General features: G+C 43.3%; 1 protein-coding gene across 2 annotated transcripts; it reads left to right on the top strand.

Annotated features, from left to right (window-relative positions):
• The first annotated feature begins 163,998 nt into the window (after positions 1 to 163,998).
• On the top strand, positions 163,999 to 278,474 carry cwc22 (CWC22 spliceosome associated protein homolog). Of its 2 annotated transcripts, none has more exons than XM_041200432.1 (21): positions 163,999 to 164,204; positions 190,346 to 192,861; positions 200,854 to 201,038; positions 206,644 to 206,711; positions 211,084 to 211,200; positions 212,827 to 213,063; positions 215,296 to 215,424; positions 216,135 to 216,303; positions 216,438 to 216,491; positions 223,485 to 223,620; positions 223,707 to 223,913; positions 225,082 to 225,144; positions 225,532 to 225,639; positions 230,158 to 230,242; positions 242,553 to 242,613; positions 263,577 to 263,654; positions 263,937 to 264,089; positions 268,942 to 269,069; positions 270,760 to 270,861; positions 270,950 to 271,182; positions 277,514 to 278,474. In XM_041200432.1, exons 1-21 carry the CDS (start codon positions 164,194 to 164,196, stop codon positions 278,104 to 278,106), a joined length of 5,433 nt encoding a protein of 1,810 aa, XP_041056366.1. In that variant the 5' UTR covers positions 163,999 to 164,193; the 3' UTR covers positions 278,107 to 278,474. The 2 variants fall into 2 exon arrangements, with proteins under 2 accessions (XP_041056366.1, XP_041056365.1); XM_041200431.1 differs by having other exon boundaries at positions 200,848 to 201,038.
• Positions 278,475 to 288,358: the final 9,884 nt, after the last annotated feature.

Genomic DNA, 288,358 nt, shown 5'->3' with positions numbered 1-288,358 from the left:
ATTACATTAAATCGGACGTTGTGGTCAGGATTAAACTATTGAGTACCTAGTTTGGCTGCATCTGAGTTCATTAGAATGCAAAAGTTAAGAGGCAAAATTGCAATGTTGCAATAATCGAAAAAATGAGGACAAAACCTGTTACAGCCAAGAATGTATATAAAAAAGTTTAATTGTGGCAGTATTTTTGTTGTACTTCATTGGTAACAGGAATGTAGCAAAAGAATCCCTGATAGTTATTGTTGTTCCCATCATAAAAATTTAGAAACAAGGTCTTCGGAACCCAGGTCTGTAATCTCAATACTCTTCGTGGACATAACAGTAAATTGGGCAATCAGACCTACTCAGTGGAAATTGAAGGTTGCTGTAAATTGAATAATAAAGTAGCTCGTTAATAGAAAACAGGGTCAGCATTAATGGGATAATTGCACAGCTGTAGCCAGCATCATTGTCCAGGGATCAGTCCTGCAACTCTCTTCATAATATTTATAAATTACACAACTATCACTTTAGACTCAGCGAAGTAGTGTAGCATCTTTGTGCACTACATGGCACCAAGTTCAGCTCCTCCCCTCCCTATCTCCATTCCATAATGAAGGTTTTTTTTTCACATACTCTGACATGAATCTACACCCCACACTTTCACTGTCACTAAAACCCTGCCCCATAACTTCATTATTTTGTGACTTGGGGTAGAATTTTCCATTCTGACAACTAAGTGCAGTGGCAGGCGGGAGATTCAGCATGATTCCCACTGGATGGTGGGTCTTATTAATCCGCACAATTTTCCATTTTTCAGATAATTAATAATGCATCAGCGAGGAGCTTATCGAATCTCGTGGCAGGGTAGGCAGAGATTCATCTGCACCACCCTTACCTCATGCGGTTGAATGTCTTGGTGCCACATTTAAATTGCACTCACACAGACGTTCACTCACTGAAGGCCAAGAGTGTTGTTCATTCTCCTTCTCGACAGCACCCAAAAGAACAAAACCCTCCTCTCCACGATTCAGTGAGGCCTTCCTGGAGATTCTCCTCCATGCCATTGAGGAAAGGCAGGATATCCTCTTTCCAAAGGATGGGAGCAGGAAGTCCTCCCACCTGACCATGTTGGCCTGGGAGGAGGTTGCCAGGGAGGTCAGTGCCAAGCTAAGTGAAACTTCTCCTCACTCCAAACTCTCACTTTCATAAAGGTATCAAGGCGGTCTAAGGGCTAGAGTCCACAGGGAAGCCACTCGCTACCAGCAGATAGGACATCAGCACTGAATGTCTGCCAGCCACTTTAAGATCACCATCTCATGTAAGGTCCTGCACAAACAGTGTCTTAATCCTTACTGGGGAGAGCTCAGCAGAGACAACAGGCATGCATGCTTCTGAACTGTTCTTTCATCCGTAGTACTCACAGTCAATCCACCTGTCTTTGTGCAGGACAAGATCACTCACAACAGAAGGGAGAGAGCGAAGACTGGAGGGGGGAGGGCTGAGGACATTCTCCTCCCAGAGCTCACTGGAGAGGATAGAGATCATTCCTACATGGAATGAGAGATTGGCCTCCACCAACAAACCAGTGAGGCTCCATGCAGTATACATAGACCACATGTGGACAATGATTGTGAGTAATCTATAATGTTGGGGTCTGCCTAATCAATCACCCTACCTGAAAAGTTGTACATCATTTGCGTTCAGTGGCATTTGTTTGCATTCATTCAATATCAATTGCACTCAAAAGCAATCATTTAGCTATCATTTAGTGCCATCAAGCGGCACCTGCTTCGCAATAACCTGCTCACTGACACTCAATTTGGGTTCCGCCAGGGCCACTCAGCTCCTGACCTCATTACAGCCTTGGTTCAAACATGGACAAAAGAGCTGAACTCAGAGGTGAGGTGAGAGTGATTGCCTTTGACATCAAGACAGCATTTGACTAAGTGTGGCATCAATGAGCCCTAGCAAAGCTGGACTCAATGGGAATCAGGAGAAAAACTCTGCGCTGGCTGGAGTCATACTTAGCACAAAGGAAGATGGTTGTGGTAGTTGGAGGTCAATCATCTCAGTTCCAGTTCATCACCGCAGGAGTTCTTCATGATAGTGTCCTAGGCCTAGCCAACTTCTTCTCCTTTATTAATGACCTTCCTTTCATCATAAGGTCAGAAGCGGGAATGTTCACTGATAATTGCACAATGTTCAGCACCATTCCCTACTCCTCAGATACTGAAGTAGTCCAAGTCTACATGCAGCAATATCTGAACAATATCCAGGCTTGGGCTGACAAATGACAAGTAATATTCATGTCACACAAGTGCCAGGAAATTATCATCTCCAACAAGAGAGAATCTAACCATCACCCTTTGATGTTCAACGGCATTACCATTACAGAATCCCCCACTATCAATATCCTGGATGTTACCATTGACCAGAAATTGAACTGGAGTAGCCATATTAATACTGTGGTTGCAAGAGCAAGTCCAAGGCTAGGAATCCTATGGCAAGTAACTCACCTCCCTAAAGCTTGTCCACCATCTACAAGGCATAAGTCAAGAGTGTGATGCAATTTTCTCCACTTGCCTGGATGAGTGCAGCTCCAACAACACTTAAGAAGCTTGACACCATCCAGGGCAAAGCAGCCTTCTTGATTGGCACCCCATCCACAAACATTCACTCCCTCCACCACCAACGCACATTGGCAGTACCATCTACAAGATGCACTGTAGGAACTCACAAAGGGTCCTTAGACAGCACCTTCTAAACCCACGACCACTACCATCTAGAAGGACAAGAGCAGCAAACATATGGGAACACCACTACCTAGTGGTTCCCCTCCAAGCCACTCACCATCTTGGAAATATGTCGCCATTCCTTCAATATCTCCGGATCAAAATCTTGGAACTCCCTTCCTAACAGCACTGTGGGTGTACCTGCACCACGTGGAATGCAGTTTTCAAGAAGGCAGCTCACCACCACCTTCTCAAGGGAAATTAGGGATGGGCAATAAATGTTGGCCTAGGCAACGCGCTCACATCCCATGAGCAAATTACATCAGTTGCACTCAAAAGCAACCATTTAGCCATTGTTTGAAATCAATTGTGCTCAAAAGTAACAATTTAGCTATCATTTAACATTACAAGTTCCGTAACTGATATCAATGTCATCAATTGCAAAATGCAAAGCACTCAAACATTTGTGATTAGCAACGTCACTTAAACATTCGGACACCAAAAATAATAATAGAGTTTATTTTCCATGCCCAGGATTTTGCTGCGGCATGTCTCCCCTCAGTGGATATGACGAGCCATTTAAATCTCCATTCAATTCAGTGGGACAGTGATATCCCACCAGGCAGGAGGGGCCATAAAATCATGGTCCCTATTTCTTAATTTTGATAGCCTCAAACATAAAACTGATTCAGGGAAAATCACGGACCACTTTCCCCAGAATGCAGGCTTCTTACCCTGATTTAACATTGACACCAGGATGCTGAAGCCTGTAGGAAAAATCCTGGCCTTGGTGTCTGAAATGAAGGGTGGGATTCAGAAGGTCTTCCAGCCCTTTACACTTACCTTGATAGGTTTAAAAATCCAAAGCAGAAAAAGAATCCCATTCTCCCACGCCACAGATCTTTGAAGTTCTCCTCCTCTCTCCCAGAGCATCCTCCCCACTCTCTCTTTCTCCCTCCCTTCCTCCCCCTCCCCCTCTTATTCCCCTCCCCTTCCTCTCCCTCTCCCCCTCCCCTCTTTCCCCTCCCCCCTCCCCTTTTACCCTGCCCTTCCCCCCTTCCCTTCCCCCTCCCCCTCCTTCCCCTCACCCCTTCCCATCCTCTTCTTTCCCCTTCCCCTCTCTTTCTACTACCCCATCCCACTCGGCCCCTCCCTTTCCCCTATCCTTCTTTCCCCACCCACTTTCCCCTCTATCCCTTCCCCCCTTTCTCCCATCCTCCCCCTTTCCCCCTCCCTCCTCTTTCCCCTTCCTTACCCCCTCTTCCCCCATCCCTTCTTCCCCTCCTTTCTTCCCCCCTCTTTCTCCCCTTAACTCTTTCTCCCCTTCCCTCTCCCCTCCCTTCTTTCCCCCTCCCCTCTTTCCTCCCTCCCTCTTTTCCCTCCACCTTTCCCTCCCCCTTCTTCGCCATCTCCCATCTTTTCCCTCCCCGTCTTTCCCTCCTTCCCTTCCCCCTCTTTCCCTTCCCCCCTTTCCTTCCATCCCCTTCCCTTCCCCTCTTTCCCCTTCCCCCGCTCATTCCAATTCCCCAACTCTTTCCCCCCAACACCTCTTCCCACCTTTCCCCCTCCCCACTGTTCCCAGCCTCCCCCATTTTCCCTCTGCCCCCCCCCTCTCTCCATCCCTTCTGCCCCTCTTCTCTTCCCACCCCACCCCCCCCCCCAACAACCAAACCAGAGATCTGTTTACAGGACCAACCAGAAATCAGAAGTGATACTTTCCAGCTGGCCCTGCTGCAGTTTTGAAGTCGGCATGGGAGCAGTGAGCACCATGGCAATGGGGTGAGTATTAGGGAGGTTGGAGGTGGAGAGTTCAAGAGAAGTTGGGGGTTTGAGGGAGGTTTGGTGGTGGTGGTGGTGGTGGGGGGGGGGAGGTGGTGGTTTGAGGAAGGCCGGAGGGGTCGAGAGAGGCCGGGGTTACAAGAGAGGTTGGGATGGCCTCAAGTTGGACAGCATCAGTGGGCCCTGGAACATCGGCGAGGCCTAGAATTTGGCAGCATCCGTAGGAACCAATGTGGAGAGTTTGAAGGCTGTGGGGAGAGAGTCGTGACTGGAGGAGGGGGGAGAGTTTGGAAACTGGAGGGAGCAGGGAGGGGGAGAGTCAAGACTGGAGGGGGAGAGACAGGGCAGAGAGTTTAGACCCTAAGAATAGAGGAGGGAGAATGTTTAGACCCTGAGACTGGGGTTGGGGTGGGTGTCGGGGATGGGTGGAGATTATAGACTCTGACACTAAAATGAATTAACTGATGGGGACCTGATGGGTGTTTTCAAGCAAGCATCTGTATATTGAAACCATTTTTTGGACTAAATGAAAAAAACTGAATAAATTCAGATATTATTTAAGGAACTAATTTCCTTGTATTTTTCAATGCAGATTGCTGAGTATATTGGATAGCTTTGAGCACATTGGATACCTCTGACACACTGAATAGCTTTGAGCGCCTTTTGCCGTTTGATGTCAAAGATTGCAAATCCCTGCTCACTGTGATCAAACTCATTCCAAATTAGCTGACAACATTTGATGTCAAGTGATCGTTGATCATTTTTGAGCACATTGAACGGACAAATTATGTCAACATTTTCAGGTAGGGTAATTATCTCTTCTCTCTATTCCAGCTATCAGCAAAAAAAAGCAGAGGAAGACCACCAGCTAGTGCCTCAGCCCCAGCCCCTATATCACATCAGATGAAGACCCGTCATTACTTTCACCTGCACCCTCAACCAGCTCAGATATATGCACCTCGGTGGGTCCTAGTTCTAGAGTATGCTTAGGTTCACAATCTGGTGATCACCTCACCGGCACGTGTCCATAGCAGGCGGAGGCAGTGGCAGCTGAGGTCTCTGCCACTCAGAGAACTGCTGGAGACCAAGTCCCTGCTGAGTCTGATGACGAGCCTCTGGAATCAGCCCTGAGAGAAATATTGGAGATGCAGAGACAGGCAGGAGAACATCGGGCAGAGTTGTCAGAGGCTGTCAGCAGACTGGAATGAAGGATAGAGAAGCCTGTCCATGTTTTGTCTAACGTCATGGCTCTGGCATACGAGCGCATCAAAGTCTCCATGGGGAGAATGGCGGCTGCCTTGGAGACCCAGGCCCAACAGTTTCTGCTGGATTTGTGCTCAGACCCGGACACCATCAGTCCAGCTTTGGGTGCATTCCAGCAGTGGCTAGGTGAGAGGGGGATGGGGCACTTCAACTTCCCTCGTGGTGCCCCTTCTCCTCAAGGAGTCAGGGAGCGGCTCCAAAAGGGAGGAGGAAGCACCAGCCAAGCACTCGGGGGGCACCCACCAAGGACACTCCAAAAGTGTCTTACCACTCCAAATGCCCTCTGTCTGCCACTGGATTAACTCCAGCAGGTCAGGCTAAGGAGGGTGCACTTGCCCCAGAGCAGGAGACCCTTAGCAGGCTGGGCCCTCCAGGCCTTGGGCCACCACAGGACGCCTGCCAAAGTCATCTCAGACTATAAGGCATAACAGTCAGCAGGCTGCTTCCACCTTTGCTGTGGATGTCAGGGCTGCACCTAGACATAGCAGTAGAAAAGTTAAGAAGTTTTGAATGCACAATGGTGGCACAGATGTTCATTCACTGTTTATAATCTTCACTACTGTAAATATAGTTTGCATTTATCCATCTCCAAGGCTCAGATATTCTAGTGGCTAATTGATGTGATGCATGGCCCCACCCAGCCACAATTATCTCCCATCTGGATCCTCAGTTCCACTAAGTCTCACTCAATCTCATCACAGTGATTCGCCTTTAGTTCTACATCTGCAACATGAACCAAGGCACTTCATATCAATAATAATGACTGGACAACACACATGTGAATCTTGGATCTCAGGTGGGCATTATTTGGCCTCAGGAGAATTTGTCATCAAGATTAGTGGTTATCCTGATGCTTTCGCACTGACGTCTGTAGTTTGTGGATGTTACAAGTATTTGTCACAATCAACGTTAGAATCTTTTCTCCCAAGTGTACTTTGCAATGGCGTTTATTTTATGACTAAGTTTTTGGGAAAAGTAGTATTCATTGTTGAGCGCCATAGCCTTTCATGCCTCCCTGCAGTATGTTTTCATCTCCGTGTTTAAGGCTGAATGTCATTTGTTTCGTAATTCCCACTCTCCCCATGCATGAAGCTGAATGATGGAAGTTGGCTCCTCTTGGTAACATTCAAAATGCCTGCTAGAGGGGAATGAGTGTGTGACATCAGAGGTGTGTACTCATCCTGATGAAGCCATCTATTTACCTGTGAGGATCTTATTTTGCTCCTGAATGACTGCCTAGCAGCGCTTTAGGAATCTTTCTGTAAAGAGACAGTACACAAATTGATATGGAATTCATTGCATGACTGTGCACTCATTGACTTAGGGTAGATAGAAAGGATTGGCATTTGTGAGATGGACAATGTCAAGGACTGTAGTGCTATGAAAGTGATGCTTTGGCACATCTCCTGAGTGCTCAGCAGGATCTATGAAGGGAAGTAGTTGTCATTGACTGTTGTGTCAGTACTGACTGGGCCACATCTCTCCCAAGTACCAAGGCAATGAAGGACATGGACTTGGCAGGCTTCTGACAAATGCAGGGTCACGAGTGTTTGTCAACAATCTAATATGGTCCTGCTGAACCACTCTGTGTGAGGACAATGCAAACATAACTCGCAGCTTTGGGTGCATGCTGTAGAGTAACAGTTCATTACGTCCTGATAGCCAAATGCATATTGTGGCTCAGTAGCAAGATGAGGCCTCTGCATTATTCATCCATGAGAGTTGGTGTTTGGAGAGATGGTGCTGGTCCGGATGTTGCTCCCTCTTAAGATGGTCAAGCACTAACCATTGACGAATGTTTTTCCTGTTAGCACCAACTTGCTAAGCTGCTGTCATAGTGGCATGAGTGCATCCATGTATGCAATGGCATTTCAGCTGATTGAATGCTGCCAACCCCACTGCCTTATTGACACTCAGGTTTAAAAGACTGCACTAGTGGAGTGCTAATCACATGCCACAGTGGCCATATGTTCCTTCTAAGGATGACCCCATCGTTCAGGATGAAAATGACTTATGCTGCTTCCGTGATCATTGTGAGATGGATGAGAAGGTGATATGTTGACACTGACGATAAAGGTTTGACTGTGCCCCCTTCAATGAAGCCTGAAGAGAACTTTGATTACGAAAACTTCGCCTTATTCCTCTAGAAATCTTGTAGCTATGAGGTTGGCATGGGCACATCTGCTGTGTCATGCCTGTGCAATGTCATCCTCACGTGGCTCGTCTGAATCCTTGCCCTCCTCAGAGTCATCCCCTTCCAAGTCCTCCTTGGAGACATCCAGCTCGTCCATGTCTCCCTCTGGCAACACATTGGCAATGCACTCCTTTGCAGCGTTAGATTGTGCAGGGTGCAGCAAACAACGATGATGTGGGACACTCTCTGTGGTGAGTATAGGAGAGCCTCACCTGACTGGTTCAAACATCGGAAACACACCTTTAAGAGGCCAATAGTCTGTTCTACTAAGGACCTTGTGATAGAACGTACAGCATGGTATTTCTCTTTAGATGCACTCTGTGGAAGGCGAACAGGCATCATTAGTCATGACTTTAGGGTGTACACCTTATCACCATGGAGCCAACCCTCTAAGTGCCAAACTCCATTTCCGACACCTAGGAGTGACTCAAAATATATAGTCATGTGAGCTCCATGGGTACCTAGCACAAACATGCTGATTGTGCTTTCTGTGATTACAAATTAGCTGCACATTCAGAGAGTGAAATATTTCTCTATTAATGAATCTCACAGGCTGTTGCCAGGGAGCTCACAAGGCCAAATGCATGCAGTTGAAGGCACGCTGCATTGCAGGAAGCCTGAGATCGCAGCAAATCCCACAGCTCTGGCTGCCTGCCTGGCTTGCTTTATCCATGCGGAACTGCATACAATGATGAGCTTTACTGAAAAGGGCATATGTCACCTCCCTTATACATCCTGTGTCACCAATTGTGAGATTCCGCAAAGGTCCCCAGTGGAGCCCTGGAAGGATCCACTGATAACCTTCAGAGCAACCGGCATTGAATGTCCTTCAAGTCCTTGCAACATGGATTCCTCATGCAGAATGTGGCGAATATGAGCTACCACATTCCTAGCCAAGCAAAGGCACCTGTCTTTTGTTCATCCCCATGTATGAGCTCCGTCTTCTGTAAACCCTTGTTTGTGCCAAACGTCTATTGATTTTATCTCTCCTCGTCAGCATCTGGGGCACCACTGGCTCATGGCAAAGGTCTTTCCTGAGCTGTGCCAATTGGTGACAGGCCCTTGTGCTCCTCACTCTAATCAAGCTATCAGGAAGGCAGTGTCATTCTCCATTCCTGCTTGTATGTGTGAACAGATACAATTGAGCAATCAATGGTATCTTGTTGAATGGTCTCACTCCATATACAAGGCAGAAATGCAATCTCTAACCCTTGACTTGTCCTCAGACTGTAAGTGCATACCAAGTATTCACATAGAATGAGATCATCCTGGAGGACGACTGGTAGCTGAGCTTTCCTCTCAGACGTGACTATGTATTCACAACGAGGGTCTTAATTAGGGTCAAAAGACCCAAGTCCACAATCCACAGTCAGGCTTCTGGTGGTTGTCTTCCAATGGCTTTGACAACTATTGTTATCCAATCCTTGCACTGATGTCATGACTGCGAACATGGTGCCTTGAATACCATGACCAGTATACTGGGAACATGGAGGCTTGTAGGGTTCATGCTGCCTCTGTGCAGCAGCCATGGCCGTTGATTGTTTGACCCTACATGCATTCTCACATGCCTCTGCAAGGATCAGATTTCCCGAGTCCAGCTACCCATCTTGAGGATGAAAATCCAGTCCAAAGAGCAGGGAAAAAGATTGGATTGAGAGGAAAAAGACACAGATAGGCAAAATAAAAAAAAATCTTAAAATTAAAATTTGACATTTTTTAAATCTCCAAAAACATTTTATAATCTGAATGAATCAGAGAGACTCTACACTTAAAATATTTAATTTTCCATGTCAGAAATGTTGACTGGTAGTACTTAATTCTTAACACATCATTAAAAAGGGACTTATATATGGAATTACTAGCCCAAAAATCTGTAGCAGTTTAGTTCATATCTATCATCTAATACTTTGTGCCATTCAGTGCATGCCAGTGAAATGCTGTTTTTGTGAAGCTAACAGTGGAACTGTACAAGTCAGACAGCAACTTCTACCACTTAACCACTCATCTTTCCTTGCCTGAATCTCCCATGCCATTTACACATAAATACCTTTGAGTGCCTTTAACCTCACCAGCAAGACCTGGCCCAATATTTTTCTTTACTAGCAATGCAGTGCAATGTACCGTGTAGTGTTAAAAAGAAACACAGCTCCACGTGTTAAATTGTCTATTGATTTTTTTTAGAAGAAACACACCAAACCAGATGACAACTCTTAGTTTAGTCACCTTTTGAAACAAAAATCTAAAGTGGAATGGTATTAAATGCTTGTCATATAGTTATTTCTCTGGGGCTGTGGAAGCATTACCAATTGTTGCTGTAATACCAAGAGAAATTATATAGAACAAGACGAATTAAATACTCCCAGCAGTTTCCTTTATGAACCCTAAAACGCTGCTCAGAGCTTTTAACATTTGCATCCTTATGGGGTTTCTAAGTAATTAGTTTACTATTAAACAAGAAGAGATTGAATTCGGGATCATGGAACATCAACAGCAGCAGTCCATCGCTTAGGATACCAAATGACTCTAGATTCCTGTAGAAAGAACAACTGATTCCAGTAAACTGAGATGTCTTTCTGATACATCAAAAAAAAATTCACATCAGTAGTCATGCATATGATTCAAAGGGTGGAATGTAATGTTGAATCTAGGAGCAGGAACTGTAGCAGGCAGTGTGAGTTAATTATGTGGGAGCTGAAATTTCAAAATTATGACAGCAGATTCAGACTTAAAAATTTAATTAGCGGCTTTGCAGTGGCAGGTTCCTACTTGTAATGCATTTGCATCCTGTAAGTACTCATTATCTCAAAACTTTGCAACATTAAGTCCTACTTCAAGATTAAGCCAGCGATGCATGCAAAACTCATGTCATCTGGTTTACATTTGTTTAAAGTTGGCTGTTGTGTCTGAGGTGAGCAGTTGTCCTTGTTGAACTCTGTGGCACAAGGGAGGGCAGCAGGAAAATGGCAGCTTGGATAGTGGATCGGGACCGGCAAGAGCAAGTCATGGCTGAGCAGGCGGTGGTGGGGCTTTGGGCAGGGACATGGAGGACTGGAAGAGGGCTTTGAGGGAGGATAGTGGGTGGGTGGGTGCATGGAAGTGTGCAAGGAGAAGAGCCAGGCATCTTGGGTGTGGTCGGGCAGGTGGTGAGGCAGTCACAGAATCACACAGTGCAGAAGAGGCCCTTCGGCCCATCGAGTCTGCATCGACACGTGAGAAACACCTGACCTACCCACCGAATCCCATTTACCAGCACTTGGCCCATAGCCTTGAATGTTATGACGTGCCAAGTGCTCATCCAGGTACTTTTTAAAGGATATGAGGCAACCCGCCTCCACCACCCTCCCAGGCAGCACATTCCAGACTGTCACCACCCTCTGGGTAAAAAAGTTTTTCCTCACATTCCCCCTAAACCTCCAGACCCTCACCTTGAACTTATGTCCCCTCGTGATTGACCCTTCAACTAAGGGGAACAGCTGCTCCCTATCCACCCTGTCCATGCCCCTCATAATCTTGTACACCTCGATCAGGTCACCCCTCAGTCTTCTCTGCTCCAAGAAAAACAACCCAAGTCTATCCAACCCCTCTTCATAACTTAAATGTTTCATCCCAGGCAACATCCTGGTGAATCTCCTCTGCACCCCCTCCAGTGCAATGATATCCTTCCTATAATGTGGCGACCAGAACTCCACACAGTACTCCAGCTGTGGCCTCACCAAGGTTCTATACAACTCCAACATGACCTCCCTACTTTTGTAATCTATGCCTTGATTGATAAAGGCAAGTGTCCCATATGCCTTTTTCACCACCCCACTTTGTTTATCTTCACTAGTCAGTGAAGATAAACAAAGCGAGAGGCCTAAAGGGTGTGGTGAGTATTGTCTGCATGCAGATCCTGTTGGTAAAACTCAAGGCTGGCAGAGGAAACATTCACTGTCACGGGAGAGTTCAATGCAGTTGTGGGACAGATTCATTCTGAGGCAGGGATATTTGAAGGTCTCTTAGAGCAGGTCACAGTATCTAATGGAAACACTGTGGATGATGCAGGGTGGGTCTAGGATCAGAGGAGGAATCTCAACAGGGATGGGGGAATGTTCAGTTGGGGGAGAGTTGGGCATGTCCACTTCTAAGATGACAGGGTTAAATTTCGATGGGGGTGCGGGGGGGGGGGGGGGGGGGGGGGGGGTCGTTGTGGGGGGGAGTGGGTGGTGGTCAATGGTTACAGAGGGAGGTTCAAGGGTTACAGAGTGAAGGGGCTCGAGGCAGTTCAAGGTTGATGGAGACAAGTCAAAGGCGACAGGGTGAGAGTGAAGGGTCACAGATTGCAATTTGATGATCACTCACATAATGTTACTGACCATGTCCCAAAAACCTACCTGTGGATATCAGGAGTGCAGATCCAAGTTGGGGGGAGGCCAGTGTGGGTTGAGTGGAGTTTTGGGTGTGAACAATGGCAGGAGTAAAAAATCTCACTGCTCAGCATTTGAATGGACGAAATCCATGGTCACATAGGTACCTATATCATTGTTTGCCTTTTTCACTCAGTTTGCTGGGTAGAATAACAATGGGTCTGATGCACTCAATCGTCCTACAGCCTCAAGAGCAGTAGGAGAGGATGTGACAAAGGAGGGCTCTTGCTAGTCAACAACTAAGGCTGCAAGGCCAGCAGCGGGCAGAACCAGAAGGGTGGGCTGATCTGGAGGGAGCTATTCATGGAAGACATAGGAGAAGAAGATCACTGGAACAGCAGCATGTCTTCAGGAGATGGAAAAACTACCTCAAGACGTCCAAGAGGCAAAGTCAGAGATGCTGAGGCTGTCCTAGGAATCAGTCACCGAAATTTGCCAGATCCTGCAGCAAGACTTTCAGCCACATAGATTTGGCAGCAACTCCATGCCTGTGGCCCCCAAAGTGGCTGCATTCAATTCTTTCACCACCAGCTGCTTTCAGGGCTCCACAAGCAACATGTGTGGCATTGCACAGGCTGCCACACACAAGTCCATAAAGGAGGTGAACAATGCCCTCCAACGTGCCAGTGAGTTATCAGGTTCACGACAGATGATGGAAGCCAGTGCAATGGGTTTCACGGCCATCACTTGTTTCCCTACAGTACAATTGACTGCACTCATTTTCCATTAGAGCTCCCTGAGAACAGTCAGTGACATATGAACCACCAGGAATTCCACTCTCTAAACATCCAACTGGTCTGTGACCACAGGCGAAGAGTCATGCAGGCCTGTGATCATTACCCAGGAAGCTCTCATGATTCATATCTCTTATGGAACTCACAGCTTTTAGTCCCCAGCCCTGATTGATCGCTGGATCTTGGGTGACAGGGGATATCCCCTCCGGACCTGGTTGATGTGACCAGTGAGGCAGGCCCACAGTATGTCAGAAGAGCAAACCAACACAGCCCACACCTCCACCAGAGCAATGATCAAACAGACCTTTGGCTGTTAAAAATGCACTTCTGCAGCTTTAACAGGTCTGGAAGGGCTCTACAGTATACACCACTCAGGGTTTCACAGATCATCATGGTATGCTGTGCGCTGGATAATGTGGTCATACAACATAGTAAACCCTTGCCTCAGGGCTACAGAGAGGAGCAAAACTTCTCCTCAGATGAGGATGGATGGGATGATCCTCAGGAAGAGGACACGATGAATGTGCAGGAGCCTCTAATGGATGTCAGGGATACCAGGGACAATCTCATATACACAAGATTCACCCAAGATTGAGGGACCTACATGACCATTGTCCCATTAAAAGGACAGGTCTGCCTGCTTGGAATGTTTGCCAACCCCTTCCAGCCTCCCCACCAGAAGTCACCCCTGAACTTGCATCCTCTAGAATAGCAAAGGGAGTGGACTTCTGTCATACACACACTCGCTAATGAAGAGTGTTACCCAGGACAATTGGTATGCCTGTGTGCATACATCAAAAGCCTATAATGACCAAAATCTCAGAATGTACTGCACCATTACAGGTCCTTGACTTCACATAAAGCAGCTCAATTGTCCATGTGGAACATAATCTCAAACAATCTCCTTGACAGTGCATACAAGGGAGTGTCTGCAGAGCTGGCATTTCCCTCTATGTCCCACAGACTGGTGAATATCAAAATGGACACACACGTATGGACATTAAATAAAGATGGATCACAAACACAACACCAGAATCTTCTATACATTAAAGCCATCAATGCCTTCAAACCCTTTGCAGCCATTGAGTGCCAACCATGAGACATGCCAGTACAGTTAAGTATCTGACTTCGCAAGTCCCAAAAAAGATTATGATGCACGCATGAATCAAGTTGAAACAATATATGTGTAATATTTACATGTGACAAAGTGAATTTCATAAAAACACACTTGCCACTTTTGTGTTCTCATTAATCTTAAGTTTTCTTTTCCTTCCTTCCACTATGTCTTGGTACAACCCTGACATCAGCAGCTGAGGTGGAGGCATACTACTGAGTGTGACACCCCATTCTCTGCAATGACCTTGGCAGTCCTTTGGAGGTCCAGGGCATTGAGGACTCCGGCCTACTTTGGGTGTCCTGCACAAGTGCAGGGGCAACCTCTTGAGCCATGTCAGGCAATGGGGTCAATGCTAGAGAGATGAGGAAGTTAATCGGATCCCTAACCAGATGGTGAAGTATGAAACTAGATGTAAATCTTTTCCTAATAATCAGTTTATTTACGGAATGTAGGATTAGATATGTATGCCTTCTTTGCTACCCCAGTGTCCCAGCATCCCTTGTTTGAGCAGTGAAAGCAACAAACAAACAAATAATCAAATGGTCAAAAGCAAAACTTTAAAAAAAAGCTCATCAAAATGAAATTAAAATGTTGTTTAGAGGGTTGATAACGTATTCCAGGCTGTCTGGTGCCCACCAATTGCAGAAGACCTCAAGAGTACCGGTGGACACGGCGTGTTCTCACTCCAGGGGCAATTAGGTGCAGGTGTAACCACAGAAGAGAGACAGGCAGTCGGGCTGAACAACCCCCTCAACACCACTGCCTGGCCATGTTTATTGCCACCTTCACCAGGCCCAGGAGCAGGTTAACAAGATATCCTTTGCGCTGCCCAGACCTGCCCCTACCTGCTGCACCTGGTGGCCAAAGCTCAGGAGCATGGGGTTGGTGCAGCCAAAACTTGAGGAGCAGTCACCTTAGATATTGCAGTGGTCGCTGCAACCTCACAAGTTCAACAGTGTGTCCAAATGGCCAATGAGGGTGAGGATGTGGAGGATGTGTAGAAGCAACCCATACAGGAAACTCCTCCGTGCAGAGTGGAATGGCATAGAGAGAATTTCCACGAGACAGCTCAAAATGTGGGGCTGAGGATCCTGAGAGAAATTTAGGGACCCAGAGACAACATGAAATTCTGTCCGAAGAGGGTGTCATTTCAGATGGGAGCGCTCTGCACGCTTGAGCCACCTTGGGACTTTGGTTGCAAGCTGCATATCAACTGACATACAATGTGCAATCTCTACTGGTGGCATCCAGTCCCCTCCTCCACCGTCCAGCATGTCCCTCACTCTAGTCTCACCAGCTGTCCAAGCCCTCTCTTCCACCAGCCACACAAATCTGTATTGGTAAAGATGTGGATTCCTGAGCAGCAGCCCTTGTATGATAGCCACAACTCCTGATGGCAGAGAGCTCCAGCAGGAGGCATCCATGCTCCAGACTTTGATCACTTCCTGGTAAAAGACAGGCAACTCCCCAAGGAGACCTCCCAAGTCTATAAACAGGAGCTGAAGGTCATAATTGAGGTCATACACCTAGTGGAAGAAATGCATTGCCTATGCACACCGTCTAGAACGGAGCTTGACATAAAGGTATCTCTGTAGGGACTGAAGGTAAATGTCGCCCATCCCTCTTATACTCTTTTTGAGTGCAACAATTAAACAAATAAACAAATAATCACATGATCAAACCCTTAAAGGGACACCAACAAAAAACTTGAAAGGAAACTTAAAATTAATGATGATGCATTCCAGCCCTTCTGGCTCCCACTGGTCATGGAACCCTTTAGGTGTACCAGTGGACCCTGTGTTACCTCTCCAGGAACATCCAGGCATGGACGTAACTACAGAAGAGAGGCCTGGAAGTCAGGACAAATTACCTCCTAAACCACCCGCGTCTAGACCCATTAATGGCCATCTTGGTCAAGCTCAGGAGTGGGCTAACAAGGAGGTCTTCCAATCTGCCTGCACCTCTCCACACCAGGTAGCTAAGGATCAGGAGCATGGGACTGAAGGTCATAATTGAGGCCTGCCCTTGGTGGAGCACATCACCAGTGCACACTGTTTAGGAAGTGGCTCAACATAAAGGTATCCCTGCAGGGTCTGAAGTTGGAAACCAATTAAACTAAATTAACACAATGAGGGACAAAGTAAGAAGCAGCCCCTTAAAGGGATATTGCAAAAAGGAAAACTAATCTTAAAGGAAACTTACACCATCAAATTAAAATGTGATTGAAGGGGTCAATAAAGCACTCCAGTCCCCATGGTGCCCTCCAGGCACAGAAGGCCTCGATGGCACCAGAAGACACCACATGCTCCTTCTCCAGGGGCAACCGGCCACAAACATAGCCAAGGAAGAGAGGCAGACAGTTCGGGTTGGACGAGCCCCTAGAACACCTGTTGCCTAGACCTATTGCTGGCCACCTTGGCCAGGCCCAGGAGCAGCCTAAGAAGGAGGCCCTCTGCCCTCCTCCACACCAGGCATGCCTTTTATACACTTTTGGGTATATTCTTCTGGTGTAAACAAATAACACAACTTAAAGGAAACTGTCCTCATTTATATTCTTTTTGAGTGTAACCAATGAACAAAAAAGGGGACAAATTAACAAATTAGATTAAACTACTTAGGGGAGTAGCCCCTTAAAGGGACACTGTAACAAAAAGCAAAAATCTTAAAGCAAACAAATCAAATCATAATGTCATGTGGGGGCCAATGATGCACTCCAGCTCCCGTAGTGCCCACCAGTCACAGATGGCCTCCAGCATGCCAGTTGTTCCCCTCCAGGGACACCTGACTGCAAACATGGCCTCAGCAGAGAGGCAGGTGGTCAAGTCAGAGGACCCACCCCCTCAACCGCCCGCTGCCTGGACCTATTGATGGCTACCTCGACCAGATCCAGGAGCAGGCTAACAAGGAGGCCCTCTGCCCTGCCTGCCCCCCTCCACACCAGGCTGTCCCTCTTTATACTCTTTTGGTATACTCTTTTGAGCATAAGAAAACAAATTAACAAATCAGGGACAAATTAAAGGGGCAGCCCCTTAAAGTGATTCTGCAACTCAAAAAAGACAAAAGCACAAAGGAAGCTTGTCTCCATTTATACTCTTTTGAGTGTAGCCAATCAGCAAAAAGGGGATAAATTAACAAATCAAATTAAACAATTTATGGGAACTGTCCTTTAAAGGAACACTGTCATAAAAAACAAAAACCAAGCAACTATCCCTGGTGTTCCCAGATGGTCAACTCTTCCAAGCACTAAACCAGACCTGCATCTGCTTCGCTTCTAAGATCAGGGATTTTCAGATCAATATGGCTATAGGCCTGTCCTCATCTATATTATTTTGAGCAAAAGAAATAAAACAAATTAACAAATCCAGGACAAATTAAAGGGGCAGTCCCTTAAAGGGATACTGCACAAAAAGGCAAAATCTCAAAGGAAACTTAACAAAATTCAAATTAAAATGTGATTAAAGGGGTTAATAAAGCACCCCAACCCTCGCGGTGCTCACCAGGCATGGAAGATCTCGATCATCTGCTCGTCAGGATAGTCAGGCCGGGACGACCCCCTCAACTGCCCATTGCCTGGACACATTAATGGCCAGCTTGGCCAGGACCTCCCTCTTTCTACTCTTTTGGTAGGCCAAATTAACAAGGGGAAAAAACAATTAGCAAATTAATTTAAAGAGTGAGCTGATTTTATCAAATTGACAGCCTGTAAGGGGCATTGTAAATAAGGAGAAATTTAAATGAAACTTTCCAAATCAAATCAAAATATTGTTTTGGGGGCTGAGGAAGAACTCCAACCCCTGCAGTGCCCACCAACCACAGAAGGCCTCAAGCATGCCAGTGGACATTACGTGCTCCCTGTCTAAGGATACCCAACCACAAACATAGCCGCAGATGAGGGGCAGACGGTCAGGCTGGACAAACGTTCCTCTTTATAAATGATCTCAGTATTTAATTAAATAATGCCCTTCACATGCATATCTTAACAATATAATTATCATACCATTAACAGATTTGAGGCCGCTTACCCGGGGAGTGCCCTGAGAGGTGTAGTATAAGGGTGGAGCAGACTCGATGGGCTGAATGGCCTACTTCTGCTCCTACGTCTTATGGTCTTATGGTCCAAGGATCTGGCGCATATAGGTTTAATGTTTTAGTTTTAGTACCCCACACACAGTGATGTAAGAAAGCACATGACCTGCACCTAGAAGTCAGTTGGTGTTGGATAGAGCCGCGTGCAGACTCAAGCATGAAGACAGATCCTAGCTTGTATCCTTTACTATATCTTTGTAAATACTTCTAGTAGTTAATAAAGACTTACAGTTAACTTATGTTATGACTACAAAGACTTCTTCAGACCCACCGACCTGTAACCCACACCCCACAATATGGTGGCAGCTCGTGGAAAAAAACTAAAACCTTGCTAAAATGCAGAGACAAACTGAAATGCTGAAAGACTGAGGAAAAATTCAAAAAAGCATTCTCACCTGAAAAGATGTTCCAGAAGCAGAGACACAGAGGAATTATCAGAGAAAAGTTCCAAAGAAAGGCTTGGAAGCTGAAGGCAGAAATTTTAAATTCCTTACTACAGCAGGAAACTCCATTGAATCTCCTTTGGAATTACAATTTCAGAGTGCAGAGTCAGCAGAACTTGCAAGTCTGAGCTAAACCTTTTAAAATTCCAGGCTGCAGAAAGTGCTGAGGAATCTTTAAAGTAATTTAGAATCAAAAGTGCAGTTTGAGAGAAACCCATCACTAAAATGTAATCCCAAGTCAGAGCCTGAACAAATGGCGTCCGAGCTTGTCAGAAATAAAAAAAAAAGCGAAAGAGTTAATTTAATATTTTGGGAACATCATGACTGTTGAACTCATTAAAAAGCAAGCAGAAGCTCAAATTTGACGGACTCATGAGTCAAAATAAAAGTAAAATGGTGAACAAGAGAGCTCTGCAGCCAGTCTACCCAGGCAGCCATTGTTAAAAAAAATTATCAAGCTCAGCACCATTGCCATCGTTGGCAAGCATGGGAAATCCTTTGTCTCTGAGTGAATGGCGATGCCATCTTGAAATGCAGACAGCTCTTAAAGCAGAACATACACTTTTAAAGTTTTGAACATGGATCTTAATTCCACACTTCCAAGTCAATTCGGACTAATCCAAGGCCCAGATCAATGACAAAATTGGGGACTTTGGAGGAAAAGATTCTTAAGATGCAGCATCACTTCTGGTTTAAATAAAAAGAAGAAGAGCAAGTGAACACACTGCTTTACTCAATAGGACCAAACGCAGATGACATTATTGCAAGACAGGGAATTAATGAATCATCTGCAAAATTCAAATACATATTAAAATCATTCAAAATTTATTTTACTCTAAGAACAATAAAATACTCGAAAGAGCTAAATTCAAAAAGAGAGCCCAACAGCCAGGAGAACCTGTTAATTCAATTATCAATGATCTGTACAGGATGGCTGAAGGTCAGAAGTGCAGAGATTTAAAATCAGAACTCATCAGAGACAGAATAGTGGTAGGAGTAGCGGTTGACACACTCTCTGACCTCCTTCAAGAAAAAGAAGATCTAACCCTGGAAAAGGCAACCCAAAATAACTCTGTGAGCAGCACAGGACCATTTTAAGGGGAGAGAATATGTCATGGTGCAGAGGCCAACCCAGTTCAGCTAGTTAAGCAACAAAAACACAGGGACACTTCAGGCCAGGCAAAGCAATACCTGAACCAGCCTGCAGAGCAATCATACTAACGCTGTGGAGCTAAGTGCCCCCATAGGTGAGATCAAGGTCCTGCAGTTTCAGCCTAATGCTTTCAGTGCAACAGAATTGGACACTACCACAAATTGTGCAAGGCCAGAACTCTAAAATGCAAAGAAGGCCCAAAGATTATCCACGAGGTCGAGACCACAAGCCAGGAAGACATACAGCCATGCTACCTGGGTGAGGTCAAAGATATTAGTTTCTCATTTTGGAATGTGGACATTTCAGCAAATGGCCCTTTAATACATTTTAAATTAGGCACAGAAGCCAGCATAACAGTCCTGTTGGACAAAGGCTCATGACTAAAAGACCTGTGGCTTTGAACAACAGACGTACCATTCTATGGACCCAAAAGAATCCGACTTTCAATCATAGGCATGATTCTTGAATCTCTAAGGTATGGCAGCAAACAAATCTTTGAGTTGATGTATGTCATCCATTACTAGCCTGTCTCTTTCTTTAGCAGAGATGCTTATGTGGCCTTGGACCTGCTTAAAATGGCAGAAGATGTCAAGACAACCAATGTTGTTAATCATATAGAAATGCAAGTTCCCAAGTACTCAAATAAAAAAGAGTTTCCTAACTGGGACTTCAGCTCTGAACTGTCTTCTCTCTTTGTGGAGCAGGTTTGTCCATTCTTGTTGGAGGTGCCAGAAAACCTTCAATGGTCAAACCAACCAACCACCCAGGAGGTAACCACAACACCTCCAGTGAGGAAGTAAAAAAAGAACAACAAGCAATCCGATGAGCCTCAATCTCTGGCTTCAATGACAGTGCAGTAGGTCAACAATGCAACCACTGAACATACATTGCAACTCCCAGCCAACATGCCAAAACCACAAAAGATGCTGGAACCTGATAGTAGCCTTCCAGGGCCGACAGCAAGATGCGCAGTTGAGCGTATCACTAAACCTCATTCTATTCACAGAAATATTCATCCTCCACCACAGAGGACATCAAAATGACTCACATGACGACAGAAGCAGTGAAAAAAGCAACAAAGAGATGGGCACAATGTTTGTCCACCCCACAAGAAATGAGTCAGAGTAGCAGCAACCCCTGATCAACGCAGCAGCCAAACCGACCAAATGCAGTTGAACAGGAAGTAATGAAAGAAAAGGTTGAAAAGTTACCCAGATGCCAACTCAACCTCCAAACCAACAGAAAGAACCAACAGCGACAAAGCCTACCATCCACCAACAGTAGTGCGAATGAGATTTGGAAGGGTTCTAAGGCCTCCAGGCTGCCTGAATCTTTGAATTCAAGGACTTGAAGGGGGGAGATAGGGTAGTGATAATGTAGTAATAGTGATAATGTAGTAATAACAATGTAAGACATACAATAAGCTAGTTGGACTCTAAATACATTGGATGAAGGCTTGGAGGAGGTGTAGTATAAGAGTCTGACTCATATAGGGTTAATGTGATACTGAGTGCAGCACCACCCACACAGTGATGTAAGAGAACACATGACCCGCACCTAGGGGTCACTGTGGTGCTAGACAGAGCCGCATGCAGACCCAAGAATGGAGACAGCTTCTTGCTTGTATCCTTTACTATATCTTTGTAAATACTTCTAGTAGTTAATAAAGACTTACAGTTAACTTACATATGACTACGAAGACTTCTTCAGGCCTACCGAACTATAACCAACAGCCCACAACAAAAGGAAGCCCCAGAGCAGCTAGCATGCATTCCTTCTCCATCTGGGTGCACTCTGGCATCTCTTTGTTTTGCTGAGGAGAAGGGGTACCTGGAGGGAGGTCCAGGTGTCTCATCCCCCTCTAGCCTAGCCACTGCTGTATGGAGCCCATGGCTAGAGCAATGGAGTGCAGGTCAGAGCGCATATAGGTTGATAGCTCAACATGGCACTCCATAGTAGTCGCTAACCTCTCCATAGAGGAAGCCATGCACTCATATGCCTAAGACATGGCAGAACCCATGGTGTGCATGGACTCTTCCATAGTCCACAAAAAACATGCATAACCCTTGGCTTCTCCATATGTTCCCCCACGCTTTCTACATTTCCAACAGACTTGTTGTGGCCGCGACCAAGGGCCCATCATCAGTGTGAGGCTCAGAGGCGCTTGTTTCCCAAAATTCCTCCAAGTGTCTGAGACATCAGCAGTTACAGCCTCCCTCAGTTGCTGGGATGTGTCTGTGCTGTGCTCACCAGAACTCTAAATTTGCCTGGATTCTAAATTCGACCTCTCTGCAACCGGGGTGGGTGTATGTGCTCTGGTGGAGGGTGCAAGAGAAGCAGGTGATCCAGGTCACTGTGTCATTATCCCCAGAGATGGTCTTCGATCTCTAGTGCATGAGGCCTGGGGTCTAAATCACGGGCACCTGTAAAGGAGAATGAAACAAAACACAGTAAGGTTCCATAGAGTGTTTGAGTACAGCACAAATCCTGGCGTGGTCCTGAGTGCCCATTATGGCAGCACGAGGTTGTTTGCATTCTCACCCTGCCTTGCCAATCCAGCCTTGCCATCAGCTACAGCTTGGCTGCCCTGTTCTCCTGCACTCTGGAGGGCTTTATCCTCAGAAAGGATGAGGACCTTGAAATCAGGCACCCTTCTGCCTGTCCTCACCCTTTACTTCACCCTGCAGGCGAAAGTGAAGATGCATCTCCATCACACATACTGACCTGTGGATGTGTTAGTTTGTATCCAATTGCTCACTCAAACCAAACTGTCACACCCTTTGGTCTCAAGTACCATGTGCTCCTGAGACTGATCATGCATTCACCTGTATAGCCTAGCTGCACACTCATACAAATTACTCAGTTACAATAAGTGTACTGATGAATAAACTAATTTAGTGATGACCCGCACTCCCCAATTGTGCCCAAGCCCCTTCTACATCACTTTGGAGATGTTAGAGTTGAGACAGACAACAGCCCCATGTATCAGCGACACCTCCCTGCAGGCCATCAGGTAACAGCAGGCGGTGGTCTTCCCAAGTGATGGCAACAGGAGACCCTTCCACCTGACTAAGATGGCCTGGTAGGAAATTGCACAGGAGGTTAGCAACTGTCAGGACCACCCAAGATCCTGGGGTCCAGTGAGGAAAAGGGTCAATGATTTCCTTCAGTCCACTTGGATAAGTGTTATGGGGGCATGGGATTGTCTCTCATGTGGGCGTCAGGCCATATATTTGTGTGAGTGTATCACAGGACAATAAAGACTAATTAGGGGAGGGAGTGATGGAGGCACTGAGAGGTTGAATGGGTGCACATAACAGATAGCTCAGACCTTTGAAAAAAGGTGGTCAAGAAATTTGGGGCCTTGAAACAGAGCTTCTCTGCTTGTTCAGGCAGCTCTTTTATTGCCCACATGGACCTGCTGAACTGTCACTTGATGACAGGATCCTCCAATAGAAACCTGCCTCAGCCATGTAATTGCACATGTTTCACATGCCCACCGTCAGCCTTGAAATTTTCAGGTGAATTGTAGGCACCGGTTCCAGACACAAAAACCAAAGGGGAACCCAATTCCAGTTCTGCCGTTGGGAATGGAGTGTCACAGATTACATTCTACCCAAAGAAACGATGGTGTGAAAGACTTAGTTTTCTTGTTAATTTCATTAGTGGTAATTAACTCATTAATTCCAGCACAATCAGGGATTGTGAACTTTATCTATTAAAATGATGGATTTGCATTAACGGTAATAATATTAGTATTGACCTGACCTCTTCTTTTTATCTGTTAGCTGGGGTTAGTGCTATGGTCAATATCATCATAGAAATTATAGCCCCCATTTGCAAACCAATGTATTATTAAGTTGGATTTAGAAAACACATTTGAAAAATTAAGTATACAGTTACAATAAGTGTACCTATGAACACCCTAATTTAGTGATAATCAACTTACAAAGCTCGATGACCAGAAAAAGAATATAACAAAAGAGGCAAACCATTACAAATATATTCGCACTGGTAATTGTGTTGTTTATGTTAAGTTGCAGGATACACTCTCTGTCTTATAGGAACATAGGAGCAAGAGTAGGCAATTCGGCTCTTCGAGCCTGCTCAAGATTCAACTAGATCATGGCTGATCTTCTACCTCAATGCCATCTTCTTATGCTATCCCTGTACCCCTTGATGTCATTGGTATCTAGAAATCTATCGACATCTGCTTTGAATATTCTCAATGCTTGAGCCTCCACAGCCCTCTGTGGTAGAGAATACTAAAGATTCACCACCCTCTGAGTGAAGAAATTCCCCCTCATCTCAGTCCAAAATAGCCCACCTCTGATCCTGAGACTGCCCCTTGGTTGGAGACCCTACCCCCTCCACCTAGGGAAAATATCCTTCCTGCATCTACCCTGTCGAGCTCTGTAAGAATTTTGTACACTTCAATGAGGTTACCGCTTCTAAACTTTAGAGAATACAGGCCCAGTGTCCTCAATCTCTCTTTATAGGACAATCCCGCCATTTCAGGGATCAGTCTGGTGAACCTTCACTGCACTCCCTCTATGGCCAGTATATCCTTCCTTAGGTAAGGAGACCAAAACTGCACACAATACTCCAGGTGTGGTCTCACCAAGGCTCTGTACATCTGCAGCAAGACTTCCTTATTCCTGTATTCAAATCCCCTTGCAATAAAGGCTCACACACCGTTGGTCTTCTTAATTGCTTGTTGCACTTGCATGTTAGCTTTCAGTGACTCATGAACAAGAACACCCGGGTCCCCTTGGACATCAACACTTTCCAACCTCTCACCATTTAAGAAATAATCTGCATTTCTGTTTTTCCTAACAAAGTGGATAACTTCACATTTTTCCACATTATATTCCATCTGCCAGGTTCTTGCCCACACACTTAGTCTGTCTAAAGCCTCTTTGCATCATCCCCCTGTTATTTCCACATTGGCGGTTCTTTCTTAATGAGCTCTTATGCTTCTTTCATTGCTTACTTTTCTTTTTTCTATGCCAATTTCTGCTTTCCCTTTTGATTTAACTCTCTCCTCTCTCGTTCTTTTGTCTTGTCTTTCTATCAATTCTATGTTCTAGCAGTGAGAAGTATAGTCAGTGGAGGTATGGATGGTGGTGTTGGGAAGAGAATTCTGGTTAGAGATTAAAGCAAGCTTTGGATTGCAGCATAGGGAGGGATTTTGAACAGATTTAAGGTTTGGCTGTAGTGTGCAAGGTAGATTGGAAACAGAAAGGTATACCAAGGAGCTCCCCTCACCTTGAATCATAGATCTTGAAATTCCAAGGCCTGCTGCTTTAAGTGCCGTGTCACAGCAACTCCACTTGCCCAATTCCCCCACTGCTGACCCCAAGGAAGCAAACATGCAGGTAGAAGTGCTGATCTTAAAGCTGGACTGCTCTTTAGGCAGAATCAAGATCGAAGAATTTGAACCATGGAACAAAAAGTTATGAGGAAGAATAGAACTTATCAGTGAGTGATGCAATAATTCTGATTGAAATTAGGCACAGTGAAGTGGCATAGTGAGAGCGGGTGGTACCAAAATCTTCCAATATAGCAGCCCAGGCCAGCGAAGCCCACATCCCATGAATGAATAAAAATGAATAGGCCAGTGGAAAGAAATAACATAGATAGCAGTGTAGAAATTTGATGTTCTAAGGCCCATGCCCTCTGCATATGCAAATAAGGATCCCATTTTCTTTTTGAAAGCGCATGTACAAAATTGAGTTGTCCTGAATGCAGCCAACACCAGGTCAAATGCATTCAGGGAAATCAGTCGATATGCATCCTAACCAGCCATCCTTAAAATAGCTGCCATAGGCTGCCCCAAATATGTAAGTTTGTAAAAAAAACACACTTAATTGAATGTGGAGTGAGGAACGCTGAACTCAACTGTAGTTGCCTTGTCTCTCCAACAGCTGAAATCAGCAAGATTATCCTAGGCCTCGGATCAAACCTGAGGCATTCCTTATTGGTGGGGGGTTTCAATCTTCTCCTTCTTCTTCTTTTGGCTTCTGCCATTTTCCCTGAGGTTGCCACAATGCTGGGTGATCACCCTTCTCCATCTCCTCCTGTCAGTCACCCAATCACCTCACTCTTCCAATCCTGCTGTGTTTAAGTCTTTTGTCACCACATCTTTCCATCTAGACTTAGCCTTTCTCTTCTTCTTCTTCCTGGCAGTCCCATCTCCATCACTCTCCCTGCAACAGATGACCAGACCATTTCAATCTCTTCTCGTCTACTTTCTTTGATGCTTCCACAATCTTCACTAACCCCCTGATGTGCTGGTTCCTGAAATTGTCCTTCTCATCTCATCATCCACATCTCGCTAGTCGTTGTTCCTCTCTTTGTGATGTTGCCCATAGTTCTGCACTACATAGCAAGTTGGTAGTTTCAGTATCACACATATAGCACATTTCTGCATTAAGCAATTGGTTGAGTTCATAAGGAATTAATGTAGCCTCATATGTTACGTTTAAAATATTTATTCCCCTTATTTTTGATTCTTTTCCCCTCTACTTTGGCTTTCTCATCCTGAAAGCTACTCTCCAGGTGAGACAAATGGTATACAAAAACAGAAAATGCTGGAAAAACCCAGCAGGTCTAACAGCATCTATGGAGAGATAAAAAAACAGAGTTAATGTTTTGAGTCCTTATGACTCTTCTTCAGAGCTTTTTAACAAAGTTAAGTTGGACCTGAGAGAACGGAGTGTGGCAAGTTCAGAAGGAGACAGGTTAGAGTGGGTCTGGGGAGCTGAGAAATTCAGATGGCTTCTCAACAGTTCTCAATAAAAAAGATCAAGAGCAGGTAAGAGGCCAGAGGGAGGGATCCAGGTGGAGGGAGAATACTGGAGGCAGAAGAAAGGATCAGTAGAACAGGGGAAGGACTCCTGCCCAAAGAAGTGAGCACGGAGACGAAGACGGCGGAAGAAGAGTTCAGCATCATGCTGAGCCTGGAATTCATTGAGGTGAGGGCATAAGGGTATGAAACTGAGTCCTTTGCTGAGTACTGAACATTCAGCATCAGAGAGGGGAAGGTCAGAGGTGAATACACGACAAGGGCTGGGATTAGAAGAGGGGATGGGGTCAGAGGGATGGGAAGGAGTGGAGGATCCTCGGGCATTGGTATCAAGAATTATTGGAGCTGGTATTCCTTAGCACCTGAAAGGAAGCAACAAAGTTTCTTGTTAAGGCGTCAGATGAGATGAAGAACATAAACAACTTGGGGACAAGGACAGCTTTGTGATAGGGTGGGTCAGTGTTGCTGGAGAGAGAGGTCGAGTGTGTTCATATGGCGGCACATGGCACTGAGTGTGGATCTCAGGATGCGGCGAGAACAGCAGTCCGAGGAGTGTTATATGTCCCAGAGATACCTGTAATCCTGGGTGGATTCAAAACATGAGAGATGGAACTTCAGTTGGAATTCGCATGGGATAAGTCAGAGATGGAGACAGTCACTGAGGAAGGAAATATGGCTGTGAAAGTGAGTTTTGGTAAATACCTTGTCAAATGCCAGGAGGGAAATGGAAAGCAATGGAGGTGAACAGGGCAAAAGAGACAAACGGAGATCCTGCTAGATAGAAGAGCAGTACTTCTTCAAGATAAGCATTCCTGGAAGAGAAGTGGCAGTGAATTAAACACTAAGGTAAAAGCAAAATACTCCAGAAGCTGGAAATCTAAAACAAAAACAGCTCTGAAGAAGACATGTAAGGACTCGGAACATTAACCCTGCTTTTTTTCTTTCCACAGATGCAGTTAGACCTGCTGAGTTTTTCTAGCACTTTCTGTTCTTGAGACAAATGGCAGTTCTCCTGATGTTTTTCAATACAGCCAGTGAATAAAGGTGCACCAGGGTGCATTTCTGTTTTGGTATGACCTTCAATATTCCACTTTCCCCTTGGAATTGCCTCCCCTGTAATGATGCAAGCATCAAAAATTATTCGCCATAAAGTGCATTTGCAGTGTGCAAAATGTACTTCATCTGGATCTAATCTGCATTTACCACAACTTATGGGCTCCGCAGTGAACCTTTCACAAACTGAATTGAATTTAAAATGCTTTTGTAGTCAAATAATCAGAAAATCCAAATGAGACAATTACTTCTCACTGCGATAAAAACAAAAAACTGCAGATGCTGAAAATCCAAAACAAAAAATAAAAAATACCTGGAAAAACTCAGCAGGTCTGGCAGCATCGGCGGAGAAGATTACAGTTGACGTTTCGAGTCCTCATGACCCTTCAATGGAAGGAAGTAAAATTAGGAAAGGGATGAAATATAAGCTGGTTTAAGAGGTTGGAGGGGGGTGGGGGAGAAGAGGGGGGTGGTTGTTGGGACAAGCAAGCAGTGATAGGAGGAGATAACTAAAAGATGTCACAGACGAAAGAACAAAGAGGTGTTGAAGGTGGTGATATTATCTAAAAGAATGTGCTAATTAAGAGGACAAGCAAGATACAGGTAGCTCTAATGGGAGTGGGGTGAAATAAGACTAAAAGGACATAAAAAGTATAGATTTAAAAATAATGGAAATAGGTGGAAAAAAATTATATAAATTATTGGAAGGGACTGGACAAGGGCAGAGAGAAGGGAGTCAAGTTAGTGAGAAATGAGTTCCGTGGGGCAGGAACAGACTGACACGATCGGTCTGCCGGGACAGTCCTATTTATGGATTTTGGGTAGGAGGTAGAAGCGGGCCGTCCGAGGTTGGGCGACTATCAGGTTGGAAGCTGTGGAAGGAAGATCTCCAGAGGAGATAAGGTCAGTGACAGTCCTAGAAACAATGGCTTGATGTTCAGTGGTGGGGTCATGGTCCAGGGAGAGGTAGGAGGAAGTGTCTGTGAGTTGACACTCGGCCTCCGTGAGGTAGAGGTCAGTACACCAGATAACAACAGCACCACCCTTGTCAGCGTGTTTGATGACAATGTTAGGATTGGACCTGAGAGAACGGAGTGCAGTAAGTTCAGAGAGAGACAGGTTAGAACGGGTGAGAGGAGCAGAGAAATTGAGATGTATAATGTCACGCCAACAGTTCTCAATGAAAAGATCAAGAGAAGGTAAGAATCCAGAGGGAGGGGTCCAGGTGGAGGGAGAATATTGGAGTTGGGTAAAAGGATCCATTGAATGGGGAGAGGACTCCTGCCCAAAGAAGTGAGCACGGGGACGAAGGCGACGGAAGAAGAGTTCCTTCTCTCTCCCCTTGTCCAGTCCCTTCCCATCTACATCTGTGATTCCTCTGACACCTTACGTCACATCAACAATTTCCAGTTCCATGGCCCCAACCGCTTCCTCTTCACCATGGACGTCCAATCCCTCTACACCTCCATCCCCCACCAGGATGGTCTGAGGGCTCTCAGCTTCTTCCTCAAACAAAGGCCTGAACAATCCCCATCTACCACTACTCTCCTCCGTCTGGCTGAACTTGTTCTCACACTGAACAATTTCTCCTTTAACTCCTCTCACTTCCTCCAAATAAAAGGTGTGGCTATGGGTACCCGCATGGGCCCCAGCTATGCCTGTCTCTTTATGGGGTATGTGGAACATTCCTTGTTCCAGTCCTACTCCGGCCCCCTCCTACAACTCTTTCTTCAGAACTTCGATGATTACTTCGGTGCTGCTTCATGCTCTCGTCAGGACCTGGAAACAATTATTAATTTTGCTTCCAATCTCCACCCCTCCATCATTTTCACATGGTCCATCTCTGACACTTCCCTTCCCTTCCTTGACCTCTTTGTCTCAATTTCTGTGTTTCTCGGTGATAGACTGTCCACCAATATCCGTTACAAGCCCACCAACTCCCACAGCTACCTTGACTGCAGCTCCTCACACCCCACTTCCTGTAAGGACTCCATCCCATTCTCTCAGTTCCTTCGCCTCTGTCGCATCTGTTCTGATGATGCTACCTTCAAAAACAGTTCCTCTGACATGTCCTCCTTCTTCCTTAACCGAGGTTTTCCACCCACGGTAATTGACAGGGCCCTCAACCGTGTCCAGCCTATCTCCCGCACATCCACCCTCACACCTTCTCCTCCCTCCCAGAACCATGATAGGGTCCCCCTTGTCCTCACTTATCACCCCACCAGCCTCCGCATTCAAAGGATCATCCTCCGCCATTTCCGCCAACTCCAGCATGATGCCACCACCAAACATGTCTTCCCTTCACCCCCCGGCAGCATTCCGTAGGGATCGTTCCCTCTGTGACACCCTGGTCCACTCCTCCATCACCCCTACTCCTCAACCCCCTCCTACGGCACCTCCCCATGCAAACACAAGATATGCAACACCTACCCCTTCACTTCCTCTCTCCTCACCATCCAAGGGTCCAAACATTCCTTTCAAGTGAAGCAGCATTTCACTTGCACTTCCTTCAACTTAGTCTACTGCATTCGTTCCTCCCAATGCAGTTTCCTCTACATTGGAGAGACCAAACGCAGACTGGGTGACTGCTTTGCAGCACACTTTCGGTCTGTCCAAGCATCACCCAGACCTCCCTGGCGCTTGCCATTTTAACACTCCACCCTGCTCTCTTGCCCACATTGTTCCAGTGAAGCTCAACGCAAACTGGAGGAACAACACTTCATCTTCCGACTAGGCACTTTACAGCCTTCTGGACTGAATATTGAGCTCAACAATTTTAGATCCTGAACTCCCTCTTCCATCCCCACCCCCTTTCCGTTTCTTCCCCCTCCTTTTTGTTTTTTCCAATAATTTGTATAGATTTTTTTCCACCTATTTCCATTATTTTTAAATCTATACCTTTTATGCCCTTTTGGTCTTATTTCACCCCATCCCCACTAGAGCTATCTGTACCTTGCTTGTCCTCTTAATTAGCACATTTTTTTTAGATAATATCACCACCTTCAACACCTCTTTGTTCTTTTGTCTGTGACATCTTTTAGTTATCTCCTCCTATCACTGCTTGCTTGTCCCAACAACTACCCCCTCCTTCTCTCTACCCTCCCCCGCAAACCAGCTTATATTTCACCCCTCTCCTATTTTTACTTAGTTCTGTTGAAGGGTCATGAGGACTCGAAACGTCAACTCTACTCTTCTCCGCCGATGCTGCCAGACCTGCTGAGTTTTCCAAGTATTTTTAATTTTTTGTTTTTACTTTTCACTGCAATTTGGCTTCTTTGTACAATTATGTTGTTTCAATAGTGAAGAAGCAATATAGGGTCTTCTGGCAGGAGAAAACTCAAGAGGCAACACATGAGCATAGAATGGGTTTCACAGTAAAAAACACACTACTCGTGGTGATTGACCCCCCCCCCCCCGCCCACAGAAGTCCCAGAGAGACTTCTAACACTTAATTTGTCAACAAACACGAACCCAGTTAACTTCATGTGCATTTATGCCCCGGCACTCAGCTCGACCCAGATGTCAAGGATCAATTCTATGAGGCACTTGATGCTTCCATCAGCAGAATTCCCAGCACTGAGGAACTGTGCCTCCTAGGGAGCTCAATGCAAGGTGGGTACTGACTGTATAGCTTGGTCAACATGCAGAGGGTGCCAAGGAATCAGGAACATGAACGAAAATGGACAGAGGTTGCTGGAGCTATGCTGTTACCATGGCCTCTGTGTGATGAACAGCTACTTCCAAATTAAACCATATGACAAGTTGTCCTGGAGCCATCTGAAATCATGCTAGTGGCACCAGCTAGATTTCATCATCACCAGACATATCACCTTCAACAGTGTCCTTATCACTTGTAGCTATCACAGCACTGACAGTGATACTGACCACTCCCTGGTGTGTAACCAGGTCAGGCTTCAGCCAAGGAACCTATACCACTCTAAGAAGATAGGTCGTCCTTGAATCAACACTTGCTGTATCATTGACCCACAAAGGACTCAGGAGTTCCCCAAGATCGTTGATCAGGCTCTCTTGGACAACAACGCCCAAGGTCAGGTTGTGGCGTAAAAGTGATACCATCTACACAACACCATTGACAACTCTGCACTCACTGTGTATGGGAAAAGTGTTCAGAGGAATGCAGTCTGGTTTGAGGCTTATTGGACTGAAATGGAGCCAGTTACTGCAAAGGTAATAAGTTAGGAATGGTAGTAAATAGAAGAAGAGGCTTGCAATATTACAAAAAACAGTAACAAGTCAGAGGATTGGGATTGTTTAGAAACCAGCAGAGGGTAAGCGAAATGCTTATAAAAAGGAAAAAAATTAGAATATGAGTGTAAACTAGCAAGTAATATAAAAATAGATTGAAAGTGGTTTTATAAGTATGTAAAAAAGAATAGACTAGCTTAAGTTAATGTTGGCCCATTAGAATCAGAGACAGGGGCAATTATCATGGGGAATGAAGAGATAGCAGAGACATTGTGTAAGTAATTTGTGTCTGTCTTCACAGTACAAGACACAAGTTTCATTCCAGAAATAGGTGATAATCTAGAGGCTAAAAAGAGTGAAGAAATTAGGGAAATTAATATCAACAGAGAAAAAGTACTGGAGAAACTTAAAGGACTAAAAGGTAACAAATTCCTGAGGCCTGATGACCTACACCCGAGGGTTCTAAAGGAGATAGCTGCAGAGATAGTGGATGCACTGGCTGTGATTTTTCAGAATTCATTGGATTTGAGAACCGTCCCATCAGATTGGAAGTTGGCAAATGTTACGTGGCTTTTCAAGAGAGGAGGGAGAGAGAAAACAGGGAACTGCAGGCCAGTTAGCCTAACATCAGTTGTTGGGAAAACGCTGGAATCTATTATTAAGGAAGTGTTAACAATGCACTTAGAAAAGCAGAGTATGATCAGAACAAGTCAACATGGTTTTACTAAAGGGAAATCCTGTTTGACAAATTTATTGGAGTTCTTTGAGGATGTAACTAGAAAGGTAGGTCAAGAGGAACTAGTAGATGTAGTATACCTGAATTTCCAAAAGGCTTTTGATAAGGTGCCCCACAAAAGGTTAATAGGCAATATAAGTGCGCATGGAGTTCAAGGTAATATATTAGCATGAACAGAGGGTTGGGTAACAGATAGGAAGCAGACAGTGGGCATAAATGGGACTTTTTCAAATTGGCAAGCAGTAAATAATGGAGTTCTACAAGGATCAGTGCTGGAGCCTCAGCTATTTATAATCTATATCAATGATTTAGATGAAGAGACAGAGAATAATGTATCTACATTTCTTGATGATACAAAGCTAGGTGGAAAGGTAAGCTGTGGGGAGGACTCAAAGGGGCTGCAAAGAGATAAGACAGGTTAAGTAAGTGGGCAACAAAATGGCAGATGGATTATAATGTAAGGAAGTGTGAAGCTATTCACTTTGGTCGAAAGAAGAGCTGAATATTTTTTAAAAGACGAGAAACTTGCAAATGTGAATGTTCAAAGGGACTTAGGTACACTAGTACATGGAATGTAAAAAGTTAACATATAAGGTACAGCAAGCAATTAAGAAGGCAAATGGCATGTTGGCCTTTATTGAAAGGGGATTGGAGCACAGGAATAAAAAAGCCTTGCTAGAGTTGTTCAGAGTTTTGGTGAGACCACATCTGGAGTACTGTGTGCAGCTTTAGTCACCATATTCAAGAAAAGATATACTTGCGTTGGAGACAGTATAGCAAAGGTTCACTCGATTGCTCCCTGTGATGAGGGGGTTGCTGAACAAATCTGGTCTATTTTCTCTGGCGTTCAGCAGAATGAGAGGTGATCTCACCAAAACGTACAAGATTCTGAAGGGGTTTGATAGGGTAGATACTGAGAAATTGTTTCCGCTAGTCGCGGAATCTAAAACATGGGGCACAGTCTCAGGATAAGGGGCTGATCATCCAGGACTGAGATGAGGAGAAATTACTTCACTCAAAGGGTTGTGAATCTTTGGAATTCTCTACCCCTGAGGGCTGGGAATACTCCATCATTGAATACATTTAAGGCTGGGATAGATAGAATTTTGGTCTCACAGGGAATCAAGGAACATGGGGAATGGGCAGGGAAGCAGAGTCGAAGCCCAAGATCAGCCATGATTGTATTCAATGGCCGCCTGGACTCCGGGGCAACATTTTTCTTTCCTTGAGAACCTGCACAGTTTCATCAGTTACAATGGAGAATTATCAGAGGCTTTCAAGATCAGCAGCAGGGTAAAGCAGGGCTGTTTGACTTCGCCCTCCTCACCGTCCAAGGGCCCAAACTCTCCTTTCAAGAGAGACCAAACTCAGACTGGGTGACCACTTTGCGGAACACCTTCGGTCTGTCTGCAAGCATAACCCAGACCTTCCTATCACTTGCCATTTCAACACACCACCCTGCTCTCATGCCCACATGTCCGTCCTTGGCCTGCTACAATGTTCCAGTGAAGCTCAACGCAAACTTTAGGAACAGCACCTCATCTTCCGATTAGGCATTTTACAGCCTTCCAGACTTAACATTGAGTTCAACAACTTCAGATCATGAACTCTCTCCTCCATCCCCACCCCCTTTCGGATCCCCCTTTTTTCTAATAATTTATATATTTTTTAAATATATTTTTCTTTTCCCACCTATTTCCATTATTATTTTAAAATTTATTTCCATCCATTGTTTTATCTCCACCTTTTAGCCTATTTCGATCCCTTCCCCCTACCGCTCCCCCACTCGGGCTATCTGTCACTTGCTCATCCTGCTTTCTACCCTTAATGCCACCGTTAGCACATCCTTTGGCTAATATCATCACCGTCAACACCTCTTTGTCTTTTAGTCTTTGATATCTTTGGCAATCTCTTCTTTGCCTCCACCTATCACTGGCCCTCTATTCAGCTCTACCTGTCCTACCCCCTGAAACAGCTTATATTTCACCTCATTTCTATTTTTCTTTAATTCTGATGAAGAGTCATTGCAGACTTGAAATGTTAACTGTGTTCCTCTCCACAGATGCTGTCAGACCTGCTGAGCTTTTCCAGCTATTTTTGTTTTTTGTTTCAGATTTCCAGCATCCACAGTATTTTGCTTTTATCTGTCTTGGAGCCAAATCTCTTTGGCATATTTTTCTCCTTGCTGCTTTTGTATGCTTTTGGCAACTCAGATGGGAGTGTCTATCTGCATGCCAGAGCCAACGGTAAGCTGTTCAACTTGGCAAGACTGTGCGCCAAGACCAAAATGCATAATGTCCTAGTCCATGAGTTGCTGTTTGCTGATTACGTTGCGCTGACAATCACCGTCAGGAAAACTAAAGTTTTGGGCCAGGACATATAGACCCACATTCCATCAACATTGACAACCTCACTCTGGAAGACGTTGACAGCTTCACATACCTTGGATCAACAATTACCAATAACCTGTATCTTGATGCCGAAATCAGCATCAGGATTACCAAGGCCACAGAATTAATGTCGAAGTTGAGAAGTTGAGTGTGGACCAACAGCAAGTGAATTGAAAAGACAAAGATCCGTGCGTACCAGACTTGTGCTCTCAGCACCCTCCTTTACAGTAGTGAGACATGGACAAATCATGCAAGCCAAGTAAAGTGGCTGAACAGCTTCCACCGCCACTGCCTCAGATGAATACTGCACATCTCCTGGCAAGACAGTGTGCCAAATATGAAAGTACACCAATGTGTAAGGTTCCCCAACATGTTTGCCCTCTTGAGTCACCAGCAACTCCGTTGGCTTGTCATGTGAGCTGAATGGATGACGATTGCATCCCCAAAGACATGCTCAATGGTGAGCTTGCTATTGGCACGAGACCAATTCTGTGATACAAGAATGTCTGCAAGTGGGACTTCAAGTTGACCAGAATCAGAATCAATGCATGGGAAGTCCTTGCTTCTGATCGGAGTCTCTGGAGACAAGCAGCCAAGAAGGGCATGGAAATAGCAAAGGACAAAAGAAATGCCCATATGGCAGAAAAGAGAGCCTGCAGGAAAGAGAAAACATCAGTCGACCTTTGTGCCAGCTGTGGAAGAGACTGCCACTCACGAATCAGCCTCTACAGCCACAACAGACATTATTCAATACTGAAGTGACATACACCCTGGGCACATTGTCTCCCAATGCAGATAATTGCCAGTTAGGAACATAGGAATGTAGAAACAGGAATAGGCCATTCGGTCCCTCGAGCCTGTTCCGCCATTAAACTGGATAATGGCTGATTTTCTACCTCAATGCCATCTCCCTGCACTCTACCCATATTCCTTGATGCCCTTGAGTCTAGAAATCTATCAATCTCTGCTTTGAACATACCAATGACTGAGCCTCTATAGTCCTCTTGGGTAGACAATTCCAAAGGCTCACCACCCACTGTCTGAAGAAATTCCTCCTCATCTCAGTCCTAAATGGCTGACCTCTTATTCTGAGATAGTTAGTCAGTTAGTTAGTTCAGTTGGTTATTTTTTCAATCTCAAAGAGGGCCAAAGACCCAATGCAATGTACACATCTGATGCTCAGTGTACACGTAACTTAAAGACTTTTAACATAGTCTGAAGACTCCTAAGCACTAAGTAGCATGCATGGTCCTGTACCTCTGCACATACAGTTGTGTGCATTTCATAATAATTGGTGGCAGTTTTACAAAGCAGCAAATGTAACAACACTTTACTGTTGCCTTCAACTTCTCCTTCCATCTCCCTTTCCCTCTCCTCTCTGCCTCCCCTTGTCCCTCCACCTCCTTTTGTCCCATTTAAATCTGTTCGATGCTTCCTGTGGCAAATGAGAATCAATAGTTTGATCAGAATCAAAATTTTGCCAGTGTTTTATAAAACTGGTGGATGGAAACAAATCTGATGTAACATCCCCTGAATGCACCTGTACTCTGACCTCTTGTGCACCTCCCTTTCTTTCAATCCCCCACTGACTTCTGCGCCTTCAGAAGCCTAGAACCAATTCTTTGGAATTTCCTCCCTAAACCCCTCAGCTTTCCATTTCATTGCTTGCATCCAGTTCTTTCATTAATGAATTGTTTCTTCCCAATATAAATAAAATGTATCTGGGATCTGATTTCAGAAAAGCAAAGAAGTTAATATATGCAAATTTTAAAGAGATAAAATTTCAGTTGAATAGTGAACTCAGGTATAATGTAATCAGGTTGAACACAATGCAATTAAATCATGTATCCTGTATATTTTAATTTTGGGTTAAAATGTGTAGTATGTGGACCTGCTATTTAATCTAGCTGTAAATTGGTGAAAATAATTTTATCTGGAATCAAAAACAAATTGCTAGTTGTTTGAATTTGCCGAATCAAAAAAAAAGTTCTCCAGTTTCCCAATTCATTTAATTTTTTGCATATACTTCATGGCATGTCAAATATGAAAGTTGGTACACTAAGTTTGCCTAGTGGAAAAAATTAAAATTCCTGATTAGAAGTTGACCATGCAGACTCACTGAAATATAAAAGAGGAAATACAATCGATTCAAAAGCTGAAATTTGATTCATTGCATTACACAATTTATTCTTTTCCAAGTTTTCCATCACCATCATGGACTTCAGATGGGGTTGAATATGTTTCCATGCAATTAACAACTGGACATAAGCAACACATGAGCTGAACAATTACTATTGCTGAAATCATCAAATGAGTCCTTAATGCATTTGGATGACATTCATCTCTCCTCTTTTTAAATGGGTTAATGGTTCCACTAAACTTGAAGACAGAATAAACCAAATCAAACCAGTTGATAAAGGTGGTGCTGTTGTTGTCTGGCATACTAATCTCTACCTTGCAGAGGCCTGAGTGCCAACTCTCACACACTTCTTTCTACCTCTCCCTGGACTATGACCCCCACCACTGAACATCAAATCATTGGATCCAAGGCCGTCACTGCCCTCATCTCCTATGGAGATCTCCCCTCCATAACCTACAACCACACAGTCCCCCTGTCCCGAACAGCCCGCTTCTACCTCCTTCCCAAAATCCACAAACAGGGCTATCCTGGTAGACCCATCATTTCAGCCTATTTCTGCCCCATTGAACTTATTTCTTTCTATCTTGACCTTATCTTTTCTTCCCTTGTCCAGTCTCTTCCCACCTGCATTCGTAATTCCTCTGACACCTTATGTCGTTTCAAAAATTTCCAGTTTCCTGGCCATAACTGCTTCACTATAGATGGCCAATCCCTCCATACCTCCATTCCCCACCAGGATGGTCTGAGGGCTCTCCGCTTTTCCCTCGAGCAGAAGCCCGAACAGTCCTCATCCATCACCACCCTCCTCTGCCTGGCTGAACTTATTCTCTGATTGAACAATTTGCCTTTAACTAGTTTCACTTTCTCCAAATAAAAGGTATGGATATGGGTATCCGCATGGGACCTAGCTATTCCTGTCTTTTTATGAAGTATGTGGAACATTTCCTGCTCTATCCCTACTCAGGCCCCCTCCCAGCCATAACTCTTTCTGGTACGTTGATGACAGTATCAGTGCCGCTTCATGCTCTCATCGGAACTGGAAAAATTCATCAATTTGTTTCCAATTTCCACCCTTCTCTCACCTTCACATGGTCCATCTCTAACACTTCCCTCCCCTTCCTTTCCTCTCTGTCTCCATTTCTGGGGATAGACTGTCTACTAACTTTCATTACAAGCCCACCAAATTCTACAGCTACCTCGACTACATCTCCCCATACCCTGCTTCCTGTGAAGACTCCATTCCATTCTCCCTGTTTCTTTGTCTCAGTTGCATCTGTTCTGAAGATGCTATCTTCCACCACAACGCTTCCAACAAGTCTTCCTTTACCCTGAACCAAGGATTCCCCCCATTATGGTTGACAGTGCCCTCAACCATGTCCAACCCATTTCCCGCACTTCTGCCCTTATCCCTTCCCCTCTCTCCCAGAACCACAATAGGGTCACTTTGTCCTCACTTCAGATCCCATCAGCCTCTGAATTCAAAGATCATCCTCCACCATTTCTGCCACCTTCAGCACGAAGCCATCATCAAACACGTCTTCTCCCTCTTCCCCTGTCAGTATTCCAAATGGACTGTTCACCCCATGACACCCTAGTCCACTCTTCCATCACCCCCAACACCTCATCCCTTTCTCAAGGCAGACTGGGTGACTGCTTTGGGAAACATCTCCACTCAGTCTGCAAGCATGACTCCAACTTTCCAGTCACTTTCCATTTCAATTCACCATCTTGCTCTCCTGCTCACATTTCTGTCTTTGGCCTGTTGTTATGTTTCAATAAAGCCCAATGCAAGCTGGAGGAACAACACCTGATCTTCAGATTAGGCACTTTACAGCCTTCTGGACTCAACATTCAGTTCAACAATTCAGACCATGAACTCTGTCCTCCATTTTGAATTTTTTTCCCCAAGTATCAGTTTGTATTTTGTTTTCATGCTTTTGCTTTCAAAGCTGACCTTTATCCTGCTATTGACACCTACTCTAAACCAATGCTTTGTTTCTTTACTACTACCATTCCATTTGCTATTTGTTCCATGACATCTTTGATATTTAATCTCCCTCCAGCTCTTTCTGTTTTTATTTCAGATTTCCAGCACCCGCAGTATTTTGCTTTTACTAAGGTCATGTGTTGTGAACGTGGCCAGACGGGTTGATTATCAACCTGTTAATCCTTCCAATATACCTGTAGTAGGTCGTAGGAGCAGGAGAGTTTCCTGGTGAGCCATCTGCAGAAGGCACAAGCAAACCACTGCAGTACCTTGCCAAGCATAACCATGGACCAAACAGTGAAAACCATGGCCGCCTATCAATGCATGGTGCCTAAAGAGAGACAGAACTTGCATGATACAGACTTCAGTCAATGTGGACTTTTGAAGTTGACTTTAAAAAGTGGACAATGTTGCAAAGATGGCAGCCAAGAATCAGGTGATTTTTGTAATTTCTGCACAGACAAATAAGTGCCTCGGGTCTTTGGAAAGTTCATAATGGAAATGACCATAGATGGGGTGCCCTCCCTTGAATAGGCATACTGGAAATGAAACCACTTGTGGAATTTATAGCCCCATTCTTTGAGTATTTACCAAAACACAATATCAATAGACCCCCAGACAGTGTCTGTGAGTTCAATCCTTACCAAAGAGAGGTGCAAAGAAAACAGTTTACCATAAACAGGGATGAATGGCCACCATTAACCGCCACCGCCCATTGTCTAGCAATGGCTTCTAACTTCCAATCATTTATGTGGACAATAGAAGTATTGGTCATGTGGTCACATGATTGAACCCAACTTCAGATTTTGAATCTTATTACTCCGAGAACTGGGAGAGACAGATCATCTAGAAACAATGAGGACCAATCCTCCAACCAGAACAACAGAGCCCTGCTAACAACCAGTCAACCCAGGCAGTGCAAGGGAGATTGATTCATTTACCTGCAAAGATTTGCCTTTCTAGAAACTTGACCATAACCTCATCTGGAAATCCAGACTTCCAATTGCTATTCATCTCCAAAGAACCACGAGAGATAACCCATCCAGCCTGCAATGTTTGCATTTTAGATGACTATTTAGCCGCATGATTTGCTTTTTGTTATTCTGTTAATAATCGAGCTGCATGTTTCATTCTCTCGAAACCATCTCTATTTGTGAGTGTGTGTCTTTGTGCTTTTCATTGCATTTACACTTTGGGGTGTTGTGTGAAGAGACATTATCTTTTCTGCTGACACAGGTTACCCAAATACCTGCTTCATGTCTATTAATGAAAGTCACAACACTCCCTTTAAAACACGCATATTGGGCAGGATTTTTCAGTTGGCGTGCCGGGGCGGGCCCGAAATACCAATGTGTAAAACAACGCGCAATATTTCATTCAGTGGGCCATTAAGAAAGTATTAAGGCCATTAAGAAAGTAATTGATGTAATTGTTACCACTGCCCATCCAACCTTAAGGTTGATGGGCAGGCAAAAAGGCCAAACAGCCTTCACGCTTTTTAGGAAACCTCATCCACGAGTGGGATGAGGTTTCCTAAAGCTTTTATTAAATAAGTAAAAAACTTCTCCTAAATATAAGAACATGCGCCATCTCATGTAACAGTCACCTAAGGGGACATGTTTAAATAAGTTTTTAAAACATTTATTTAATTATTTCAATATCAATTCAATCTCCCTGAGGCAGCTCCTTGCGCATGCGTGTAAGAGCTCTAGCCCTGACTCTCCCTCCTCCCCCCAACCACACAGGTAGTGCTGAGTACTATAGCTCGTGCCTGACACTTAAGGCCCGCCTACATAAAATGGCGGCACGGAGCCGATCGCAGGTGACGATCGGCTCCGCAACTGCCCCTGCCTGCTCTCGCTGAGCCCACCCACCACCTGAAAAATTCAAGCCATTGTCCTGGAAAGCCGAGAGGCAAGGAAAAAGAGGAAAAGTTATCCCACCATCTCTCTTCCATCTGCAGCACACTGAACCCACCTAATACTTCATTATTTCCTACTGTAGTACTATCTGTCTCTCCCAACATTCTTTGCATCTTGCTATCTCTCTCTGGCATTACCTACTGGTTCCCACAGCCCTGCCAAGTTAATTTAAACCCTTCCCAAAAACACTAGCAAATCACCCCACAGGGAAATTGGTCTTATCTCTGTTTATGTGCAACCTGTCTGGCTTGTATAGATCCATCTCCCCCAGAACTCAACTCAATGTAACCAAGAATCTAACACATTCCTGGCCTGCATCATCTTTCCAGCCACACATTCATTTTTTCTCTCCTATTTCTATACTAACTTGCACGTGGTTCTGGGAGTAATTTGAAAATAGCTACTTTTCAGATTCTGTGTGCTAATTTCCTACCTAGCTCCCTAAATTCTGACTGCAGAACCACATCCTTCTTTCTACCTTCGTCATTGGTACTGATGTGGACCACAACCGCTGGCTGTTTACCCTCCCAACTCCGTGTGCTCTGCAGTCATTCAGTTACATCCTTGACCCTGGCACCAGGGAGGTAACATACCATCCTCGATTCACATTTATGGCCACAGAAATGCCTGTCTGTTTCCCTGACCATCAAATCTCCTATCACTATTACTCTTCCAATCTTCTTTTTGGTCCCAGTACAGGTTAGTCAGCTATGGTGCCATGGACTTAGCTGTGGCTCCAGTCCCCAGATGAACAATCACTTTCATCAACATTTAGAACTGAATGTTGGTTGAAGAGTGAAATGCACTCAAGGGACTTCTGCATCACCTGCCTATTTCTTCTTGAGTGCCTGGTGATCATCTTTTTCTGCACAATCTTAAGCTACGGGGTGACCACATGCATAAATCTGCTATCCACACAGCTCTCAATCTCACAGATGCACCGCAGTGATGCCAGTTGCTGCTCAAGCTCCGAAACCTGGACTCCAAGCTTCTGCATCTGACAACACTTCATGTACATTTGGTTATCCATGATACAGGAAATACCCTGGATACCTGAAATGGAACAGGATGTGTACTCCAGTGTTTGCCGATGCCCTGCCATTATTCTATATTGCTACTTAAATTGCTACTTAAAAAAATTAAAACTCACCAGCTGCTCACTTCTCTTCTTTTGTTGTCACTTAAATATAGGAAGTTTAATTGAAATGCTTTGCTTAACTCTTACTACAAAAGAAAAATTACTTTTTTCAAATTTCCCAGGTCCTCAGTCTAACTTGCTAACTTTGAAGAAAAGGAAACAAAGTTGCAATACACACCAGCTAATCAATTCACAGCTTTCCTGTGATATCACTGTTTGATATTTTTCCCACTCACACTTCACTGATCCTGACCTGCTTGACGCTCCTCCCGGTCTGCTTCACAGTGACTCTGGCCTGCTTCACACTCCTCCTGTCAATTTCACAGTGATCTTGGCCTGCTTCACACTCTTCCTGGTCTGACTTGGACCTTCCTTTTGTAATAAATTTAAGAACAGAAAATCATTAAACAGGTTTATTTGTATAAACTGGATAATGATTTCCACATGTGATCACCACTCCTAGTGGTGATGTAAGTTTCTTTTTAATTCATTCACGGGATGTGGGCTTCGGTGGCTGGGCCAGCGTTTATTGCCCATCCCTAGTTGCACTTGAGAATGTGGTGGTGAGTTACCTTCTTGAACCGCTGCAGTCCATGTGGTGTATTTACACCCAGTGCTGTTAGGGAGGGAGTTCCAGGATTTTGACCCAGTGACAGTAAAGGAATGGCAATATATTTCCAAGTCAGGATGGTAAGTGACTTGGAGGGGACTTCCAGGTGATGGCGTTCCCATCTATCTGATGCCCTTGTCCTTCTAGATGGTAGTGGTTGTGGGTTTAGAAGGTGCATTTGAAGGAGCCTTGCTGAATTCCTGCAGTGCATCTTGTAGATGGTACACACTACTGCCACTGTGTGTCGGTGGTGGAGGAAGTGAATGTTTGTGGATGTGGTGCCAATCAAGCAGACTGCTTTGTCATGGATGATGTCAAGCTTCTTGAGTGTTGTGGGAGCTGAAGTCATCCAGGCAAGTGGAGAGTATTCCATCACACTCCTGACTTGTACCTTGTAAATGGTGGACAGATTTTGGGGAGTCAGGGGGTGAGTTACTCATTGCACGATTCCTAGCCTCTGACCTGCTCTTACAGCCACAGTATTTATTTGGCAAGTCCAGTTCAGTTTCTGGTCAATGGTAACCCCCCACGATGTTGATAGTGGGGGATTCAGTGACAGTAATGCCATTAAATTTCAAGGAGAGATGGTTGGATTCTCTCTTGTTGGAGATTATCATTGCCTGACACTTGTGTGGTGCAAATGTTACTTGCCACTTGTCAGCCCAAGCCTGAATATTGTCCAGGTCTTGCTGCATTTGGACATGGACTGCTTCAGTATCTGAGGAGTCGCAAATGGTGCTGAACATTGCGCAATCATCAGAGAACATCGTCCCTTCTGACCTTATGATGGGAGGAAGGTCATTGATGAAGCAGCTGAAGATGGTTGGGCTGAGGTACTACCCTGAAGAATTCCTGCAGTGATATCCTGGAGCTGAGATGATTGACCTCCAACAACCACAACCATCTTTCTTTGTGCTAGTTGTGTCTCCAACCAGTGGAGAGTTTTTCCCCTGATTCCCATTGACTCCAAGGGGCAAGGGCCAGGGCTCCTTGATGCCACACTCAGTCAAATGCAGCCTTGATGTCAAGGGCAGTCACTCTCACCTCACCTCTGGAGTTCAGCTCTTTTGTCCATGTTTGAACCAAGGCTGTAATGAGGCCAGGAGCAGCCCTGGCAGAACCCATACTGGGCATCAGTGAGCAGGTTATTGCTAAGCAAGTGCCACTTGATATCACTGTTGATGACCCATTCCATTACTTTACTGATGATTGAGAGTAAACTGACAGGGCAGTAATTGACCAGAAACAAAAACAAAAATAGATGGAAAAACTCAGCAGATCTGACAGTATCTGTGGAGAGGAAGATGGTTAATGTTTCGAGTCCGTATGACTCTTCATCAAGACAGTAATTGACCAGGTTGGATTTGTCCTGCTTTTTGTGTACGGAACATACCTGGGCAATTTTCCACATAGCCGGGTAGATGCCAGTGTTGTAGGTTTACTGGAACAGCTTGCCTAGAGGCGCAGCAAGTTCTGGAGCACTAGACTTCAATACTATTGCAGAAATATTCTTAGGGCCCATAGCCTTTGCAGTATCCAGTGCCTTCAACCGTTTCTTGATATCACGTGGAGTGGATCAAATTGGCTGAAGACAGGCATCTGTGATGTTGTGGACCTTTGGAGGAGGCTGAGATGGATCATCCACTTTGCACTTCTGGCTGAAGATTGTAATAAATTGTCGCACTGATGTGCTGGGATCCTCCATCATTGAGGATGGGGATATTTGTGGAGCCTCCTCCTCCTCCAGTGAGTTGTTTAATTGTCCACCATCATTCACAACTGGATGCGGCAGGACTGCAGAACTTAGATCTGATCTGCTGGTTGTGGGATCGCTTTGCCCTGTCTATCACTTGTTGCTTATGCTGTTTGGCACAAGGAGCCCTGTGTTATAGCTTCACCAGGTTGACACCTCCTTTTTAGCTATGCCTGGTGCTGCTCCTGGCATGCCCTCCTGAACTCTTCATTGAACCAGTGTTGATCCCCTGGCTTGATGGAAATGGTAGTGTTGGGAATATGCCAGGCCATGAGGTTACAGATTGTGTTCAAGTACAATTCTGCTGCTGCTGATGGCTCAGCAGAAATAAGGAATTGGGTAAAATTGGGTAAACTGGGTAAAAAATTATTACTGAGTCTTTACCAATAATGCATTATCCACACATACCTGGATGCATAGCTAAAAACAGGTATTGGGTTTATTGTAATAATAAAACTATGGGCAGAATTTTCCGACCTGCGGATGGGCACGCACCTGACCAGATTAGGTGTAAAATAGTGCGCGATGACACCGGGCGAATGTCTTGACGTCATCGCACACTCGCGTGATATTTCGGTCAGTCGGCGCGGATGAGTGTTGGTCTCACGCCCGCCAACAAATAAGAGGCCTATTAAGGCCCTTAAGCAAGTAATTGAAATGCATTTTTCGCTGTCTGTCCAACCTTACGGTTAGCGGACGGGCGAATAGGCCAGGCATTTTTTACAAAACCTCATCCACAGGCGGGATGAGGTTTCCAACAGTAAGTAAAAAAAAAACATCATTTTAACATATCCCTCTTCATTTGACTGAGTCACATTTGGGACATGTTTATATTATTTGTAAAAGCTTTATTTCTCATTTTAAAATTCTTCCGCTCCCTGAGGCAGCTCTGTGCCTTCAGGGAGCTTTGATTGAGCGCTCCCCTGCGTATGCACACACTTCAGTGCTCATGCTCCTCCGGCCCCCACCCCGGCAACATTGAGGTTTTAGCGCGCCTTTCGCACTGGCTGAACGTTAATTGGCCAGACAGCATGAAATCATGTTCAGGGCCCAATCGCGGAAGGCGGTCCATTTCATGGCCATTCCCGGGTGAAGAGAAAATCCTACCCTATATCTAAATAGATGGTAAAACAGCATATGCAGTTTCCCATAATTTTTATAAACATGGACTATGTGTAGTTTTGACATATTGCAGAGAAAGTCTTTCAGTACATGGACTGTAGTGGTTCAAGAAGGCAGCTCACCACTACCTTCTCAAAGGCAATGAGGGATGGACAATGAATACTGGTCTAGCCTGCATTACACAAATTCCATGAATGAATGAAAAAACAAGAATCAGCATTTAAAATAGACTTTTAATTTCTGTGCATTGAAATTGAATGTAAATGTAAATTTTTGGTACAGGTTGATTTGCCTGGTCTTTTCTATTTTTATACTAAGGCTAGGGGAGATGGTAGAGTAATGATATGTTACTGGACTAACAAGCCAGTAACCCAGGTTAATGACCTGGGGGCACAGGTTCAAATCCCCCCCATAACAGCTGCTGGAATTTCAAATTCAACTTAATAAGTTTAGAATTACAAGCTATCCTCAGTAATGGTGACCATGAAGCATTGTTGATTGTGATAAAAACCCTTCTAGTTCACTAATATCCATTAGGGAAGAGAATCTACCATCCTTATCCAGTCATGTGACTGCAGAACCATAGTAATGTCATGGACTCTGATCACCCTCTGAAATGGCCTAGGGTAATTCAGGATGAGCAACAAATGCTGGACTTGCCAGTGGCTCCCACATCCCATAAAAGAATAAATTTTAAAAAGTTGTCTGAGATACCTTCAATTGCTGCAATTAAATTTTTCAGTGGTAGCATTGCTTATTGTGTGTCAGAGGACACTGGATTCATAATATAGTGTAGCTTAATGGTCACTGCTAGTCAGCATAGTTTTGCCAGATTCTGTTTAAAGAGGGTATTCTCATTATAACTGGCTACAGAAGTACTTTCTACTAGATATTGATATCAAAAGTGTAACCAAAAACTATGAAAACAGGACGTGAAGTTTCTGCACAGAACAGACACAAGTCCACATGGGGCAGAAATTTTTGTCCTGCAGGTGGGTGTGTGCCTGACACAACTGGGAGTAAAATAATGTGTGATGACGTCGGGCGAGTGTCCCAATGTCATTGAGCATTCTCATGATCTTTTGGTTGGCAGGCACATGCGAGAGTCAGCAGCATGCCCGCCAACAATTAAAAGGCCTATTGAGGCCCTTAAACAAGTAATTAATTTGTATTTTTTGCTGCCCGCTCAACCGCTCAGTTGGTGGGTGGGTGAATAGGCCAGGAAGTCTTTGCATTTTTTGACGAAACCTCATCCATGGATGGGACAAGGTTTCCAATGGTAAATAAATTAACAATAAAAAATTTTTAGCATAATTTTTAACATGTCCCTCTTCATGTGACTGAGTCACATGTTGGGACATGTTTATACCATTTGTAAGATCTTTATTTTTCATTTTAAAATTCTTCAGCTCCCTGAGGTGGCTCTGTGCCTTCAGGGAGCTTTCAGTGTGTGCTCTCCTGTGCATGCATAGACTTCAATGCTTGTGCTCCTCCCGCCCCCAGCCCAGCAGCATTGAGGCTCCCAGCACATGTTTCACGCTGGCTGGCCATTAATTGGCCAGCCAGTGTGAAATCACGGTCGGAGCCTGTTCGCGGGTGGTGGCCTGTTTCATGGCCATTCCCGGGCCTGCCTGCCCTGACCGCTGCGCCCACCTGACAAAGGGAAAATCCTGCCTATGAATTTTGATAAAACACTAGACCGGTGCCATTGAATGTAGGGATTTAAGTCCAAGCACCGACTTCAGGCCAAGTGGAGTCAGAGAGCAAGGAATTAAGGAGCTAGGGCTAAGAGAAGATTGAGGTGGAGAGCAAGCAGAAACAAGAGAGGTGGTCAGAAGCATGAGTAGAGGGATTGGGACCCAGACGTGAGGAGTCATAAAGTGAAAGAAGGGGAAGGTCAAACAAGACTGGAGTGAGATGTATAAAGTTGAAGATGCATGAAGAATTTGTTTCATCTCAAAAAAAATCTGTAATAATAAGCTGTTTTGCTAAGTGCTTTGTGCCACATTCGTACACATCAAATTCCCGCATATCAGTGGAGCCAAAATAACACTGCAGATGCAGTTAATCTTGAAGTCTGCAGTAGAATAGGGATTTCAGTGATGCATACATTATAAACTATCAAAGATGGGTAAGTAAAAGCAAAATAATGCAGATGATGGGAATCTGAAAGAAAAACATAAAAATGGCCAACATGAAACATCAACCAGCTTTCTACTTCTCCACAGATGCTGTCTGTCCAATTGGGTATTTCCAGCTTTCTCTGTGAGGATGGAGAGACTTAAAATCAGTGGGTCTGATCTTTTTGACTGCATTACAAAATTAACATTGAGAGCTCAAGTGAGATCACAAAACTGACCTAATAAGGAAATTTATAAGCAATCAAGCAGTATTGCGGAAGTTGACCAGTAATGGAATGTGATTACCTTTTGGGGTTGTACAAGATTGAATATGCAGCTGATGGAGTTCCTGAACATACTGAAATGCAGCATTAAAAAAATGATGGAGCTTTCGTGGGATAGAAGGGCTGGTGTGATTTCAAAAGGAGAGGAATTGACATTTTTTACAGATCATTTGAACAGGGCTTAAAAAGTTGTCCCACAAACAAGATTTTTTTTTATTTGAAGCTCCACAGGAACCAACTGGGCATCAGTAGAGAAGCTGCATGAGAAGTAAAATGTCAGTTACAGAATTGAAAAGTTACAGGAAATTTTAGAAGAAATAAAAATTCTGAAGAGAAACCTTAAAAGCCTAAAGAATCATTTATTTATAAGCTTGCATGAAAGTAAAATAATTATCTTGTGTGGCAAAGAATAAGGAAACCATCCTGAAGTTGTTCTCAGAGCCACCCAGTGACCAAATTGTGCAATTAAAATTTGTGATAATATTGCACGGACAAAACATATTGGCTAAAAAGTTCCGCTCCATAGTGCCAGTGGAGCCAGGGCTACAGGTGCCTGAGTTACTGAAAGTGGTGGGTGCACTGCTTCCAGCCACTTCCGATGTGGCTTGTCCAGCACTCCATGCTGGTAAGGATATGAGTGCAAGCATACCCATGTGCGGTGAAAACTTTGTGGAAAGAGAAAAAGACTTGCAATTGTGCAGCACTTTTTATGACGACCAAACACCTCAAAGCACATTACAGTCAATGAAGTACTTTTTTGAAAGTGGTTTATATTTCAGTCACTGCTGTAATGCAGCAAACATGGCAACCAATTTGCAGCACAGCAAGCTCCCACAAATAGCAATGAGATGATGACTAGATTAATCTGCTTTTTTGTGATGCGGATTGAGGGGTAACTTGACCAGGACACTAGGGATAACCTCCCTGTTCTTCTTTGAAGTAGTGTCATGTGATCTTTCACATCCAGCTGTGCAGACAGATGGGGCTTTCAGTTTAATATCATATTTGCAAATGGTGAATTGAAATGGCAAGCGACCAGGAGATCAGGGTCATTCTTGCAGGCTGAACGGAGGCATTCTGCAAAGCAGTCACGCAGTCTACATTTGGTCTTCAGAATGTAGCGGTATGAGGTGCCCACCTGACTGTCAGTACCTTGCCTGCAAACCTTTTCATATTCTGACTGTGCCCAACTCTACCATCTGGACCAACCTCATTCCCCACATCCTCTACCCCCCAGAAGGCCAAAGGGAGCAGACCTGTAACACATAAGATGAAAAGAGATTACTGCCCCCAAGGATACAGACTTCATGCTGGCACATAAGTCACTGAAGCTATCATGAGCCAGCTCTCTGCTTCTTGCCCACATTGTCAAGGCCATGATTACATGAGCAGCACATCACTTCATGCTTGTATGTAACTTCTGACAAACAAATGCACAGAAAGCACACAACATCAAGTGAGCAAAGTATGATGTCTACATTCTGATGCATTTTTTATATTCTTTCATGGGATGTGGATGTGGTTGGTCAGGCCAGCATTTATTGCCCCTCCCTAACTGCCCTCGAGAAGGCAGTGGTGAGCTGCCTTCTTTAACTGCTGCAGTCCATGTGTTGTAGGAATATCCACAGTGCTCTTAGGAGGGGAGTTCCACATTTTTGAACCGGTGACAGTGAAGGAAAAGCGATATAGTTCCAAGTCAGGATGGTGTATGGCTTGTGGAGAAACTTGTAGGTGGTGGTGGTGTTCCCATGCATCAGTTGCCCTTGTCTTTTTAGGTGGTAGTGAGTGTGGGTTTGGAAGGTGCTGTCTAAGGAGCCTTTGTGAGTTGCTGCAGTGCACCCTGTAGATAAGTACAGCTCCAGCGGCACGCGAGAATTTCAATGCCATCCTGGACAAAACAGCCAGCTTGATTGGTACCCTATCCACTACCTTAAACATTCACTCCCTCCAACACCAATGCACAGTAGCAGCAGGCAAGTGGAGACTATTCCATCACACTTCTGACTTGTGCCTAGTAGATGGTGAATAGGCTTTGGGGAGTTACTCGCCACAGGATTCCTAGCCTCTGACCTGCTCTTGTAGCCACAGTATTTATATGGCTGGTCCAGTTCAGCTGCTGGTCAATAGTAACCCCAGGATGTTTAGCGATGGTAATGCCATTGAATATCATGTACATTACAATACACATATAAGTGTGAATAATTTCACAGTGACTCAACACCCATGCTACCATTGAGTGCTCAAAAAATATTAATTTCCTACTTGCAGAGACTGAATGCTTGCCTTTTATAGTCTGCCCAATTAAAAATTGAGTCAGCTGATGGCAGGGGCAGACACTTCCTGCCGCTCCACCACAAAATTGCACGTGGAGCACGAGCCTGCCACATACACTTAGGATTTTCATTGTATGTTGCAGTTCCCGACACATGAGCAGAATTGGCAGTCTCCTGATTAAAGTCCGCCTGACGTCTCAAGGCTTTCCTGAATATTAAACTTCTCCAAAGTTTTGACTTGACATCAAAGCGAAGCATAGCTTTTAAAACATGTTTATTTATTAGTTTCAACCCATTTTCAAACTTTTTATGCCTGAAAGTGTTTGACCAATAATTTTGTTAATTTATAATTGCAAAAACCCAGGCTGCAGCTGCCAACAGCATTCTGTGTTTAATTTAAATTATCGATGCTCGCCTGGGTTGAATAGCATGCGCAAATCTCAACCACAAATTTATTATAAATTTACGATTAAATCAGTCAAAAATTTTACAGCCTCTTATACAAGGTGCTTCACAGGAGCATAAAGTAAGGCACTGAATCACATTTGGAGATATTAGGTCAGATGATCAAAAGCTTAGTTAAAGAGGCAAAAAAAAGTGCCTGAAAGGAGGAAAGCGAGGTAGAGAGGTGGAGAGGCACAGGGAGGATATTCCACAGTTTAGGACCTAGCTGAAGGCAGTAGTGGAGTGATTATAGTTGGGAATGCACAAGAGGGCAGAATTAGAGGAGCGCAGATATCTTAAGGGCTGAAGGAGATTACAGATTTAGGGAGGGGCAGGACTATGGAGGGACTTGAAAACAAGGATGAAAATTTTAACGTCAAGATGTTGCTTGAAGGGAGCCAATGTAAATCAGTGAGCACGGAGGTGAGAGGGGAATGGGACTTGCTGTGAGTTAAGATGTGGGCAGTTGAGTTTTGGATGACCTCAAGTTTACAGAGCATAGGATATGGGACACCAGCCAGGATGCGTGGAATAGTCAAGTCTAGATGTGATGAAAGCATGAATGAAGGTTTGAACAGCAGATGAGCTGATACAGGGGCAAAGTCAAATGATGTTACAAAGGTGGAAATGGGTGATCTTGGTGATGGCATGAATATGAGGTTGGGAGCTCATCTCAGGATCAAATGTAACACCAAAGTTATGAATAAACTGGCTTCATCTCAGACCATTGCCATTAGCACTATTTGATGAGCTAGTGATCCAAGTAGCAGATGAGGTGCTTTTGAGTTACTTTTGTATTTGCAATGTTTGTGGAAGTACTGTGTTGTGTTCTTGCAGGAATCTTGGTGACTTGTTAGATTTTGGAGGGATATGGCGGCATCCTGGCAGGAAAGTTGGAGGAGTTATCTGCCCTGTGCACAGAAAAATAGGGGCTCGAACTGTAGTTCCTCTTGGTTTGCAATCAGGGCATTGAGCACAGACTCCAAAGAGGGGAATCTTTGCAGAGGGAGAAGGAGAAGGGCTCTCCACATAAGGCCCTGCCCATCAAGATTTTTCAAGGAACACTTCTCCTCTCTTCACCTCAGTCAGGAGCAATGTTTGAGCATCAACAATTCACCAAGGAGGAGGTCACTGAACAACGCCACCTCCTTCAGTAAGACTTAGAGCTGCATTGTACAATTTGACGGAAGGACCGTCACACTCAGCTTCTACAAAAGTAGGTCTTTCCAGATGACAGCAGGCAACATATAACTAACATTTCCTAGTTCGCTGTCCACTGCTGCATCACAGAGGTGATGGAGGTCCTGTATGGCATCAGAGGGGACTTCATAATCTTCTCTTTGACCTGAGAGAAGCAGGAGGAGTGGGCATGTGACTTTGCCAAGGCAGCGAGATTCTCAATTGTGCAGGGAGCCATCATCTGCATGCACGTGGTTCTGCAGGTCACACATGTAAGTGGTACGTGGGTGTGTCTGGCTAGGCCAGAGTTTATTGCCCATCACTAATTGCCCTTGAGAAGGTGGTGGTAAGAACTGCTGCAGTCCATGTGTGGTAAGAACACCCATAGTGCTGTTAGAAAGGGAGTTCCAGGATTTTGACCCAAAGACAGTGAAGGACAGAGTTCCAAGTCAGGGTAGTGTGTGAGTCGGAGTTTAACTTGCAGGTCATGGTATTTCCATGGGTCAGCCACCCTTGTCCTTCTGGGTGGTAGAGGTCGTAGGTCAGGAGCAATGTTTGAGCATCAACGATTCACCAAGAAGGAAGTCACTGAACAACACCACCTCCGTCAGCAAGACTTAGAGCTACGTTGTACAATTTGATGGAAGGACCATTACACTAAACTTCTACAAAAGTAGGTCTTTCCAGGGGGGAAGATGCTTTTGAAGGAGACTTAGTGAGTTACTGCAGTGCATCTTGTAGATGGTACATGCTGCTGCCACTGTGTGTTGGTGGAGGCCCTTAAAGGTGATGGATATCACAGGAGGTGATATATGTCATCTGCATTCATGCAGTATAATATGCACTGTCATTTAGTCTGCATTACAGATGTTACAAGCAAACCACTGTTACATTTTTTTTTCCCCTACATATTCCATTGCAGGGCAGTCTGGAGCTCAGTGAATGGCAGTGGATGAGTGTGACAGGCCAGACAACAATTAAACTCATGACAAAAACAGAATTATTTGGAAAAACTCAGCAGGTCTGGCAGCATCGGCGGAGAAGAAAAGTGTTGACGTTTCGAGTCCTCATGACACTTCAACAGAACTCATGTAAAGAACATATTTTTATTTTTTCTTGGACTGTGGCTTTAAAACCTTCCATGGCTGCAGTTTAAAAGAGATGTTCACTCGAGCAGGAAGTAGAAAATCTGCAATGCTGCTATCTCCTGGAACAGTGTGCACCAGGTTGGATAGAATGGTGCTGGAATCGAGATCTGGTTTAAGAAGGAACTGCCTAGCAATGGCATTTTGATTGGCTCGTGACCAAGTGGCCAGGTTCTGTGTGAGCATAGTGCAGTTGATCAGCTCCTAGCCTGAAAAGAGGAAAGACCTGAAAATTCTCTCTCCTGAGTTTTGTAAGACTCCAGTAATCCTGCTATAGTAGCTAGCTAGCTATTCCTCATGTCTCTGTATCCCACTTTCTTTGAGAAACCCCAGTCAGGAGGAAAAGGGGAAAAAAAATCACCAGTAGAGATATTAAAAGCAAGTTTCAACCAGAGAACCACAGGCGGCAAGAGCTGCAAGACCACCTGCAAGCCACAACAACCTGCAAGAAATTTGGAAGAAAGCAATCAAAGTCAATCCATCTAATCCTGAACCCTGGATTGGTGCAATTGAACTCTTTTATGTCACCCATAAAATCCAGGTTTTGTGTGTTGTGTGTGCATGTGTGTGTGTGTGTTTGTGTATGTGTGTGTGTGTGTGTGTGTGTGTGTGTGATGTTTGTGTATGTGTGTGTGTGTGTGTTTGTCTGTGTGCATATAGGGGTTTAAAAGGGGGTAGTGTTTAACTTATAGAGTTAAAAGTTAGTGTTTCATATTTCTTTTGCCACTGCTTACAGACAATTTGTTTAATAAACTATAATTTACTTGTTAAGTTTACAAACCCGGTGCTCATATTCTTTTAACCTAAGTTAGACAGTGAGGTAAAATTGGGACAATTTGGTGGTCTGAACAAGCCTCTCACATGGCTCAGGGAGCAGTGAGGCTTGATACTCCAGCACACTATCCCCAGAGAGTCGTGACAAAGTTTGGGGGCTCGAGTCTGGGGTCTTAAAGACACCAACAATTTGAGTGTAGATTTAATAAGTAATAAAAGCTAAAAAGAAAACACCAGGGGCAGAATATTATGCTCGATGTGCAGGCATGTGCCCAACATGCCCAAGCGTAAAATGACACGTGATGACATTGGGCATGCATCCTGACGCCATCGCGCAGTCACGCGATACTTCATTTGGTGTGCACGTGCTGGAGTCAGCTGCATGCCCGCCAATAATTAAAAGGCCTATTAAGGCCATTAACAATCTAATTAAATTAAAATTTATGCTGCCATCCAACTAAATGGTTGGTGGGCAGGCGAAAAGGCCAAGTGGCCTTTATGTTTTTAGGAAACTTCATCCACGAGTGGGATGAGGTTTCCTAAAGCAAATAAACATTAAATAGAAACTTTATTTTTCAATTAAAAGGATGTCCCAGCTCATGTGACAGAGCTACATGAGGGGAAACATTTTATTAAATTTTTATTCTCTTGATTATTTTTTTGAAACAGTGCTTCAATCTCCCTGAAGCAGCTCCATGCCTCAGGGAGATTGAAGCGCTCTTTCTCATGCATGTGCAAACTGCGCACTAGGCCCGGCTCTCCCTCCTTCTCCCACCCCCACAGGCAGCACTCAGTGCTGCCACTTGTGATCCACGCAGGGTTGGCCTTAACTGGCCCACTTCTTGAAATCACGTTGCGGATTGCCAATTGCCAGCTACGGTTGGCTTCCCACCCCCCCCCGCCCGTCCCTACTGAGCACACCTACCAAGGGCAAAATCCTACCCCAGGTTTGTACCATCAAAATAAGAAGGCAGTGGAAGTCGAAGAGATGTGTCTGACAATTTTACAAGGGATCCCAAAAGCTAGGTTAATTGAATTGGCAAGTAAATTAAGAACAGGATTGCCTGCCAAAGGTAGGAAGGCAGCAATAATCGAAGAGGTAGCACCGCATTTAAAACTCGAAGCAATACCCGAGAGGCCGAGTTCTCCAAGGGTGGTTCATTGGAATGGGCTCAAATTCAATGGCAAATGAAAAAAATGGAACTAGAGACAGCAGAAAGAGAAAGGGCATTCCAATGGGAACAGACAGGAAGGCAGGAGAGGGAAAGAAAACAAGAAAGGGAATTAGAAATGGTGAGGTTAGAAAAGGGGGAGAGAGAAAAAGAGAGAGAAAATTCCAGCTTAGAATGCTGGCAGATAAAAAAAGAGACACCAGGAGGTGAGGCAGGACTTATGTCCAGATCAGAATCCAGTGGGGAGGTGTTTAAATTTGTACAAGCTCTTCCAAAATTTGAAGAAAGAGATGTGGAGCGTTCTTTATTTCATTTGAGAAGATAGCTAAACAGGTGAATAGACCAAAAGAAAACTGGACATTGCCCATGCAAAGCAAATTGACAGGTAGAGCACAGGAAATTTATGCCTTACTGTCAAAGGAGGTTTCTAGGGATTATGATGTGGTGCAAAAGGCCATTTTGAGTGCATATGAATTGGTCTCTGAGCATGTAGACAAAAGTTTTAAAATTTAAGGAAACAGCTTGGGCAAACTTACATTGAATTTGGAAGACTTAAAGTAGTGTTGACAGGTGGATACAAGCATTAGGAGTTGAAACTGTCTATGAAGTTCTCAGAGAGATCATTCTCTGGGAAGAGTTTAAAAATTCCCTATCTCCTGTAATAAGAACCCATGTGGAAGACCAAAGGGTTGCAACTGCTAGACAGGCAGCAGTAATGACTGATGATTATGAGCGGATCAATAAAACTAAACCTTTTTACCCTCACCCCTGTAAATTTGAAAAAGAAAGAAAGTGGGAGAATGAAAGGAAGGCAAGTAGCCAGGGTAAAGAATGGATAGCTGGGAATCTCCTCCCCAGATCGGAAAGGAAGGTGCTGAGGGTGGAGGTGAAACTCAAAGGCTGAAGTATTACCACTGTAATAAAGTGGGGCACTTTCATTCAGAATGCTGAAAGTTGCTAGGGAAGCCAATGGAACTTATTGGAGTTCATAAGAGTGAGTCCGAAAAGGGAACTCAAAAGGAAAGTGCCACGGTGTAGCTTTAACTACAAATAAAGGTCTGGAGCTAAACACTGCTGTGGATGCAGGTGAAGTGTATAAGGTAGATGAGAGATATAAAGTGTCTTTGTCTAAAGGGATAACCCCTTTTTCATCAAATGATGCAGCTGAACTGATAACTATATTAAGGGACACAGAAGCTACTTAACTTTTTTGCTGGAGAATGACCTAGTTTTCCCTCAAGGGAGTTCAATGGAAATTAAAGTCTTGGTAAATGGGATAAGTGAAGAGTATATCCCGGTTCCATTGTACAAAGTGCAATTGGAGTGTGATTTGTTGTCTGGATCGATGGTTTTAGAAGTGGTTAAGAAATTACCTGTGGATGGAGTGGATCTACTCTTGGGGAATGATTTGGCAGAAGTGAAGGTTATAGCTTCGCCCATAATCACAGAAAGTTTGAAAGAGGCTAAAGAGACAAAGCAGTTACAAGAACAGATTCCTGGTATTTTTCCATCGTGTGTGCTGACCACAGCAATGGCTAAACAAGGTACATCATCAGAGGTCAAAGGAATACCATGAGCAGATGTTAGAGTAGCTGAAACTTTACTGAAAGATGAGGATAATTCAGAGGAAGTGTTTGGTATGTCATTCTTAATTGAGACTCAGAAAGCAGATCCAGAGTTAAACAAGTTAGCACAGTCAGCTCACACTGGAGTTGAAGCTGAAGGAGTTCCAGAGTGCTATTACCCTGAAAATGAAATTCTGATGAGGAAATGGAGAAACCCTCACAGACCTGCGGCTGTTCATCAGATTGTGGTACTGCCCAAATATCAAAAGGATATATTGCGAGTAGCACACGAGATTCCCGTGACAGGACATGTAGGAATACAAAAAACCCAAACATCGATAAACAGGCATTTTACCTGGCCAAGACTTCATAAAAACGTAGTGCAATTTTGTAGAATATGTCATACATGTCAAGTTGTAGGTAAACCTCAACATGTAATCAAACCAGCACCTTTAATACCATACTGTTTTTGGAGAACAGTTTAGTCAGCTATTAGAAGATTGTGTAGGGACATTATCCAAAACAAAAGCTGGATATCAATATACCCTGACAATCACAAATATGCCCACCCGATTTTCAGAAGCTAGCCCTTTAAGGGGATAGTGAAGGCAGTAATGGAAAAGTTAACTCAGCTTTTCACTCGTTATGGCCTACCAATTGAAATTCAAGCTAACTAATGTTCTAACTTCATGTCTAAAATTTTCCAGGATATAATCAGCAGTTTGGACATCAGACAACTAAAGTCTACCACCTATCACCCACAGAGCAAGGAACTTTAGAGAGATGTCATCAGACTCTCAAAACCATGATTAAGACCTATTGAATACTCAAATGATTGGGACAAAGGATTAGATTTCTTACTTTTTGCTACTAGGGATTCTCCCAATTAATTTCCTGGATTTAGTCCATTCGAATTGACTGATAGTCATGAACTAAGAGGCCCATTAAAATTAATTAAGGAAAAGTTCCTAAAGCAGAAAGGTGAATCCTCCATGTTGGATTATGTGCCCATCTTTCTAGAAAGACTTACAGGAACATGTAAAGTAGCATGAGGGTATATAACAATCTCACAAGCCAGAATGAAAGAATAGGCAGACAAAAATGCTACAACTAGAACATTCCAAGCAGGAGACAAAGTATTTGTATTATTACCTTTGCAGGGTGAACCCTTGAAAGTGAAATTCAGTGGCCCCTATAAGATAACTAGGATGGTCATTGCAGTGACTTCTCTGCTAGATACCCCTGAGCATAGGAAGAAGGAACGGTTATGTCACATAACCAGTTGAAGCAGTATCATCACAGAGGAGATGAACAGAAAGAGCAAGTGTGCAAAGTGGTAGTAGTGGAGGATGACAAAGACAGTAAAAGCCAGGTAGAAGAAGAAGCAGATAGAGTGCAAAGCGAACCATCTACAATTCAACTAGCCAATGTGAAAATAATGGGACAGTTAGACACTGTATTCTAATGTTTAGAGGAAGGGCCACGGGAAGGTTTAATAAGGTTACTTAGGAAAAATAAGGAAATATGTAGGGATACACCTAGATCTATTACGTTAACGAAACATGATGTGGATGTAGGAGACTCACTGCCGATGAAACAATATCCATATCGGTTGAGCCCAGAAAAACAAGCTCAGTTAGAAACAGAGATCAAATATATGCTGGGAAATAATTGATTGAGCCCAGTCAAAGCAGCTGGAGTTCACCGGTCATGTTGGTTCCTAAGCCGGATGGATCCATTAGGTTTTGTATAGACTACTGGAAAGTGAATGTAGTAACGAGGACAGATTCGTACTCGATTCCTTGGTTAGAGGATTGCATCAATAGGGTTGGCAGTGCCTCATTTCTTTCTAAAATTGATCTGTTGAAGGGGTACTGGCAAATGCCATTAACATCAAGGGCTAAAAGAATATCCGCCTTTGTTACACCCAATGGTTTGTATCAATGTCTAGTCATGCTCTTTGAGTTTAAGAACGCCCCAGCTACATTCCAGAAACTTATTAATTGAGTCGCAGCTGAAGTACCTAACTGTGTGGTTTATTTAGTCGATGTCATAATATATAGCAATACATGGGAAGAACCTGTAAAGCAGTTAGAGGACCTATTTAAACAATTGCAATTAGCTGGGTTAGTCATAAATCTGGCCAGAAGCGAATTTGCAAAAGCAAGGGTAACTTACCTAGAACAAGGGCAGATGTTGCCAAAAACAACAAAAGTGAATGCGTTAGTGGAATTTCCCATTCCTAAAGCCAAACGAGAAATTATGAGGTTTCTGGGAATGTTTATTTTTATAGGAAGTTTGTGCCTAATTTCAGCACAAAAGCTGTACCTCTAATCAATTTGTTAAGAAAACAGGCAAAAGCAACCTTTGAAAAGGTGAAGGCAATCTTAATAAATGAGCCTGTATTGGCTGCCCCTGACTTTCCTAAAACTTTTAAAATGGCAGATGACGCTAGTGACTTGATGGTAGGTGCAGTTCTATCACAAGATGATAAGCTAGGGATAGAGAAGCCAATGGGATATTTTCTAAGAAAGTAAATCAATATCAGAGGAAGTACTCTACAGCTGAAAAGGGAACTCTAGCACGTTATTGTCTCTTCAACACTTTGAAGTTTATGACCAACACAACAGCAGGGAAACACTAATCCACACTGACCATAATCTGCTGGTGTCCATTGAGAAATTTAAAACTCGAAATGCAAAACTGTTTAGATGGAGTCTATTGTTTAAACCATTCAATACCAGAAGGGCTAGAGTTTAGGTTATAGAGTTAGAAGTTAACAGTTCATATTTCTTTCTTTTGCCACTAGTTAAAGACAATTTGTTCAATAAACAGTTATTAAGTTTACAAACCTGGTGTTCATATTCTGTTAACCTGAATTAAACAGTTAGGCAGTATTGGGGCAATTTGGGGTCTGGTTAAACTTCTCACATTTGTTACGGCTCGGGAGCAGTGGGGCTTGATACTACAGCGCACTATCCCCAGTGAGTCATAACACTCACAATTTGTTTAGCTTTAACGGTTTCAGTGGGTCAATGCTTATGTTTTTCCTATCCTTCCCCGTCTGCAGCATGTTTCACTCATCATTTGAAGAAGGGATTGAGTGAGGATAAGCTCTCAGAGGAGAAAAGCAAGCTGATCAGTTATATGACAGAAAAATAATGGATCTTGCCATGAGCTAATTCAACCTGAAATCAATCATTATGATAACGTGCGTGAGATATTTGTATTTTCTCACTGATTTTCCGGGAACAAAGTTGCTGACCCTTTACTGAAACTTTTATTCTGAGATTATTTTTGCCTGTGATCAATGAGGAATTTTAATTATGTATGCTTGGCCTTCTTCATAATTATTTGCACAGCTTTCATGCATACATTTATTCTGAGTGTTTTGTATGACAATCTGCAAAATCACACTTATAATCCTGAGCATTTCCATCCACATTGGCAGGGGGTGTTATTGACATCAGTTGATCGAGGCTGCACCAGCAATAAATGTTATCAATAAATATGTATAAGTAATAAAAGTAAGTGCAATATTAAGAACAATGGATAAAGTGGAAAAATAACTAGTTTGGACCAGTACTAGCTATATCACCAATGTTACTGGCATTTCCTACTGGCCTGTTAGCATTACTGGTGCCACCATCCAGTTTACTGGTACCATCACCATTATTGACTGGTAATTTCTACTGGAACGCCAATTCTGAACTATTCTTATTTCCCCGTTCAGAACTGATCCCAGTTGGTACCAGTATGACTGGAACTTTCTTCTGGGCATGTTCTGATGCCTGAGCCTCAGCCGCAATCACCAGAGGCCCAGGCTGTGGGGAGAGAGTGAGGCCCGAGATCCAGGAGCAGGAGCACAGGGCAGGGACGGGAAGCTGCTGGCTGTAGATCGGGCAGTGAGAGAAAGTCAGAAACAGAGTGGGAAAAAGAAAGACAGACAGACAGAGTGGGAAAGGAGAGAAAGAGAGAAAGAAAAGCCAGTTGTGAGTAGCAACATCATCAGTGCCAGCAGACATAACAAGGCTCATTCAGGAAAAGCAAACTCAGCCATCGCATTAAAGCAGTGGGTGAGCTGAACATTTCTGTATTCTCTCTTAAAAAAGAATAAATTGACTTGTTTCTTATGTGTGTGTGGTCCAGATTCATCACCCTCTGAGTAAAGAAATTCCTCCTCATCTCAATCTAAATGGCTTGCCCCTTATTCTGACACTGTGCCCCCTGGTTCTAGACTCACCAGCCAGGGAAACATCCTATCCACATCCATCCTATTGCACCCTGTAAGAATTTTGGAAGTTTCAATGGCCACTGCCTGAAAAAGAGATTGTTTCAAATTTTCCCCTTTGGAATTGAATTTACCTTGCTCAACAGGAGTCCAGCAGAGCAACCCAGAAATCAAAAGATTAAGATATGTTGGGACCCATTGGTCAATGTTGCAAGGGTTGGAGCCTCCATGTGCCTTTTGCAAGGCCAGCAATAAAAAAAGGAGGCATTTTCGTGATGTCCAATGAGGGGGTCGGCTGGGAGGGGCTTCTGACTGAGTGAGCATTCGAATATCAGCCTGTACACTTATACAATGGGCCAAAGAACAAACAATAAGGAGGAGGGAAAGACATGAATAGGTTTGACAAGCAGAGTCCAGGCCAGGGAAACAGTCCAGATATTGAAAATGAGGGCAAATTTTTAAAGCTATTTTTACAATTGGCCTCTTTGGTAAAGGGGTCAAAGGGAGCAGGAAAGATCTTTCACTGGGAATGGTCTCAACCAACCTCATGCCAATGGCAGTCAAATGCTATAATTTCCAGCAGTGTCAGCCCACACTGAAGATGACAACAGGTGGGTGTGATCCAAACATATTGGGTTGGATTTTAAGGGACACCGCGATCCATGAGGCATGGCTAAAAAGTCAGGAGGGTGCCCTCCCATGACTTTGATGCCTGCCCCACAGCAATTTAACACTGGGGGAGCAGTATTAATTGCTTTAAAGTGAGACTTCATCCCCTTTCTCGGGAGTTTGTGCTGCCTTAGAGAGCCACCAGACAATTGGTTGGCTGGCAGCTCTCTAGTCTCAGCAGCACTAGTCAGAAGTGCTGGGACTGCAACCTTACTGAGGAGCCCAACATTGTCGGAGCTGGAGGGGTTGTTGTGGGGGGGAGGTGGTGTGTGAGGGGGGTGGGAATCAGATTCAAGAGGTCAGGAGTAAGGTTAAAGGGGATGAGATGCCTCCAATGGGTCCAAGGGATTTGCAAAGGACATTCCCCCATCTTCTGCCCAACACCAGCCCATGAAGTTAAAGCTGCTGGTTTTCCCGCATAGCATGGGTCTTGTCCCGCTGTGTGTAAAATACTGGTTGCGGCGGATGAAGCCCTTAAATGGCCATCAATTGGGCACTTAATGACCTCAATAGACTCAGGGCTGTTGGGCTGCCTGACACATTCCCCATTCTCCAGGGGATTGGCTTCATTTGAAAGATTTCTCTCACCCATTCTATCTGCAGGACATCATTAGAAATGAGAATTTTGTTTCAGTTTATAAATAAAAAGGTTGCAATCCTGTCCCTATCTTTATAATGTATTCACACACAAAGTCAAAAACACTTACAGAATCTTTAAAGAGCAGTGGATATATATACACATGACCAACACCTTAGGCATATGTAACTTGCCTCATTTTTGGTCTAATCCCACATCAAATGATTCCCACTGTGGAAGCAGCCTTTGTCTGCAGCAAATATGGCTGAGTGTGCATGACACAGAATTTTGAACAATCAGGAGTGAGCCTTAAATGCTGGTGGGCCGTAGGATTGATTCTGGTGACTGCTATTGGAGTTTCATTATCGAGCTGTAGGTTGTTGCCACAGAGTTGTTGATAACAGTTGTAACTTTTTTTGTTTGTGGCTTAGGATTGTCTTTTATGTACTTATACAGGATTAGTGGCTAGCTGATGTTGTTGCTTCAGTCAGCCAGCACTTGGCCAAAGATAGGAAGTGGACAGAGAGAATCAGTTCTGGGAGCACTACTTCCCAGCAGGGAGTGGACTACATCTTGTTCAATTATATGCTTAGCGCTCTTGTGCATTGCAAGGAACACTTTTGTAATTCTGGATCTTTGGGCAGCACCAGGATGCGTGAAATGTTGCTGCCTCACCACCAAAGGCTTCCCAGCATGCTGCTAAAACATTCACATTCCATTTGTTCCAACAGAATGAAGTATGGCATGTCTAAAGATTAATTCTAATTTGTCCTTTCAATTTTTTGCACATGGAAAATGTATTTGCTACCTCTTAAATAAATTTCTACTTGTCACTCAAACAGGCTTGACTGAGATTTCTCTCCCAATCTATCTTTGCTGTATTTATAAATCTTGGAAAAACTAGCTTCGTTCTGAGCCAGTTGGCCCTATGAGGTTAGAAGTGCTTGATTTGTGGATGGAAGTATTGTTCTAACTAATTTTGAATTGAAAAGACTTCATGGCTGTTACTGATCTTTAAAAGTTTTTGGAAGCCTTTGTTGTGCCATGAATTGGACCTGTCCTACCCCCAGCCCTGGTTGCTGGGAAAAGTAAGAGTTGTGCTGTGTAAGTATGAAAGTGCCAGCTAAAATATTGTCCTGGGATTTGTGGCTAGTGGCAAAAGTGAGATGCTCCTTATTGAACTCAAAGAGAGCTGCCTTCAAAGATCTGGCAATCTATGTGATATGCATTTCACCTCTCCCAATGTAAATTTCATTCCAATAAGATAGTGCATCACCAATAAGGGATCTCCAGCATGCAGCAGCAGTGACATCATCAAGCAGTCTAAGTAGCCAATCACAAAGAAGAATTCTCAGAGACAGCAAGCCTGGAAGTAAAAAGCAGTGATTATTCTTAACTCTTATAATCATTTTACAGGGAAGAAAATAAAGATTGGAACATAAAGACACGTTTCAGGTAGAAGCTGAAATAACATAAAAAACTTAAAAACATTTTATTTTAAAAATCTATGAAACTTTTAAGTCATAATGGAGATATTTGTCATTCCACACATATAAAATTTGTTTTTCATCAGTAATTATTGCTTAATACGGCATTAAAAACCCAATTACGCCTCCATCAACAAGGTGTAGCTTTCTCAACGGTTTTTGCAGTGAGACTAACAGCATAAAAATGGAAGTTCACTTCAAATCATGTGATTTCTAAGATTTCCATCTGCAAGGACTTTAACAACGCACCCAATAGAGCAGCAGGGAATAACTGACAGAAACTTTTGGATTTCCGCATTTAACTGTGCATATGTGAGCACAAGAAGTTGCAGTCAGTTTCACAGAACAATGATGGCAAACGCTGACAGTTTCGTCATCAATTTAGGCCATTGTCCTATTCTCCAAGTGCCCCAGATTAATGTGATACATTCAAGAAGGGAGAAGCATTTTGGATATGGAGATATGCAGGTGATCATCAATGATGCAAAGAGATGCCATTCTGTGAAGATGGCTTTACCAACAACCACCAACATAGAGTCATTGATTATACAGCTGAGAAACAGGCCTTTCGGCCCATCATGTCCATGCCGGTCATCAAGCACCTATCAATTGTAATCCCATTTTCCAGCATTTGGCCCGTAGCCCTGTATGCTATGGCATTTCAAGTGCTCATCTAAATACTTAAATGTTGTGAGGGTTCCTGCCTCTACCACCCCCTCAGGCAGTCTGTTCCAGATTCCAACCACTCTCTGGGTGAAAATTCTTTTCCTCAAATCCCCTCCAAACCTCCTGCCCCTTACCTTAAATCTATGCCTCCTGGTTATTGACACCTTCGCAAAGAGGAAAAGTTTTTTCCTATCTATCCTATCTATGCCCCTCATAATTTTGTATACATCTATCAGGTCCCCCCTCAGGCTTCTCTGCTCTAAGGAAAACAACCCTAACCTATCCAGACACTCTTCATAGCTGATATGCTCCAGCCCAGGCAACTCCTGGTGAATGTCCCATCTGCACCCTCTCCAGTGCAATCACATCCTTCATATAGTGTGGCAACCAGAACTGCACACAGTACTCCAGCAGTGACCTAACTAGCATTTTATACAGCTCCAACATAACCTCCCTGCTCTTATATTCTATGCCTCGGTTAATAAAAGCAAGTATCCCATATGCCATTTTAACCACCTTAGCTACCTGTGCTGCTGCCTTCAAGGATCTATGGACATGTACACCAAGGTCCCTCTGATTCTCTGTCCTTCCTCGGGTCCTACCATTCATTGTGTATTCCCTTGCCATTTTAGTCCTCCCAAAATGCATCACCTCACACTTCTCAGGACTAAATTCCATTTGCCACTCCTCTGCCCATCTTACCAGCTCAACTGTAAACTAAATCTTTCCCCCTAATTATTTACGACAGCAACAATTTTTGTGTCATCTGCAAACTTACTGATCATACCTCCTATATTCACGTCTAAAACATTAATGTACACTACAAACAGCAAGGGTCCTAGCTCCAATCCCTGTGGTACACCACTCATCATAGGCTTCCAATCACAAAAACAACCATCAACCATCACCCTCTGCCTCCTGCCACTAAGCCAATTTTGAATCCAATTTGCCAAATTGCCCTGGATTCCATGGGCTTTTACCTTCTTGACCATTGTCCTATGTGGGACCATGTCAAAAGCCTTACTGAAGTCCATGTAGATTACATCAATTGCACTACCCTCATCTACACAACTAGTCATCTCCTCAAAAATTAAATCAAATTTGTTAGACATGATCTCCCCCTGACAAAGCCATGCTGACCATCCCTGTTTAATCCCTGCCTCTCCAAGTGGAGATTAATCCTGTCCCTCAGAATCTTTTTCAGTAGTTTCCCTACCACTGGTGTGAGAGTCATCGGCCTGTCATTACCTGGTTTATCCCTACTACCCTTCTTGAATAATAGTACCACATTCACTGTCCTCCCGTCTCCTGGCACCTCTCCTGTGACCAGAGAGGATTTAAAAATTAGTGTCAGAGCCCCTGCAATCTCCTCCCTTGCCTCACATAGCAGCCTGGGATACATCTCATCTGGGCCTGGGGATTTTAAGCCTGCTAAAACAGTTAATATCTCCTCCTTTTCAATGCTAATTTGTTCAAATGTATCAAAGTCCCCCTCCCTGATTTCTACACCTACATCATCTTCCTCCATAGTGAACACAGATGAAAAGTAATCCATCAAAACCTCACCTACGTCCTCCGGCTCCATGCATAGATTGTCACTTTGGTCCCTAATTGGCCCTACTCTTCCTCTGGTTATCCTCTTGCCTTTAATATATTTATAAAATGCCTTGGGATTTTCCTTTATCTTGCCGGCCAGTGTGTTTTCATGCCCCCTCTTTGCTCTCCTAATTACTTTTTTAAGTACCCCCCTACATTTTCTACACTCCTCTCGGGCTTCCGCTGTTTTCAGCCCTCTGTATCTGACATGGGCCTACTTTTTTTCCTTATGCAATCCTTTATATCCCTTGACATCCCTGGACTTTTTGGTCCTACCCTTCACCTTTATTGGAACATGTCGGCCCTGAGCTCTCACTATTTCCATTTTGAATGACTCACACTGGTCTAATGTAGACTTTCCTACAAGCTTTTTTTCTGTTCATTCATGGGGTGTGGCCATCACTGGCTCGGCCATCATTTATTGCCCATCCCTAATTGCCCTTCTTCTGAGGGCATTGCTGTGGGTTTGGAGTCACATGTAGGCCAGACCAGGTAAGGGCAGCAGATTTCCTTCCCTAAAGGACATTAATGTACCAGATGGGTTTTTACAACAAACAACAATGGTTTCATGGTCATCATTAGACTTTTAATTCCAGATTTGTTTTATTGAATTCAAATTCCACCATCTGCCGTGGCAGGATTCAAACCCAGGTCCCCACAGCATTACCCTGGGTAAACTAAATTACTAGTCCAGCAACTACGCCATCGCCTCCCCAAGTAGCTGCTCCCAGTCTACTTTGGTCAGATCCTGTCTTATCATATTGAAAATGGCCTTCCCCCCAATTCAGGGCCTTTATTTCCAGTCCATCTTTGTCCTTTTCCATAACTGCCTTAAATCTTACAGAGTTATGGTCACTATCCCCAAAATGCTCCCTCACTGACACTTCTACCACTTGCCTGGCTTCAATCCCTAAGATTAGGCCTAGTGCCGCCCCTTCTCTTGCAGGACTTTCTACAGACTGGCTCAAAAAGCTCTCCTGGATACACTTTAAGAATTCCGCCCCTTTCTAAGCCTTTTACACTAAGACTATCCCAGTTAATATCGGGGAAGTTGAAATCCCCTACTATTATTACCCTATTACTTTTATACTTCTCTGAGATTTGCCTACATATCTGCTCCTCTATACCCCCCTGACAGTTTGGAGGCCTATAGTATACTCCCGGCAAAATGATTGCCCCATTTTGTTTTTAAGTTCTCATCTGAGGAACCTTCTAAGATAACATCTTCCTTACTGCAGTAATCGACTCCTTGATCAATAGTGCAATGCCACCTCTTCTTTTATGCTTCCCCCTTCATGCCTGAAGATTCTATGTCCTGGGATATTGAGCTGCCAGTCCTCTCAACCATGTCTCTGTGATAGCAACAATATCATATTCCCATGTGCTAATCAATGCCCTCAATTCAACTACCTTAATGTAAGACTCCTTGCGTTAAAATAGATGCAATCCACCCTTGCATTATTCCCTTGTGCCTAAACAGATCTATATTTGCTCTGCCTTCCAAACTGACTTAGTTTCTCTTCTATATTTGGCTGTGTATCACCCCTTACTGTACCTCCACTCTGTATCCCATTCCCCTGCCAAATTAGTTAAACCCCCAAACAGCACTAGCAAACCTCCATGCAAGGATGTTGGCCTCATTCTGGTTCAGGTGCAATCTGTCTGACTTGTACAGGCATATGGCACCTTAAATATAACAATAGAAAACAATGGGCGAAATCGTACCAGATTTGACCAAGTGCAGTAGCAGGCAGGTAAAGTGATGTTTTACCTGCTGGCCGCAATGGCAGGTTTTCACACTGTTTCATCCCAAACTGCCACATTATTTATGCACTCCTGGGAAACAATGCCGTTTCCATGGTAAGTGGGCTCTCATTCGCTCACCTGCTGTCACCCCACTGCTACATCACGCCAGGTGCCATATTTAAAGTCCAGCTGCAAGGACACATCTCAGTTCTTCCAGCTCACCACTGCTGCATGGAAGACATGGCCCTAAAGCTGAAGAAGACTACAGCCCCCAGGTTCAGTGACACATCCCTCGAGCATCTTGGATGCCGTGGAGGCTCGCCGGGATGTCGTCTACCACTACTCTAGCTGCAGATGGGCAACAACAGCGTTAACCCAGCTTGGAAGGCAGTGGCAGTGGTGGTCAGTGCCAACACTCTCCAAAAGAGGACAGCCACCCAGTGCCGCAAGAGGATGAATGATCACTTCCATTCCGCCAGGGTAAGTTACTCTTCTCATCACTTTCAACTCACACACTCACAAACCCATCACGCATCCACAGGGCTCTCACTCATTGCCAGTTCAAAGGACATCATCATTCACTCTCTCACACACAACTTCATTGTCCTCATCCCATCCATGGGACCATTCACCATCCACACAGGCCAAGCATACTTATTATCTGGCCTGACAGGCGTCCGGCATTAACTTTCTCCATCTCTATCCATGCAGGACAAGCTGGCACACGGCACGAGGGAGAGGTCACAGACCGGTGGAGGAATGCCCAAAATCAAGGTCCTCACAGACTTTGAAAACAGGGCCATCCAGCTGACCGGTGAGGAGCTGGACCTGTCCTGTGCTGATGGTGAGGTCAGCGCTCCTCTACCAAGTGAGGATCCAGCAGTGCAATATTGACCAGACAACCATGCCGTAAGTGATGTGTCCTCTTTCACAGGCCACTGCCATGCACTAATTATCTCTCTTTGCTTTCGCAAGCACATCTGCCAAACAACTGACAGAGTCCATGACCCAGGGCCTCCAGTCAAGCCCCAAAGAAATCTTTGAAGTGGAATCTGAAGGTACACTCCTTGAAATCCCCTCATAGTGCTCACCCACACTCTCCACCATTGCAGAGACACATACCTCAGTAGGACCTAGCTTTACAATAGCCTTGGCATCACTATCTAGTGAGTACATCGCACTTTCAGGCAGCTGCAGGGACTTCCCAGCTGTCCAGCACTCGGAGGGCTGCTAAGGGCCAGAAATTTGCTGAGTTTGAGTCAGATGACGAGCCTCTGAACTCAGTCATATTACAGTTGCTGGAGCTGCAAATGCAAGCTCGGGAACATCAGGAAGGGATGTCCGCTGCATTCCTCAGATTGCAAGGCACGATGGAGGAGTCCATCTGCCTTCTCTTGAAGTGATAGCACCAGCATGCCAATGCACTGAGGTCAACACTGGTAGGATGGCAGCCTCCATGGAGACCTTGGTCCAGGACTTTGTTCCTGCACTGCTGCGTGGGCTCAACTCCATCACTGATGCCACAGTTGGCCTCCATCAGTGTGTACGTGAGAGAGGTGCTGGGCAGCTCGATCTCACTCCAGCTACACCTGCTCATCAAGGTATCAGCCAGGGGCCCTCAAGCACCCATAGGGAGGAGGATCAGCAGGTGCACACTCTAGGCCCGTTCAACCATGTAACTCCGAGATTGTCTGGCCCATCCGAATCCCCTCTTCCTTTGACCTCAGCGGCTCTAGCTCCACAGGCCGAGGAGGGTGCCACTGTCAAACAGCGGGAGCCTGAAATAGACTGGGACCCTCTAAGTCTTGGCACTCCAAAAGACGGTCACCAAGGTCATCACAGGCAGGGTTTTGTAGTGAGCAGGCTGCCTCTGCCTCTGCTGTGGATCCATGGAGCACCAGCACATAGCAGCAGGGTTAGTAAAGTTAGGTAAAAGTAGGTGCACAGCCTGGCCACGGAAGTCAATCACTTGTATATACTGTTCGATATTGTCAATAAACTCCCAAGAATGTCACCCTGCCTTTGGCTCCTTGTTCTGATGAGCAGTGTTCCTGTCACTCAGATGTGAAACCTTTCTGCACAAGATAAAGGTAGGTGTCTCAGTTCGGGGCCTCTTCCCTGTGCTTTGTGCAGCCTTCAGACCAAAGTGTTGGTCCAGCCTCACACTCCCTGGAAACTTTACTGATGCCTGCACCTCGATGGTGCTTGTCATTATTGCCAGAGTGTTGTGGGCAGGCAGCATAGGATTTTCTCATTCTCTCTGTGTGCCCTCAGCACCTTTGAGGCGGGGCTGGACCCCATTTCTTCAGCATCTGTAACCAGTGACGCTGTGCTCCTGAAGGGCTCAGGTGCTGAAGGCAGACAAAGGATCAGATGCTTCTAAAGTTTCATGGCTGCATCTCTATGATATGACCCTGATCACAGAGCGCAACTGAGCTGCCCTCGGCCAGACAGGAGTCAGACATTCTCAGAGGCAATGTGAAGATCTATGGAGCATACTCACTGCATGATGTCATCATCCTCCTGCAATCGAGCGACCATTAGGGCCTCCACTGCATCTCCATGACAGGAGCATTATCACAGAGGGTATTTGCGCTGCCTTAAGCCAGACTGGAGTCAAATGTTCACAAATGCGATGTGAGGATCTATGGGGTCACCTCACTGCATATCATCATCATCCTCCACAAATCTAGCAGCCATGAGGGCCTCCTGAGCACGCCTGCCTCATCTAGCCAGTGCGAGGGACTCAGCCCGTCATCATGGCCTCCGAAAACCTCCTCACCCTCATCCCCGTCGGCATCCTCATCAGAGGAGACCTCCAGCTCCTCCATCTCCTCAGGCAGCTCATTCCCCCCTTCCTGTGCCAGGTTGTAAAGGGCGCAGCAGATGACGACAATGCATGACACCCTCTGCGGACTGTATTGCAGAGCTCCACCAGACCGGTCCAGGCACCCACCCCCTCCACAAGTTGCCTCAATGGCAGGGCTACCCTTAACACTAACCCCCCCAGCGCCCCTCAACCTTGAAGTCCAACAGTTGACCCTGGTGATTGCTGCACCTCCGAGTTCCCCTCAAAGTGCAGGCTGCCAAGTGCATGTTGCTTATATGCTGTTGTGTAACATGTCGCCGACATGGACGCACGATCCAGCAGGCGGGGACAATTCCGGCAGGCTGGCCTGATAATGAGATGCAGATATATTAAAATGATGTTCCCGAGTCTGATGGCGAGAAATGTGGACAATTGCGAACTGGTTTCACGCCATTGTGAAACCGATCACGCCATATTGTCCACTCACGCCACCGATCACGCCCGAGGTCAGCAGGCGCAGGAAATTCCACCCAATGTGTCCCAAGGTCCATCAGAGAGGCATAACAAAATCAAACAACGACCCAAGGAAGGAGACTGCAAGATGTAATTAGTAATCTTAAACAGGAAAAAGTACTTTTATAGTGATTACATTGGCTCAGAACTTAAATTAAGTAGAATTCAGATCTACATATTTCTTCCCATTATAAGTAATTTTGAAACAAATCACAGTAATTACGTCAAAATCTCAATACCCTCAGCATTTTAACTTTCAGCAATGGTTTCTGTGGAAACCATTTTGTTAAGAAAAGGGAAAGAACGCTATTAAGTTCAAATTTAGTGAGGGAGGAGCAATTGTATTTAATGATAAATATGAAATGCACATGTGTATTTAACTTTATTTCTCAAATCTAAGAAGTGCTTTCTTGAATGTCTCACTGCGTTGGTAGCAGGTCACATGACAGCATGATGATTTGTTTCAATGTCCATTTGTGCTAAGAATCATCTGCTTGATTCGGAATAAAATTCCATCTTTCACATGCTTACACCTCCACTATTTATATGCTTGCTCATTATGATGTTCTGCAGTGCATTGTTGGCGTTGTGATGATTCAAGAAAATCTACCCCTGAGGGATTTAAGTAAACAGAACTTGTAAGCATTAACTGCTGGGATGCTGAGATAAGCCGTTTCAGTGGCATCTGCTTCCCTTGGCCACCAAGGAGTCATTTTATTAAGTGGCAAGAATGCATGATGTTACAAAAGATTGATATGCCTGCTTCAGCGCAACAATTATATAATTTTTCACTGATGAATTTTCTCCTCTCCTCTGCAGTATGTATTCTCCTGAACCTCACCAAAATAGCTATTATTTAAGCATGAGCCTTGACATTAAGTATCAGTAAGTTAATCAACCTTGGGGACAATAGCTGAGCCAGATTTGTTCTTAGTCTGTTTTTCTTTTTTTGGTCCTGGGATGTAAGTGTCACTGGCAAGACCAGCATTTGTTGCCCATCCCTAGTTGCCCTTGAGAAGGTGCTGGTGAGCAGCCTTCTTGAATCATTGCATTCCATTTGGTGTAAGAGTGCTGTTAGGAAGAGGCTTCCAGGTATTTGATCCAGTGACAGTGAAGGAATGTCAGGATGGTGTGTGATTTGGAGGGGAACTTGCAGGTGGTGGTGTTCCCATTTATCTGCTGCCCTTGTCCTTCAGGGTGATAGAGATTGTGTTTTTGGAAGGTGATGTCGGATACGTGGACACTTCCAGCAGAATCAAAATGCTGGATGATTTTCTCCTTACTACACAAATGGAACTGAGATCACCTTAATGCTACCTAAATTGGTATGCAATATAGATTGTGTCCTTCCTTATCTGGATTGCTGAATTATTGAAATTTACTGAACCATTGAAGAAGCTTCTGCTCAAATTTTAACATACCCAGTTTCAATGAAAAAATAATCGCTAGAGTGAAACAATATGTGAGAGTGAATGAGGACAGGCCTCTGGAAAATCAGGCAGTTAAGGGCCACCTGCCAACACTTGAGTAAGAGTCGGAAGGGGGATTCCTGGGGCGGGGTGTCTTATAGTGAGGAAGGGAATGCAATGCAGGAATGAGCAATGTTCCCATTAAGTTACGCAGATCCACTGGTTGGCGGCTTCAGAGCAGCCTAAAAGGTACTGCTCAGGCCTCATTCTGTGATAAAAATCACATGTATATGGAGACAAAATAATTTAAAGGAGCTGTGGACTGGAAAAATTGGCTGCATAGAACAACTAAATTTTAAAGGAAACATTAGGCAGGAAAGCTTTAAACTTTCTTGTGGTACCTCTGAGCTGGCATGCAGCACCAGTGAGCAGCAAGGAATAATTGCAGATTCCTGAAACATAGGAATATAAGATCATAGGAACTGGAGTCGGTCAAATAGCCCACCAAGCCTCTTCCACCATTCAATGAGATCATGGCTGTTATATGACCCAGCTCCATAAACCCACCTTTGCCTATATCTCTTAATACCTTTGGCTAAAAAAAATCTATCAATCTCAGATTTAACATCAATATTTAATCCAGCATCAATTGCTGTTTGCAGAGGAGAGTTCCAAACTTCTCCCAGCCTTTCTGTGTGGAAGCATTCCTGAATTTCACTCCTGAAAGACCAATCTCTAATTTATAGACTATGCCCCCTGGTCCTCAACTCCCCATCCAGCAAAAATAATGGGTGGGATTTTCTGGTCTCACCAGCAGCAGGCATCACTGTGGGCAGGATGGGAACATTTGGACAATGGACAAAAGCTGCTCTCCAAATTTTCCCGTCCCGCCTGTGACGATGCTGCCGCTGGTGGGACCTGAAAATTCTGGCCAATAACTCTATCTCTACCCTATCAGTTCCCCTTAATTTAATAACTTGAGAACATTAAACAGATCGCCCCTTTACCTTCTAAATTCCAGGGAATACAACCCTAGTCTGTGTAATCTCTCCTCACAGAGTCCACATATCATTCTGGTAAAACATGCTGCACTCGCTCCAAGGATAATACATCCTTCCTCAGACGTGGTGTCTAGAACTGCTCACAGGACTCTTGATGTGGTCTAACCAAGGTTTTGTATAGTTGAAGCATGACTTCTAATCTGCTGTATTTTATAGTCTAGATACAAAGGCCAGTATTTCATATGCCTTTTTAATTATTTTCTGTACCTAACGTGACATTTTAATGTTGTACATGTACATGAACCACCAGATTTTTTCATTTTATTCTTTTATGCATGGGATGAGAGTAAGGCTAGTATTTATTGCCCCTCTTTAATTGCGCTTGAGAAGGTAGCATTAATTAAATGAATTTTACTTCTCCAGCTGCCATTGGGGGATTTGAACTCAGGAATCCAGATCATTAGCCCGCCCTCTGGATTTCCAGTCCAGTAACCAGCCCAGTAATATAACCAGCATACCACCATGCCCTGTACCTGTCTTTTTGGAGCACCATTGTTTCTAGCTTTTAACCATTTAGAACGTTTTCTGGTCTATCCTTTTTAAGTCCTAAGTAGATGACTTCACATTTGCCTACAAGGAAATTCATTTGCCAACATGGAAATCCATTTGCCACAGTTTTGCCCATTCAATTAATCTATTGATATCTCTTAGCTTCCATCTATACTGCTTACAATGTCACCTATCTTTGTATCATCAGCAAGTTGGATATGTAGCTTTCTATCATATCATCTAAGTTATTAATGAATAGAAAATAGTTGAGGCCCCAACATAGATCCTTATTGGACACTACCAGTCACATCCTGCCAATTAGAATTCCTACTCTGTTGTATTGTTGAGTTGTTCAATTGTTCAATTGTTCGGTGTTGGAGTGTGTGTGTCTGTTAACTGTTCTCTGCTGTCCGTCAAGCTTGTGGGTATGGTTACAGAGAAACAGAAACTGAAATCAATCTAGAAGCTTGTGGCCACAGACATTTTAATCAAAGCATTGGTCTTGTTTCTTGTTTCTTTTTTAATGATGGCACTCAGGCTGTCAACATTGTAGCTGAGCTAACTTTATTGATAACTCATTTTCCTAACATGAACACATATCTGCAATATCTGAACTCTGTCAAGACAGGTTCCCATATGTGCTATCTGACCTTCAAGGTGATCCCATATCTAGTACAGAGTACCATATAGTGTCTAATACTGGAGTCCACAAGAACAATCAGCTATTATCATGACATTTCCCTTTTAAAAAAAAACTTTTATACAAAGTGCACAAAGTCTCTTCTCTATTCTTTCTCACTCTGTTTTGATCAGTCTGTTTTGTCTTTTACTCAGCTCTGTATCTCTGCGGTTTTTTTCACAATTCTTTCATTGGATATTCTGAATGGTGACAGAGGTGATTTTGAAGGACAAGGGGCCTTCTCCAGCTCTGTGCCACTATCACACCTTGGATAGTTTTCAGGACTCTCAGGCTTTGTCTGGTTATCTGTTGCTTCACTGGTGCATTCTGGTTTTTGAACTTCAGCTATACTTTCTGGTTCAGAGTAGGGTTGCATTTAATTTGTTTTCCGCAAGGATTTCCGGTTTCTCCTGTACTGTAGTCCATTTGGAGTCTGCACTATGTAAGACCTTAGCTCTCCTGTGATTCCTGTGGAAACAGCAGTGTTCCAGATCCTTTCATGCTGAATCCTCACTGTCTCTCCCATGTTCAGGTCAGGCAGAGGTCGGGTGCCTCGATCAAAGTGCTGTTTCTGCTGTCTCAGTTTGAGCAGGTCCTGCATGCTGTAGCTCAATGGCTGTGGAAATAACAGTTGAGGTGCAGTTGGGAGCTTAGTTCTTTGTCTTTTCCCCATCAGGAGCTGTTCTGGAGATGATCCAATGCCCTCTAATGGAGTATTTCTGAAATCCAGCAGAGCCAGGCAGGGGTCTCTTCCATCTGCCTTTGCCTTCTTCAACAAGTATGTTAAAGTCTGCATAGTACATTCCACCATTCTGTTGGATTGTGAATATTTGGGACCTGATGTAATGTGGCTGAACTCCCAGTCCTGGTCAAATTTGCAAAACTCAGTGCCTGCGAATTGTGGACCATTATCTGAGATAAGCACTTCAGGTATGCATTGGCAAGCAAAAATTGATTTTAAATGATTTATTACAGTGATGCTCTTACTATCATTTCTCAGCAGCACAGGCTCAAAAAACTTTGAGTAATAATGTACTGCTAGTAGGTACTCACTGTTGTCAAATGTGAACAGGTCTGCTCCAATTTTCTGCCAGGACCTCTCTGGAACACTGTGTGGTTAAACTGGTTCTTTTCGTTGTGGTTTACTGTACTTTTGTAACACTGCACACGCATTCGCCATTTGTGCTCCCATTCCGGGCCAATACATTACATCTCAAGCTCTTCTCCTGCATGTTTCTATGCTGAGGTGACTTTCATGTAGACGCCGCAGCATTTCTTTCTCCACTGTTGCAAGAATTATGATCGTTTCTCCCTTGAAAAGTGTTCCTTCTGCTACATGAAGTTCCTCACGAAAGTTCCAAAACTCTTGTACAGCAGAAGGGGCTCTGCTCCAATGTTTGCACAATCTGCTGCAGCTTTCTCAGGGTGGCATCATTCTTGGCCGCTTCCCTGATCTCATCCAGCTTGGTTACAGCCACAGGTAAGTTCTTTGTCAGCATGTGAACCTGTGCTTCCATTTCTTTATCCTCTTCCTCCGTGATGGGTAGGTATACACGTGACAGAGTGTCTGCAATGTACATTTCCTTGCCTGGTTTGTATTTAACTCTAACCAGGTACTCCTGCAGATGCATTAGTCATCTTTGGATTTTTGGTGGTGCACAGCTCAGGGGCTTTTTGAGTGTAGTTTCCAAAGGCTTATGATCAGACTCTACCTCCACATTATTGCCATAGACAAAACTGGTGGAAACGTTCCAGGCCAAACACAATTGCTAACATTTCTTTCTCTATTTGGGCATATCACTGCTGTGTTTCAGTCATTGCCTTTGAAGCGTATGCCACTTGTGCTTTATTTTGCAAGAGGATAGGTCCAGATCAGTCATCAAAGCCTCCGCTGAGATCTTGACCGGCTGACTGACATTATAATACTTTAACACTGGTGCCTGGGTCAGTGTTCTCTTCAGACTGGTCAAAGCTTCCTGGTGATTTTGTTCCTACATCATTTTGTAGAAGTTCTCTGAGAGGTGCTGTCAGATCTGACATGTACGGAATGAATTTCCCAAGATAGGTCACCATTCTCAAAAACCTCTCCAAGTCGTTCTTATATTCTGGGGATGATATGTTCACAACAGCTTCAATTTTACTCTGGTCCAGCTTCAGTCCCTCACTTGTTAGCACGTGTCCCAAATACTTGATTTCATGAAGACCTATTTTGTACTTTTCCTTCTTCAACTTGAGGCTCCTTTCTCTAGCCCTGGTCAGCACCTGCCTCAGTCTGTGGCCATGTTCTTCTCCTGAGGCTCCCCAGACTAGCACATTGTCGATATAGGTTTCCACACCCTCTAACCCTTCAAACAGCTGCTTCACTGTTATGTGGAATACCTCCAGAGCTGAATTAATACCAAAAGGTGAGCATAAAAACCTGCATCATCCCTATGGTATGTTGAAGGTACAGAGATAGGAGCTGCATTCATCCAGCTTTACCGGCCAGAAGCCTGAACTCACATCCAAGACTGACTAGTATTTAGCATCAGCTAGCTTACACGTGATCTCTTCTACTGTAGACAGCTGGTAATGCTCTCTTTGTACTGCCTGGTTTAGGTCTCTGGGATCCAGGCAGGCTCATAGATTCTGATCTGATTTTTTTACAATTACAATTGGATTAATCCACTTTGTCGGTTCTTCAGTTTTCATGATGATGTGAAGTTTCTCTATTCTGGCCAACTCTGCTTTCAGTCAGCCTCTCAGCATTACTGGTATTTTCCTGGTTGAGTATATTTTGGGTGTCACAGTTTCGTCAATCTTGATGGTGCTATTATCATGAGAGCATTTGTAATGAAGTCCTGCTCATATTTAGAACCTGATATGTGCCTTCTGTGCATGTCTCCAAGGTACAAAACACATTAACTGGTAAAGAGGATGGAGAATAGTTTAAATTTACAGCTCCAGCACCATTCCTTTCTTTGCCTGGAGATCCGCCACGCCATGGGATCGATGGATTTAGGGGTTCAAGACTTATTTGTTCATGACAGGAACAGACAATTCGCAGATAGCAAGAAGGTGATACTTATTCATTGCCTCTGGGCAGAAAGCCAGCAAGCATTTGAGAATTTCACAGAAGACAGCTCTTCATTTAATATGGCAGTGAGTGCTCTTGAAGAACACTTCAGACCAAGGAAAAATGTGATGATCGAACGATATACATTCTGCCAAATTTGGCAGAGAAATAGCGAGCCCAGAAAAACAATATGTGACAGCAAAGTGGCACTTGGTTTCCACATGTAAATTTAGCATATTAACCAACAGACTAACTTGTGACCAACTAATTGACAAAACTTCAGTTCCAGGTATCAGGGAATGCCTGCTCATAAGGGATGATGATTGAACCTTGGAAAAAGCCATGGGTTTGATCATCCAAATCTAATCACCCTGTTTGATTCACAGAGGTTACATAAAAAAGCATCCTCAGACTCAAAGCCACAGATACAGCTTACCCAACCAAGATCATTTCTTCAGTCTTGTCAGACATTGAGCAGATGCATAACCTACTTGATGGTGTCATTATCCATGCAAGGGACAAAGCAGATCATGATTGGCGATTATCAATGGGGCTCATTCAAGTCGCCCAACACAATTTGATGCTGAACAAGGACAAATGCACAATTGTAAAATCTGAGATTGACTTTCTAGGGTACAGAATGACAGCAGCTGGAATAAAGCCTGCACGTGACAACATCAAAGTCACTCATGCACTTCCAATCATGTTGAATGTGAAAGAATCAGCATCTTTCCTGGGACTTACAACTTTTATCACAAATTCATTCCTAAGTACGCAGAGATTGCTGAGTGGCTTTGAAAGATGCTTCATAAAGGTGCACAATGAGAATGGACAATTGCACAGCTAACAGGATTTGACATGTTCAAGGTTAAGGTAGCAACTCTGCAAGTCCTCCTGCATTTCAACTCACATGTGGAAATATCTGTCACAACAGATGCATCAGGAAAGACAATTGGAGCTGTACTGTCACAATATGTTGAAGGAAGCAAACGACAATTTATGCATCACACCTGTTCTCAGAAATTGGATGCAAATACTTTACTGTGGATTGGGAAGTACTAGTTGCATCTACACTTGTGAGCATTGCAACATGTATCTCTACGGTGGAAAGCTCACTCTCCATGCTGATCACCAAGCACTGACTACATTGTTCGCCACGTTAGGAGCTGATCGTTGACCTCCACGCATCTATATGTGGTCAGATCATCTTCATCAGTACAACTTCGAGGTTGAGTATCTTGCAGGTTGCCACAACTGACTGGTGCCATGCTTATCCATACTACTATCCCAGACAGCATAGCAAGACTGAAGCAGCTTGTGACATTGAAGATTACGTGATCATGGTTGTTTCATATGTGACTGCAAATCTTGTTACGTGAGTAGAGTTGAAGGCAGAACCAGTGACAAACAATGTTTTGCAGAAAGCAAGTCAATGCCTAAAAGCCTTGGGTCTTGTGAATTAGAGGAAGAACTTGTCTCCACAGTGTACACAATGAGCTTGCATTGTTTGATGACAAACGTACACAGAACTCAAGTGGCTATCCCAAAAGCACTACCCCAACATGTATTGCAACTTGCCCATGAAGGACATCCAGGTCTTATTAAGATGAGACAATGGTCCATGAAGATATCTGGTGGCTTGCCATAGATCACCACATAGACACTCAGCTACATAGGCATATCTACACTCAGTGAAAAACCTGTTAAACTGTGTCCCACACCTCTACAACTGAGCCCACAGCCAACAAAACCATGGCAACGACTCTAAGTAGATATTTCTGGAGAAATGCAAGCGGATCTAAGCAATCAATATTTTTTAGCTGGTTGTTCATGACCTACATAGCAATTGGTCGGAAATTAATCCAACAAATTCCATAACCACCACTTCGGTTATTGACATTCTACACAAGCTGTTTACAAAATGGGGTTTGCCAGAGACTATCACTACGGACAATGGACCGCAGTTTATTTCCGTTCAGTTTACAGAATTCCAAACAAGCTACTGAGTTCACCACCATCTGATATTGTGATACAACCTGCAATCAAATGGTGGTGTCAAACAGGATGATCAAGAATGGCCTGAGAGCTTGCATGTCAGAGGGGAAAACATTTGGTCAACCCATTTCTATCCTACTTCACACGTGTTGATCTATCCCATAGTCTCTGACCAGAAAGACACAGGCTGAGTTTATGACTGTTTACGACTGTGACTGGTCGTAACTTTCACATGCCATTGACCATTCTTAAGCTGTCACCGGTAGCAATGAGAATAAATGAGCAAAATGCGAAGAAATCGCAAAGCAACAAAGTAAAGCAAAAGCGTACTTTGACAAGTGAATACAAGCAAGGGAACCACAATGTGAAGTTGGAGTTTGAGTTCACTTCAAACAGTCAAATCATGGCCACAAACTTGCATCATCTCTATCTGGATCAAAACAAATCAAACAGTTGCTTGGTACCAATGATTATCTGCTGGATGACACCACAAAGTGGAACATGAGATATTTGATAATGAGCAGACTAGGGACTGAATTTTACCCTCAGGGTGCTCCTGAAGTCTGCGCGGCCAGAAGCGGATGTAAAACCCACTCCTGGCCATGTTCGCGCTGTGTATGCAATCTTACACTGAGTGGCCAATTAAGGCGACCGCTGGATGTGTGTTCGCAGGCGCCAGGCCCAATGGGGACCCAATGGGGTGTTCAAAAAACAGAAGAGGCAGCTCCCTGAAGGCTGCCAGGGGTTGTGGGGGAGGCTGAGGGAGCTGTCTTAAAGCTGTTCAGGAAGTGTCCTGGTGTGCAGTCATGGCCTCAGCACCTGGTGGTCATGAAAGGCGGGAGGGCAAGTCAGGTGGGCACTCAACCCCCCTGTTTCTCAGACGAGTGCCTGGGAGCGCTGGTCAAGGAGGTTAGTGCCAGGCTGCATAACCTAATGCACAGGGGCGGCAAGAGAAGGCCACCCCACCTGATCAAGAAGGCCTGGACAGAGATCACCGCCTCAGTCAGTGGGCACAACGTGGTGTGCCACACATGGCTTCAGTGCCGCAAAAGGTTCAATGATCTTCTGTGGTCAGCAAGGGTAAGCACAGAAATGGCATGGGCCTGTGCGGAGAACTTTAGTCGGGTGCCGTTGTTTGGAATGATCAGAGGCCTAAGAGGGTGTATGCTAACTGGGACTGAAGCCTGCCCTGCCAAGGCTGGGATGTCAGCACAACTGGCCTCAGCGCATTGCAGGATGAGATGTGCCTCAGTGATATGGCCCGCCTAATGTCCAGGTGGGAGGGTGGGTGAGAACAAGGAAAGGACCTTCAGGGAGATGGAGCACTAATGAGGTTATTTTCCCTGTCAGGAGAAGAACGGTCATAACACTGCGGAGCACTGCAGAACAGGTGGAGGATTACCAAATCTGTGCTTCCTCAATAAGCACAAAAGTGATGCACTGGAACTTGAATGGCACCAGCCAGCTTGCTCCTCCAGTCCCGGTGAGGTGGAGGTCTCGGATGAAGCTAAGGGTGCAGGTGACAGATGGGTGTGCGATGGGTACTGGAAATATAACGGGCTCCTCTCATCAGAAACTGAACTGTCGTAGCCAAAGAGCCCATTGAAGCTCCAATGTAGGTGGCACCATGCAACAGGTCTCCACTGTCTCCTCAGCCAGCCTAGCATGCACAGTGACTATGATGATTGAATGTCCTGATCTTATGCCTTCCTCCCGCAGATGCGCCATCCACAGGAGCCACCAGCCTCAACCCCAAGGACCCCCATTGAGCTCCGGGGATAACAGCACACCTGCACCAATGTCACACCATCTCTCTGAACCTGACACCAGCGCAGATACTCGTACGTTGGTGGGCATTAGGTATTCAGCTCCACAGGTAATGCACAGCGATGAAGGCACATCACACTCACATGAGGAGCTGGCAGAGGCAGAGAGGTGCCATGGAGTTGTCAGTGGGAGCACAACTGGAGACCAGGTCCATGCTGCATCCGAGGCAGATGACGAGCCTCTGGAGTTGTCCATCAGGTGGCAGATGCTGGATGTCCAGCAGAATGCGTGGGGAGGACAGGCAGAGAACCATGAGGGTCTGCATGCCATGGCCTCTGTCATGGAGGAGTCCATGCGGAGCATGAATTCTGTGGTGACCCTCATTGCCAAGCGCACAGCCTCCTCCATGGAGACAGTGGCAACTCTTATGGAGAGGCAGTTTCAGGAGAAGACTCAAGGGTTCCTGTGGTTGCGCTCGGACCTGCAAACCCTCACACAGGCAATGACATCAGGAGGTTACTGCCAGTGTGAGAGATGGATGAGGCACCTAGTCTCACCGCAGGGTGACTGTCCATCCATCAATGGTGAGCGGGGAGGTGCAAACGCACCTCACACTGGCAGACGAGCTGCGTGTCTTCTCCCTGGGCTTCTCTCAGAGCACTACAGCTCCTCCTCCCCCCTGCCAGTGTCCGCTGCACCTGATGATGCCGTGCCGACTGAGTAGTGCCCAGCTATGGGGCTGGGTGCACCTCTCAAGCAGAGTTTACTTAGGCTCCGGTAGTCAGGGGACAACCGCCAAGGTCATCAGGGCCACGAGGACAGCAGAGTCAGCTGGCTGCCTCCAACGCCACTGTCAGTGAGTGGGGGGGGGGGGGCGCACCAGGACACAGCACCCCCGGATGTAAGTTGAAGGCATCTTGAGCACAGCAGGGGTGTGTCACAGATGACATTTTTTGTGTTAATTATTTGGACTCCTGTTAGGGATGGACACTTTATTTGTTCTTTGTATATTCATGTGAAATAACAAACATTTTTTGACTTAAATAGGCTGAGTTGTCTGGATGGTAGGAATAGGTGCCAGAGGCAGCACAGGCTTGTAAAAGTATGGCGTTGTGTGGTGCTGGCGTAAAACGTTGGGTTCTCATTTATTGATTATTAGCAAAGGAGGCAGTATCATTGGCTTGACGAGGCATTGATGCCTTGGATGCCTAGCAGAAGGTTCGCTGCATCACCCTGGTGTCCCTGCCTCCATGAGGGTTCCTGTCCTTTGCCTCGAGGCCCACACCCTACACCTCCCCAGGCTCTTCCTCTGAGTCATGACTTGAGTCATACTTCATGGCCTATGGAGCTGTCTCGCTTTCCTCAGCCTCCAGTGGGTCCCCCCTTGCCAGACCCAGGTTGTGCAAGGAGCAGCATGAGATGACTGTGAGGAAGACACGCTCTGGAGGATACTGCAATGCAGTATCAGTCCAGGTATCTGAAGCAAATCTTCAGCAGCCTGATGATCCTCTCCACCATTGCCCTATTGGAGGCATGACTCCTGTTGTATCTCTCCTTGGCCTCAGTTCTTGGATGACGGAGTGCAGCCACCTCTTCACGGTATAGCCCTTGTCACTCAGAAGCCATCCATTCATTCATGCAGGAGCCATGAACAGCCTTGGCACCTGTGAGGACCGCAAGATGTAAGCATCGTGTGCGCTCCCAGAGTAACGGGCACAAACTCGGAGAATCTGTGTCCTGTGGTCACAGACAATCTGAACAATCATTGAATGGAACCCCTTTCTGTTGATGAAAGCTCCAGGCTGACCTGCTGGTGGCTTGATGGCCACGTGAGTGTAATCTATTACACCTTGGATACAGGGGAACCCAGCCATTGCAGTGAAGCCTTGTGCTCTCTCCACCTGGCTCACCTTGCCTGTCTGGAAGTAGATGAACGTGCAGATGTGCCTAAAAATAGCATCAGTCATGAGCTTGACACAACTGTGTACAGCTGATTAAGAAACACTGCACAGATCTTCCACTGAGCCCTGAAAAGAACTGAAGGCATCAAAGTTGAGGTGCCACAGTGACCTTCAAAGACACCAGCATGGGGTGTCTGCCCACACAGTTGGAGGTGATTCCTGGACCTATCATGTGACATATTGCTGTCACTGTGCCCCTGGAGGGGTGGAGTCTCCTACGGCACTGGATCTTGGGCATCTGGAGGTAGTTGGAGCACTGCCTGAACACCCTAGATGCTGGGTAGTGACGTCTTCGGCATTTCCTCCCACTTTGGCCTCCCTGCTGGCCCTGCACCAACTGAGCCCCTGCCTCTCCTCTTAAAGGCCTGGCCCTGGGATGCTGCCTGCGCCCACCTGGCCACCTCTCCCTCCTGCCCCTCTCTTCCTCTTCAGAGGAGGTTCCACCAGCAGAATACACTAACCCCATTAGAAGGATGCAGAGGGGCAATGCCTTGAAAATGAAGGAGCCCTGGGCTGCAACACTCAGAGGAACCTTCCAGGGAAGATGAGGACCTGAGGTGCTGAAAGGCAGGCTTGACAATCAAACGAGATGTCAAGAAACTTTGGGACAACTCTGTACTCACACAGCAAAGGACTGGCAATGAGAGAGAAAGTGCTGCTGCTCCAGGGGCCTTTTATCATGCCCGTGGATGAGGAACCAATAAAAACATGAATTTCGCCCATTCATTTTGCCTGTGCGATGAGCCAAAAATCACATGGGCAACTTAAAATTGAGGTCAGTTGGCTTTTCAATTACCTTAATTGGCCCTTTAATTGTTGGTGAGCGCTACTCCGACTCCTGCGGGCATACACTGACCTCAATATTGCACACATGCGTGATGACGTCGGGACACATGCCTGACATCTTTTTGTGCAATTTTACATGCGTTTAGGTCAGCTGCAAGATTGGAACGCAAGATCCAGGGCCTAGCACATTTCAAGGACAGTGATCATGAGTGTGCATTTCCTCTCCTGTTGACTATCCACCTCGCTGAGGTGATCACGCAGAACCTTGACCTCAAGTTCGTAGATCTTGGTGCCATCTTCAGTAACCGTCATATGTTACAGGCTATTTCTGTACTTAGAGAAAATGGACACTTAGAACTTGGAAATGAATCAACATACATATGTCTGTTGTCAGGATGGTTTAATTTAAAATAAGATCATTTAGTTTCACAAGGGTGAAAAGATATTGGCCTGAATTTTACCCTTGGCAGGCGCATGTGATCAGTGGGCCCAGGAGCAGTCAGGAAACAGGACCCAGATCACGAACGGCCCACGCCCGTGATTTCACACTGGCTGGCCAATTAAGGCCAACCCAGCATGAAATGCGTCTTCCCAATGGTCGGGAAGGGCCAGGCAGGGGCCCATTGAGCGACAGGTCCAATAATAATCCGGTGGGCAGTTTAAAAATGGCTGAGGCAGCTCCCTGAAGGGTGCCAAGGGAGAATCATTCGGCGGTCTGGAGACTGGAGCAATGGCCTCAACAGCGACTGGAGACGTCAGGCGAGCGGGCAGGTCGGGTGGGCACTCGGCCCCCCGTTTTTCAGATGAGTGCCTTGCAATCCTCCTGGAGGAGGTGGGTGTCAGGCGGGACACCCTCATTCTCAGGGATGGGAGGAGGAGGCCACTGCACTAGACAAAAAAAGCTTGGAAAGAGGTGGCAGCCGAGGTCAGCAGGCACGATGTTGCGAGGCATACATGGACGCAATGCCACAAAAGGTTCAACAACCTGCTGCACTTGGGAAAGGGTGGAGCTTAGGGGCATTAGAGCCTGAGTACCAACTGTCAATGATGCTGGAGCTGGCCAAGGGGGTGAGCCCTGGCTGCTTGGACTGAGTGCCTTGCGGCTCGAGGGCCATGACTCAGATATGCCCTGCAAGGTGTTCCTCAGGTGGTGTTGGCCAGGTTGTAATGGTGCTGCAGGTAGAGAGGGGACTAATCAATGCTCCTCCGTCCTTTCAGGGGAGGATGAGCCACAACAACATTGAGAGGTCACGCACAGGCGGAGGCCCCCCAAACCTCCTAGTCATGACAAGACTTGAACTGAACGCCCTGGAGCTGGAGTGCCGCCACCCGACCACGGTCAGCCGGTTGTGGAGAGGCAGGGGTCTCTGAAGAAGGTAAGAGTGTAGTGCACAGAGGTGAGGGTTTCAGATTGGGCAAATATTATTGTGCAGTCTCTTCATTGATGGGCCCTCAAAACTGGAGTCCCCATTGATCATTGAAATCCGATGGTACCATGACAGAGATCTCCATTGTCTCGCCAGGGTGCCTGGCATGCACAGTGACAGTGTGATAATTTAAACTAACGGTATGTTACATTCACCAGCACACGTTCATTCACAGGGTCCTGAAGAGCCACCTCTGACAACAGAGGACTGCCAGGCTTCAGGTGCATCTGCGTCACACCCACTCTCTGAACCAGGCACCTGTGCAGATACCAGCACCTCAGTGGTGCATTAGATCAGCAGCTAGAATGTTGGTGCACAGCGTTGAGGGCACTACACACTCGCTTGAGGTGCAGGCAGAGTGCCCCGGGTACTGGCAGTCGGAGGACTGCTGGAGACCAGGACGATGCTGAGTCAAAGGCAGATGATGAGCCTTTGGGGTTGTCCATTAGGCAGCAGTTGCTGTATTTCCAGCGGGATGTGTGGGAGGATCTGGTGGAGATCCATGAGGGATGTGAGCCATGATCTCTGATGTGGAGGAGCCCATGCAGAGCATAAGCACTGCGGTGACCCTCATGGCCAAGCGCACAGCCTCCTCCATTGAGAGAGTGGCGACTCTCATGGAGAGGCAGCTCCAGGGACAGAATCAGGGGTTTCTGGGGTTGCGCTCGGACTTGCAAGCCCTCACACAGGTAATGATCTCAGGTGGTGTGTACCAGTGTGGGGAATGGATGAGGCACCCAGTATCCCAGCTAGGTGCCCGTTCATCAACGGCGAGCAGGGACGCCCAGAGTGACCTCACGTTGGCACACAACCTGCTTGTCCTCTCTGCGGGCTCCTCTCAGGGCAGTCTGGGTGATGGCAGCAGCTCCTGCACTCCTCTGCCAGTGACCTCCACATCTGATGAGACTGCGGCAACTGGGGAGATGCCAGGCATGGCACAGGCTTCACTCCCAGGTGGGGCCAGCACAGGCTCCACTGGCCAGAGGATGACCGCCAAGGTCATCAAGGCCAGCAAGACGCTAGAGTCATTAGGCAGCCTCCAATGCCACTGCCAGAGTTGGGGGGGGTGGGAGGAGCACCAAGACATAACACTGGTAAACATTGGTTTAAGGCACCACGAGCACAAGAGGGGCTGGTCACGGGTGATCTTCTGTTGTGTAATATTTTGTTTATATGTTTACTGCTGTGACCATGAACACCAGAGATAGTAATGTTAATTTTTTTTGAGCGTGAAAATTATATAAATTTTGCTTTTGTCCTAATGGCCTGAGAATACTTCACTTTTTTTGGTGCAGGGTACGCCAGTATGTAATGCTGGACTTGAGTGGCTCAATGCTTCTTTGCACAGGCACTGAGTGGACTTTGGGTTCAAATAAAAGGGTCATTTCAAACATCCAGGTTGGACGCGGCATCCCTGGCATGAGGCGGAAGCAGATCTTTGGCAGCCTAGCTGAAGGACCGTTGGATCAAGGCATCCCTGGTGTCCCTGCCTCTCTGAAGGATAAAGAGGTCTGTCTCCACGCCCTCAGTATTCTCCTCACCGTGCTCCTCTTCTGACTCACTACTGGATTCATCCTCTGTCACCTGTGGAGCTGCCTCAAACTTCTCTTCCTCCACTGGGTCCCCCCTTGCCAGGTAGTGGAGAGTGCAGCATGCAACCACTATCAATGACACTCGCTCTGGATGGTATCGTAGCACTCCCCCTGAACAGTCCAGGCATCTAAAACACATCTTCTGAAGACCTGTGGTTCTCTCTGTCACTGCCCTTGTGGAGACATGACTCCTATTATAACGCTGCTCTGCCTCTGTTCTTGGGTGGCAGAGAGACATCATCAGCCACCTTTGCAACGGATAGCCCTTGTCACCCAGCAACCATCCATCCAGCCAGGCTGAGGAGCCTTGGCACCTGGGAGTATCTCAGGGTATACACGTCATGGGAGCTGCCAGGGTACCTTGCACAGGCTTACAGAATCTGCGTCCTGTGGTCACACACTATTCATGGAGTGGAAGCCCTTCCTGTTGACAAAGGCACCCAGCTGACCCACTGGCGCCTTGATGGCCACATGTGCAGCCGATGGCTCCCTGGATGCAGGGGAACCTGCAATTGCTGGAAACCCTCTGGCTCACTCAGCCTGGCTGACCTCATCCATACGGAAATGAATAAATGTCATTAACCGCCTGAACAGAGCTTCTGTCACCAGCTTGACACAACTGTGGACAGCTGATTGGGACACTCCACAAAGATCACCCACTGACCCCTGGAAAGAGCCTGAGGCATAGAAATTGAGGGCCACTGTGGCCTTCAGAGCCATTAGCTTGGGGTGTCCACCCCCACAGTTGGAGCTGATCTCAGGCCCAATCATCTGAAAATGGGGGTCACAGTCTGTCTGGAGAGGTGGAGGCTCCTTCGGCATTGCACCTTGAACATATTGAGGTACCTACATCGCTGCCGGCAGCAGAATAGGGGTATCTTCTGCAGCCCCTAATACCTGGACTACCTGCTGGCCCTGCGCCTCTCCTACCACAGATCCCTCTTCTGGAAACTGCATTGAGGCACCTGGCCTCCTCTCCCTTCCGCCCCTCTCTTTCTCATCAGAAGAGGTGCCTTCAGTGGAGAGCACAATCCGCATTATTAGGGTATCAGAAGGCTATCTGATATCTGGAAGGGTCCACCCGGTCAAAATTTACCAGGTGCTTTGGATACACCTATGAGTCTCAAAATGAAGCCTGGAAATGCTAAGTATGAAGCTCAGAACAGAGATGAAGCTGTCAAGTTCAAATAAGCAACCTGCAGCAAACTATCTCCTATATCCCCCCTTCGCATTGAGGGTACCCTCCATCGTGTTGTGTGGCACTACCACTGTGCTAAATGGGATAGTTTTCGAACAGATCTAGCAACTCAAGACTGGGCATCCATGAGGTGCTGTGGGCCATCACCGGCTGCAGAGTTGTACTCGAACACAATCTGTAACCTCATGGCCCGGCATATCCCCCACTCCAGCATTGCCATCAAGCCAGGGGATCAACCCTGGTTCAATGAAGAATGCAGGAGGGCATGCCAGGAGCAGCACCAGGCATACCTAAAAATGAGGTGTCAACCTGGTGAAGCTATAACACGGGACTATTTGTGTGCTAAACAGCATAAGCAGCAAGTGACAGACAGATCTAAGTGATCCCACAACCAATGGATCAGAACTAAGCTCTGCAGTCCTGCCACATCCGGTTGTGAATGGCGGTGAACAATTAGACAACTCACTGGAGGAGGGGGCTCCACAAATATCCCCATCCTCAATGATGGGGAAGCCCAGCACATCAGTGCAAAAGATAAAGCTGAAGCATTTGCTACAATCTTCAGCCAGAAGAGCCAAGTGGACGATCCAAGTCATCCTCCTCCGGAGGGCCCCAGCATCACAGGTACCAGTCTTCATCCAATTCAATTCACTCCACATGATATCAAGAAACAGCTGAAAGCACTGGATCGTGCAAAGGCTATTGTCCCTGACAATATTCCGACCATAGTATTGAAGACTTGTGCTCCAGAACCTGCTGCATCCCTAGCCAAGCTGTTCCAATACAGCTACAACACTGGCATCTACCTGGCTATATGGAAAATTGCCCGGGTATGTCCTGTACACAAAAAGCAGGACAAATTCAACCCAGCAAATTACCGCCCCATCAGCCTACCCTCCATCATCAGTAAAGTATTGGAAGGTGTCAACAACAGTGCTATCAAGCAGCACTTGCTTAGCAATAACCTGCTCACTGATGCCCAGTTTGGGTTCCACAAAACTGAAGTCAATGGGAATCGGGGAAAACTCTCCACTTGTTGGGGTCATACCTACCACAAAGGAAAATGGTTGTGGCTGTTGGAGGTCAGTCATCTCAGCTCCAAGACATCACTGCAGGAGTTCCTCAGGGTATCCTAGACCCAACCATCTTCAGCTATTTCAACAATGACCTTCCTTCCATCATAAGGTCAGAAGTGGGGATGTTCACTGATGATTGCACAATGTTCAGCACCATTTAGAACTCCTCAGATACTGAAGCAGTCCATGTCCAAATGCAGCAAGACCTGGACAATATCCAGCCATGGGGTGACAAGTGGAAAGTAACATTTGCACAACACAAGTGTCAGGCAATGACCATCTCCAACAAGAGACAATCTAACCTTAGCCCCTTGACATTCAATGGCATTACCATCACTGAATCCCCTACTATCAACATCCTGGGGATTACCATTGACCAGAAACTGAACTGGACTAGCCATATAAATACTGTGGCTACAAGAGCAGGTCAGAGGCTAGGAATCATTTGACGAGTAACTCACCTCCTGATTCCCCAAAGCCTGTCCACCATCTACAAAGCATAAGTCAGGAGTGTGATGGAATAACCCTTACTTGCCTGGATGAGTGCAGCTCCCACAACATTCAAGAATCTTGACACAGTCCAGGACAAAGCAGCCCACTTGGTTAGCACCACATCCACAAACATTTACTTCCCCCACCACTGACACGCAGTAGCAGCAGTGTGTACCATGTAGAAAATGCATTGCAGGAGTTCCTCAGGGTAGTGTCCTAGGCCCAACCATCTTCAGCTGTTTCAACAATGATCTCCCTTCCATCATAAGGTCAGAAGTACGGTCAATAAAGAATAAAGGTCACCAAGGCTCCTTTGACAGCACCTTCCAAACCCACGACTACTGCCATCTGGAAGGATAAGGACAGCAGACACATGGGATCACCACCACCTGGAAGTTCCCCTCCAAGTCACTCACCATCCTGACTAGGAGATATACTGCTGTTCCTTCGGTGTCGCTGGGTCAAAATCCTGGAACTCCCATCCTAACAGCACTGTGGGTGTACCTACATCACATGGACTACAGTGGTTCAAGAAGGCAGCTCACCACCACCTTCTCAAGGGCATCTAGGAATGGGCAATAAATGCTGGCTCAGCCAGTGAAGCCCACAACCCGTGAATGGATAAAAAAAACTCCTCACTACTCACAATGACAATGCTGCTGACCATTTTTATCCCATCCTTGGATGACATTTTGCACAAAGTTGGTTACCCACCTGCCCGTTTTGCCCATTCAATGAGCACAAAATTGTACGGGCAATGTAAAATTGGGATCAATTGGGTTTTTAATGGCCTTGAGTGGCCTTTTAATTGATGGTGGGCACGGCTCTGACACCTGCACACGCTCACTGACCTGAAGATCGCGCACATGTGGGATGAAATCGGGTCATTCGCCTGACGTCATCTCGTGCAATTTTACACCCGGTCGGGTCGGGTGCCCGCCCGTTAGCGAGGCATAAAATTCTGCCCATTGCGTTCAACTTTTTGGTGTTTTATTGTGGGTGTCTGTTAGCTACTGTCTGTGCTATGTGCTGTTAGTCAAGCCTACGGATTTGGTTACAGTAAAAGAGAAACTGAAAGCAAGCTGGAGGCTTGTGCCTGTGGACATTTTGAAAAAACATTTTTAATAAAGAACTTGGTGTGCATCATCTCTGCACATCTCTGAGGTACAAAACACAATGTTCCCACCTGGAAACTGTCTGACCCTGAGGATTTGTCACTTTTTAATGTCATTATTTTCTTTTTTATTGTTATTTTGCTCACTTTTATTTCTTGTCCTTGATTCTATATTAGTGTGCTGGGATGCCCAGTAGGCTACCCTCTTCCTCTAATGTAAATACTGTCACTAAGTAATTATTCAACCTTGTCACCACTTCCTGATTTTATTGGCAATATCACCAATATCAGTTTTCAAGGGATTAACCATGTGGTTAACTGTAAAAAAAAATTGTATTGATTTTGATATCTCTTGCAAGTTTCTTTTCATACCCCCTTTTTGTAGCTCTTATTGTCTTTCTCCCTTTACTGTTCTTTGCACCTCTCTCATTTGCTGGAATCTGTACTAGTTTTTGCATTTTTTCTGCTTTATCTTACCTCATCTGTCATCCGTGACTGTTTTATATTTGACATGTAAAGGGTATAAATGGGTCATGTGTCTCATTAAATTATTTTTGATTACCTCCCATTATCTTCTGTCATTTTAGCCATTAACAGATTTGCCGCTTACTGTGGAAGTATATGTCTCATTCCCATTGAAGTCAACCTTACCAAATCTAGAATCTTGTCACCGTCTCTTCAGAGAGACGACTTCCTTATTGCTCCTCAAAAGCCTTTGATTAATGGGGCTTCAGATGTGGGTGCAGCTCCTCCTTGCTGTTGTAATCTTAAGGCTACAAGAAGGCTGTTCACTCTGGGTCAGCGACTGCCCTGAGACAAGTCAACTCAGGTATTAAAGGCTCCAGGCGAACCTGTATCCACTGCTCAACCTCATGGATCAAGAAGCACTTCATGGGATTAATAGATTATGAACAAGAGTGTTAATCACAGTGACTACTTCTAATTATTTGGAGTTATATGTTGGCAGAGTCAACTCACTGGAATTACGTTTCCCCACCAAATTAATTTCCCCACCAGTAGCTAATTAGAATGTTCATATTTACGACTGTATATAAATGGTGTGCACTGGTCAAACTTCATCCACGGCTTGGAAGTCAATAGACGTTGCTTTTGCTTCCCTTTTACACTCACTGAGATGTATTACGTGCCTGTAGCACAAGCTGCACCAAGGCTGGGCACTGGAGGCATGACCTGCCAGGAGGGGTGAAACAGAGGCATGATTAGGGGTGGGAAGGAGCAATTGGGAGGAGTAAGATGGAGGCATGACTAGGAGGGGGCAAGGACCAGAGGGGAAGGGTGAGGCAGATGCATGACTGGAAAGGGAAGAGTAAGAGGCAGGCATGACTGGGGGTGGGTGGCGGGGAGAGGATTAGAGGGGAAGGGTGAAAGACTGTCTGGTGGGCAAGTATAAGAGGCTATCTGTGCAAGGGTGAAAGACTGCTGAGGGAATGTTTAAGATACTGTCCAGGGAATGAGGAGAGGGGTCAGATTAACAACAGGCATGGGGACATCAACATTGACGGAAACAGAGAGGAGAACAAGAATACCCACATAAATTATAATAGGGTCAAGGGTAATGGGTGGAGGCTGGATGGTCACAGGAGGGAGTGGAATTAGGAGGTGGTGACTCGGGAGGAGGATAGGAAGAACTTGGTGGGTGACAGAGAGGGGTTGGAAGGTGTTTGATGCACTCACAAATCTCAGGAGAACCATCTTTGTCTTTGCTCAGTAGGTAGGAAAAGCAAGCATTAAAAAAATGAAATGTGAGGGGTCTCAAAACGTATGGGAGGAGTTCAGGACTGCTCTTTTGGGCTGAGTTTAAGGGCACCCTATTCATTATTTGTTCAAGCCATGGAGAACCAGGCTCAGCTGAGTATTGTTCCTGAGAATCAAATGCCCATTGAAGGAGCATTGCTCCTTGACTAATTGGGCACATTCATGTGAGAGTCCATTAAGTTTTAGGGCTACATTTGAGTTGGTGTGATTGGCCATCTCTTCCTGGCTGAGGCATATGAAAAGGGATGGAGGGTAAATCATTCAAAGACCATGACTGCTGGAAAGCAGCTTGATGCATAGTCCAAACCTCAGTAACCCCAGTTAAATGATCATGGCTGACAAGTCATAATGCTTAAAGTCTTGACATTATGACAATGCTACGTTCTCTATATAGTGTCTAGACTCATGGAAAGAAGTTGCCTGACAGAGGGTTCTTACCCATGGCTGTACTCACCTTGATCAAGGTCCTCTTTGTGTTACACAGTCATGTCTGAAAGGGAGGATCAGCCACCTGTGGTTCTCCAGGATATGTTTCACCCACAAGAGGTGGAATAGGGATGCCATGTATAGATGGAGGCCAGGCCAAGGGCTTTGAACTGGCCTACTGGCTTAGAGATGGAGGAAAACCAGTCAAGGGAAAGGTTAAATAAATTCTCAAATGTATTCATTGACAGATACAAAAAAGAGTGGAGTATGCAGGCTGCAGGCATTTTAAGATCCAACAAGTGTGAGAAGCCTCCAGCCTGTAAGCCTCAAGCTGCTGTCTGCAAGGACCCAAAGATGAAAGAAACTCATTTTGAATGCGACTGTCCAGGGTGCGCTTTGCCAGGCGTCTGTTTAAATCTATAAGATTTACTGTTGCCTTAAAGGGGGGAGGGGTGGAACTGAGACTCAGATTAATTAAGGGATTTTTGTAGTTATTATAGCAGTAATTTTGTAGATGTATGTATGTGCTTGCAATCTTTCTTGTATTAATAAATGTTTAATTTTGTTTTATAAAACCTCGAGACTCAGTGGTCTTATTACTATTGAATTCAAAGCCTGCATTTCAAAATATACAAATTGCAAAAATGGGTTATGACAGTTGTTTCAAGTTTCCCTCTGGCATTTGAACAACTCAGCCTTTACCATTGGCTGTGTCATAATACCGATTGGCACAAGTCCAGGGTGTGCAGCGGCATGAATTGCAAGAAGGAGCGAGGCCCCAAGAAGTTCAAGATGCTCCTGAAATATGGCAAAATCAACAAAGACCAGTGGTCTGGCCACGGGTATATTGAAGACACTGCTCAATGTGGAGATGAGCGAAAAATAATGTCACAGGCGCCTTCGATTGTCTAGGGATGTGGTAGCTCAAATATGCCAACTTCTCCGTGAAGAACTGATGCCGCAAGTACTTGGAGGGCATTTCATGCCATTGCCTTTGAAGGTAACCACCACACTTAACTTTTCTGCCAGCGAGTCCTTCCAGGGCTCCACTGGGGACCTTTGCAGCATCTCCCAATTGGTGACATACAAATGCATGAGGGAGGTGACAGAGGCCCTTTTCACTAGAGCTCACCAGCACGTCCAGTTTTGCATGGATGCCGAAAGCCAGGCTGCCAGAGCTGTGAGATTTGCAGCAACATCTGGTTTCCTGCAAATGCAGAGCACCATGTGGCCTTGAGAGATCTCTGGCAGCAGCCTGTGGGATTCATAAATAGTAAAGGGTTTCATTTTCTGAATGTCCATCTAATTTGTGATCACAGAAAACCAATCTTGTATGTTTGCGCTAGATATCCAGGGACAACTCTCACATCTTGACCCACTCGTACACTGAGGGATCTTGGTGCTTACAGGGCTGGCTCCTCAAGTCAAGGGATACTCCTGAAGGTGTGACTCATGATGCCCATTCACTGTCCACATAGTGTTGCTCAAGAGAAATGCGGCACATTCTGCCACCAGGTCCTTGATAGAGCAGACAATAGGCCTCCTGAAGATGTGTTTCCAATGTTTAGGCCGCTCAGGTGGGGTTGTCCAATACTCGCCACAGAGAATGTCCAGGATCATTGTTGTCTGCTGCTCCCTGCATAACCTTGCACTACAAAAGGGGGATGCGGTACCTGAGGAAGAAATAGAGAAGCGAGACTTCCCTTCCAACGAGGAGGATATTGAAGAGGCTGGATCTGACAAAGGCCAGGATGTAGACGAGCCACATCAACATAAGGACATAAGAAATAGGAACAGGAGTAGACCATTCAGCCCCTCAAGCCTGCTCCACCATTCAATAAGCTCATGGCTGATCTTCTGGTGTTTCGATTTCCACATTCCCATCTAACCCCGATAACCTTTGATTCCCTTGCCTAACAAGAATCTACCTACCTCTGCCTTAAAAAAAATGACCCCGCCTCCACCACCTTCTGAGGCACAGAGTTCCAAAGTCGCACAACCTTTTGAGAGAAAAAATTTCTCTTCATCTCTGTCCTAAAAGGGCGACACCTGATTTTAAAACAGTGCCCCCTAGTTCTGGATTCACCCACAAGAAGAAACATCCTTTCGATGACCACCTTGTCAAGGTCGTTCAGGATCTTGTACACTTCAATCAAATCTCACTCTTCTAAACTTCAGTGGGAATAAGCCCAGTCTGTCCAACTTTTCCTCATAAGACAACCCAATCATTCCAGTTATCAATCTAGTTAACCTCCTCTGAGCCTCCTCCAATGCATTTACATCCTTCCTTAAATAAGGAGGCAAAATTGAAGAGGCCATTGCGCAGACAAGACACGGCAGACGTGCCCATGACAATCTGATAGCTACAAGATTCCAGGAGGAGTAAAGTGGAGACACATTCTCACGGCAGTATGGGGAACAAAGAAATGGCGGAGGAACTGAAAAGGTACTTTGTGTCAGTCTTCACAGTGGAAGACACGGGTAATGTCCCCAAATTTTAAGAGAGTCGGGGGGGCAGAGGTGAGTATGGTGGCCATTACCAAGGAAAAGGTGCTAGGAAAACTGAAAGGTCTGAAGGTGGATAAATCACCTGGACCAGATGGATTACACCCCAGAGTTCTGAAGGAGTTTGCTGAAGAGATAGTGGAGGCATTAGTGGTGATCTTTCAAGAATCACTCGAGTCAGGGAGGGTCCCAGAGGACTGGAAAATCGCTAATGTAACCCCCCTGTTTAAGAAGAGAGTGAGACAAAAGATGGGAAATTACAGGCTGATTAGCCTGACCTCGGTCATTGGTAAGATTTTAGAGTCCATTATTAAGGATGAGATTTCAGAATACTTGGATGGTGCATGGTAAAATAGGGCAAAGTCAGCATTGTTTCATCAAGGGGACGTCATGCCTGACAAAGCTGTTAGAATTCTTTGAGGAGGTAACGAGTAGGTTAGACAAAGGAGACCCAATGGATGTTATCTACTTGGACTTCCAGAAGGCCTTTGACAAGGTGCCGCGCAGGAGACTGCTCAGTAAGATAAGAGCCCATGGTGTTAGAGGCAAGGTACTAGCATGGATAGAAGATTGGCTGTCTGGCAGGAGGCAGAGAGTGGGGAAAAGGGGATCCTTCTCAAGATGGCGGCCGGTGACTAGTGGAGTTCCGCAGGGGTCAGTGTTGGGACCACAACTTATCACTTAATACATTAATGATCTAGATGAAGGAACTGAGGGCATCCTGACTAAGTTTGCAGATGATACAAAGATAGGTGGAGGGACAGGTAGTATTGAGGAGGCGGGCAGGCTGTAGAAGGATTTGGATAGCTTAGGAGAATGGGCAAAGAAGTGGCAGATGGAATACAACATGGGGAAGTGTGAGGTCATGCACTTTGGTAGGAAGAATAGAGGCATGGACTATTTTCTAAATGGGGAGAGAATTCAGAAATCTGGAGTGCAAAGGGACTTGGGAGTCCTAGTCCAGGATTCTCTTAAGGTTAACTTCCAGGTTGAGTCGGTAGTTAGAAAGGCAAATGCAATGTTGGCATTTATTTCGAGAGGACTAGAATATAAAAGCAGGGATATGCTGCTGAGGCTTTATAAGGCTCTGGTCAGACCACATTTAGAATACTATGAGCAATTTTGGGCCCCTTATCTCAGGAAGGATGTTCTGACCCTGGAGAGTGTCCAAAGGAGGTTCACGAGAACGATCCCAGGAATGAAAGGCTTAACATATGAGGAACATTTGAGGACTCTAGATCTATAGTCGATGGATGAGGGGGGATCTGATTGAAACTTACAGAATACTGAAAGGCCTGGATAGAGTGGACGTGGGGAAGATGTTTCCATTAGTAGGAGAGACTAGGACCCAGAGTCCAGTCTGGCACAGTCTCAGAGGGCACAGCCTCAGAGTAAAGGGAAGACCTTTTAGAACAGAGATGAGGAGAAATTTCTTTAGCCAGAGAGTGGTGAACCTCTAGAATTCATTGCCACAGAAGGCTGTGGAGGCCAGGTCATCGAGTGCATTTTAAGACCGAGATAGATAGGTTCTTGATTGGTAAGGGGATCAAATGTTACGGGGAGAAGGCGGGAGAATGGGGTTGAGAAACTTATCAGCCATGATTGAATGGTGGATCAGACTCAATGGGCCGAAAGGCCTAATTTCTGCTCCTATGTCTTCTGGTCTTATGGCTGTTTCTTTCTATTGCCCTTGCAGCCTGGAAGGCCCCAGCACCTTTTATTTCAGGCAGAAATTCTCTTGAAAATTAAATGCTTTCATAATGATTATGGAAATATCAGTAATCAGCGTCTGCCCTCATGATGGGTGTATCCTTGGAAGGATTCAAACAATGATTAACTGCATAGCCTTGGCAACATATGGCTGCTGTGGAACCTGAACAGCATTCCCTTCTTAGGCAGCTTTACATGGTATAGCTCTTTCACTCATGGCCTCACCAAATCAGTGTGCGTGGTAGTTCGTCAGTGGCTGGAACTCCAAATTATCTAGGGCTACATGACCCACCCACCACCGCCCCCCCCCCCCCCGCCCACCGCCGCCGCCTTTTCACTCTTGCAGGCATAACCAGATATCTGGCTCAACATGGAGCAGCACCATGAGAGCAGGATATGTCCCACCGCCAGCTCTCCTCAATGCAGATTGATGGGGCATCATCTTGCTAATGCCAGCTGATCGCCATTCGGACATTATAAAACAATAAGCATTAATATCTTGATTTTACAGTTGGATTTCGAGGCTTGTTTGCATTGCCTTCACTGGGAGTGCCTCACCAGGATTATAATTTGCTGAGGTCCAACCATTCAAGACCCTACAATCATTGGAAGCCTTAAAAGTGTCAGTCCTAGATGACCTTTGCATTAGGTCGATACCTTGATCAGTAATCTTGGACACACCAGCCAATAAGGAATTGTTTCCTGTATGGACCTTGCAGGGGTCTTAAGAGAGTTGGCTTTGCATCACTTTGAAAGCATCACAGTCCGTGAGAGGGTACAGCAGATAAGACCATCCTTGTCTCTCTGTCCAATGTCACTGAGATCCCTGTCATGCAACGATTTCCTATTCTAATAGAGTGCTGTGTCTTTACACAAGGATTACTGACACCCTTGCTAAAGAGGCGGGCAGGTCCAAATAAAAATAAATTGAGCTCAAGAAACGGCTTCATCAAGATGAACACACATCTCTTAAATCCTAAACCCTAACCCCTCTTTCAGTCAAGGCTAAGGTATCCATTGTATCCTTATTTGCCTCGTTCAAAGTAATGTTCCTAGAGAACGACAAATCACCAAAGACACTCAGCATTAAACACGGACACCACATCTTCCTCCAGACAGGCATGGCAAGTCTATGGGCTTTGAAAGTTTACGTTACAGTGCTCAGAACTGTTTCTCACACATGAAAAGTCATCCTAAACGATACACTGGACAGGCAATTCTAATTTAAGCGGACATGACTACTCATGCCATCCACAAACATCAGTGCAACAGCAGCAGTAAAATCAATAACCTCAATGAGCAATTCTCCCAAGGCTAAAGCTTGGTTACCTGGGAAAATTGGCTGACAGGTGTATTGGCCAGGCAGCAGTATCACAAAGATATGCATTGCCTATGTTGCTCATGTGGAACTATAAGCTACTCATTTGGTTGAAAATGTGCGAGAGGTTAAGCAATTAAAGCGCCTGATGGGGTTACACTGGGGGGAAACATTCAGGACCCTTAAATAACTGTGAAATGTTGAAGCAAATTGAATTAAAGTGGAAGCCAAGAGACTTGGAGGTAGATAGATGTATTTACAGAAGTGAAAACTCTATACAATGGGTGAACACCCATTCCATCTGTGTGCATTCAATACTTCTTAATTTTTCTAACCCTGCCACTATGTCTAGGTGCAGCTCCGACATCTGCAGCTGAGGTGGAGGCAGCCTGCTAATACTACGCCTTGTTGTCTGAGATGACTTTGGCGGACGTCCTCTGGTGGCCTGAGGCCTTGAGGGCCCCAGCCTGATAAGGGTTTCCTCCTTGGCTTGACCTGCTGGAATTGATGGGTTCACAGGCAAAGAGCAGCAGGACACCCTTGGATTGCCCTTGATGGGAGCCCCAGGGTGACTGGCTGGTGCTCCCCCTCCTTGTGAGTGTCCAATGATCCCACCCTGACTACTTGAAAAGAAGGAACACTTGGACCGAGGTTGAGATGCCCTATGCCCCTCTCATCTAGCAACAGCTGAAAATGTACCCCTGTACAGGTCCGAGCACAAATCTGGCAGAAACTGCTGGACCTGGGTCCCTGAGGCAGCTGCCACCCTTCCAATTGGGACTTCGATGCACTCGTATGCTGGAGTCATAACATGTGGACGGACACCTCCAGCCTTCGGTCCAGTTTGCGGGTGGCCTCTGGCAAACTTGCCTGATATTCCCCTGCCTGTCTCTGCATCTCCAAGAAGTCCGTTTAGGCAGAGTTCCAGAGGCTTGTCATTGGGCTCGGAAACAGCAGGGGCTGGTCTCCAGCAGTGCTCCGAGTGTCAGAGACCTCAGCTGTCACAGCATCTGCCAGCTGTGTATAGGTGTCTGTGAGGTGATCACCAGATTGTGAACCCCAGCCTGCTCTAGAATGAGGACCCACCAAGGTGCATGCATCTGCGCTGGTGGAGGGTGCAGGTGAACACTGCAATAGTGCTTCCTCTGAGGGTACTAAGGCTTCCTCCCGAGAGGTGTCCTGGGGGCTGGAGCTGTGGCATCTTGAGGATGATATCCTCCCCTTTTCTTGCTGGTACCTGGAATGGAGAAAAGAAAGAATTAATGATTGACTAAGCAGGCTAATACACAAAAGATCATTGCTGAAAAAAGATATGTCAAAGCTTTTTGTCCTGCACTCATCAGAACACTTTGCAAGAATACCATTATAAGGGGAAAACAACAATTTATACTGTTTGAGAAGAAAGTGCTGATTGGTTGGCAAGTAGACTCTGATTGGTAGAGGCATTGCCATAGAGAATGCACAAGTGACGGTGACTGCCAGTTAACTGCCAATCATTGGTTGAAATTTAAAACAGGCAGTTTGACCCTGACTAGGATAGTAGCAGCGTGAGACAATTAGTTTCACCTGTTGCTCAAATTTCTGAGATACTTTGCCCTTCTAGGGTAATCTGAGATAGACCGCACACTTTTCAGGGCCGAAAGTGATGGCCTTAGATCCTTCATGAGATTGCGTGAGGTACAGATTTCTCTGGAAGGACAAGGTATCTTAAAAATTTGAGCAACAGATAATGCTAGCTGTTTCACGCTGCCGCTATGCAGTGACAACGCAAGTGGTATTTGCCACTAACAGGATGCTGCTATCAAGCCAAAAAGATGTTCTGCCTATCTCACAAATGAACAAAGTGGTATATGAATTTCAGTGCCAGTGTGATGTTCGGTATGTAGGCTGTACGTCCCAAAGACTGGTGGATGATATCAAACAGTATGCCCTAGCCACTGTTCACAATGGACAAGGTACTGACCGTACCCAACCAACCCATGCTTGCAAAACTCAAAGCACAGTGTCCAACAGTAATAATCTAATATGTAATATACCTTTAGGACAAGTATTATAATGTGAGGTCACATGATTTTAATATCCAATAGCAGAGTAGTGCAGGCTACCTCTATGTGGGACAATCTTGAGTTAGTCACTGATGAGTGAAGACAGAGTTTTGAGTTGTGAGTACACAAGTGTAGCTGCTGAGTTTAGTTTGTAAATAAACAGCATGTGTTTATTCTAACAATGATCTCCAGATGTTCTCTGTCTTTGTGCCAACTCAGTCACAATGAAACAAGTGTGCAGCCCGGATACTGCAGCCCCTGCAAACCAAGGGCACTGGACCGGACAAATGGGTTTGAGAGTAAATGGATGACAAATCATGGAAAATATCAGGTAAAAAGCAAGGAAAAAGAACCTATATCGGGCTGTACCTCGCACGGTAGTTGTAAATAAAAGAAGATTTCCTTCTAAGCATCGAAGCAATCCCTTCAGAGCATGTCTCAATTTGGAAGAGTAGAGCCTTTCAATCCAACCTCAGACGACTGGTCTCACTATGTTGAACACTTCGCGTTCTCCCTCCAGGCGAATGACATTGAGGGGGGTGGGATCCTTCTGTCCACATGTGGGAGTAAGACAGACGGACTAATTCACAATCTGTTAACGCCCAGTGCCCCAGACTCGAAAAGTTTTGATGACTTAGTGAACCTCGTAAAGAATCATTACCAGCCCAAGCCGTTGGTGATGGGGCAACTGTTTAAATTTAATTCAAGAAATAGAGCTGCGGGGGAGACGAGTCGCTTGTTATGTGGCAAGTCTGAAGCAATTAACTGAATATTGCAAGTTTGGTACTTCTATTAATGATAAGCTTAGAGATCATTTGGCGTGCAGTATAAACGAAAACACGATTCAGAAGAGCTTGTTGGCTGAATCAAATCTAGACTTTCAGAAGGCATTGGAAATCGCTCTAGCAATGGAAGGTGCAGTGTGAGACTCAGAAGCCATTCGACGAGAGCAAAATGGCGCCGTCCTCCATGTTGGGCGGGGAACTTCAACCAAAAAGAGTGCGAAAGTGCAGAGCTTTGTTCCGAAGCGGGAAGCAGCCACCACTAGCAGACAACTTAAAAGGGAAAACTTTGCAGCAAAAACATGGTATAATAGAGACAGAGGCAGGCAGTTTCCTGCAATGAAAAACAATTTTAAAAGATTTAATGTTTCTTTTGCCATCGAAATGGACACCTCATGAGACATTTTAAAGATAGAATCAGGCAGACTTTCAGACAAAAGCCAAAGCTCAATGAGATAAACATAATTGAAAAGCCTTAAGTAATAGATGTTGCTATCCATTTGCTGTATAATTTAAAAATAGAAAGAATGGAGCCTATCTATATAACCATGAGAATGAATGAAAGGCATCTCAGAATGGATGTGGATGCTGGAGCAGCCACTACGGTGATTGGTGAGAATATGTTCTGTGGTAAAGTGAGGTACCCTGTCCCTTTAAGAGAATGCAAGTGTACTGATCGTGTGACAGCACTGATGAATCACTGTACAGCACGGGCAACTGGGAACAGGAAGTTGAGTTCTGGAGGTTTCTGAGTGAGCACTTATGATCTGGTGCTCTGCCCTATGTCTCAACAAACGATCGCTGTTTATTCTTACATCTGTCTCTCCCCGTTATTGATTGAAAGCAGCAATTGAGGAGGACATAGGAAGGCATGCAGTTAGAGTTTGGCTGGCCAATGAACTCATTTACCCAAAACATAAAATTAGCAATGAGTCGGTAATCAGAGCAGGAAGCAGTGCTGCAGTTTAAATTTTTTTTAAAACTCTGCAGAATCACGATCACGGGGATCCTGCCAAATCTTGAAAAGAGTGCGAAACCCAGCAGAGAAAAACCAACAGCTGCAGGGACAGAGTTAAAGAAAAAGTGACTGCTCTTAAAGTGGCAATGCGTTTAAGCTGATAAATACATGAAAAATGGCAGTGGGCAGAAAATTATAAGAGACCCCAGTGAGAGCACAACTCTGCAGTAAGCCAAACACCTAAACTCGTCATTACCTGGAAAGCCTATTGGAAGCGCAGTCCCCTTGCAGTGGTTCACGATGCCATAGTTCGGGCGTGTTGATCCACTCAACCCCATTTCAGGTGACTGGTTTCAGTATGTCGAATGCCTAGTGTTCTTTTTTTACTGCTAATGACATCGCGGGGGAAGAGAAGAAGAGGGCAATTATTTTACCCTCCTGTGGGAGTAAAACATACAGGCTGATCCACAGCCTCATGTCACCTAGCGCCACAGACTCGAAGACTTTCGATGAGTTAATAAAAATTGTACAGAGCCACCTGAGACCAAAATCCTCAGTTACTATACAGTGCTTCAAGTTCAATTCACGGGACAGGCTCCCAAAGGAGACAATAGCTGACAATGTGGCCGTTTTAAAGGCATTAACTGAGCATTGCAAATTTGGAACATCCATTAGTGATATGTTGAGAGACCAGCTGATATGCGGGATTGGAGATGATACTATCCAAAGGCGTTTGCTAACCGAACATAAGTCTATACTTCAATAAAGCATTAGAATTAGCTACCGTGATGGAGAGTGCTGTTAGAAATTACGAAGCGATAAAAGGTACACAAAATAGTGCCATCCCTCTGGTCGAGCGGGACAATCCGGCAACAAAAGACACGAAAACTTCAGACTCCACAGAAAGGCGGGAAATGTTTTCTAGCTCAAGACCATGGAAAAACAATGGTACTGCAATGAAAACCCACAAAATGAATGAGAGAAATACATCCAGACCTCCAGTGAGCAAACGACCACTCAAACAAGTCAAGTGCTTTCTCTGCCAGCACTATGGCCACGTACTGTTTCACTGCAGGGAAAGGCTAAAACAACACTAAAAAGGAAGGAAAAATCATGAAATATGTCTGATGGAAAAGCCAGAAGAAATAAAAGCAGACATCCATTCATTATATAACCTCAAAGTGGGTGGATCCGAGCCAATCCAAGTAGTCATTACAGTTAATGAACAATGCATTAAGATGGAAGTTGATACTGGAGCGCCAGTGTCCATCATTGGAGAGCATACATTTAGATATCTGAGTCAAGGAACCCATCCTTTGAAGTTAGAAGTTTAGGACACAAAGCTGAGAACATGCACGGGTGAAGAAACACATGTGAAAGTCAAGTCAAGGTGCAGTATGAGGAACAGTCTGCAAAATTACTCTTATTTGTAATGTCAGGCAGGGGACCAAGTCTCCTCGGATGGAACCGGCTGGGAGAGATAAATCTTGAGGGGCCGCTAAGTTCCCAATTCAAAACCAGAAGTGTTGCTGCAAGAAATAATGGGTACCCAAAGACCCAATGGGAGAAGCCTGGAGAAGCGTTACATTGGGACAGAGTTCAAGCTGAAGTCAGCATCCTGAGAAAGGAAATGGAAAGTCTATTAAAGGACTTTCATGCGCTACAAAATTCAATTAGCTGTCAATTTGTGCCACATAAAAGATATGAAGAAGAAAAGGAAGAGTTAAGCCTGTCTCTGGCTGAGTTACGGAACGAATTAGCTAAGAAGGGGTAATGATATGTGATTCTCCAGGAAACCATTAATGAGAATAGGAAAGAATTAGAAGAGCTGGAGCAGCTGCTGCGTAAAAGCTTGGAGGTTTTAAAGCTAGAAGGCCCTGAATTCTCAGGAGAGCTGTCAGAAAACCCAACTACTGAACTTGTTCACGTTCAGCCCGCACTTTAGGATAGTTCAGCCAACAGTGAAATTAAAGAGAAGACAGAGGTACAAGTCAGTGCTACCAAGAAAAGGGCATGCAAGAAGAAAAAGAGAAATTATTGACAGTCCTCAGAAAGGAAATTTTTTTTCTTTTTCTCTTTCTCCTCACACATCATGTAGCTCATCACAGCATTGCTTTGTGCTTGTTGCTCTTTTTCTATTTCAGCTTGGAGGGGAGCAGCAGCAGGAATGAAGGTGACTGCACCCAGAAGATAGTGAAGTCATCCACTGAGGCACATAGTGGGCAACTACCCCTGAAAAGGAGGTCTTGGAAACACCAGCCAGGGTTGTTGGGCTCAGCCTGTCAAAGATGGCCTCCTGAGAGACTTGACCTGTAAATAGTTATTGTGTAAATAATTAATGTGTTTTAAGCTTGTTAGCTGTACCTTTAAGGGGAAGGGAGATGGTAAAGTGAGGTACCCTGTCCCTTTAAGAGAATACAAGTGTACTGATCATGAGACAGCATTGACGAATCATTGTACAGCGCGGGCAAATGGGAATGGGAAGTCTAGTTCTGGAGGTTTCTGAGTGAGTCCGTATGATCTGATGCTCTGCCCTTTGTCTCAATAAACCATCACTGTTTATTCTTACATCAGTCTGGCCCCCCATTGTCGATTGCAAGAAGCAATTGAGGAGAACATAGGGAGGTGTACAGTTAGAGTTCCGTTGGCCAACGAACTCATTTACCCAAGACATAAAACATTCAAATACCTGAATCATGGAGAATGTAAGTTGAAATTAAAAGAAACTAATGAAAAATTAATAACTTACACAGGAGAGAACATACAAGTCAAGGGCATATGTTGGGTCACAGTACACTTTGAAGGTCAAACCGTGACATTACCCTTGTTGGTAGTAGCAAGTGAGGGACCTAGTCTCCTCCAATGAAACTGGCTGAAAGAAATTAAATTGGAATAGATTGAAATCTTTCAACTGAGAACCAATGGGTTATCACAGCTATTACAAAAATATGCCTCAGTTTTCAAGGAAGAACTTGGAAAAATTGATGGGCTACAAGCAAAAATTCATCTAGATCCAGAGACAACACCAAGATTCATTAAGGCAAGGCCATTATCTTATGCAATGAGGGATAAAGTAGATGTCGAACTGGACAGATTAGAAAAACTGGGAGTGATACAACCTGTACAATTTTCTGAGTGGACAGCACCAATTGTACCTGTTCTCATACCTGACCAAAGCATTAGATATATAGGGACTACAAATTAACAGTTAATAAAGTGGCAAAGTTGGATAGACACCCCGTACCTAAAATAGAAGTTATATGCGAAACTGGTAGATGGAAAGGTCTACACGAAGTTAGACATGAGTCACGCCTACCAGCAATTGGAATTAGAGAAGGCATCCTGGAAGTTTGTCACCACAAATGCACATAAGGGATTTATCAAAACACTCGTTTACCATTTGGCGTATCTTCTGTTTGCGCCATATTCTAGAGAACCATGGGAAATTTGTTATAGGGATTGCCCCACATTGTAGTTTATTTAGATAATGTTCTCGTGACTGGACTCATAGAAAAGGAACATTTGATGAACTTGGAAGAAGCTCTGAAATGTTTTTCGTAGGTTGGAGTGAGATTGAAAAAGGATTAGTGCACACTCCAGACAAAAGAGGTAGCTTACCTAGGTCGCAAGGTAGTTTTACAAGGCCTACGTCCAGTTGAAGAAAAATGAAAGCCATTAAAGAAGCCCCAAAGCCAAAGAATACATCTGAACTGAAAACATTATTGGGGGTGATCAATTACTATGGATGTTTCTTGCCTAATTTCTCGGCAGAACTGGCAATATTGTGTTACCTGTTCAAGAAAAATCAGAGATGGTCATGGCAGACACCACAGGAAGAAGCTTTCACAAAAGTGAAAAAAGTTGCTACAATCTTCTACACTGCAAGTACATTTTGATCCAAAGAAAATGTTGATATTAATGTGTGACACACCACCTTATGGGTTGGGAGCAGTGCTTTCCTATTGAATGGATGATGGATCAGAACGACCTATAGGATATGTGTCGAGAACACTTAGTACTGCAGAGAAAAAGCACTCTCAAATTGAAAAAGAAGGCCTGCCAATCATTTGCGGTGTTACGTAGTTTCATCAATATGTGCAAGGTCATCACTTTACTATCATAATGAAGCGTGAGCCATTATTAGGACTATTCGGTGAACACAAGGCTATACCTCCTATAGCTTCAGTAAGGGTACAAAGATGGGCATTGATATGAGCAACGTATGAGTATACTTTTATTCACAGACCCGGAAGTCAAATTGCAAACACAGATGCACTCAGTTGTTCACCCTTGCAAGTAAAAGATGAGGATGTTCTAATTCCTCAGGAATTTGTTGAACTTCCTGAACTCACCACCGATATGTGCCAAATAAATTAAAGATTGGACAAACCAAGACCCAGTCTTACTCAAAGCGAGGAATCAAGTTCTTCATGGTTGGTCACAAAAACAAGAATCTGATTAAATGAAACCATATTTCCAGAGAAGATGCGAGATAACCAGCCAAGAAGGTATTTTATTGTGTGGAGCTCGAGTGATTGTTCCTCCAAAAGGACGAAAGCCATTGTTATCTGAACTTCACAGTGCACATCTCGCAATTTCCAAAATGGAGACAATAGCACATAGCTATAAGTGGTGGCTGGGAATAGATGGAGAAGTAGAAAACTTAGTGAGAAGTTGTTTGCAATGTCAACAAGTGCAAAAATTACCTGTGACAATGCCGTTACACCCTAGGACTGGCCAGGGAGGCCATGGGTACGAGTACACATCGATTATGTGAGACCTTTTATGGGAACAATGTTGCACCTTATCATAGACTCTCATTCAAAATGGATGGATGCATACAAGGAGGTCACCCACATCTTCAGCGACAATAGAAAAGCTATGACAAAGCTTTGCTATAAATGGATTACCTGAAATGCTAGTATCAGATAATGGAACAGTATCCACAAGTGCTGAATTTAACCGATTTACAAGCCTTAATGGTATTGATCATGTGAAAACATCTCCACACCACCTGTCTTCAAACGGACTTGCAGAAAGCAGTTCAGCCATTCAAATCTGATAATAAGAAATTATCTGGAGATTCAGTAATTAGCATAATTTCTTTTCCATTATCGAACCAGCCCTCATTCGACACCAGGTGTCAGCCTGCGGAATTGTTGATGAGGCACGATCTCCAGTCGAGACTGAGCCTAATTACACCAAACTTGGGGGGAAGGTAGAAAGAAAGCAGAAAAGTCAGAAAGTGGGACATGATTGTCACAACCAGGACATAATAGTTAAATGTGGGAGAGAAGGTATTTGTGAAAAATTTTAGAGAAGGACCAGCATGGTTGTTCAGTGAAATAAGTGCAGTAATGGGGCCTCTTTCCTACAATGTGAAAGTCGGAGTTTGAATAGTAAGAAGACACGTGGATCACATACACAGTGGAGAGATCAAATATCCAGAAGTGGTTCCACCCAAGTTGGAGGCTGAATCAACATTTCCTGTTGAGGGAACTCAACCAAGTATAAAAGTATTTGAAGGGCCGACTGTACCTGAAATAGTTGAAGGAACACATTTACCAGCACCTGCTGTAGAACCAGATGCTCAGACGACTACAGTAAGGGAGGCTCCAAAGCAAACTGCAGACGCTGTAGAGCTGAGACATTCTACACGCATAAAGAAACCCCCAGAGAGACTGAGCGACTGACTTTGTAAATAACTGATCCGTGTAAATAACTATATACTGAAAATTTTTTAAATGTGTTTTTCAATAAAGAGGGAGGCATGTAATAATCCGATATGTAATATATCTTTAAGACAAGTATTGTAATGTAAGATCACATGATCTTAATATCCAAGAGCAGAGTAGCGTGGGCTACCTCTATGTGGGACAGTCTTGAGTTAGTCACTGATGAGTTGTATGTTGTGAGCACACAAGTGTAGCTGCTGAGTTTAGTTTGTAAATAAACAGCATGTGTTAATTCTAACAATGATCTCCAGATGTTCTCTGTCTCTGTACCAACTTGGTCACCCCGAAACAAGCGTGCAACCTGGATCCTTTAGCCCCTACAAACCAAGTGCACTGGATCCGACAGCAACATCAGATGTGATTCCTCTATTGGACAAAATTTGCTAAATAATCCTCAGTTTGATAAAAATTATGCTAACGACCAATTTAAGAATCTCAGTCAGGCTTGCAGTGTGGCACATCTGCGTGTACTGGAAGCTACATATATTAATACACAGGGTCCTATTCTTCGCAGACAGAAAGAACATGTACACACATTGCACCTGTTTTAGCTAAACAAAATACGAGATAGTCATTTGCTTATATTCCTCAGGTCAATGCCTTTACCAATCAGGGTCAAGCTGCCTGGTTTAAATTTCAAGCAATGCTTGGCAGTTAACTGTCAGTCACCATCACTGGTGCATTCTCCATGGCAAAGCCTCTACCAATCAGAGTCCATTTGCCAACTTCTCAGACAGTATAAATTGTTGTTTTCCCCTTATATTGGTATTCTTGCAAAATGTTCTGATGAGTGCAAGACGTAAAGTTTCAACATGATCTTATAGCCATTACAGAGGCTTGGTTACAAGGAGATCAAAGCTGGGAACTAAATATTCAAGGGTATGTGACTTTTCGAACAGACAGGCAGAAAGGAAAGGGTGCTTGGGTAGCTTTGTTAGCAGGGGATGGAATAGGTACGATAACAAGAAATGATCTTGGGTCAGAAGATATAGATTCCATATGGGTGGAGCTAAGAGATAACAAGGGGAAGAAGACGCTGGTGAGAGTAGTCTATAGGCCCCTAACAGTAGCTATACTGTAGAATGGAGAATAAACCAGGAGATAATGAGGGCATGTAAAAAAGGCAGTACATTAATAATGGGTTACTCTTATTTTCATGTAGATTGAGAAGCAAATTGGCAGAGATAGCCACGAGCAAGAATACATTGAGTGTATTCAGGACAGTTACCTTGAACAATATGCTATGGATCCAAACAGGGATCAGGCTATTTTGGATCTGGTAATGTGTAAAGAGGCAGGTTTAATTAATGATCTCAGAGTAAAAGATCCCCTAGGAAACAGTGACCATAACATGGTAGAATTTAGCATTCAGTTTGAGAGTAAGAAACTTGGGTCAGAAACTACTGTGCTAACCTTAAATAAGGGTAATTACAAAGGAATGAGAGCAGAGTTGGCTGGAATGGACTGGGAAAGGAGTTTGGAGTTGATTAACAATGGCAGACATTTAAGAAAATAGTTCATGACTCACAACAAAGATATATCCCAGTGAAAGAAAAGGATTCCAGGAAGGGGATAAGCCAACCATGGTTAACCACGGAAGTTAAGGATAGTATCAAATTGAAAGAAAAAACATACAATGTGGCAAAGATTAGTGGTAAGCCAGTGGATTGGGAAGTTTTAAAAACCAACAAAAGGTGATCAAAAAAAAAGGAGAAATTAACTTTGAGGGTAAACTAGAAAGTAAGATAAAAAATGGACAGTAAGAGCTTCTTTAAATATATAAAAAGGAAGAGAGAGGCCAAAGTGAACATAGGTTCCTTAGAGAATGAGGCTAGGGAAATAATCACAGGGAACCAGGAAATTGCAGTGGAGTTGAATAACCACTTTGCATCGGTCTTCACAGTAGAAGACACTAATAGCATTCCAAAAATACTAAATAATCAAGGGGCAAAATGTGGGGGTAGGAAATAAATACAATAACTATAACTGGAGAAAAAGTACTAGGGAAACTAATGGGGCTAAAGGCCAATAAGTCCCCTGGACCTGATGGGTTGCATCCTAGGGTATTAAAGGAAGTAACTACACAAATAGTGGATGCACTGATAGTAATCTTCCAAGAATCCTTAGATTCTGGAAAAGTCCCAAAAGATTGGAAAACTGCCAAAAACCAGAGAGCCAAAAAATAGGTAACTATAGGCTAGTTAGCTTAACAGCCATCATTGGAAAAATGTTAGAGGCTATTATAAAGGATGTAATAGCAAAGCATGTAGAAATGCATAATATGAACAAGCAGAGTCAGCATGGCTTCATGAAGGGGAAATCATGCCTGACAAATTTAGTAGAATTCTTTGCGGAGGTAACAAGCAGGATAAAAAAAAGGAGAACCAATAAATGTAATATATTTGGATTTCCAAAAGGCTTTTGATAAGGTACTGCACGTATGGCTACATAATAAGAGCCCATGATGTTGGGGGTTGTATATTAACATAGATAGAGGATTGGCTAACTAATAGAAGACAGAGAGTTGGGATAAGGGGAGCATTTTCAGGATGGCAACCTGTAAGTAGAGGGGTCAGTGCTGGGGCCACAATTATTTACAATATGTATTAATGAATTGGATGAGGGAAGTGAATGTACTATCGCCAAGTTTGTGGATGACAAAAATAGAAGGGAAGGCAAGCATTGAGGATGACACAAAGAATCTACAGAGGGATATAGACAGGCTAAGTGAGTGGGCAAAAACTTGGCAGGTGGATTATGTTGTGGGAAAATGTGAGGTTATGCATTTTGGCAGAAAGAATAGAGGAGCTGGATATTATTGAAATGGAGAAAGGCTGCAGACAGCTGCAGCACAAGGTGATTTGGTAGTCCTCATTCATGAATCCCAAAAAGCTAACATACAAGTTCAGCAGGTAATAGGGAAGGCAAATGAAACGTTGGCCTTTATTTCAAACGGAATGGAGTATAAAAATAGGGAAGGCTTGCTAAAACTATACAAGGCACTAGTTAGACCACGCCTAGAATGCTGTGAACAGTTTTGGTCCCCTTATCTAAGCAAAGATATACTGGCATTGCAAGCAGTCCACAGAAAGTTCACTAGGTTGATCCCGGGCATAGGGGGATTTTCTTACGAGGAATGGTTGAGTAGGTTGGGCCTGTACTCCCTGGAGTTCAGAAGAATGAGAGGCAACCTTATTGAAACATGTAACATTTTTAGGAGGCTTGACCGGGTAGATGCTGAAAAGTTGTTTCCCCTCGTCGGAGAGTCTAGGACCAGAGGGCATAAGCTCAGAGTAAGGGGCCCCCCATTTAAAACAGAGATGAGAAGGAATTTCTTCTCTCAGAGGGTAGTGACTCTGTGGAATTCTTTGCCGCATAGGGCTGTAGCATCTAGGTCGTTAAGTATATTCAACGCTGAGATGGACTGATTTTTAACCAGTAAGGGTACAAGGGTTCTGGGGAAAAGGCAGGAAAGTGGAATTGAGGAATATCAGGTCAGCCATGATCTCATTCAATGGTGAAGCAGACTCGATGAGCTGAATGGCCTACTTCTGCTCCTACGTCTTATGGTCTTATGTCTCTTTTTTCAACAATACTCAAGTTCTGTACTACCAAACAGCTACATTTAAGATCATCAATGCCCATATATTGTAGTTGGAGACTGGATGCATCGTCACTGGGTTGTTAGGGGAGGTTAATCTCGCTTTCCGTGCAGGCCTGGTCTCTCTCCTCTCCTTCCAGCTCATGGCCTGTTCCTTGAGGCTAGTGATGGGATGGATTTCTGGGGTGCCACCTCCCACCTTTGCACACTCTCTCTCTTGTTATGGGATACCTTGTCCTGCAGAAAGGTTTGATTGTGAGGCCATTGGGTCAATGAGCAGTTCAGAAGCATGCATGCCTATTGTCACTGCTGATCCCTCCCTGGTAAGTGATTAAGAATCCATTTGTCCAGGCACTAATATGAGATGGAGATCTTAAAGTTGCTGGTATTCATTGAGACTGATGTCCCATCTGCTGGTCATGTATGACATCCCTGAGCAGTCTAATCCTTCAACTGCCTGATGCCCTTGTGAGGGTGTGAGTTTGCAGCGAGGAGATATTTCACTTATCCTGTTGGAGCACAGCAGATCATCCATTCTCTTCCTGCATTGCAGGCCGGTCCTTTTTTGGATTCCACAGGCACTAACCACCCTGGTGACCTCCGCCCAGGCCGCCATGGTCAGGTAGGAGGGCCTCCTGCTCCCATCCTGACGAAACAACACCTCCCATCTTTCCTGGACGTCCTAGAGGAGAGTCTCCAGAGAGGTGTCATGGAATTGTGGGCCGAAGGTTGTTTTCTCCTCTAAGACATTCTGATTGATGCAGAATATGGATCTCCTGGCCTGCAGTGAGTGAATGTCTGTCCAAGTATCCAGGCCTTCCTGCCTGTCTTGCCACAACATTTGCCAAACTCCTCACAGATGCATAATAAATGAGCTGAAAAATGAAAGATTGTGCATATTCCACACCAGCCTTCCCCCCAACCCACTGCACAGCAGGAATCATTCCAACTTTCCCAACTGCCACCAGACTTAGGGCGGAATTTTCTGAGCCCACTGGTGTCGAGCATGATTGGAGGCGTGAGTGGACAATATGGCAAGAAGGCCAAAAAGTTGTGAAACCAGTTTGCAATCGTCTGCTCAGCACGTCAATGGTGGGCTGCGTTTTCCAACATCAGGAACTTCATTGTAATACATCTGCATATCATTATAAGCCCAGCTCACTGGAATCAACCCCAACACTGGATCATCCGGGCACATCAGTGTTTCACGAAAGCATATATAATGCAGGCACTTGGCTGACTGCACTTTGAGGGGAACTTGGAGGTGAGCACACAGTAACATTGCACAATGCTCACGAGGGTCACCTGTTGGACTTCAAAGTTGAGGCACTGTGTATTCAGGTGAGAGCACGGCCAAGTCACTTGTTCCCGGCTGGTTCACAGTATGGTGCTGGGGCAAGGGCTGCCCTGCAGTTGAGGTGACTTGGGGGAAGGGCAAGAGCTGCCCTGCGGTTGAGGTGGCTTGTTGGAGTTGTGGGAGAAGGGTTGCACTGCAGTTGAGATGACTTGGGGGAGGGGGCAAGGACTGCACTGTAGTTGATGGCAGTGAACAAGCACATGCAGGGTGTGGGGAGGGAAGCAGCCACACATTAGGGAAACCTTGTTTAAAGTGACCATTCCTCGCAGATGAGACAGTTCAGACACAGCCACATTGATATGATTGGAGTCGGACTTCTAGATTATATGCCCACTCAGCATCAAAGTGCCGCCAAGTGCTCCAGAGATTTTCACCCCTCACACATAAACTGCAAACTAATGAGTGTTTCAGTGGACTGCAGAACAGTTGGACAGCTGGGCATGTTGTACAATCTCCTTGCTAAAGCTAGCCATGGGGCAGACACAGGTCGAGGCGCTCATAGCTCCCTACAAAGTCATCATTCAGGTTTGGACCAGTCTCCCTCGTGGTTCAAGCTAACAATACAACCTTGCAGTATGGGTTAGGAGAATGCCTGTGCTTGAGCTGAGAGCACAGCATGCAGCCCAATGGGCAAAGCTGCCGCCAATCAGTCAGGTGGAGTGGGGCGAGGGAAGTGGAGTTTCAGGCAGCCATGCAGCACACTAAACTCTGGCCATCCAAGTAGTTGCCAGCACTTTATGGGATGCGTTAAGGGGCTTTCAGACTTAACCAAGAGAGGTTCTTAGAACACCGAAGCTAACCCATGCATCTCTCTCCTTCATCCTGCAGTAGGAATACATTAGGAGCATGGAGCCTGGTGACCTAGCTGTGTGCCTTGCGGCATACAGAGAGCAGAGACAAAGGAGAAGAGAGTAGTGGTGGTGTCTGGCTGGGCAGAGGGAGGAGCAGCACCCTCAGGGGGAAGAAGCGGCTGGGGCACCCGCACATGCTGCTGAAAAGCCACAGTGAGCCATAGCTGGTTGGCACCTAGCTAGACACAGGATCTATAGGCGCTGCCTTTTATTCCTGCAGGTGAACAACAACCAGCGTCACCAAAGGCTGCACATGTCTAGGGATCTGTTTGGTCATATCTGCCAGCCGCTGCAGGATTTGGCACCACAGGGATATGGAGGACATCCAACGCCCATGGCCATGAAAGTGACCACAGTGCTCAATTTCTATGCCAGTGGCTCCTTTCAGGGCACCACAGGTGACCTCTGTGGGATATCACAAGCCACCACCTACAAATGCACCCATGAGGTCACAGACACCACCATCACAAAGGCACACAACTTTGTGCATTTCACCCGGGATCAGGAAAGCAAGGAAGTAAGATTGCTGGGATTTGCCCAGATCTCAGGTTTCCCACAGGTGCAGAGTGCCATCAACTGCACTCATGTGGTGGTCAGATCTCCGTCTCAACATTCGGTGGACTTCATCAACTACAAGGACTGCCACTCACTCAATGTTCAGCTGGTGTGCGACCACCACAAACACATCCTACAGGTCTGCGGATGGTTCCCAGGGACTGTCCACAACTCTTACATTCTCAGTCAGTCTCAGATGTCTTCCAGGGTCCACAAAAACTGCAGGGATGGCTCCTCGGGGACAAGGGCGACCCATAAAGGACGTGGCTGATGACATGTGTGCTGCAGCCTCAGACTGCAGCAGAGCGAAGGTACAATGAGGCTCACGCTGCAACTGGCAACTTGGTGGAGCAAACCATCAGGATGCTGAAAATCACGTTACAGTGCCTGGACTGGTCTGGTGAAGCCCTGCAATATAGTCCACAGAGGGTGTCACGCATCGTCATCACCTGCTGCGCCCTTTACAACCTGGCGCTGCAACAGGGAAAGGAGCTGGCTGAAGAGGAGTTAAAGGAGCTGGAGGTCTCCTTCAATGAGGAGGGCTTCGATGGGGATGAGGGTGAGGAAGTCCTCGAAGACGACGATGCAGGCGATGAGGCCATTGCACTAGCCAGATGAGACAGGTGCGCTCCGGAGGCCCTCATAGGTGCTAGATTTGTGGAAGATGATGATGAAATACAGTCAGGGGACAAGAAAAGATCTGTGAACATTTGGCTCCAGTCTGGCTTATGGCAGCACAAATATCCTCTGTGATAATGCTTCTGTCATGGAGACGCAGTGGAGGCCCTGATAATTGCTCAATTCTTAGAGGATGATGATGACATGAAGTGAGGACCTTGACCTCCACATAGCCTCTGAGAATGTCTGACTCCTGTCTGGCTGAGGGCAGTTCGCTTGCGGTCCATAATCAGGGTCATATCATAGAAATGCAACCATGAAACTTTAAAAGCACCTGATCCTTTGTTCCAGCCCCACCTTGGGGGTGCTGAGAGCACAGAGAGAATGAGGGAACTCTATGACACCTGCCCACAACATTCTGGCAGCAATGACAAGCACCATTGAGGTGCAGGCATCATTAATGTATCCAGTGAGTGTGAGGCTGGACCAACACTTTTGTTTGAAGGCTGCACAAAGCAAAGGGAAGAGGCCCTGGATTGAGACACCTGCCATTATCTTGTGCAGGAACCATTCACATCTGAGTGACATAAACGCTGCTCATCAGAACAGGGAGCCATAGGCAGGGAGACATTTTTGGGAGTTTATTTACAATAGTAAATATTGTGTACAAGTGATTAACACCCGTGCCCAGGCTGTGGAATGACATCTTCTTAACGAACTCGTTGAGATCATTGTTGCTTCAGTTGGTTCCAGACACTGAGGAGAGAAGGTGTTACTGCTGCTGCTGTTCCTACTCCTGGGTGTTGCTGCTGCTGCTCTTGCTCCTGAGTGTTGCTGCTGCTGTTCCTGCTCCTACTCCTGGGTGTTGTTGCTGCTGCTCCTGGGTGTCGCTGCTGCTGCTCCTGCTCCTGAGTGTTGTTGCTGCTGCTCCTGGGTGTCGCTGCTGCTGCTGCTACTCCTGCTCCTGAGTGTTGCTGCTGCTGCTCCTGAGTGTTGCTGCTGCTCCTACTCCTGAGTGTTGCTCCTGCTGTTGCTCCTGCTCCTGGGTGTTGCTGCTGCTGCTCCTACTCCTGAGTGTTGCTGCTGCTGCTCCTACTCCCGAGTGTTGATACTGCTGCTGCTCCTGCTCCTGGGTGTTGCTGCTGCTGATCCTGAGTGTTGCTGCCGCTCCTGCTCCTGGGTGTTGCTGCTGCTGCTGCTCCTACTCCTGGGTGTTGTTGCTGCTGCTCCTGGGTGTCGCTGCTGCTGCTGCTACTCCTGCTCCTGAGTGTTGCTGCTGCTACTCCTGAGTGTTGCTGCTGCTCCTGCTCCTGGGTGTTGCTGCTGCTACTCCTGAGTGTTGCTACTGCTGCTGCTCTTGCTCCTGGATGTTGTTTCTGCTGCTCCTGCTCCTGAGTGTTGCTGCTGCTACTCCTGAGTGTTGCTACTGCTGCTGCTGCTACTCCTGAGTGTTGTTGCTGCTTCTCCTGGGTGTTGCTGCCGCTGCTGCTCCTGCTCCTGGGTGTTGCTGCTGCTACTCCTGAGTGTTGCTACTGCTGCTGCTCCTGCTCCTGGGTGTTGTTGCTGCTGCTCCTGCTCCTGGGTGTTGCTGCTGCTGCTCCTACTCCTGAGTGTTGCTACTGCTGCTGCTCCTGCTCCTGGGTGTTGTTGCTGCTGCTGCTGCTCCTGAGTGTTGCTGCTGCTCCTACTCCTGAGTGCTGCTCCTGCTGCTGCTCCTGCTCCTGGGTGTTGCTGCTGCTGCTCCTACTCCTGAGTGTTGCTGCTGCTGCTCCTACTCCCGAGTGTTGATACTGCTGCTGCTCCTGCTCCTGGGTGTTGCTGCTGCTGCTCCTGCTCCTGGGTGTTGCTGCTGCTACTCCTGAGTGTTGCTACTGCTGCTGCTCCTGCTCCTGGGTGTTGTTGCTGCTGCTCCTGCTCCTGGGTGTTGCTGCTGCTGCTCCTACTCCTGAGTGTTGCTACTGCTGCTGCTCCTGCTCCTGGGTGTTGTTTCTGCTGCTCCTGCTCCTGGGGGTTGCTGCTGCTGCTCCTGCTCCTGAATATTGCTCCTGCTGCTCCTGAGTGTTGCTGCTGCTCCTACTCCTAAGTGTTGCTCCTGCTGCTGCTCCTGCTCCTGGGTGTTGCTGCTGCTGCTCCTACTCCTGAGTGTTGCTGCTGCTGCTCCTACTCCCGAGTGTTGATACTGCTGCTGTTCCTGCTCCTGGGTGTTGCTGCTGCTGCTCCTGCTCCTGGGTGTTGCTGCTGCTGATCCTGAGTGTTGCTGCTGCTCCTGCTCCTGGGTGTTGCTGCTGCTGCTCCTGCTCCTGGGTGTTGCTCCTGCTGCTCCTGAGTGTTGCTGCTGATCCTGCTCCTGGGTGTTGCTGCTGCTGCTCCTGCTCCTGAGTGTTGCTCCTGCTGCTCCTGAGTGTTGCTGCTGCTCCTGCTCCTGGGTGTTGCTGTTGCTGCTGCTCCTACTCCTGGGTGTTGCTGTTGCTGCTGCTCTTGCTCCTGAGTGTTGTTGCTGCTACTCCTGGGTATTACTGCTGCTGCTGCTGCTGCTGTTGCTCCTGGGTATTGCTGCTGCTGCTCCTGCTCCTGGGTGTTGCTGCTGCTGCTGCTCCTGGGTGCTGCTACTGCTGCTGTGCCTGGGTGTTGCTTCTGCTGCTCCTGAGTGTTGCTTCTACTACTGCTGCTCCTGGGTATTTCTCCTGCTGCTGCTGCTCCTGAGTGTTGCTCCTGCTGCTCCTGAGTGTTGCTGCTGCTCCTGGGTGTTGCTACTGCTGATCCTGAGTGTTGCTGCTGCTGCTGCTCCTGGGTGTTGCTGCTGCTGCTGCTCCTGCTCCTGGGTGTTGCTGTTGCTACTCCTGAGTGTTGCTACTGCTGCTGCTCCTGCTCCTGGGTGTTGTTGCTGCTGCTCCTGCTCCTGGGTGTTGCTGCTGCTGCTCCTACTCCTGAGTGTTGCTACTGCTGCTGCTCCTGCTCCTGGGTGTTGTTTCTGCTGCTCCTGCTCCTGGGGGTTGCTGCTGCTGCTCCTGCTCCTGAATATTGCTCCTGCTGCTCCTGAGTGTTGCTGCTGCTCCTACTCCTAAGTGTTGCTCCTGCTGCTGCTCCTGCTCCTGGGTGTTGCTGCTGCTGCTCCTACTCCTGAGTGTTGCTGCTGCTGCTCCTACTCCCGAGTGTTGATACTGCTGCTGTTCCTGCTCCTGGGTGTTGCTGCTGCTGCTCCTGCTCCTGGGTGTTGCTGCTGCTGATCCTGAGTGTTGCTGCTGCTCCTGCTCCTGGGTGTTGCTGCTGCTGCTCCTGCTCCTGGGTGTTGCTCCTGCTGCTCCTGAGTGTTGCTGCTGATCCTGCTCCTGGGTGTTGCTGCTGCTGCTCCTGCTCCTGAGTGTTGCTCCTGCTGCTCCTGAGTGTTGCTGCTGCTCCTGCTCCTGGGTGTTGCTGTTGCTGCTGCTCCTACTCCTGAGTGTTGCTACTGCTGCTGCTCCTGCTCCTGGGTGTTGTTTCTGCTGCTCCTGCTCCTGGGGGTTGCTGCTGCTGCTCCTGCTCCTGAATATTGCTCCTGCTGCTCCTGAGTGTTGCTGCTGCTCCTACTCCTAAGTGTTGCTCCTGCTGCTGCTCCTGCTCCTGGGTGTTGCTGCTGCTGCTCCTACTCCTGAGTGTTGCTGCTGCTGCTCCTACTCCCGAGTGTTGATACTGCTGCTGTTCCTGCTCCTGGGTGTTGCTGCTGCTGCTCCTGCTCCTGGGTGTTGCTGCTGCTGATCCTGAGTGTTGCTGCTGCTCCTGCTCCTGGGTGTTGCTGCTGCTGCTCCTGCTCCTGGGTGTTGCTCCTGCTGCTCCTGAGTGTTGCTGCTGATCCTGCTCCTGGGTGTTGCTGCTGCTGCTCCTGCTCCTGAGTGTTGCTCCTGCTGCTCCTGAGTGTTGCTGCTGCTCCTGCTCCTGGGTGTTGCTGTTGCTGCTGCTCCTACTCCTGGGTGTTGCTGTTGCTGCTGCTCTTGCTCCTGAGTGTTGTTGCTGCTACTCCTGGGTATTACTGCTGCTGCTGCTGCTGCTGTTGCTCCTGGGTATTGCTGCTGCTGCTCCTGCTCCTGGGTGTTGCTGCTGCTGCTGCTCCTGGGTGCTGCTACTGCTGCTGTGCCTGGGTGTTGCTTCTGCTGCTCCTGAGTGTTGCTTCTACTACTGCTGCTCCTGGGTATTTCTCCTGCTGCTGCTGCTCCTGAGTGTTGCTCCTGCTGCTCCTGAGTGTTGCTGCTGCTCCTGGGTGTTGCTGCTGCTGCTCCTGAGTGTTGCTGCTGCTCCTGGGTGTTGCTGCTGCTGCTCCTGAGTGTTGCTTCTACTACTGCTGCTCCTCGGTATTGCTCCTGCTGCTGCTGCTCCTGAGCGTTGCTCCTGCTGCTCCTGAGTGTCGCTGCTGCTCCTGGGTGTTGCTGCTGCTGCTCCTGAGTGTTGCTACTGCACCTGGGTGTTGCTTCTGCTGCTCCTGAGTGTTGCTTCTACTACTGCTGCTCCTGGGTGTTGCTCCTGCTGCTGCTGCTCCTGGGTGTTGCTTCTGCTGCTCCTGAGTGTTGATTCTACTACTGCTGCTCCTGGGTGTTGCTGCTGCTGCTCCTGAGTGTTGCTGTTGCTCCTGGGTGTTGCTGCTGCTGCTCCTGAGTGTTGCTGTTGCTCCTGGGTGTTGCTGCTGCTGCTCCTGGGTGTTGCTGCTGCTGCTCATGAATGTTGCTGCTGCTCCTGGGTGTTGCTGCTGCTGCTGCTCCTGCTCCTGCTCCGGTGCTGCTGCTGCTCCTCTGGGGCTGAAGGATCGAGAGGGAGAGGAAGAACACACTGCTGCTACAGGACAGGAAGGCCAGGACAGAGAACTATAACATCCTAGATGGGTGTCTGGGCTTTCTATTTGTTCAGGTGGGGGCTTTTAAAGATTGTGTTTTGTAGGGGGAGGCCAGAAGACTGCCAGAAGACTTGGGGAAGAAAAGGGGGGGGTGTGTGTGTGTAAAACCATCTTGCTGACACCCCTCCCCCACCCAGCCTTTTCCAAGTAGGCAAGTGTTGGCTGAAGACATCGCCTCCCCCTACCGGAAGATCATTAAGCCCCAACCCACCGTCCATCTCTACACTCAGATACACCCACCTAGACATTCGCCTTTCACTCCTGTGCCTCCCTGTCCTCTACCCCTCTCCCTCCTCTCCTCTCCTACATAAAAGGGGGAGGTTATATCCACCTTTCTCCCACTCCCCTGCCCGGGGAGAATTTATATTAAAAAAATATATATATCTATATTAAAAAAAAACAGAAAAAACATGGCCAATCCATCTTGGGGTGGGCGTGGCTCAAGCACAAAGGCCAGTTTAACATAGTCTGTGGCCGGGCCCTCAAAGGCAAATGTAGAGGCAGTTTTGTCACCGGTGGCAGGGCCTCCGAAAAAGACCTATGCGGGGGTGGCTGCTTCTGCGTCTGCTGCTGCTCCCGCAGCCCTGTCACCATTCCACTTCCTTATGAGGGCCCTAGCGGTAAAGAGCTACGCTCACCCCGACATGACAATCAAGGCCTGCGTAAAGGCTATGGCTGGGGTCATCGGCCCATCGGCCATAGTCGTGCCCTTGAAGATCTACGGGAAGGCCATCTTTTTCCTGAGGTCCGAGCGGGCAGTGCACCTCGCCCTGCAAAAAGGACTCACTATGGGCAGGACCTTTCTGGCGGTGGACCCCCTTGAGGCCACCGCCCAGAGGATTATTATTTCAAAGGTCCCGCCTTTTCTGACTAGTGAGCTCCTCCTCCCCCATCTTTGTAAACTGGGGGAGGTCAGGTCGGGGATAGCACCAATCTCGCTCGGCCTCAAGGACGCGGCCCTCCGCCATGTGTACTCCTTCCGGCACCAGGTATTTGTCCGCTTGGCCCAGGAGGAGTGCCTGGAGGGGGCATTTTCAATAAATCATGAGGGGACCGCCTACTGAGTTTTCTGGACGATGGAAGGTGTGCGGTGCCATGCTTGTAAGGAGGCGGGGCATGTGAGGAAGAACTGCCCCACCTCCAAGGCCACCAGTCCCACCCAAGCCACTACTCCATCTCCCTCCCCGCAAGGGGAGGCGTTGCCGGCAGCCACTGCCATCTCGGCTACCGGTGAGGCGGGGGGAGTGTCCCCGCGCCGTAAGAAGGCGCGGAGGAAGACCCGCAACCCGGGGAAGCCCCTGAGACGCCCCAAACCCCCCAAACCACACAAGATCCCCAAACCCCTGTAGGCACCGGCTCAGGGGAAATATCAACATCCGGCCCCGGCGTCGTGTCCGCGCGTGATCCCAGGCCCGTAGGTGCTGAGGTGCCATGTGCTGGGCCCAGCATCATTCCTGTGCACCTTCCCGGGGCTTGCAGGGGTGAGACGCGTGACCCCGAGCCGGTGCTGGATAAACCCAAACCCCAAAGGGTGGGGCGTCGGGTAAGGCTGGACAAGGTGGAGGGGGCCTAGCAGATGGAGGTCTCCCCAGCCCCAGCCTACCCCGGAAGAGATGTCACCCCTCGGAGGAGGAAGAGGAGGGGGGGGCGAGGCCCAAGCTGAAGAGGTTGGGTGTGTCCCCTCCCCTGATGAAGAGGTGGTGGCGTCTCCACCAAACAAAACCTCGCCCTGCCCTCCGGGAGAATCCCAAGCCCCTACCCCCACACCCACTGCTCCCCCCATCAACCTGCTGCAGTCCCCTGAGCAGGGCCCCTCAGGGGTCACTGAAGGCACCTCCCTTGAGGGGGTGCCCAACTTAGAAACATTAAAACCCCCCAAGGTATCCTCTGGCTCGTCGGGGGACTGCAGCCTCCCCATTTTTAAAAAATTAACTGGGTCATTGGGTGGCGGTGGCGAGGAAGGCCTTCCCGCTCCCTCCCAAAATTTAACACCGGGCGTCCTAGTTTTAGGTCAGGAGCTTGTCCTGAGCTCCCCGGACGACCCGGTGCCGGGAGGAGAGCGGGCATCCGATGTGCCGCCACCCTCTGACCCGAAATTATTAGAGGAGACCAGAGAGGACTCCTCTGACATTGATCCTGGGGGTGGGATCGAGGTGGAGGTGGAGCCGACTGGCAGCTCCAAACCAGCCCCCGTACTCAATGCGGGGGAGGGGTTGGAAGCTGGAGGCGACGACCTGGAGGAGGACGGAGTGTCGTTGGTGAGCGCTGGGGACGACGCTGAGTCGTTCTCGAGCGAGGCGGTGGATCCCCTGGTGCCCTACACTGACTCTCCCCTCATCCCCCCAAGGGAACTCCGGGACTTTCTGGCGAGTCATCGTGGTCGCCGAGACAGGGTCCACTTGGCCTTGGACCAGTGGCATTCTTATCCGCTGGTGTTCTGGTCCACTTGCGAAGCTCTCAAGGCTCCCGAGTTGGATAGGAATGCTCGATAGAGGGTCCAAACGTTTCTCGCTGGTCTCCTGAAGGAGAGGAAGGATTAAAAGTCCTCTCCTTCTTTTAATTAAGGTGATGGTTGTATGTACTTTTGACAATGAAGACAACTATAGCCAGCCTCAACATCCACGGCAGCAGGGACGCACAGCGCAGGTTCCAGAACTTCACGGTCCTTAGGGACGGGAAGTATGCGTTGTGCTTCCTGCAGGAAAACCATACCGTTCTGGGAGATGAAGTTACATGGCTCCTGGAGTGGCGAGGGGCGGTCTACATGAGTCAACTAGCCTCCAATTCTGGCGGGGTGGCTATCTTGTTGGCCCCGCATTTTCAGCCAGAGATCTTGGGCATCAAGGAGCCGGTGCCAGGCCGGTTCCTGCACCTTACTGTGCGCCTGGGGGGCGCGGCGCTTCACTTTGTGAAGGTGTACGCTCCCCTGGGTACGCAGCAGCAAGCGAGCTTCTTTGAGGAAGTGTCCACTCATCTCGGCTCCATCAACACAGGCACGTGCATCGTCCTTGGGGGGGCTTTTAATTGCACCCTCAAGGCCCGGGACCGTCACGGTACCCTGCTCCTCATGCTAGGTGTGAGTAAGTTACGGGACCTGGTCAGGTCCTTCGACTTGGTGGACATCTGACGAAATCTCCATCCTGATTCCAGCATTTTCACCTTTGTGTCACCTAGAGTTGGAGCGTCCAGACTCGACCATCTTTACATTTCGAAGGCATACGTGTTCTGCGTTCCATTGGCTTCTGTGCAGCAGGTTCCGTGCACAGACCACCATCTGGTGTGGGCGGAGCTCACTTCATTCTGCGCTCAGACGGGGTCCGCGTACTGGCACTTTAACAACCTGTTGCTGGAGGACGAGCGGTTCCTGGACTCGTTCTGTCGTTTCTGGGCCGGCTGGAGAAGGAAGCGGGGAGGCTTCCCCTCCTTGAGGCTATGGTGGGACGTGAGCAAGACTCATGTCCGGGTTTTCTGTCAGGATTATGCGATAGGGTCGACAAAGAGGCGGAAATCCAGAGTTGAGGAGTTGGAGAAGGAGGTGCTCGACCTGGAGAACGTCTCTGTCAGCCCGACACGGACCGGGCCCTGTGGTCGGTGTACGATGAGAAGAAGGGCGCGCTGCGGGACCTGCAACTCGTCGGGTCTTGGGGCGCGTTTGTGAGGTCACGGATCCGGTCCCTCAAGGACTTGGACCGTGGCTCCCCATTTTTCTACTCGCTGGAAAAAAGGCACGGGGTTCGTCAGCAGCTCCTTACGCTGCTGGTCAACGACAGATCCCGTGTCTCGGATCCGGAGGGCTTCAGGGCCATCGCCCGAGATTACTACACTGCCCTGTTCTCTCTGGATCCGTCCAGCGAGGATGCTTGCAGATTTTGTGGGAAGACCTGTCGCAGGTCGGCCCAGAGGGCGCTGGAAAGCTCGACTCCCCTATAAGTCTGTGGGAGCTGACCAGTGCCCTCAACGGTCTCTCGAGGGGCAAAACCCCGGGACTAGATGGGCTGACGGTGGAGTTCTTCAGGGCGTTCTGGGACATCCTGGGGACGAACATCACGGGGGTCCTGGGGGACAGTATTGCTACTGGGGAGATGCCCCTCTCATGGTGCAGGGCAGTGATTACCCTGCTGCCGAAGAAGGGGGATCTCCGCCTCCTTAAAAACTGGCACCTGGTCTCCCTGCTCAGCACGGACTATAAAATATTTGCCAGAGCCATGTCTTCTCGGCTCGGCACCGTGCTGGACCACATGATCCACCCTGACCAGTCTTACACCGTCCCGGGCCGCACAATTTATGATAATGTCCATCTGGTCCGGGACATTATCCATTATTCCCAGAGGGCTGGCCTGTCGAGTGCCTTCCTGTCCCTTGATCGTAGAAGTTCGACAGGGTGGATCACGAATATTTACTTGGGACTCTGCGAGCATTCGGGCTCGGAACACATTTTGTTGCCCGGATCCGACTTCTGTACACCGCCGTGGAGTGTCTAGTGAAGGTTAATGGGTCCCTGACAGCGCCCCTTCGCTTTGGGAGAGGGGTACATCAGGGCTGCCCCTTGTCTGGCCAGTTGTATTCTATTTGCGTGGAGCCTTTCCTGCGCCTCTTGCGGAGGAGGTTGTCGGGATTGGTTCTGCGTGGGCCAAGCATCGGGGTGGTCTTTTCGGCTTATGCCGATGACGTGCTCCTTATGTTTAGTGACTCAGCTGACCTGCGGAGGATGCGTGAGTGCCAGGAGGTCTACTCTGCTGCTTCTTCTGCCAGGATCAACTGGGATAAATGTTCTGGGCTCCTGGTCGGTCAGTGGCAGATGGATACCCTACCCGAGGAGCTCAGGCCTTTCACCTGGAGAAGGACCAGCCTCCTCTACCTGGGGGTCCATCTCTGCCCTGCTGAGGAATCCTGGCCGGCGAACTGGCAGGAACTGGAGACGAAAGTCACCGCTCGCCTGCGGCGCTGGACAGGACTGCTCCGAGTGCTATCTTACCGAGGTCGAGTTCTGGTCATAAACCAGCTGATCGCCACCATGTTGTGGTATCGGCTGGTCACTTTGACCTCTCCCCCGGACTTTGTCACAAAAATCCAGAAAATGCTAGTCGACTTCTTCTGGGACAAAACATTGCACTGGGTCACTGCTGAGGTTCTGAGTCTCCCGCTTAGGGAGGGCAGTCAGGCACTAGTATGCCTAAGCACCCAGGTGGCGACTTTCCATCTTCAGACCCTGCAACGATACCTTTACGTTGAGCCTCCTCCAAGATGGTGTGCCCTGACGTCGTATTTCTTCCGCCAGGGCATGGCCTGAATTGTGACGTGCAGCTCCTGTTTATAGAGCAGAGGGGCCTCGGTGGCTCCTTACAGGTGTTGCCCGTCTTTTACCAGGACCTGATCAAAGTCTGTAACATGGTCACCTCACGACGCAGCTCTCCCCCATCAAGAGTAGCGGCTATCGTCAGAGAGCCGCTGCTCAAGAATCCGCCCCTCCGTCCTTTTCAGTGGCTAGCGGAAAGGAGGGCTGTGACCGCAGGGGTGACCAGGATCGGGGACGTGCTGGGTGGCAGAGGACTGGGCTGGATGCTCCCGCAGGAGTTGGCGTGTTGCGTGTCTGTGAGTGTCCAGCTTGCAGCCGATGCCATCCAAGACCTAAGGCCGGTCGTGCTCGGACCCGATGTAATTTTAGGTCTTGAGGTGGCCCAGGTGCGCGGTGGTCTTCCTGCTGAACGTTCCCCTGTTCGGATGGAATTCCACATTGGCCCCAATCTCCAAAACCTCCCTCGGGTGCCGGTGCCCCGCAATATGAGCCGCCTCGGGGACATGCCCTCCGTGCCATTGGGCACAGCGCGGAGGAGCTTTTTGTACAGACTGCTACTGCACACATTTCTTTTTCTCGCCCTTGTCTGCCGCCCGGACACGCCCTGGCATGCCTTGTTGCTGTCCGGCGGCGGAGGCCCCCGATGGGAGGCCCTCTACGGAGGTGTCCTCCCCCTTTCAATCGGGGACCTGGGTTGGAGGTTGTTGCATGCAGCAGTCCCCTACAATCGTAGAATGTATAGGTCCATGGACTCCCAGGACACCTGCCCTTTTTGTGGTCTTATGGAGTCCATGGACCATTCTTATATAGGGTGTGGTAGGCTGCACTCCCTTTTCAGTTATTTAAAAAACCTTTTATTAATGTTTTGTTTGCACTTCAGTCCCACGCTCCTGATCTAAGGACACCCGGTGCGAAAGGGTATCCAGAAGGAGGGGGACCTCCTCGTGAACCTACTCCTGGGCCAGGTCGAGGCAGGGGGCAATCGAGGGGGTCGTCCAGCCCAATTGTTTGTCCCTCTTCCGCGGCTACGTTCGTGGCCAGATGTCCCTGGAGAGGGAGCACGCGGTGTCTGCCGGCACTCTCGAGGCCTTCCATGCTCGGTGGGCACCGCGTGGACTGGGGTGTTTTATTGACCCCTTCAATCACATTTTGGTTTAATGTTCGTAAGTTTCCTTTAAACTTTGTCCTTGGTTTTACAGCTGACCTGAATTAGGGCTGTGCTTGATTTATCCCTTATATTGTTAATTTAGTTTAATTGTTTTAACTCTAAAAGAGTTACATCTTGGTGTTCCCCAGACATGCACAGCAGAGGTGGAGGCCTGTCTGTGACAGCCTTGGCGGGCAACCTCTAGAGAGCCGAGGCCTCCTTTTTCAGGGTCCTGCTGTGTGGCAGTGGCACCCTCCTCGGCCACTGGAGCTGGAGCTGCTGAGATCACAGGGAGAGGGGATTTGACGGGCCAGGCATTCCCATGGATGGATGGTTCAGGGTGTGCACCTGCTAATACTTCCCTCTATTGGTGTCAGAGGGCCCTTGGCTGATTTCCTGAGGAGAAGGGGTAGCTGGAGTGAGATCGAGCTACCCCCCACCCCTCTCACGTTCACACTGTTGGAGGCTAAATATGGCATCAGCGATAGAGTTAAGCCCGCGCAGCAGAACAGGACCAATGTCCTGGACCAAGGTCTCCATGGCGGCCATCATCCTACCAGTGTTTCCGCAGTGTGTCAGCATGTCGGTACTATCTCCTCAGACTGAAGGCGGATGGACTCCTCTATCATGCCTTGCAATCTGAAGAGTACGGCGGACATCCCTTCCGGATGCTCTCGAGCTTGTCTTTGCAGCTCCAGCAACTGAGACATGACTGAGTCCAGAGGCTCGTCATCTGACTCGGACTCAGCAGATTTCTGGCCTCCAGCAGTCTTCCAAGTGCCAGACACCTGGGAAGTCCCTGACACCACCTGCTGTGGATCAGACAGTGCGAAGTGCTCACCAGATTGTGATCCCAAGGCTACTCTAAAGCTAGGTCCCACTGAGGTGTGTGTCTCTGTGCTGGTGGATGGCGTAGGTGAGCACTGTGATGGGTCTTCATTGAAGGTGCCTTCAGATTCCTCTCCAGAGGTTTCTTCAGGGCTTGATTGGAGGCCCAAGGTCGCGGATTCTGTCGGCTGTACCCCATATGTGCCTGCAGAAGCAAGGAGAGATAATTAGTGCATGGCAGTGGACTGTGGAACAGGACACATCACTCAAAGTATGGATGTCTTATGGATGTTGCACTGTTGGAGCCCCACTTGGTAGCACAGGAACGGTCCAGGTCCTCGCCGGCCAGCTGGATGGTTCTTTTTTCAAAGTCCATGAGGACCTTGATTTCAGGCATTTCTCCACCGGACGGCGAGCTCTCCCTTTTGTTGTGTGCCAGTGTCCTGCATGAATACAGATGGAGAGGATGTTAGCTGGATGCCTGCCTGGCCAGACCATAAATAGGCCTGGCATGTGTGGGTGGTGAGTGGTCCCATGGACGGGATGAGGATAATGAAGGCGAGTGTGAGAGAGTGAATGGTGATGTCCCTTGAACCGGCAGTGAGTGAGATCCCTGTGGATGTGTGATGGGTTTGTGAGTGTGTGAGTTCAGAGTGATGAGAAGAGTGACTTACCCTGGCGGAATGGAGGAGCTCATTCATCCTCTTGCGGCACTGGGTGGCTGTCCTATTTTGTCGGGCTTTGGCTGGATTAGTGATATTGCCGCCTATCCTGCAGTCAGAGCAGGGTAGGGGACATCACAGCGGGCCTCCACTGTGTCCAAAACACACTCCAGGGACAAGTCATTAAACCGGGGGCTGCAGTCTTCTTGCCTTTCGGGGCCATGTCTTCTTTGCAACAGTCCTGGAAACACTGAGAGGAGGTGGCATAGTGGTTTTGTCACTGGACTGGCATTCCAGGGACCCAGGAAAATGTTCTGGGGACCTGGGTTCAAATCCCACCTTGGCAGATGGTGAAATTTGAATTCAATAAAAATCTGGAATTAAAAGTCTGATGATGGCCATGAAATCATTGTTGATTGATATAAAAACCCATCTGGTTCACTCACCTCCTTTAGGGAAAGGAATCTGCTCTCCTTACCTGGTCCTACATGTCCACAACAATGTGGTTGACTCTTAAAATGCCCTCTGAACAAGGGCAATAGGGATGGGCAATAAATGCTGGCCTAGCATGTTGAAGCAGCGAGGTAATGGTGTGGTGGCAAATGAGAGCCTGCCTGCCATCGAAACTGCCTGTTTCCTTGGAACGCATGATTAATGAGGCAGGATTGGGACAACACGGTGTGAAAAGTCGCAATTGCAGCTGACAGGTAAAACATCCTTTTTCCTGCTCGCTACCACATTTGATGCAAATCTGGGACGATTCTGCCCTTCGTCTCCAGAGCAGAAGATTCCACCCTTTCAACAAGCCTTCAAATACAAGACTCTTTATTCTAACTGTTTCAGCGAACACAAACACAAGTACAAACACAAACACACTCCCTGTATATATTATCCATTTTATCATTCAGGCACATTTCTTGTACCTTGAATTTATATCTTTTCATTCACAAAATATAATCGAAGAAATAGCAAGACTGCAGAACAGATGCAATGATGGCAGCTCTCTGTCTTGAGTAAAGAAACAGCATGTCATCAAGCGACATCCACTGTGTGAACCTTCTGCAGGCTGAACCTGAGGGGAATGCGTGAGCACCACAGGATACTTTAGAAGAAAAGTATATCAAAGAGCCAGGCTCCCTCCTGCTTGAGCTGTGGAATAAGGAAGACAGAAGCACTGATCCCAGAATTAAAAACTCTACATCTATGCTCAGTCTGGCTAATTTGATCGGACACTAATTGTTCTAGTTGATGGGATTAAGCTTATTCACTTAGTTGACCTCTATATAATGAAAGAAAGATCTGATTGGACAGTTCAAGTAGGTCATTCAAAAAATCTTTTAACTACCTAAGATACCATTCTTATATATTGCAAAATATGGACAGATGAAATAATTTATGGCCATGCTGCTAGTAAGATTATCTGACAAGTTAAGCATTCTTTTTTTCTTTTCATTTGATGTGGATTTTAACCTATAAATTGATATAGAAGTATGTTACGTTATATGTTGATGATGACCAGATGGTTTCTCGCATGTGTTCCAATGTTCATAACAAGCTTTCTTTTAAATTCAGGATAAAGATATTTATATATTCAAGCTGTTGCCTGATCCCTTATAACATTTTAATGAAAAGGTAGATTGGGAATTTTTTACTAGTTTCTTGAAATGTATTAAAGGAATATAATTAATAAATTTATTTGTGCTCATTACTAAACAATTTTCTGTTATCAATACGAAGTGTAACTTACTTCAAAGTCTGTTGGTAATTAATTCAAACTATATAAACATCCTTATCCAGTTTGTTTTGTGATGGACCCAAAAAGGGAAAAAAGAAACTTACCTTATAAATTGGAGATTGGGCCTTCGAAGTTCGGAAACAGAAGTTCCCAGTGGACCTCGGGTCGTCTGCTCGTGTGCAGGTGGTTCCTTTTTATGATCTTCGGGTTCTGCGCATGTTAAAAGTTCATCAGCAGACTCCTGAGACTCTGTTCAGTAGCTGCCCTTCATGCTTCTAAACAAAAATTAAAAGTTAGGGTCTATCAAGCCAGGTTGCACTCTGGGATCTGCCTTGTCCTGTAGTAACATCAGCTGGGATCATAACAGTTTCATTTTTGACTAAATAACCAACTACAGGCTTTTAGAATCCAGGCTTGCCTACTACATGTACTTTCTAAAGTATGGGAGCTGTTGTTTCTTACTCATTCCTCATCTTGCAAGTTTTGCCCTACTTGTCATAATTAATATGGATTTTGGCATGTTGTCCCCCTAGTGAACTTGATACTTATGTGAAACTTGCTCTTAAACAGTTCAGTGGAACACTTGAAATCACCTTGGCTCATCTTCAAATACTTTTCCAAGTACAGTACACTCCTGAATCAGGGACCATCATATGGCCTCCTACCTGAACCAAGTTCAGAACAATCTAGTTTCCTTTAAAACCATTTTCCATTAGTTCAGTCATTCTCCAAGGCTTTGTCTTCTCCTTATCTATTCCTTCTTTGAATCACTAACTATCACCACTCATCATTAAGCACCCCCCGCTCTTTTCTTCCTTTTATTCTATATTCAGCAATTTTCTTCAGAATTCATGACTCAATACACATTTCCTCCAACCAGCACATTGCCCCCACCCCCCGCCGCAGCAATGCAGAGCCCAATTCTTTATATTTTGATATCTTCTCTGCTTTTGATGGGACAATTAATGTTTAATTTCTTTCTATTCTTAAAAAAACAGATATCCTGAAATTTTTCAGGGTTCTCAAGAGTCTCCTGTCATAATTGTGGTAGAAGGTTGGTGTAACCCCCTGAAGATGTGCAATGACCATTTTTAGATGTGTCAGTATCTACTTCTACTTCATCAACTGGCCAATTTGAAGCGGCCTTAAGAAAGGCATTTCTTCTGCCCTAATTGTTCTTTTTATCTCCTGAAGACCCCAACTCATGTTGATGGGAGGGTCAACAGAAATTGGCAGTCCTCGGGTACCTCACCCAGGTGTCCCATTCTTCAAGTATATGCTTGGGACAGCAAGTGTCAAGACACAATTTGACCTCAGGGCCAAAATTGCTCTTGTTCTTGCCTGACGGTCGAGTAGCTACACTTCCTGGCTAGATCAGAAAAAACAACTTCTGGCTGATTATTCTCATCTCTAGTTGTTCTGCCAATTATTCACCAGAGTTATGGTAGAAGACCAAGAGAGACCCTGTGAAGTTTCAGGGCCTAATTTTGTCATGCCCCTTGCAAGACTAAATAAAAGCTATGGTGGCAAAAACAATGCATTTTGTTAGAATCAGTTTGATATTATTCCTTATCAAATTCTTGTAAAGTCACAAATTATATCCTATGTTATGAAACTAAAATAATTTTCATAACATTAATTGTGGGTTATTATAAAGTGGGTTTATTGAGATAAGCATGAATGATCCTGTGTGTGTGTGATTTAATTGAGTTGGAGTCAGCTAGACTGCAGGCTTGAAATTATCAAAATGAGTTAGGGTGTGGAAGGATACTTGAAATGCTAACGAGCAAACATGAATGAGATCTTAGCATATATGGTGTGAAGGAAATTTGCATTTTTAGATAAGTGAAGGAGCTGTTTGGATTTGAAAGGGATGGTATGAAGTTTACAACTGGTAAGATAAGCAAGGCCAAGCAGTGTGTTTAATTTTCCAAAAAGGGAAAAGGTCAAATTGGCAACATGAAAGATTTTTATATTATGGGAAAATTAAATTTGCAAAGGCATTCTCCCATCTTTACTATGTCCAAATTATATTCTTCGTTGGGTGGGAGGGATGGAGGTAGGGAGGGAGGGAGGGTGGGGGCAGAAGGTGCCTTGAGAAGGATGAAGAGGGATGGTCTACCATGAAATACCATAATCCATGAAATCTTATAATTGGAGAAAATTTCAGCTCATCCAGTACTGGATTTTGGACAAGCAGGCTGACAATTTACAAACAATGGAAGGGTTGAGAGAGGTAATGGTGAGGTTGAGCTTGGTATCATCAGTGTAACTGTGGAACCTGATATTATGCTTTCAAGCATAAAGAGAGATTAATGAGAGATTAAAGAGAGAGAAACATATATAAAGAGGGAAGGAAGGTGATGTTGGGGATCCATGTAAGATCTAACAGGAGTGTGTGAAACAGACTTAAAGAAGCCTCCAGCCATTTTTGCAAAAGTCTGCTGTGTCCAGTAACTAAAGTTAGAGAACAGCCTTTGGAATCCCACTGTCGAGTGGGTGCTGTGGTAACTTGCTGACTTGTTTTTTAAATTTAAAATCTATTTTGAACTGTTGCCTTAAAGGGGGTGTATATTTGGGATTTAGGCTAATTAAGAATTTTAGGATTTGTTGTAGTATTAAGTAACCATAATCTTATGTATGTGCTTGAAATCTTTTCTTTTATTAATAAATATTTTAACTTAATTTTTAAAATCTCTAAATGTCTTAGTGGACTCATTATTTCTGAATTCAATGCACACATATTCTTGTAATAAACACAAATTGCAAAACTGTTGTGATACTGTGGCCAAGTTTCTCTTGTGGATTTGGTCTGCCTGGCACACATTACCAGTCATGTCATAACACCTGTGTGACTGTGTTCATGGTAGACCATCCCTCTTCATCCTTCTCAAACTGTCTGCAGTCTTCGACATGGGGTCCACCACACCATCCTTCCCCAATGCCTCTCCTCTTTCACATAGCTAGGTGCAACTCCACTCACCTGAGTCCAATTCTATTCATCCAAACATTGCTACAGAATCACCTGCATTGTCTTCTCTTCCCCCTCCCGCACTGCTACCTGTGTCCCCAAGGATCCATCCTTGGCTCCTTTCTATTTCTTATTAACATGCTGCTCCTCTGCAACATCATCCGAAAGCATAATATCAGGTTCGACATGTACACTGATGACACCAAGTTCAACCTCACCATTACCTCTCTCAACCCTTCCATTGTTTGTAAATTGTCAGCCTACTTGTCCAAAATCCAGTACTGGATGAGCTGAAATTTTCTCCAATTATGAGGAAGATCGAAACATTGTCCTTGATGCCTGCCACAAACGCTGAATTTTCAACCAGATATTTGTGCCATCACAATGCTTGTTTGTTTCCTCCTCTGTCATATTGGTTGGCTGTCTCTGCCACTGCCTCAGCTCATCTGCTGCTGAAACCCTCATCCATGCCTTTCTCACCTCTCAACTTGACTATTCTAACAGACTCCTAGCCAACATGCCATCTGCCACCTTGTGTAAATTTAAGTTCATCCAAAGCTCTGCTGCCCAAAATCTAAATCGCACCAAGTACCTTCCAGGCACCATCCCTGTTCTTGCTGACTTGCACTTTGTCTGGCTAAGCAATGCCTCAATTTTAAAATTCTCTTCATTGTTTTTAAATCCCTCCATGGCCTGTCACTCCCTAACTCTGCAATCTTCCCCACCCATACAATCCTCAGATATCTGTACTCCCCCAATTCTGGCCTCTTGTGGATCCCCTGTTTTCCTCACTCCACCATTGATGGAGCATCTTCAAATGCCAAGGCTCTGAGCTCCAGAATTCCCTCACTAAACCTCTTTACCTCTTTTTCTTCCTTTAAGATGTTCCTTAAAAACCTATCTTGTTGACCAAGCTTTTGGTCTTCTGCCCCAATTTCCCTTTATATGGCTTGGTGTCAAATTTTGCTCGATAATCCTCCTGTGAAGCAGCTTCACATATTTTACATCATAATGACACCACGGCCGGAATTTTCCACCTCCATTGACATCTGCCATCATAGCGGGTGTGAGTTGATAACAGGGCGAGTAGGCCAAAAATGATTTTCACACCATCATGAAATGAGTTTGCAATCATCTGCTAAATGGCGGGCTGCCTTTCCCGCAGTCCAACGTTGGGAACCTAATTTTAATGCATTTGCATCTCATCATCATGACTGCCCACCTAGATCATCCCCCCATGTCAAATTTACTGCCCACATTTGCGGGAAAACATGCCAGCCCAGAACACGTCTTGACAAGTGTGATGTGCAGGAATCAGGACTTACCGTTAGGGCCTTGCGCACATCGCGAACATCCAAGCAGCAGAAGACACTGGAGCCCTACAGCTACCGGATCCTGGAGGAACACATGCATCAGATGCTAGATGGATTTTCATGGACATGGCTCCTCCATGAAGCAGCTCACAGAAGGTGGGGGGTCTCCGTTGATGCCTTGGCTCTGCTTTGGGACATCACGGTCTTGGCCATGATCTGCGACAGATGGTCGTTGAGGAGGGCAAGAGGAAGGTCCAGTTGTGAGTGGCAGAGGAAGGTGAACCAGTGGGGTGGGAGAGGTAGGTCTGGGTTTGACTGGGAGAGGAAGGTGTACTGGCGGGTGGGGGTGAGGTTGGGAGGGGTGGGAAAGGATAAGGGGATGAGGGTGTAAAAGGACGAATGCGGCAAATGGGGAGGTAGGTGTAAGGGGTGAGGAAGGTGCAAAGGAAGGAACTTGAAGGGGGTAAAGACTTCAGAACCTGGAAGGAGTCCAGGGCGATGGAAGACTTCTGAGGGGGGAAGGAATCCAGTGGAATGAAGGAGTTCCATGGGGGAAAGAGTCCAGGGGAGGAAGAAGTTTGGAGGGAGGAAGGAGTCTAGGGCAAGGGAGGACTTGGTGGGGGGAGGGGTCAGAGGGAGGAAGGAGTTTGGAGGGACAAAGGGGTCTAGGGCAAGGGAGCAGTTGGTGGGAAGGAGTCAGGGGGAGGAAGGACTTTGGAGGTGGGGGGAAGGAGTCTAGGGGAAGAAGGAGTTTGGAGCGGGGGAAAGGAGTCTAGGAGGAGGAAGGTGTCCAGGGAGGTTGGAGGGAGTAAGGGTGGAGGAGGTAGTAAGCGTGGAGGAGGGAGTAAGGGTGAAAGAGGGAGTAATAGGGGGGTTGTGCAGTGAGTATGCAAGGGACGGGGTCTGTAGAATCAATGGCTGCCTCCTAGGGAGCAAACTGAGGGTGGGCATGGAGGTAATGGTGAGTTTAAGAGGGGGCTGAGTGAGCTGGAAGGGCTGGAGGGCGATGGTGCGTTGGCAGCGGTAGAAGGGAAGGAGACGGTAGTTGGTGGGACCTTGGAGGCAGACGGGGACCCGGGTGGTGGGAAAGAGGCAGTCAGAGAAGTCATTGTGGATGGGGGTGGGATTCTCAGGAAGGTAGGGAACATGCACGTTCATCTGGACACCCTGGAAAGAAAAGAGTTTTGGTTGGTAGGCGATAGTGGGGAGGTGGAGGGTGATGCCAGGATCAACAGTGAGAGGGGAAAGGACATGGTGACTGGGGGAAGGGAAAGGGTGGGGGATCGAAACAGAAACATGACGATTCAAATCACAAGTGAGCGGAGCCTTGTGTTGGAATGGACACAGATGCTGCATGGGAGTGTGATCAGTGGGTGGGCAGAGATGCAGGTCAGCTCAGATGGACTACTGAAAGAGAACCCCAGCAGGCAGCATTGAAAATGCTCCGGACATTGAGATGAATGTGAGGGAGAAAGGCTCCGCATGTGTGAGGGAATGCAACATGAAGCTCTGAAAGGTCCTGCCACACACACAGGCTTCCTCCTCCAGAATCACCCATGGTCCGGCTGCGTGCAATTGAAATGCTAGAGAGAGGGATGCAGTGGGAGGACTCATGAAGGCTGTAAATGAAGCTGAAAGACACCATTACAGATTAGTCAGTGAAAGCGAATGTATGTTCACGTTATAAAGTGACAAAATGTGTTCACCTATGCAACCATTTGTGATCAGAAATTCTTAACTTTTAAAGGCCTACCACTTCTTCTAGGTGCTACCCTGACATCCGCAGAAGGGGTGGAGACAGCTTGTGCAATGGTTGACTCTGCTGCCTCAAATGACTTTGGAGTGGGTCCTCTGGATAACCAAGGCCTTGAGGGATCTGGCTTGCTTTGGCTGTTCTCCTGTGGGACAGCTGCCCCCTCTCCGGTGACAGAGGACAAGGTTGAGGGGGGTCACAGGCAAAGGGGACTTGGAGGGAGAGAACAGCCTCTGAGATTCCTGAGTGGATGACCCAGAGGGGTCCAGCTGCCGCTCCTCCTCCCTTCGGGTGCCTGAGGGCCCTGGCCTGGCTCCTTGAGGGGAAGGAGCACCTGGGGTACATTGAGGTGCCCCATTTCCCTCTCACGTTGCCATTGCAGAAACTCACCAATGGCTACCATGATGGAGTGCAGGTCTGAGCGCATCTCCACATTCTGCTGGATCAGCGTCTCTATGGTGTCCGCCATCCTCCCCATGGAGACCTCAGTGCACGTATATGTGGGCACCACTTCTTCATTGAGAAGGGGATGCACTCCTCCGACTTGCATGCCACTCTATTGAGGGCTTCCAACAGCTCTGTGTGATATTCCCCCACCTTCTTCTAACTCTCCACAATGAGCTGAAAGGCTGAATCCCGAGGCTCATCACCTGACTTGGACATCGCAGATGCCTCTTTTCCCAGCAGTCCTCCAAGTGCCGATAAGCTTGGTTGAACCTGCTTCCTTGTGCTGCGGACATGTGCCCATGCGGTGACCACCAGATTGTGAATCTGAGCCTGCTCTATGTCTATGTCCCACTGAGGTGAGTGTCTCTGCGCTGGTGGAGAGTGTGCATAAGTGCTGTGAAGGGTCTCCAAGGCTGTTTATTTCCAGCTCTTCAATGGAGGAAGTGTCCTTTTAGTTTGAGGTGAGGACCTGGATGGAGCTGAGGGACTGGCTGGCTGAGGGTGTCGATCTCTTGGCAAAGCTCCCAGTGAACCAAAGTAGAGATGAATAGTGCATGGCAGCAGAATCAAAAGCAGGAGAAAGAGCACTCACAGTTGTGTTGAGAGAGATGATTTGGTGCAGGATCCTCATGTGGGCGCTCGCCGCCGACCTCATCATCACCGCAGGCACGGTCCACGTCCTCACCAGTCAGCACAATGACTGCTCCTCAAAGTGAGTGAGGGGTCTAATGAGGGTCATTCCACCCCCGGTCTAGAACCTCTCCCTGCTGTTGTGAGCCAGCTTCTTCTACGTGAAAACAGATGGAGAGGGTGTGAGCAGGACATATGGCATCTCGTGGAATGTTTGTGTGGGGATCAGAGCCATAGGCAAGATGATGATGCAAGCTCCAGAGGATATGAGCCTGATGGAGATGTGAGAGTGTGTGTGAGAGATAGTGATGGTGTCCCTTGAGGCGTGAGACCCCTGTGTATGTGTGAAGGTCTTGTGATTGTGTGATTTGAGAGTGATGAGAAGAATGATCTACCTGGGCAGGATGGATAAGACCATTCATCCTCTCTCTGCACTGAATGACTGCCCTCTTTAGCAGGGCATTGGTGCTCCCACCGCCGGCTGGATTGGTGATCTTGTTTGCTGGTCTTTACCCAGGGCTGGTGCAGACGACTTTGTGGCAGATCTTCACGGCATCCAGTAGGCACTCGAGGGAGCCATTACTAAATCTGGGGGCAGCATGTTCCCTCCCTTTGGCAGCTATCAGTTCCCAGCAGCTTCACATCCCTTGAAGAGTGCTAGCTCAGTGCAGGGGGGCCCTTTAAATATGGCTCCCAATTTACTGAAGGACTGAGCTGACAGCAGGGCTGGCAAATCAGAGGCCATCCCACCTACGACACTGCCTGTTTCCAGGGAATGCATTATTAACGAGGCGGGACATGCTGGGGAGGGGGCAATAGGGCACGAAAAGCCGCCATTGCAGCTGGCAGGTAAAATGTCCTCTTTTCCCACCTGCTACCATACTTAGTGCAAATCTGGGACAATTCTGTCTTACAAAAATGCAAATTGTTATTGGAACTCAGGCCACAATAAACAAATAGTTACAAATCAGCTGCTTTCAGAATCATGTTCCTTATCTAAACCAACAAAAACGCTATGAGAACAAGTTTGTTTCCATCTCCATGGCTAGCTCATGGGTAGTGCTAATCCACATAATTCAAACAAAAACATATTGTGTGATTTGTTCAATTACATTTAAACTTTGCAGCCGGTTATTTAAATCCATAATGTCAACTTATTCAAGGGTGTTTAATGAGCTTGACTGTTCAGTTGGAACAGATTCAATGTTGGAACTTCAACGAGATTAAATCAGGCCAATTAGCCCCTGCAGTTAATAAGATCAATAAAAGAATAACTGCATTTATGAATAGCTGTTAATGACAAAATATATTTCCACCCAATGTTTATATTTTAAAATGCTACTGTAAAATTTTTGCATTCTTTTTGGATTGCTGTTTCTGGAGTAATTTAGGACAGTTTATATCACAGTACCTGACTGCAGTGAATTGCATATCTGGGCAGTACAGCCAAGACCCAAACTATGACTGCCAGCTATGACTCCAAACATTGGAGAGATTTCCCCCGATTCCCATTGATTCCAGTTTTGCTAGGGTTCGTTGATGTCACCATCGATCAAATGTGGCCTTAATGTCAAGGGCAGTCACTCTCATCTCAATCCTTAAGACATTCCTTAAAACCTACCTCTTTGACCAAGCTATTAGTCAGGTGTCCATGTATTTCCTATTTCATATTTTTCATATTTTGTTTTATAATATCCCTGTGAAGCACTTTGGAACATTTTATTACTTTAAAGGTGCTATATAAATACAACTTGTTAATTATTGTTGGGCTGTATTGCTGAAATTGTTGAATATAAAGCCAAGGCCACAATAATACCATTATATAAGGCTTCAGTGAGACTCTAGTTGGAGCAGTGTGTAACTTTTTAGTCCCTCCATCTCAAGAAGGACATTGTGGCACTTGAAAAGATACTACGAAGATTATCACTGGCTAGTCAGTTTAACCTGGGTGGTGGGAAAGCATTTAGAAATGATAATGTGGGACAAAATTAAGTTACGTGGACAACTATTAATTAATTAAGGAAGCCAGCATGGATTTGTTATTGGCAAATCGTATCTAACCAACTTGATTGAGTTTTTTGGTGAGGGAAATGTGGTTGATGCGATGTACATGGACTTCCAAAAGGCATTTGATAAAGTGCCACATAACAGGCTTGTCAGGAAAGTTAAAGCCCATAGAATAAAAGGCATAGTGGCAACATGGAGACAAAATTGACTGAGTACCCGGTAACATTGGTGAACAGTTGTTTATGGGACTGGAGGAGGGTGTGTAATGGGGATCTCCAGGGATCAGTATTCGGACCACCGCTTTACTTAATCTATGTTAATGACTGAGACTTGGGTATGCAGGGCACAATTTCAAAATTCGTAGATGATACAAACTAGAAGTATTGTGAACTGTGAGGGGGATTGTGATAAATTTCAAGAGGGCATAGAGCTTGTTGAATGAGCACGTGGAACATAGCAGGTGAAATTGAATGCAGAGAAGTGTGATGCACTATATTTTGAGAGGAAGAATGAGGAGAAGCATCATAAAATAGAGGATATAATTCTACTGGGGTATAGGAGCAGATGAACCTGGGGATATATGTGCACAAATAATGGAAGGTGAAGGGCAAGTTGTGAAAATGGTTAATAAGGCATACAGGATCCTTGGCTTTAAAAATACAGGCATAGAGTACAAGAAAGGCTGGGGAAATAATTGTGGGGAACCCGGAAGTGGCAGAGGAGTTGAATAAATACTTTGCATCTGTCTTCACAGTGGAAGACATGAATAGCATTCCAAAAGTACTAAATACTCAAGGGGCAAAAGGTGGGGGAGGAAATAAATACAATAACTATCACTTGAGAAAAAGTACTAGGGAAGTTAATGGGGCTAAAGGCCGATAAGTCCCCTGGAACTCATGGGTTGCATCCTAGGATAGTAAAGGAAGTAGCTACACAAATAGTGGATGCACTGGAAGTAATCTTCCAAGAATCCTTAGTTTCTGGAAAAGTCCCAGAAGATTGGAAAACTGCCAATGTAATGCCCTTGTTCAAAAAGGGAGGGAAACAATAAAAAGGTAAGTATAGGCCAGTTAGCTTAACATGCACCACTGGGAAAATGCAAAGAGCCCATTATAAAGGAGGTAATAGCAAAGCATTTAGAAATGCATAATATAATCAAGCAGAGTCAGCATGGCTTCATGAAAGGGAAATCATGCCTAAAAAATTTAGTAGAATTATTTGAGGAGGTATTAAGCAGGGTAGATAAAGGGGAACCAGTAAATGTAATATATTTGGATTTCCAAAAGGTGTTTGATAATCTTTTAAATGAAAACCAAATCAACAAAATTGGGATAAATCAGGCACAGCCCCTAATTCAGGTCAGCTGAAAAACCAAGGACAAAAATTTAAAGGAACCTTACAAACTTTAAATCAAAATGTGATTAAAGGGGTCAACAAAACACCCCAGTCCCCGCGGTGCCCACCGAGCACGGAAGGCCTCGAGAGTGCCAGCAGACACCGCGTGCTCCCTCTCCAGGGACATCTGGCAGCGAACGTAGCCGCGGAAGAGGGACAAACAATTGGGCGGGTCTCCCCCGTCGATCGCCCACTGCCTGGACCTGTTAATGGCCAACTTGGCCAGGCCCAGGAGCAGGTTAACGAGGAGGTCCTCCTCCTTCCTGACCCCCTTCCACACCGGGTGCCCACAGATCAGGAGCGTGGGGCTGAAATGCAAACAAAACATCAATAAAAGGTTTTTCAAATAACTAAAAAGGGAGTGCAGCCTACAACACCCTATGTATACATGGTCCACGGACTCCACAAGACCGCAAAAAGGGCACGTGTCCTGAGAGTCCGTGAACCTATGCATCCTCTTATTATAGGGGACTGCTGCATGCAACACCCTCCAACCCAGGTCCCCGATAGAAAGAGGGAGGACACTTCCGTAGAGGGCCTCCCATCGGGGGCCTCCGCCGCCGGACGGCAACAATGCACGCCAAGGTGTGTCTGGTCGACGGACAAGGGCGAGAAAATGGAAGGTGTGCAGCAGCAGTCCATACAAAAAGCCCCTCTTTGCCGTGCCAAAAGGCACGGAGGGCATGTCCCCGAGGCAGCTGATATTGCGGGGCACCAGTACCCGAGGGAGGGTTCGGGGCTTGGGGCCAATGTGGAGTTCTGTCCAAACAGGGGAACGATCAGACGGAAGACCACCGCGCACCTGGGCCACCTCAAGACCCAAAATAACGTCGGGTCCGAGCATCACCGTTCTCAGGTCTTGGATGGCATCGGCTGCGACCTGGACACTCACAGACGCGCGTCGCGCCAACTCCTGTGGGAGCATCCAGCCCAGTCCTCCGCCACCCAGCACGTCCCTGATCCTGGTCACCCCTGCGGCCACAGCCCTCCTCTCCGCCAACCACTGAAAAGAACGGAGGGGCGGATTCCTGAGCAGCGGCTCTCTGACGATGGCCGCTACTCCTGACGGGGGAGAGCTGCGTCGCAAGGCGACCGCTTTCCAGACTTTGATCATGTCCTGGTAAAAGACGGGCAACGCCTGCAAGGAGCCACCGAGGCCCAGCTGTTCTATAAACAGGAGCTGCACATCATAATTCAGGCCGTGCACCTGACGGAAGAAATACGTCGTCAGTGCACACCATCTAGGAGGAGGCTCGACGTAGAGGTATCACTGCAGGGTCTGAAGGTGGAAAGTCGCCACCTGTGTGTGTAGGCGCTACTAGCGCCTGACCACCCTCCCTAAGCGGGAGACTCAGAACCTCGGCAGCGACCCAATGCAATCTTTTGTCCCAGAAGAAGTCGACTAACAATCTCTGGATTCTTGTGACAAAGTCCGGGGGAGGGGTCAAAGTGACCAGCCAATACCACAACATGGCGGCGATCAGCTGGTTTATGACCAGAACTCGACCTCGGTAAGATAGCACTCGGAGCAGTCCTGTCCAGCGCCGCAGGCGAGCGGTGACTTTCGTCTCCAGTTCCTGCCAGTTTGCTGGCCAGGATTCCTCAGCGGGGCAGAGATGGACCCCCAGGTAGAGGAGGCTGGTCCTGCTCCAGGTGAAAGGCCTGAGCTCCTCGGGTAGGGGATCCATCTGCCACTGACCGACTAGGAGTCCAGAACATTTACCCCAGTTGATCCTGGCAGAAGAAGCGGCAGAGTAGACCTCCTGGCACTCGCGCATCCTCCGCAGGTCAGCCAGGTCACTAAACAGAAGGAGCACGTCATCGGTGTAAGCCAAAAGGACCACCCCGATGCCCGGCCCGCGCAGAACCAATCCCGACAACCTCCTCCGCAAGAGGCGCAGGAAAGGCTCCACGCAAAGGTGTTTGATAAGGTACTGCACATAAGGCTACATAATAAGCTAAGAGCCCATGGTGTTGGGGGTAGTATATTAGCATGGATAGAGGATTGGCTAACTAATAGAAGAAGGAGAGTTGGGATAAGAGGGACGTTTTCAGGATGGCAACCTGTAACTAGTGGAGTGCCACAGGGCCACAATTATTTACAATATATATTAATGGTTTAGATGAGGGAAGTAAATGTACTATCACCAAGTTTGCGGGTGGCACAAAAATAGGTGGGAAGGCAAGCGGTGGGGATGACACAAAGAGTCTACAGGGAGATATAGACAAGTTAAGTGAGTGGACAAAAATGTGAGGTTATGCATTTTGGCGGGAAGAATAGAGGAGCTGAATATTATTTAAATGGAATAAGACTGCAAAAAGCTGCAGCACAGAGGGATTTGGGGGTCCTCGTGCATGAATCACAAAAAGCTAACATACAAGTTCAGCAGGTCATAGGGAAGGCAAATGAAATGTTGACCTTTATTTCAAAGGGAATGGAGTATAAAAATAGGGAAGGTTTGCTAAAACTGTACAAGGCACTAGGTAGACCACACCGAGAATACAGTGAACAGTTTTGGTCCCCTTATCTAAGGAAAGATATACTGGCATCGGAGGCAGTCCAGAGAAGGTTCATTAGGTTGATCCTGGTATGGAGGGATTTTCTTATGAAGAGAGGTTGAGTACGTTTGGCCTGTACTCATTAGAGTTTAGAAGAATGAGAGGCGACCTTATTAAAACACATAAGATTCTTAGTGGGCTTGACGGTAGATGCTGAGAGGCTGCTTTCCCTTGTGGGAGAGTCTAGGACCAGAGGACATAATCTCTGAGTAAGGCATCACCCGTTCTCAGGGAATTTGTTTAAGGAGATCGCATTTACCTCCAGATGCAGTAACTAAGTTGTGTGAGCTGCTGGTGTCAGATCTGACACCTCTTTATCTCAGAGCACAGCAAAGTTAATTGGTGCAAAGTTACCAATAGCTCCAGCTTTTTATGTCGACAGATGTTTCCAGTCTGCCTCAGGTGACATTAGTCAATCAGCAGTGCACTGCTGCATTAAACAGGTGCTGGACAACCTGTTTTGACACTCCAGGCCTGTAAAGTTGTCAAAAATTATTGTGGCATGCTGCTTAGTACATAAATTTGCAATTCAGAACCTCTCATCCACAAAAATGGAAAGGAAGCATTTGGAGGACATTAATCCCCTGATTGTGATGAGGGAGCTCTGGACAGAGAGGAGGTAGTGCTGAATAATATATTGCCAGCAGCATGAGAGATTGAACAAGAAATTGTCAACAACTGTTAACAGACATAGGAGCAGAAGCAGGCCATTCAGCTCATCGAGTCTGTCCCGCCATTCAATGAGATCATGGTTGATCTGATAATCCTCAACTCCACTTTCCTGCCTTTTCCCCATAACCCTTGATTCCCTTACTGCTTAAAAATCTGTCTATCTCAGCCTTGAATATACTTCATGACCCAGCCTCTACAGCTCCCTGCAGCAAAGAATTCCACAGATTCACTACCCTCTGAGAGGAGAAATTCCTTCTCATCTCTGTTTTAAATAGGTGACCCATTACTCTGAGATTATGCCCTCTGGTCCTAGACTCTCCCACAAGGGGGAAACAACTTCTCAGCATCTGCCCTGTCAAGCCCCCTAAGGATCTTATATGTTTCAATAAGGTCACCTCTCATTCTTCTAAACTCCAAAGAGTGCAGACCCAACCTACTCAACTTCTCATAACAAAATCCCTCTATACCCGGGATTAACCTAGTGAACCTTCTCTGGACTGCCTCCTATGCCAGTATATCTTTCCTTATATAAGGGGACCAAAATTGTTCACAGTATTCTAGGTGTGGTCTAACTAGTACCTTGTATAGTTTTAGCAAGACTATTTTTATACTCCATTCTGTTTGAAATAAAGGCCAACATTCCATTGCCTTCCCCATTACCTGTTGAACTTGTATGTTAGCTTTTTGTGATTCATACACAAGGACTCCCAAATCCCTCTGTGCTGCAGCCTTCTGCAGTCTTTCTCCTTGTATAACCTCACATTTTCCCACATTATATTCCATCTGCTAAGTTCTTGCTCACTCACTTAACCTGTCTCAATCCCTCTGTAGACCCTTTGTGTCATCCTCACCACTTGCCTCCCCACCTATTTTTGGATCATCCGCAAACTTGGTGATAGTACATTCACTTCCCTCATCTAAGTCATTAATATATATTGTAAATAATTGAGGCCCCAGCACTGTTCCCTGTGGTACTCCACTAGTTACAGGCTGCCATCCTGAAAATGCCCCCCTTATCCCAACTCTGTCTTCTATTAGTTAGCTAATCCTTTATCCATGTTAATACTACCCCCAACACCATGGGTTTATTAAGTCAATCAGCTGAGCACTGCTGCATTAAACAGGTGCTGGACAACCTGTTTGGACACTCCAGGCCTGTAAAGTTGTCAAAAATTATTGTGACATGCTGCTTAGTACATAACTTTGCAATTTGGAACCTCTCATCCACAAAAATGGAAAGGAAGAAGTTGGAGGACATTGATCCTTATTAAGTAGCCTTACGTGTGGTACCTTATCAAATGCCTTTTGGAAATCCAAATATACTACATCTCCTGGTTCTCCTTTATCCTGCTTGTTACCTCCTCACAGAATTCTACTAAATTTGTCAGGTGTGATTTCCCCTTCATGAAGCCATGCTGACTCTGCTTGATTATATTATGCATTTCTAAATGCTCTGTTATTACATCCTTTATAATAGACTCCAACATTTTCCCAATGGCAGATGTTAAGCTAACTGGCCTATAGTTACCTGCTTTTTGTCTCCCTCCCTTTTTGAATAAGGGTGTTACATTGGCCATTCTCCAATCCTCTGGGACTTTTCCAGAATCCAAGGATTCTTAGGGTTCTGTTTTCAGGAGAAAGGAGCCAACCCTTCTCCAGAAACCAGAATGCTTTGGTTGAGCCTTTACATTGTTCACAGATAACATACCCACAATCTGTTTCACATTCTTACAGCTAAAGTGAATTTCCAAGCATTTGTCACCTAAATAAAAGAGAAGTGGAAGTATGAAATAGATTTCCACATTTACTAAATGTCTCTTCGTTATATCCAATTACTATTTCTTATCACCATACCATTACACCTAATGTTTTGTGTATGACCCTTACATGGCCTACCTCAATGTTGGGATGTTGTGAAGTTGGTGTCTGCTACAGAATTGACTGAATCTTTAAGGACTGAGGTGGCACTTATCTCAACAACAATAATGTTCTTTCAAGGCCTGCTTTCAGTGGCAGGTCACTCGCTTGTCCCATGCTTACCAGATCCAGGCCAGAAATTTCTTCCTGTGTCAGCTTTGGAGGAAACTGCATTGTAGAGAAATCATTACTAGTCTGAGAAAAAAATTGCATCTGTTATCAATTATTGCAACCCACTTGTGCCAAGCAGTTGTGCTAATGGCCATTGTGACAACAGATTGAATGATTTCAATTAGGCTGTGAAAGCCTTGAGCTATCGTGCTCTTAAGGGTGTCACACAAGAATATATGGAAGCAATTGTGGCTGCAACTCTGGAAACAATGACCATCCTTAGAACCTTTTCCTGCCACCTTGGTGCCAAAGAAATGTTCTGGACTGCCACATTCACTGGGATGTTCTGTATACCCTAACATACCTCTTACATTGTGTTGCAGATGCAGGTCGTTCATTCCTCTAATTTATTCATGAACTACAACGCAGAAGAAATAAAAGAAAGACTTCCATTTATACCAAACCCTTCATCTCTAGACTCCTCAAAGTGCTTTACAGCCAATAAAGTAATTTTGAAGTTTAGTTACTGTTAATGTAAAAAATATAGCAGCCAATTTGTAAACAGCAATGTCACACAACCAGCAATAAGATAATAACAAGATAGTCTATTTTAGTGTTTTTGGTTGAAGGATAAATGTTGGTCAGGATGCCAGGGAGAATTCTTCTGTTCTGCAAATAACATCATGGAATCTTCTCTGCCAACCTGCAAGGGTTTCTTCCGAAAGTCAGCATCCCTGATGGTGCAGCACTCCCTCCAGATTGTACAGAAAAGCCAGCCTAGATTAGGTGCTCAAGTCTCTGGAGGGGGGCTTAGAGGCAAGAGTTCTGCCACAGCTGACACTGTCACCAGTGCTTGTACAAGCACTATAGCTTGCCAAAACTAAATCTTTCAAAGGCTGGGATACTGAGATCTGGATCCCTGTGTCCTCGAATAAAGGCAGTATTTTCACTCCTCATAATGGTTCAGCATCATCCTCTCGCCAGTACCCCTGCTCACAGATGTTCTACGCTTCACCTGGTGATATACCCTCTGCTACCCTATGCACATTGTGGGTATATTTGAGCTGGTTATTGAATAAATAAGGTTCTGTGATAGAGTTGGGGAAGGGGAATAGGAGCAGCCAAGCTGCTCTTCGGATCCTGCTTTCTCTACCTAGCACATGTGAAGGATACAAAGATCATTTATTTTAAGAGGGTTTGCTCTCACTTGTGAGTCAGACCAATGGTACTTTACAAATAATGTGAATGTGTGATGATTAAACACTCAGTACTGTTGGTGATTCCATGCATTAACAACTAAAATCTATTGGCTCCTCTCCAACTCCTACATCTCTCATCTTCTCCCCTTTCTGCTGAGGAATTGCAAAGCTTCCTCCTCTCGCTTATTTAAGGGCCTGGTTGTTGTTAATTCTCCACCTGTAGTATCTCTTTGCTGCTGTTTCCTTTGCAAGAGGACAAAGGAAAAAAAAGAGAGACTTACATTTCCATCACGCCTTTCATGACCACTAACTGTCTCATTCATCTTCCACTTGCTTTATATGGAGATTTATAGTGTGAAGGCAAGTTATGCTTCCAGCAGAATTTCAGGATCTGCATGGATACTCATGTCTCACTTACTTTGAACAAAACTGGTGACGTCATTAAAATGTCTCCAGCATTGGATCTTAGGAAAGACCCTAATCAATGAGACCTTCATTTAAGTGCCTACTCACTGTGAATGGTACCCCAGAAGGGGCATTCATCAGTAACTCTGCATCAGGGTTTAAGATACAAACTATTCAGGAGGTTCCATTGCAGATGACCATCAAATGACTACTCTCTACATGCTGGCCTCCAGTTTAGTTGGCAGTTGACCTCAGACTTTACATTGTGCTAGAGACACTAAAATAACTACATGAAATAGTAACTCTCAGTTATCAGAATTCATTTGTAGATAGGGTCCATGAGGTTTTAATCCCTAGGCTCAGCATTGAAATAAGGACTTGAGCAGCAACAGATTTAGGCTCATTTTATGTGACCTTCGCTTAATTCTCCTCAATTGTACTCTATAGCTCATTGAGTGCTTCCTCTAAAATCTAACCACCTGCAACTGTTCTGGTGCTTGCCACCTTTTCAATGTGTCATGGACACATGTGAGGTGGTAGGGATATGGTGAACATTGATCTCTGAATTTTTCTCTTTCTGTGCCCTGAAGCAAAGTGGGTGTGCATGTGTGTGTGAGACAAATTGTTGGAAATTTACCTGAGTGCCTTGCATGTTTTCGCATTGAAGTGCCAAAAAAATTGAGAGTGGCTTATTAGGCTAAATTTTATTTCGATGGTGCAAGTCATGGAAGCAGAACTGGAATTGGATGCTGCTTCCACATGAGCAACATGAGGCTGTCCGAACTTGATTGCACAATGACCGGCCAATTAGTGACCTGGAGGCGTGGGGCCCATCCAATTGATAAGTGGAGCAGGCAAAGGGACACCAATGACAGCATCACCTGACACAAATGCAAGTGCTGCCATCCATCTTTAAAGGCTGCTAGCCCCACATGCAATGCTCTCTTGTTGCTAAGGATTGCTTCAGCAAACGTGCATAAGCCCCTGAAGACCCATGTGGCCCTGTGGCTGGCCCGAAGGCCCCTACCCCCCAGGGTTGACCTAAAGACCCAATATGTGGACCAGGAGGGTGCTGCCACTGTGGAAGACACTGAGTGGCTTTGCAGTTTAGTGATGCCTCCCTGGAGGTTCTCCTCCAGGCTGCAAGGGCAAATGGGAGAATTGGAGATCCTATGCCCAAGGGACAGAAAGAGGTGACCTCCCCCCTCGCCAACCAACAACCTGAGTGCAATGCTGCAAATGAGGAATGGCATCCTTTGCTCTGCCAGGGTCAGTTCTCCATTCCACTCTCCTCTTTGTGGCTTGCATATGGCAATGTGAGACGATGTGCTAGATGGGAAAGAGTGGGCAAACAGACAGTGGCAAAATAGTGGAGCAGCAGCATATCCTTTCAGATGAATGGTTGTAATTTGGCACCAGCCAGCTGTCTTCCTTGCTCACCCTCAGTACATCCGTTGAGAGTGGATGTATGGAGGAGGTATTTGGGCGCCCCTATCATTGGCCAAAGGGCCACCACCTGAATAAGTGTTGTGCTAGTCTTCCTGCGGAGATGAACAATGTTCCTCCTTCTGCTTACAAGAGAAATGGGCACACAATAACAAGAAGCTGGCGAAGACTGGTGGAGGCATCCCAGACTTATTTGATCTAACCCTGGCAGAGGAAGAACGCTTGGAAACGGCTGTGGCACAGTGGGGCTGTGCGATTGCTGAGGGCAAAACAGGAGTGTCAACCCAAGAGAGTGATTGCACAAGTGCAGGGACACAGTGGTGCATCTGGGTGACACACGAGGCATAGTGTTCATGTCTCCATGGACACATGGAGCTCCACATTGGGCATGGTTGGGATGAGGAGCTATGAAACCCTTAACCCCTAAATGTTCAGAAGACTGTAGAAACCAGGCCCATTGTGAGTCCAGACTAATGACATGTCTCTGGAGGCATCAGCAACATGGCAGCTGCTGCAGCTGCACATGTAATAAGGGAGTACCCAGCAGAACTTTTGGATGCTATGTGCAGCCATGCGATTATGGTCCCCAGGCCCCAAGCACTGTCATGTCTCAGGCATGTGCACGCATGGCTTCCTCCATCAAGAGGTTGGTGAGCCTCACGGAGAGCCACATCTAGCAGACCAGAGAGTGGATGCCGGAAATGCGCACACACCTGCACACCATCCCCTTGTCCATGAGCTCTATGCCGCAGTTGTAAAGCAAAAGAGATCAAGGTGCCTGGTGTGCCCATCAGATCCTTATCCTATTCAGGTCAGCAGGGAGATACAAGTGTCCCTTGTAAGGGTGAAGGAATGTCGTCCTTCTACATTATGGGGCTGCTCTCAGCGTATTCCGAGCATGGACAGTGGCTCCTCTGCCCCTCTTAAGTGACACCATTGCCCCCATCTGCAGGGATTACATAGGCTTGCGCCTGGGCAGGAGCCCAACAGCAGGCCAGGGCCCTCCAGGCTATAGGACAGCTGCCCAGGTCATCCCAGTCCACTGGGTAGCATGATCAGCAGACTGCCTCCGCCTCAGCCGCAAAAGCAGGGATTTTCGTCTCATTGGAGCGCATGTAAGTATAGTAAGAAGAGCACTTAGACCCACTTAGGGTTGACAGGTGTTTATACGTTATACTGCAGCACCAATAAATAAATGTTACACTTGCTGTTGTTAGTCATCCATGTATTTCTTACTGCCTTGTCATCTACACCCTTGCACCCTCAATGGACTGTTTGTGTTCAGGTAGGCTCCATTTACTCCTCAGCTTTATCAATGCACGTGGTGAACCTGGGCACTGAATGATGGAATGCAAAATGAATGAGGCAACAGCAGGTTTGCATGAAGGTGAGTCTTTATTGCACTGATAGTGAAAGGGTGTCAAGGTGACAATAAATGATCTGGATGAGATTGTATCAGGTCTCCTTGTACGTCTCTCAATCCCCCTTGCCTCTGGTGCGAGTGGTGGGATATGAGCGTCGCTGATTAGGCCAACTTTTATTGCCCATCTCTAATTGTGCCCATCCCTTCTAGAATCACAGCAGCCCATTTGGAGTAGCTACACCCACTGTGCTGTTAGGAAGGGATTTCCATGTTTCTGACCCAGCAACAGGGAAGGAACAGAGATATAGTTCCATGTCAAGGTGTGCGGCTTTAAGGGGTGGTGGTGTTTCCATCACCTGCTGCCTTTGTCCTTCTTGGTGGTGGAGGATGCAGGTTTGGAAGGTGCTGTCGAAGAAGGCTTAGCGAGTGACTGCAGTGCATCTTATATATGGTACACATTGCTGCCACTGTGCATCAGTGCAAATCCCTGCAATTTTACAACCAATTGACCAATTGGATGGTGTGTGTGTGTGTTGGTGGGGAGAGAGGTTGGGGGAGGTTTGGAGAGGTTGTTGGGAGTGTGGTTTGGGAAGAGAGGGGGAGGTTTGAATGGGCGTGGTGGAGGTTGGAGTGGGCAGTGGGGGCGTTGGGGGGAGGTTGAAGGGAAGGTTGGGGGGGTGGAGGTTTAAGTCCTGTTTGGGGGAGGCTAGAGGGGGATTGGAGGGGGTGTTGTTGGGAGGTTGGGGGAAGATAAGCTACAGAGTTGAATTATTTTGCAAGTGTAGTGATTTATTTGTAGCCACTTCCTTAACATTAGTTGATTGCTCTGTGATTAATTATCCTGAGAGAATCAGTATTGGGCCTCCAGTTTCACCATTGTTACAATCACTCTGCCCACTGCATGCAGGTGTAATGAAAGAAAGACAAAACCTACATTTATACAACACCTTTCACAATGTCCCAAATCGCTTTACAGTCAATTAAGTACTTTTGAGTTGTAGTCACTGGTACAATGTAGGCAATGTTATCAAATGGAGCAGGCTTGAGGGGCCGAATGGCCTATTTCTGCTCATATGCCATTTTGGGATAGATGAGATGAACTGGGCTAGATGGCCTTTGTTGTCCATAATTATCTTGTGAATAGAGGGTGGAATCACTTCAGGAGTTCTGTTTATTTTGTTGCTAATGCAAGTTTTCTGTGAGCTGGATTTGTGAGGTGAGATTGCCAGGACAGGAGTGTGTAATGGGCTCATAGTAAATCATTAACCTGTTTTGCACCGCCCATGATTCTCAAGAGTCCTTTCCACTGATTTCAATCTTGTCCTTTTGTCTACTCACCTATTATCCAACTCTATTTTGGTGCATTTTATGAGTTTCTGAGGTATTGAAATATTGTGATAAAGTTGTGTTGCATAGTAGATATTTAAAATACATTGTAGTGAGAAACAGTAGTCAACAGAGTCTTCAGACTTGCTGATCAAAAAAACACATACAATTATGGACAATTCAGTCTTTCTCCTCTGGCCTCTTAAAAGCTGTGTTGCACAGAGATACCTGAGGGCTCCAGTACTTCTCACTGACAGTGAAGACCTATGTCATTTAATAATTCAACTTTGTTGCTCGGGAATCATTTAATCTGTCTACCGTGTGATATTACTGATAAAATAGAATCCAATTACATCCCTTTTATGAAATAATTATATTCAATTATATCATGCACCCAGGCAGAAATAAGTCACCTTCTACTTCTACAGAATGGAAAAGATCTTGTGCAATTTATCTGGCTCACAAGTGTTGAATCTTTCTGCCAAATATAAATTTACTGTCCCTTTGGTGCAATGTGCAGAACATGTTAATGAGGGCTGAGGCAGTCTCCAAAATCAGTGTTATCATCTGCACAGTGTTATAACAAATGCAATATTTTTCTGTCAAATTAATAATATTGCATAATGCTTTCAAAGTAAAAGTTGTACTTTCTGGTTTGTTTAATAGTCACGGTAGGATCACCTGTAGGGTGCTCACAAACTAACACTGCATTATATTGTTGCTGATCATAATATTAATCACTTATGCTGCACATATATTGGATGATATTTGTAACCTGATGCCGATAATTGGCGTCATCACTTTACTAGGATCTTTCTGTGATTGTTTGGTGAATTGATTGATGAACCTTGAAAGGGGAAAAATATCATGCATGAGAATCTTGAAATGGAAAAAAATATCATGCATGATTGAAGGGGAAGATTAAATTGGTGGGGTTGGGGGCAGGGGAGGAATAAGTGGCCCAAAAACAGGAGAAGCTCTGGAGTCCATTATTTCTCTCCCTGGCCCTGGTTAGAGCAGTGCTTATCCAGGCAAGTAGGAAGTATTCCATCACACTTCTGACTTGTGCCTTATTGATGGTGGACAGGCTTTGGGGGGTCAGGAGGTGAGTTTCCCATTGCAGAATCCTCAGCCACCTACCTGCTCTTGTAGCCAAGTATTTATAAGGCTAGCCCAATTCAGTTTCTAGTCAATGGTAATGCTTAGGATTTTGATAGTGGGGGATTCATCAATAATAATGACACTGAATGTTAAGGGGAGGTGGTTAGGTTCTCTGTAGAGTCAGAGAGTCATAGAAGTCTACAGCATAGAAAAAAACCCTTCAGCTCATCGAGTCTGCACCAGTCAAACAAGTAGCTAACTATTCTAATCCCATTTTCCAGAGCTAGGTCCATAGCCTTGCATGCTTTAGCATCGCAAGTGCACATCCAAAAGTTTCTTAAATGTTTTGAGGGTTTCTGCCTCTACCACCCTTTCAGGCAGTGAGTTCCAGATTCCCACCACCCTCTGGGTGAAAAAAGTCTTCCTCACATCCCCTCTAAACCTACTGCCACTTATCTTAAATCTATGCCCCCTGGTTATTGACCCCTTCACCAAGGGGAAAAGTTCCTTCCTGTCTACCCTATCCACACCCCCCATAATTTTATACACCTCAACCATGTCTCCCCTCAATCTCCCCGCTCCAGGAAAATAGCCCCAGTCTATTCAATCTCTCCTCATAGCTAAAACTCTCCAGCCCAGGCAACATTGTCATAAATCCCCTTTGCACTCTCTCTAGTGCAATCACATCCTTCCTATTATGTGGATTCCAGAACTGCACGCAATCCTCTAGCTGTAGCCAACCTAGCGTTTTATACAGTTCCACCATAACCTCCCTGCTCTTATATTCTATGCCTTGGATAAAGGCAAGTATCCCATATGCCTTCTTAACCATCTTATCTACCTGTCCCACTACCTTAAGGGACCGATGGGCATACACACCAATGTCCCTCTGATCCTTGGTACTTCCCAGGGTCCTACCGTCCATCGTGTATTCCCGTGCCTTGTTTGTCCTGCCAAGTGCATCACCTCATACTTATCCAGGTTAAATTCCATTTGCCACTGACCAGTCGATCTGACCAGCCCTCCTGTAATCTCCTCACTATGTACCACCCCACCAATTTTCATGTCATCCGTGAACTTACAGATCAACCCTCCTACATTCAAACCTAAATCGTTTATATATACCACAAACAGCAAGGGACCCAACACCGATCCCGGGGGAACCCCACTGGACACAAGCATCCAGTCACAATAACACGCATCAACCATCACTCTCTGCTTCCTGCCACTTAGCCAATTCTGGATCCAATTTGCCAAACTGCCTTCGATCCCATGGGCTCTTACCTTCATTATCAGTCTCCCATGTGGGACCTTATCAAAAGCTTTGCTGAAGTCCAAGTAGACTATGTCAAATGCATTGCCCTCATCTACACACCTGGTCATCTCTTCGAAACATTCAATCAAATTGGTCAGACATGACCTCCCCTTAACAAAACCATGCTGACTGTCTTTGATTAATCCCTGCCTCTCCAAATGCAGTTGAAGATGGTCATTGCCAGTAACTAGTGTGGCTCAAATGTTACTTTCCACTTATCAACCCAAGCCGGAATGTCCCCCAGGTCTTGCTGGGGGACAGGGACTGCTTCATTATCAAAGGAGTTGCAAATGGAACTGGACACTGCAATCATCAGCAAATATTCCCATCTCTAACCTTATGATTGAAGGAAGGTCATTGAAGCAACTGAAGATTGTTGGACCTTGGACATTGCACTGAGGAATTCCTGAAATGATGTCCTTAGTCTGAGATGATTAGCTTCTAACAACCTGAACCATCTTCCTTTGTGCAGGTATGACCTCAGCCAGTGAAGAGCTTTACCCCAGTTGCTAAACATAAGACATGGATAAGGGTTTCAACCCCTGAGGCAGGGGTAGAGTTGGCCCATGTTACAGTGGTAAAAATAGGTGGTCTTGGTGATGTTGCCAATGTATGGATGGAAGCTTATCTTGGGGTCAAAAGTAATACCAAGGTTGCAAACATACTTTCCTATGTTCCTATGGCATTGTTAATGGTTGACTTCATTTCAGGGTTTCCATTGTTCAATATCTTTTGTTCATTGATTGACTAACTCATTGCCTGTGTGATCAAGTATTTGTGATGTCATGGTGAGATGTTTCTGGAAATGGTAGCTGATTCACCAGCCCCTCATCCAAGTGGAAAAGTATATCTGGTAGCCTTCTCCCGACTGTACTACAATGCACATAGAAGTGAACACATTAAGATTTGATGGGAATAGATTCAATCTTGAGTACAAGTGAAGAGCGCACTCGGTAGAGCACATACCCCTGCAAGTTGTGTTATTTCAACATTATTACAATTATATAACTATTCTGTGAAGCTTTTCCCTGCCTGGTTGATGCTCTGTAACTACAAAGCAGAGAAAAAAAATATTTTTATTAAGAGTTTCCATCTCACTGAGGTGGCTTCAGGCAAACCCACATCCAACAATCTGCTCTGAAAACTCTGCTCACATTTTGACAGCTGTGACAAATTCCACCACAGCAGCTGAGACAATCAACAAGCATTCTACATAAAACAACCCACAAAATTCCAAAGAAAGTCAATTTTCTGTATCTCCCAATGTTAACGGATCCTTTAAAAAAATTCTAGGATCCAGATCTGGATCTTCATATTTGCCAAAAAAAACTAATCAGTTCTTCCTTGGACCATACCCTATCTGTGTACCAGGTTTTGTTGAAATCCACGCATTGGTTTTTGAGATATATTGTTAACAGACAGACAAACAGACTAACAAACAAGGGTAAAAACATTACCTTTGCCCACCTTCAGTTGCAGAGGTAATAAATTTTGTCTAATGGACACTGGACGAGATTCCTTTTTATTCAGAGCTTTGGTGATGCATCTTCCATTATTCTATAAGTTGAAAAGTTGAAAGTTAATTGTGCTAACCATTAAAATCTGCTGTGCTGAACTTTTGCAACTCCTTAATTTCTACATTTAATAAACTGATTCATCAATTATAGCCCAAGTTGTGCCATCTGATAGAATGATTAACCAAAGCTTGTGTCATTTACAGTGGGCAATTGACATCATCAAGAATGTTTTGTTCAACCACTGGAGAACCCTACATTCACAGATAATGAATAAAGTTGCATTTGGTTTGTTGGAAGTACGGGCACACTTACTGAAGTGATTCTTGGTTGAACACAATAGAAATATCTGGTGAAGCCTAAAAATCATAGTAATCACATCACATCAAAAATGCTTATATCATGAAATGTGTTGGAGGAAATTACAATGAGTTCATACCATGAATACTCACAATGTAAAATTTGTACATTTTATTTTATGATAATGCAGCATTTCACATTTGAATAAACCATTTGTTGTAATTGACCATTAATCCTTTGAATACAGAAAAAACGTTGTCACTCACAAAATATGCAAACGCTTTCCTACGTATCTGTCGAAGGGATTTTGGTAAATGTGTGACACTGTTTCTTATAAAATACTTGAATCAGTGACATTTGCAGAATCAAAGATTGCTTCTTAATTTATATTATCATATAAATGGAATATAAATTAATCTTGTTATAAATTTGAATTTGATGCAAAATTGCTGAAATCCTGCATGAATTTAGTGCTTTTTTAAACATATAATAATGAGCATATCCAGGATCAGAACTTCAAAATTATAAGCAATTGAGATTTCACAAATCATAGTTTCACATGTATCCATCTCTAATTTGTTAAAAGTCTCACATTTTGTGCATACCAATATTCATCTAATTTTACTTCCTGAGAATGTGCATGGCTATGTATGTGTGACCAAGAGCGAAAGAGACAGACTGTACTGATTACACATCTATTGCAGATTTTCTTCACGTTCTGCATACTCCAGGAATTGTATTAAGCTACGAGAAAAAGAAGGGATAGAGAACGTTCATATCTTTCCCACCTTACTCTGAGTTTTTATAATTAAAAAAGTTGTTTGAATTTTGAAAACAGAAAAGCACTAATTATTACTTACATTTTGTTGATAGGAAATGTAAATATTCTAATTAACAACAGTTGTCAGCCTCAGGCCTTCCCCCTCCCTTCACTACTGACAGTTACCAGGAATCCACCAGTGAACCAAATCCTACATTCCACCCCTAGTTTTGCCAAATATCGTTGCACTTCTATACTCTCACCACTGCTGATTTTCCATTCCAGCTTCTACTGCTTTCTCGTTCTCACTGTTGGCCTTTTATCCGCCTTGACCAGTCTGTTGATCAGCTTTCCCAATTTTGTCACAAGCCCCCAGATATTAGTAAGGTGGACATTGCAGGATCGACAGGGATGAATTTGCTGTTGTCGTTTCTGGCACCTAGGTCGATGCCAGGTGGTTGGTTTCATTCCTTTTAGACTTCGTAGTGGTTTGATACTACTGGTTATTTTAGAGGGCATTTAAGAGTCAACCACATTGCTGTGGGTCTGGAGTCACATGTGGGCCAGACCAGGTAAGGACAGCAGATTTCCTTCCCTAAAGGGGATTAGTGAACCAGATGGATTTTTATGACAATCAACAGTGATTTAATGGTCACCATTACTGAGACTAGCTTTTAGTTCCATATATATGAATTGAAATTAAATTCCACCAGCTTTGAACCTGTAACCCCAGAGCATTAGCCTAGGCCACTGTCCACTGACATTATCACTATGCCCAGTCCTCCATTGACTCCCTATTACCCAATAATTAATGTTTGAAATAGTCATCCTCATCTTTAAACTTCTCCATGTCCTTTCACCACCCCACTTTCACATTGGTTTACAGCCTTATAAAACCCCAACTCTCAATTTCTCTGACTCTGGTCTCTGTGCCTTTACCCAATCTTCAACAGTAAATCCTTTTCCAAGTATTCTCTCTCTAACCCATTTCTCCTCCTTTAAAAACCTCCTCAAAGTTGGTAACTATCAGCAGTGAAAGGAGGAGGAGGGCCTAATGCTGGCAGCTATTGTTAATTAGAATATTTACATTTTCTATCAAGAAAATGTAATTAATATTTAGTGCTTTTCATTTTTTTTCAAAATTTAAACAATTTGTTTAATTATAAAAACTCAGATTAGGGTGGAAAGGATATCCTAACATAATCTCCCTCTGTTGGTTCAGTGTCTATTTTCCAGTTTTTTATGAAGCACCTTGTGATATTAAGTTAAAGGTTTATATAAATGACAGGTATTTTAACATATCACCTAAAGACTCCCATGTTCTGACTATATAGCCCAACATTTGCTATCTTTTTGAACAGCTTCATTAAAATGACCAGACATTACAAGTGATAAATCCAGAATTAATCCATTGTATTTTCTACTCGTCTAATCAATCAATAAGAAGTTTGGTGCCCCAATGCCATCAAACAAAATAATCTCATAACGTTCCCCTTTCAAAAGATGCACAACTTATAGAAAACAAAACTATAAAACACTAAAGAAACTTATGAAATTAAATTACAATAGTTCCATCCATATTGATTATGCACTCCAGTCTCTGTGGTACCCTTCACGAAGGCCTCGAGTATGCTGGTGGACAGTGTGTGCTGCTGCTCCAGGGCCATACAGGCACAAACATTGCCATGGAAGAGAAGTGGGCAGCCAGTGTGAATAACTATCTAATTTGCATGTGTGGATGGCCACTTCAGCCAGGCCCATCAGCAAATGCCCAAGAAAAGAAAGGCTTGCACTTATATAGTGCTTTTCACAATCACCAGATGTCTCAAGGTACTTTATAGTCAATAAAGCACTTTTAAAGCATTGCCACTGTTGTAATATAGGAAAAGTGGCAGCCAATTAGTGCACATCAAACCATCACAAATAGAAATTTGATAATAACTGGATAATCTGTATTAGTGATAACAGAATCACAGAATTGTTTTGGCACAGAAGGAGATCATTCAGCCTGTTGTGGCTGCATTGGCTTTGGTGTTAATTTAGGGACAAATATTGACAGGATATCAGGAATATTCTATCTTTTTTTCTTTGAAATAGTACCATGGGATCTTTTACAACCACCTAAGAGAGCAGACTGGGCCTCAGTTTAATGTTTCATCTAAATGGCACCTCCAACAGCGTGGCACTCCCTCAGTACTGTGTCAGCCTTGATTTTTTGTGCTCAAGTTCTTAGTTGGGATGAAAACCCACAACCTTCTGTCCCAGAGAGAGATCTACCAATTGAGCCAAGGCTCACAGGTGGCCAAAGAGAGGAATTTTCCATGTCCATTGGTGACGGGCATGTTTAGCCACATGAGCAGGCAATTTGGCGGGAAGGCCAACAATTGGTTTCACGGTGTTGTGAAGCCAATTTGCAATTGTCCGCTCTGCCCATCAATGGTGGGCTGTGTTTCCTGTTGTCGGACGTTGGGAATTTCATTGTAATACATCTGCACATCATTATAAGCCCAGCTTGCCAGAATCATTTCCCCCAAGTAGGATCATTCGAGCATGTCAGTGTGTTGTTTCCCAACGGAACATAAGCGACATGCACCGGGCAGAATGCACTTCACTAGGGACTTCGATGTTTGTTTGCCTCCTTTGCTTTGGGCAGTACTCGCAGGCATCAGTGCCAGTCTTCACAGGCAGCACCATATCACTTTTAGGGGGGCTCACGGATAGATCTCTACCTACCAGGCCAGCCATAAGGTGGTTTTCAATGGTTGTAGGGCTGTACTGGAGAAGGGGGGTATCCCAGGGTGTGTGTGGGGCAAAAGTTGATCTGTGTAAGTGGTCTGAAGGTGGTGAAGGCTGAGGAGGCAGTCTTCAGAGGAGATGAGGCCAGATTGATACGTGAGGGTATGTGTGTAAGTATGGGTGGTGATGTCTCTTGAGCTGGCAGTGAGTGAGATGCCAGTGAATGTGTGATGGGATTGAGTGTGTGAGTTTAGAGTGATAAAATGGTTGCCATACCCTGGCGGCATGGATGAGGTCATTTATCCTTTATCTGCATTGGATGGCCAACCTCTTCTGTGCAGCAATGGCACTGATCACCACTGCCATTGCCTATCAAGATTGGGTGTTGAGATTGCTGGGCCTCCTGTGGCCAGAGTGGGGGTAGAGGACATCACGGCGGGCCTCCATGGCGTCCAAAAGTCATTCCAGCACCACTGAATTGGGGGGCTGCAGTCTTCTTGCCTTTCAGCGCCATGTCTTCCATGCAGCAGTCCTGGGCTGGAAGCACTTTGAGGTGTGTGCACAGCTGCACATTAAATATTGCATTCAGTGTGAGGAAGCTGCAAGTTGACGGCATGGCGGGCAAATGAGGGCCTGCCCACCATCGAAATGGCGTGTTTCCCGGGAATGCATGATTAATTAGGCGGGATTGGGACAATATGGCATAAAAAGCCGCCAGTGCAGCTGGTGGATAAAACGTTCTTTTACCCACCCGCTACCGCACTTAGTGCAAATCTGGGATGAATCCGCCCAATGTCTTTTCTCAGCCATTCTATGCTAATCAATGCCCTTCATTTATGTTTCAAAAAATAAATAATACTTTCATCTATCAGTGCTAAACTTCATTGGACAACTGTAACAAAATTGCATAATCAATCTAAACCCTTATGTAAACTTTAACTCCATCTTCTGCCTTTATTTCTTTCTCTATTTCAGTGTCATTATTACTTTTAGTAAGCATATATTTAGCTTCGTATTTAGATCTTTAAGTATTAATCCCTCCTCAGCCTGACATAACAAGTCCAGCTTTATAAATAGCCGTTCCCTGTAGGGAGACTTGCAATTCAGAAGGATTTCCCCTGAAACTGCAAGTGAACTACTTCCAATTTTCTGCCATTTTTAAAATTGGTTCTTAATCTCTGAGCCTACCCAATTTTTTCTTAATCCACTTCTTACTAAGTCTTATGATGTAACTTTGATTCCTCTACCTTTTGATTTAATTTTTCATGCAAAGAGTTGTTACAAGCCCAGAGAATCAAATGGGATCTCTATCAAGCAATGACAACAACTTGCATTTACATAGTGCTGTTATCATGGAAAAACATCTCAAGGTGCTTCGCAGGAGAACTATCAAACAATGTTCGACACAAAGCTACACAGGCAAATATTATGACAGTTAACGTAACCCTCGATTAAAAAGGTTGATTTTAAGGACCGTCTTAAAGGAGGAGTAAGGAATGGATAGCTTTTTGGGGGGATTTCCAGAGCTTAGACCTTCAGGAATTTGAAAGCATGACTACCAATGGCGATCAATAGAAATAGAGGATGTGCAAGAGGCCAAAAATCTGGAGGAACATAGAAATCTCAAAGGGTTGTAAGGCTGGAGTGGGTTATAATAACAGAGAGGGAAGAGACAATGGATGGATTTGAAAACAAGAATGACAATTTTAAAATTGAGGCATTGCCAATGTAGATCAGCGAGTACAGGATTGATGGATGATTAGGAATTAGTGCCACTTAAGATATGGGCAGCAGAGTTTTGGATGAACAGATTTTTTTGGAGGATGGATTATAGGCGATCATCCAGGAGAGTGTTGCGATTGTCAAGTCTCCTTCTTCTTCTTGAGTTGTTTGCCCAAAGACAAATCCTTGCAGATTATTAGCCGAGCCAAGGCAAAGTGCTGTGATTTTTTTACTTATAGGTAGGTTGGAGAGGCATGCCTCAAATCTATGTCAGCCAGAACAAGGATTGTTCCCTGTACTGATGGCATTAATCTGATCCACACAGGAGCAGTCTAGTGAACTGAGCTAACCATCCTCCCAATGGACAAATATATAGGTAAAAAGACATAGATCAGCACAATCATATCCGGTTGCAATATAAGATGCACCAAACTATAAAAGAACAATGGACTCTCTTTAAAGAGCAGATAGTTCAGACACAGGCAAGTTATGATCCCATGAGGGGGAAGGTAGGACTGCAAAAGTCAGAGCTCCCTGGATAACAAAAGAAATGCAGAGTAAGATGCAGCAGAAAAATTCCCTATGACTGGTCTCAGGTTGATAATTCCAATGAGAACAAGGTTGAAAATAGGAAGTTCAAAGGGGTAGTGAAAAAGGGAATAAGAAAGGCAAGAAGAAAGTATGAGAAGAGACTGTCGGCTAACATAAAATGGAATCCAAAAGTCTTCTATAGGCATATAAATAGTGAAAGGGTAGTAAGAGGATGGCTTTGGCCAATTAAGGACCCAAAAAGGATCTATGTGAAGAGGCAGAGGGCTTGGCTGAGTTACTAACTGAGTGCTTTGCATCTGCTTTTACCAAGAAAAAAGATGCTGGCAAAGTCATGGTGAAAGAAGTGGTAGCTGAGATACTGGATGGGTTAAAAATTGATAAAGAAGAGGTTTTAGAAAGGCTGGCTGTACTTAAAGTTGATAAGTCACCAGGACTGGATGGGATGCATCTGAGGATGCTGAGGGAAGTAAAGGTATGAAATTGAGGGGGCACTGGCCATAATCTTCAAAACCTCTTTAGATACAGAAGAGGTGTCAGAGGAATAGAGAGTTGCAAATGTTACACGCAGGAACTACAAGCCAGTCAATTTAAGCTCTGTGGTTAAAGTCTCTAAATATATTTAAGAAGGAAATAGATAGATTTCAAGACTCTAAAGGCATCAAGGCATATGGGGAGAGAGCAGGAGTATGGCGTTGATATAGAGGATCAAGGCAGAGTAGGCTTGAAGGACTGAATGACCTACTCCTGCTTCTATTTTTCTATGTTTCTATGGTGGGAAAACTTTCAGAATCAATAATCTGGATCAAAGTTAACAGTCACTTGGCTGAATGTGTATTAATTTAGGAAAGCTAGCCTGGATTTGTTAAAGGCAAATTGTATTTAACTAACCTGATTCAGCTTTTTGATGATTTTACAGAGAGGGCTGATGAAGGTAATGTGGTTGATGTGGTATACATGAACTTCCAAAAGTGGCACATCATAGGCTTTCCAGCAAATTTGACACCCACAGAATAAAAAGGACAGTGGCAGCATGGCTACAAAGTTGGTTGAGTGACAGAAAACAAAGAGAAGTGGTGAACAGTTGTTTTTTGGGCTGGAGGAAGGGACACAGTCAGGTTCCTCAGGGATCTATACCAGGACCATTGTTTATTTTGATATATATTTGTGACCTAGCTTTGTGTGTGCAGGGCACAATTTCAAAATTTATAGTCTAACACAAAACTTGGAAGTATTGTGAACTGCGAGACTTGTTGAGGATGTGGGCTGGCGGGAAGTCTGCAGATAAAATTTAATGCAGAGAAGTGTGAAGTGATACATTTTGGCTGGAAAAATGAGGAGAGACAATATAAAAATAAAGAGTACAATTCTAAAGGGGATGGAAGAGTAGAGGGACCATATGGGGTATATGTTCATGAAATGTTGAAAATGGCAAGGCAGGTTGAGGAAGTGGCTAAAAAGGCATACATGATCCTGGACTTTATAAACCAAAACATTGATTAAAAAACAATGGCAGTTTTGATGAACCTTTCTAAAACATTGGTTCATCCTCATCTGGGACGTTCTGTCCAAATCTGGACACCACACTTCAGAAAGGATGCAAAGGTTTAGAAAGGGTGCAGAAAAGATTTACAAGAACGGTTTCATGGACGAGGGACTTCAGTTATGTGGATAGATTGGAGATGCTACCACTGTTCCTTAGAGGTGGGAAGGATGAGAGGAGATTTAATAGGAGTATTCAAAATCATGGGGGTGGGGGGGCATTTGTACAGAGCAGGTGGAGAGAAATTGTTCCCATTGGCAGAAGGGGCTAGAACCAGAAGTTAGTGTTTTAAGGTGAATTGCAGAAGAACCAAAGGTAACTTGAGGAAAAGCTGTTTTACTCAGTGAGTGGTTATGATCTGGAATGCACTGATTGAAAATGTGGTGCAGGCAGATTCAATCGTGTCTTTCAAATGGGAATTGGATAAACACCTGAGGAAAAAAAATGCAGGGAAATGGGTAAAGGTGGGGGGATTAGAAATAGTTTGCAAAGAGCTGGCACAGACACCATGGGTCGAATGGTCTCCTTCTGTAACTATTCTATGAAATTTATGAATAAAGAGTCACAGTTCTATGGTGCCCCCTCCAAAACTTGAGCACATCGGAGAAACTTTTTAAAGAAATTCAACTTTAAATATATTTAAGAGTCCAATTGGGCTTGTTGGATTGTTCTACCTGCTTCACCGCCTGTTGAGTTGCGTTAGTTAAAACCAGTAAGAGTAAAGCAACGGCGGAAGGCTTTCCAAGGGGATCTATAAAATCTATGAATTTATTGAGGAAAAACAATGAACGGAGCATATATGCCAAAACAAAGCCATTTTTTTTTCTGACAGCTCCCAGAAGGTATGACCCAAATAGGAAAGATTTTACGACTTTAAATTATAGTTATTTGTGTGTGGAGGTAGCCATTTCCTATTTGGGTAGGACCTTGCTGCTATTCAGCCAGTGTTGTTTCGCAATGTGAATTAGTATTGCTTCATTGCAGAGTCTGCTTCTTCCTGGTTCAATTGATCGCGTGTTGGGCGGCGGGCTAGGGGTGCCCGAGCTTCGGCCCTCCGGCCTGAGGGGGCGCTGGCTCTGCCTGGCAGCGCTGCCCTGGTGTGTGCGGCGCGGCCTCTCTACGTCTCCTTGCAGTGGGACAGCACAACACCATATGGCAAAGTGAAAGTTAGGGCTCTGGGCTGGTGAAGTTTAGTCGTTAGGAAGTGGACCAGCGCGCGGTGCCCTGCCTAGCACGAGGCGGGGTGGGGGGTAGCCGCCTTGCGCTCCAAAATGCCCAGACGGTAAGTTATCGCGTCTTCCGCCGGGTTTCAGTCGCGTCCGGAGTGCAGGCCGCGATGCCTGGAGCAGCTGGTGATCAGGAAGCCGGGCAGCGAATGCGATGGAGCGGGTGCTAATGTGGAGGCGTTGCAGGATGAGGTCGGGGCCCACACATGTATGTGTGTGTGTCGTACCCCCCCCCCCCCCCGCCCGGGCTGTGTGCTACTGAGGTTCAGAGGCCTGGCTCAGGCCGAGGCCCCGAATGGCAGCGAGCGGCTTTTCTTATCGCTGCCCGCAGATCAGTACCTGATGTCTGAAAAACCTGCTGATTTCCAACTTGGCTCGAGATTTCAAACTCCAGTTTAAAGCAGCTCCTCTTAACTTTGGGGAACAAACAGTTTTTACCTCTTCTGTAAACTTTGTTTTTTTAAATAAAAATATGCTTCTGACATTGCTCTGCTTCGAGCTGGAATGATCACAATTTTAAAAACTACAATTCAAAGGCAAAATATACCTTTTCTGAGACATTTAATTTCTTGTCGGCTGAGCTGTTTTGGGGGTTTCCTTAGGGCTAATCCAATAATTTGTTTTCGGTTTGTTGAAGTGACTTTGCAAATTCATTATTACAACTTTGCAGGCATCTTTTCCTGTATTTTAAGGCCTGAAATTGTTCATACAGTGCAGGGTAATAGAACAAACTATTGATCTCATTTCACGTCGTTAAAAACCTATGTTTCTCGTAAATATTTCAGTCAATTTACTGGTGTGTTAATCTAGAAGCTGTGATGTGTGAATTTTTTGTATATTCATAACAAGTGATGTACAAAATGCTGAATGAAAACACATCAATATAAGATCGAGTTGGTGGTAATGTTCTTGTTTTTATATTTAAAACTAGTAATGAATTTAAAAACAAAATTGTTGGCTCTGTAAGCCATTCAGACAAGGTTCCAGGGTTTGATTACTGATGTATTCTGGTTTACCTGATTTTTAATTGAAAGGAAGGAATGTTGTGATTGACTTCTTCAGCTTTGGTAAGGAGGGGTAAATCACACAGGCTTCCCACAAGAGATAGGAGTAGGAGAAGACCATACAGGTCATTCAGTACAATCATTAAATACAATCATGGCTGCTGCTTCAACTCCACTTTTGCGCTCGCTCCCCATGTCTCTTGATTCCTAGGGAGACCAAAAATCTGCCTATCTTGGTGAATGTAGTCAACAATGGAGCATCCACAAACCCCTGGGCTAGAGAATTCCAAAGATTCACAACCCTTTGAAGAAATTTCTCCTCAGTCCTAAATAATTGTCCCCTTATCCTCAAACTGTGCCACTGTGTTTTAGCTTCCCAGATCAGGGGAAACAACCTCTGTCTGCTGTCAAGCCCCTTCAGAGTCTTGTATGTTTCAATCTGATGGCCTCTCAGTCTTTTAAACTCCAAAGAATATAGGCCCTGTTTACTCAGTCTCTCATTCCAGGGACCAATCTAGTGAACTTTTGCTGTACTCCCTCCAGTGCAAGTATATCCTTCCTTAAAAATGGAGACTAAAACAGCACATGCTATTCAAGATGTAGTCTTACCACAGCCCTGAACAATTGTAGTAAGGCTTCTTTATTTGTACTCCAATCCCCTTGCAATAAATGCTCAAATACAATCTGCTTTCCTAATTTCCTGCTGTACCTGCATGCTTACTTTGTGTTCCTTCTGAGGGCACACCCAAGCCTCTCTCAACATGAATATTTACAAGATTCACGCCTTCTAACATTCTGCTATTCTATTCTTAGGACCAAAGTGAATAACCTTATGCTTCCCCACGTTACACTCCATCTGCCATCTTGTTGCCCGCTCACTTAACCTGTCTCTAACCCTTTGCAGCCTCTCTTGTGTCCTCCTCACAGCTTACATTTCCACATAGTTGTGTGTCATCAGCAAACTTAGATACCTTACTCTCAGTCTCTTCATCTAAGTCGTTAATGTAGTTTGTTAAAACTGAGGCCCAGCACTGATCCTTGTGGCACTCCACTAGTCACAACCCGCCAACTTGAAAATGCCCCATTAATCCCTACTAAGTTCCTGGCCGTTAACCAATCCTCTCTCCATGCTAATATATTACCCAACCCCATGAGCCCTTACCTTGCTTATTAACCTTTTGTGTTGGCATCTTATCAAATGCCTTTTGGAAATCCAGGTATACTACATCGACTAGTTCCCCTTTAACTACCCTCCTAGTTATATCCTCAAAAAACTGGAATAAATTTTCCATTTCTAACCACTATCAAACAGCTCTTGCTGGAATTAGATATGAAAAACTGGGCTTGGCCTTCATACACCTCCACAGCCGAATAGCCTACTGGTGCTCAGTGCTGAGCCTTCGCGTCTGAATATGTGCAAAGGTTTGACAGCTATACCTCACCAACAGTCAATACCTTCACAAGAAAAGGAGTAAAAAAAACTTACCAAATTACCTTGACATAAAATATGATTCAATTTTTTCCCAATTGGTAATGTGTCCCATCGTGTTTGTTACAGTAAGCCAGATAATTATTTTTATTAAACATGCTTTGCATATCCCCATTTTTGTGACTGCTGCTCAATTATGTGCCCTGTGTCATTGTCCCCATGTATGTCCTTGAATTAGGCCATCAGGCCCCGGAAAGCTCCCAGGTTGAAGGGAGGTTTTAGATTAATAGAACCTTTGAGAATAGTGGGCATGAGGCTTGAGGTGATGGGCTGGAGGCCTGGCCATTGCTAGCAGAGGGACGGACACGATGCTAATACAGCAACCAAAACTAGTCAGGCGGCTAGTCTTAACTCAAGGCTGTCCCAGGAGTCAGTTAATTGTGTTATGCTCAAGACAGTGGTTTACACATCCAATTTTTTTATCCTCATTCCAGAGAAATGGAGTTTTCAACATGCTGTTATTGTAAAGTATTTTAATCCACATTGATTTAATGTGTAGTTTAGGTGTCAGCCTTGGCTCAATGGTTGCACATTTGCCTCTGTGTCAGTAGGTTTTGTGATCTGGGCTGATAATTAGTACGGAGTGAGGGTATGGAACGTTGTTGGTGGTAATATCTTTTGGCTGAGATGTTATGTTGAGGCCCCATCTACTGGCACTGTTTGAAGAAGAGGGGAGTTCTCCCAGTGTCCTGATCAATATTTATCCCTCAACCAACATTATTAAAATCAGATTCCCTTATAGGCATTATCACACATGTTTTTGGGCTTTTACTATGTGCAAATTGACTGCCAGATTTTCTGGGCAAAAACAGTGACTGCACTTCCTAAAAACTTCAGGATGCTTTGACAAGTAAATATATAGCGCTTCCTGGATGATGTGAAAGTTTTCTTGTGTGTTTAGTTTAACTATATGTTAATTGTAACTTGTTACACGTATGTGAATTTGGATTGGCACTGCAAGTTATCTGCAGATTGTAGCAAAGAATCCCTGATTTTCAGGCTTTGAACCCATCTGCCTGACTTTTCATATGTCAATGTGCACATTTGTTGATCATCTGAAATTTCCAAATGCATGTCTTTGAATCTGTTTAGATGGATTTTAATTTCCCTTTTCTACAATGCTTCCCTTTAGTTAAATAGATCCCAAATGTCCCAATTTTATGTTTGAACACAAAGGATATTCAGGTACCACACAGGAGATTGCAAGATGAAGGGATTTGGAATTAGAGAGTGGTTAGAAAACTGGATTTAAAAATGTTTAGAATGGAAAAAGCAAGAGTTAACAGAAGCTTTTAAAAGTGTGGTTGGAAGTGGGTAGTATTTTCCGCACATGGTTCACTTCTGTGGCCATTTGTGTTCGTTGTCCAAATCAATAACTTGGGTCTTGGTCCAGAGTAGGGGTCTGCAGCCCGCAGCTCTGGAGCTGCGCGCAGTTCTTGAAAGTCTCATTTGCAACTCCCAACTTGTTCCAGTTGGATTGCACTAACATGAAAAATGTCTAAAAAGTGAAGAAAAGTCAAAGCCATTTTTTACAATGTGAGGATAACAGTCGAATCATTATGCCTCATTTTACAGTTTCAAATGATTATTATTATAATAAAAAACATCACCAAGCTCTAAGTAGATTAGTTTGAATAGCATAGATGCACCATTGTTATAGATAGTGCCTTTGGTTTGAATTGCAGGTTTTATGATTGCAACCATTATTGTTTCTAATATCATTTGAGATGATAAATTATTCTGAATGTGCTACTAAAAACTATTTTTGTATCATAAGAATCATTAGCTGAAAAAATTGTTTTAATTCCAAACATAAGTTGTTTTAAAGGTGACTTTACTGACAAAATTATAGCAAGCAAAAGTCATGATAATTCAGAGTTTGGTGTATTTTAATTTCTATTGATACACAGTTGTAACTTATGCATTCTACCAGACACACTGGGTAATTTGCTAAGTATTTGGTTTAGAAATGCTGAATTTTCAGCTTGCGGCTTCAGATAGTTTTTATTTTAAGCACATTTTTCTTAAAAGGCTCTCCAGGTAAACAAGGTTGTCAACACTGGTCCAGAGTGAGCATCTACAGAATTGACTTCAAAATGTCTTAATATTTTGTGGTGCTATATCCCTGTGCCCGTAATCCTGCCTATGCCATGATATTGCAGAAAAGACTTCAGTAGCCACAGTGTTCTCCTATGTTATAGCTCATCAAACAGCAGTATTCAAATTAGTGCGATAACATCATTAAAATTGAAGTCAAATATATAAAGAGATTGCAACAAATAACTTTGTAGATTTCATTTTGCAGAGAAAATGTTATAATTGTCAGCACTGAGTACAGAATGCCTTTTCAGCTTAATAGTTTGTTTTAAATTGTCAGATGAATGTTTAAATGTAAATAAATTGGTTTCTTTATTAAATCTTTTTTTATTTACTCTTCTTCCTTCCTCCCCTAATAGCGAACAAATTTTACTCTGATGTTGGGTGTTCATAAAGCTGAATGGCAGATTGCTTTGCAGAAAAGCATATCGATTCATTTATAAAGAATATGCAATCAGTGTTAATTCCTTGACATTTGTAAGCATGTTTTGTGGGCCCTTGTGGTCGCTTAATGGAAACCAAATATAATACCTGCATATTGTATGCTAACAAATATCTAAACAGATAATTTTGAAATACCAATACCAAATCAAAAGTAAATGTATTTGGATTTGTTAGGTTTTGCTTTGCAAAATAAATCACAGCATGCAAAACCAACTTGATATAAGACTACACAACGTATTTGTAATTTCTGTATTCGCTTACAGATCTGTTTGTCCTCTTTGGTACTGGGTTTCTTCATTTCCCAGTTGAACTTGTGCAGTGTTTTGACTCAGTGTCAAAGTTGCACTTGGTTGTATGCTTTCCATTGCAAATTGATCATAGAAGTATCAGTGATGTAAAGCTCTGCTGCCAGCAATCAAAGCCTTAATGAGAGGAGAATGATTTCAGAACTGTGAGTTATCTTTCAGCAGCCTGAGTAAATGAAAAATTTCCAATCCATGTTGGTAAACAGTTGATCATCTTCCTTGGGGTTTTGCAGTTTATGTCTGTGTTCCCATGCGTGGCTTCTAAACTTAGATCTACTTCTGCTCTCACTTATAATGTGGATATTTTAAATAACTTTGATTTTAATTCTCCAAATTAAAAGTACTTGGCAGGCCCAAAAGAATATGCCAAATATCCGGTACAAAACATCTTTTTATGAATAATTGATAAAATGTCCTTGGAAGTTTTGTGTACTTTTTTGAATGAATCAAGAGCTGAGAAAAGTTTGACTAACTATGGAGCAAAGGACTAAGAAAAGAGCATTCTAGAAATTAATGGCTCAACAAGAGACCATTCAATCCATTGTTTCTTTGCTGACTTTCAGCTGGAACAAGACAGAAGTGTTTCCATTGTCTTGTTCTGTTGTCAAAATTCTGATTCCATATTTGCTTCAAATGATTACTCTGTGCATTTCAGAAGAGATACTCATCTCTCGTCAAATATGCACAGACCATTCCATGCTTTAACAATTGTCTGTTCAAGGAAATATTTCCTAACTTGTTTTCTGTGACATTTTTAAATTGGCCATCAATACTGACGACTTAATCAGAGGAAGTAGTTTCAATTTGCCAATATTTTTTCTACTTAAAAAAAAAGTTGCAAACCTCCTGCACTTGAGTCAAAACAGTCCCAGAATCTTCAGTCTCTTCTCACAATGAATTTGAAGCCCTGGTATTGTCAAACAAGTTTGCACTATGTTCTCCCTATGCCTTTGTCCTTTTATAATGGGGTGCCCAAAACTGCATGTAGACTCTGGCCATACTGTTTGCATTGCACAAAGTTATCCTATCCCCTTTGTTATTGTGCTTATTGTTTATTGTTCTTGGTTCTTGTTTCTGGTTTGAAATGGTGTATTGCTGCCCTGTTATGTTGTGATTTGTGCTGTTTTGTGTATATGAAATTTCATTGCATATTGAATTTGTCACACAGCTAACAAGGTGCTCTTTGATATAATAATTGAAGTTACTTTTTTTGGGAAAAAATTACCAATTTTTATGGTTTTCTTTGAGGAGACCTATTGAGAGAAGGAAAATAAATAAACAAACGGCAATAAATAAATGGCAGATTTATTGCATAGGCAACTAATGCAGAACAAGGAGTTATTTATGCAATCTAAAACTTCATAGGTTTCAAATTATATATGCAAACAGCATTAGTTGCTAATGATGATATGTGGGGCTTAAAACAGCAGCCTCTAGTGTACTCGCTTTCCTTGTACCAATAGGAAAAGTGGTGTGACTAGCCATATTCTCGTGTCTGTTGCCAATTGGGATGAACCAAAACATCAGCTTATACTTGCCAATAATTCAAACTGCAGCCAGGCACTCCAAGCTGAACTCAAGACCTGACAGTGGACTTGGATTTGAGAGAAAATATTCTCCAGGATTTATGACCAAATTCATGCAACTGCAAAATAAAATCATACTTATTTGTAGAATTTTTTTTTATATGTAGGTTGCTTGGGTAGAATTTTTCAGATAGCTAAAACATTTAAAAAGGTAGATCGAATCAAATTTACAAAATCATTTTAGGGATTTTTTTTTGATAATTAGTGTGGGGTTAGTAGCTTTGGAAATGGAAGAACAATTTTCTTGACTTTTCTGTTCCTTGTTTTCAAATCTCTCCATGGCCTGGCCTCTCCTGTCTCTGATCTCTCCTAGCCATACAGCCCTTTGAAATAGCTGCTCTTCTTCAGCTGCCTAAACTCTAATCTCTAGGATTCCTTCCCTAAACCTCTCTGCCTTTTGACCTTTCTTTCCTTCGTTAAGGTACTCTGAAAACCTTCCTCTTTCACCAAGCTTTTGGTTATCTATCCTAATATCACCTTAATGTGGCTCAGTGACATTTTGTTTTAAGCCGCTAAGTGCCATGGGTTTTTTTTACATTAAATATGATAATGCATTTTATTGCCCCACAGTCTTATGAATTTTTAAGATGTTCTGTATGTCATGGAGTTTTATTTGGAGCTGGTGTACTTGGTCACTGCCTTTGTCCTGGCCGACATAGGATGTTAAACCAGCTTCCCAGTTGGCAGCAGGCGCTAGCAGTCTGCACCTCCCTGAAGCTCGGATGTGGCACTTGTGTCAGGCCGTGTGGGAAGCTTTATCTGCAATATGTTCAAATATTTTTCACGAAGAAGTCCATGACGCTCAAGTGTTGGGATAATCTTGCTTCTTCATTGGGATAACTCGTTCCTCTACCTTATCCACATACTGTTACTCTTTGTATTCAAGGCTTTCTTGGCTCCTTTCTTGAACACTGCTTTCTGAGGCAATTTTGAACTCAGCTTGTTGATGTGACACTGGTGAGGCCCCACTGTGAAGTTTGACACCTTTCAAAAATATAAAGGGACAGCAGATGTAAATGTTATTAGAATAGAGAAACAAATGTTGAGTTGTTTGATTGTCCAGTAATGTTGTGAATTGTTTCACAGAAGCTTTCCATCTGTCCTCAACCTGTAATATTGATTATGATATTGCTGTTCAAATTATTTTAAGATAATGGTAAACCACATGCACCATTAGGACAAACAAATGCTTCACTAATAAATTTTACATGACATTTTGCTTTATTTTATCCTGATTGATTCAGATATCCATCATGGATGTCTTGTCAGAATGAGCCAGGCTATTTGAGAATTGGTATTTAATATTCAAGTTTGAGAATTGGCTAAAATGGAAGATTTTTTTGATTCAATCTGTTTTGGCTGGATTCAAACGGAGATGAAAGGGCAATGTTTTAATCTCGTATGTTAAGTAGCCCCCAGATTTTAAAAGGGAGCCATGGCAATTTAATTACCAGTCTATTGCTATTTACATTTTTAATTGAACTCCAATGTAAGATTTTAAACCTTAACCCTCATTAACTTCTAACTCATGTTTTGGGGTTGCTTTTTAATTTTGGAATTTCAGATGCACTTATTAAAATAGAAAATCAACCAAGCATTGTATAATAATTTGTTTAATCATGGGAAGATGAATAGTGCACATGAAGCAGATACTATATAAAAGTTGGTTTTAGGAATGATATTTTACTGACTTGCCAAAACTTAAAATTTATCAGTTAAGTTTTCAAAGGATTGTTTTAAATTGAAAATTAAAAGATTACTAAGTGTTCACTATCCAGTTTAAAAGCCCTTTCAAAATATGAGGTTGAAAGCTGATGGTCCCCATCTGTATCTCTTAACAAAAAGTTAGCACCAATATATTTTTTGCTCTTCCTGCAAACAATCTTCCCCCTTATTGGTATATACTTGTAATGTAGAGGAGAAATTGCTTAGCCTTGTGCTTTGAAGCAACTGAGTTACATGTATACTCGGTTGAACCTCTTTATTCAGGCAAGGCTTATAGGGGAAAATTTTGCATGTCTTAATTCACAGAGCAATAGATCAGGTAGCAGATGGGTGCTGATTTCCTCAAATATAATCGAGCTTTCCACTTTGTGCCTCAGCTACTCCCTGTGGCAAAGTATTGCATTGTCAAATACCTCTGCATAAGGATATTTCTCCTAACCTCCGTATGTATGATGATGATTAAAACTTGCCATCTAAATCGTAGCATTTTGTCCTGAATGAAAACTAATCACAGGTTGAAATAATGACTTTTATGAATAGTGCCCCAAATTTTTTGACTTTGTGGATTACTTAGGTGCATAAAGTAGACGTGTAAAGTTTAGATAGCATTTTTCACCTCCAGGACTCCCATGGTGCTTCACTGCGTGGAGTCATTTTGAAGTATAGGTTCTGTTGTAATGTATGAAAATGCAGAAGCCAATTTGTGCTCCAGAATGTTACATAATCAGTTTTGAGATAAATTTGCTAATATTCTTTTTGTGGTCTTAATTGATCGTTCGACAGAAGGCACCTTTAGCAGTTCAGTCCTCTCTACCGTGTGGAAGTGTCAGTCTCGGTTATATGTTTAAGTCTCTGGAGTGGGACTTAAACCCCTGACCTGACTTATTAGGCGAGAGTGCGGCCACTGAGCCAGGGCTTATACCTAAAACTTTGAAAGCACACAGAATTTATGTGTTAAGTTTTGGCTTAGTTACCTGCTCTAGAGGGAGGGTAAACATTAGATCATAATCCGAGCAAGTGCAAACTGGGACATAAGGCTGGTGAAAATTGTAGAGGTACAATGCAGTGAGGCCACGGATTGAAGATGAAGCAGATTTTAAAGTTGACCTGTTAGGCAGCAGGAAATCATGAAAGTTGTCAAATGCAAGATTGTTTGGCATGTGGGACATTATGTGCAGGATAGGATATTGTTTGATGAGTCTTCAAGGAGTTGGAATGCAAAAGCTGGTGAAGGATGATGCAAACCTTGTGAAAATCATATTTTAGGCTAAAAATGGGCTAAAGGAAATGCAGGAGAAACTTCTTTTTTGTAAAGGATTGGTAACTGTGGAAAAGGCTACTGGCACGGTGGTGAAATAAACATGAAAGTATCTCAAGAAAGAACTAAACTGGTTCCAGAGAATAAATAGGAGTTACAGTATTAGAAATGCACCAAGTGGAACAGTGGGTTATATGGACTGCAGGTCTTCCTCAAGAAACAGTAATTATGTTTAATTTTATAGGCTAAAATGTGAGAAGACTGCTAGAGCAACATCTCCATCACCCTAATATAACTACCAGGATTCAACAGTAACTTCTTGGCAAGTGCTCACAATGTATGTGAAGGCAGTGTGCTTTCACCCTGCCCTTGAAGCACCTGCATTGTACCAGTGCTTGACCTTCCTTCAGTATCTTTAATACCTCTGAGTAATAATACAACCAGCTTTGGGATTTTTCTTATTCATTTATGGGATGTGGGCTTCGCTGGCTAAGCATTTATTGCCCATCCCTAATGGCCCTTGACAAGATGGTGGTGAGCTGCCTTTTTGAACTGCTGCAGTCCCTGTGGTATAAGTGAACCCACAGTGCTATGAGGGTGGGAGTACCGGGATTTTCACTTAGTCACGGTGAAGGAAAGGCGATCCAAGTCAGGAAGGTGAGTAGCTTGGAGAACGTCCAGGTGGTCGTCATAAAGCTATTAATGTAATATTAGTGGAAAATACTTTTCTTTTAAAATAGACGTTTAGTCTGTGGGTGTCTCTTAATTGGATTAAAGCCAGCTAGTCTGGGTGCTTTGATATGTACTGGTTTTGAGATGTAAACAGAAAGATAGAGTGCATTTGCATTTTTTTGAATAAAGCATTCAAGAAGTAAGGTGAATTGTGGCACCTAGCAAGCAGAGACCAAGCAATATGTTTATATTGCTAATAAAATTGGTACTATGAAAGGGGTTTATTGTTAGAAGAGGCTGGTGATACAATGAGAATTTAAATTAAATGGGCTGTGCTAGGTATAACTTCAGTTTGTGTGTGTAGAGCAGAGGCAATATGAGATCAAAAGCAGCTGTAAGCCTCCAACTGTCTCCACAGGAACCAAAGTGAAAAGAACCTCATTTTGAATTCATAAGGTGAAAATGCTTTTTCTTGATATCATGTGGAGTGAATCGAATTGGCTGAAGACTGGCATCTCTGATGCTGGGGAGCTCCAGAGGAGGCCGAGATTAATCATCCATTTGGCACTTCTGGCTGAAGTTTGGAGCAAATGCTTCAGCCTTATCTTTTGCACTGATGTGCTGCCCCCCCCCCATTCATTATGGATGAGGATATTTGTGGAGCCTCCTACCCCAGTGAGATATTTAATTGTCCACCACCATTCATGACTGGACGTGGCAGGGCTACAGAGCTTAGATCTGAATCATTGGTTGTGGAATCGCTTAGCTCTGTTTATTGCTTGCTGCTTATGCTGTTTGGCACGCAAGTTGTCCTATGTTATAGCTTCACCAGGTTGACACATCAATTTTAGGTATGCCTGTTGCTGCTCCTGACATGCCCTCCTGCACTCATCATTGAACCAGGGTTGATCCCCTGGTTTGGTGGTAATGGTAGAGTGGGGACAATGCCGGGCCATGAGGTTACAGATTGTGGTTGAGTACAGTTCTGCTGCTGCTGATGGCCCACAGCGCTTCATGGATGCCCAGTCTTGAGTTGATAGGTTTATTCAAAATCTATCCCATTTAGCACATTGGTAGTGCCACACAGCATGATGGAGAGTATCCTTAATGTGAAGATGGGTCTTTATCTCCTCAAGGACTGTGCAGTATTCACTCCTACTGGTCCCGTCTTAGATGTATCAGACCGATTGGTGAGGAAGAGGTCAAGCTTGTTTATCCCTCTTTTTGGTTCCCTCTTATGACTTGCTGCAGATCCAGTCGACTACCCAGAGTGCATTTATTCCCCTGCCACCCTCCAGTGCTTCCTCCAGGTGGTGCTCAATGGGGGGAGCACTGATTTATCGGCTGGGGGGGGGTCGGCGACGGGTGCGGCTGTACGTGGTAATCAGCAGGAGGTTTCCTTGCTTATGTTTGACCTGATGCCATGAGACTTCATGGTGTCTGGAGTCGATGTCAAGGACTCCCGACTCCCATGGCAACTGTCTCCCCTCTGTATACCGCTGTGCTGCCAGCTCTGCTGGGCCTGCCCTGCCAGTGGGACAGGATATAGCTGGGGATGGTGAAGGTATGAAACAATAACAAAAAATGCTGGGAAACCGCAGCAAGACTGACAGCATCTGTGGAGAGAAAGGCAGTTAACGTTTCAAGTCCATATGACTCTTCAGAGCTAAAGGGAAATAGAAATGTGGTGAAATATATACTGTTTAAGAGGGGTGAAATAGGTGAAGCTGGATAGAAGACCAGCAATAGGTGGAGGCAAAAGAGAGATTGCAAAAGGTGTTAGAAACTAAAGGTCAAAGGGTTGTTAATAGTGGTGGTACTGGCTAAAGGAGGTGCTAATGGTGACATTAAGAGTGGAAAGCAGAATGTGATAATGGCAGGACCAGTAGCACCTCCTTTAACCAGCACCACCACTATTAACAACCTTTTGACCTTTTGTTCATGACATCTTTTGTAATCTCTCCTTTGCCTCCACCTATCACTGACCCTCTATCTAGCTTCACCTGTTCCACCCCTCTTAAACAGTATATATTTCACCACATTCCTACTTCCCTTTGGCTCTGAAGAAGTCATATGGACTCGAAACGTTAACTGTCTTTGTCTCCACAGATGCTGTCAGACCTGCTGAGTTTTTCCAGTACCTTTTGTTCTTGTTTCAGATTTCCAGCATCCACAGTATTTTGCCTTTATCATGGTGAAGGTATGATTCTGTGAATACGTCAGGTTGTTGCTTGACTAGCCTGAGAGACTGGACTAGCCCCCAGATGTTCGTAAGGAGGGCTTTGCAGGGCAGACATGGCTAAGTTTGCTGTTGTCATTTCCTGGCACATGATCGATGCCGGGTGGTCCATCCAGTTTCATTCCTTTTAGACTTGAGTGGCTTGCTAAGCCATTTCGGAGGGCATTTAAGAGTCAACCAGATTACTGTGGATCTGGAGTCACATGTAGGGCTAGACCAGGTGAGGACGGCAGGTTTCCTTCCCTAAAGGACATTAGTGAAGCAGATGGGTTTTTATGACAATCAACAATGGCCTTATGGTCACTGTTAGACATTAATTCTGGGTCCCTAGGGGATTACCCTGGGTCTCTGAATTACCAGCCCAGTGACAATACCACCAAGCCACTGCCTCCCCGAAACTTTCATCAATTAAGAATCAAATTAAGATTGCCTAAATTCATTTTGATTAGGATCTTTTTAAAACAGTGTTACCATTTGTGCATTGGCCTTAGCTCACTGGTACACTCTTGCCTCTGAAGGTCATGGGTTCAAACCACACTCAGTGCACATAATCTAGGGTGCCACAATTGTGCAGTACTGTGGAGATGCTGCAGAGTTCAGGGTGCTGTCTTTAGGATGGGATATTAAACCAAGTCCTCCACTTGATATTGCAGGTGAGTTTTCATGGTGCAGTGGTCAACATTTATCCTTCCACTAACATCACTAAAACAGATTAACAATGTTGATCTATGAATTTGGTTTGGAAATCCCCGGCCCTCAAATTTCTGATAGTTTCTGTCCTTCACTCAGAAACTGAAAGATGGTGAATTGAAAAATGTGCTGCCTAAGATTAGAAAACTGGAACTTAATTATTTTTTCATGTCTTGCTTAGTTGCAGAATATTCAAATCTTTCTATAGAAACTGCAGTTAAAATGACTGTGCATCATTTTGTTTCTTTTAATGTGATTTGTGTACATCACTATCTACAATAATTTGGTTTAAATCTTAATCCTATCAGGTATGGTCTTCTCAAGATTGGCAAGATTTCATGGTAAATTGCACAACTGGTACACTTGGGGATTTTCCCTGACTGCTGTTGTTCTGAAATTAAGTTATGTAAATATTCATCAAGTGGACCTTCATGTGCTGCAGGTGCTCTTTTTCTCAGCCATGGGTTGCTGTTACAGCCTTATGGATGTATGCAAAAGGTTTTTAATAGGTTGTTTGCTATAATTGTACCTTAATGAGAAAACAGGTGTGACTAACTAGTTTTACCTTTTTGCTGTTATGAAGCCAGATTTTGACTGACATTTCATAGGAGCATTATGGCTCAGAAAGAAGCCTTTGGCTCTTCGAATCCAAATTGGTTCTCTATGCAGAAATCCAATCAGTCCCATTTCCCTGTTCTGTCCCTATATTCTTGCAAGTTTATTTCCCTCAAGTGCCCATCGAATTTCCTTTTGAATTCATTAACTGTTCTTGCTTTCACTATCCTTGTAGGCAGCGAGTTCAAGGTCATTCCCACTCTGCATAAAAAAACTCTTCCTCATATCCCCACTGTAGCTCTTGCCCAAAACCTTAAATCTGTGAATCCTAATCCTTTTCCATCAGCAAGTAGAAATAGCTTTTCTTTGTCAACCTTACTTAAACTTGTCATAATCTGGGTACACTTTTATCAAATCTCCCCTAAATCTTTTTTTGCTGCAAGAGAGCAACCTCAGCTTCTCAACATGACCTTGTAGTTTACTTCTGTCATTCCTGGAACCATTCTAGTATATTTCCTCTGCCCTCTTGCATTCTTCCTAAAGTGTGATGACCAAAACTGGATGCAGTACTCTAGTTGTGGCTTGACCAGGGATTTATTATTATTCAGCATAACAACCCTGGTTTTGGACTCGGTACCTCTATTTGTGAAGCCCAAGATCCAAATGCTTTGCTAGCTACTCTCTCACTATGTCCTGCCACTTTCAAGGACGTGTGCACGTGAATACCAAGGTCCATCTTTACCTGCACACTCTTTAGAACTGTGTCATTATGTATGTTTTGCGTCTTCTCTCTTCCTACAAAATGCATCGGTTCTCACTTCTGTCTGCACTTGTCTGATCCTTCTGCTAGCCTATCTATGTCTTTTTGCAGTTGATTGGTATCATCCTCATTGTTTGCCAAACCTCCAAGTTTGGTATCTTTGGCAAATTTTGACATCTTACTTTGTATTCCGTTATACAAGCACATGCGTACACACCCTTTCTGGTCTAGTTTCCAGTTTCTGTGAAGCAGAGTGGCCACCCTGGGGTAAGGAGCCTGTACAACAGGCAGGCAGTACCAGAAATGCAATAAAGTTTGAAGCTGCCACTCACCTTCCAGAATCAGCCACATGACCTCCTGGTTTTTCCCACATTAAGTAAGTGACTGATTACACATGCCGGCCTATGCCTGCTCCAAGTTGGCGCACCGACATCCCAGGCCTACTCAAACTCAGCACTAAATGTGGTTTCTATTGTTAAAGGGCACTTAGGGCTCACCGTCCACCCATTGCTATTTGGCAGCATCGATCCTGTGGGTCCAGGCCCCTCCTGCCAGAGCATTCTCTCTACAGTTGCCATTGCTGTCTCAGAGGAAGGGGAGCTCGCTATCCCATATATGATCTCTGCAAGCCCATCAGGGACCATGATCCACGGTTTGCGAACCCTTGTCTTAAAAATCCCCCGTTGTTCAGTTACAGTTTTTCCTATCTGACTTTGGTCCCATTTTACCCTGGCTGGCTCCCTTCCCATATCACTGAAGTTCTACTTTGGACTGTTTCTTGCTTCTCTCCATTATTAATCTAAACTTTATATGATGGTCACTCTAACCAGAATTCCCCCACAGACACTTTGGGCTCACTGTCCACCCTTTGTTGTTTGGCAGCATCTATCCTGTGAGAAGCTGAGGTTTTTCTCTTGGAGCAAAGGAGATTTATGGGAGATTTGATGGAGGTGTACCAGATTATGACTAGCTTAAATAAGGTTGACAAAAAGCTGTTTCCATTTGCTGATGGAAAAGGATGAGGGCTCACAGGTTTAAGGTTTTCAGCAAGTGTTGCGGGTGGATGTTAGGAAGAGTTTTTATGCAGTGAATGGTAATAACATCAAACATACTGTCTACAAGGGTAGTGGAAGCAGGGATAATTCATGAGTTCAAAAAGAAATTGGATGGGCACTTGAGAGAAATAAAGTTGCAGGAGTACAGGAACTAGATTGCTGCATAGAGAACCAGTTATAGACTTGATGGGCCAAAGGGCCTCCTTCTGAATCATAATGCCTCTATGAAATAAGGTCAGTCAAAATCTGGCTGAATTACTCGGCCCATCTCTCTTCCCAGCACCAGTTTCCCACCACAGTGCCTCTTTCCTAGTTGGACTCGGACATAATGTTCAAGGAAATTCTTCTGAACACATTTCAGTAATTTCTCTCCCTCCTTATCTTTTCTCTAACATTATCCCAATCGATATTTGGGAAATTTGAGTCCCCAAGATCACCATTCTGTAGTTCTAGCAAATCTCTTTGATTTCCCTGCAGATTTGCACTTCCATCTCTCTCACTATTTGGCATGTGATAGTATTTTTTTTTTTTTTGCTTATCAATTCTAAACGGTTTATACCCCCTCAGGGGCATCCTCTCTTCACAAAACTGCAATGTCTTCCCTAATCAGTACTGCCACTGCAATTCCCTTTTTTCCTTCCCTGCTTTTTTTCTGGACACTTTGCATCCCTGAATATTAAGCACCCAGTCCTCATCATTTTTCTAGATCACATTCCCACCTAGCTATTTGTGCTAGTAGTTCACCAACCTTGTTCACCAGATTTTTTGTATTTACGCACATGCATTCGTAACCTTTTTGTATTGCCCAAAGTCCTTCTTAGTCTGCTCCTATCTAGTATGGTACTACTTCCCTCTCTGGAGCTAGCCAATGCTCTTGCATCTTTACGCACCTTATTCCTTTTCTGCCTCATAATGCTGATGCCCATTCCCTGCCCAATTTAGTTTAAACTCTCTCCAACCACAGTCATGAGCCTTGCCACCCTGTGGAGGTGCAAATACTCTTTTGAATAGGTGACTCCTGCACCAGAAAAGGTCCCGATATGCCAAGAACCTGAAGCTGCCCCTCCTGCACCATGCCTTTCAGTCATGCATTGATGCTTTGTAACTTGTGAGTTCTACTCTCACTAGCGTATGACAGTAGGAGTAATCCAGAGGTTATTACCTTTGAGGTCCTGCTTTTAACTTTGTCCCTAGCTTCTGAAATCTAACCAGAGGACATTGATATCTGTCCCCTCTATGTCATTGGTACCAGTGTGTGCCAGAATTTCTGGCTGACTTCATTCTGCGTGCAGAATATTTTGAACCCCCTCTGTGATGTGCTTTACTCTGGCAGGCAACACACTATGCGGGATTCACAATGATGGTTACAGAAATGTATATCTGCCCTCCTAACTAAGGAATTCCCAATAATAACTACATTTCTATTCTTCCTTGTTCCTTCCTGTGCAGTCCCTTCTACATTGGTGTAATGGTCTAGACTATGCTCTTTCAAGGTGTCATCACTCCCAGCAGCCTCAAATGCTGAGTGCTGGTCCCAGCAGTCTCTAATATTAGAAGTGAGAAATTCACAGTTGGTCTGACTTAGTATATTTCTGTACTTTCTTGGAGCCAGATGGTGGTGCTGTTTTACCACTTTGAAAATAAAAATTGCAGCTTACGTCCAGTGGTAAAATGTTGCTTCTGGAATATGTCTCAATGCTCCTGAAAACCCCATACTTTTCACGTTAAGAACTGAAGCAAGGAGTTCACAATGCATCTGGCTACATTTGTAAATAGCTGACATCGCTTGATTTTTGAATAAATTGAGCCAGTGATCCTTCTGCCCAAACTTCAAACAGATTATATAGTTTGTAGATTACAAATAAGTATAGTTCAACTGGCTTGGCTGAATAATAAAATGTTAATAATTAATTAACACAATAAAGATTGCAGTACAGGTGATGTGTTGTGACTGCAGAATGTGGGTATTCCTGAACACCAGTGTGATCCAAGGCAAACACATCTGTAATAAGTGTCAGCGGCTTGAGTAACATTGGCTCAGAGTCATTGAGCTGGAGGCTGAGCTGCAGATACTGCAATGCATCATGTATGGGGAAACTTACTTGGAAATTTGCATCCAGGAGGTGGTTGCACCCCTGAGGAGAGGGTCACCTGATTTGGTGAGTGGCCAGGAGCAAGAGGGTGTGACTGCGAGTGGGTGGGGGAGTTTGACTCAATTCTCTGCAGCTGGGAGTTTGCGTACAGACAGCTGTGTTGCCTGCCTGGTACCAGGGTTTGGGACATCTGCTCGGGGTTGGAGGGGAACTTGCAGTAGGAGGGGAAGATCCAGTTGCTGTGGTCCATGTTGGTATCAGTGACATACCTAGGACTAGGAAAGAGATTCTGCTTAGGGATTATGAGAGCTAGGGGCTAAATTGAAAAGAAGGATCTCAAAATAATAATCTCTGGATTATTACCTGAGCCACAAGCAAATTAGCAAGGGGTAAATAAGATTAATGAATGTGCGGCTCAGAGACTGGTGTAGAAATGGGTTTTGATTCATGGGGCACTGGCACGAGTACTGAGGAAAGTGGAAGCTGTATCGGGACAGGCTTCACCTGAAACATGCTGGGACCAGTGTTCTGGCAAGTCGTATAACTTGGATGGTAGAGAGGGCTTTAAACAAAATAGCGGGGAGAAGTGATCATGCTAAAGGAGATGTAGTAAATTAAAGGGAAACAATGAGGTAATAGAGCAGAGTAGTGACTTGGGTAATGAGTGTGGCAGGAAGGGACAGAGAACACAAGCATAAGAGTGCACCAACAGATGAGGCCAGAGAGAGTGCAAAAATGGTATAAAGACAGTTAAAGTATCTGTTTTGTATGCAGCATTCACAACAAAATAGATAAATTGTTGGCACAGATGATAAAAATATATATGTAGAACCTGATAGCCATCAGAGACATGGTTGCAGGGTGACCAACGCTGGGAAATGATTGTTGAAGGGTATTTGATATTTGGAAAAGATAGGAGGCTGTACGTCGCAATGACTGGTGGATCGTATCAATCCGCATATCCCAGCCGCTGTTCACAACAGGCAAGGTACAGACTGTACCCAACCAGCCTGTGTTTGCAAAACTCAAGACAGTGTCCGGCATTAACGTGATTTCACAATTGTTCAACACTTGCTAAATAATTCTGTGTGCTAAGAATTGCGCTGACAACCAATTTAAGATTGTCAGTTGTGCTCAGTGTGGCGCATTTGTGTGTACAGGAAGCTATGTATATTAATACACAGGGCCCTGTTCTTTGCAGATAGAAAGAACGTATACACACATTGTGCCTATTTCAGCGAAACAAAATAAGTGACAGTCATTTGCTGACTTATTCCTAAGGGCAATGCCTTGACCAATCGGAGTTAAGCTGCCTGGTTTAAATTTCAAACACTGCTTGGCAGTTAACTCTCAGTCACTGTCACTGGTGCATTCTCCATGGCAATGCCTCTTATCAGAGTCCACTTGCCAGCCAATCAGCACTCTCTTCTTATACATTAATAAATTTTTGCTTTCCCCTTATATTGGTATTCTTGCAGAATGTCATGATGGGTGGAAGAGGAAAAGTTTCATCATGCCTTTTAGGGGAGTCTACAGGAAGAAAAAAGTGGTGCACATAAGAAAGATTCCGCAGTAATCATGAGTGACTTGAATCTACATGTAGATTGGACAGATCAGATTGACAAAGGGAGCCTGGAACATGAGTTCATCAAGTGTATACAGGGCAGTTTCTCAGAGCAGTAAGTTCTAGAACCAACCAGGGAGCAGGCTATTCTAGATCTGGTAGTGAGCAATGATTAGTCAGCAGGATTAATTAATAACCTCATGGTAAAAGAGCTTTTAGGTGACAGCGATTATATCTTGATAGAATTTCATGTTCATTTGAAAGGGAGAAGTTTGGCTCTAACTCTTGTGCTTTAAATCTGAATAAAGGCAATTATAAGGTTATGAAAGCAGAGCAAGTTAAAGTGAACTGGAAAACTAGATTGAAAGGTAGGACAGGAGAGACGTAGCGGTAGCAAAGATTAATCCCTTTAAGAAAAAAGACACAATCTGAGAAGAATGCACCATCCGTGGCTGAATAAAGAAGTTAAGGATTGAATTGAAACACTCTACCAATCTGCAGAAGTTATGGTAGGTCAGAAAATTGGTCAGATTTCAAGAACCAGCAAAGAATGGCTTAAAAAAAAAGAGGGGTAATGTTGAGCATGAGAGAAAGCTAGCTAGTAATATAAAAACAGATAGTCAGAGCTTCTACAAGTATTTAAATAGGAAAAGAGTAACTAAAGCTATTGTTGGTCCTCTAGAGTGAGAGAGAGTGGGGAATTGGTGGTGGAAAATAAGGAACTGGGGGTGTTCAAGAGTATTTTATGTCTGTTCACTGTAGAAGAGTTAGAAAACTTCCCAAAGCTGCTTGAAAATCAAAAGGTATGAGGATTTTAAAGCAATCACCATCACCAGGGAAAAGATGCTAGGAAAACTATTAGACCTTAAGGTTGGCAATTCCCCAGGACCAGGCGGCCTGTACCCTAGGGCCTTAATACAAGTGGCTACAGAGATAGTAGAAGCATTGGTTATAATTTTTTCAAAATTCCTTTGATTTTGGAATAGTTCCAGTGGGTTGGAAAATAGTTAATGCAGCACCTTTATTCAAGAAAGGAGAGTGCCAGAAAACAGAAAACTGCAGGTCAGTTAGCCTAACATCTGTAATAGTTAAAAACAAAAACAGAATTACCTGGAAAAACTCAGCAGGTCTGGCAGCATCGGCGGAGAAGAAAAGAGTTGACGTTTCGAGTCCTCATGACCCTTCGACAGAACTCATGAGGACTCGAAACGTCAACTCTTTTCTTCTCCGCCGATGCTGCCAGACCTGCTGAGTTTTTCCAGGTAATTCTGTTTTTGTTTTGGATTTCCAGCATCCGCAGTTTTTTTGTTTTTATCTCTGTAATAGTTAAATGGCTAAAATGCATTAGTTAGAAAATGATAATGTGATCAGACAGAGTCAACATGACATTGTGAAAGAGAAATTGTGTTTAACTAATTTATTAGTTTTTTTTTGAGTAAGTAGTTAGCAAGGTGGATAAAGGGGAATCTGTGGATGCAGTCTACTTAGATTTCCTAAAGGCATTTGATGTGGCACCTTATCAAAGGTTCAAGATCTCATGGTGTAGGGAGCAACATATTAGTACACATAAAGGGTTGCTTAGCTAACAGGATGCAGAGAGTAGGGATAAATAGCTCTTATTTGGGTTGGCAAACTGCAACTAGCAGCGTGCCTCAACTGTTTACAATTTGGATGAAAAGATGGAATGTATGGTTGCTAAATTTGCCGATGACACCAAGAAAAGTAAGAATGTAAGTTGTCAGGAGGTAGAGTGTCTGCAAAGGGATATCGACAAATTGTGAGTGGACAAAAGTTTGGCAGATGGAGTATCATGTGGGAAATTGTGAACTTGCCCACTTTGGCAGAAAGAAAAGAAAAGCAGTATACTATTTAAATGGAAAGAGATTGCAGAACTTGGTGGTACAAAGGGATCTGGGTGTCTTGATAAACTAATCACAAGTTAGTATGTAGGAAAAGCAAGTGACTGCAAAGGCAAATGGAATGTTGTCATTTATTGCAAGGGGAATGGAATATCAAAGGGACGTTTTACTGCTGCTGCACAGGGCACTGGTGAGATCACATCTGGAAAACTACATGCAGTTTGGGTCTCCTTAATTGAAAAAAGATACATTTTTGTGAGAAGCAGCTCAGGGAGGGTTCAGTTGACTCATTCCTGGGATGAAGAGCTTATCTTATGAAGAAAAGTTGTACAGGCTGTGCCTATACCCAACTGGAGTTTAGAAGAAGGAGAGGTGATCTTACTGAAACATATAAGATCCTGAGGGGACTTGATGGTTAGATACTGGTAGTATGTTTTCACTTGTGGGAAGACGAGAACTCGAGAACATGGTTCAAGAATAAGAGGTCTACCTTTTAAGACGGGGATGAGGCAAACCCTTTTCTTTGATTGATTTTAGTCTGTGGGATTCTCTTTTACAGAGATCAGTGGAGGCTGGGTCACTGAATTTGTTCAAGGCAGAGTTAGATTTTTGACCAACAAGGAAGTCATGGGTTATGAGGGCAGACAGGAAAGTGGAGTTGAGACCACCAACAGATCAGCCATGATTTTAGTGAATGGTGACCAGGCTCGAAGGGCCTATTCCTGCTCCTAGTTCATATTTTCATATGACTGTTAGTGTTTTCACATGGAGCTATATATGGATATGGGTTTAGTTTGTATTAGAGCATCTAGTCTAAGCTTATGAGTTTAAAAATTGAAGGTAATTATGTGTACATTTTTAAACAAGGTAAAAGAAACTTGCATTTGTATAGTGCCTTTAATGTTTGCAATGTATTGAAAACTGAAGTTTATTTTTTATTCATTTATGGGATGGGGACATTGCTGGCAGCAGACACATGGGAACACCACCACCTGCAAGTTATCCTCCAAGCTACTCACCATCCTAACTTTGAAACATATTGCCTTTCCTTCGCTGTTGCTGGGTCAAAATCCTGGAACTCCCTTCCTAACAGCACTGTGGGTGTGCTTACAGCACATGGTCTGCAGTGGTTGAAGAAGGCAGCTTGCCACCACCTTCTCAAGGTCAATTAGGGATGGGCAATAAATGCTGGCCTAGTCAGCGAAGTCCACATCCTGTAAATGAATTAAAAAAATTCTTCTGCTGCTACTGATGGCGCACAGTGCCTCCATTGGTGCCCAGTCTTGAGTTGCTAGATCTGTTCGAAATCTATGCCATTTAGCACAGTGGTAGTGCCATACAACTTGATGAAATGTATCCTCAATGTGAAGATGGGATTTTGCCTCCACAGGAATTATGTGCTGGTCACTCCTCCTACAGATACTATAATGGACAAAAGCATTTACAGCAGGCAGGTTGTGAGGATGATGTCAAGTATGCTTTTCCCTCTTGGTTCCCTCACCACCTGCTGCAGATGCAGTCTAGCAGCTATGTCCATTAGGACTTGGCCTGCTCGGCATGTTGTGGTGCTACTGAGCCATCCTTGGTGATGGACATTGAATTACTGCACCCAGAAAACATTCTGTGCCCTTGCCATCCTCTGTGCTTCTCCCAAAGCCTGTCCCTCATCTACAAGGCACAAGTCAGGAGTGTGATGGAATACTCTCCACTTTCCTGGATGAGTGCAGCTCCCACATCACTCCAGAAGCTTGACACTGTCCAGGGCAAAGCGGCCTGCTTGATTGGCACCAAATCCACAAACATTCACTCGCTCCACCACCCACGCACAGTGGCAGAAGTGTGTGCCATCGACAAGATGCACTGTAAGAATTCACCAAGGCTCCTTATTCATCATCTTCCAAACCCACAACCGCTACCATCTAGAAGGCCAAAGGCAGCAGATAGATGGGAACACCACCACCTGCAGGCTCCCCTCCAAGTCACTTACCACCCTGACTTGGAAATATATCGCCATCCCTTCACTATTGCTGGGTCAGAATCCTGGAACTCCTTTCCTAACAGCACTGTGGGTGTACCTGCATCACATGGGCCACAGCAGTTCAAGAAGGCATCTCACCACCACCTACCCAAAGGCAACTAGAGTTGGGCAATAAATGCTGACCCAGACAGCAAAGCCCACGTCCTGTGAGTGAATAAAAAAAAGTGGTGTTTAATGGAGGAGTACTCATTCATCAGCTGAGTGGGCGGGGGGTACAGTATGTGGTAATCAGTAGGAGATTTCCTTGCTCATGTTTGATTTCGTCTCCTCAAGGACCATGCGGTGGTCACTCCTACTAGTACTCTCTTGGAAGGATGCATCTGCAGCAGACAGATTGGTGAGGATGAGGTCAAGCATGTTTTTCCCTCTTGGTTTCCTCACCACCTGCTACAGACCCAGTCTAGCAGCTATATCATTTAGGACTCGGCCAGCTTGGTCTGTACTGGTTCTACCAAGCCACTCTTGGTGATGGACCTTGAAGTCGATCACCCAGAGTGCATTTTTTTGCCTTGCTACTCTCAGTGCTTCCTCCAAGTGGTGTTCAATGGAGGAGTACTGATTCATCAGCTGGGGGGTGGTGGGGTAGGTGGGGGTTGGTGGGGGGGTGCGGGGGGTGGCAGTACATGGTAATCAGCAGGAAGTTTCTTTGCTCATGTTTGACTTGATGTGATGAGACTTCATAGGGGCTGGAGTCAATGATGGGGATTCCCAAGGCAACTCCCTCCTGACTTTATGCCACTGTGCTGCCACCTCTGCTGGGTCTGTCCTTCCGGTGGAACATGGCATAGCCAGGGATGGAAAAGATGGTGCCTGGGACATGATCTAGAAGGTATGATTCTGTGAGTATGACTATGCCAGGCTGTTGCTTGACTAGTCTGTGAGACAGCACTCCCAAGTTTGGCACAAGTCTTCATATGTTAGTAAGGAGGACTTTGCAGAGTCGACAGGGCTGGCTTTGCCATTGTCGTTTCCGGTGCCTAGGTTGATGCTAGGTGGACAGTCCACTTTCATTCCATTTTATTGACTTTTTAGCAGTTTGATACAACGAGTGGCTTGCTAGGCCATTTCAGAGGACATTTAATAGTCAACCGGATTGCTGCAGATCTGGAGTCACATGTAGGCCAGACCAGGTGAGGATGGCAGATTTCCTTCCCTAAAGGACGTTAATGAACCAGATGAGTTTTTATGACAATCAACAATGCTTTCATGGTTGACTTTTAATTCCAGTTTGTTATTGAATTCAAATTCCACCAACTGCCATGATGGGATTCGAACCCTGGTTCCCAGAGCATTACCCTGGCTCTCTGTGACAAAACCATGACACCACCACCTCCCCCCAGCCAATGAATTACTTCTGAAGTGTAATTATTGGGATTTTGTAGTAGATATGGCAGCCAATTTATGCAATACCAAGTGCAACAAACAGGAATGGAATAAATGTTCAAATAATATGTTTTGATGGTATTGGCTGACTGAATAGATTTTAGCCAGGACACTAGCGAAACTTATATACCTTGAATAATGCAGTTGGATCTTTTGTATCTAGCATTATATGTCGACATCTGAAGGACTATGTCTATGACAATGAAGCATTCCTGCAGTTCTGCACTGACTTGTCAGCCTAGATTATGTGGTCAGTTTTTCTGTGGTGTTTGAACACAATCTTCTGACTTTAAGGGAAGAATGCTGCCACTGAGCCAAGTTTGCACAGAATTCATTGTTCATAAAGATGTTGGATTTTTTGCTGGTCTGAGGAAAGATACCATGAAAAACTGTTACTTTGATCTTCATGATGTTTGAAACTTGCATATTTCTGCACAAGTCTTTTTTTTTTGACTATTTCATGTGATATGCATTGTATAGCAATAGCAGTTCAGTCCATTTCTATCTCTGTCATACGTCCAATGGAAGAAAGCTTTTGCATCTCACTGTTAAAGAGAAAACAGATATTCACTGTGGTAGGGAAATGGGTACGAAGTGATATATTATGATCTTGCAGCAAGTTCGCTAAACCCATTGGAGTACATTACATTATACTGTATAGTTCTTTTATATATGAAACTTCCTGTACAAATGTGACTGGAGAAATAGATTTTGCTTTAAGGTTTTTCTGTATACCAAAAGCAAATGCTGAGCACCGCTCTTGAATTTGTTCCTGTTGTGTTTATCCACCTAGTCAGAGTGTAAATATAATGTTAAGTTCAGATTTTGACATCATTAGATGACGGGTCAACTAATTGCCCTGACACCTGGATTTCAGTGATGCCCTTCTTGACACGATGAAATTCTATTTTCTCTCTTGACTTGAGGATTGTATATAAAAAGAATTTGGACATTAACTCAGTTGTTTTTGGATATGCTGCATCTGGCACAGAGTTGTCTGGAAATTTGTTTAAATTGCTATTATCCAGGTAATCCCAATCACAAAAGCCATAAAGGTAGGTACGGGGTAAAAACCTGCCTTCATATAGATTCTTGCCAAACTTCGCAAATGTTTCAAAAGTACAAAGGATTCACAGATTGTATATTTGCGCTGCAGAGCGTGCACTGCTGAGACTTGAATTATGGTACATGATTGGAGCAGAGTTAGAGTTTTTATTGTCCCATTTGATCATGATGCACCTAACCAGAATGTGATGCTAATGCATGGTCTCCAAAACAGAAAATTGATTGGATATGGGAAGTTACTTTTGGAAAGTCTGTCATGATTTGAATTCTAAGATAGCTATTACTGGTATCTTATGGAACTCTCTTCTTTCTCCAGGGACAGCAGCAGTGACAGTGATTCCAGCTCATCCAGTAGCAGCAGTGGCAGCAGCAACAGCTCTTCCAGCAGCAGTTCAAGCAGTTCAAGTGGAAGCAGCAGCAGCAGTAGTAGTAGCAGCAGTAGTAGCAGTAGCAGGAGTTCTTCTTCAAGTCCTCAGGATAAAAGAGGCAGATCACCAAGGAATACCAGCAGGAGAAAAGAGGAAAGACACTTTGAGAGAAAAGACAGAATTTTCTCACATGGGGACCATCGGATGAGAATATCAGAGCGTGAAAGAAGGGATGAAAAGCCTGCCATCAGGGAAGAGAGAAGCTCAAATATCAAACAATCAGGCCGGTCCAGGGATAGAGGGCCAGAGAGTGACAAAAGACGACGCTCTCCGGAGAGTTCTTGGAAAGAACCTTCAAGAAGCCGTAGTCCTCAGGAGATAAGGCGACGGTACAGTCCAGATTCAAGAAGCAAAATTGGGGATGATAGGAATAGAAGACACAGAAGAAAATCTAGTAGTCCTTCTCCTAGACATCAAAGGAGGGAATACAGGTCCAGTTCCAGAAGTCCTCATCGGTTATCAAGGAAGGAGGGTATGACTTCAAAGTTTAGTAGATCAGAAAAATTTGATAGCTACAAAAGAAGTCCAGAGAGTCGGGACAAGAGAATATTCAAGGACACTCATCCAGCAAGTAACAAGAGTTCTTCACAGCTAGAAGAAAGTTCACGTCGAGCGCAAACTAGAAACTATAGTCCTTCGAGGTCAAGGCAGTTTCATTCTCGTCTTGAATCAAGAGAGAAAAGCAGAGATGGCAGAAATCCAAGGTCAGACAGCTCATCTCGTAGCCCACAAATAGAAGATTTAAAAAGTTCAAAGAGTCCTGATTCACATTGTTCAAATCTAAGACATGACTCCCAAAGATACAGTAAAGTAGTTGAGTCTGACTTGGGGAGAAGGAAAGAAGAATGTATTGTTACACAAGGGAGAGGGAATACTTCTGAAAGTCCAGATAGCAATGAGCCAAGCATTCGATCACCAAGTTATAGAAAGCAATCACAGACTGCAGTAAGCTCTGTTAGAGAATGTTCCAGAAACAATAGCCCTGATGAAAGTACAAAGCAAAAATCTCCAAGTCCCTCTTCAAGAAGTAGAGCTGATGAAAGTGAATGTACTCCTCGAGCACAGCAACAAAAAATGGATGGTTCACCCTGTTCAAGTGAAAGAGAACTGCAGAAATCAGGGTCTGAAAGTCCCAGATCATCCCATAGTGAAATCCCTGATTTTCAAAACAGAATAGTTCTACCAGATAGTCGAGAAGAAAGTAAAACTTCTACAGAGCAGGAAAAAGACAACCAAAAACCAAGTCCTGATCGAGGGAAGGAAAATTGGCCTGAAAGTATTCATTCCACAAGCAAAAGGACTCTGTCCTGCTCTGCCACAAGTTCTGGGAAAGATCTACCTGCAAATCTGAGTAATGATGATTCAAAATGTCAAGACCTTGATTTGGGGGAGAGCAAAAAAGATAGAAGTAGAAACTCTTCTAAAAGTTCAAGACGAAGATCATCTAGCACCTCATCATCATCGTCATCCTCATCGTCCTCCTCTACTACCTCTTCCTCATCGTCATCATCATCCACATCATCTTCATCAACATCCAGTGAAGAAGAGAATAATGATAAACCAAGCTCTGACTTAGAACAGCCTACGTCACTGCGCAAGCATGAGAAGAAAGGATCTAATTCAGAGACTTCACCACTGCACACAAATGCAAATAGTGAGAGAGGAAGTCCAGATGGTAAGGAAGAGAAGAGGTTTCAGGACTTGGAGTCATCGAATGAAAAAAGGATGCTTTGTCTTGCAGACAGCACTAGGAAGATCCCTTCTCGAAGTCATAGCCCTTTAGAAGAGCATTCCCAGTGTCCAACTTCATGTGATACCTTATATGGAAATTTGATATCTGCTAATGAAATGCATAGTCCTGATGGAGTATCTTCAAGTGAAAAGAAACCTGATTATAAAACTGATTCAGACACGTCAGTATCTTCTCCAGTTAGGGTTACACCCAGTTCTCAAAAAAGTAGAAAGTCTCTGTCAGATACAGAAAGAATAGATGAAAGGAGCTGTCAGAAAGTAAGTCCTGAGAATAAGGAACCAGACAGTACTTTGTCATCTGATCCAACAGATGACAAGAACCTGCATGCCATAGAAAGCTCTGAGATAGAAAATTCAAATATCCAGAGCCCACATATATCGAGTCAAAGACAGCAGAGCCCCATTTTGGACAGCGGAGATGGAAAGGAACAAACTAATCTTCAGAAAAAGAGGCAAAGGTCATCATCCTCTGAGAGGATGGTTGGTTCTGGGTCTGGATCTGAGTCTCCTCGGGAACCTCCTCATAAAATAACATTGAAATCTAGCAGTCCTGTTTCTGGTTTGAAGAAGGCGTCAGGATTTTCTCTTTCAGTTTCATCACAAGAGCAAGAACAGGAAGAAAATGAAAGCAAAAGACCAAGCGACATGTCAGGTACAGTGCCTTTTCGATATTTTTTATTCATTTATGGGATGTGGGCGTCACTGGCTAGGCCTGCATTTACTGCCTACCCCTAATTGCCCTTGATAAGGTGATAGTGAGCTGCATTCTTGAACCACTGCAGTCCATGTGGTGTAGGTACACCCACAGTGCTGTTACAGAGGGGGTTTCGATGCTGGGTGGTCTGTCTGGTTGCATTCCTTTTTGACTTAGGTTTGGTAGAACTGAATGACTTGCTAGGCCATTTCAGAGGGCATTTAAGAGTCAACCATATTACTGTGGATCTGGAGTCATGTAGGCCATTGGATGAGTAATTCAACATGCGAAGCTTAGTCATTGAATTAAAAATTAACATCGGCAGCAGTGGGTTTGTATGTTGACTTTTGAGTGATATATTAGAGTGATTCTCTGTAAATTGAAACGATTTTAAAATAGAGTATCGTAGGGAATCAAACAACACTGTTAAGGCCATTTAATTTTTCATTCCCACAATTATCCAGGACTAAGAAGGGTAAATTTTCTTGTAGAACTGAAAAATATGTACAACAGTAATACACGGTGAAAATGAAACGTGTACTCATAGTATGTTGTCAAAATGAAGATAATTGTCCACTTAATCACACACAGAACTTAGTTTTGGAACTTCAAAGACAAAAGCATGTGGGCCAGATCTTTTGTTAAAAGTGATGAATGTTGAGACGCCCTTCACTGTTGTGCTTTAAGACTCATTGGAAGTCCTAACTTGTGCACATGCACTGTAATTGCCCATGAAATTTAAACTTCAAATGAGCTGATTTGTGCTGTCCAGGACCCTTGGCGAATGTCTCTTATGCTGACCTCGGTGTTGGTGAAATGGGCTTGATATGCACTACTTTTCCCGGATATTTAGCAAGAATTGTTAAACTATTTAATCTCTGGTGTGATTTAATGATTAACAGCATAGCTCAACCACCAAACCCAACATTTCCTACTCCCCTCCCCCAAACTGACTTTTTTCCCGCCCACCCCTCCCCAATTTTCCCCCCAATACTACAACCCACTCCGTCAGCCTGACTGCCACTCAGTCACCTACTCGCTCCCATTCACTTAATTACCCACTTCCCGAAACCTTTGGGTTCTTTAAACACGGTAGTTGATGTCCTAAAAAGGAGGCATATCCTCTGTACTGCACCCAAATGCCACTGTTCCCCTTGGATGGCTGTGCTGAAGCTTTGCTGTTGCAGCTGAGACAGGAAATTCTGGCTGGAAGCGCACACAAAGGTCTGGTGCAGCTATCTTCAAAATCAGCGGTGACTACCCTAACATTGCTACTGACCGAAATATCTGGGCCAATGTGTTTAATTTTAGTTCAAGTAAATCAGTTTAGAAATGCAGTATATCAGCCTTTTGTTTCAACTTAATATAGCATATCATTAACTCAGCGAATTAAGTATTATAGACCTTTTCAACTTTTTAATATTGTGGCTGGAAGCCATTATGCTGTTCTCGTGTAAAAATGCAAGCTGTGAAGGCTTTTGAAGTAAAGTGCTAAAGCATATCAATTCCACCTTGTACTGTGAGATGACTCCACAGAAGATGCTCATTCTTCTATTTTGCTTCACTATCAGCATTGTTCAGCTTAGATCTAGTATATACACATTTGCTGTTAAACTACACTTATTTAAACTGTCCCAACTGTTAAGCTTTTTGAAGTGTACTTGAATATAGCTTAATTCTCCTATTTGCAACCTTGTGATGTTCTAACTTCTGTTCATGCTTCTAGAAAAACTAAGGCCAAAACTTTACCTTTGGAGTTTATTAAGATTCAAACATAACTTGAGGTAATTATGACCCTCAAAATCACAACCACACAATCATTGCTCATTGTGGTTGGTATCTTGATTCATGATATACTAAGACCTTTACCCAAATAAATGGTTTCGATCCCCAAAGAAATCGATAACTTTTTAAAAATAAAATTCCAATGTCCATTTGATAACTGAAATGATTATATGACAAGATTTCACATTTTAAGACTTGAACTATAACAGACTAAAAGCACAATTGACTAATTACTATTATTGTTGCATGCAACTTGTATTTAACCTACAGAAACAGAACTTTCCCTTATTACTTCTAACACAACTGAAAACCCATCTCACAGGTTGTTCTGACATGGCAGTTGTGTGCTAGACAGACCAAACCCACAAGGGAAACTTGGGCCATGCTATTACAATTTGCAGTTTGATTTTGCAATTTGTACTTATTACGAGGAGATGTGTGCACTGAATTCAGAAGCCATGAACCCACTAAGACCTTTTAGAGATTTTAAAAATGAAATTAAAATATTTGTTAACTAAAGAAAAGATTTCAAGCACATACATAAGACTACACTTACTACTATAATAAATCCTAAAATTCCTAATTAACCCGACTCCCAATTACACAGTCCAAAATAGGTTTTAAATTTAAAAAAAGCCAGCAAGTGATTCCATTTGACAGTGAAATTCCAGAAGCTTGTCTCCAAATTTAGCTACTGGACACAGCAGGCTTATGGACAAATGGCTGGATTTTTCCTGAAATCTGTTTCACACACTCCTGTTAGATCTTGCATGGCCTCCCAACATAGCCTTTCATTCTCCTTTATTTATGTTTCTTTCTCTTTAATATGTAAATTCCATTGTTTCATATGTATTTGGAACTTTACCTTTCCCATGATATAAAATATTTCATCTTGCCAATATCGTCAGTAACCTTTGGGAAAAATAACAACTGTTTCTCACATGTCGGTGCAGACTCGATGGGCCAAAAAGCCTCTTCTGTACTGTGTGATTCTGCGATTCTGTTTAGCCTTGCTTATCTGGCTAGTTGTAAACATCTAACATCCCGTTGAAATCCAAACAACCCCATCACCTATCTAAAAATGCAAATTTCCTTCACACCTTACGTGCTAAGACCCCATCCTTGGTTATTCATTAGTATTTCAGGTACATTTCTACACCTAACTTTTGATAATTTCAAGCTTGCAAGGTAATTAAATCACACAGACCTAACCATCTACACTCACACCCATAAACCTACTTTACAATAAACCAGAATAATATTATGAAAATTATTATACTTCTGTAACAAGGTATACTTTACGCTATCCCTTAAGTAATCATTTAATTTTCCCAGACCCAATTCAAAGATTCTTAGCTCCCGAGAGTTTAGTCCTGTTCCTTTCCCAGCCTGGCAACTTTAAACCCTAGAACTGTCTTTCATGGTGACGGTTTTTCCTCATGTAAGCTAGGTGAATCTTCCAGTCTCTTTTCGAATCTTCACGAATTTGGTCTTTTCAATGCGGACATGAGCTCCCACCCGTGTTTCTGCAAGGTGAACTGAAGCCTCTAGCTGCTTTCTGTCTGTGTATTTTGCCTGTGTGAGTTTTCAGGGACATCTTAGAAATGCTTCCCTTCTTGAAGCCCATCTCCTCAGCAACATGAATCACATGGGGCCTGTATCCATGTAAAAATGCTGATTGGCTATCCTTTAGACCCCAACACCTTTCTATTTTGGAGGTGAATGGATGGTTTGAAGTATAACCATTTACAACCTGGCATTTAGAACACATCCCTGGAGACTAGCAGTCTAGCCAGTGTAAACACAGATGCTGCTATCAATATCTTCAAGTGTGAACACCTTACACTTTCCCAGTGAAAGAACTTTTTGATTTTTAACAGTGACATCACCCGGGCCTGTTGTTAGGTGAACTTCAGGCAGGGCGCATGACCCCTTTCATTTGTCCCATTTTACCCTAAATTAAAACAGCCCAAAAACAGAATAATCTTATAGAAATTTATATTTGTAACATTGTGTATAGCTTTCAGAATTAATACTTGGTATATTTCCAATTTGGCTGAAAAATCTTCCTTCTCTTGATTAGCAACCAAATAAATAAAAAGGGTTCTTTATGTAACTGAATTTTTCCTCCTCGGGAAATAGTTTATGGAGAATTGACAGTAAAGAGACAATAAAGAAATAGGCTATTGGACCAGCTGGTGCTTATGCTCCACAAGGGTCCCTCCTGCCGCTCTATTTCATCTGTCCCTATCAACATACCCCTCCATTTCTTTCTCCCTCATGTACTTATCTAGCTTCCCCTGTAAGATCTGGACTTCACTCTAGTCTCAACATTGTAATACTCAAGTCAATTACAGTTATCAGAATGCCTTGGGAAAGTTATCTAAATGGACCCTGCAGTTTCTGAATAGCTACAGACCACTCCGGGTACAAATATGTTGTCACAAGTTTCAAGAATTTATTATGTTAATTGTAATCAGTACAAAATTACAACACTTAACAAAGGTAGTGAATCATTCTGTTCACTCTGGAACACTGGCTCTCGACTTCCGGTTGACTATGGCCCTGCCTCTCGTTCTGTTGACCAAAGTCTAGTTTGTTTCTTCATATTGTGTTGTGCGCCGAGCCAAAGAAAGTTGTTGCTTATTAACCCTTGCTAGCAACCTCCTTTATGCTTGGTCAGTAGCACCCTTTAGTTCTGATTGGCCCAAACAGCACATGATCAGCCCCTGATTGGCTAATGGTGTATGATCAATGTCTTAATTGGTCTCTTAAGAGTGATGGTCATCTATTGCTAAAATTTCCTGTTGTCTCTTGATTGGCCCTCCTAGGTATCAGTTACTTGTGGGACTGTCCCTCTCATTATAGATTTTTCGGTTATTTCATTCAATTTTACAACTTCCTTCTAAGATAATGAGGTCCTTAGGATAGGTTCAGTGTCTTCTTATTTGAGATAAGAAAACATGTGATGTCTAGTAACACCAGACTCATTGGTCCCAATGTCTAATTGGTGTATCGGTATCAATATTGTATGTACTGTAGAACTCTCATTAAGGCAGGCACTTATCAGTGTGTTTGGTCGAGATGACTACTTTGCCATTGTATGTTTTTGTTGTATCTGCCAGAGCTTGGTGAAAGTTAGTGAAAAATACAGAGTGGTACATGGCCTTGCAGAAATTACAAAGTTACAGAAATTACACAAAGTCTATATGAAATCAGTGCTTAAAAGTGATTGGTGTGCCAGGGTTAGGGTAACAAGATTCACTTAAAAATATAACACGACATATTCAACTAATACCCATTCCTCACTAATAAAAGTCAAAAGAACTACATAGCTACAAAGGCTAATTGCAGAACTTAATTCTAAACTTACCAAATCAAAGATGGTCACTTACTGTATAGGCAAGTTACTGTTTTTTTAACATCACAAGTTAAACTGCACTGATTTAAGGCACAAAGCTGAATCTTTTAACACTCTGCATAATAGACCTTTAAATTTAGAGAATTTAATGAGTTTTAATTGCTAGATGGTCTCAGACCAAACATTTCAACCTTGACATTTTGCATCACTAGCTTGGGCCATATGGTTTTACTCATTTGTCAGTTGTGAGTGAGATGCTAACAAAGACCAAATCATGTGATGTGCAAGTGTCCCACAATTCAGCGTAATATCATATTGGGTTAATATACTTTGGTTACTTGATTTCTTCATACAACTAAACTAATGGTAAATAATTATCAAAGTTAAAATTTTCTGCACCCTTTCAAATGCATCTAATTGATTCACCTCAAGTTTCTTTCACACCCTACTCAATGCTTGGGTAAAGAAATTTCCTCTGAATAGTGTATTAAATTTATTGACTTTGTTGGGCTTATTGCCCCTGGTTTCTTCGTGTCGACCCTTTCAAACCGTTCCCTAATTTTTAAGAGCTCTATTAGATCACCCCTCACCATTGCTTTTCCAGAGCTAGAGAGTCGCAGCCTGTTCAGCCTTTCTTAGTAGTTGTAATCTCAGTTCAGTTATCTTTAAAAATCTTTCTGCACCTTCTCTGCACTGGTGTAGTGGGGACATGGAGACAAGAACTGTGCACAGTACTATATGTGGCCTAGCCAAGATGAATTGTACAATGACAACTTTGTTGTACCACCTGTTTTAGACCTTCACCTTGAAAGAATAGATTTATTCTTGAAGTATTCAATCAATGATGAATTCAAAAAATTAACTTTTTCTTCTTAATATGCTTCTAATTAAAAAACATTACCCATTACTCCACGGTTTTTGTTCATGACTGTTTATCTCAATTTAGGACACTTCAACCAAGAAGATTAAGTTGCCTGGTTATTGAAACCTCTGATTTCTGCTGTGTGGTTGGGTAACAATGACATGTCTTGAGGGGGGCATAACATGAGCTAATCTGTTTGGAGTTAACTTCTTATAGACAATTGGATGCAATGGTATTTCAAGAATAATGGCTTGGATTTTGCAGATGACAAAACTGTTAGTATTCACCGTCATTGCTCCACTGAAACTAACAGCAACATTTTGAGTCAGCACATGTGCAAAGTAATGCAGAAATTCAGAATTTATCCAGAAACACCCCTAGACTACAACCAATGCACAAGTTAAATTGACAAGAATTTCCATACTTATGCTGTTAATCTCAATGTAAAAACCCTTGCAAAAAATATACTTTGTTGAAGGAAGTGGAGCTGGGTTTTTAACTGCGTCCGAACTTCATAATTTCTGTTAAACGCCCTCACTGGCTCCGAAAAGCCAATTTAATATTCTTAGAATGTCAAATTTCTCCATGATAAAAATTCCACATTAAAAAAATGTTCAGTTTAGCTTTCATGTTAATCCAATCATAATCACTTTTCATTATCTGAAAATTTAAATTAAAAGCGAAGGATGTTAAAGTGCTTTTAACTTCCTGGTTTGCTCTCTGCAAATATTTGAATGTGATTAGCTGCTTACCTGCTTCCTAATATCACTATCGCTGCACATCACGACATCTCCTTGACTCCAGATCTAACCTGCCACTGAGAAAAGGGAAAAGCATGCCAGTGGTGTTCAATGTCAGCAGCAAGCCTCCTTGCATCATTGCTGACTGCAAAACCTGGGCTGTAATCTCAGTACTGATTTTGGAACTGACAATTCAGTTGTTATGAATGCCAAATTGAAGTGTTTAGTGGTTTTGGCATGTTCCATAGTGATTCCATTGTGGCAGTTCATTAGTGTAGCAATGTAGCTTGAATTAGAATAGAAAGGTTCATTGCAATTTCGAAAATTGAATTCCCAATCTTGGTCGATTCATTAGTAACAGGATAAGTGGAGTCAAATATTTCGCCTTCAGAGGCGCAAGGTCATCATTTCTTTTTAATCCCAGTCAGTTTACTTGTTTGGCGAGGGCATAGATAGTATACAGAAAAGCGATCCAAATTTAGGAGCTTATGGTATTCGGATAATTTATTCGTTGAATTTGATACTAGTAGAGTTGAGATTGAATCGTGGTCCACCACTTCCGCAAGATGGCTACAGAAGCTAGAAATCATGTTTCAAACTCTCACTTTAAAATGCCTCAAAATTTTTAAACATTTAAAACCAGTACTGTTAATTTGACTTGTCATTTTTCAGATGCCTATACCGCAGCAGAGTATCCAAGTTCCTCTATCCCATCATTGTATATATTATCTTCATTTATGGACGTGGCAAATTCAATTTGTAAACCTCATCTTTTTTGTGTAGAACATCATGCCTGGTTTACAATGTCCTTGCAAAGTCAGAACAAAACTTTAAACTGCAAGTTGGCTGACAATTTTTTTTTGTTTTCAAATGAAAGGAATGTAATGGGAATAAGTACTTATTACCTTTTTTGTAATCAACCCTCTTCCTTGAAATGTGACTATGTTTAATATGAACAGAGAATACTTCAGAAAGCACTGTAAATAGATTAATCATGTAATTTGAATCAATTTGATAGAAATGTAGTTAAAACTTGTAGCAAGTTCTATAGCTAATTATAGGAAAATGAACTAATTGTTTTTAACCATTTACCATTTCAGCAGTTAATGTATGTAGCTTTATTTAGCTTCTAGTTCAGATTGATTAAAGTGTGATGCAAAAAATGTAGTCATAAATATTTTTGAAATTTTGGTCAGGTACAGAAATGGCTGAGACCACTCAAAAGGACGATGGTGAGACCATTCCTACCAGTGAAGGCACCAGTAATTTGGAGAAACCTGTGAATACAGAGGATGGGGCGATTTCAGGGAGTTCAGATAGCGAGGAGAGTGCAGCCAGCAGTGGTACAGCTGTCCAAAAAATGAAAAGCAGCGTTGTACAAATTCAGGTAAGATTATTAGTCAGTCAGTCTGAATGCTTTGTGAGGCTACAAGTACCTGAAAACAATTGGCTTTCTTAAAGAATTGCAAATGAATTATCCATGTGTGTTTGCATGAAATTTCTTTGTCCCTGTTACTGGACTGACGCACTTGAATTTAAGCCTTGTAACTCAGGAAGCCCAAGCCACACACCACTTAGAATAAAGTTGGAACTGTTGAGTGACCTGGTCCCCATGTTAGGCAACATTGTTAACGGGATTCTCTTCGAGTATTGTCTCTCCTTTAAATTTGCTGTCATGACCCCTTTCCTCAAAAAAACCTTGGCCCCCACCATCCTTGCAAACTATTGCCCCCATCTCCAACTTCCCTTTACTCTCTAAAGCCCTTGAACATGTTGTTCGCTCCCAAATCTGTGCCCATCTTTCACGGAACTTCATGTTTGAATCCTTCCAATCACATTTCTGCTCCTGCCACAGTACCGAAGCAGCACTTATCAAAGTCAAAAATGACATCCTATGTGACTTTGTCTGTTGTAAGGTATCCCTCTTCACCGTCCTCAACCGCACTGTAGCCTTCTACACCAGTTGACCCATAATTCTCTCCAATGCCTCTCCACTGTCATCCAGCTGGGTGGGATTGCTCTCATCTGGTTACGTTCTTATCTGTCTAATCATAGCCAAAGTATCACTTGTAATGGCTTCTCTTTGCACTTCCCCACTCCTAGCTCTGGTGTCCTCAAAGGATGAATCCTATTTCTCATTTACATATTTCCTCTCAGTGACATCTTCCGAAGCTGTGTTATTTTTCACATGTACTCTGATGACACCCAGCTCTACCTCACCATCACCTCTCTTGACTCCTCCACTGTTGCCAGACTGCTTATTACACATTCAGTACTAGATGAACAGAAATTTCCTCCAATTAAATATCATGAAGACTGAAGTCATTGTTTTCATTCCCTGCTTCAAATTCCATTCCCTAGCTACCGGATCCAACCTTCTCCCTGGCAACAGTCTTGAGACTAATCCTGTCTGTTTGCAATCTTAGTGTCATATTTGAAAGTGAGATGAGCTCCAAGCACACATTCTCACCGTCACTAATATCACCCATTTCTATCTCTAAAACATCACCCTACTTGGTCCCTGTCTCAGCTGATCTGCTACTGAAACCCTCATTGAAGTCTTTGGTTTTATATAATTATTTTTCCAAGCGATATGAGTAATTGTTGCCCATCCCTTGAGAAGTGGCAAGTAAGCTACTGCCTTGAACTGTTGCAGTTCACCTGGTGTAGTTGTACACACAATGCTGTTAGGAAGGGAATTCCAGGTATTTGACTAAATGGCAGTAAAGGAAGTGACAATTTAGTTCCAATTCAGGGTGGCGTATGCCTTGGAGGGGAACTTGCTTGTTGTGGTATTCCCATCAGTCTGCTGCCCTTGTCCTTCTAGTTGGTAGTGGTCATGGGTTTGGAAGGTGCTGTCCAATGAGGCTTGGTGAGTGGCTACAGTGCGTGAAAGTTCAAGATACTGGATGGGGTGCCGATCAAGCAGCCAGCTTTGTGCTGGATGGTGTTGAGCTGCATGATTATTGTTGGAGCTGCAGTTATCCAGGCAACTGTGTCTTGTAGATGGTTGAAAGGCTTTGGGGAGTCAGGAGGTAAGTTACCTGCTGCAGAATTCCCAACCCCTGACCGTAGTCAGTATTAATAAAGTTGATTCAGTTAAGTCTCTGCTCAACGGTAACCCCTAAGATGTTGATATTTGAGGTTTTGGTGGTGGTAATGTCATTGAATGTAAAGGGGAGAAGATTCTCTCTTGTTCCAGATGATCATTGTCTACTACTTGTATAGAGCAAGTATTGTATACTTGCCACTTATCAGTCTAAGCTTGAATGTTGTCCACGTGGGCACGGACAACAATATCTGCCATATTGGGCTAAATTTTCATGAGAGTCTGTGAGACTCCATGAGGGGGTGAAAGTGGTGGCTGGGACCTGATTCCAGACCCCATTCCTGGGTTTCTGATTTTCAGCAGAGCCTCCTAAGGGTGTGGGCAGGTTAGTGTCATGGGCCTGCACTCCCGACCTGGCCAGCTCCATTGCGGGAATAGAGAGTCCCCATCATCTGCAATTTTTATGGAGTCGTGCCAGCTTTTTAGAGAGTTGTGGCATCTCAGATTTCTGTGAACCATAGTCTGCATGAGGGAGCCTTTTGAAAGGTAAGTTGAAAAGGTCCTTCTCATGCCCACACCCCCCCCATGCCAAGGTATGTTCCCCCCACCCACCCCTATGCTCCTCATGCCCGCATAGCAAGCTATGGCACTTCCATGCCCATTCACCCACTATGCACCACATAGAACTAATTAACCCTATAGTGTCAATAGTATGTGTAAAAAAAAAAACTTGTAAAAACAGTCATTTGTTAACTTTCCACTTTCTTAAAAGAAACTCATTTTTACTACAGGCCAATAAAAGCATTAATCATCCCTACCTTTTAAAGTATCAATAGCAGAAACTACAAGCACTTGAAACCTCTTTATCTGGTGTAAAGTACACATTATGCAATTAACGGAAGAGTTCAGAAAGCCAAATTGTCAGTCAAGCAATGTTTTCCCTGTGGCTCAGGTATTTCAGTACTCTAATGGATGTCTGGGCTCTCAGCCAAGAATGCATAAAAAGGCTTGGCTGAGAGCCTAGATACTCATTAGGCTGTTGAAACAGCAGCACCCTAGGGAAAGCATTGCTTGATTGACAGCTCTGGCTCTCTGATTTGTCCTGTCAGTTGCACAATATTCATTTATACAAAGTAAAGAAGTCTCAAGTGCTTGCAGTTTCTGATGTTGATTCTTTAAAGGGCCTGGATGTTTGACACATCTTCCTGTGTTTTTTTTTAAAAAAATGATTTTTTTAAAGAGGAAAATTATCAATGATTTTTTAAAGCATGTTTTTACTCATCCTATTTATACTGTAATGGTTCATTCGTTCTAGACAGTGTCTAGTAGGTGAAATGATGAAGTAGACCATTCTGCCCATCATGCCTGTGTCAGCCTTTTGAAACAGCTAACTTACTAGTCCCCACTCTCCACTTTCCCAATATCCCTGTAATTTCCCCCTTTAGATATAGTTATCCAACTCCCTTTGCTAAGTTATTATTGAAGTTGTCTCCACCACCCTTTCAAGCACTGCATTCCTGATCATTACTTGTTGTGTGGATCTTTTTCTTCCCTTATACCACCCTTGGTTCTTTTCCAATTCTCTTAAATCTGTGTCCTCTGGTTATGAACCCTTCTGCCACTGGAAATAGTTTCTACTTATTTAATCTGTCAAAACCATCATAATTTTGAATGTCTCCATCAAATATTCCTTTAACCTCCTCTGCACCAACCAGCTTCTAGTCTCACCACATAAATCCTTCATCTGCTACCAGTCTAGTAAACCTCCTGTACACCCTCTCTATAACTGTTTCCATTCTCCCTCATGTGTCATGCCCAGAATAGGACACAGTACTCCAGCTGAAACTGTATAATTTCCTTGCTTTGTGTCCTACATGAATACTTATAGAGCCAAGGATCTCCTTTGCCTTTCTAACAGCCTTCTTAACTTAAACCCCTTGGTCCCTCTCTGCTTATATAATATCTCTTAATTCTTCCTACCAAAATTAATCAATTCACACTTCTCTGTAGAACTTCATCTATGTCCTCCTTAAGTCTGTTATTCTCCACCTCACTGTTTACTACATTTCTGATATTAGTTTCATCTGCAAACTTTGAAATTTGCACTGTATATCCAGGTCCAGATCACGAACATATGAAAACAGTGTTCCCACCATTGACTCCTGGGGACACCACTACAAACTTCCCTCGAGTCCTTGTCCCTGTTTTCTGTCTGTCAAGCAGTTTTGTATCCATGCAGCCAATAACCCTTTAACTGTTCTTGTTCTGCCCTTTAAGTTCTGGGCATGGCATTGTGTGACTTTTGAAATAAGTTATTTTGCCTGTAGAGGGTGGAGTGGTTAAATCTAAATTTATATGTTTTCTACAAAATCTAGAAGTACTTTTCTAATGCAGCTACTGAAATTTCACTTGTTTTTAATTCTGTGGTAACTTTTTTTGTTCCAAGAATAGGGAGTAAAATGTATTTTTAAAATCTGCAGGCTTTCCACAGGGCAATGCCCTAGGTTCTACTATCTTGGGCGTGGAAGTGCTATAGCTTGGCATGGGGGGGCCATTAGAGGGTGAGTGAGGAGCATAGCTTGGCATGGGGTGGGTGGAGGGTATGAGGTGCATGGGTGGGGCATTGGGAGTATGTGGGGCTTCAGGGCTCAAGGGCCTTCTTTCATTAAAACTGGAACAAAGTCCCACAGCACTAAGGCAAGCTTTTTAAAGAGGCCATGTCGGAACCCAGCAGCCCCTGTGCCTGCCTCTGAACTATTTCCCGGGTTGGCTGGCTCAGCTACAGTTTGCACCTGCGTCCGTCCTCCGTCTCCCCCTCCACACGCACACACACACACACATACAAGAATGAAAATCCCGCCTTTCCTGGAACTTTCTCCCAAGGCAGGTGGGCCAAGCTGGGAATTTTCTGACTCCCTCGAGTCGCCACAAGGATAAAAGTCCAGGCCGTTATCTCTTTGTGGCTCAATGTCACCCCTGTGAAGTGCCTTAGAACATTTTTATAATATTAAAGGCACTGTACAAATATAAGTTGCCTTATGTCTGCCCCAATGCCCCACTGTTGGTCAAATCTGAAGAGTGGTCTGATAATGATGCTAATCTTTTGTTTTGTTATATGGGAAAGCTCCTGGGCTCCACATGATCCTTCCTCGCAGCAGTGTGGCAGAAATTCAAACTCAACACAGTGGGACAATTACAGATATGAGTTCAAAAAATAGTCACATGGGATCTTTAACATGTACCTGAACCACAGAGACAGGCACACTGGACTTTGGTCTGAAGCTGCAACCAAAGGATGGCACCTCCCACAGCAGCACAACCACTGTACTGCATTGGAATGTTAGCCTGGAACTAAGTCTGAGCATAAATATGACTTGAGTTCATATTCATGATTATCTTATAGCGCTGTATTGTTAATTTCAGCTGTATGGCTGTGAGGAAGGGCCAACTGGAATCAGCACTAGCAGCAGTTCCATGTGGTGTACAGCTGAAGATCCTGCAGTTATGCACTACAGATGGCTTTAACAATATGTTTAACAATTACCAAAAATCCTTTTCCAGTGGATTCAATATTTTGCTTCCCTGTTCACATCACAATACCCTCATGAGCGAAAAATTACAATCACTATTTCTCCATCTAACTCCTTGCATCCCTGCCCTCTATTGGTCTTGTCCCTCTGTGTCAATTTTTCTGCGTGCATGCACACACACTCACTCACTCTCTCTCTCTCTTGCTCTCTGTCATCCACCTGCCTGTCCCACAGGTATGGTGAGACATCAGAAAAGATTAGTTTTTGGAGAAAAAAAGACAATTCCATTATTTTTGGGAGTAGCAGGAAATTGGTACTTGATGAAATAAACTTTGAGAGAGTATACAGGATAGGTACTTAAATTTCTGCCTCTGTTAGATTTTTGTTCTAAATATAATTTTTGTTTTCTCCAGCTCAACTCAAGTCAGGAGAGGCAAGGCAGCCACAGTCCAAGTCAAATAAGCTCTTCTCCTGAGCACAGGTAAAATTTGATTTTGTACTTTATCGAGGATTGCCCTTGTAAGCTAATACAGTTCATTTAACTGTAACAAATATTTTCAAGTTTTGGTCCAAGTAATAAGTGCGTATTTTTCCACGTGCCTGCAGTTTAATTCTGACATGGTGTTCAATATAAAATAGCTTAGGCACTCATTTATTTCTGCTGTTAAATGCTTCCCATTAGAATAAAAAAGAAGCTCTTGAACCATTGAATCAGCCAGGATCTTGATGCAAACATCATTATAACTTTCTTATGGATCAGGTTTGAATGCCACTGCCTGCCTTAAGTTGATGGCATGGCATTATTTATTTCTTCATATTCGGATTTCTTGTACAGTTTTTGCACTGTTTGAATGCATCATGAAACATAATAAAGGGGTTTAGCAACATTATGTATTTGCATGTTACCTCTAACATATCTGTACCTGTTGCGTTGCATCTCCCTGGTCTCGTAAAATGATATTTAAGCAACATTGGTATTTGCAGCATTGTTGTATTATAAATTATTTATGTGGCAACATCTAAGTTATGTCCTATATGAACATGCAGCAACAACAGGATTAGAGGGTTCCACAAGTTGTTAAAACATTTCAGGAATAGTGACACTCAAAAGGCAATCTGTTCCAAGTTTCAAGCTCTGTATTAAATTAAAATGATGAGCTAACATGAATAAACAAACAGTGGCTTGGTAGTACAGAACTTGAATACTGCTGAAAAGAGAGACATGTTTCTGAAGCTTTTTGTGTTGTACTCATCAGGACAAAAGCAGAAATGTCAAATTTCAAATCTTCACAACAATTTATACTATAGGAGAAAAGGGTGCTGATTGGTTGGTAAGTCGATGAAAAGGGACATGGCAACATGTCTCTTTTCAGCAAGAATATGGTTAAAAGATAATACTTCCAAAAAAAGAATAAAATGAAAAGCTGTGCATTTAATTACAAACCATGTAGAGGATACAGTTTGTATTTTTCATTGATCAAAACATATACTTCCACACTTTTGAAAAAGCAGCATGATTGACAGGCCCTTAAAAGTCTGCATATTATAAACACTAAATTATTAATTATTTTGTATCAGCACAGTATGAAAATAACATTAGAGTGTACATAATCCCTGAAGGACAGGATTGGGAGCCAGGTGTACTAACTCCAGGCAAGTGATCAGAGAGCTGAAATAAATTGATTTGCAGGGTGTTCAGTACATGAATAGGATACACTTCATTCCATAATTCTGGCTACGGAGGATCAAGACATACCAAATATTAGCAAGCGCTGATCCTACAAATGTGACCACAATGTAATCAGAAGATTAAAAAGGAGAGGGAAAATGTACCCATACAAATGCTGCAAGGAAGAACGGGAAGAAATTCACAGACGTCTATATAAAATGCAGAAACATCAATGTGCAGTTGAAGGAATCAATAAAGACCTGAAAAAACCATAGTTGCAGATGCAAAATTCAGCCAAGACATTGTTGCAACAGTAACTTGCTTTTATGTCACATCTTTTTTAAAGTCAAAAGCCACTTATTGGCACTGAATAAATAGTAATTGGAAACACTGTTAAGCCTTGGAGGAAGAGATTAAAAGGAATAACCAAAAGTTGGTTTTCAGTATGTTTTTAAAGGAGGAGAGAGAAGTGTAGAGACAGAGTGATTTGGGAGAGGGACTTCCAAAGATAGGGGCTCCTGAAGCTGATTTCAGCGGTGGACTGAATTAAAAAGTTTACACCAAAGGCCTGAACCTTAGAACCAAAGGATGCCAGTGGAATGATATTAGGCTGAAGGAGGCTGCAGAGATTGAGTGGGACGTATCTGTGGAAGGATTGATGATTAGCATGGACAGTTTGAATTCACAATGTTTGGAGTTTGAGATCTAGTATTCATTGAAGATACGAGTGAAACAGACTATTGACAGATACATTTGATACATTTTGGAGCTTGGGAGGATGTAACATAAGGAAGGCAAGCATGAAGCATTAGGATAGTTGTTTTCGGTTGACAGCAGCATGGATGAAGCTTTCAGCACTGGATGGACTGAGGCAGTTTTGCATAGTTATCGTGGCAACAGGTCAAATTTAATTTTAAAGAATAGCTTGAGGTCAGATAAGATGTCAAGGTTTTATTACTGCAACATTGCAATCCCAAAAGAGATGAAGACCCTGAAAAATGCAAGAAGAGTCAAAATAAATCAGCAGAAGCAAGTTAATGTGCAAACTAGTTAATTCCTCACAGTATAAACCATATGCTTCTGTGTCTCACCACTATCCCAAAATAAATGAAAGACTTTTGCAGTCCAAGACTGAAAGGCCTTGCAAAAGGTAAGCTTTAGGGTGGGTGATAATAGACAAGGGATGAGACTCTTGAGGCATTGGTGGTCACTTGAGGAAATAGATGAATACTGAGAGGTAATAGATTTGAAGCAGGTTTTTCATGGCAACTCTTGCATCAAGGCTAAGGGTTAGTTGTGTGGTACCTAGTAATTGAAGAAGCAAATACTTACTATAGGAGTCATTTTAGGGTCTGTAGGATAAATGCTGAGTGGGACGCTCCAGGAGTTGCTGTTAAAAACTCAATGTTTTTAACTCAAGAGAGTAACAACTTGTATTCAAAAGCTGAATGTAAACTGATCAGCTCGGGAATCGTAAAATATGGGAGTGGGATGTTGGCAGATGAAATTTAATGTAAAATATTGCATTTGGAAAGAAAAAAATGGGTAAGTAACCCATGAATAGTGTTCATAGCTAAGGACGAAGATAAGAGATTTAGGATTTTAGTAGACTGCAACATATAATGTCCTGTTCAGCCCTTCAGTGCCCTGGTTCTGTCCTTGTGAGTCTCTTGGTCTGTTAATATCCATTGCTTGTAGAGCAACAATTAACAAAACAAGTAGAATATTATACTGTATGGTTGAGATTATGATGTGCAGGTTGAAGGAAATATTGTTCAAATTGTAAAATGCTCTGGTTAGATCACAGTCTCTGTATTGTGCCTAGTTCTAGTCAGAAGCACAGGAAACCTTTCACAACCTTTGGACAGTTAAAATAAAAAGCCAAATTGATTTCTAGCAAACCTGACTGAGTCTAAGAAAGCTTTGGATCAACTTGGCCTTTTCGACCTTGTAAAAAATCATCTGAGCCAAATCAATTACTTAATAATATAGAACAGATCGATCCAATAGACCACTACAAATTGAACCAGGATAAGGGGATACATGTTCAAAATATTAAGGCAATTATAGAACTAGTGCCAAGCATTTCTTCACACAAGATGTGATCAGGACTGTATTTTGAATGAACCTTTGGATAGATTAATGATTTAACAAAGCCTGAATTATTTAAAGACTTGTATGCCTTGTTGAGTGAATGAGCTAAGCTGTGGCAAATTAGAGTCTATGCTCTGGTAAATATGCTATAGAAGAACTGCTGATCGTTGGGAGAACCATCATTTTTGGAATCTCCAACATGAACCCCAAGTGTATATAAACCAGAATATTACACAGAATAGCTCAATCTATTGTTGAAAATCTTGCCTAGCGATCTTCGGAAAGTTAGAAGGTTCTGATTATCTTTGTCACAGTGAAGCAGAAGGCCTTTGCTTTCAATAGGTGATATATTTGACACAAAGTGAAGTATCATAAAGGATATTATTTGCTGAGAATTTGCAAATTTGCTTCATGTTTGGTATTATATTAGAAAAATTTGCAGTACAGTCATCTTCATGACGATAAGACAATTTACCCCTTGATTAAAGGAATGTAAAATTATGGAGGTGGTTGCCTTTTTGCCCCTTAGGTTGAACTGTTGTGCAGTTGTCATCTGATGTTACATAAAATATTCTTTGATTTCTTGAATCTTTTCCTTCTATTTCAAATATTGCTATTCTGTGATCTGCATTTGAGTTTTTGTTTTTGGTGACAAGGTAACGACAGTAGGCTATTGGAGAAGATTAATTTGAAATTAGATCAAAAAACTGGTACACTTGAGGAAGTTGGGCATTTTCTTAGGTTTTGGAAACCAGTTTAGCCCTTTAAGTTTTGGGTTCCAATGCTACGACTGTTCACTACAAGGGAATAATTTGGGCTTGCAGATAAATATCAAGTAGCTAATTCCTTGCATGTTTTAACAAGTGAAACAAATCTTTATTTGGATGCCTTGGCTTTCTCCTTATTGTAAGTTGCAAAATTGTTTGCGGTAAAAAATGGAGCATTCAGCTCAGTGGTAACTGCAAGCCTGTCTGAAAGGCCTTTTATATCAAGTGAAATTGTTAAATGTTCAAGTCTGGGTTGAATTCCGTAGATCATCAGACAAGTGTGGCTTTTGAAAGTGTAACCTTTTTGTCTTTTTCCTCTCCAGACGTAAAGGTCTTCTAAAGTCACGGTCAAGATCGCCAAGGGATTATTCTGACAGGAATGCCTGTGACAGAGGACCATCGAGTAATGGCAGATATAATGATAAAAATTCACAACCTAGGTATTTTTTTTCAGCTTTGAAATACAAGGTCAACTAACAGTTGAGATAATCATAAGAACATAAAGCTTGAAATAACAATTTTTAGCCAGCCCATGTAGTATTTAGTTATTTAGCGTCTAATAGTCATGGAGCTAAGCAATAGCCTTGTCAGTGGCTAGATGGAGCTCTTTAGCTCTTGAAGCCCATCTTCAAGTGTAATAAGTGGCCAGTCATTGTTAGATTGCACCACAGCTGCAGCCTGGATGGTCTTGGTGACCCCACTGATGTTGCGTGGCTGCTCAGAGACCTTGGCCAGTCCAGAAATGGTTTAAAAGGGCCCATTATTGCTGTGGGAGATCAAAGCTAGGTGGGTGAGCAGTGGGTCTATGATGAGAGTAGTTTCTGATGGATATTTGCTCCTTCCGTAGGACCTCAGCTGTTATTCCTAGACGTGGTGAGTTTAACCATATGGGATGGCATGAGGGAAGGCGTGCTGCTGGCGGGCTGAGAAGGTCATTGAGTAAGGGCAGACTTGGGTTAGAGGTTATTTTCCAATAGCTTGCCTGTTGCAGTTTCCCTCCTGATGTGGTTGGAGGGAGCAGCAAGCTCAGGACTGGGAACCAGGTGAGTTGAGTTGGTCGGAGCGCACCTGTGATGATTGCATTGTTGTGTCAATTTGCACATTGTTAAGTTGATGTGGATAGATTGGTGCCATACTGGGGCACAGTATTCTGCAGTTGAGTACATGATTGCAAGAGAAGCCCTTAGGTCTTGGCCTGTGGACACACGCACGCACACACACACACCCCACCGAAGACCTGAGCATGTCCAGAATCGGGCTTTGGGTAGGCCCGTGGCATACAGGGCGAATGGGGTTGGGGCTAGAGCACACCATATAGTGTGCTCCTTCTACAGCCAATGACAATCCACACAACATGTATGGAGTTGAACTGCTGCTCCGAAGCAATTATAGAGCTGTAGGTTATCTGTAGGACATTTCCAATGTTCAAGCATAGCTGGCTACTCTCCAGATCAACCACCCCTTCAATGTCTTGGCCTAGCAATACAGGGACCACAGATTCTGCGGCAGATATGATCACCTCAATGCATCCTTCCCTCTGTAGTGACCATATATTCACTGGTTGATCAAGCAAAATTTCTTCTGAATTAAATCTTTGTCGATAATATCTGCCAGTTCTGAATTCATAGTAAAGGCTGAAAGAACCAGAGGTGAGGTGAGAATTTCTTTTATGCAGTGTTCGTATGATCTGAAATGAACTTTCTGAAAGCGTGGTGGAACCAGATTCCCAAGTAAATTTAAGAAAGGAATTGGATATATATTTAAAAGGAATAAATTGCAATGCTGTGCAGAGGAGCGAAGCTAATTGGATAGCCCTTCCAAACAGTAGGCATGATGGCCTGAATGGCCTGCTTTGTTATAAGATTCCATGATGGGTACAACATATGTTTTCATTATAAGCTTTGTCGTAATCTATAAATGGAAAAAGTTTTCAAAAATATGATGAAATTATGGGTTCTGTGGGCAGGGAGTGTGAGCAGTCATGAAATTTTACATATATATATAATACGTGAATATATCTTAAATCGATTAAGGACTTTCACTAGATTAATTACTTCTCATTTTAGAGATAGAGGCAAAGAGAAAAAAATGAACATAGACTGTGAATCTGATCACAGGAAGAGACCAAAATCACCATCGCCTATAACAAGAAGTGAGGAAGAAACTGCCATCCAGAGCTCTTCTGAGCCACCAATGAAAAAGAAAAAGGCAGAGTTGGACCCTATATTAACACGGACAGGTGGAGCATACATTCCTCCTGCCCGGCTTAGGATGATGCAAGATCAAATTGCTGACAAAAGCAGGTAAGTAGGAAGTAAAGTGAAGACCTGTGTTTTCAATTTGCTGAAATTTTAAGATATAGAATAAAGTGGGTGTTCTTACAGACAATAGGCATGACTGCACTAAGAGTTGTTTCCATCTGGCCACTGTATTTGCATCAGATGACAGATTTAATGTCAAGTTCACCTACATTATGTTGATCGCATACTTCAGCAATCTTCTACCCCGTGATGTGTGACATTTCTATTTCTTCAATTCTCTCACTGAAATTGCTAAAGTAGTAATTTGTGTGAAATATGGATATGGTTTTGTGCTGTTGTCTCATCCTCATCGGATACTGGTTTGGAACAGCTTCAAGAACTTCCCTCCTGTTTATTAGCTATTCAGGTTTGATTATAAACTCTGGTCACAGTAACATTGAGCAGCCTTGTTTCAGAATATGAATGTTTCAAGCCTTTAATAACCTGATGGCTTTGAAAAGTAATTAACATATAATTTTATTTGGAAACAAAAGTAAATCTGGCTTGTAAATATAGATTATTTGGGGGATTTTGCCACTAATTGTAAAGAATAAAATTTAACTTCCTTTTGCATTACTTGAAGTATGACAATTCGTATTGAAACATACTTGGTGCTGGTGCCTGCCTCATGCCCTCGATGAGACACTTCCTGGCCAACTGTCAGGGAAGCAACTGAATAATTACTTGTGAACCTACTGCCTCCCTTCATGCCTACACCACATTACAAAGTGTCCACTCACCTACAAATAGTATCTCCCCATCGCAGAGTGCTGTTTTAATACTTGGGCCTAATTGAAACCTGTGTTACTGTTATTAAGTCACCCAGCCCAAATTTATATTAATATTCCACCACAGCTTTTTCCCAAATGGAGATCTCTGTCCTGTGATGGCTTGTCTATTCCATTATGCTTCCAACTTGTTTTCCTTTCTTTGAAGCCCTCAAAACTGAACACCTTATCTCCCTCATGCAAGATGCCTTCCTCATCAAAATCTTAGACCTTATCCTCTTTCTTTCATATTTACCAATTAATCTTTCTGGGTGACACCTGAACCCATCCTTTCCTGCTGTTGCTGACTCCCTTGCCTTCCTTGACCTTCAAAATCCTTGACTGCAATTTCTTGAGACCTTAAGTCTCAATTATCAAAATAACCTGTACTGAACATTTATCCCCAGTTCCTTTGTTACATATACTGCTACCTACTCTATATTGTTCCACACCCTTCCCTTTGAGAAACAACTTTACAATCCTGCATACTGACCTCGCCAACGACTCCTGGCTACTTCTCCCAATAGAATCCTTACTCCCCTGCATACTGCACTGTTTTCCCCAATCCCCTCCCCTGCAGCCCTCATCAAACGTATCACGGCATTGAAACACAGCTCCTTGATATTCACCAAACTTGCATTCAGCCAGTGCTTTCTGAATCAATATTCTTTCCACAGCACTGTCTCCACCTTCTTCAAAAGTACCTTTTGGAGCCAATAAACCCAAAATATACCCTAATCCCCTTCACTCTTTGCAACCATTACTGAATCTTCATCTTTCTAATCTTGAAATGTGTTTTTGCCGTGTTATTATTGTCCTACTTCTCCCATAATTATTTTATTGATATTCTCCAAAATAGCTTTCAGCCGGCCCCTAGCACAGAAACTGTCTTGATGGAAGCGATAAACAGCATCCTGTGCAACTGGGACTAAGTTGCACTGTGTCTGTTTATGCTTCTATATTTTGATACTTCTGACCAGTGCATTTACCTCTAACGTGTCTTCTCTGCAGCTCATTACTATGACACAAGTTTATAATTTTCCAGTCCTATTTATTGTTGCAAAGTGAGTATCTTCTCTGAAGTTGCCTTTCTCGTATGGTATCTTTGTTTATTCCTTGGCTTTGTCCTTAATCCCCTCTTTTCGTTAATATTTCACTCAAAACATCATTTGAAAAGTGGTAGTGAGCTTTCATGAACACATAATGAATCCCAAGTTCACCCGCAGATGAAACCACCTTAGACCCTAATTATTTCCCACTGCACCATTGGCAGTTGTTTTTGAGTCACTGTTTGTCTTACGGAAGTTACCATCTCTTTTTTCGGCTTACAGAAGCCTCTTGTTATTTTTCCCCCTTGTTAATGTCTGTTCCTTTTTCCCCTAGTTGCTTGGTGTCTACCTCTTTTTATAAAGTGCTCTGAGATAACATCCACTAATAATGCCATGATTGTTTCTCTTTTTTCTTATAGTTTGGCATACCAGCGAATGAGCTGGGAAGCTCTAAAGAAGTCAATTAATGGTCTCATCAACAAAGTGAATGTCTCAAACATAGCTAACATTATTCATGAACTTCTTCAAGAAAATATTGTTCGGGGAAGGTATGTATGTCTGTACTTCATTTTCATATGTCTTGATCAATCAGTGATGTGTTATGGTGAATGAGTATAGGTTTGAAGTTTTGAGTATTTGAGGCTATTAGTGTAATATTATTTGGAGAAGGCACAAAGCCTGCCCCAAAACTAAAAATTCAGTTAATGAATGTTTTTTTTTGAAGGAAAACAAATGTTCTCATAGCAGTGGCGTAAATAAGCATGAGAGGGTTTCTGTTTTTGCGCATTTGAGTTGAATGTGATGGTTACAAAATCTAAGTAATACATTACTACAAAAGCAGAATACTACAGATGCTGGAAATCTGAAATAAAATCAGAAAACGCTTGAAATACTCGGCAGGTCAGGCCACATCAGTGGAGAGAGAAACATTTAATGTTCCATGTTGATGATCTTTCATCAGAACACGTGCTGACCTGACCTGAGTATTTTCAGCATTTTCTGTTTTTATAATAGTAATGCATTAACTGATTTGCTGAAAATGGATTAAAATAGCTTAATGAAGACATGGAAAAAAATTACTGACTGAAGACCTGAATTAAATAGTACTACAACTTTTGATGATAGTTGTGAATTTAACCAGCTTGAAGGGATTAAGACCTCATACTCCAAATATTTCCCCCTCTAATGTTAAAAAAATATGTCTATCAAAAGAATTCTGTATGCCCTCTCAATACATATGTATTTTTTTTCTGTACAGGGGATTGGTTTCTAGGTTTGTTATACAGGCACAGACTGCTTCTCCCATATTTACACACGTTTATGCTGCTCTTGTGGCAATTATAAATTCTAAGTTCCCTCAAATTGGGGAGCTAATTCTCAAGAGATTGATCCTTAATTTTCGTAAAGGTTATCGCAGAAATGATAAGGTGAGCAAATGTTGCAACTGATTTCAAATAAAAATTATATTTTTGCTATGAAAGAAACTATAATGAATCTAGTACAAATTATGCTTTGTTTTTAATTGGTTTGCCAAAAATGACTCTTGTCTTTTTCCCCCCAGCAACTGTGCCTTTCAGCCTGCAAGTTTGTAGGTCATCTTGTTAATCAGAATGTTGTAAGTACAGCTATAAATTCCTGTTTCTGCCAGTGCCTTCGTAAAGATAATTGTTCAATTCCATTTGCAATTCGAATGGCTGCTTGCAAACCAGTCCATGATCATCCATGCTTGCAATTATCTAGAAGAATTTTCTTGGAAGTTGGGACTTGGTTTTGTACTGATCAACAAAAATGCACAATGAGTTTTTTAATGATTTTTTCATAGATTCTTAATTAATTTAGAAGCATAAGCAGTTCTTTCCTGGGTGGCCAGTAGATGGTAGAATTATTATTCATGCAGCTCTTAATAATTAGCTTTTAATCAAAAAGCCAGTGTGAATTTGCATTTTCGGTCTTGGAGATCAGCAAAAATTATTTTTAAATGGAATAACTTTTTTAAAATCTTCATTTGCTGAGAATTTGTTGATTAGCTCAACTGACAAATCAGAAGCTAGAAATTCAATATTTTATATTACTGGTAAATGTATCTTGTTAAATTTTGATGCAAGCTTCAAGTGTCACATCCAATTCCTTGTTATACCTGAATATGTTCGCCTCCTTTATGTTTCCATTTCCACCAGGTTAGCACTACCTTATCTGCTACTTCAGCCCTCACCCATTTCTTCTTCGCCTCCAAATTTTCCAATATGCACCTCGTTGGCCTTTCAGCCTCTGCTATACCTAAACTTTAACTGAATTAGAGCTTTATTATCTGCAAGCCATCTCATCTTTTATTATCTCAAGAGATAATGGTGCAGTCTGTGCCTATGTGCAGCAAGATGTGGACCAACAACCAGGCTTGGGCCGATAAGTAGCAAGTAACATTCATGCCGCACAAATTCTAGATGATGTCCATGTCCAACATGAGAAAACCTAACCACTTTCCCCCCTTCCCCTTCTCCACCTACCCTTAAACATTTAATTGCATTTTCATTATCCAAACCCCACTACCAACATCTAGGGGTATCATCAGTGGCCAGAAACTTTACACGACCAGCCACATAAATGTTATGGCAACAAGAGCAGAGGCTGGGTAATCCGTGGTGAGTGACTCACTTCCTCATTCCCCAAAGCCTTTCCATCACCTACAAGGCTTAAGTCAAGAGTGTGTTGGATTACTCTTCACTTTCCTGGGTGAGAACAGCTCCAAGAACACTCAAGAAGCTTGACCTGATACAGGACAAAGCAGCTCACTTGATTGGCTCCTCACCACCACCTTAAATATTCATTCTTTCCACCATTGGCACACCATGGCTGCACTGTGAACCATCCACTAGATGCTCCGCAGCAACTCATTGAAGCTTCTTTGACAATATCCCACCCCCCCAAGCCTCTGACCTTTACTACCTAGAAGGACAAGTGCAGGACCCTCCAAGTTCCCTTCCAAAGTCTCACACCAATCTAACTTGGAACTACATCATCATTCTTGCATTGATGTTGGGTCACGATCCTGGAACTCTCTACCTAGCAGCTCAGTTGGAAGTACTTTCACCACCCGGACAGTAGTTCAAAAATGTGGCTCACCCTCACATTGGCAAATGCAATTGGGCATGGACAATAAATGATGACATTACAAGCCCTGTCCTCATCCTTTGAGTTAAAAAAGAATCCTGCTTGCATTTCACCTTGTTCCCACAAATTTGCATTAGGACCTTGATGTGGTAACTTAATTTACCAATTGCCCATGTCCCTGTTGCACTTGATCACCACCACCTTCCCCTGTTCCCCCTCATACCCTCCCTACTTTTTACTCTGTTCTATGCATCATTCTTCTGCTCCACTGTTGGCTTCAGAGCTGTCAGCCATCTTCAAGCCTCTTCATGCTGTGTTTGCTGCAGTTTCGAGAACTTCTCAGTCTAACTCTAGATCAAACATGTGGCTATTCATTGTTCTCTCGACACTGCTTCATGTTTATTTTCCCTATCATGCAGCATTTTGGGACACGTGGCTATGTCAAGATTGCTATACAAATGCAGGTTGCGAAGACTTGATCTGTTTTCCTTGTGTATCTTGATCTGTTTTCCTTGTGTATCTTGATCGGCTGTAAATAAGCAATACGTTGCTACTTGTCTTTAAACCTATTCACGGAAAGCACTTTTTTCCTTCATCATATTTTAGCTGTTCATGTAGGCTTTATGTGGGCATACCTCCAGAGTTAAGCACTACTGTGCTGCTTCCCATTGGCATTAGGTGACTGGAGTGGTGCACAGAGGTGTGTCACCTGCATGTACATGAAGAAGTTGAAAGTTTGAGATCATGACATCACAACAGGCTGGTATGGCGCACAAGTACTAAAATTGACCAGTGGTTGTACAGAGAGACCATCTTTCTTAGTTTAAGAAGCATTAGGAAGCAAGATGGGCATGTTTCTGGAACTAGTTAAAGGGCCACTCTTGAAGTTGCAAAATTGGTAGAAGCACTGTGGTGATTTTCTGGAGAAGTTTGAAGGTTTCTGCTGACCACAGAAAAGACAGTATGGGGGCAGTCTTTGAAATACCACTTGCATTATAAAAGGAGGAGGCAGAGAGGGGAGACTTTGCAAGGAAGGTGAAGAAGAGCTCTCTATAGAAGGCTCTATCCTGAGAAGCTCTTCTGGGTGCACCACTTCTAACTAGCAATGATCCAGGAGCAGTACCTCAGGAGGCTTTGCTTCACTAAGGAGGGAATGGTGACCATGTCTCCTCCTTTACAAAGACCAGGAACCTCAACTGAGGATAAAGACGGCCCTTCCTGTCACTGTGAAGATCATTGATGAACTTTTTTTCTTGACAAGTGGCTCCTCGCAGCCGAGGGCTGGCAACATGAGCAATGCGTCACAATTTACTATCACACAAGTATCCGGGAGCTCCGGGTGCTTTACACGAGGAGAGAGAGTTCAATGTCTTCACTTTAAGGAGAAAAGGCCAGGATAAAAGGGCATGTCAGGATACGAGCCTTCCTGATAGTACCGTCCTTGCACATGGCTCTGTGGGCTCCCCACATCAATAGGATTGATAGCACAAATGCAGTCTTGGTTGCACACCAATTGCAAACTGCATCAAGGAATTTATCTTGAACGTCCACCATCCTGACAGTGATGTTTTTTCCTCCAACATTCTGCAACTCCCACTGGTTTAGGGCCCTGGAGTCCAACAGCAAGATGGCTGTTCTGTGGCAAGGGCTATCCCTCCACTTATGGCTTGGATTATGACCCCTTTGCACCATCCCACCACACAAGGTCAGGAATCCTTCAATAAGAACTCTGAAGCCACAGGCAATACTGAAGCAATCCATCGGTCTCTTAAAGCTTAAATTACTTAGGAGAGAGAATATCTGAAGTCCAAACCTGAGCAGTCCCCATGTTGATGGTGATTTGCTGCATTCTCCACAATCTCACAGTAATGAGGCCCCAATCACTATCTCTTGAGATGCAGAAGCCACCTTGGGAGAGGAGGAAGGGAGAAGAACAAGATGGCCCACATAGCCAGGCTTTGCTTCGGTTAAAAGGAACTTCTCAACCCTCAACATGGACCCATCGTCTCATTACATTGCATCCATTTCAGACTCCCTATCACAAAGTTTCCTTGGTTAACATCATTCAATAAAGTTTTACATCAAAAACCTTCACAAAACAACATCATTTTTTTTATTACTCATGGGACGTGGGCATTGCTGGCTAGACCAGCATTTATTGCCCATCCTTAATTACCCTTGAAAGGTGATGGTGAGTTGCTTTCTTGAACTACTGTAGCCCATGTGTTGTAGGTACATCCACAGTGCTGTTAGGGAGGGAGTTCCAGGATTTTGACCCAGTGACTGAAGGAGCAGCGATATATTTCCAAGTCAGGATTGTGAGTGGCTTGGAGGGGAACTTTCAGGGGGTGGTGTTCCCATGTATCTGCTGCTCTTGTCCTTCGAGATAGTGGAGGTTGTGGGTTTGGAAGCTGCTGTCTAAGGAGGCTTGGTGAACTCCTGCAGTACATTTTGTAAATGGTACGCACTGCTGCCACTGTGCATCAGTGGTAGAGGGAGTGAATGTACGTGGAGGGGGTGCCAATCAAGTGGACTGCTTTGTCCTGAATGGTGTCAAGCTTCTTGAGCGTTGTTGGAGCTGCATTCATCCAGACAAGTGGAGAATATTCTATCACACCTCCTGACTTGTTCCTTGTAGATGGCGGGTAGGCTTTAGGGAGTCAGGAGGTGAGTTAATTGCTGCAGGAATTTGAGCCTCTGACTTGCTCTTGGAGCCACAGTATTTATGTGGCTAGTCCAGTTCAATTTCTGGTCAGTAACTGCCAGGATGTTGTTAGTGGGGGATTCAGCGATGGTAATGCCATTAAATGTCAAGGGATGATGGTTAGATTTTCTCTTGTTGGAGATTGTCATTGCCTGGCACTTGTGTGGCACTAATGTTACTTGCCACTCGTCACCCCAAGCCTGGTCATTGTCCAGGTCTTGCTGCATTTGGACTTGGACTTCTTCAGTATCTGAGGAGTCATGAATGGTGCTGAACATTGTGCAATTATCAGGGAACATTCCCACTTCTGACCTTATAGTGGAAGGAAGGTCATTAATGAAGCAGCTGAAGATGGTTGGGCCTAGGAGACTGGCTTGAAGAACTCCTTGAATGCTGACCTGGAACTGAGATGATTGACCTCAACCACTCAACCATCTCCCTTGGTGCTAGGTATGACTCCAACCAGCACAGAGTTCTGCCCCTGATTCCCATTGACTCCAGTTTGGCTTGGGTTCCCTGATGCCACACTCGGTCAAATGCTGCCTTAAGGGCAGTCAGTCTCACCTCACCTCTGGAGTTCAGCTCTTTTGTCCATGTTTGAACCAAGGCTGTAATGTGAAGAGCTGAGTGACTATGGTGGAACCCAAACTGAGTGTCACTGAGCAGTTTATTGCTAAGCAAGTGTCTCTTGATAGCACTGTTGATGACCTCTTCCATCACCTAACTGATGATCGAGAGTAGACTGATGGGGCAGTAATTAGCTGGTTTGGATTTGTCCTGTTTTTTTTTGTGTATAGGTCATACTTGGGCAATTTTCCACATTACTGGATAGATGCCAGTGTTGTACCTGTACGGGAACAGCTTGGCTAGGGGCATGGTACGTTCTGGAGCACAAGTCTTCAGTACTATTGCCAGAATATTGTCAAGGCTCATCGCCTTTGCAGTATCCAGTGCCTTCAGCCATTTCTTGATATTACATGGAGTGAATCAAATTGGCTCAAGACTGGCATCTGTGATGCTGGGGACTTCAGGTAGAGGCTGAGATTGATCATCCACTCGGCACTTCTGGCTGAAAATTGTTGCACACGCTTCAGCCTTATCTTTTGCACTGATGTGCTCAGCTCCCCCATCATTGAGATGGGGATTTTTGTGGAGCCTCCTGCTCCACTGAGTTCTTTAATTGTCCACCACCAATCATGACTTGATGTGGAGGACTGCAGAGCTTGGTTGTGGAATTGCTTAGCTCTGTCATTTGCTGCTTGTGCTGTTTGGCACACAAGTAGTCCTGTGTTGTAGCTTCACCAGCTTGCGTCTCATTTTAGGTATGCCTGGTGCTGCTTCTGGCATGTCCTCTCCTCATTGAACCAGGGTCTATCCCCTGACTTGATGGTAATGGTCGAGTGGGGAATATGCTCACCAATCTGAAATCATGAGGTTACAGATTGTGATTCAGTAAAATTCTGCTGCTAATGGCCCACAGTGCCTCATGGTTGCCCAATCTTGAGTTGCTAGACCTGTTCGAAATCTATCAATTTAGCATGGCGGTAGTGCCACACAATACAGTGGAGGGTATCCTCAATGTGAAGACAGGAATTTGCCTAAACAAGGACTGTAGTGGTCACTCCTCCCAATACTATCATGGACAGATACATCTGCAGCAGGCAGGTTGGTGAGGATGAGGTCAAGTATGTTTTTCCGTTTTGTTGGCTCCCTTACCACCTGCCGCAGACCCAGTCTAGTAACTATGTCTTTTAGGGCTCAGCCAGCTTGGCCTGTAATGGTGCTGCTGATCCACTCTCGGTGATGGACATTTGAAGTTTCCCACTCAGAGAATGATCTGTGTCTTGCCACCCCCAGTGCTTCCTCCGGTTCAACATGAAGTACTGATTCAACAGCTGAGAGTGATGGGTGGGGGACTGGTGGCGACGGTACATGGTAATCAGCAGAAGGTTACTTATGTTTGACTTGATACTGTGAGACTTCATGGGCTCTGGAGTCGATGTTCTGACTCCATCCTGACTCAGTACCTCTGCGCCGCCACCTCTGGTTCCAGTTCCACCGACAGGGCAAACCCAGGGTTGGTGATGGTGGTGTGTGGGACCTGTTCTCTAACTATGATTCTGAGAGTATGATTATGTCAGGCTGTTGCTTGACTAGCCTGTGAGATAGCACAAGCCCCCAGATGCTCGTAAGGAGGATTTTGCAGGGGTGACGGGGCTGAGTTTGCCATTGTAATTTCCGGTGCCGAGGTTGATGCTGGGTCATCCGTCCGGTTTCATCCTTTATCCAAATCTTTAGTGGTTTGCTACAACCGAGTGGCTTGCTAGGCCATTTCAGAGGGCAGTTAAGAGTCACATGTAGGCCAGGCCAGGTAAGGATGGCAGATTTCCTTAGTGAACCAGATGGGTTTTTACAACAATTGACAATGGTTTAATGGATTAGCCGTGGTCTCTGGATTACTCGACCAATGACAATACCACTATACCACCGCCTCCCCAAAATATATCAAGAATACAAAAAACCCTTGTGCATCCCCTTAGTTGCAGATTAAACCCTCCTTACTGAAAATTGCACATTTGCGTTCACTGCCTTCTGACCCAAGGGAAAAGTAGTGTATGCTGACTGACCAGGTAATGATGCAACATAAAGGGCAAGAAATTTGGAGAGAGTGGAGGAAGATCTTATATTTTTTTGTTCAAGATTTCATGAGAGAAAATAATTATTTTAAGAAGCAACAAAAATGCTAGATTTAAAAATTATATACCATAAAATATTTGTTTCTTGCTTCTGAATTAGGCCCATGAAGTGCTTTCTTTGGAAATGCTCACATTATTGCTCGAGCGGCCCACAGATGACAGTGTTGAAGTGTCAATTGCCTTTCTGAAGGAATGCGGAATGAAGCTAACAGAGGTTTCTCCTCGAGGCATTAATGGTAATTGTGTAGCTGAACTCATGTAGCATTTTAACATAATTAACTCCCAATTTTGCTTCTTGCTCAACCTTTGATTTTTGTTGCAGCAATATTTGAACGCCTTCGCAATATCCTTCATGAATCTCAGATTGATAAGCGCGTCCAGTACATGATTGAAGTGATGTTTGCAATTCGAAAAGATGGATTTAAGGATCACCCCATTATACCTGAAGGTCTTGATCTAGTTGAGGAGGAGGATCAATTTACTCATATGCTTCCTTTGGAAGATGAATATAATCCTGAAGATGTGCTAAGTATGTATTTAAATGAAGAGTTCCATAATTTGTCAACAACTGAAAAGAAAACTATCTTGTGTACATCTTAAGATTTTTTAATGCAAGTTTGCTGAACCTTGGCTCTTGATTTTCTCCTGTTCAGTTTTGTACAGTGGATATTTAATGTAATATACAAAATAATTTCTTGGAACAGTGTGGTGATTACATTAGATTATAATGTGAACTAATACATATGGATTCATTCTAAACTACCCAAAATGCACATGGGCCCAGATGATCTGATGGAATTAGTGACAAACATTCAGATGTTCATCGCTGTTGTGTGTTGGGACCCAGATGAAGTCCTGACCCACGTACATGCACCATACTTAACTGGGAATTTTGAACTTCCGATGGGCAGAGACGCTGCCTGGACCCCTCCATGGATGCTTCCGACACTGACCCCACCATTGTAGACTTGGGCTAGATACCCTAAACTTGCTCAGAAATTGACTCCAGAATACTTGAGCTGTTAACAACCTCCACCCAGCACCAATCTTCCAGTTATGTCCACTTTTAATACGTTGGATAATCAATAAAAAAAATGAATGCACTCTGAGCCCAAAATGCCTTCACAAACAGCGGTATCTTTTAAGTTTTGAGTAAGCGAAAAAAGGCAATACACTTAGAGGTCCAATGCACTTTACCTTTTATTTCATTTAAAGTACCTTTTCCCTTTCATGTCAAGACTTTCTCATGTTTCCTTACATTAAATTAAAGGTTCTACAAACTCGTAAAAACAATTAAAATGTTTCGAAAGATTAAAATACTTTTTTTTAAAAACGCTTAAGAACGTTAAAAACCTCACTATAACACTATAAGCCTTCTGGACCTTATGGGCATTCCATGTGCTGCTAACATCAAAGTGGGTGTGGCCTCAGTGCTTCTGTATCTTGCCTCTACTCCTCAAGACTGCCTTTGCAGATGGCTACATCCTACAACTGGGGTAGAAAGTCCCTTCAGCTCCAGCACAAAAAGACAAAGCCGCAGTTTTAATTGGGGCTAGCGCCACAGTCTCAGGTGACTGGATGACCTGGCTCAGTATTTAACAAACTTGTCATTTCTTGAGCATCATTACAATCACGTAGTTTTTGGGTGGTTGAAAAACTTAGATGAATTTTCACTGTGAAATCTCTTTCAAATATAGATGTCTTCAAGATGGATTCAGATTTCCTTGATAATGAACAGAAGTACAAAGATCTAAAAAGAGGTGAGTTTTGTAATTCATGATTTAATGAAAGACTCAAACCTAACTGTACAGCAGAAGCTACTACTTATTGGCTTTTAATAGCAGGATGTGTGAGGTGTGAAGGCATAAAAGCAGCTCAGTTAATTTTTATCCAGTAAGTTCTTGAACTCTCACCAGATACCAGATCAGTTGAAATTTTGTTTCAAGATTTCAGAATTACTCTTATTTTCAATATACCATATACTTGTTCCTTACATGTTGACCATCATATCCTTGGGTTGTATTTTATTTAAACTTAACTGCTGCTAGAAATACTCATCCAAAGTGGCTGGAAAGAAGAATAAAAATCATATGCATTGCTGATTATCACTATAAATTTAATGGTTATTATAACTACCTTCCACACAGAAATCCTTGATGAAGGTAGCAGTGACTCTGCGTCTGGTGATGAAGAAGCTGGTGGTGATGATGATGATAGTGATAATGACAATGATGAGGATGGCGATGAGGAAGAAGGTGTGGTTTTTCCTCCTTAATTTCAACATTACAGGTTTTGAACTTCATTGTACAAATATTATATTTCTATTACACTAAAATGATAACTTTATAACTTAAATATTTGTTGCAGTAGGTTACAGCATGTTTACATGGATTTGAGTTTTGGCATTTAATATTGCAAGAATCTTTTTTACTAGTTATCATGAAGCATCTATGAATTCAGATTTTATGGAACCCTCTTAAAATATTGCCCTTATCAGAAAAAGATGATCTTGCCATGTTTTTCAAGTTGGTTTTCCAAGCGTCGTGTTGCCAGCAAATCTACATTTTATTTCCCATCTCTAGTTGCTTTTGGAAATGATGTTTAGCCTTTCCATTGAATCATTTCAGTCGTTGGCAAGTGGAGTTCCCAAGATCTTGCTAGATTGCGAATTCCAAGATATTAACCCAGCAAAGATGAAAAAGAGGAAAACAAAGACTTGCATTTACATAGTACCTTTTAGGTTGTCCCAAAATGCTTTGCAGCCAAATAAGTTCTTTGAAAGTAGCCACTGTTGTAATTTAGGAAACAATATTTTAGAATGAGAATGTTGCGCCACTTGGAGCTAGTGGTTGCCGCTCTTGTCCTCCTCATTGGTAGAGGTAGTAGGAAATAAAAGTTTTGCTGACACGTATTCTTGGCATCCATTTTCTCCTGAAATACTTGCTGTCCTTCAGTCACAACAGTTGAAGGCATAGGGTCGGCTTCCTCTCGTTTGCTCACAGTTATCAGCTTGATCTCTCAACCGTTTCTCTTGACCCTTTCATGCAATTTTATTCAGCTGCTTGTGTCAGACAAGCCTTGGATGAACAACAAATCGCTCCATTTAACTGTAGGAAATACTTCATGTTTATATTCCACAAACTTGCTTGTTTGCCTTTTGATGTTCAATTCCTGCAACCAATTTTTTTTAAGAACATATGACGTTTAAACATGACTTATCCAAACCTGTTTAGCAATGGAAAATTTACCCAGAATATGACATTGGCCCTGTCTTTTATTTAACAATTCTTTTATTTGTTGTGCTTAGAAAATCCTGTTTACTATTTACTATTCATTTTCTATTAGCTACTAGCCTTAACTGTTCTAATCTTATTTTTTTGTTCTTATTTGTATTCACTTTTTTATTATTTTGTATTGTTTACCTTGCACTTTTCATATGCCTCCTTTAAGTCTCAGTTTCATTTTCTTTATCCAAGGAACTTTGTTGTTACACATTGAGATTTTTGATCTTTTGACTGGCAAAAGATTTTAGTTCATTTAAATTAAGTCTTGGCTATTAAGTTCTGTTCACAAGAGGTTAAATTTATGGAGGAGACAGGCTTTCGGGAATCTGGATTAGCTTCAATAAAGCGGCGGGCGAAATTGTGTTTCTTGCGTAACACGTGAGCTTTGAACAATGGGATTCATTAAAGCATCCAAACAATCTTTGCACACAATGCTAGAATGGCTGCATTCATTTGAGCCTCGTGGTAGGTAGCTGCCAGGAGTCCATGCTGAAGAGGACAATAGTGGGATTGTTTGGAAGCTTTCATGACCAATTGCCAAGCACAAAGAGATAGGGAAATGTTGGAACTGAAGCCTTTGGCTACCTCTCTGCAGGGACAAAATGTTAAACTAGAAGAATTTAGATTGGAAATCAGACAGAGAGGAAAGAAAAAAATCTCTTCTAAGGTGAGAGCCTACCAACGTCATAAGTTAGTTGTTCAATGGAGAGAACTTTACAAACTACAGAGATAGCATGGCATGCTTTTTGTTTTCAGTTGCATGCTAGAATATAAATTCTACTCATTTATGTATTGCATCTAAATCTTACCTTTTGTCATTATCTCTGTGGAGACCAATAATGTTTAAAAAGAAACTTGGAACTTCTAGTTAATAGTTGAGAAAATGTCATGACAAGATTTCACATTTTAAAACTTCTACTGCAACAAATGACTTTAAAAAAAGCACTTATATCTAAATACTCTTTCCTTTTTATAGGCAACTTATACTTTAAAATACAGAGAGGAACATTCCCACTTCATGCTTATCACACATTGTACTCTCAAAGGAATTACAGTCCTTATATCAAACAGTCCACAGTTGCTCCCAGCTTCCAGTGGGTTCTGTATCCCCTTTTCACCGAGTGGTAATTTTGATTGTAATGCCGTCAGGCATTTTTCTCAGTTTTTGGAGAGATCCTTAAATCAAACACCAGCAGTAAAGTTGTTCTGTTGATTATTCTTCCCCCTTGACATGCTAAGACGCATTTCCCACAACCTTTAGATAGCTACAGGATGCACCTCTTCAGCTAGAGACTGTCTTCTTCATGCGTCCAGCTGTGGTAGTTCACCAAGTCAAACAGCCTTTCTCTCTGCTGACTACACAAACCCTTGGCTATCTGTGATATTCACTGATTTGTAGGGAAACTTGTAACCTGATCTCAAAAGTGGCTTCCTCCCCCCCCCTTCCAATGGCAACATGAAACACATTAGCCTTGCACCTAGGTCGGAATGCTAATTAGCTATTTTTGATCCCTTTCATCTTAATGAGTTAATGGATAGTTTACAGTGCAACTGTTTACAATCTAATACCAAGGGCACCTTTCTGGGGACTTTGGAGAACTCATTCTACTCATGTCAGACTCAGACACTGCTGCTATTGTCTCCCAAGTGTAAAAGTTTTGCACCACCTTCTCTTCCTTTGACCAGAAACTGTACTGGACTAGCCATTTAAATACTGTGGCTGCAAGAGCAGGTCAGAGGCTAGGAATCCTGTGGCGAATAACTCACCTCCTGAGTCCACAAAGCCTGTCCACCATCTACAAGGCACAAGTCAGGAGAGTGATGGAATACTCTCCACTTGCCTGGATGAGTACAGCTCCAACACCATCATCCAGGACAAAGCAGCCTGCTTGATTGGCACCCCATCCACAAACATTCACTCCCTCCACCACTGACACATAGTGTCAGCAGTGCATGCCATCTACAAGTTGCACTGCAGGAACTCACCAAGCCTCCTTAGACAGCGCCTTCTAAACCTACAACCATTACCATCTAAAAGGACAAGGGCAGCAGACACAAGAGAATACCACCGCCTGGAGGTTCCCCTCCAAGCCACTCACCATCCTGACGTGGAAATATATTGCCATTCCTTCTCTGTCGCTGGGTTAAAACCCTGGAACTCCCTCCCTACTAGCACTGTGGACATACCTGCATCACATGGACTGCAGTGGCTCAAGAAGGCAACTCACCACCACCATCCCAAGGGCAATTAAGGATGGGCAATAAATGCTGGCCTAGCCAGTGACGCTCAAATCCTATGAATGAATAAAAAAAGCCAAGTCACCCAAGTTTACGATCAGGCAGACTGCAGAACAGGTCATGTGACCTTAACAAAAACAGAATTACCTGTAAAGACTCAGCAGGTCTGGCAGCATTGGCGGAAAAGAAAAGAGTTGACGTTTCGAGTCTTCATGACCCTTCAACAGAACTGATTAAATATTAGGAAAGGGGTGAAATATAAGCTGGTTTAAGGCGGGCGGGGGGGAAGAAGTGGGGGGTGGGGGGGAGCTGTGGTTGTAGGGACAAGCAAGCAGTGATAGGAGCAGATAATCAAAAGATGTCACAGACAAAGGAACAAAGAAGAGTTGAAGGTGGTGATATTATCTAAATGAATGTGCTAATTAAGAATAGATGGCAGGGCACTCAAGGTACAGCTCTAGTGGGGGTGGGGTGGAAAGAGTAGCAGGGCATACAAGATTTAAAAATAATGGAAATAGTGGGAAAAGAAAAATCTATATAAATTATTGGAAAAAACAAAAGAAAGGGGGAAGAAACAGAAAGGGGGTGGGGATGGAGGAGGGAGTTCAAGATCTAAAGTTGTTGAATTCAATATTCAGTCCGGAAGGCTGTAAAGTGCCTAGTCGGAAGATGAGGTGCTGTTCCTCCAGTTTGCATTGGGCTTCACTGGAACAATGCAGCAAGCTAAGGACAGACATGTGGGCAAGAGAGCAGGGTGGAGTGTTAAAATGGCAAGCGACAGGGAGGTTTGGGTCTTTCTTGCGGACAGACCGCAGGTGTTCTGCAAAGCGGTCACCCAGTTTACATTTGGTCTCTCCAATTACCTTGTTCATTTACCATAAATTTAAAGATGCAGCCCCTAAACATAATCTGATACATTGCTCAATTGTAACACTTTTTCATTAACTGCTTGTTTGTCAAGGAGAACAGCCAATTAGTCAATTATTTGCATTCAATAGAAACTTTGTTGAAAGGAGTTTATGTCATGCTCCTGGCACATTACCTGAGTGTGCAATGCATTTGTGGAGTTTTAACAATGTCACTTCACACTAACGTCTAAGTTGCACCAAAGCTAAAATGCTGATTTGTGTTGCTCTGGGTCTGGTTCACAGAATGGCAGAATAATGCACCAACATTTTAGCTTGGTGATTTTATTTCTTATGGATTTTTTTATATTTAAAACAGAATTGAAATTATTCCACTTTATTTTAGGGGAAAAGAAACTAACTATACATGACAAAACTGAAGTAAATCTGGTTTCATTTCGTCGTACTATTTATCTTGCTATCCAATCAAGGTAAGGAAATGTTTCAAAGCTTCTAAAATACTAACTTGAAAACACTTTTCAAGGAATCGAATCATAGAAAACAAATTCATTTAAAACAAATCTTAGAAAACCTCAGCCATATCTTTTGCCTGCAGTGTTGTTGCATACTGTTGTACAATGCTTTAAGATTTAGGTTATGTACAATGAAACATTAAGGTATGAAATGAGTAATTTAGAACTTTGTTTGAGTTGGGCTGAGCTGATGACCTCAAATTGTAATGTTTAGAGAAAATGCAGGATTCCTTATATTCTCATGAAGTTGATTTTGTTTTTAACCAGAAGGACATTTACCTAGTCAAGAAATATATGCCATATGAGTTTGCCTGCCAGAGTTTGGGTTATTAATTTATTCACCTTTCTGCCTAATTCTATTAGTTACTTGCTTGACTGTGATATATGGTCACAGTATTTGGTGTTCTTTTGTTGATTTTATTTCATAAATTTAGTACTGGTTGCTGAACTTAATAGCTTAAATAACTAGAGATAAAAATAATTCAACATGCCAATGGGTGAAGAGAATACGCAGATTGTAATGGGACAAAAAAAAGTTACAAGGAAGATGATATATTCTGCATTATATTTCTGCAAGATTTCTGTTTTGATGTTTTGGAAATAATTTAATTGGAGAATATATTAAATGATGGAGTTTTAAAAAGTATGTGGTATGATGATGCTTTTTTAACATCTGATTGAAAGAGAAATTATCTTATTTCTATGTCAGAATGTGTTGCATGAGGAGGAGAAAGACTAGAGATTTAACAGGCATCTTTGAAAGACTCCTTTAAGCACATCTCACAGGATTATTTATATGAAAGAACTAGGCATAAGCATCGTTGTTGAAGTTATTACTTGAATGCGATTATATGTGCCAATTTTATCTTTTTAGGAAGTAAAGCACGTGCGTTTTTTATAACCCCCAGCTAAACCAATCCCAAATCTGCTTGTGTAAAAAATGAAACTTCTCCACGGCTTTCACCAACTATGCTGCACATCTCTTTGAGATCATCTCTTTTTTGTGCACAGACAACTAGATATGTTTCTACAGTATCGCTGGTCTCTTGGTTTGCCCGTGCTTGTACCCATCTCTGATCAAAAAGATAGGATAATTTAATTGTCTTTCCCAACTGAAGTGAGTGAGCACTTTGAAACTACTGAATCAGCTGAGAAAACTTTGTTGTGATGTTGCTCTTTGTTTTTTTTTCTCACATTTGAATCTCTCCCACATCATGTACCATCCATAGTTGGTCGTGCGTAACCCATCCCAAAGTTTCTGCTATGCCTTCCCTACAAGTGACTGTCACGACATGTACTGAAACAGCCTGCTGGCCATTTGCTCTTTTTATCCTGTAGTGAAGTGCTTTTTAATTATTTTCAGGGAAATGCTTAGTTTCTGCTTGGCATGACTAAAGTTATGAATCAAATGGAGCACAAGCATGATTTCCACGAGTTTGTGGCATAGTATGGTGCTGAAAGAAAGGATTTATATCATGCTTTGTCTTAGCTGCTTTTTAAAACCAAAGAATTATTTTGTGATGTAGTCACAAGGCGTGGTTGAGGCATGAATGTTGGCCAGAACGCCGGAGAACTCCCTAGTCTCATGCAAATAATACAGTGGAATCTTTAATGCCACTTGAGAGGGCAGATGGAAATTGGATTTCAGTCAACATCTCATTGGAAAAAAAAGAGTACCTACCACTTGCAGTGAAGTGCTGACCTAGATTCTGTATTTGGGTCTCTGCAGCCAGGCTTTGATCTACAGCCTTCTAATTGAGAAGTGAGTGTGCAATCGTTGACCAAGAGTAAAACTGATTGTACTGGTTTACCTTGAGGAAGACCTTGAAATGTATATTAGTCCATGGCCTACTGCTGTTCCTATTCATCCCACTAAGGCTGTTGTGCAACTTGGTGATATCATGGCTGATCTGTGTCTTAAATACTTCCAGGTTTCTTGGCCCCATGCCTTTTTACACATATGGTGAGTAAAACTCTTTTGATCACAGAGTTAAAATTAATTCCACACTTACATGACCCTTTGCATAAAGAAGTGTTTTCTAACTTCTTTCTTGGCCTGGCAAGGTTATGTCCCTGTATCCTAGATGTTCCAAGTGGTGGATGAAAGGGCTTCTGCTCGTAAGTCTTTATACAGCAAGGATGACATCAGAGGTCATTTGACTATGCAAGCCTATGGCACTTCTCCAAACATTGCCCTCTTAAAAGAAAACACCCTGCGTATACTATCGTTTGCAGCTGCAAGTCAGTTACATACATGGTCTATGATAAAAGTCATCATGCATGTACAGAAAACTGGTCATTCTAATCTGACCCACTTCATCTGCCCCCACACACATTTCACACACAATCCTTAAAGCATTGAAGTTTTCTAATGGTTCACATGCTGGTTGTTAGTGGCTGTTTGTTTGGTGTCTGCTTGCTCCTGGGGTGGTGATTCCTCTCTAAGGAATGTTGCTGCTATAGTAATTGTGGCTGCTGATCCGTTGCCTTTGTGGGGGAATGGTTGACTTCTGAGACTGATGGTCTTTCAGTTCCTTGTACGGTTGGTGAATTCTCATATTCCTCATCAGCTTCTGCTATGATGGACCAGCTTCCCATCACTTGTACGTATATAATCTGCAGTTACGATATATTTGGTCGTCCATTTTCATCGTGTACGATCAAAGTGACAGCTTCTCTACACAGGTCCCAAGTTGCCAAGTGGGCTGATTTTTGTTGAGAGTGTTGAATTTTTGCATTCTGACTGGCTCTCCAATTCTCAACTCTGGCAATGATTTGGCTGTTTTATCAATGTAAAATTTGGCGTTCTGTCATTTCACTTTGATTTTGTCAGTCATACCTGTTCCCACTTCCAGCTTCAACAGTGTGTCAGCTATTGGAAGAATAGTTTGAGTACAGCATGACATTAGTCGCTGAGCTGGACTACTTTCCATGCCCTCAGTAGGTGTGTTTCTCCACTCTAAGATTGCCTTGTACACACCTGTGCTGTATCTGCTCTATTGTTTGATGATTCCTTTGGCAATTCGCCTCAGCCTTTCTATTTGACTGGAGATGATGTCCAGTACTAAATTTCCTAAACATTTGCCAAGCGACTGAATTCTTCACTTGTGAACTGAGGGCCACTGTTGTTCATCAAATAACGACTGAAATGTGCTTTCAAGAATTCTACGATCTCACTAGCAATCGTTGACGTCAGCTTGTCTTAACTCCCAGTACCCTGAATAGTAGTCAATGGTGACGATATATCAGTTCCAAAGAAAGTGAAGAGATCAACTTCAAACTATCCATGGTCTGTCTGGGATGTTGAGTCATGAGCAAATCTTTAGCATGCTTAGCTTGATGTTCAATACAAGCACTGACTGATATGGTCCTTGATCTCATTGCTCATGTTTGGCCCCTAGAACACTTTTCTCTCGCCTTCCTCAGACTAGATTGAATTCTTTGCTGGCTTACATGAATGTGCAATTGCGTCTCTTTCCCCATCTCCTTCAGGACGATGACTCTAGCTCCTTTGTACAAGTTGCCATCTTGGGCAATCACTTCATCCCCATATAGGAGAGTATTGGGCATAACAGCAGATGTGTCCTTGATGGTTTCCAGCCATCTTTTCATTACTACTTCCTGCAGCACTTGGAAAGTTACATCTCATCGTGTAGTTTGCTTGATCTAAGAAAGACACTTAGCTGTTTGATTCAATGTCTGCTGGGCTGATGACTTCTAGAGCATGATGTGCTGTTGCTTGCTGTTGAACCTGGAAGATTTCACACTGCATACTAGCATCAGCAACTTTCTTCTAAAGGAGTGCAGTTCTTGACAAGATGTTGGCAATGTACATTCACTTCCCCTGCTTGTACTTCACATTGTCATGAAGCTATTGATGTATACATTATTGGAAAATATTTTTCTTTAAAATAGAAATTTAGTCTGTGGGCGCGGCTTAGTTGGAGTAAAGCCAGCTAGTGCTTTGTATACTAGCTTTGATGTGTAAGAGAGTGTATTTGCATTTTTTTGAATAGAGCATTCAAGAAATGGGGTGAAAACTACCGCCTACCTAGCAGATACCAAGCAATATGTTTGTATTACTAATAAAATTGGTACTATGAAAGGGATTTTATTGCTAAAAGGTGGAGTTCAAAGAGGCTGGTGATACAATGAGAATTTATATTCAATGAGCGGTGCTAGGTATAACTTAAGTTTTGTGTGTGTAGAGCGGAGACAATGTGAGATCAAAAGCAGCTATAAGCCGCCAACTGTCTCCACAGGAACCAAAGTGAAAAGAAACTAATTTTGAATTTGTAAGGTGAAAATGCTTTGCCTGGTGTTTGGTTAAGTCTATGGGTTGCTGTTGCCTTAATGGAGATTAGTTTGGCAATTTGTTAAAAGTTATGGTAGTAGTAATTTGAAGCCATGTGTATATATATTTTAACCTGTGTAAATTAATAAAATGTTTTGTTTAGTTTAATGTAAAATTTTGAGAACTGGGTGGTCTGATTTCTGAATTTAGAGTTGCATCTCAAACATAACACTTAAAATTATGGGTTGTGACAGATATTTAAAGTTTCCCTCTGGGACTTTTAAATAACTGAGCTGTAATAATCTCAGCAGGGTCATAACAACTTCCAAATGATATCTCTGCATCCTCATCAGATGCTTTGGAACAATTTTTGTTATTCATTCAGGGCTAGACCAGCATTTATTACACATCCCTAATTGCCCTTGCCCAGAGGGCACTTAAGAGCCAACCACACTGCTGCGGGCCTGGAGTCACATGTAGGCCAGACCAGACCAGTTAAGGACAGCAGACTTCCTTCCCTAAAGGACATTAGTGAACCAGATGGGTTTTTAGAACAATCAACATTGGTTTCATGGACATCATTAGACTTTTAATTCCAGATTTTTAATGAATTCAAATTCCACCATCTGCCGTGGCGGGATCTGAACAAGTTCAGCTACAATACCACTAGGCCATCGTCTCCCCGCTAAGTGTTGAAGTGGTTTGAGAAAGATGCTTTGAAGTGGCTTGTGGTCAGACTCTATTGTCACTGTCTCCCCCAAGCAGGTACTGATTAAAATTCTTGCAAGTAAAGACAATAGCCGGGCACACTTTCTCAGCCTGTGTGTAGTAGTGTTAATTTTGTGTTACCAGCCTGGATGCCAATGCAACTGATGGCTCTTGTTGAATGAGGGTTAATCCAAGTCCTGCCTCACTGGCATCATACTGCAGGGTGACCTCATCATTAACGCCAGTGCTGAGAAATTACAATTTTGTCGTCCCTAATTGATGCGACTGAAAGCTGGTCATTTTGCTGTGCCCCAATGCCATTGAACATCCTTTGCAATGAATTTGCAGAGAAATCCATAGAAATTACATTCATAGATATTTCCTTTTCTGTTCATAAATGTTTTAATTTAATTTTTTTAATTTCTAAAGGTGTTAATGGCCTCATTACTTCTGAAATCAGTGTACAAATCTTCTTGTAATAAATACAAATTGCAAAGCCATTGTGATAACGTGGCCCAGTTTCCCTTTTGAATTTGACCTGCCTAGCACACATCATCTGCCATATCATAACAGAAGAATGTAAAATGGGCAGACACAAGACAGATGCATTTTAATGCGGAGAGGCGTGAAGTGATGAAGCTTATGAGAATCAACATTGAGAACCTGTATAATCTGAATGTAACTATTTTGAAGAGATTGCAAGAGCAGAGGGACCTTGTCTTTGAAGGAGGCATGGCAAGATGGTACTGTAGTTAAAGCGTGTCGGATGCATTGCTTTGTAAATAGGGCTTTTGAATACGTAAACAAAGTAGTCGAGAGGAAATGTTTTCACGTAGGTATGTTAAGGCCTGAACATACTAGCTGAAAGAATGGTAGAATCAGATTCCATTGGAACTTTCAAAAGACAATTGGACATGTCCTTGAAGAGAACTAATTTCCAACGTTATGCAGAAAATGCTTGAGTTTTGGAGCAAATTGGGCAGCTCTTCCAAAGAACTGGCGCAGACAGGCACGACAGGTCAGATGACCGCCTCGTGTGGCTGACAGATTCCATACTTTGAATTCATTAAATAATTGCCTTTGCTTTTATTATGCACATACATAAAGACGAGTATACATATAATTTAGGAGCAGGAGTAGGCCACTTGGCCCTCCGAGCCTGCTCTACCATTCAACAAGATCATGGCTGATCTGATTGTAGCCTCACCCCCACATTCCCACCTATCCCCACCACCTTGCTTATCAAGAATCTATCTAGCTCTGCCTTAAAAATAACCAAAGGCTCTGCTTCCACCACCTTGTGAGGAAGAGCATTCCAAAGACTCTCAACCCTCTGAGAAAAAAATTCTCCTCATCTCTGTCCTTATTGGATGACCCCTTACTATTAAACTGTGGCCCCTAGTACTAGATCCTTCCGCGAAAGGAAGTATCCTTTCCACGTCCACCCTGTCAAGACCCCTCAGGATCTTATATGTTTCAATCAGATTGCCTCTTACTCTTCTAAACTCCAGCAGATACAAGCCTAGCCAGACCAACCTTTCCTTATATGACAACCAGCCCAATCCAGGTAGTAGTTAAATAAACCTTTTCTGAATTGCTTCCAATGCATGTACTCATCCTTCCTTAAATAAGGAAGCCAGTACGGTACACAGTACTCCAGATGTGGCCTCACCAATGCAAACTTATTAGCAAACATTTATGCAAATTATGACACTTGTTCATTCTTCATGGATGAAAAGAATGTGTGTTGCAGTTTGTGGGAGATTATACCTTATGTCATTCACCTTTCCAGATTGAACACGATTATGTTTGTAAACGTAATTGCAGATGACTAAAACCTGGGTTCTGTTCAAAGGGAGACAGCATGCATATAGTTGGTCGCTCAGTGCCCCCTTAGTTTCGTTATTGTATTTGTTGGTTATTATGTAATGCTGCCACTATGCTGCAAATGCCATTTGAAAATTCACCCTACTTTGAGTGGCGCAGCCTTCTAAATTATGCTGTTGCACTCAGTGCATTATGGCAAAAGCAAACCTCTTGGCACATGTCTAAATACTTATATATTGCTGTAACCAGCTGGGGAAAATATTTATTTTGTTTAAGGTCAAACTCACCCGTCATTATTAATAAAAGGTAAAAACATAAAGATGATTAATGCAGATCTCTTGAGACTCTATTTAAAATTTCAGGTTTTAAATATTCAGAGGGCTGGTTCCAATTAAATCTCCCATTTTGAAGCTGAAGGGGTGCAAGCCTGCTGCAGGGCGTAACCAAAATTTAGATGTGCTAGTTAAGAGTTAAATTGTGCATGATCTTTTGCATTACTGAAGTAGAAATTACTGAAATAAATGTACATTACTATAAATAAATATTACGACTGGAGATCAGGACATGAGGAAAAGGCCTCCAATTGTTTAGTTAAGTTACCGTGTCAATAGATAAATTGGGTCACCTAAGAACACGAGCGAATAGTTAACCTGCGCAATAAGGCAACATGGGTATAGAAAGTTTTGTCAAGTTTAGGGGAACTCTGACAAGTACTAAAGTCATTAATGCTTGGAATTGGAACCAGCTTGGAGAAACAAATCACTTTCTGCTCTTGCACTAAAGAGCAAACAAACTAAGTTGCTCTGAGGCATGCCAATAACTTTTTATTTAATTTGGAGAGCTAAGTGGGCTTGAATTAAAAGATCTCTGTCATTCAGATTTTTGCCCTTGATTGCTGATGCACAGGTCCCCAAGGTACCATTTTTTTTCACTTAAAACAATATATTTTAATTGAATGCATTTGCCATTTGGATTTGAGACCTACAGCAGTGCTTGTTGAATTGCCTGCAGTTTAACTTATTTCCACTTTATCTTGAATTCTTGCAAACCTGGTAGGAAATGAAATGTAATCTCTAAGAACCAACTTGCTGTTCATATTTAGAATTTCTCAGTTAAGTGTTAAAATCACAATGAAATTGTAAAGCTCTGTTAATTGTGACATTCTATTCGTCCACCAGACTATTTCTTCCTGAACTGTGGTATTTACCAAGAATTAGCTATGCTTCCCTTCCTTTTTCATTGTCAGTATAGTAAAGACTAGAGATATTTGACTATTGACTGGTACTGGCTGGGCGCTGGATGTCTTTTTGGTTGATGCAGAGTGTCAAATTTGTTATTTTATTGGTATCAATCACAAGGTACTTTTGAAACACTGACACCACAATATTGTCAAAAAACTAATTATTAAACCACCCTCATTATCCCAGTTTGTTGTATAATCTGAAGTTTTTCTTGGTTATCTACTTAGATAGTTGTCAGATGAAGAACCTGGAGTATGGAATGAAAATTGGCCCTACAAGTTTTGTCTTTTCACCAGTGCATTCTGTGGCTGACTCAACCCAACCTAATTTACCTCTTGAAGAAATATTCTGAAAACTTTTTGTTCATCCAAACCTCAAACCCCAAGCAAATGAATCCAAGTTCCAGAATACCTATCCAAAACTTTTTTTTAAATTATCTGTTTGGTATCCTCAACAGCTAAGGAATATAGCCCAGCTGAAGAGTTTTTAGTGAAACAGCGTGTGCTGTTATTTCCTATGAAAGTACTTTTGGATTTTTGGTTGGACAATGCTGGCAAAGCCCAATTTTTTAGTTGTCCGTACTATGAAAGCAGGCCTTCTCCTTGAATTTCTACTGTCCTTCAGTGATGGTACAACTACAGTCGTGTTGGAGAATTGCAGGATTCTGGCCCATGGTTGACAAAAGGATGATATATGACTTGGTGGAGGACTTGGACATGATGTTGACATACATGTGCAGCACTGGTTCTTGGGGTAATGGTACTGTCAAAGTAAACTTGGCTCACCCTGAGTCACACGCAAACCAGTGGTGCAGGGGTTGAAAATCAAATTGATTATTGGAGGTACTGATCAAGTAGGTTCCTCTGTCCTGGACAGTATTGAGCTTCATGAGTATTGTTACTGCAACCATCCTGGCATGCAATATACAGCACTACTATTACCTCAGTGTTGAATTCCTTCTTGCAGTGCAATTGCACTTTTGTTTTCAAAATGCGACAGTTCTAATCGAGTATATCAGCTGAGCGGTCTTGATTAGACAGGTCATTAAAGGTGGTAGCGCAATAGGAAAGACCAAAAAGGTAATAGAATTCTTGATTTTTGCATGTAAAGACATGGAACAAAAAACTTGCAGAAGACCTTAATTATCCTGCTGAAGTACTGTGTATAGGAAGCATTTCAAAGCAATGAGGAAAAATCACTAGGTTGTTGGCAAGAATAAGGGATTGTTGCCTGGTTGAGCAACTTGAGATATTAAGACTCTCTTCACTGGAGTTGGAAGGGTTAAAGTGCAAGATAATTAGACTAACTTCAAGATTATGAAGTTATGATATGGCAATTAGTGATTGTTTGCACTGTTCAGTGAAACAGTAATGAGGAAGCTTAAATATTCAATAGTCACCAAAATCAAGGGACACTCGATTTCTATTCTATACTGTTAGAATGTGCAATGAGATCAGGTTTGTGGAGGGAAACAGCAGCGCAAACTTAATCAGCTGACTGACTGCCTCGTTTCTGTGTTGCATGATTCCACTGCAATTCTCAGCTCTCCAATTCCACTTAGCAATCAAAACTAGCACACACAAACAACCCTTGGAACCATTCCCTGTCAAAAAGCAGTGCACTGATTCTTGGACAGTTTAGGCTGATGCATGTTGTCAATTTATTAATTTTATCTCACCACAGGGCTTCAAGCTTGAACTTTGGATTTTTTTCATGATAGCTCCCTCTGTTTATAACCAGGGCTTTCCTCCTAATCATGGATGTAACCCAGATTTACTTTGGGGCCGTTTGCTTGCACATAATGAGCCCATTCCTTCTGATCAGTCTGCGACTCTTTAACTTGTGCTAAATTACAGTTCCACAGGAATTGGAAGACCTGCATTATTTGGCAAATGATCATTCTTGATGTGAGCCGACATAATGTTATTTTATCATGGATAATATAACAGTCTACTCCTGACATCTATACATAGATCTTTACATAATGTAAAATGAAAACTCTGGCCTCCGCTTAGAGCAAACACCTATCCACATGTCAATTTGCACACCTGATCCCAAGCTGCAGTATATTAGAAGCAGTTTAAGATTACCTGTGAACATATATATGCCCATGCTTATCTGGATATTTAAGATCTTACAGCAGAATTCTGGAAACCCATTGACTCTGGTCATCTGCTAGCTTTTTTTGCTGGATTAGTAATTGAGGCTTAGAATTTAAATGTTGAGAGGCTGCTTCCCTGTCTCATAAATCGAGAAATAGGAATATTGGGACAAGGAGTTGGACATTTAGGACTGACATGAGAAACTTTTTTATTCAGAGGGTTATGAATCTTAGGAATTTTCAACCCCCGAGGGCTGTGGGTGCTTAGTCAATGAGTATATTCAGAAGTAAGATCGAGATGTTTGGGCACAAAGTCAATTAGGGAATGTGGGGAAAGACCAAGAAAGATGAATGATGGAACAGGTTTGAGACTTAGAGCCTATTTTTGCTCATAATGTTTTAATCTCACCATTACAATTTGGGAAATTAATTTCAGTAAAATCTGATAATTTGAAAGCTAATATAAAAACCTAATGATTTTATTAATGCTCTACAGGGAGGAGAACATGCCACCCTGACCCAATAAAGATGGGTGTGACCCAATAAAGATCTTTAAGATTATGAAAGAGTTTAATAGGTTAGTTGTACAATGTCTGCAATGGTGGGAGTCTGAAAGCTGCAGGTGTTAAATTTAAAATGGCAACTGATAAATCCAATTGGGAATTCAGGAAAAACTCCTTTATGCAAAGAGTGTTAAGAATGTGCAATGCACTACCAGAAAGATTAGCTGAGATAGCAAAGATGTATTAAGGGGTAGCAGGGCAAGCACATGAGGAATAAAGTAATAGAAGGATATTGATGAGATTAGATGAACGAAGGGTTTGAGGCATAAACACTGGCTGAGTGACCTGTTTCTGTGATTTAGACTGTACGTAATTATGTATGTAATACATGTGACTCCAGTCCAACATTACTTGATTAACTCTGAAGTACTCTGGCTAAGAGGGATGGGAAGTAAATGCAGCCTTGCAAGCAGTATGCTTATTCAGCAAATATTTTTTAAAACAAAGGACGCAGTGGGAAGATCAGAATCCTTTGCATCATCACCAGTGATGCAGCACTACTGGTGAAAGGTTATGTTGTATACTACAGAACTAGCACGCTGCTTCCAGGGCCTTCCCATAATGAACCCAAACACTCCAGCATAATTTAGTTTAAAAAAAGTTGTATTTGTATTAACTGGGACTTGACCATAAAACCATAAAAAACTTCAAAAATTATTATAAATATGAAGCAACTAATTAACTTGCCTGTGCTTGGATTTTCACTTAATTTACAGTCCATTGTTGCATCCCATTGAAGTGGTAGCAGGACAGTTTTCTCACCTGAGTTAGAGTGCATTGAAAGACTTGGGAAAGTCGCTCAGTGTAACAAAATCACAGACTTTGAGTCTATGTCAGGGGAATGTGGTTCCTGTCTTTGAGCCAGTGACAGGTTAGCATATTGATAATATTTGTCACATATTATGCATCAAGGGTCTGAACAAGTTTCAATTCACCCAGATTGGATAACCCCAAAAGCTTTGGCATACAATGAATTGAAGGTCTATAGATCATTCCTCAGAGTTTAGCACAGTGCAATGTCTAAACTGTACGCTGTTCATGTAACATGTCAAATATATACAAACAAGTGTTTGAATTTGTGTAGCCACCACTGAGTAAACTGCCTTGAATGGTGCAAGGAAAAATAGGTTGGCAGAAACATTTTTGAGCAAGAGGGAGAGGAGGCTGTAATGTTGAGGAAGAAAAATTATGCAAGTGCACAACAAATGATGGTTTCTTGCTTGGAATCAGGCTACAAACACTTCTGAAAATGTTGCACAATTAAAGTATATTGATGGTACTCGAAGCCTGTGAAATATTGAATAGAAAAATGTAAGTAAGAAAATTGTGATTATGATTTGTGCCCAATTTCTTTTTCCTAAATTCATAACGTTAATTAATTGTTGAATACAACATTATTCATTTTGATTTTATTTCTTTATTTGATGCTTAATTTAATTTTTTGGTTTAATTGCAATTTGAATGAAAGGTGTGATCACATCATATTTTGAGGCTTTGTTTAATGATATTTAAAGTACTTTTTATATTTCTACAGTTTGGACTTTGAAGAATGTGCTCATAAATTATTGAAGATGGAATTTCCTGAAAGTCAAACTGTAAGTATTGATTTGCTTATGCTCAGGTTGTTGGCAGAATGTTGGTACAGCTGAAAATAAGACAGTTAAATGTTGCTGTCACCCATAAGGAACATGACTGATCTAAATTGTTCAACCAAGTACTGCCCGAGCCCTGTAATGCTGTTAACCATAGCAAATATGATAACGTCAAGATATGTATAGCCTTATGGCAGGGAAGCCCGTGAAGTTAAGATACAGCAACAGGTGTGGAAGTTGGGTTAACTTTTGAGAACGGACAAAAAGTCAGCTGAAGGGTAGAAACCAGTCGATTCTTGTTTCAGAAGTTGTATCACGATGGGCATGGTAAGGGTGTGAACCGGTGTCTCTCAGGGTTTGGTGTTAAGAATCATATTGTTTCTCATATGCATCAACAACTTGGAATCAAATTTTGTCAAATTTATAGGTCATAAGCCTGAATAGACTTGAAACCATTGGAACAGTTGGATGCCTTGTTAAGGGACAGTCACACTTTTCTGATTGATTAGCTAAGACGAAGTGATTGATCTTCCTTATCCATATTTGTCTTTTATGAATTTTGTATATTAAGTCCACTATAAGTTGAACAGTTTCTTTTTTCATCTTTAATTATGATTTTTTTCTAAGTACCGTTTTAAATCAAATATTGTGCAAGTGGTCTCTTCTTGAGATAGAAGTGAATCAAGAATGGAATAATTCCCTTCTGCACCTTTTCAGTTTGTTTCATACAAGGAAAAACTTTTGTTCCACAATTAATAAATTAACTCTATAATCTATAACTCTATAATCAGAGCATAGGCATAAGCAGGACCAGGAAATAAATTTTTAGCACATCTGGCCAAAATGAGAGTTCAAAAATAGGTTACACAAACAACTTTGTATATCTCTCAATTAGTTTTTCACAGCAAATGATTGTCTAGCTATCATAAAATTGCTCCCGATTTCTGCCTTGCTTGCTTCACTGGGCATTCCTCTATTCCATTCATCATCCCACTTCTGTGCTTTATTCCATGCGCTATGGGCAACATTAAGTTTATTTTCAGAGTTCAACTTGACAATACAATTAAGAATCATAAATCCTTTAATAAAATCCTCTTTTGTCCGCTTCACTACGAACAAACTTCAGTTTTTCTGTGGTCACTCCATGTAGCTTTGATGCCAGGCATCAAGGTTGACCTTTTGCACCATCATGTTCCTGCTGTAATATCGAAAATATGGTTTCGTTTTCAGTTATATCCTGCTCTTGGTACTTGGCTGGTGATGTTGTCAAGTTATGTGCCTCTGTGTATTAACTGAGGGATTGGAATTTAGTCAATTATCACTCATCTTGGAAAATAAACTTATTTGAGCAATGTGGTTGTATCAATAACCTGCTACATTAGATAGGATCAAGTGAAGGGTGAAGTGAAGTGGAAGGAATTACAGAATCACACAATCACACAGTGCAGAAGAGGCCTTTCGGCCCATCAAGTCTGCACCGACACATGAGAAACACCTGACCTATTTACCTAATCCCATTTACCAGCACTTGGCCCATAGCCTTGAATGTTATGACGTGCCAAGTGCTCATCCAGGTACTTTTTAAAGGATGTGAGGCAACCCACCTCCACCACCCTCCCAGGCAGCACACTCCAAACTGTCACCACCCTCTGGGTAAAAAGGTTTTTCCTCACATTCCCCCTAAACCTCCTGCCCCTCGCCTTGAACTTGTGTCCCCTCATGACTGACTCTTCAACTAAGGGGAACAGCTGCTCCCTATCCACCCTGTCCATGCCCCTCATAATCTTGTACACTTCGATCAGGTCACCCCTCAGTCTTCTCTGCTCCAACGAAAACAACACAGGTCTACCCAACCTCTCCTCACTACTTAAATGTTTCATCCCAGGCAACATCTTAGTGAATCTCCTCTGCACCCTCTCCAGTGCAATCACATCCTTCCTATAATGTGGCGACCAGAACTGTATGCAGTATTCCAGCTGTGGCCTCACCAAGGTTCTATACAACTCCAACATGACCTCCATACTTTTGTAATCTATGCCTCGATTGATAAAGGCAAGTGTTCCATATACCTTTTTCACCATCCCACTGACCCTCCGCCTTCAAAGATCTATGGACACACACGCCAAGGTCCCTTTGTTCCTCAGAACTTCCTAGTGCCGTTCGTTGAATACTTCCTTGTCAAATTACTCCTTCCAAAGTGTATCACCTCACACTTTTCAGGGTTAAATTCCATCTGCCACTTATCTGCCCATTTGACCATCGCGTCTATATCTTCCTGTAGCCCAAGACGCGCAACCTCACTGTTAGCCACCCGGCCAATCTTTGTGTCATCCGCAAACTTACTCATCCTCCCCCCCACATAGTCATCTATGTCGTTTATATAAATGACGAATAATAGGGGACCCAGTACAGATCCCTGTGGTACGCCACTGGACACTGGCTTCCAGTCAATAAAGCAGTCTTCTGTCATCACCCTCTGTCTCCTACAACTAAGCCAACTTTGAATCCACCTTATCAAATTACCCTGTATCCCATGTGCATTTGCCTTCTTTATAAGTCTCCCATGTGGGACCTTGTCAGAGGCTTTGCTGAAATCCTTATATCCTACATCAACTGCACTACCCTCATCTACACACCTGGTCACCTCCTCAAAAAATTCAATCAAATTTGTTAGACATGACCTCCCTCTGACAAAGCCATGCTGACTATCCCTGATCAAACCTTGATTCTCCAAGTGGAGATAGATTCTCTACTTCAGAATTTTCTCCAATAGTTTCCCTACCACTGACGTGAGACTCACTGGCCTGTAGTTCCTGGCTTATCTCTACAACCCTTCTTTAATAGCAGAACTACATTAGCTGTTCTCCAGTCCTCTGGCACCTCCCCCATGGCCAGAGAGGAATTAAAAATTTGAGTCAGAGCCCTTACAATCTCCTCCCTTGCCTCCCTCAGCAGTCTGGGACTCAAATCATCCGGACTTGGATCGTTCAACACTCTAGCGATGTCCCCTGGCTCCACCCATAGATTGCCCTCTTGGTCACTAATGGGCCCTCCTCTTTCCCTGGTAATCCTCTTCCCATTGATATACTTTTAAAATATCTTGGGATTTTCTCTACTTTTGCCAGCCAGAGTTTACTCATATCCCCTCTTTGCTCTCCTAATTGCTTTCCTAAGCTCCACCCTGCACTTTCTGTACTCTACTAATGCCTCCGCTGATTTCCTCCCCTTCTACCTGCTAAAAGCCTCTATTTTCCTTCTCATCATATCTCTGGTCATCTATGGTTCCCTGGGCTTGTTACTCCTTCCTATCACCCAGGAGGGAACATGTTGAGCCTGTACCTTCCCCATTTCCGTTTTGAACCCCCCCCCCCCCCCCCCCCCCCAGCTCACTTGAAGATTCTTTCTCCCGGAATATTGAGCTGCCAATCCTGCCCCTCCCTCGACCATGTCTCTGTGATGGCTACTATATCACAATTCCGTGTGTCAATCCTCACCCTTAACTCATCCGTTTTACCTGTAATACTCCTGGCATTAAAATAGAGGCCATCCAGCCTTGCCGAACTCCCTTGAAACTTAATGCAGCTGTACTCCTTCTGACTTGATTGTTTTACTGTATTATGATGTGTTCCTATTCTGCTAACATTCTGTGTCCCCTCCCCCTGCCGAATTTGTTTAAAATCCTCCCAACAGCATTAACAAACCCGCCCACAAGGATGTTAGTCCCGCTCTGGTTCAGATGTAGACCGTCCCACTTGTACGGGTCCCACCTTCCCCAGAAACAGTCCCAGTGATCCAGGAATCTAAAACCCTCCCTCCTGTACCAACCCTTAAGCCATGTATTCATCTGCGCTATCCTCCTTTTTCTGTGCTCACTAGCACGTGGCACTGGGAGTAATCCAGAGATTACAACCCGAGAGGTCCTGCTTTTTACTTTACTGTCTAACTCCCTGAATTCTTGCTGCAAGACCTCATCCTTCTTTCTACCTATGTCATTGGTATCAACATATACCATGACCTCTGCCTTATCAGCCTCCCCCTTCAGGATGCCCTGCAGCCGTTCAGTGACATCCCGGACCCTGGCACCAGGGAGGCAACACACCATCCTGGAGTCACATTGACGGCCACAGTAGTGCCTATCTGTTCCCCTGACTATAGAATCCCCTGTTACTATTGCACTTCCTCTCTTTCTCCCATCCTGTACAAACAGGCTGCTTCTGGTGGCAGAAGCTTGGCTCTGTCTGCACTCCCGGGAGGAACCAGCGCCCTCATCAGCCTCCAAAAAGGAATACCGATTTGCGAGCTGGATCCCAGGGGACTCCTGAATTACCTGCCTGTTTCTCTTGGACTGCCTGGTGGTCACCCATTCCCTTCCTTCCTCAAGTCCCTTCAGCTGCAGTGTGAGCACCTCTCTAAACATGCTATCCACGATGCTCTCAAACTCGCGAATGCGCCACAGTGTCCTCAGCCGCCGTTCCAGCTCTGAAATACGAGCTTCCAGGAGCTGCAGCTGGACACACTTCCTGCACACATATTGGTCCTGGGCACTGGAAATGTTCCCGGCTTCCCACATGGAGCATGAGGAGCAGTTGAGGATGAGAAGTTTCATGTTGAAATGTTGGGAGACAAGAAGCCTTAGAGATCATAAAACTAAAGGCTGACACTCCAGTGCAGCCTTGAGGGAGTGCAGCACTGTCAGAGGTGCCATTATTTGGAAGCGATGTTGAACTGAAGCCCCATAGGCTTCCCTGGTGGATGTGAAAAATTCCATGGCACTATTTCGAAGAAGAGCAGAGGAGTTATCCCGGGTATCCTGGCCAATATTTATTCTTCAATCAACATCACCAAAAACAGATTATCTGGTCATTATAACTTTGTGGGAGCTTGTTGTGTGTAAAGTGGCTGCCGCTTCTTAAGTATAAGTGACTGCACTTCTTTGGTTGCAAAGCACTTGGAGACATCTGGCGGTCATGAAAAGCGCTTTTTCATGCAAATCTTTCTTGCTTTTTAAAAGAATTGTTCTGTACTGGTGGGATGGGCAAGTCTGACCTTGTGCAGCATACGTGTGCAACAGAACTTTGTTCAAACTGGAGTTGCTGGAGGGTGGAAGATGACAAACTTGCAAGGAGTGTTTTGGGATATTCAAGTCTTTAGGTGACAAAGGGCATGTGTCAGATTTCACAGGGAGGGGAATAGAAGTCTGGTAGGATGTTTAAGTAAGCATTTTTGTGACAGAATGCCGAGGGAGTCTACAGCTCAGCTCCAAGTCAAACGACATTGTGGGCTTCAACTGGTAATTTCCCCCAAAAATAACTCCAAGATTGGGTTCAATCCAATAAATCATAAACAGAAATACAGCCAAACAAAATTGTAAGACCACTCCTCTTTCTCCTTCACGATGAGTGAGTATAAGATGCTTGCTATTTTTCTGCTTTCCAAAGTAATTTTCCACTTGAGCCTTCAGTTGATAATTTTATTAATTTATTTGCTGTGGTTTCTCAGTTAAACCTGAAATACTGCACTCAGTTTTCCCTGCTTTTTGACTCTATATTGCATAATTGTTTGTACCTAATTCAGTGGGGAAAGTAAATCTCCAGAGTCTGGAGTCATGTTTATAATGGTGATGGAAGCTTTGTAATGCGATGTTTATTGCACTGAGTATTGGCCAAACAGAATGTATGCTCACTATGCAGGGGAATGCAGCACTGTTGCAGGCAGCAAATTCTATTTTGTACCTGTTAATTGAGGTGCTCAGGTCAAAGCCGGTTTTTTTTGTGAAGACTCATTTTGAGATTTTCAGGGGCTCCTTTTTCATTCTCATTTACTCCATTATTAAGTGATGCAGTCACACTACCTTCTGTATTTGTGTTGAATTTTTTTCAAGGTTTCCTCTGGATAGATAAGATAGCACAAACCAAGCAGAAGGATTTCATAATTTATAGCAGCTCATCCAATTTCAAAACTAGGAGTAATCAGATCAACATAGCATCCTAACTATGTGTCAGTGCTGTTAAGTCTTTTCCTATTGCCCATCGCAAATTACCTTTGAGAAGCTGGTAAGCCGCCACCTTGAATAAAACTGAGTGACTTGCTCGGCCCATTTCAGAGGGCAGTTAAGAGTTAACCACATTAACGTGGGTCTGGAATCAGATATAGAGACCAGACCAGATAAGCATAATTTATTTCTTGAGGCTAATATTGCAGCAGTTTTTTACAATACCCCAGTTTATCTAATAAATCCTTTGTCAGAAGGGAATTCCTGTCTCCTGATCATTAATTTAGACTCTGGATTACTAGCTGCTACTGCTCCCTGTCATGAACTGAACTTGTGTCAAACATAAAAGCATCTTAGAACCTGGAGTAGTGAAGACAGGAATGTGCTTTGTCCTGAAATCCATTTAATTCAATACCATATCAGATCAGGACCCAGGGGCTATTTGCTGTTAAGTACTCCTCCAAAACATGCATTCACACTGTAAACTAGAGTGAGCATGAGGTGTTTCTGACATCAGTTACAAAGCAAGGTATAGCTTGAAGCCGAACTGACACCAGAGCCAAGTGTAGCGAGGCACTGTGCAGGAAGGAGTCTTGTCCCAACTCACTCAGGAGACATTGTGGACTGCACAAGTTCAAATCCATTAAAAAATGAAACTGCTTTCCAACTATATTACACTTGTAAGTGGAAATATACTCTTAGCAGCAACATAACTAACGCCAACAATAAATTTAGGGACAAAAACACTTCCTTAAAAAAAATGGTATGAGTAAATGGATAAATGAAGTTAAGTGCGACCTTTATGTGAAGGGTGGTTACCCCGCCTCACCTTTGGAGTTCAGCTCTTTCGTCTATTTTTGAACCAAGACCGTATTGAGGTCAGGAGCTGAGTGGCCCTGGCGGAACCCGAACTGAACGTCAGTGAGCAGATTATTGCTAAACAAGTGCCGCTTGATAACACTGTTGATGACTCTTTCCATCACTTTACTGATGATCAAGAGTAGACTGAAGGGGCGGCAGTTGGCCGGATTGAATTTGTCCAGCATTTTGTGTACAGGACATAGCTGGGCAATTTTCCACATTACTTTGTAGGTGCCAGTGTTGTAGTTGTACTGGAACAGCTTGGCTAGGGGTGCGGTAAGCCCTGGAGCACAGTCTTCAGCACTATTGCCAGAATATTGTAAGGACCTTTGCAGTATCCATTCAGCCGTTTATTAGTAACACAAGTGAATTGAATTGGCTGAAGACTGGCATCTGTGATGTCGGCAACCTCTGGAGCAGGCCGGGATAAATCATCCACTCGGCATTTCTGGCTGAAGATTGAAGCAAATGCTTCAGCCTTACCTTTTGCACTGATGTGCTAGACTCCCCCATCATTGAGTATGGGGATATTTGTGGAACCTCCTCCTCCAGTGAGTTGTTTAGTTGTCTACCACCATTCATGACCGGGTGTGACAGGACTGCAGAGCTTATATCTGATCCATTGTGGAATTGTTTAGCTCTGTCTATCGCTTGCTGCTTATGCTGTTTGGCACGCAAGTAGTGCTGTGTTGTAGCTTCACCAGGTTGACACCTCATTTTTAGGTATGCCTGGTGCTGCTCCTGGCATGTCCTCCTGCACTCTTCATTGAACCCTGGCTTGGTAATGGTAGATTGGGGGGTATGCCCGGCTATGAGGTTACACATTGTGGCGGAGTACAATTCTGCTGTTACTGATGATGACCCCTGCGCCTCATAGTTGCCCCATTTTGAGTTGCTAGATCTGTTCGAAATCTATCCCATTTAGCACAGTGGTACTGCCATGCAACATGATGGAGGGCATTCTCAATGTGAAGACAGGACCGTGGGGCAGCTCTCCCAATTTTGGCTCAAGCCCCTAGATATTAGTAAGGAGGACTTTGCAGGGTTGACAAGGCAGAGTTTGCCGTTGTCATTTCTGGCACCTAAGTTGATGCCAAGTGGTCCGTCCGGTATCATTCCTTTGAGATTTTTTAGCAATTTGATCCACTGAGTAGCTTGCTAGGCCATTTCAGAGAGCGTTTAAGAGTCAACCACATTGCTGTGGGCCTGGAGTCACATGTACACCAGACCAGATAAGGACGGCAAATTTCCTTCCCTACAGGGCATTAGTGAACATGATGGGCTTTTACTACAGTCAACAATGGTTTCATGGTCATTATTGCCAGTATTAATTCCAGATTTATTAACTGAATTTAAATTCTACCAGCTGCCTTGGTAGGATTCGAACCCAAATTCCGGAGCATTAGCCTGGGCTTCTGGATTACTAGTCCGGTGACATTACCACCATGCCACTGCCTCCCCCCAGCCTTCAGCTGTTTTTTGATGTTACATGGAATCAGTTGCATTGGCTGAAAACCAACATATGTGATGCTGGGGCTTCAGGAGGAAGCCAAGATGGATCATCCATTCGGCACTTCTGGCCACCCCATCAGAATACTCTCAATCAATCCTGGGTTCCACCAGGACTGTTGACTCCATTTACACCAATAATGCCCAATTCCTTTCAGTCACTCATTTAGACTGATCTATTAAGCTGAAGATTGAACACCAGTCAGATGTTGCTGCACCTCCCCAGCTTCCCAAAATTGCACATTTCATCCCTCATTGGCAGGCATGCAGTTTTGTCCATTGCTCATGCACTTCAACTCTTTCTGCAAACTGCTATCAGCAAAACTGAATAAGCTTCTCCAACTACTAGCTCACATCACTGGATTCCCTAAGAAAATTGAGTGAAATCGGACCACTGTCCTTAGGAAGGCCATCCCTGATTTCAGGGTGGTCCCACAGATCTGAATGTATCGTCATTTAAAGGCATGCAGAGCAAACAGGAACAGAGAAGATAATAGAAGGTGGGCTATTTTTCTTGTTTCATTGAGCAAATGTCCTATCGGCTTCCAGTCACTAGAAACCTGACAGCTGAGCTATATTCTGATAAACACAAATGTTTATGTGACTGTTGTCTGTTGGCAACATGATTGGTCTTTGTTTGTTCAATCTGTGATAGCAGATAAACGCGGTCCAGTGAGACAGAGCTATACTTATACTCACCCCTGCAGCTTTAATATGACTCTCTGTATTGTGTGGCTGCACAATGAAATGTGAATTTGTCACATGCCTGTAGCCAATTCACCACATATCCAATAAGCTCACCAATTGCCACAACACTGGCATAGAAGGTGGCCGTTTTGCTCATTTGGCCTCTGCCGGCTATTTAACTATCCAAATCCTATTGCCCTGCTCTTTTTCCATAGGCATGCAGATTTTACTTTTTAAGCATACCCATCTAAAATTATTGTTGAGTCTGCCCCACCAGTCTTTCAAGCAATACCAGAGCTTAACAACCCAAATTTATGCAATAAAACTGAAGTTTGGTTCAGCATGTTGCTCACTCTGCCATTATGTTAAAGCCAGGCAACCAACCCTGGTTCAATGTGGAGAGCACACCAGGATCAGTAACAGGTATATCTAAAAATGGAATGTCAACCTGGTAAAGCTGCAACACAAGGCACAAACATGAGAAACGGCATGCTATCGACACAACAAAGTGATCCCGCAATCAACAGATCAGATCAAAGCTCTGCAGCCCTGTCACATTCAGTCATGAATGGTGGTGGATAATTCAACAACAAACTGAGGCGGTGGACCCAGAAACATCCTCGGCCTCAATGATGTAGGAGTCCAGGACGTCAGTACAAAAGCAAAGTTGAAGCATTTGCAACCACTTACAGCAATGAGTCTGGACAATGTGTTCAAAAATGGCAGGTGACAGTATGTAGAAGCAGGGCAAGAGTCAAAGTGCAGAATATAGTATGCAGAGATTTGTTGATTTTTTTTCTTATTTGCTTCTAATCTATCAACTCTAATATAATAGAGGCAGGTTACTGTTGAAGAAATTTAATTTTTGAAATAAACTGGAGCACACTGTCAGAAACAGAAAATTTCAGTTAACAGATTGTCACAACCCTTTAAGGGTGTATAAAGCAGGCTTACTTTGCAGAACAGTTGGATTGCAAAACTCTCAGCTGTTTTCCTCACTCTGGCAATAAATGTATTGGTCTTGGTTGCTGACAGTTTAAAACCTGAAACCTATGTTCAAAAAATGGCAGACTTGTTTTATTAATATTGCATATATTTTGCATCATATAGCAAATATGGTGACCTGATTGTCAGAGGTTTTGCCAAGTATTGAATTTCTATTGGATAAATTTGTTCAGTGCTGTATAATTTCTTGAATTGTCCCTGTTCGCGCTCAACCTGCTAACACCAATTCTATCCTGTGATGTAAGGCAGACTCAAAGCCAAGAGAAAAAAATGCATTGATTAATTTCTATGATGTTCGTCTTCATTCCTGTACATTGGTTATTGCTGTACACACAAGACCAAAATTTGTGAGCTCTTGAGTATCTGTCAGTTTCTATCGTCCAAGTGGTGTTAGAGATATATTTGGGAATTTGTGACGACAAACCAACCTTTTATAGTATGCTGTAGGATATTTATGCAGTGAGGCACTGAGCTGCCCAAATTCGTAGCAATAGACCAAGTTTTCTTTGCAAAGGACCCCTATTGTTCAACCAGCTGTTCCTGACAAGCATGCTATGCTTAGCCATCTGGGCAGTGAAAATGCTAACTAAACAGCTTTGTACAGCAAACAGCATCCTGTATTATTTCTCACAACTGTTATGTGCTTTATTCATGCAGTTCTGAATTCTAATCTTGTTTCGAAATATGTATAGAGTGGATACTTCATTATCCACTAAAATGGAGTTTCTCCATCAGTAGTTCATACCAGAAATAGAAAAGTAATCAAACCAAATAATCCAATATAAGTACCTTTTAGTAACTTGTCAGCTTCGAGGCAATGGCGGATAAAGTAATGCAAAAGCATTCAGACCCAAATAGTATTTGGACTCAACTAACATTGTGCAGTGCAAACTGGCATTTAAGAGCATAATTTGACCAAAAGGTAATAGAATTTCACTCTAATGAAATCTCTAAAGACGTTTTGCACACTCTATACCTGAATTTCAAAGTTAAGTTTGCGAATTTTTATTCTTTAATGAGATGTGAACTTTGCTGTTAAGGCCAGCATTTGTTGCTCATCCCTAATTGCCCTTGAGAAGATTATGATGAGCTGCTGCCTTGAACAGCTGCAATCCATGTGTTGTAAATGCTATTAGGAAGGGAGTTCCAGGATTTTGACCCAGCAAGTGTAAGAAACGGCAATATAGTTCCAAATCATGGTGGTGTGTGGCTTGGAGGGGAACTTGCAGGTGGTGGTTTTCCTGTGCATCTCCTGCTCTTCTCCCCCCGCCCCCCCATGTAGTAGAGGTTGTGGGTTTGGAAGGCTCTGTTGAAGCAGCCTTGGTTATTTGCTACAGTTAGTTTTCAGGATGGTACACACTGCTGCCAATGTGCATCGGTGGTGGAGGGAGTGAATATTTAAGGTGGTGAATCAGGTGCCAATCAAGCAGGCTGCTTTGCCCTGAATGGTGTCGAGCTTCATGTGTTGTTGCACTCATCTAGGCAAGTGTATTCCATTACACTCCTGACTTGCATCTTTGAAGATGGTGGACAGACTGGGAAGACAGGAGGTGCGTTAACTTCTACAGAATTCCCAGTCTCTGACCTTCGCTTGAAGCCACAGTGTATATGGCTGATCCAGTTCACTTTCTAGTGAATGGTAACTCCCAGGGTGTTGATAATGGGGAATGTGGCTATGGTAATGCCATTGAATGTCAAGAATAGATGGTCATTGTATGACACTTCTGTGGTGCAAATATCACTTGCCACTTATCAGCCCAGGCCTGGATGTTGTCCAGGTCATGCTGCAAATGGGCATGGACTGTTTCAGAATCTGAGGAAGTGCAAATGGTGCTGAATATTTTGTGACCATCAGTGACCATCCCCACTTCTGACCTCATGATTGAGAGAAGGTCATTAATGAAGTTGCTGAAGATGGTTGGGTCAAGAACTCTACCCTGTGGAACTCCTGCATTAATGTCCTGGGACTGAGGACTTTTCCTGAGATGATTGACCTCCAACAACCATAACCATCTTCCTTTGTGCTGAGTATGATTTCAGCCAGTGGAGAGGTTTCTCCGATTCCTATTGACTTCTGGATGATGCCACACTTGGTCAAAGATTGCCTTGATGTCGAGGACAGTCACTTTCACCTGCCCTCTAAAGTTCAGCTTTGTTATACATGTTTGGACCAAGGCTCTAATGAGAGGAGCTAAGTGCCTCTGTTAGAACCCAAGCTAACCAAACATCAATGAGCAGGTCATCGCTGTGTAAGTGCCACACGATAGCACTGTCAGTGACACGTTCCATCTCTTTGATGATCAAGAGTAGATTGATGGGACAGCAATTAGTCAGATTGGCTTGTCCTGTGTTTTTATTTGTGTGGACAGGTCATACCTGGGGATTTTCCACATTGTTGGGTAGATGCCAGTGTTGTACTGGAGCAACTTGCTTGGGGCACAGCTAGGTCTGGAGCATGAGTAGTACTGCAGGATGATGTCAGGGCCCGAGCCATCTAGTGCTTTCAGCCATTTCATGTGGAATGAATGAAATTGACAGAAGACTGGCACTTGTGATGTTGTGGACCTCAGGAGGAGGCCAGGATAGATCATCCGCTCAGCCCTTTGGAATGAAAATGGTTGCAAATGCTTCAACCTTGTGTTCTGGGCTTCCTCGTCATTCAAGATGGGTTTGTTTGTGGAACCACCTCCTCCAGTTAATACTTTGTTGACCATCATTCACAACTGGATGTGGCAAGACTGCAGAGCTTTGATCTGATCCATTGGTTGTGGGATCACTTAGCTCCATTTATTTCATGCAGCTTCTGCTGTTTAACATGCAACTAGCCCTGTGTTCTAACTTCACCAGGTTGACACCTGATTTTTAGGAATGCTTGCTGCTGCTCCTAGTGTGCTGTCCTGCATCACATTGATATGCATGTTTCAGTAAAATCACAATCTTTACAGTGCACAAGGAAGCCATTCTGCCCATTGACTCTGCAGTGGTTCTCTGAAAGAGCATTCTACCTCGTCCCACTCCCCTGCCTTGTTCCCATAACATTGCACATTCTTTCTTTTCAGATAGCAATCCAATTCCTTTTTGAATACCTCAATCGAACCTGCCCTCACCACCCTTTCAGTGAGTTGTTCCAGACTTCTTCTACCTTCTGGGTGAAAAAATTTTTCCTCATGTCACTATTACTCCTTTTGCCAATTATTTTGAACCTCTGCCTCTGGTTGTTCAATTATTTTGAACTTCTGGTTGTTGTGGCTCTCTTGAGTGGGAGCAGTTTCTCACTATTTACCCTGTCCATACTCCTCAGGATCTTGAACACCTCTATCAAGCCTCCTCTCAGCCTTCTCTTCTCCAAGGAAAACAGTCCCAACCTCTCCAGTCTATCCTCATAGCTACAGTCCTTTATCCCTGGAGTCATTCTTGTGAATTGAACGCAGTACTCCAGATGAGGCCTAACTAGTGTCTTATGAAAATTCAACATGACCTCCTTAATCTTGTACTCAACGCCCCTATTAATAAAGCCTAAGGTACTATATGTTTTATTAACAGCTTTCTCAACATGCCCTGCCATCTTCATGACTTACATACATATCCACCGAGGTCTGTTCTTGCACCTCCTTTAGAGATTCTTCCTTTATTTTGTACTCTTTCTCCATACTCTTCCTGTCAAAATGAATCATCCCACATTTCTCTGCATTGAATCTCATCAGCCACTTGTCTCCCCAATCCACCAACGTTACTATGTCCTTCTGAAGCTCAAAACTATCCTCATCACAGTTGACAATGCTTCCAATCTTCATATCATCTGCAAATTTTTGAAATCATGCCCTACACACCACAGCCTAGGTCATTAATATATAGCAGGAAGAGCTAAGGGTCTCAACACTGACCCGTGGGGAACTCACCACAAACCTTTCTCCAGTCTGAAAAACAACCATTTATCAATAGTCTCTGTTTACTGTTACTCAGCCAATTTCTTATCCAAGTGCCTAATTTCCCTTTTGTCTCATGAGCTAGAACCTTGCTCAAGCCTGTTGTGTGGCACTGTATCAAATGCCTTTTGAAAATCTATGTTCACCACATCAGCAGCGTTGTCGTTATTAACTTACTCTGTCGCCTCATCAAAAAACTCCTGCAGGTTAGTTAAACATTATTTTCCCTTAATGAATCCATGCTGGCTTCCCTTAACTATCCTGCACTTATCTAAGTGACTATTGATTTTGTCCGGAACTATAGTTTCCAGAAGTTTCCCTGCCAGTCAAACTGGACAGGTTTGTAGTTGCAGACTTTATATTGCATCTCTTTTTGAACAAGAGTGTAACGTGCAATTTTCCAGCCCTTTTTCTAAGGAAGACTGGAAGATTATCACAAGTACCTCTGCAATTGCCACGCTCACTTTCCTTGAAAGCATCTCATCTGGTCCTGTTTTAAGTAAAGATAACCTTTTTAACACCTCTTCCTTCTCAATTGTAAATTGTGCCAGTTACCACCTCCTCATTTCACCTGGGTAGCATCTTCTTCCTTTGTAAAGACAGATGCAGAGTACTCATTTAGTACTTCTGCTATTTCTCCTGCCTCTACTTTTTTTATTCTTAATCGGTCCTACTCTTTCTCTTACCACCCTTTTATTATTTACATGCTTAGAGAAGACCTTGGGATTCCATTTTATGTTAGCTTCCAGTCTCTTTCCATGCTCTTTCCTTGCTTTTCTTATTAGTATTTTCACTTCCCCTTTGGTTCTTCTATATTCAGCCTCAACTTCAATTTTCCACCCTATTTCCAGATTCCTTGATTCCCTTTGTGCCCAAAGATCTGTTGATCTCAGTCTTAAATATATTCATTGATTGACTGTCAACAACCCTGTGAGTGAGAACTTTTCCACAGTTCAGTCCTAAATGTCTACCCCGTATTCTGAGACTGAACTTTAGTTCTAGACTAGCCAGCCAAGGAAAGCAGCTTCTCAGAATCTATCCTGTTGAGGCCTCTTGTTCCAGAAACAACAATATTGAAGTATTTTCTGAGTCTATCCCTAATGCAGCATTTATCCAATGTGCACATGTGACCCTTGAAAAAGGGAGCTCATGAAGAGCATATTATGTTATCTGCTAAGATTAGATGTCTGTTCTTAGAATGGGTGAAGTAGTCAGTAACTATGTGTTATTTAGCAGTTTTCATGTTTAAAGAAGCATAAATCCCTGAACATTCTTCAAGCACTGTTATTGAAAATAATTTTAAATTGATTGAGGAAAGTCCTGTATTATAAAGACCTGAATACAGTTTCATGAAAAAAGACCACGTTTTGTATCATTATAATTAGGTATCCGTGAAAAATGTGCGCATGCACAATATTGCACATAGGTCAGAGGAAACAGCATCGAGTGATCTTATGTACTCATGATTTTCTATGAGCACTAAAAGCCTTTATTTTCTTCTTTTATTTTATTTATATTTAAACATCTGTTTCACATCAACTGTTTATCACTTTGTCTGGAATACAGTTGGGATGCCTCCTCTAAAACTGTTGTTTTACTTTGCATGCTCTACAGAAATTTGCAAGCTGAAAGCCAAACTGCCGGTTGTCTAGTTCAATTTCTTCATAAGCTATATAAGATTTAAAATTGTGCATGCTGTCCCAAGAGTACAATTTCATGTTACATTTTGATTTGTAGGTACATGTTGTTATTTGTGTGTTCCAACAATTGTATGTTGCTACTGTGCAAATTATTTTGCTGCTGAATAATACACTGGTAGCATGAACTGTAACTAGAACGTTCAGCTTGAACTGCAATCTGACATTGTTTCCAATTACCTTTTTCCTGATACCTCAAACAAAAAAAAGTGTCAATTTTAAGGACTTCTTAGTTTACAGGCGTGACTGTTGTACTTCATTCACATCATTTTCAACTTGGTTAAGTTATTAGCCCTCTTGCCTCTTAGGTCAGAGGCTTTTGGCTTCAAACCTCACACGAGGATTTGAGCTTCCATGCTGATTCAGTAGTTCAGTACAGCGTGTGCTGCATTGTCTAGGCTGACATCCATTGGATGAGATGTTAAATCATGACCAAGCCACCCTGTTTTGGGGATGCAGGTGCATGTTTAATATCACAAAGCCCTGTCTAAATATAAAGATAGAGATTGACCAATAATTTCTTGATGCAACATTTAAGTTCAACTACATAATAGTTGTTGTTCTTCAGAGTGCTTACTATAATATTTAATAGCTTATTCCCTTGTATGCATTTATTTTTGAAGCCACCACCCAACACTGTACAAATACTAGGTTATAATAAGTGATTGTGCCAAGTTGTGAAATCTTTCACTTCATGTAATGAATAATTTCTTTTCATATATAAACGATTTGTGAAGAGAGACCGTTGCACATTAGTGTCACAGATGATATAGTCACTAAGAATCCTGAACCGGGAAATTGCAGCTAACTCAGTGAACCAAAAGATGGCTTAGGTTTGGCCATGCGTGCTTTTGGACTTGCCGTTCTTCTAAGACAGTTTTTGATGTGTAGCCACCATTTTCTGTAGCAGCCTAAACAGTGATCAACTATGGCTGCGTGGATTTTAAAAAAGTGCAATCCATGCAGAATTGAACATCTTTTAATTTTTGTTATAACACAACCTGTTTCTTCCTCCAGGTATGCTTGAACGTTTTGTATGTGCTGTTGTTGTGTCTTGTATAATACATTTTGTGACAGGCATGCTGAAAGCCCAGTTTTTCTGTAACAATATTGCTTCAAGTAACTAAATTTCATCAAAATGAAAGATAATCACTTCATACATTGTGAAAGTTGAAATTGTGACTGGCTACCACCTTGTATAGATTCCACATTAACAGACCAGCTGGGCAGCTTTTCATAACTGTAGTGCATAATTTTTGACTTCACCATATGTGAAGATTAGAATGATTACACAAAGATTCAGAGAAGGCCTATGTGTTTAGACTCTGGAAAATGATAATCTTTCATTTCTGCTCTAAGATTAGCCTTACTACCAATGCACTGCCCTACAGTAAAGCAGAATGTAGGTTCACTGCCTGAGATCCTCTTATAGCAAGTTCCTGGAGGAAAAGTAGGACTCTGAAAGCACTTTGTGAAACCAAGATGGTGGGAAATCAAAGCACACTCTCATGCTTACGAGGAACTGGTTGATTTACACAAATGTTGCCAAGTTGGTTGCTTTTCATACTTGTATGCTGGTAAATGGATGGACAGTACAAGAGAAAACTTTGAGGGAGAGAAAGATTGAAACCTACTAATTTTGTACAGTGCATGTTTCATAAAAGTATGATTGAATTACAGTAAAACTTCAAATTGTAATAAATTTAGGATCTACAAATGGTGTAGACCACAAAATAAAATCCAAGTTTTCTTAAAACATGCAAAAATTCTTCATCAGGAACATGTTCAAACTATACTTTTCGAATGCACTGAAATCCATTTGAAGAAATCTCTGGTTAGCTAATTCAAAATGGGGAAAAAAAGTAATCTAGCTAGTTTGTGCATTTTTTTTCTGTATATGGGAATTTGTGGCACTAATTAAGATCACATAAAAACAAATTGTTGCCCCCAAGTAGAGATAAAACATTCGGAGCTGAGTAAATGTCGTCTTCTGTGAGTGGTATCAAGGGAAGAAAAGTTCTCCTCAAATCATTTTTGCACTGGAAATGAGGTACCAGCAACACCTGTTAACTGACGTCTCCAACTGATAACCAAGCCTCAGTGAAGTTCAAAGTATTACTTAGAATCATCCACAGTTGTACACTGTTTGCGACAATATTTTATAACTAAAAAAACTTTGGACTGCTTTTCGCAATGTTTCAGGAATAAAACGACTTTTAAACTGGAACATGCATAGCATTGTTCAACTAGAAAAGGTAAGACCAGACTGTATAAAACAATGTTGAATATTTCATTTGACCTCAACCAACATAAACTCGAACTTAATCCAAGCTATTTTCAAAGATAGCAGACTTGAGATTGGGAGCCAAATGTCCTGGCCCAGTCCTTTTTATTAAGAGGACTGTACTCTACTTAAATTTAAATCTAGTTCTATTTTGTGACATCTGGCGTATGGTGCACACTTCAAACCCACAAACCCCTATTACTAATGTCTTTATTTTTGAATAATATTTTGTGATTTACAATGTAACCAATGCAAACATTTCTATGGTAATTCTAATATTAGAACTGTCATCATGTACTTATTTCATGTCATGACACCTAATTATTCTATAGAGCCTCCCACCATGCACCAAACAACTGAACCTGTACTGCCCATACCTGAAGACCTCTTCTCAGCTTCTGAATTTGAAAACATCAGCTGTAGCTTAAAAGTGTAAATTTGGGCCTGCAAAAAAATTTGCCTCGAAGGATTTTGTGCCACCCTATAGTCCCTTTTAAATGTCAGTGCCACCCCTTGGCCCCAATACCTTCCTGCCTTACCTTTGTTTCTTTTTGGCCTTTGTGTTGTCCTGTACTACAGCTGAGATTTTCATGCCCTTGTTGCGACCTACTTCTTGCTCACTACTGTAGCTTTTTCCCTCAAGTCTAGATTTTTTTCAGGCTACTGAATATATTCTTTGTATGCTATGATTTTTAAAAAATGACAATAATTTGAGTTCCTTTTCAAAATAAGAGTCGAGTTTTGATGACACCAAAATAGGTGGGAAAGTAATTTACAATGAAGAAATAAGATAGTTACAAATGGATATGGACAGGTTCGGTGAATGGGCCAAAATTTGGCAGATGGGGTTTAACGTGGATAAGTGTGAGGTTATCCATTTTGGTCGGAAGAATAAAAAGGTGAATTATTATTTAAATGGAGAGAAACTTCAAAATGCTTCAGTGCAGAGGGATCTGGGTGTCCTCATGCATGAATGCAGGTACAGCAGGTAATAAGAAAGGCAAATGGAATTTTGGCATTTATTGCTAAAGGAATAGGGTATAAAAATAGGGAAGTGTTGCTGCAAATGTACAAGGCATTGGTGAGACCACACCTGGAGTACTATGCACAGTTTTGGTCCTCTTACTTGAGGAAGGATGTAGTTGCATTGGAGGCGGTTCAGAGGAGGTTCACTAGATTGATTCCAGAGATGCAGGACATGTCTTACGAGGAGAGATTGAGCCGTTTGGGCCTGTACTCGCTTGAGTTTAGAAGGATTTGGGGAGATCTATTTGAGGTAAATGAGATGCTAAAGGGAGACAAAGTAGACATGGAGCGGATGTTTCCCCTTGTGGGGCATTCTAGAATGAGAGGCCATAGTTGTAGGCTAAGGGGTGGTAGATTTAAATCAGAGATGAGGCTAAGGGGTGGTAGATTTAAATCAGAGATGAGGAGGAATTACGTTTCTCAAAGGGTCATGAATCTATGGAAATCACTACCTCAGAGTGCAGTGGATGCGGGGGCGCTGAATAAATTTGAGGAGATAGACAGATTTTTAGTTAGTAACGGGTTGAAAGGTTATGGGGAGAGGGCAGGAAATTGGGGAAGAGGCTGAAATGAGATTGTATTGAATGAAGGGGCTGGATTGCCTACTCCTGTTCCTAGCTGTTATGTTCTTATGAAATAAGTAGCAAAATCTCTTTGTTTTGATGATTAGAAACATTCTAATGAACCCATATAAGGATTGGTTGGAGGAGCGACAATCTGCATTGAGATGCACATAAACTAACTGTAGCCACAGGGAGTCATCCATAATCTGGCCTGAGTCAAAATATTTAATGTGACTCTGGACAGTAAATGTTGGGCGACTATTTAATCATGGTGAGCATCACTTACAATACTGACGCTGTCCTGGTATAACATCTGCTTTGCAGAAAAGGTCTCCTGTAGAATCAAGTTGTGTGGGAGCTTGAACTAATTTGCAACCCCTCCCACTTCACAAAAAGCCCAGGCCAGGAGAGCTAAGACCAGCTGGATCTAATTGTGTCCTTAACTGAGAACAGCTCACTCGGCTTACATATTGGAATTCAAATTTGGATTTTCCAGATTCTGTGGCTTAGACCCCTGTAGAAAAATGCTTTTAGCCCCAAGGCCATCGAGGGACCAATACATCCACTCTAATAAAGCATTACTATTTTGATCTTATAGGTCACAGTGATGAGCAAATAGTAAAGAACAATGAAGTCTATTATCTTCTATTCCTGACCACATTGGCATTGATTTTGCTGTGTGTAAATTGACTATCTTGCATGTTTACATAATGGTTACTACATTTCAGCTTACTTAGGTGCCATTTGATTTGTAGATGTTTTTGGAAGAGATAATAAAGCAGTCTTTAATATAAAAAGTAATAAAGAGGTAATAGAGTGCAATACAGCTGACTCCTGTGTGAATCCTGAATGAGTGTTGACTATTGAACTATGAATGCTGCAAATCTGATGTAGCCAGAAGTGGTGGAAATGGACAAAATCAGTATGTGAAAGAGAACATATAGGTTAATGTTTTGGGCAGATTGATGAGTCGTTCAATAGAGCAGGTACTAGCTATTTTTATGAAGTAAACCAACATGTTAGTTTGTGAAGAAATTTAAAAATAGGAACTGGTAAAATATACCGGCTATCAACCATATTTTAAGCTGACCTGACAATTGAATGGCACGGGTGAGTAAAATGGAGGTGCAATTAAAACTAATTTGCACAATTTAAACGTAAATGCAAAGAGAATATTTTCAGTGTTTGTGGAATTCATCTATATTGTAACTCAGCTGACTTACCACTCGACTTCGCATAAATGTGGCTGAGTAGTGGTAAATTAAGCTTGTGTCTCATCATTCTCAACATTTATAACCATTCTTATACAGTGTTTAACCATTTCCACTTTCCCTATTTGCTTTGCATGACAATCGTCAAACTGATTCACTTAGGTTTTAGCCTTTGCTTTTAAACAAATTTCTTTTCTCTTCACAGAAAGAATTATGCAATATGATTCTGGATTGTTGTGCACAACAGAGAACATACGAGAAATTTTTTGGTCTCTTGGCTGGGGTAAGATTTTCATTATAATCCTCTGTATTGTCACTTGTAGTTTGAACTGATTGGCTAACAACTGAAGCTGAATGGGGATATTACTAAAGTAGGAAAGGATGTACTCAGGAAGTCTAACTGCAATTATTCTCTAACAGTGTGATATCTTTCAACTTTTCATGCTGAAATATTAATGATTTTAAATACCTATTATTCAGTATAATCTTTGGTATATAATATTGGTTTTGTTGAATGGCAGATTGCACATTTCACGTTGCTTTTTGTGTTTCAATATCCTTGCAGCGCTTTTGTATGTTGAAGAAGGACTACATGGAGGCTTTTGAAGGAATATTCAAGGAGCAATATGAAACTATACATCGCTTAGAAACAAACAAGCTACGCAATGTAGCGAAGATGTTTGCACATCTCTTGTACACAGACTCAATTCCATGGAGTGTAAGTCATAGTAAGCCAATGGCAACCCTTTATTTAATTGTTTTTTCCTTTAGGAACTTGGCGTTTCCTTTATTTATTATGTTGTCTGAAATTATAAATATTATAACCCAATGAATATTTCAGGTAAAGCAAGGTGGAAAATCTTGTACCTATATATCACAAAATTTGAACTTGTGGAGCTAAAATTAATATTTGGGGAAAATGTCTGGTTGGGTTGGCAAATGATGTTATGAGTTACTCGATCATAATCTGTCTTTAAAGTAAAACTGGTTGGACCAGGTTTGTGTTGTAACTTCTACATTCATCATTGCTAAGCCTGAACCACATTTTTTTTTCTTTTTTTTGTACATTCATGGGATGTGGATGTTACTGGCTAGGCCAGCATTTATTGCCCATCCCTAATTGCCCTTGAGAAGGTGGTGGTGAACTACCTTCTTGAACCGCTGCAGTCCATGTGGTGTAGGTACACCCACAGTGCTGTTCGGGAATGAGTTCCAGGATTTTGACCCAGCAACAAGAAGGAACAGCATATGTTTGCAAGTCAGGATGGTGAGTGGCATGGAGGGAAACTTCCAGGTGGCAGTGTTCCCATGTGTCTGCTGCCCTTGTCCTTCTAGATGGTAGTGGTCGTGGGTTTGGAAGGTACTATCTAAAGAGCTTTGGTGTATCCCTGCAATGCATCTTGTAGATGATACTCACTGCTGCTACTGTGCATCAGTAGTAGAGGGAGTGAATGTTTGTGGATGGGGTGCCAATCAAGCAGGTTGCTTTGTCCTGGATGGTGTCAAGTTTAAGTGTTGTTGGAGCTGCACTCATCCAGGCAAGTAAAAAGCATTCCATCACACTCCTGACTTGTGCCTTGTAGATGATAGATAGGCTTTGGGGAGTGAGGAGGTGAGTTACTCGCTGCAGGATTCCGAGACTCTGACCTGCTCTTGTAGCCACAGTATTTATATGGTTAGTGCAGTTCAGTTTCTGGTCAATGGTAAAGTCCAAGATGTTGATAGTGGGGAATTCAGTGACGTTAATGCCTTTGAGTGTCAAGGGGTGATGGTTAGATTCTCTGTTGTTGGAGATGATCATTGTTCGACACTTGTGTGACGCAAATGTTACTTGCCCCTTGTCAGCCCAAGCCTGGATATTGTCCGCGTCTTGCTGCATTTGGACATGGACTCCTTCATTATCTGGGTAGTTGTGAATGGTGTTGAACATTTGTGCAATTATCAGCAAACTTCCCCCATTTCTGACTTTCTGATCAAAGGAAGGTCATTGATAAAGCAGTTGAAGATGGGCCTAGGACACTAGCCCGAGAAATTCCTGTGATACCCTGGAGCTGAGATATTTGACCTTCAACAACCACAGCCATCTTCCTTTGAGCTAAGTATGACTCCACCCAGTGGCGAGTTTTCCCCCTGATTCCCATTGACTCCAGTTTTGCAAGGGCTCCCTGATACCACCGTAGGTCAAATGCTGCCTTGATGTCAAGGGCAGTCACTCTCACCTCACCTCTGGAGTTCAGTTCTTTTGTCCATGTTGGAAGCATGAGTAGGCCATTCGGTCCTTCGAGCCTGCTCCGCCATTCAATATGATCATGGCTGATCCTCTATTTCCACACCATACTCCAGATCTCTCCCCATATCCCCAATGCCTTTACTGATGATCAAGAGTCGGAGCGATAATTGGTGGGTTGAATTTGTCCTGCTTTTTGTGAACAGGACATACCTGGGCAATTTTCCGCATTGTGGTCTCCGACATCCTATCTTCCACAAACCTGATGTTATCCAAAACTCTGCTACCTGTGTTGTTACTCACACCAAATCCCATTCAAAAGTCAATTCTGTGCTCTCGGTCAAGCAACGCCTTGATTTTAAAATTTTCATCCTTGTTTTCAAATCTGTGGCTTCATCGCTCTCTATCCCTAATCTCCTCCAGCCCCAAAAACTCAGATACCTGAGCTCATCTATTTCTGGCTTCTTGGGGATCCCTAATTTTAATTGCTCCACCATTTGTAGCTGGGTCTTCAGCTGCTTAGGCCCTAACTACTGAAATTCTCTTCCTAAACTACTTCAACTGTACCTCTTGCTTTCTTTAAGATGTTCCTTAAAACCTACCTCAAGCTGTTGGCCATCTGCCCTGATCACCTTATGTGACTCATGTCCAATTTTGCTTTATAATACTCCTGTGAAGCACCTTGTGATGTTATGTTAGATTACTGGTGCTATATAAATGTTAGTTATTGTAAATTTTGTGAGTTGACAGTGTATAAATTAAAGTGTCAGCTGAGCATAATACGCCACAATGATTTATCAGCAGCCATGTTGCTTATGTCCTCGGTATCTATTTGAATACACTGAAACCTCTCCGAGCAATATGCTTCATCACAGCTGCTATTCTGATTTTTTTTTTAATTGGCATCTGTCCAAAATTCAAAAAATGCTTTTCCATTAGGAATTAAATGCTGTTGAGTTTCAGCTGTGGTGAATTGTGAAATACATAGAAGTTATAACACAAAACTGGCCTAACCAGTCTGCCTTGATGTCTCTCAGTAATTCTAATCCACTGCGCTCTCACTGTCCCCTATCCCTTTATCTCCTATATTTAGACAGCTATCTAACCTATTCTTAAACATTGACATTGTCTCTAATTCAATTACTAATTTCGATAGTGAATTTGACACCCTCGAGTTAAACTTCTCCTGCTCTCTGTCCTAAATTACTTGTATTTAATCTTAAATCTGTGCTCCCCATTCTAGATCCCCTCAATAATTGGGAACTATTGGTTTCTGTGTTCTCTACCTCATCACAAAATAATTTTAAGCACATTTCCTCTGTCCTGACTGCAGCGACTCCAACATCTGAGCATCCTTCATATTTGCATTTTTTCATGCCTAGCAGCATCCTAGTTAATCTACATTGTGCACCCTTGATTGTCTCAACATCTATTCTACAGTGTGGAGCCTGAATCTGTACACAGTATCTGTAATCATAAGGTTTTATATAAATTCAACATTCATTTGTTTATTCTGTACTACTTGCCTTATTATTAGGTACTTCTTGCCAAAACATTAGAATCCTATTAGCTTTTGAATGACATTTCCTGGTACATGTCTGTAGAAGATGGGCTTGATGGGAAGAAGAGCCTTTTCATGCTCCACAATTTCCATGTTAATTCAGATGCTGAGGAAAAACATCTTGAATGACATGGTGTGTGAATGCACAGTTCTTTCACTTCTGAGGAACTTAAACTCCTTTAAAGCATAGTAGCTTCGAGTAAGATCGTTCAGAAAGGCATTAATAAAAATCGGTTATCTTAAGATGCAGCACTTTCATGATGGTGGTCCACTAAGCCTTGAGAGGAGCAGAGGAAAATCTAGCTGTGCCCCATTGATTGCCTATTATGAGAAACATAAGTTTTATAATAACCTTGCAAGTATCATTTTAAAATATTTTGTCCCCTTGAAAATTTATGCCATTGCAAGAGAGTTCACTGTCAGACTTTTTAAAAAGTTGGTTAATTTAAGCATTATATTTAGGCTTAAGTTTTAGTCCAGCTCCCCTTTCATAGAAAAAAACATAGAAAAATAGAAGCAGGAGTAGGCCATTCGGTCCTTCGAGCTGCTCTGCCATTCAATATGATCATGGCTGATCCTCTATTTCCACGCCATATTCCAGATCTCTCCCCATACCCCCAATGCTTTTTCAGTCTAGAAATCTATTTCCTCCTCAAATATATTCCATGACTTGGCCTCCACAGCCCTCTGTGGTAGAGAATTACACCGGTTCACCACCCTCTGAGTGAAGAAGTTTTTCCTCATCTCAGTCCTAAATGGTCTGTATCCTGAGACTGTGACCTGTTATTCTAGACACTGAGCCAGAGGAAACATCATCTCTGCATCCAGCCTGTCAGAATTTTATACATTTCAATGAGATCCCCTCTCACTTTTCTAAACTCCAGTGAATACAGGCCGAGTCATTCCAATCTCTCCTCATATGACAATCCTGCCACCCCAGTAGTCAGTGTGGTGGACCTTAGCTGCACTCCCTCTATGACAACTACATCCTTTCTTAGGTAAAACTGCACACAACACTCCAGGTGTGGTCTCACCAAGGCCCTGTACAGCTGCAGTAAGGCATCCTTGCTTCTGTATTCAAGTCCCCTCGCAATGAAGGCCAACATACCATTTACCGCCTTAACTGCTTGCTGCACCTGCATGCTTGCTTTCAGTGATTGGTGTACTAGGTCCCTTTGTACATTAACATTTCCCAATTATCATCATTTAAATAATACTCTGCCATTCTGTTTTTCCTACCAAAGTGGATAACTTCACACTTATCCACTTTATACTTCATCTGCCATGTGTTTCCCCACTCACTCAACTTGTCTTTTTCTCCTTGAAGCTTCTTAACATCCTCCTCACCACTCACATTCCCACCTAGCTTGTGTCATCAACAAACCTGGAAATATTACATTTGGTTCCCTGATTCCAAATCATTGATATATATTGTGAGTAGCTGGGGTCCCAAGCACTGATCCCTGCAGTACCCAACTAGTCACCGCCTGCCATTCTGAAAAAGACCCATTTGTTCCTACTCTGTTTCCTGCCTGCTAACCAATTCTCAATCTATGCCAGTATATTACCCCCAATCCCATGTGTTTTAATTTTGCACACTAACCTCTTATGTGGGACTTTATCAAAAGCTTTCTGAAAATCCAATATACCACATCCACTGGTTCACCCTTATCTATTCTGCTAGTTATATCCTCTTAAAAACTCCAATAAGTTCGTTAAACATGATTCCCCTTTCATAAACCCATGTTGTGTTTATCTAATGCTGGTGATATTTTTCTGTAGGTTCTTGATTGTATCCATTTAAGTGAAGAAACAACAACATCTTCCAGCAGAATCTTTGTGAAGATCCTTTTTCAAGAGCTTTGTGAATATATGGGTCTTCCCAAACTAAATCAAAGGCTACAGGACATGTAAGTGTGTTGCATGACAATTTATTTTTGTGACATTTAAATAAATCCTTGTTGGAAGAATGACTGCAACAAACAAATGACTCGGTGCTCCAACATTTTCATTTGTTTTTAACTGTTTTCAGATGAGACATCAAATTGTAACATTTACTCTGTATCTGACAGCAAAAATGTACCTGTTGCTTTCAAAAGCAGCCCATTGTGAAAATCATAATCTTTAGAGAACCATAACCTAATCTTCCTTATTCTTGAGTCAACCGTTTACTTAATTTTCAAAGTAAGGCATTGAAGTTTCAAAGGTTTAATTGCTAAATTTGTTTCAGATAGTTGCAAAATTATGTACTGGCTTACCTTAGTTTATCTTTAGGTATTGAAATAGTGATAATTAATATTTTTGGTGTTGGTGCGATTTTGATGGGGTTTTTTTGTTGCAGTAGTTAAGTTGAACTATTCTACGAAGTAAGAGGTCTGAATGAACCATGTGACTCAGGCCCCCCTCCACCAGGAGCTAGGTTGGAATTGCCTGAACTTAATTCACACACAACTTTTACAATTAGTAATGTGGCAGTCTCTGCCTTTTTGTTATGTATTTTTTGCAGTCTTGAAAGAGCAGGAACACCCACAATAACAGTTCAAGTACTCGTTTTGATTGACAAAATTATGAGAATAACAGACTTTGAAATAAAAATGCAATACCTGTATAGCGTACCTTGAGTCAAGTCTGCTTACTTCTAAGCCACTCCGGAGATGGCACTAAGTAACCCCATGTGTCCTGAAACATCTCCATGGTAAATAGTGAGGGTAATGACTTCACTTGATTTTGACAGCTACTCCTAAGCCTAGGAGTCTACTCCACAGTATTATCGGGTCACAGAACTTCAGAACAGTGCCCAGGCTAATTTGAACTTGCTTATCCTGCAACTTGTGGTGGACCTGCTCTGGGATTCCACCTACTCCCCAAAAGATTTTACCTATAAAGTGTTGGAAGGGAATCTTCCATTTTATACCAAATTGTAAATGATTCTTTCACAAACTACAGAAGCACATAAAACACCCTTACAATACTTTCCAAGCATTGTATAATTGCTGTATTTTGAAGTATACCACTTAACGTGCAAAAATGTTTGCAGCAAGTCATATGCAGTGTTCCCTCAAAACAGCGCAAGTGTCTGCTTGTGCAGCCGACAGTAATGTGTTGTGGAGGGAAATGATAGGCTGCATGCAGGCAACCTTCCCTTTAGGTGGTGTGTACAATTTTAAAGGGACTACACTATGCATGCGAAGTAAGCGGGAATGAGAGGGAACATTAGTATTATCTCTGTTAAAATGCCAACAATAAAAAGGAACACTTCCGCTTGCGCAGAAAATATTTTTAAACAATTCCAAGACAGTCTAAAATAAATGCAGGATTGAATTGAGACAAAATGACATCCAAAGTTATATTTATATAAAACTTCAAATTAAACACTTTTTGCCCATCTCCATTTATGTAATTTGGTTGATTATTTGACAAGGCAAAAAAACTAACAAGAAATTAATGAAATTTGTTTATCACAAATTATTTTTGAGTACTTTTTGAAATGAAATGTATAATTTAATTATCTGTAGAGAGACTGAGATAGCAAAAGCTGTGACATAACTGCATAATTTCAGATTATGTTGTTGAAGTTTTTTTTAATGTGTTTTATTGCAGGACTTTACAGCCTTTCTTTGAAGGTCTCTTTCCCAGGGATAATCCACGCAACACACGATTTGCTATCAATTTCTTTACCTCTATTGGCCTTGGAGGACTAACGTATGTATACTTGCATTTCTTTTCTTCACAATACTTAATTTATTTTGTATTTGGTTTTTATAAAGTTGGTTATATTTTTCCTTTTCAGAGATGAATTACGAGAACATTTGAAAAATGCACCAAAAATAATAATGACCCAGCGGCAGGATGTTGAATCATCAGATTCTTCCTCATCATCCTCTTCCTCCTCTGATTCAGATTCAGATTCTTCCACTGATTCAGGATCTGAAAGTAGCAGTAGCAGCAGTAGTGACAGTGATAGCAGTTCTGGATCATCTAGTGGCAGTGACTCCTCATCCTCCAGCAGCAGCAGTGGCTCAGGTACATACTTTTACTGTGGTTTTAGTCCTAGTGCCCCATGCACACTTCATCAAAAGAATTCTGCCCCACATATCCCTTCATCTTTGAACACACAAGCAACCTTTCTCTGGCACTGCATTAAATTTGCTGTTGATCTTATCGCTAAAAGCTGCACAAGAACAGTGTGTTTGGAAGTGCCTGATTTTTACCTTCTGTAGTGACAGAGCAGTTCTCTTTCTAGCCCCACTTGTTCTCATGTGTTTGGGAAAATGCAACTATAATGGGGAACTCAATGTTGTAAACAGAAGGAAAAATCCATAGTTTTTTATAATCAATTTTGCCAAGTAGTAGCACTGTGGATTTTTATTGTGGTATTCATGGCCTTCCAACTAATTCTTAAATTGAGGTGAGATATACTATGGAAATGACCAACTTCAACAAACATTCTAGACCTTAAGGAATGTTATAGCTAAAATCTTATGGAAACTATTTCAGAAAGACTGTGTTAAAATGCAGTAAGTTAACATTTGCACTAATTGGATAGTTATGGGGAAAATGTTTTTGAATTGTAACATTTTCTGATATCATCTGCCAAAGGTTGCGCTCCATGTTCAAAATCCTTCTAAGTTAAAATGCACATTTTCAAATCCCAGAAAATTAGATGCCTCCAAGGTATTTCAATTTTGCCTATTAATGTTTCGAGTCCGTATGATTACAGAGCTAAAGAGAAGTAGAAATGTGATTAAATTTATACCGTTTAAGGGGGTATAGAGCAGGTGAAGCTGGATAGGAGGCCAGCAGTAGGTGGAGGCAAAGCAGAGATTGACAAAGATGTCATGAACAAAAGGACAAAGGAGGTGTTAATGGTAGTGATAAATGCTAAAAGAGGTGCTGATAGTGACATAAAGGTAAGAAAGTAGAATGTGATAACAGCAGAACAGGGTAAGCATTCTGAAAAGAACAACAAGAACAAGTAACAGATGGCCCTTGTGGGGGGTGGGATGGGGAGAGGGAGCGGTGGTGGGAAAAAGAATCGAAAATGGAGTTAAAAGGGGAATGATAAAGGGGATAAAAACATAAGAAATAAGAGTAGGAGTAAACTGTTGAGCCCTTCAAGCCTGCCCCACCATTCAATAAGATCATGGCTGATTTGCCCCAGGCCTGAACTCCTATTCCGTGCCAGCTTCTCATAGCGCTCAACTCCCCGATATTTCAAAAATCTACCTACCTCCTCTTTAAATACTTTGTGATCTAGCCTCCACAACTCTGAGGTAGAGAATTCCAGACATTTACTACCCTCTGAGAGAAGAAATTCCTCCGCATCTCAGTTTTAAATAAGTGTCCCTTTATTCTGCCCCAGTTCGAGATTCCCCCAGTTGTGAAAAGATCATCTCAACATCCACCCTGTCAAGCCCCTTCAGAATCTTGTACGTTTCAATAAGATCACCCCTCATTCTTCTGAACTGTAATGAATAAAGGCCTAACCTGTTTAGTCATTCTTGATAAGTCAACCCCTTCATCCCAGGAATCAGCCCAATGAATCTCTTTTGTACTGCATCCAATGCCAGTATATCCTTTCTTAAATACGGGGACCAAAACTGTACACAGTACTCCAAGTGCGGCCTCACCAACACCCTGTACAGTTGTAACAAGACTTCCCTATTTTTAAACTCTAACCCCCTAGCCATAGAGGCCAAAATTTCATTTGCCTTCTTAATTACTTGCTGCACCTGCATGCTAACTTCTTGCATTTCATACACAAGAACACCCAGATCCCTCTGTGCTGCAATTTTTTGGAGTCTTTCTCCATTTAAATAATAACCTGCCGTTTGATTTTTCCTACCAAAGTGCATGACCTCACACTTTCCTACATTAAACTCCATCTGCCAAGCTTTTGCCCACTCACTCAACCTGTCTATATCTCCTTGCAGATCCCTTATGTCCTCTCACAACATGCCCTCCCACCTATTTTTGTATTGTCAGCAAATTTGGATACATTACACTCTGCCCTCTTGTCCAAGTCATTAATGCAGATAGTAAATAATTGAGGTCCGAGGACTGATCCTTGTGGCATTCCCCTAGTTATGCCTTTCCGACCTGAAAAAGACCCATTAATCCCGACTCTCTGTCTTCTATGTGTTAACCAATCCTCACCCATGCTAATACATTACCCCCAATACCGTGAGCCCCTCTCTTGTGCAATAATCTTTTATGTGGCACCTTATCGAATGCCTTCTGGAAATCCAAATACACTACGTCTATCATCTCCCCTTTATCAACTCTGCTTGTTATATCCTCAAAGAACTCCAGCAAATTTGTCAAACCTGATTTCCCTTTTACAAAACCATGTTGATTCTGTTTGATTGCTTTAAGCTATTCTAACTGTCTTGCTATTTCTTCCTTTATAATGGACTCTAGCATTTTCACAACAGATGTTAGGCTGACTGGCCTATAGTTTCCTAAAATTATATTTTAACTAAAACTGACTGGCCTATATTTTCCTAAAATTACATTCCATTAAACAATGAATGAATAAAAATTAAAATAAGGGGATAAAAAATAAAAATGAATTTTGAAAAAAGGGATAAAAAAGGGTGAGGATGGAGGAGAGTTCATGGCCTGAAGTTTTGAACTTAGTGTCAAGTCCGGATGGCTGTAAAGTGTCTAATTGGAAGATGAAGTACTGTTCTTCCAGTTTGCATTGGGCTTCACTAGAACATTGCAGCAGGCCAAGGACAGACATGTGGGCACGCGTGCAGGATGGTGTGCTGAAATGGCAAGCGGCATGCTTGCGGACAGACCGAATACGTGCCACAAAGCAGTGACTCAGCCAGCGTTTGGTCTCCCTGATGTAGAGGACATTGCATTGTGGGGGGGAGCGGGGGCAGCAGGGGTGGAGATGTGTTTGGTGGTGGTATAATGCTGGAGTTGGCGGTATTTGCAGAAGATGATCCTTTGAATGCGGAGGCTGGTGGGGTGAAAAGTGAGGACAAGGGGGGCCCTATCATGGTTCAGGGAGGAAGAGGAAGGTGTGAGGGCAGAGGCGCAGGAGATGTGTCGGACACGGTTGAGGGCCCTGTCAACCGCAGTGGGTGGGAAACCTCAGTTAAGGAAGAAGGAAGACATGTCAGAAGCATCATCTTGGAAAGTGGCATCATCGGAACAGATGTGACAGAGGCGAAGGAATTGAGAGAATAGAATGGAGTCCTTACAGGAAGCAGGGTGTGAGGAGCTGTAGTCCAGGTCGCTCTGGGAGGTAGTGAGCTTTAATGAATATTGGTGGACAGTCTATCACCAGAAATGGAGACAGAGAGGTCAAGGAAGGGAAGGCGTCAGATTTCCAGCTTCCGCAGTATTTTGCTTCTATTTTGCCTAGTAATGTTCTCCCTTTCCCTCACCCATTTAGCTGAAGGTGTTAACTATTTGCTGAGGCATGGTTCCATGGGCAGCTGTAATGTTCTGATAAGTTTCTAAAATGACCACCATTAATTTGTAAAGCCAGTTAATTTGACCTTCCTTATTCTAGAGGAGCAAAGACCAATTTACTTGACCATGCCAGCTTTCTGGCTGAAATCAGTGAACTTGGCACAGTGTTTTCTTTTGATGCATGCTACCATTGCAGTATGTTAATGCTTGTAATTAAATCTTTGAGTGTCTTTGGTCTTCTATTTTTTATTTGTTGACACCGTCGCTGTTGTATTTTCATTGCTCGTTTATTGGACAGGGTTTTCATTTAGTGAAGCAAGCTGAATACCTCCTAAAATCCATGTGGAATCAGAATGTTAATGTACAAATGGAAAGCGTTTGAGTAGATACTGTTTTTGGCCTTGAATTAACACCTTTTCCTATAATCCAGTTTATCAGCCTATAATGCTGAGAACACGTGTTGAACAGAGCGGATAACATTGACAGCTATATCTGACATTTTTCAGTTTAGATGCGACATTAAAAATTTAAATAATTGACAGATTTTCATAAACTCTAGAGGAATTGTTAATGCATATGCAGTGCAGTGTTTGCAAGTATAATCGTTCTCACCTGTTTTGAGTCAGAAGAACAACTTACATTTATACAGAGATAAAAACAAAAAAACTGCGGATGCTGGAAATCCAAAACAAAAACAGAATTACCTGGAAAAACTCAGCAGGTCTGGCAGCATCGGCGGAGAAGAAAAGAGTTGACGTTTCGAGTCCTCATGACCCTTCGACAGAACTTGAGTTCAAGTCCAAGAAAGAGTTGAAATATAAGCTGGTTTAAGGTGTGTGTGGGGGGCAGAGAGAGAGGTGGAGTGGAGGTGTGGTTGTAGGGACAAACAAGCAGTGATAGAAGCAGATCATCAAAAGATGTCAACAACAATAATACAAAAGAACACATAGGTGTTAAAAATGGTGATATTATCTAAACGAATGTGCTAATTAAGAATGGATGGTAGGGCACTCAAGGTATAGCTCTAGTGGGGGTGGGGAGAACATAAAAGATGTAAAAATAAATAAATAAATAAAAAAAATTCTTTTTTTATAATGGAAATAGGTGGGAAAAGGAAAATCTATATAATTTATTGGAAAAAAAAGAAAAGGAAGGGGGAAACAGAAAGGGGGTGGGGATGGGGGAGGGAGCTCACGACCTAAAGTTGTTGAATTCAATATTCAGTCCGGATGGCTGTAAAGTGCCTAGTCGGAAGATGAGGTGTTGTTCCTCCAGTTTGCGTTGGGCTTCACTGGAACAATGCAGCAAGCCAAGGACAGACATGTGGGCAAGAGAGCAGGGTGGAGTGTTAAAATGGCAAGCGACAGGGAGGTTTGGGTCATTCTTGCGGACAGACCGCAGGTGTTCTGCAAAGCGGTTGCCCATTTATACAGCACCTTTTAATGGAGAATAACATTTCAAGGCATAATTGGACAAAAGTTCCAGATATCTAACTTTTTCCAAATGTACATAAATGTAATTTTTAAGCAGTGATCTCAAAGTAAAGTGAACTAATGTCAACATAAATTGAGTGTTTTCATTCACCTCATCGTACTTTGTGATAGACAAAACTTAACTTGATCTTCAGTATTTAATGGCTTAGTTAAAGTGGGAAAAATTCACGGGACAGGTGGCCACTATATGGACAGCTGCAAGTCTGTGGAGCGTTTGATATGACCTGAACAGACAGTTCCTTAACAGCCAACTGATTTTTGTAACCTGTCCAGCTGAGCATGGATGTACTATTTTACTATTATGTTCGTTTTTGCATGCTCAGTTATATTGATTTTCTAATGTACCCTTGAATTGATGTTCCTAATTTTCTTCTGATTTGCTTAAACAGATATTGGAGAGTAATTTAATAACTTATTGTTAAAGCAGCTAAATTTGTTATTAATTATGTGGCTGATATTTTTCATATGTGGGGACTGGTAATCGTACAAATTTAACTGAAGAGTGGTAGAATGCAGCAAATATGTAAATGTGCCCCAAGAGGTGCATTATTCTCAAAAGATAAATTCCACTCACTTTTGATGTAATTGAAATTAAAGAAAACAGATTGAAAAACTCATTAAATACTGATAAATTTTGGGATTAAATCGGCACTCAGGATATGAAGGAGGTAATGTAGATTTGTACATGTGCACACAAAGAGATTATCTAATTGTTCTGAATAGCTGTAAGCAATCTGTTGAAACTGATCATTTCGGCTACCTTAAGTTTAGGCCATTGGGAGAATACCATTTTGTAAAAGGTGATTTTATTCTACTGCTTCCCCAAATGCACTTAATTAACATACAAGTTATTGTTGCATCTAATCTGCATTTATCCCAGCTTTTAAATTATATAGGATTGAGTGCTTAAGATGAAAGGCACTATCTATTATCGCATCATTTTTTTTGAGTCATGTTCCAGGGAACAACACTTTTGTCACTTTTCCCTGGCAGCTATTTTAAAAACTAGATTTATAACTTTGATGGTCCATTATAATGTTAATACTGGTCTTGCTATTTCTCCAGTTATGGATTGATGAAATGGAAACACTGTTTGTGCATGTTGAATTGTGGTGTCCTAGTTATTTATTTTGTTTTGTCCATTTTAATTGGAAGTTATGATTAAAATAATATAACTGCAATCAGCAGTTGAAATCCAAATTAACAAATAATTAGATACTAATTGGCAACTCCTAACACATCATGAGTGCATAATTAATGTAATTTACCTTTTAAGGTTTGTGCTACTCCCAATTTCATATGAAATAAGCCCTGTGTGGGTCTCTCTATACCTTTAAAGGTAAATATACCTCAGTTTATGGAAAGATAGCCAAACAAAGGACTATTTAAAACCTACGTGTTTATAGTGATTGACTCATATTTTTTCTTCACAGATGATTTAAATTCAAAGAGCAAGAAGGTACAAAACAAAAAGAAAGAGCAAGAAAAGGTGGACAGTAGAAGACGACCAAGTGAGAGAGAACGATCTAGAAAAGAGCCAGAAAGCAGATATTGTGGCAGCAGTGAGGAGCAGGAAAGTAAACTAGACAGAAATAGTAGCAGAACTTACAGACAATCCAGAGAGAGAAGAGATGAATCAGCTAGGTATGATAGAGAAGAGACACATGATCGAGATCGGAAACGTGACCGGGACAGGGATCGGGACAGAAACAGAGACTTCACAGATAAACGTGCTGAATGCAGAAAAGATGATACAAGAAACCATTCTCGCTCTGAAAATGACCGAAACAGCTCCAGGAGCAAAGATGGCAATGATCACTACAGTCGAAGAAGAGAAAAGTCGAAATCTAAAGAGAGAAGTCGCAAAGAAATGACCGCAAGAAACAGTGAGGAGGACCGCCCAAAAAATGGTGTGGATAAACGATCTGGAAAACAGGACCGTCAGGAGAGCAGATATTCCGAGCGCTGTAAGGATTACAGAAAGGATGAAGACAGGTGGAGAGAAAGTTCCCCAAGAAGACACTAAATAACATTTATAGTGCTGTTATTTGGAAAAAACTGCATTGCCAAAGCTCTTGGGGCAGTACCAATGCCACAGCTAAAGGAGAAGGAACCACGTCTTGCAAAGAACTGCTGATCTGTACGTAGTTTCCACTGGAACCTTACAAACTGCTATTTCCAGTTGTCATCTTTTGTAATTAATAAAAATCTGCATTTCAAACAAATTCTGAGGAAATACCTTCGAGCAATGTTTCCTTTTGGACAAATCTGAAAGATGTGCAGATTTATTTTGTGGACAGTGATATCTTTGATAATGCATTTATAGAGGATTTGACATTCTCTTGTTTCATGTAAATGTTTTGTTTGTCGATTCAAATAAAAATCGTGCAGATATGTCACTTCTTTGAAGGATTTTATCATACCAATACAGTTCAGTTTGTACCACATTTTTGGTTTTAGTAAAGCCTGTTTTACTTCAACATTAATGAGTCAGGCTAAAAATCAATGTCCAACAAATAGAATTCTAATTTTGGTAAGCAGTTATATCTTTTTTTTATTTTAAAGAAGTACTGTAATGAAGTTAATTAAATATAATAGGAAGTACGCATCGCTAATTTGAGCTATATGGAAAGAAAAATTATATCTATATTAAAATTCGCTCTGCTCAGTCGAAATGTATAATAGAATTTCAAATTAATACTTCAAAGTGCCTTTTCTGAAGTATAGGCAATTAGCATTGACTGGTGTAATAATATGGGCAGGTTAGTCTGGTCATTAAGAGTCAGTTTAACACATTAATACTGCACTACAGCTTAAACTAAAGGTATTAAAAATACTTCAAAACTGCAACTTTATAATGTAATCCTGCTCATTCTATGATTTCACTGTAAAGTTTAATTTTACTTGTACAAATTTAAAATTGCAGTCTGTTCAGAGCAGCACTGTGGAAAGCAAAATGTTCCCATTTATCTGTGCTTTTTTTTCAACCAAACACTTAAGACTGTCTCTCTTCGTGTTGATATGTCATTTGTGGCCAAGACTTTAAGCCGTAACATCTGCTGGTTGCTTTTGAGGTAAAGGTGTGTACGATTGACGTAAACTCATTGTCATTGAACTGCTTAAGACTGAATCTTTAGATTGGCAGTTGTGAAAGGTTATATAAAATCTGCTTGTTGTAATAATATTAAATGGGTTTATGACCAACCAATTAAGTATTATTTAAGTAGTTGCAATTAAGTATGTGTGACTGAAATCACAAAAATATAATTTACTTATACCTATTACAAAACTGATCTGTTGGACCATTTGCTCATTTAAAAAAAAAATAATCTTCTGGATGTGGTTGATGATGGCAAGGCCACATTTATTGCCCATGTCAAGTACCCTGAGAAATTGATGGGAATTCTCCTTGTAGTGATGGTGCTCACTTTGTGATGTTGGGGAATTCCAGAGTATTGCTCCAGCATTGATGAAAGAAAGTCAGTGTATGTCCAAGTTAGAATGATGTGTGGCTCAAGAATTTAGGAATAATGCTGTTGTCATAATTTTGCTGCTGCAGTTCTCAATTTTCGAATCAGGATTGTGACATACTTTTGAAGTGTATTTAGCAAGTTTCAGCACCCTATCTTGATTGTAAACACTGGAGCCTAAGCATGCAGAGATGGAGATTGTGCTCTCTGACTGGGATGCCGATCAAGTGAACGGCTTTGTCCAGGATGGCATCGAGCTTCTGGACCAGTGTTGCGGCTGCACCCACCCAGATGAGTGGCAAGTAAGCTGATCACACCCCTGACAAGCTTTGTTGATGGTCAAGAGCCACAGTCAAGAAATGTGGCACTGGCTGCAGCATATCAGTTTCTACTCTTACATGTTTTAACACGGCTAGTCAAGTTAAGCTCTTGATCAGTGATGGTCTCTAAGGTATTAATGGTGAGAGAGTTGGTAATGGGTTACCTTTACAAGTCAGGGCAAGAAAATTCTCTTTTCATTTGCTGGAGGTGGTCAAAGCTTAGCACCTAAGTGGTACTTTTTTCTTTCATGTGTCAGTCCTCACTCTCAGATTTGACTGGACCATATAAAGCACTTTCAGGTTCTGCTTTCATCCACAAAACTGCTCACTGTTCTAGGGAAAGCAAAGATAACACTGGCTGCTTTTTTTCTACTGAAAAACATCACCTCAAATCCATTTTCCTTATTCTCTCCACCTTCACCTCTTAAAAATAAGTGCAAGTATCTCATGGACATCTTTGCCATTAGACTGAGACTATCCAATTTCCTTGCCTCTGCCACTTTCTTCCCTCCCCTTAACCCACCAGGCCAAACTTCCCCTATTTTTGCCCCTGTTCTTGCTGTGAATGCTCATCTTTCTCTCATCTCATTCCTATCTCCCCTCATGCCCCCTAGGAGCTCATGTTGTCCATGAGACCCACCTCCTGTTCCCTCAACCCTATTCCCACTAAACAGCTGACCACCCAGCTTCCCATGTTAGCTGACATTATGAATAGCTCTATCTCCTTGGGTACTGTCTTCCGCTGCGCACTCCCTCCTTTAAGTCTGCCATTGTCACTCATCTCAATAAAGCAATCCGTGACCTCCACCCTTGCAATCTACCACCCCATTCCCAAATTCCCTTTTCGTTCCCAAGTCCTTGAACCTGCTGCTGCTTCCTAAATTCATGCATATATTTGCCAGAACTCTGTGTTTGAATCCTGCTATTCCAGTTTCCACCCCTATCACAGTACCAGAACTGCTGTCATGAAAATACACATGACATCCTATGTGACTGGCAAAGTTAAACTATCCCTTCTTAGTGTGTCAACAGCCTTTGACATGGTTCACTACCATCTTCCTCCAATCCTTCACTACCGCTGGACAGGATTGGATTTGCTTGGATCCATTCTTACTTATCCAGTCATTGCCAGTAAATCACCAACAATGGCTTCTGTCCTTGCTCCTATATAGTTATCTCTGGAGCTCCCCAAGGATTTATACTTGGCCTCCTCCTGTTTCTCATGTATATGCTGGCCCTCTGCCACATCATCCCAGAACACATTTGAACACTGATGATACACAGCTCTACATTACCTCAATTCTCTCTACCCCACCTGTATCTCGGAATTGACTGCATGTCTGACATCCTGTGCTGGGTGAGCAAAAATTTATTCAAACTGAATATTAAGAAGACCAAAACCACTGTCTTTGGTCCCTGCCACTGACTTCATCCCCCTCACTGGCAATTGTATGAGGTTGAGCCAAAATGTTCACATCCGTGACCCTGAGATGAGCTTCTGACAATATATCAACACAATGATGGCGGAAGCTTTCATCATATCATCTTTGGTTCTTCTGTCATTCATCTGAAACAACTGTGCTGTGTGCCTCCACCTTAGCTCATTTGCAGCTGAAACACTCATGTATACCTTTGTTACCTCTAGACTCAACTGTTCCAATGTACTCCTTGCCAGCTGCTTTCCATTTAAGACTTTGTTTTTATGCACAGCCAGTTCCTTCAGTGCACAGAACTTTTAAATCACCTTGTGCAGTCACTGTCATGCATGGTACTTCACATGGAACAAGGCCTGTGGGATGCTTTGCAGGTGGCTGTGCGCCACACACTTGCACAGCTTGGTGGGAACATTACTACCTGGCCTCCCACAGCCTACCCTTTAAACTTGAGCTCATCCAAAACTATGTGGCCTGGGACCTAAATCACACCATGCCCCATCCACCTATGACCCCTCTGCTCAGTGACCTACATTGGCTCTCCAGCTGGAGATACTCTGGTTAAAGACACTGCTCTGAGGAACTTTGGCATGAACAATGACCCCTTCCATCACTGGGCATAAAATTGGATGGAAACTTGAGGCAATAATTTGTCAGGTTAGACACATCCTGCTTTTTGTTTGGAATAGAGTTGGGTAGTTTTCCACATTGTTGGTAAATGCCAGTGTAACAGCAGTTCTAAAGTAGCTTGGCTAGGTTGCTAGATAGCCCTGATGCACAAGCCTTTAGCATTATAGCTGAGATCTTTTCAGGTCCCACAGTCTTCACAAAGCCCTGTATACTTGGCTGCTACTTAAAGTGATGTCAGGTGAACATGGATTGGCATCTTTAATGGGGACTTGTGAAGGAGGTGGCAGCAATTGCAAACACTTAAGCCTTGCTGTTTACATTTGTGTTCAGCTGTTTTTCAAGATAGCTATGTTTTTGCTTGTCCTCCACCATTTTCAAAAGGTTGGAGGCATGATTACAGAACCTGCTGTGGTCCATTAGCTGTGAATTCATTCTATTAGCTCGTTGGTGTTGCTAACATGCAGATAGCCCTGTTTTGTACCTTCACTAGATTAGTGCCCCATTTTTAGGTATGCCCGGTGCTGCTCCTGACATGCCCTTCTACACATTCCGTTGAACCAGGATTAATTTCCTTGATGGAGAAGTATACAATGTGCCAGGCCAGAATGTAGCAGATTGTACAACTCAGCTGCTGCTGATGGCTCAGCATTCCTTAGATGACCAGTTTTGAAATGCTAAATTTGTCTTCACTTTCTCCAACATGTTATTAGTTTAGGGAGTGTCCTCGATGTGAAAACCTGCTTTTCACAAGGACTGTGCAGTAGTCATGCATACCAGTACTGTCATTGACAAATTTGTCTGTGACATATGTTTGAGGATAAAATGAAGGAGTTTATTTTATTGCATCTCACCATCTGATGCAACCTGACAGTGTTCAAAAGTCATCTTTTATATAAAGAAAGTAGCACTGGCATCACTGAAGGCACCAACGCCAACCTCACAAGTTGGACATACATGGCTTCTGGAGGCAATGGCAGTTCAGAATTGTTTATGTAGCTGCTTCCAACATGTTTAGTTCCACATGCAGTCTGATTTGGCTAACCTATTCAAACCAATATTTGTACTGTCTCTGACTTAAGGAAAAATATATGACCAGGAACTAACTTCAAATGAGGCTTGTGAATAGCTGCATACTCAGCCCTCGAGATGTTGTTCCCTTTGGTGTTTCAGATACTTCCCAGTAGAAATGCAGTGAAATCAAACAGCAGTTGTTTCACCACATTGCAGAATCACTTCCATTGAATGTATCATTACAAAGAACATCTATAAAGTTCAAACTCATTCCAAACCAGGAGTATCAAGCACTATGTACATGGAACAGCTTAATATAGTCCATGGTGTGCTTTGCTTAAGTTTTCCAAATCTCCCTGGCACCACAACTAACAAGCTGGGAGAATAGCACCTTTTAAATTTCATGCCACAGCCCTCCCCCTGCTGACACAGACACCTGGTTCATACTAAGAGATGGATAGAGCCAGTTGGGAGAGAGCACCTTGAGGGAGAAGAAGTGCAAGGTTGGCTTAGAAGAGGGTGACCCGAGAACAGGAGATTAGGACTGTAGGAAAAGAGATGTTGGAAGATTAAGACTTAAGATGGAAAAAAAGTGAGAGTTCAGAGGGTGATGGGACAGAAAGGGAAATTGCTGAAGAGGGCTTGGGAGATTGTTCAATGAGAATGGGTACTCGGTGGAATGAGAGATTATAGCTCAAGCAGGAAGGAAAATGAAACTGGTCAGGATGATGGGGCTTGAGTGTTGATGCAGAGAGAGGATTGGGATGGACTGGATCGGATCTAATTCTTGGTATTCTCTACTGAGTTGGAAACAGTAGCAGCAAAAATGGGAGTAGTACCAAGAAAAAGGTGACAGTAGTACCAAGAGATAAACAGTCAGTTAGGGGATGAGTGAAGCTTTGAGTCCTTACTGTGGGTAAATAGTGAAAAATTGTATCCACTGGTCAGTGAATAGGGAACATGAATACAGCGACTGAGCTGCATTTTATATTGCAAGCTCCAATACATGGAGGAGTGAGATGCAGGCAGGCTAGCAGAAGCTGACGATAGTGCTGTGGAGCTGAAAGAGACATTCCTGCTCTAAGCGCCACAAAAGGAAATGTGGAGAAACATTACTTGCCAATTATTTTTTCAATGACCTCTAGCAGTTCATTTAAGGACTGCTGTTGAACTGGCAAAACTAATCCGAATGTGCATGGCACATGCTCCATCTAAGTTTCCAAGTATGTTGCAGAAGGGTCCAAAACACGCATAGGTCCCTTGTTTGCATATTTTGATTGCTGCAGCACTGATTCTAGACAGGTGCCTGAAAAAAGTGGGGACCACTGTTGTGCCCTGAAATTGCTTTCGGTTCCCATTTTCCACCTTAAAAAAAAAGTGAAACCCAAGGTGTCCAAACAACATGCTGAACTTGGTGAGTACCAGGCTGCATGATCAGGCCCACCATGTTCTAAACTGTGTCAAACAACTATTCTTTACTTGAATAGAAAATTAACTAGTGTCTGAAGAAGCGTATGTTTTAATGTGCAATGCAAGGGCAACTAACTTAATTTATGTTGGAAAGTACAGGCAGCATTATCCAACTTTTTGAGCAAGCTGTGCGCTTGATAAATTCAGATTTTGGTTATTACTGTGGGAATTATTTGTCCCTCAGTTAAAATAAAACTTTACATAAATTCAATATTTATTTATATGTATCGTGATGATTTATGTTGGTAGGTTCTGCAATGGTTTTTAGGAAGCAGAGATGTTTCAGCTTTCATTTTTTTGTTCCTTAAGAATATTTTAATTGGGAATGGTTGGTTTGATTCTTAAAAAAATGATCTAGATTCAGTCAGTTTGCTCAGGTAACTCAAGCAATGATGTATTGATTTTGTATTAAAGTGTAATTGATATGTAGGGATTATGGTTGCAGTCACTGCCTGAAAGCATTTGTAAGTATGGATATAATGCAGGCTAAATAGAAACTGATGATCTACTTAGTATGTAATGTATGTATCTAAACATTTAGAACTGTATAGTTAACATTAAGAATGTTGCTGACTCGATCATGTTAATTTGTAGTATTTTTTTAATTAAAAGGAGCTGTATGCTTTAATTTGTGCCTGACTATCCTTTTTAAACTGAAGACTTTTTAAGAATTTATACCCTTCGCCTTTTTACAATAGCAAGATCTATTTTCCAGAAACTTCATAAATTATTTTTATTAAAGTATGGGTTATGTCAAGTCATAGTCATTTACAACACAGAAGGAAGACACTGAGCCCATCTAATCCAGACTGACTCCCTGCGAAGCATTCCAGTCAGTCCTACTTCCCCTTTAGTTCTACTGAATGTCTAAGGAATTGCATGGATAATCCATTTTATGCAATACCAAATATGTTTTAATTATTGCATCGTGCCTCTTAAAGGTTGATTTACGGTTTCTGCTTGGTTTATTTTTTTGAAGTTAAAATACCGCAATGTGGTTTGTATCGCTGCTTTCCTTAACTTTTGAGTTCCTGATTTCAGTCACATTGTGCACAGGAAGGACCAAGTTGAGCCAGCCTTGGATGAATGTTTAAACTAAACTGCCTTATGTGCTTCCTAATGATAAAAATCATTAGCAACAATGCAAGAATATGCCACCACCTCACTACCTCCAGGAAGTGCCTAATCTGTTCGAGGACAGGTAAGGGACAGAAATCAAGAAGAAAATAGGGCACATTGCCATCCAAAAACTACATACAACTTAATTTGTTTCCAGCTTGGTTTGGCATTTTTTGTTACTGTAACACATCGTAAATGAGTTCAAGATTATAGATGTAAAATGTTCAGTGGCTATTAAATGCAGAACATCCAGGTGATTATTACAAAAATAACACTTCAGAATATTGAGTGGTAAGCACCAAGTTGCACGCTTGCTATAGCAGTAATTTATGTTTGAAGATTTGAAATGTTTTGTCATGCTGACTGGTCTATTTAATTTCTACAGTACCATATGTTTCACTGATACATGAGCATAAGCATATATAAAAGCATACAGCTCCTTTACATGAGGAAATTAATGTTGTGAACCTTGTCCTAATGTTAAAACTAACGTTATTTACATTGGCAAAAGTAATTTCTTGTCAGATCAACAAGATAATATGCCCGACCAAGTTAACGCTGGCATTAGTAATCAAAGGCTGAAATGACTGATATGTTCTCTGAGATATTTGCTTTACTTGGTTCTGAGTAGGAACCTAAAATTAAGTTGGAGGCTGAGATATATTTGTTGTAACTTCTGCAAGTGCTGTTTTTTGTACTTGTGGCTGGCTCTCCATTTGTTAATACTGTGTTTTAATTTCTGGAAATGCTTTAATCTAAATGCAAAAGATGGATTTGGTGCATTGTGTCAAGAATTTGCAAACAAACCTAGGACTGATTGTGTGATGATCACCTGTGGAGCTGTCTCATGCAGTTACTGTCGTCCTGCTTTATTGAATGTTGGATCTTTTTGCCATGCTGCAATGCAGTGGAGAGGCAACTGCAGTGTAGAGAATCTATACATAAGTTGAATGCTAGGCTCGTTAAAGCCATCAGAAATGTTAGGATAAAGCACCATAATAAAGTGTGAGCAGCTGAATAACAATCCAGATTCTAAAAGCATGCACTAGAAGGGATGGTGCTTTCTCTGAAACTGGATTCATTTGATTGGATATTTCAGTACTAGAATGCTGTTTAACTGCTTTGCAAAAGGTAATTTACAGACATCTCCTTAAAACTAGACCTAATTTGCTATTTTTGATACATTACCCGAGCATATTTCATTGCTTATTTATAAGCTATTATTGTTATAGCTGTGGACAAGGGGAATTGAATGTGGCATGCAAAACAGGTGAATTTGCACTGCAGATAATAACTTTGGAATGGCCTTTGTGCTGGTACTACTGTTTGCAGTGCCAGACAAACAGATGGGTCCAAAGAAAGTTAATGCAGAAAAATATCTCCCAAAGTCATCCCAGACTAACAAATTCCTGCAGTCATAATTCAGTTATTTCCAGGACATGGATATTTTTGTTATTGATAATCAAACTAACTGCATTGATCATTTATATTACTGGGTTCACACAAGAATCAGGTTAGATTTCTGTGGCATCTTACAATCTGCAGTGTTGCATCTTGAAATTCCAAATACCTTGTTTGCCTGGCCCACTGATTTTACATCATTGAAAATATAAGAAGACCCTACATTTTTATTACCTGGCTAGATTCCCTAAAATATAGGGTAGGGAATAATTGGCATGAAAGTGGACATATTGGTTTGAACTCCAATTTCATAAACCCCTGTTGTTACCATAAAGGCTTCCATTCCAAGAATGCATGTTATTCTGAGCCTAAGGTCATCAGATTATGAACACGAATGCCTGCAGTTACAATGATTCATTCATTTTATACTAAATTGAAGTGCCACCATTATTTTCAAGGCCAAAATGATGGCACCCAGAATGAAGGACATTTAGGACTATTTGCCCCCTTAAGAACTGAAGAGTCATATAATAACATACATTCATGATGGAGCAAATCATCAACACCCTGAAGCAAGGTTCAGGTGCTTGGATTGATCAGCTCCAAGCTGTCCAAAATTGTTACCTGTGTTTGCATAACATTATCCTGCAAAGGCTCCTTGCCAAGGAGCAGGCAGGAGATGGCAGATTACAACAAATAGAGGACAATCTTGATCAGTAGATTGAAGGCTTATTTATAGACTTAAATGAATTTTAAAACAGGCTGTAACCTGGGACACATTTAAGTACCTGAAACATCCAGTACACAGCAGTCAAGCGCATATTCTGAAAATCCTCACCAAATAAAGCATTATTTCACTTAGTCAAAGGCGCATGTCAAAACACTTGAATGCAACATCATTCCTTCACAACACCCTTAATCTACCAGAAGAACTGAAGACACTTCCTAATATCAGTGAATCCAATTTTTATTCAACATTGCAGTTTATGGTGTAGATGTGTTCAATATGCTTTGTCACAGTGCTTTCCCCTCGGTGAAAGTTGAGTAAATGTTCTTGCATCATTGGAGTAAGTGAGTTGGATGGCTGTAGGTTGCTAGTGTCCTCATGATGGAAATTACAGTATCTCCTATGTTGGCTCAGGCACCAGGGGTATTATTGTATTGGCTGCTGGGCCTGTATACTCGAAGCCACATTTGTAATCATTTGAGCAAAGTGGCTAGTTGATATGTAATTTCACCCTTCAAAATATCTGGGCCTTCTTCTAATATTCCTTTACCACTGGACACACTAGCAATATAAAGGCTTGCATAGATAAAGTGCCTTTCATAACCTTGAAGTGCTAAATTGCATTATAGTCAATAAAGTACTTTTTAAAGTGTAGGAAAATGTAGGAAACTTGGTAGCCTATTTGCGAACAGCGAGG

The sequence above is a fragment of the Carcharodon carcharias genome, chromosome 12 (genome assembly GCF_017639515.1).
Source record: "Carcharodon carcharias isolate sCarCar2 chromosome 12, sCarCar2.pri, whole genome shotgun sequence".
NCBI lineage: Eukaryota > Metazoa > Chordata > Chondrichthyes > Lamniformes > Lamnidae > Carcharodon > Carcharodon carcharias.
Note: the sequence above shows the minus strand (reverse complement) of the source record. Positions and strands in the feature narration are given on the sequence as shown.

Excerpts from the sequence above, each read along its gene's own strand:
- cwc22 (XM_041200431.1), top strand. Across the intron at positions 206,712-211,083 it reads AGCTCTTCTCCTGAGCACAG|ACGTAAAGGTCTTCTAAAGT; the intron begins GTAAAATTTGAT and ends TTTCCTCTCCAG. Across the intron at positions 211,201-212,826 it reads GATAAAAATTCACAACCTAG|AGATAGAGGCAAAGAGAAAA; the intron begins GTATTTTTTTTC and ends TTCTCATTTTAG.